Below are 284702 nucleotides of genomic sequence, written 5' to 3' on the forward strand. Positions count from 1 at the left end.
AGGGACATTGACACACGAGGAGAAAAGGGGAGGTAGGGAAGAGGCTTTGAAAGGACTTGAGATACCCAGCAGTACCCTAAGGTTTCCATGGCCCTGTGCTCTGAACCCCTGGGTCCTAGCTATCCCTGATATCTGTACCTTCAAGACTGAACGCTCCAGTATCCCTCAGACAAAGCAGCCAGATTCTTGGGGCATTTTGGTGGGGAAGAGGCCAGCTATTGCAGTTCTCCAGCCAGGACAGTTCCCCAGATTCTACTTATCCCCAGACTCTCCTTATCCTTCCGGCAGCTCAGGTAAAGGAGGTCCAATATGTTGAAGACACAGAATAAGGGAATGGAAAAGAAGCTTGAAGACCTGGATGTTTCCCTTTACAATTCCTCCTTCTCAGCTAGATACCCCCAGCCATCTCTCCAACCCCCATCTGCTTTTTTCTATAGGACTTGGATCCCTAGAGCCCCTCTTGCAGCTCAGCTTCATCTGTCGCCAACCCTTTGATGGATCTAGTCAGGAGGACCAGAAACAGCACTGTAAGCAACCCAGAATCAGGATAACAACTGCACAACGCCTCTGTGCCCCATGCCTCAGTTTCCCTAAACAGAGATTCATAGGCTCTGTGGCCTTCTTCCAGGGCAGAGGATTGTCCAACTGCCTGAGAGTGGAGACAAGAGCATGGGATTAGAGAGAAAGGTCAGCAGCAGATATGTAAAGCCAGCCTAGGGCACATGAGGGTCCACACCAAATGATCTACAAGAAAGGGAGACCCCTGCCCCACCTTGGGGACTAGCCCAACTCTGAGAAGAGTGGAGACACTAATTTCCCAGTGAGAAAATTGAGGCTCAGAAGCCACTGGAACTGGCTTCCACTTAAGGGAAGGAGGGTAAAGCACCAGGTCCCTAAAGATTCTGGGGGACTCAAAGCCTGGGCTTTGAGGGAGGCACAGAACAGGTTAGACTAGTGCAGACTCTGAGGTTTTGGTGAGGGACAGAGGATCCTGTTTCCTAGGAAGGAACCTGGTGGAGCAGGCTCTGTCTGGGGTCTGCAGATAAAAGCAGTTGGTGGGGGGTGGGGGAGGACGGGATAGGGGGGTTTGGGGCTCAAGAGTCTCCAGGGTCTCTGCCAGACAGTTCAAGTTGGGGAAAAGCAGAAGCTCAACTCAAACCGTTCCCAGTTACCCACAGTCAGGGGCCCTGCTCCCCACCATGGTGCCACCCTGACCCCCTTCCCCAGCGCTGCTGGCTCGCCCCCGCTGGCACAGCAACACACATGCGGGAGGCACACGTGTGAGCACCAAGCCCCGCACCTCCCAGCTGGAACATGTGCGCCCGGCACCCCCACCGCGCACGTGGGTCCTTGCTTTTGGACCACCCCCCACACACACATTGTTGGCCCTCCGGAGAAGACTTGGAAGCTGGAACTTTGCTGGGGGGCTGCTGGTCCCCAGGAGCTTGCAGCCTCCTCCCCCAACCTCGCAGCAGCCCCGCCCAGCCCCCTCCGGCTGTCGCCCATAAAGAACTCTCCGTTGTCATGGAAATTAGTGACTGCTAAGCCCGAGGGTGGGGGCCTGGGGGCAGTTGGGAGGGGCTGGAGGCGTCTCTGGGAGCTGGGAGGGATGGCTCAGCCCTTGGCCCCTAGCCTCAAGGGGCACCACGATCTTCGAGGGTTAAGGTTTTCACAATTCGTAACCGCAAAGGCTTCCCCCGGGACCCCCACCCCCCACCCCAGCCGTCCGAGGTAATCGGGAACTTCAACGACCCCGCGCGCCAACCCCCCCACCATCTGCAGAGCCCGCGAGCTGTGCTCCCGCTGGGACCCCGAGCCCTCGCGCCACCCCCCTCCCCCGCACTCTGCGCTAGGAACCTCTAACCAGGAAAACAATCCCCCAAGGCCCCCCAACATGCGTCCAGGAGACGCCCCCCAACCTGGGGCCCAACCCTCCCTGCTCCCGCACCTGCAGCTCTGGTTGGTCACAGAGAGGAAACGAGCGCGGACTCAGCAGGGCGCCGAGGGCTCCGAGAGTGGCGGGTAGAATCCGCTTGGGGCACGCGGGGCAGACGCGGCGCCAGCTGCAGCCGCTTCAGCTCGCGAACCTCCAGCATCGCCAGCCGCTAGCCGGCAGTGGATTCGCACCCTGGGCCGGGGGCGGGTTTGGAGGCGGGGCCTCCTAGCTGGGCCTGCCCCCACCTTGGGATCTCACTCGCGGGAGGGCACTAGCGGATTGGTGTCGAAGCTGGTGAGCCCCAACCATGCTCTCAACGATTCCCTTAAGACCTCGGACTTCCAGATCGACCCAGCAACAGAGGCCAGAGGGGCCATCCTGGGCCCAATGTAGGTGGTAGGGAGTGGGGAATTGGGGAAAAGCCTAAACCCTGGAGCTGCACGGAAGTCCCTTAGCTTTTAGTACTTGGACCATAGTCTCTGGGGGACGAGGGCTCCACCCAGTTCCCCAAACCCAATCCAAAGGGCGGGACCCACGTGGAAGAACCAACTGGGCAATTGCTACAGCATCCTCCTACCTAGGAGCAGTAAACACTCAGGGGTGTGTGTATGTGCAAGTGATCAGAAGATAACGCAATAAGGGCCCCAGACCATCCTAACCCCAACTCCTGCAACGCAGAAGTCTTTCCCAGATGTAACAGCCAGGGTTGCTGGCCCAGTCTGCTCCCTCTTGTATGGTGTTGAATTTTCCAACCGATAAAAGTCACCTATGACATGGTGTGTGCTCTGTTTTCTTCCCACTGTAATCACCTCCGAACGCTTCATGAGCAACCCCACCCCATGAGCTGGGGCATGGGGTCACAGGAGAACTGTAGCACCAATGTATTCCACCAAGCCTGGACTTGGAAGGAGAAAGCTCAGAACTGCTAGGAAGAAGATTTGAAAGAAGTCCTTGACCTCATCTTCATCCTTTATACATGGAACCAATATGTGCCCCCATTCCCCTCACAAGTACTGAGGACCATTCCAGTATCTAAAAGGCAGACTTAAGCCTTTCAATATCCAGTAAGCCATCTGACCCTGACTTCAGGGGTGGGGGAAGAATGGGATTATCCCCAAATTCTTAGGCATGTTGAGTGAGGTTCTTCTGCATGGCTACCCATAGCTGATGACAGGAAAGACTAAATGAAGAAATTGAGAATAGAACTAGAAAACTAGCCTGGGAAATGACTACCTCAACCAAGGCCACTCTATGTCTTCCTCCAGATGGGGTATTGAGGAGCCTTAACATCTTTCCTTAGCTTTGATTCACCTTCTGCAGGCCCCTCTGTGCTCCCTAAGTTCTGGGTGGTCACTGTGATGACACACATAACACTGCTGGGTAGGAATCTCCTGGCAAGTCAGGCATGTGCAAGGCAAAGACTATCATCTCAGTATGCTTAGCTAATGTTTGCAGAATGAATGAATGAATGGCTTGGCACTGAGTCCTTCTTGCCATCTGCCCACTATCCTTAAAATGATGGGACTCTGAGTTGTATGTGGTAGCCAAGTCATGAATTGCTGACCCCATGTGTCATACACATTTTCTGTCTTTCCCAAGGATCATAACTATCCAGGCATGGGACCAACAAGAAGCTGAAATGGGGGTTTATAGGCAGGGGAAGGGGTGGCTCTCTAGAGCTTTGCCTGATGCTGGCAGTACTCCACTTCTTCTTGGTCCTGTGCACACTCTGTATGCGTGTGGGTGAGAGCACGTGGCAGGGTGTGTGCGCACACGTGTATATGTTGTGTTCTTTTATGCTCAGAGAGATGGCAACAGCACAGTGTGTGCAGTGGTGCCCAGGGTCACGTGTGTCTGTATTCTGTGTGCACTCAGGCGTGCTTGCTGGCACGTGTATATTAACGCTGTTGTTAGTCCCTAGAGATGTGGATCCTTCTTTCTGCCTGACACAAGTCTCAGGATTGTGGAGGCTGAATCAAGCTATGGAAGCAGGATATAGGAAGGGGCTGGACCATTCCTGGGGGGTGGGCCAGGTCTGTGACATCCATAGATCATTGTTTCCAAGCTCCGCACTAGGGCAGCCCCTTGCTTTCAAGTATATGTGAGGGTAGATAAGTCTTTGTCATTTGTGGAAGGCAACCTGAAGACATGGCTTGTCCCTCAGCATCCAGCCAGGAAAAGTATGACCAACTTGAATGTTTGGTTTCAACATGTAGCTGCCCTCTGGACAGGGGATACTAACACCACTGAATGTCATTCATTCAGCTCTGGGTCATGCACTGCATCAAACCCAATCTTTTTTCCTATTTTCCTCTTCAGAGCTAGGCAATATCAACAGACATGGCTTCTAACTACCCACTAACAGGGATGATGAGAAGCCTTTCAGCATAGGACAGAGTTTGAGGCAAGAGCAGAGGTAGTTGGCACTGCATTGCCTCTGTGAGAACCCTCTTGAGAACTGTACTCTGGGCACCCTACAGGAAGGAGTTTCCTGAAGTGGGAGGCTAGGAAAAAGAAGGGAGTCCAAAATTTATAGTTCTAGCTTTTACCAAAGCTAGCAAATCAGAGGGGCAGGAGAAGACATGATCCTCAGAATCTACAGAGCCTACAGTGCAGATCCGTGCTACTCTCCCCATCTCAGGTTGTGCCTCCCATCTAGGATCCAGGACTTATTGGCCCTTTCTACTTCCTACCCTGTGTTTGAAAGGCCAGTACTCCCAGGCCCTCGTTCTCTGACTGGACAACACAGCATAGAACTCCAGCCAAGGTTCAGACTCTAGGAGGTACCTGTGTTACCAGGCCAGCTCCTCTGAGAAACCCAGACTGACCCTGACAAGGTCCCTCCCTTTAGGGTCAATGCCATATCCTCAGCCATCTTTAGAACTGCCCAGTTATTGTCCATGTTGCTGTCTTTAGCACCCAGAAGAGGGTCCAAGATGTGGGAGGGCAAGCAGTCTTTCCTTCTAGAGCTAGGGGAGGGGGCTGACCCCCATCCCCCACCTCATGACTCACACCAGGCTGTGTGGGTTATTACATTATGTTTGAAATTGCCATGGCAACTAGCTGGCAATCAAGGATAATTACACTTGTCGTCAGAGCAACAGGGCAAAACCCACAGCAGCCACTCTCTGTGGTTGCCCTTGGGGTACAGTAAAGGTCAGGCCAGATCACAGCCAATGCCAGCCAAGGGGCCTCAGATCCAGAAAGGGCAGGTTGCCAGAGCCCATGGAGTATCAGAATGCAGGCCTCCATTCCTGATTCTGTGCCTGAACTCCTTTTCCCCCCACACCACACTATGCCTGAAACATGCAACATTGCTTAAAGCAAGCAGAACCAGAACTTTATGTTCACAGCTGATACTTGTAGATAGCCCATGGGCCTTCCTCCTCATACTCACGGCGGCTGAGCCACAAGCTCTGGAAGGAGTCCCGGCATGCCATGATGGAACCCCCAAGCCAGGCAGCAACTGCACGGTGGGGAGAGCCCAGCACAGTAGCACCAGGGCCTAGCTCCTGTCTTAAGCGCTCAGGGAAGCCACTCACCAGGGTGCTGCCACCATCCAGCACCACATTGGCCAGCAGTTGCTTCTGCTGCTTGGCCTCTAGTCGGCTGATGCTTAGCAGGGCCAGCTGTGGAAGTCCTGGCTGGTTGACACCTAGCAGGTTGGGCTGGAAGAGAGCCTCAGGGCAACAGAAGCGCTCAGAGCCCAGTGTGACAATCTGCTTATCTGGGAGTACAAAGTCCACTTGGGATTGGGTCTGGGTGCGGGCCATTTCAGCCGCCATGTCCATAGCCACATAGCAGCAGGACTCTTTAATTTGGTTGACAAACCCTGCCTTAAGTGGTGAACGGCCACCTGCCAGCAGCAGCTGAGCCAAGTAGTCAGTAAGGTCAGCACCAGCCACATCCAGCCGGTAGGTGTCAAGTGGCGCCAGATCCCCAGTGAGGATGGGTGCCACGTAGGAGGTGCCATGGCCACTGCCCAGCACCAACCCAGTGGTACGCCCATAAGCATAGAGTGCCAGCAGGGCCTGATGCACTGTCTGCATGGCTGGCACATGGAAACGTTCAAAGAGTATTTCTGCCACCTTTTCTCGGTTAGTACGTGGTGAGATGGGGGAGTCAGCCACAAGCACAGCCAACTCCTCAGGCTGTACCCCCAGCCTGCAATAGAACAGGTGTTGCCACAGCACCTCTAGTGCATCCCAATCAGAGACCACACCCCGATTCAGTACAGGATAGGAGCCTTCCTGGTTTTCGGGCACTGCATACCGGGGCTGGCCCTGGGCTGGATGTTGCAGCAACTGAACTTGTGAGGGTACCACATTGAGGACATGGTCCTCACCAGCCAAACCACATTTGGTGAATCCTGTGCCTGTATCAATCACTACAGCTGCCATGTTCTGGTAGGGGCTTGAAGAGTGACGGCAGAGAACTGGTGACCGCCCTGACAGAGCATCCATGGTAGACACCAGCTCATAGCAGGCCCCACGGAGCAGGCCAAGATGCGTGACCACTGATGAATGTGTAATGTCCTCAGCTGTCAGCTTGAAATGGTTCCCACTCTGAGATTCAGTGTCCACCATGGCCATGGGCAAGACTTTGCAGCCAGTGCCAGGTGTAGTAAATGCAATCAGAGAAAGATGTTCTTCCTGGGCCCTGGGGGAGCTACCAGGTTGCCAGGATGAGAGCTGATGCATACTAGGGCTTTGAGCACTACCAATACCGACCATCTCTCTATTCCTATAGCTACAGGTCTCTTCTGGGGCCAAGGGCACTCGAAGTACCTCTACACGGGCAGGCAGATCCAAGGGTTCATTTTCCTGGGTGGAAACCTGGCAAGGCTCTCCAGAGGTGAGGGGCCCTCTTGGCAGGGTGGGATCTTTGGTGGTGGTAGGGGGGGGCATCCTGGTGAAGGGTACTTGCCCAGGGAGAGAAAGCTGATTGGTAAGAGGGGTCTGCCCAGTGAAAGGAAGCTGACCAGTTTCAGGGAGTTGCTTAGTACAGGGAGGCTGACCAGGTGGAGAACCCTGTTCAGCTATGGGTAGCTGCCTAGCAAGGAGGTTCTGCCCACTGAGGAAACTCTGACCAGTGAGGGGGACCTGCCCAGCATCTTTGGTCTGAGGATTATCAGGGTGAGCAGTAATGACTTCTTTCTCATTACGTCTGCCTACCTCCTCTTGGAATAGAGATTTGGGCATCACCTGCATATTGACAGATGAAGCAGGCTCTGAGTTCATCCACTGCAGTTTCTTGGGCTGGATCACAGAGGTGTCTGGCATCCTGGAGGACTCTAGCATCCAGATGGTATGACTAGGTTCATTTTTTTCAGCATCAGGTTTAGACCAGCCAGGATCAGGTACATGGGGCCGAATCCTCTCACCAAATTGGAGGGGTGTCTCCAGTGGAACAGGCCCAGTGAATATCCCAACCCTCATGGGTGTTTCAGGGGAGTCCCGTGACTCCAGGTTGTGCCTGGCCTCCTTGGGAACCAGGGCCACCTCTCGGTAGCTGGCAGATGAGAGGCTGGAGGGTACAGGGCTGGACAGCATGGGTGTGGTGGACCAGAAGCTAGAGTGATTGCTGGCAGGGGACATGTTCGGCCTGACCAATGACCGGGTAGATAGTATATTTTCAGGAGAATAGAGAGATGGGTGGCTGGGCACAACGCCCACCAACACTGCTCGTGAGCCCATAGGGTCATGGCACAGCAGCCCTACCCTGGTGTTGCCCGTGGCCATATCAAACACCAGCACTTGGTCTTCCACAGCTTCCTGGAGCTTACAGGCTGGGGTACTGGAAGCAGGAATTTGCATGGCTTCCCTGGGAAGCTGGGGTGTGGACTGCTTGTGGCAGGTTACTTGGTATGAAGACTGTGGCACACTGGAGTAGTTGTTGCAGACATTGGGGGGCTGCTTGTCAAGTTGAGAGCTGCTTACATCCTGGTTTCTCTTCTGGAACTTGGGAGTAGATGGAGGCTCTGGACATGGATTTGGGCTGCCTGGCTTGGAGGGATAGACTATGGGCTTCTCCACTGGGTTTTCAGGTTGCTCAGGTGGCACCTGCCTTCCAGTAATCTTGTGCTCCTGAGCATGGTCTGGGAACACTTCTGAAGCAGGTGCTGCAGTAGGAAGCTCCTCTTTAGGTTGGACTTTGTCCTGGCAGGACGGGGCAGTTTTAGAAGATTCCAAGAGGATTGACCACTGGTTGCCACATCTCCTGAGGAGGAGGTCTTGAGATAGGTCTTTAGTGACTGGAATGGTGTCAGTCAAGTGATCAAGGGTATAGGTATAAGGTTCAGCTGCTGCAGGCTTTGGGGTCGCATCTAGAGCTGGATTTGTAGCCTGAGCTGGAGTTGTAGGAGTCAGTGACGGCAAAGAAGAAGTTTTAACTGGGGCAGGAACCTGAACCAAACATGAGCCCTTTCCTGGGCCCTGATCTTGGCCTGGAGCCTGTGCTGGAGCCTGTGCTGGAGCTTGTGCTGGAGCCTGTGCTGGAGCCTGTGCTGGAGCCTGTGCTGGAGCCTGTGCTGGAGCTTGTGCTGGAGCCTGTGCTGGAGCCAGTGCTGGAGCCAGTGCTGGAGACTGTGCTGGAGCCAGAAGAGAAGCTTGGCCTTCAGCTGTACCATCCTTTGCTGAGAGAAAGTAGGGTAGCCATCGACTCTTCCTGGTGCCCAAGGGGGCCATCTGATCTGTGTTGCAAGGGCCTTTGCCCCAGCCTATCAGGACTTTAGCTGGAGCCTTGCCCTCTTTCCCAACCTGCACCTGAAGCCGGGAACGGTAGGATGCGCACCGGGTAATGTCATTGTTGTTGTTAATGCGTGTGCACGCTGGTAGGTTCAGGGTCCCGTCGTCCATGACAAGATGCTGTTGGGCTGCTACAATGGGACTTGAATATGAGCCAGTAGAGGAGAGTCTCAGAGCATCCTGAGAGGTCTGCATATAGCGGCACCTGGAGCTAACCTGAGCAGGGTCCTGGAGTTGCTGCTGAGTGGGCTCAGGGATGTGGGCCTGGGAGGCTGGGCCACAAGCTGCATCAGTGGTGGCCTCAGAGGAAAATGACAACCCCTGCTTGAAGTATAGGGATCCTGAGTTTATCCATGGTCCCTGGGACCCTCTGAGGCCACCCCTCAGCTGCTGGTTGCAGGCCGAGGGGTGGCCTTGGGGGCCCGATGGATCAGGGCCCCCCACCTTCTTGGTGGCTTCCATAGTCCTGCTCCATGCCCTAGGAGCCCTGCCCCCACTTCATTGTCACGGCAACCCTACACATCACAGCCCCCAGTGACCTGGGAGGTGACAGTGTGGGAAGTCAGGGGCCCCACCCCTTGAGGAATGGGAGGTCTGCCCTAGGGACCTTGGAAGGCAGAGAAACCCAGAGACCTCAGTGAAGTTGGCCAACTATAGGCCAGCCTCCTCTCCCCTTACCAGTGAGTGACCACTCTGCCCAAGCCAACTCCAGAATGAAGGCAGTACCTCAGAGGGGGCAAGTATAAAACCAGAAGAGAAAGGTAGGCAGGGAGACTCTAAGGAAGCCTCTGGCTCTGGGTCTTTTGGGGAGGTTGGCAAAGCCCCTTCACCACTTAGTGCTAGGAGACAGAAGAGGGTAAGGGGTCCAGGCTTAAGCCCAAACTCCCCTCCTATATATTCCCCAGCTCCTGCTCCAGGGACAATAGCTCCTTGGCAGTCTCTGATGCTCCAGATGGTTCTCCTCTGCCAGTGCTTCACAAAGCCCCCTCCCCAGAGCCACATGTCCCTGAAGCCCAGGACTAGTATCCCACTGGGGTGAAGATGGGGGTGGCAAGGGTAATGGTAGAGACTCTGCTCAGAATCCTCAAGCCAGAATGTTCTAGCTCTTGTCACATTGTGTCAGCTTCACCTTGCCCATAAAGGGGGCAGAGCACAGGGCACAGGGCTAGGCCATAGGGCCAGCCAAGTGGCAATTATATGATAGGGTGTGGTAGGGACACAGTCAGCACAGGGCTGGCCACACTGTGGGGAGGTCTCAAATGCTGGACTAAGCACATAATGGACACAGAGCTATGTGTATAGTAAGGACAAACTGAATATGGGCCTGGACATGGAGTATAAGAAATACAAACTATAGACCAGTTCCACCTTCTACTTCTTAGGTGGGGAAAAAATAAGGGAGGAGTGAGATGCTGGTCCTGGGCTTCAGGGACATATGACTTGGGAGAGGGATCTATGAGGTCCCCAGGCCCAGAGCTGCCCTGCAGCCACAGGAGACAGCCCTAGGGTAGTAGTTTAGAGAGCCAGCCACCAATTTTCATAAGCCTGGATCTGGAAGTTCTGACCTGGGCCAGGGGCAGGCCCTTCTCCCTCCACCAACCAGTCCTGAGTTCTCTGTTTTCCAGGGCTGTGTCCCTTTAGGCCTCAGTCTTTCCACCCAAGAAACAGGTTTGTGGAAAATGCAGCTGTAGGTTCATCCTCTGAAGCAGTTTGTTTTCACAAAGGTTAAAAATAGTATTTACAGTTGGCCATGGGGTGTGAGGCTATGTGACTAGGGATCCAGGCCAGCACTACAGCATCTGCAATACTACATCTGCACCTGACAATGGGCAAAGCCTGACTCAGCCACATCTCATGACCCCTGGGCCCCCTCCACCTTCCCCTTCCCTGGATGAAAACTTCAATTAAGACAGATGGTTCTGACACAGAGGAGCTAAAATGCTTATCTTCATGCTATGGCCCAGAAAGGTAGCAGAAACCTAAGGGTCTATGAACTGTGCATGTGTGTGCATGCACTTGTGCACATGTATACTTGCACAATATTATAGCTTCATTAATCTCTGAGAGAAAGAGTTGTCTTTTTGTGATACAGGTGCTAGTAGTTGCCTAGAATGCCTGTGCAGCATCAGGGCTGGGCTGTGCCTGGGAGGGCTGAGGAAGTACAGAGTGATGCCCCAAGAGACCCCTGTCATTCTGATTCCTGAACCATCCCCTGCCATCTCCTACCTCTACAACGTAAGGCATAATCCTCGTTTTCAGGGCTGGAGTCCTTTATGAGTAATGGCCTGAGGTCTTCTGGAGGAAAAGAGCAGAGCCAATTGAAGGTTCTGGTCCAAAAAGGAAGGCCCAAATGAGGCAGCCAAAAGAGACAAGATGCTACCTGGGAAGCAAATACAGCTTATAACAATAACAATGACTGACACTGTGACTGGAAACTGAGACAGGGAACCTGCCTCGATCCTGCCTGTCCAGATTCAGCTGCTTACCCACATAAGAAATAAGCAAACAATACAAAAAGGAAAAAGGAATTTTATGCAGTTTGATTGATCAGATCCTCCTTCTGTGCCAGTGCAAAGCAGAGAATACGTAACCCATCCTTGCAGTAATTCAATGAGCTGGGCACTATTGTACCTTTATTATAGATAAAGAAATCAATGACCAGAAAGGAGAGAGAGGCCTGTTCTTACTATGGTAAAGCCAGAATCTGCAGCTAGGCCATGAGGCTCAAGACCCATACTACAGAAACCTATGGTGCAATGACTGAGTGCCATGCCAAAGCCACAGAGACATGGGTCCTGCTTACATGCCTTCCTTCTGGGTGTTACAAGCCATGTCTTCCATGGACTTTCTCCTCCAGATAACTTAGCAGGTAGCTCAGGTGTTGAAGGGGTATATTCCTTGTTGGTGCCACTAAGCCAGCGCCCTCCCAGGAACCTTGTGGTACTGAGTACAGGCCAGGTGTACATCCCTTTGGGTCAGGCTGAGTCCTTATACTTAGAATTCTTGGCAGGAAAAAAAACCCATTCCCATCTTATCCAGCTGAGGGGAGGAGTAGCAGGCAGGTAGAGAGATTATTAGTCTAGGCCCTTTCTTCCCAGACCCTGGAGAAGGTACCCCTGTACCTTCCCCCAACACTTGTTTTTAAATAGTCTCTCACCAGGAAGAAGGGCTTCCAATTCTATTTCTGATTCTGGGAAGTGATGAGGGCCATGTGTTGCCATGGCAACCTAGAACCCCTCCCCCAGGATGAGCCCATTCCCCAGACTGAGGGCTGTAGGGTGAAGAGCGGGTAGCAAAAGGAGCTGGAAGGAGCTCAATCTGAGGGGAAGATAGGATGGAGTCTCTCCTGTGAAGGGAGTACTGGCATTGCCTTCCTCCTTCCACTTCATCTATCCCTCCTGACAGGCTTGGCGGAAGGCCCCAACCCCTAGACAGAGAGTTGAGTCCCTATAGAAAACCATTCTCTCCTATAGATCAAGCTGAAATCTTGTCACCTAGAAAGCCTTGGGGATGGTGAAGAGGCAGCAGGAAGGGCATCAAGGACGAAGCACAGCTAGGCACAGTGGCACATGCCTCTAATCCCAGCTTCTCAGGAAGGAAGATCGCAAGTTGGAGAGCAGTCTGGGCAACTTAGCAAGATTCTCCAAAATCAAACAAACAAACAAAAAAAGAGGCTCAGGGATATAGCTTAGTGGTAGAATACTTGCCTCATACAAGTGAGGACCTGGGTTCAATCTGGGTTGGGAACAGATTATTATTTCTACCAGAGAACACGTAACCCAGCCTTGCAGTAATTCAATGAGCCCAGCACTATTGTACCTTTATTACAGATAAGGAAATCAATGACCAAAAAGGAGAGAGAGGCCTGACTTAACTATAGTAAAGCCAGAATCTGTAGCTAGGCTATGAGGCTCTAGACCCATACTACAGAAACCTTTGGTGCAATGAGTGAGTGCCATGCCAAAGTCACAGAGACATGTGTCTTGCTGGAGGGGAGATTACATGCCTTCCTTTTGGGTGCTACAGCCCCAAGCCCCACATCCAAGCTATGTCTTCCATGGACCCTCCTCCTCCAACTTAACAGGTAGCTAAGTTATGGCCTACTGGATCAACATAGACCTGTTTCTGGCTCCCAGGAGGAAGCTAGCTCTATTAAATTTCCTGTTCTGCACTTTTACAGTCCACCTCCCTTCCATTCTCTGTGTCCTGAGAAGACTCTGGACATTAGGATCAAAAGGAATCTTCAAGGGTTCCAGTGTAGTTATCCTGTTGATAATGGATCAGAAAATAAGATCTGTTTCTCTAGAGGTTCATCAGGGCTTATACACCAGCCCTTCTGCTCCTGAAGAGGGAAGCATTCCAGTCAGGAGCACAACCTAGATCCAACCCTTTCTCAATACTCAGGAAACTGAGGCCCAGCATTGTGCCTTCCTCTCCTGATCCCCCTTCCAGAAGCTACCCAGGAGCCCTAGATCTCCTGCTTCCCTGAAGTTTCCCTTGGTTATGATATACCCATTCCATGGAGGTAAAACTATTTTGTAAAGGAGGTGGCTCCTCTTGCTCCCATGCCTCTCTGCCTGACCCAGAGGATGATAGCCAAGGACAAAGAATCCCATCATCCCTAGGGGAACCTATGGCAGGGTGAAGGGAAATAATCCACTCCTAATCTGTGATGTAGAAGGCAGAACCTACTAGTGCCAGGAGGATACAGCTTCTGAGCTCTAAGGCACAGGCAAATTTAAATAACAGATGTTTAAACAACCTTCCTTGCAAGCCTTCAGTGCAGTGACCCCTCTGCTGTGATGTGTTGCAGCTTAAAAATAGCCTACAATGAACCGCTCTGAGCCCCAATTGACTCAAGCTTACGTAACTCTGCATGAAAGATGGCCAGCTGCACCAGTCCAGAGGGAGGGCAACAGCTCAGCCTCCCTGATTGGCTAGGTAAGTTCCTTACCCCCTTGGGAGCGGCCCCCCAACAAAGAGGAGATGAAGAAGTACTGCTAGAAGCACATATTTCATGACTGCTGGGAAGAGACCTCCAACAACATCTGCAGAGGGAATGTGAGAGGAACTACTTTCCTTCAGGAACCATACAGAACCCAGGCCGGATAGAGGGTATAGGAACAGATGAACGTGTCAGAGAGATTGGGGTACAAGTTCATGTTGGCAGGTGATTACAGCTGAGCAAAAATATTTGTTTTCCCCTTTGAAGAGGAGGCTCCCTGACTTGGAGGTACTTGTCAGCAAGACACATGCTTGGCTGAATCTGTCACTGCTATGGAGCCCAGGGGTGGAATCAACCTCTTTGGACCCTCTAATTCTCCATGTCCAACATCCCAGGAGCGACCCATGAGGGAGGGGGCACTGTCTTCAAAGCTGAAAGGATCCTGTGATCCTGGCCACCAGCTGCTTCAGACCCCATTCCCTCTGCCACCTTTCCTGACACATCTCAGATCTCAAATGCCCAGACAATGACAGTCTACAAGAGTGTGCAGGTGGCTAAATCAACCTGAAAGGGAGCAGAGAAGAGAGGTAAGGGTGCCCCTGGCATAGGGAGCTCTGGTGCTCACTGATCCTCCTGCCTCTGCCCATGCTGAGCCCTACCAAGGAGTCATCAGCTTCCTTCAACTACTTCCAATTGAGTTTAAAACAGGACCAGTGCTGGGCATGGTGTCACAGGCCTGTAATCCCAGTGGCTTGGGAGGCTGAGACAGGAGAATCAAAAGTTCAAAGCCAGCCTCAGAAACTGTGAGGCATTAAGCAACTCAGTGAGACCTTGTCTCTAAATAAAATACAAAATAGGGTTGGGGATGTGGCACAGTGGTCAAGTGAGTACCCCTGAGTTCAATCCCCAGTTCAAAAAAAAAAAAAAAAAACAGGACCAGTCCACAGAACAATGGTGAGAATGGGCTTGGAGTGGGGCTGTACCTGGCCTCAATTGTGACTCCCAGAAAACCTTTGGGACCCTGGAGAAATTCCCTGACATACTAGGGCTGAGACATATGGGTATCTCAGGTCAGACTAATGGTTCTCCACCAAAGCAGGTCAGTCTATCCTGTGTATAACTCTCTAGGTGCCCAATGACAGTAACACAGATGTTACAGTAACACAGATGTTACTGCTTTTTCCCCAGTCCTGCAGCCCCACTAGACTACTAAGGAGGGAGATGAGGCAGAAGGCCAGTACTAGCTCTTGGTGGAAAGGCTGGATTCTAGAGCCTTGGGAAAAACAACTTCCTACCCTATCCTCACCTATTGGCAAGCCTAGGGGCCACCTGCTGTACTGGAACCACTATTCAAGCCTTCCCTAGGGGAGAGGCAGCCCAACCTATCCCAGACTTGGAGGACACTCAGAAGCCTCCTGGTCCCCCTAGCCCATCTGAGGGCCTAGAGTTGACCCTCTCTACCTGTCCTCCCTGTCACCAATAGCCAAGTCATCAATTTGAAACCCTAAAATAGTTCTTAGCTCACAACATTCTGGATGCACTTGCAACTATCAGGTGACCCTAAAAATGGAGTTCTGAGCTTAGGGGCTGCAGAAGTTTGGAGTGGGGCAGCTGTGCTATAATCTTGTACCATAAGCAGGGCTGGGGATATAGCTCAGTTTGTAGAGTGCTTGCTTTGCATGCACAAGGCCCTGGGTTCAATCCCCAGCACCAAAAAATTTAAAAAATAAATAAAAAAATAATAATCTTGTACCATAAGCACCTATTTAACTGGAGCCCCTCCCTGGAGCCAGAATTAGACCCAGAAACAGACCCAAAATCCCCACATTAAGGCTGTGTAAAAAATATCACACCCCTTAAGCTCTCTTTTTCCTTTCTTGTCTAGGTCCCTTTTCCATGCGAAGCTCCCCTCCTGGCCAGAGACCCCTTCTTCTCTGAGTCCCTGTCTTCTGAGTAGTGGGGAAGGAGCCCCTGGGCCTTCTCCTCACTGCCTCCCTGCCTCACAACTGAGGGCTTAGAGTTTTGAGTGACTCTTAGATCCTCAGGATGGATTAAGAAGTAAGATCTAGGGGCTGATATAGCCATTCCACGGAGGTAAAACTATTTTGTAAAGGAGATGGCTCCTCTTGCTCCCATGCCTCTCTGCCTGACCCAGAGGATGATAGCCAAGGACAAAGAATCCTAAGAGACTACTAAATGGACTAAGGGGGTGAGTTAAGTACACAAGCATGCAGCAGCTAGTGTACCACTGAGCTCAGTGGTAGAGTGCTCGCCCAGCACATTCGAGGTGCTGGGTTTGATCCTCAGCACCCCATAACAATAAATAAATAAAATAAAGGTATTGTGTCCAACTTCAACATATATATATATATATATATATATATATATATATATATATATATATATAAATATAAAGAAGTAAGAATTGCAAGCTGGAGGGATGGAGACAGTCCTTTCCAACTGGTACAGGGACACAGCTGTGGGGTTGCTCCAGGATACTCCACTTACTTCTCTCCTAGCCTTGATTATGACAACTATCACACACACACAGTGACCAAGCATGCAAGGCCACAACCTCCTTTATACCCGTGCTGAGAGGCATCAGAGGTATAGCCTACAAATAGGCAGACTGTTCCCACCCACCATTAGCTCAAAAAGCCCCTCATTTTTGGGCCCCTGCATTCCAGCAGAAGAGTCCCATTTTGCAACTTACCAACCTATCCTCAGGGTCCTTCAGGTCCCTAGGTCTGAGTCTCTGGCCTGAGGTTCTTATTCCAAGGACCAGAACTTAACAGGGAGCTCCTGACCCAAACCAGGGTTCCATGTGTGACAGGGCACAGAGCTGGGGGTACAAAGAGGGGAGCTTCCCCAGCCCTTAGGGTGATCTAGGGTCCTAAGTAACGTGATCTATAACCTGAGACCAGACACCCTGGTACTCCAGCTCCCTGAAACTGGGCCCAGCTGTCTGTTCAGCAGTCAGGGCATCGGGGAGGAGCAGGAGGAGGAGGAACAACTTCTAGAGGAACATGCCCCTCTAGTGGCTATTGTGTAGTGGCCTTGAGGAGTATAAATAGCTTGGGCAGTTTGTGCTTCAAAGTTGGCTCCTTGATAGTGTGGAGCCCAGGCCTCTCTGCTGGTTCTTCTTTCTCAAGGTTGCAAGCACAATGCTGGCAGGTTTGGGAAGTGGGCAAGTCTCCATGTCCTGACTATGTGTATGTATATGGTGGGTTGTACTGCAGATGTAGAATGGGACCCTGAAGAAGTGCTGGGGTGGGGTGGGGTGCAGGCAACCTGAGCCATGGAAGAAATCATACTAGCTGCTGCATGCTTGTGTACTCAACTCACCCCCTTAGTCCATTTAGTAGTCTCTAGTAATCTGATCTGTGCCTTGCTTTTAGCCCCCAGTGCTTGCTTAACCTCCATTGCTTCTAGAGCCTTCTGGCTGACCAGCCCCTTTCAAGTTGAAGGGTCTTTGTGTATACTACTCACATTACCCAAAATTCTTTTCCCCCCAACTCTGCTTCTGGCTGATATTCCCCACTTGATAAGGTCTCAGCAAAAATATCACCTCTTAGGAGACTTCTCTCACTTCTATCTAAAGCAGTCCTCTTCTCCCTCATATCAGCTTCCTATTTTTCATTCACAGCATTTACCATAATTTGTATTTGAATATGCATTTATTTTTTTTACTTCAAGGACTAGTGTCTCTGTGGACACTGCTGAGTCTATGTGCCCAGCAGTCAGGATATACAACAGGCACTCCATAAATACATGCTATAGAAGGATCTTCCTCACTGGCTCACTCTGTTGAGGGAGGGACCTAATGTGTCTTATTCCCCTCTCATGGTCTTAGAAGGTTAAAGGGTAGAGACAAGGTGGAGGTTCAATGCTCTCTGGCCTGGAATGGACCAGAGGCAGCTTGGGATTAGGCTCAAAGCTGCTAAGCAGGTCCAGCCCCTGTGGAACTTCTCAGGGATTAGGTCAAGTGGGCAAAGGTGGCTCTGAGAGGGGCCGGGGCCTCAACATGCTCCTGTGCACAGGTGGGGATTGTAGCTGTTCTGGAAGCACATTCACCTCATCCAATGCACAGGGACCCAGATTCACATAGGCTGCAGACAGCTGCACATAGTGGTCCCCAAGCAGTGAGGCCACTACCTGTTCTACTTCCACCACTAGTGCTCCAAAGGTAGGTCGTGCTGCCGGGTCCACCTCCCAGCATTGTTGCATTACTTGATACCTGTAAGAGAAGGGTAATGTCAAAGGCAGGGTCACCCCTACCCAGGGAAAATGCACAGCCCACCTGCAGTTAAACCCCGTCAGGCCAGAGAAAAGGACATGTGACAGGGCCTACTGTCCTTGCCCAGTCGGGGGCAGTTCTTTTCATCACTATGATTACTGCTGCAGTCCTACCTTCCCATCCTGGCAAAGGGCCACCCTGTTTCAGAGGTTAAGAGCTTTGGTGCCTGTAGACTGGGATATATGATCTTAGGCAATTTAGCAAGGCCTTTCTATAACTCTGAGTTCTCCTCTGTTCATAGAGAAGTAGGGGCACAGGGCAAGAGTGCCTGTGAAATGCTTAGCTAGGGCCACCTCACAAATTCTCATGATTATCTTCAGATGCATTGATTGACTGACTGACTGATTGCAAGTAATTAGGATTGAGGATTGAACCCAGGGTGCTCTACCCCTAAGCAACACCATTAGCCCTATTTATTTTACTTTTTATTTTGGGGGGTACCAGGGATTGAATCCAGAGGCATTTGACAACTGAGCCATATCCCCATCCCTATTTTCTATTTTATTTAGAGACAGGATCTCACTGAGTTGCTTAATGCCTTGCTTTTGCCGAGGCTGGCTTTGAACTCAAGATCTCCTGCCTCAGCCTCCTGAACTGCTGTGATAACAAGCATAGACCACCATACTTGGCCAGCCCTTTTTATTTTTGAGACAGGCTCTCACTAAATTGTAGAGGCTGGCCTCGAACTTGCAATCCTCATTCCTCAGCCTCCCAAGTCACTGGGATTACAGACATGTGCCACTGTGCCTGGTCCCAGCCTTTTTGTGGTTTTTGAGACAGGTTCTTGCTAAATTGCCTAGATTGGCCTTGAACTTGCAATCCTCTTGCCTCAGCCTCCCAAATTGCTGGGGTTACAGGTATGAGCCATAGTGCCTGGCTCCCCAGCTCATATCTGAGAAACATTCTTGCTAATTTGACCAGATTGGCCTCAAATTTGTCATCCTCTGGTCTCAGCCTATTGAAAAGCTGTAATTACAGGCATGTGCCATTGTGACTGGCTTTCACAAATCTTCTAGGAAGGAAGTAAAATGGAGATTAAAAATCCTGAAAGAGGACTGGGGATATAGCTCAGTTGGTAGAGTGCTTGCCTTGCATGCACAAGACCCTGGGTTCAATCTCCCAGGCACTGCAGGAAAAAAAAAAGTCTTGAAAGAGGAGTATTTGGGACAGCAACAGTATTTGGGCACCATTGTTCTGCAGTAAGGGTTTATCTGATGGGTCAGTCTCAGAGCATGCCTCATTATTTGGGGGAAGTCATCCTTGCTTTAAATGGTAGTCTAAGTGCCCTACACATAGCATCTCATATATGTCTCAGATTCTTTATAAGAGTGGTACTGTTGGGGCTGGGGTTGTGGCTCAGTGGTAGAGAACTTGCCTAGCATGAGTGAGGCACTGGGTTCAATTCTCAGCACCATATACAAATATATATATATATATATATACACACACACACACACATACACACAAATATATACACACAAATATATATACAAATATATACATATACAAATATATATATATATATATATTATATATATATATATTCTTAAAGGTATATATATATATACCTTTAAGAATGGTACTGTCATCATCCCCACGTCACAGATGAGTAAATTACAGATGAGTAAATTGAGGCCCAGTGAGGAAAAAGGGCTTGCCTTAGTGTAGAAGACACTGTGGTGTGCCACCCAGCTCCCCTTCATTCTTCTAGAGGCTGGAAGTGCTATCTGCAGATGACTCTTGGCTTACGCCCTCCCTAGGAACTGATCTAAACAGAAAAGAAATGCCTCTCCCAAGCTCACACCCCCTCATCAGGCAGCCTGTGTCCAGTATTAATTAGTGCCTTGTACAAAGATCTGGCCCTTGGTTTCAATTTCAGAAAATTCTGAATGGCCATTCCAGCTCAAGCAGTCCCATGGATGGGTTGCATGTAATCTCTCCTGTGTCTGTCCAGTTCTGCTTCCCTCACTGCAACCTATCAAAGAAAACTTGTAGAGAAATCTCTACCTGAGTGTGTTCAGGCAAGCCACCCCAGATGCAAGTAGGCAGTGAGATAACTTCCCTTACTTCAAACCAAATGCCTTAGTGCAGTGGATAATAAAGATCAAGCCCAGTGAGGCATGGTGACACGTGCCTGTAATCCCAGCAACTCAGGAGGCTGAGACAGGAAGATCACAAGTCCAAAGCCAGCCTCAATAACTTAGTGAGGCCCTAAGCAACTCAGATAGCTTAAAATAAAAAATAAAAAGTGCTGGGGATGTGGCCCAGTGGTTAAGCACCCCTGGGTTCAACCTCCCAGCCCCTAGCATCAAAAAAAAAAAAAAAAAAAAAGTCAAGCTCAAGAACTGTGAGGAAGGGCTACTCACACCCTTTCTGGAGCCCAGCCTGGAACAGGATTTGTCAATGCCTTTCACCTGGGGTCTGGTTCTTCCTGTTCTAACCACATAGATCTGAACATAGCTGAGACATGCCTGTTGCTTAGGGAGCCAAACCCACCCTGTAGGCACTGATGACAACACAGCTGCTGCCATCCCTCTGGGAATGAGGAATCTGAAACTAGATTGAGTGAAAAAAAAAAAAAAAAAAAAAAAAAACAACCAAAAAATCCCTAATCTGGAGACGCAGAGGGGCCAGTGTAGGAGCCTGAAGGTTAAGTGAGTGGAAAAGATGGAAAACAAGCCCCCTTGGCAGGAAAGCGGGGAGAAGAGCAGGGAAACCAAACCACTGGCCTCAACCCAGACTGAATTGGAATGCTGTTACCATGGCAACTGTGAGGTCCTTTCAGCATTCTGCTCTGCATGGGGGTGGGACCAGTCCATAGATAAGGAAACTGAGGCCCAGAGAGGATCCCTTTCCAGAAAGTCAGTCAGAAAGCCAAGTAGAAACTGTCTCCTCCTCTCCACCCCCATCTCTGGAGCACAGCTTCCACCTCATTGCCAGTTCCACATACTCACAGAGAATTGGGACAATACTCAGGCTGGGGCAGACGCCGACCCTGGGCCAGGAAATGAATGAGGTCAAAAGGGTCAATGTGGGGGTATGGTGGGGCACCCCGTGTCAGCAGTTCCCACAACAGCACACCAAATGACCACTGTGGGAGGGAAGAGGAGAGGGCACTCAACTCTCATCCCAAAATGGAGGCAGATGGGTTCCCTCCTCTACCTCCCAGAATCCTTCAGCTAGAAATATAGGACCCACCCTCTACTTGGAGCTTATTTCTCAAAACCACAAAAGGTGTGTCCCCTTCCGTCTCCCACCACCTCAGACTTCCTAGAGTTGGAGCTGGGCAAGCTCTGAATTGTCAAAGCCAATGAATTTACAGCCTCTTCTTGCCCTGCTGGTTGTCAGATTCTATCTCACATCTGTCCAAGAGGTGAACAAATGAGCTGTGAGGGTTGCCCAACCTGGGAATTCCCTAGGCTTGAATCAGGTAGAGCTGAATGGGAAAAGCCCAAGTGCTCAGGACATGGAGGCCCCAAGGACCTAGGGCACATGAGGCCTCACCACATCAGACTTGGTGGTAAATCGATAGGTCTGAAGGCTTTCCAATGCCATCCACTTGACAGGTAAGCGAGCGTGGCGTTGCTGCTGAACACTGTAGTACTCCTTGTCCAGGACATCACGGGCCAGACCAAAGTCAGCCACCTTTACTGTGAATGATTCATCCAGCCTGGGAGGGGGAAATCACACTTAGAACTGACTCCCACCAGGCTTTGAATCTATCTGTTCCAGGGCCTTACAGAATTTCAGAGCCCCACTATCCAGTTCAAATCTGCACTGGGCAGACAAAAAAAAAAAGTCCAGACCAGGAAGGACATGCCCAGGGCTTCACAGCAAAGCCTGGAGTGGGCTCTTCCCTGAGGTGGCCTTGTGCAGCTGCACACTCTCATGCCCTGAACCTTTGCTTCACCCCAGCTGCAGCTCACATGCAGTTCCGAGCAGCCAGGTCCCTGTGTACAAACTTCTGCTCTGATAGGTACTCCATGCCTCGGGCTACCTGCAGGCCAAAGCTGATGAGGTCCTTCACAGTGGGGTTCTGGGGGCAAAGAGTATTTGGTGAGCAAGAGCAGAATAGTTCCATTTGTAGATGCTGCCCAAAGCCCTGCCCCCTAGGGCAGCTGAGCACTGACCCGCTGAGGTGACCGGATGAACTGAAGCAGGTCTCCATGGCGCATATAGGGCAACAGCACACGGGGCAGCCCCTCAGGTGGCAGCATGATACCAATGAGAGCCAGAACATTTGGATGGTGCAGGCCACGCATGAGCAGTCCCTCTCGCAAGAAGGCTTCTACTTCCTGAACCTCTGTGATGCCTGTAGAATGGCTTGGGTCAGGCCCAGTAGTCTCCTGCTCGGGATCACTTAGATGCCAACACAGCAGGAAGAAAGACCCTCCTACTCTGGGGCTCCTCTCCCTGCCCATCCAACCTTTACCACACTTACGATTCAGCGACTTGATGGCACAGTGGATACGATTCTGAGCCTCATCTGTGTACTCTCCATGGTAGACAACTCCAAAGTGGCCTTATGAGAGGGTGATGGTGAGAGGGTTCCCAGTGCCCAAGCTAACAGCACTCCCTTTCATTGGCAACCAGACCTCAGACCAACAAACAGGCCAATCTGACATTAAAAATAAGCAGCAGCCACATGATGGCAGAGCCTGAAGCTCTCCCATGCCCACTCCAGAACCCACTGAAAATTAGGATTTTTTCCTAATCCTCATTTTACAGATGAGCAAATGGAGGCTCAGAGAAGTTAAATGGTATACTCAAGGTGACACAGGTTGGTGAGAAAGCAGAGCAGAGCCCATGTCATCTCAGGACTCCTCTGCCCTAGCCCTACCTGGCTTTCATACCTTTGCCAATGACTCGATCACTGTGGGTGATTACACGCTCATGGGGGATCAGTACATCCTTGACCTCAGCCAGGAGTGCAGAGTCCAGGTCCCTGAGCTTAATGGACTCTGTCCGCAGCAGCGGGACACAGGACCCATCCCTGTTGTCCAAAAAGGATTCTGCATGGACCCGAGTGGTAGAATCAGGACTATCAATAGCAGAGAGTTCTGTGGGGGAAAGGGAATGAGAGATAGGTTTGTGGGGAAGGGGTGGCCCTAGCTTCTATCTCCTCCTCCATCTCACCAGGGCCATGTCTATAGTCAGAGCCTAAGTGGAGCATAGGCAGGAGCGTGGGTCCATTGGTCCGGTCCAGGGATGCCAGGTCGTCGAGGTTGGGAGAAAGAACTGTGGAAAGACAACCTATAGTAGTCAGCTTTTTCCAAGCTCCTGGTAGCTGACCCCAACAGGGAAGTATGGGAGACCCCCAAGATCTGGGCAGCAGAGGTGGGGGCTTGGAGATGCCACTATTTGGGAGTAAGGGCTAAGTCAGGATTGAAATGGGGAACTCACCCAATTGTTTCCTCCGCCACCAGTAGTTGAAAACTAGCACAGTGGCCATTGAAGCCATGAGCAACAGCAAGGCGAGCAAGACAATAAGGAGTGTGTTCTGTGGGACCCCTTTTGGGCCTGGCTGCACCACTCTGCCAAGGATGTGACACTCACCATCCACGCAAACCTGGGAGCAGATGATATCTCAGGCCCAGCCTTAGACACTCAACCCATGTTTCCTGTGGAAGACTAGCAGAACTGCCTACCTGCAGTGGGGCTCCATCCTTGCCAAGTTGTAGGTAGGTGGGCAGGGGACAGACCACCACGTCCCCCCGGAACTCGTGCTGGCAGCTCTCACCACCCACGGTCACGTTCACACTCACGCAGTCAGCCACAGCACCCAACCCAATATACTGCAGAGACAGTCATGAGGACAAACCAGTGGCCCAGCCCCCCACCTCCTAATCTCCCACTATCCCTTCCCCATCCTCCACACCTACCTCAAACTTAATAGTATGCTCTTCAGGCTTCAGTGGGGCTAGTTCAGCACTGGGTAGACTGGGTGGGGGTAGGAAGCGAAAGCCTGGCAGTGTGAAGCCAGCAGCTCCATCCCCCCAGGCACTCAGATTTCCTGTTACCCACTCCTGGTGGCCTCGGACCACATATTCAGGCAGGCGGCATTGATGCTGCTCTGGAAATTGCCCCTCACACTGTTGGGATGCACATGAGAATGGTTAGGCAGGTGCCCCACTTATGGCTGCCCCAGTCTCGTCAGCCCAGCCCAGCGCTAGTTTTCAACTACTGGTGGCATAGGACTGGAGCTCAAGGGATTGGTTCAGCCTTTCTCCTTCCAGTCTAGCAGACACTCACCCTGTTCTCCACTGTTCCTTGCCCATCATGGAATGATAGCACTAAGTGCCATGCTGAAGTCAGATACTGGCCATGGATAGTGACATGGGAGCCTCTGTGAAAGACAGCAGGATGGTGAGTTTGGGGTACTTTCCAAACCTGGCTCCCTCATTCCTCAGAGGCCAATTTGAGCAAAGAAGTAGCACTTACGGGTATCCACAGTTAGGGCTGATGTTCAGCACAATGGGGTCTTCCTGGTAGTGGAAGGTCCAGGAGCCAGGCACCTCAGCACCTCCCACCTGCAGGCGAAGGGGTACTCTGGCCGTGGCAGCCCCAGGGGGTGTGGCACATAAAATCTGCCCCTGGCTGACCCTGTAGGAATGAGGGATTGGGCTCAGGGGTACCCCCCTTATGACAGACAGGCTTACCTCCTTCAGGGTCTACTAATCCCTCCTAGTTCCTCTGTTGATTGTCTCCCCCACGTGCCCACACCCTCCATGGATCTGTCTGAAGATGAGTTGGTCCCAATAAGACTTCCAAAAGGGCAGGGAGGAAACAAGGCTATTAACCGGAACTAATAGACTCTGATAGACTCATTAGCATGCGCGTGCTCTTGCTTTCTCACTCTCTCTCTCTCTCTTTGGTAGTGTTGGGGAATCAAACTCAGGGACTATATGCCTGTATGCCCAAGGGGTCCAGCTCACACTCAAATTCCTCTACAAAGGAACAAATGTTCTATAATTGAGCTACATCCCTAATCCCAATGATAGGCTCTTTTGCCTCTGGGATGGAGGGGGCAGCAGATCCTTATTCCTGAAACTGTCCTCCAAACTGACCATGTGACTGAGCTCTCTTCTCTCCACCCAGACAAGATTTAGGACCCCACCTGCTGGCTCCCCTGGATGAGTCCCTGTGACCTCCCATCACCTTGCCTGATAACCCTTACCGTTTCAGCTGGCATTGGGTTCCATTGACCAACACAGCCCGGCTGGTGCCTACAGACAGGCCCTGGCCTTCAAGAGTGAGACAGGTGCCCCCTGCCCGTGGGCCAAACAGGGGTTGTACTCTTTTCAGCACTGGCTCCTAAGTGGGCATAGAGGTGGCTTAGCTGGAACAGGATTCCCACTCCAAGCCCTTCCCTTCTGGTACCACCCACTGGACAAAGGCATAGATAGGGCAAAATGTCCTTACCACAAAAGAGAAGCCTTCCAGCATGGAGATGCCTTCTACCTGGAAGTGCTTTCCCCGTGGCATATTAGTCACGATAAGGCTGATGTTGGTAGTTCCTGCTGCCTGTGTGCCCAAGGGGTCCAGCTCACACTCAAGTTCCTCTACAAAGTCCTTCCGGGGCACTGGACTAGGATGCCAGGGGACCCTTGAGGTCAGCCAGGAATCACACAGACCTGCCTGTATACCCACTACCAGTAACAGGGTTCCTCTGAGCCTGAGGATGGTGATTCTCCACCCATGCCTTTCTCTAGGGCAGGTAAGATTGCATGGGGCAGGGACTAACTTTGCCTAGTCCATGACTAAACCAATGGGTAGGCACATGCAAGTTTAAAACAGGATAGAGATTTCTCCCTAGACACAAAGCAACCAGACCCATTGCAGCTTACCCCATACCCCCTTATTCCTAATAAGCAAAAGACAGGGTCTCACAGGAAAAGGGTTACTTGGTTGCTCCCATCGGGGATAGAGAAGGTAGGGCTGGCTTGTACCTGAGGTTTGAGGTGTCCTTAGGCAGCAGGTGGCAGGGACTTTGGCCCACAGTGACCTGATGTGTTCCCTCAGGTATAAGACCAGTAGGATGCAGGTAGAAGTTAGAGCCACACAGGGTCAGCTTTGTGCTGCCCCTTAGGGGTCCACTGTCAGGGTAAAACTGAAGTGGGAGGAACAAAGAGACTGAATTCTTGTGCAGATTTGATTTCTCTCAGCCTCATCTTCTTCTGCTAGAGTTCCCTGCCATATCCCTTGTTTGCCCCATACTTCAGTCATTCTGGGTCACTTGCTAATCCTCATTCAAAGTTTTTTTTTTTTTTCCCTTCAGTATCAGGGATTGAATCCAGGGTGCTTAACCACTGAACCACACCCTCAACCCTTTTTATTTTATTATTTTGACTCAGGATCTCGCTAAGTTGCTTAGGGCTGTGCTTTGTTGCTGAGTCTGGCTTTGAACTTACAATTCTCCTGCCTCAGCCTTCTGAGCCACTGGGATTATAGATGTGTGCCACTGCACCCAGCTCATTCAAGCATTTTTCTTGCCTACCAAGTCTTTGCATGTTCATCCCTTTGCCAAGAATGCCCTCCTTGGAGATCTGCAGACATTTGGGGCCTGAGCAAGATCATGGTCAAAATTTGCTGACCCCACTTCAGGCCCTGCTTATCTTTAGGGATGTTGTACCTTGGTAAGCACAGGTGGACAGTGATCTTGTTGCCAGGAGCCGGGACACTCCTTCTGCCTGCCGCACATGTTCCCACACCAGCCACAGCCCATGAAATGCTGTGCTTGTAGGCAACGCCTACAAGTGAGGAAATGGTGGCAGCCAGGCCCCCGGATAGGTACCTGGAAGACCTTGAGGTGACAAATAGGCAGTTTAGGGATGACTGGAGAAAGGAACTGGGCCCCATAGACCCTCCTATTCCCATTGTAGACTGGGGTGGTGAGACCTGAATGTCAATGCCTCCCGGGAATGAATAGAAAGGCTGTGATTCTAGACTCTGACCATGCCCACCTCACCTGGTCCCCAGAGGCAAAAAGTAGGTGGTCTCCAAGGCGTTTGATATCTCGATGGATGGACTGTCCATTGTTACTCAATGAGAAGTTGGATACATACAGCAAGTAGTTGAGTGATCTGACTAGCTCCACCTGGGACAAGTCAACTGTGAGAAAAATAAGCATGGAGACAGGAACAAAGGGCCAAGGGGTTGTGGAGTGAGAGACTTACCTGTAGGATACGCCCATCAGATGTGCCCATGTGGGCCACTGTGACATTGTCAAGGCGTGTCACATAAAGTGCAGTGACCTGCACTGATCCTAACAGCCCATTGAATAGATCCACACGTGGGAACCTGCGGCTGACCAGCAGAGGGAAGTGGTGGCAGCTGATGTTGGGGCTAGAAGCTTCCAGGACAGGCTGAGGAGTGTCAGGGAAGAGAGAGTTAGAATTTAGCCCTGTGCACTGACCTTTTGGGACCTCAGTCGGTGATCACAGCAGCCCCAAGCTCCCACCCCTCACCTTCCCTGATGAGAGACACCCTGGGCTTGCCGGTTATCTGCCCTTACTTCCCCCACAGGGCTCTTGGAGGTAGCAAGGGCAGGGAAAGAAGGAAGCCCAGGCAGGAAGGTCAGCTCTCCCCGACTTTGCCATGTCCATTCTGGCACTTATTGGTCTTAGAGAATCAATCCCACTACATCCTCACAACCACCTGTAAAGTAGAATCAAACTCAGAGAGGGTTGGCCACTTGTCCAAGGCTGCAAAACACCACAGGAGAGGAACCATGGTGGAAGCCTGTGCTCTTACCCAGAGTTCTCTCCCACCCCCTGCTGGCTCTGCTGTGCCTCTGCAAGTGCACTTCAGGAAACCCTGACTGAGCTTAAGTTTCTCCACTCACATGAGGGGTTGAACTCTGAGGTTAATTGGCCAGCACAAGGTTGGTAATATGGTCCTTCTCCTGGAGACTCTAAAGGTCCTCCTGTATCTCTCACTTCCTCTGTACAGAGGGAATAAACCAAGGCCCTATGGCTTGGGTGCCAAGCTGGGCCCCAGAAGCTGGGAGACATTAACTCTCTCATGCTCTTAGCAAGAAGGTGATTTGAAGGCTGCACTTTCTAGGGCAGGACCATGAAAGCTTCTGGGAAAGTAGGAAGCCAGTATATGAATTTAAAGTATTGGGGCTGGGTTTGAAGTATAGGCAAAGCCCAGTGGCTAGCCCCAGGTGCTTATGATTCTCCCTTGCCAGCCCTGAGGACATTCTTTAAAGCAGAAGCCTTGGAAGTCTCCATCAGACCACCTTTCTGATACCTCACTGTTAAGCAAGAGTCTTGGGAATAAGAGTAGGTGCAGAACTGGGCCTAGAAAGTCCATATACCCTAGTCTGTAGCCTGTGTATGTAGGGACTGAGACTTTGTCTTTCCTTGAGAAGGAAAGGGGCCTGGCCCTAGCCAGAAGCCTGCCAGGTGTTTCCAGAATGACTCAAAGACAGGTGGGGCTCTGGAGTTGAAAAGAAGCCCCAGCTCAGCCAGGGCCACACCCCTGTTTACTTGTCTGTAGATCCAAGAACTTACCTTTGGGTCATAGGCTTGACTAGGGGCCCCCAGCTCCTGAAAACACTTGCCCTAAGTGTCCAGTGCCCCATGGAGAACCCACACTCTACCTAAAACCATGGAGGGTAGGCACAAGCCCTGAGGTACAAAGTGGGTGCTGCCCCAGAGGCTGCAAGCCTAGTATCATTGAACAAATACTGGCTACACACCTCCTGGGAGCCTGGGAAGTCTGTGGGTAGGGCTCAATATTGGTCCTACTAGTGCCTGGCACTGCCTAGTTACTAGATGCTGGGTGTATTCTAACCCACTGACCCTAGCTAGCTACATTGTGGAGAGGTTTTCACTTCCCGGAAGAAAGAAGATGGGACCAGGGAGGGCTTTCCAGCCCAGACAAGAAGTATCACCCATAGGGACTCTCCATCCAGATGTACTCAGCTAAGGGAGAGAGACTAACGATTTCCTCTCCTCACACTGGATTAAAGTTCTCTCACCTTCAGGACATTAATAGGAGCTGGAAAGGGAGTCAATTGAAAGAGTCACAACAGGGCCAGGGGCCCAGGATGACCAGAGATTCAGAGCAGCTGCTTGGTGGAAGACCACTCATCCAATGTTCCATCCAACCCATATGGGTGTCCTCCCTCCCTCCTTCCTTCCTTCCTTCCTTCCTTCCGTACTGGAGATTGAACCAGGGTGCTTAAGCACTGAGCCACATCCCCAGCCCTTTCTATCTATTTAATTGTTTATTTTTATTTTTAATACCACAGATTGAGCCCAGAGGTGCTTAACCACTGAGCCATATCCAAAGCCCTTTTAAATATTTTATTTAGAGACAGGATCTTGCTGAATTGCTTAGGGCATCACCAAATTGCTGAGGCTGGCTTTGAACTCACAATCCTCCTTGCCTCAGCCTCCTGAGCCTCTGGGATAATAGGTGTGTGCCACCACACTTTTTATTTATTTATTTTTAATTTTGAAATAGGTTGTCACCAAGTTGCTGAAGCTGGCTTTGAATCTGTGATCCTCCTGCCTCAGCTTCTCAAGCTGCTGGAATTTCAGGTGTGGGCCACTTTGCCCAGCTGGGTAGTGCTATTTCAGTGGCTTTAATGAGTTAATTTTGGTTTTGTTCTCAGGTTTTTTTTTTTTCCCAGGGGACTCCCAATCTAGAGGGGTGGCTCTAGAGATTGAAGCCAGGGCCTCATGCATACTAGGCAAGCACTTCATCACTGAGCTACTCAAAGTAGCATTTTAAGGATTGTCTTGTTTGTTTTTATTCTCACTCCCTGACTCTGTGGCTGGACAGACCTGGGTAAGGTCTGTTGGAAGGATCCCCCATTTCAGCATGGGATGTGAAACCTCCTGTCTGGGGCAGTTATGGTAGCAGGAAATATGGGGTTAAACAATTCCAAGCCCCTCCTAGGCCTTTACTCATCCCCAGATGTTTATAGTTGATTGCACAATATTGGGTTGAGGCTCCCAGAACCTTATAGAGCAAAGTTGCCTTCTCACTGTGTCCAGGGTCCTCCTGTAATCACCCTACAGAGAATGGGTTAATGAAACACAGGCCATACAGGTTCCCAACAAACCCCCTGACTTCAAAAGCCTAGGAGGTTTCCCGAACATGGTGGGGTCAGGGGTTCTTTAGAAACTCTTGTCCCACGCCCCTAGGAAAGTAGAGCAAAACAAGTGCTCCCATAAGGAAAGTAAAACTGTTTGGTAAGCAACCCGAGTCTGTGAAAATCTGTAAGCATCTGCCTGTATGAGAATTTGTGCCTTTATGCAAACTTTTCTGTGTGTGTGTCTGAGGCAGATTGGGCAGATTGGGGGGATGTTCATCATTTTACCCAGAATTTGGGAACTGTGCTGGCAGAGAGACAACTATACAACCCCATTCTGATGTAACCAAAGAAACTACCTAAAAAACAAAACAAAAAAACCAGAAGCCATGATGGCTGAGATGGTGAAAACACAGTGAGGACGTATCAGAAGCTAGCATAGGCTGGGTTCAGTGGTGCAGGCCTGTAATCCCACCAGCTTGGAAGGCTGAGGCAGAAGGATTTCAAGTTCAAAGCCAGCCTCAGTAAAAGAGACGTGCCAAGCAGCTCAGTGAGACCTTGTCTTTAAATAAAATACAAAATAGGGCTGGGGATGTGGCTCAGTGGTTGAGAGCCCCTGAGTTCAATCTTCAGTACCACCACCACCCCCAAAAAATAAATCCAGCATAGTTGGAAGATGAGCCTCCAGGGGAGCATTTGTTTGGCTGATTTTTCACACCACCCCAAGCCTGCATGAACTGGGTAGAAGAGAATGCTTCTCTCTGCCTGCTCTCCCCCTCCAGGTCCTCTCAGTGATGGAAGGGAGCAGCCTGTGTTCAGCCACCAACAGACTGTTCACAGGTAAAGTCCCCTTCTTTCTGCTTACCGGGTTAGGGCAAAAACTGGGCGACTGGAAGAAGTCAAGGCCTCGTGGGAGGCCAGAATGAACTGAGGACTCACAACAGTGCTCCACACCCTCATCAATTAGGGTGTCCAGCAGGTTGATGGGAAAGGCACAGACAACAGAGTTGGGACCCATGCCAGGACTGCCATTCCTGCCAGTGGTGAAGACTCCAAATAGCACTTCATTGCCCTCGGTGATACTCAGCTCAGCAGCGAGTTGGGTGCCCACCGAAGCAGAGTGGGCTGCCTGAAGGATCGGGTAGGACTGCTCCCGGTCTGGGACCCCACGGCGCCGGCGTTTAGGTGCAAAATGACAGTCAAGGACCAGTTCTCGGTAGTCACTCAAATCTGCCTCCAAGGCATTGAGCCGTGCCAGGCGGGTTTGCAGGGCACCAGGAGAGTCTATCACACTGGAAGGCTGAACAGTCAGCAGGTAAACAAAGGCTCCTGCATGGAAGCTATGAACATATTCTATATGGTAGGAGTCCAAATATTTTGGCAGCACTGACAATGAGGAAAAGCCTGGTTCGAATCCTGAGGCATCTGCCTTGAGGCGCCGGATGGACACTGAGCCAGGGCTAAAGCTGGTAGCCACCTTTGCATCCAGTGAGGATGCCACATAGAAGTAGGAGGCCTGGCCCTGCTCAACCACTGTCACACGGGTGCCCAGTGGGCTGGCCACACAGTCCGGACAATCCTCAGGCCGGTTGTGATGGGCTGAGAAAAGGCAGATAGGCGCTGCCAGGTGCAGGGTTGTCCCGCGCATCTCCAGCTCATGCAGAAAGCAGCGGCCTTGTAGGCTTGAGCCACAGCTGACCAGTGCTGGCAACACCGGCTCCAGAACCAGCACCAGTGTGTCTGTGTCATCTGGTGGGCCATGGGGGCCAGGGCCACAGGCCGCACATGTCTGACAGCCAGGATCCCCGGTAGGGCCAGTGGCCAGACTCTCAATAGACTGCAGGTTAGGCCCAAGCACATGCAGGTGATTGCGTGTGGCCACAAACACCGCACTCCCATCCCCGCCGCCCTCATAGGTGGCCAAGGCCTGTACCTGGCTGCCAGCAAAGAAGCTGGGCACTACATACTTCACATCAAAGTCGCGGGAAGCAGCGTAGGGTGTGCGAGGACACTGCCAGTCCCTGTATGACATCGACACCGCAGTCAGCAGCAATAGCAGCAGCAGCAGGAAGAACAGTGGCAGTAGCTGAGGAAGCTCCATCGAGGTGAGCTGGAGCCCCTTAGGGATACCTGGTTTCAGGCCTTGGCTGGGAGCAGAGGTCTGAGCTGAGATCAGCGTTGAGGAACGGTCAGAAAGCTCTTGGACGGCCACCCTGGGTTTCTGTGAAGCCCAACCCCTTCCACTCGGAGCACCTGATACCAATGTACACACAGCAAAGAAAGGAACAGCCGTCTCACCTGCCGCGGGATCTGTGGCATGGAATTACCGCGTGGAGCAAAGTCGACCTGAGGGCGCAGAACGGGTGCGGCTGGGCTGGGGGCGGGGCTGGGGGCGGGGCTACGGGCGGAGCCTTGTTGAAGGCCAGGCTCTCAGCCCATCTGACTCTTCTCAACACTGGGCCCTACACTTTCTCTTGTGCGTCTATTTCTCAGGGGCCTGTGGGTGGGTGTGCGTGGAGTGGCCTGAAGAGAAAAGAGCAGGCCTGAGCCATTCCATTACATCCCTCCAACAACCGACCATGTCTAAGTAAAAAGTGGATAGGATAACCTGGTTCTTTTGTTCTGGTGGAGCTATGTTACAGCAACACCCTCAGACACTGGTTCCCATAGCCCATCTGGGGGACCTACCGTGTGGGGAAGAGACAGGGATCTTGTGGAGTGCCTCACTTCAAGGGCAGGGACAATCTTTTTAGTTGCCTGCCCTGAGCCTTGTCAGAGGAAAGTAGGTTGTGCCCTGATCACCCAGGGCCATATGAATTAAGGTATGAGACTCATTCCCTGGATAAGAGTCAGAGGAGACTATGTGAAGGTTTAACTCTACCTCTGGTCCCTCCACTGCAGCCTCAGTATGTGGAAGCCATAGGGGGTACAAACCATAAAACTGACCTCTGGAAAGACTCCCCCCAAAGGTTCTGCTCTAGTGCCCCATGATATGGGGGGAGGGATGGGCTTTGGTTCCCAGGGCTTCTCTAATCTGCTCTGTAAGCCTTTTAGTCTCTGAGATAAGAATAAAGTCCTGGTTAGATGGTTAGCTAGAGTTTTCTATCCAGTCTGTAAATTGGTGGTTAGATCCTAGTTCTGCTTTGCCATCTCCTTCATTTGGACCTCAGCACTGTCTTTTGGCTAGTGGCCTCCCTCAACACTGGAGGTGGGGATCTATAACCAGATAGCCCCTTCAGCCCAGTAGGCCTGGACTCTAGAGGGAAGGGGTCCAAGCCTAACATCACTGTCACAGAGTGGTTCTGGGATATTATCAGTGGTTCTGGAGTGGGTAAGGAAGCTGGGTAAGGAAGGAGCCTGGACTGGGGAGCTCTACCTCCTCCACTCCCTACCCAGTGCACACCTCACTGCCTGTACCTCCTTCCTAACCTGACCTTTGCAATGCTATTCCTCTTTTCAGCACCTTTTTTTTTTTTTTTGTTCTTCTCTAAAAGCTGAGATAACACCTCTCCCAAGGAGCCATCAAGACCCAGGTCCCTCTCCTGGATCCCACACACTGTGCTACACACATTCCAGCACAGTTTACTCTTGAGTATTCCTTGCTTTCTCCATTTCCTGGGCAGGATTTTCCCTCCTTCCATGTTGGATCTTCTTGAGCAGCTGGTGACTGAGAGAGGAAATGGAACATAGAGCAGTCACACCCAGTGCAAGATACCATGCCCAAGGCAACATAAAAGGCACTCCCTTCCTGATCCAAATTGGCCCGGAAATGAATAAACACCCAGTGAAAATCACGGCACCCTTCCAGCATTCCATGGTCAACACATCTAGATATAGTCACGCAGGACAGAACTGAAACGAAATACTCTCCACCTGAAGTCCATCCCACCTCCAGATGTTGGGAGAGATTTCTACCGATTGGGAGAAGACTTCACAAGCCCTCCTAAATCATCTGCCCACAGGTTTTTAGGGGGTAAAAACGAAGTGCCATCTATTGGTTCTCTGCTGCCACCATGTGGCCACATGGTGGATGACCTTCTAAGGCAGACAATCTCAATAGTGGGATTCACAGAAGCACCCTTTCCTTCCTTCTTCCTTGGTTAGCTCTGCAGAAGGGGGCAGGCAAGGCTAGTGGGGAAGGTCTGCTAATAGTACAAGTGCTCCCCCAAGACTCACCATGCCTGGCCCATAACTGGTTTAGTAACTGCCCAATTACCCTGGCATCTTGTCACCATGAACAAGGTGGCTAGCACTTTGCCCTCTTTGGGCTTTCGGTCTCCTGTGAACACTGTTCCAGAAAACTGGGTCCAGTTTCTTTTTCTAATCCAGAGATCACTTTAGTGGCAGCAGAGGTTTCTCTCCAACTACAGTATGACCCCATCATACTGCAGCTTCAACTCTCTACTGCCAGACTTTTTTCTGGAGGTTGAGAACCCCAGGTCTTATAAACTCTTCCAGCTTCATGAAAAATGTTTTGTCTTTTTAAACCAGGTACTTGCCTTTGCACATGATGGTTTCTTCTTTATTTGCCTGTCATTCTACCCTGATCCCCAAATAAGCAAACTGCATGATTCTAGGTGCCTATTTTCCAGGTACACAGTTAGATAACTGTGACCCCTCCATCTCTGACATAGAGGCTGACTGTTGATAAGAACACTAGTAACAATCAGGGACATCTGGACTGGCATCACTGTGTTCCCTGAAGCAGTGGGTTGGTATAATAATCAGGAGCAAAGAGAAGAACAGAAGCTCAAAAGAGGCAGAAAAGAGATCCGAGCATATGTGTAGGATAACAGCACTTATCAAACCTGGGGCTACTCCCCATGGACTTTGGAATCTGGGTAGGTAGCCTGCTGCCATGCTGATTTCAATGTGATCTAGTTTGGAGCCAATGACAGAAGATATGTTGCCATTTCCTGGGAGAGGAATACAACTCTCCCACTGTATCCTTGGCTGATGCTACCTACAAAGACAAATTCTCCAACATGGGTTGGTTTTAAAGATAGTAAAATCTGGGCCAAACTCTCAGGGGCTGCAAAAGGATGCTTTTGATCACATTCAGTGGATAATTTTTTCCCAGAAACACTTCCTAGGCCTTTTGCTTCCCTGGCCAATGAGAAGTTGTAGCAGAATGGGGAGAGCCCCAACAATAAAGATGAAGGCTTTCTGCACTGTGTCCTAGGCTCTGCCCCCAAAATTCTCAGAGTGAATGAGCCTTTACTACCAAGCCTCCTGGGATGTCCATGGAGTTTCATGCAGTTCTGGCCATGCCAGGCTAGGGAATAGGGTAACTGAGGAAGAACCAGTGCACCTAGTGACATCAGTTCTTATTAAGGCAGATGCATTCCCAGAGGCCCTGGAGGCCAAGGGGACCTCCTCTCAAATCCTCTAGCTCATTTTGGAGGCCATTCTGAGGAATGTGCTGGTTGAGGTAGGGAAGCTGAGGCAGATAGCCCTTCATGGAAAGGCCTATAGGGAGAGGCCTGTGGCTACAGGGAGACTAAACTCTATAAATTTGTGCCTCACCAAGGGCTCTCACCCACACCATAGCCCAGATTACCCCACTTAGGCAATCTTTATTTTACTCAGCTCAGCCCATGCTGATCTATAGCAGTTTATTAAGCAGTCACAGCCAGAGCTTTGTTGGGTGGTCCTTTAGGGCATGCAACTGGAGGGTCCACCCTGGAGAGGGAAGACAAGTGCAGAGGCAGCCTGGGTACAGAGGGAAGGTGCAGGGGCAAGGGTAGGACAGTAGGATGACTGAGAGCCTTTACATATGATGATTTCAGGTGAACCAAAACATCTGCAGCCAAGGGTCCAACTCTGAATGTGTGTAGGCTGATGCTAGTGCAAGGGCAGGAGGAGAGTGGCTTAAATATGCATGTGCGCCTGTATATGAAGAAATATGTGCAGAACTAGGGAGGAGAATCCAGTGTTTGTCCATGATAGTAGATGGGCAAAAACAAACAAACAAACAAACAAACAAAAAAAACAATGACATGGCTGCAACAAGTGTCTTCCCCAAAGTACTTTAATGCACACACCAACCCATGGCTTTCCACACCCAGTGGGACTGGAAGGGCTGAGTCTGCACACATTCCCATCAGTAGGTGAGGGGTGTGAGGATGAAGAGGCGGTCTTCCTCTTTACGGATCCAGCGCATCAACTTATGGATGGCACTGACAGCTGATGCCTTAGTCCCCAGAGGGCTGTAGCACATGTAGAGCTCAAAGGCGCCTGTCACCTGGAGAAGGGGGCAAAAGGAGGTCATCTAAGATGGATAGCCCTTATGAACCCTACCCAGGACCTCCATGAAGCCCAGCCTAATGAGGGCCACCTTACCCAGGCTAGGAGGTTCTCGTTGGGGCCTGTGTAGTAGATGGTCTTGAGTGGGCGGGAGGCATTGTGGGCACGACTATGCAGGTATTGGTAGAGGCCCAGCAACCGCTCCTGTTCCTCTTCACTGGTGTATGGGGCCTCAATCTCAGGACTGCAGATGAGGGAGTGGGTTCACAAAGGAATGACTTCTATTGCCTTATCTGGAAATCTAGAAAATCTATTCCTAGACAGGGAGACTCCACCACATGTTCTACTCTCCAGATGTTCTCTAGGACAGGTTATTGTCATCATCTCCCCACTCCCTGGAAGACTTCCCAGGAGACTGGTGCTCTGCCCCCTCACACACCCAAGGTCATGGTATTGTTTTCTCTGGAGAGGCCAATTTGAGTTTAGGTGACTAAGAAGAATGATAGGTCTGCAGTTGATAAAAGGTGTACTGGGAAATCCTCTGGGTAAAGGGAGGACAGAAGCTGCCTTATCTGCCCAGTTCTTTCCCTAGAGGAACAAGTGAAGGAAGACTCTGCATCCTGGATTGGACCAAAATGACCCCCTAGGGCAGAGTTGCTCTAGGGCAAGGGTCCTAGGAGACCTCTGTTCCAGCTTTCTTCCCTGTGTATATTGGTCAATTTCAGGTCTTACAGGTAATGAAATAGGTGTATGCTGGTGGCATGATAGAAGTCTGGGCCCCTTGTACCACAGTAAAACAACTCTAGAATGCTGGTCCACTCCCAAAGGGGTTGTCAGCTTCAGAGCTACATCCTAGGACTCAGGACCAACCAGCCTCCTCCCCCCCACATCCTTGTGTCCCTGAAGCAGTGTCCTCCCTCACCTGGTGAAGAGTCCTGAGCTCTTTGATTTATAGAGGAAGTGACGCAAATCAGGGATGCCCACTTGGGCAACGCTGTAGTAGGGTGTGCGCAGTGCCTCCCGCAGCGCGAGGTGAGCTCCGCGTTTGCGAAGGCGCTCCTGGAAGCGGCGGCGGCAGTCAGAGACAGCGAAAAAGTCCTCGCGATCGGTGGAGACAAGAAGCAGACAGAGGTCAGTGTCAGGCTCTAGGTAAGAGATGTGTGCGTGGAAGAAGCCAGCTGCATTGAATTTGGGCAGGCATACCGGCGTCCAGGCCTCACCCTCACGGAAGGACGAGGAGGAACTTATGAGATTGAAGAGCAGGTGCAGGTCGATGGGGTGCAGGAATTGGTCCTTGCGGCGCACGAGCGCCACCAGCTGGTTGCGGGCCACTAGGATGGAGAAGACAAGGCTGCGAGCACGTGCCTGTTGCAGGCTGGCACTCACCGCATCTCGAACGGTGGCGGCCAGGGGCAGGCACCGCGCCGCCCCCATTAGGAAGCTGGGGTCTCTAGCCATTAGCTGTAGCAGATTGTCGGTGATGCGCTCGGAGCCTGAAAGCAGGCGCCGCAGGTCGTAGTTCTGCTTCTGCTGGAAGATGTGGCTCAACTGTGCCCCAGTAAGAAGGCTCAGAATTTGGTAATAGATGTAGAGCAATTCTTGTGCCAGCTCCTGTGCCGACTGCCGCGTTCGTGCCACTGCCACCAGCACCAGTGGGCTCCGGCGCACAAATACCACCTTGTAGCCATCTGAAGATGGGGACACAGCGTCAGCATCAGGTCCTTTCCCAGAAGCCATCCTGATAGGCCTTACCCAGATCTGTGCTGCCTTTCAATTTCCACATCTTTTTCTCTCAGAGCTCTCTGTATTCAGCTTCAGGATGAAACCACCACACTTTTTTTTTTTTTTTCCCATACTAGGGATTGAACCCAGGGGTACTTTATTTATTCATCCATTCATTCATTCATTGAGACAGGGTTTCACTAAGTAACCAAGGATGGGCTCAGAATTTGCCGTTGTACTGTAATCCCAAATCCCGGCAATTTGGTGAGTTCCACCAAACCAAATCCCTTGCTCTCTTTCTCTGCCTCTTGCTTCACAGATTCATTCCCTCAGAAACACAAGGTCTTCAGAAACAGAAAACATACATTCTTAAGGGAAATGCTAACTCAGCTGGGTGGGACTAAGGACATCCTTTTTTTTTTGTACTAGGGATTGAACCCAGAGGCGCTTACACTGAGACACATCCCCAGCCCTTTTTAAGCTTAGGGCCTTGCTAATTTGCTGAGGTTGGCTTTGAACTTGTGATTCTCTGGCCTCTGCTTCCCAAGTCTCTGGGATTACAGGTGTGCACCACCATGCCCAGCTTTTTTTTTTTTTTTTTTTTCCTTAATCACCCCTGCCCTTCTAGCCAATTTTCACCTGTTTTCTATAATAAAGCTATGTCAAAGCCATCATTAACCCTCACCGCAGCCCCATAAGACTGGCCATGTTGTTAACATATGTTCAGATGAGGACCTTAAGGTTCAGAGAGGTGAATGGAGGGACTTGACACTCAACACACAGCACATCCCAACCCTCTAGTCTGTGGGGGTCCAAAACCTGCTATGAATTAAACCTGACCAGTGCAGCCTTCCCCACCACCCCGGGGCTTCAAGTGGCTCACCTGCATGGATGGAGCGGATGGCATTCTTGTCTGCCTCCAGAAAGGATACTAGTGCCACCATGACACCCATTGTGCTGGAAAGCGCCTCCTCAGAGCCATAGCGAGAGTACACGGGTTTCCCTGCCTCACTCAGGACAAAGACATGTTTCTGGTGCAGGCGCCATGCCTCCGTAGCGTCTTCTTCATCCCCCTCTGTTGTGCCCTCCCTCGAGGGCTCCGTGTCTGGTCTCCCAGTTGCCCCTGGGGGTTCCAGCCAGTCCTCAGAGCTTCCTGGCAGCATCTCCTCTTGTAGGTCTCGAGCCACACCTGTCAGCTGGGTGCTTAGCTCACTAAAGTCCTGGCTGATCTGGCGCATATCTGTAGGCAGTGATGGAGGACCCCCAGCACCCTCCTTGGGACTGTCCCCAGAAGCTGCCCCATCCTCTGACTCAGTCAGGTCCTCATAGGAACGGGCATGGACAAACATGGCACCCTCCTGCCCGGCACCTGTAGGCCAAAAGCACTGGTGCTTAGAAAGGGAACTGCTGGCAGACACTCTCTAACATGGTTACTCTAACATGACTTTCTGTCCTGATGGGGCCATGCCACTGTTCCTTCCTGCCATGCTCATGCTTCTCTGCAATTTAGAGCCCATTGTTTTCCTCTCATCGCACTGGCAATAAGACCTAAACCCTCATGGCAGCAGTGGTGACTGGTATTTACCTACCTCTTTCATTCCCATATTAGGCCCCCTCCCTAAGAGACACTGATGCTGACCTTTGTCCATTTGCTCTTTGACACCTCAACATGCCCCAACCTACCTCAGGAGCTCTGCAGTTATATCTTCATCTTACCTACAACCTTAGCACTCTATCATATGATTCTCTGATTTCCTTTGGGACACTTGCCAATTATTTCCCTATCCAACTACAGTGGTAAGGTAGGAACCTGTTTGTTCACTGTTATATGCCCAGTACCCTGCCCTATGCCTAGAGCACTTCCCATACTCAGTGAATCTATTTCCCTGGGGGAAGACTCCTGTCCCATTCAGGTCACAGTCCCTGACTGACTCCATAGCCTATGGTTTCCCCATGACAGAGACCACATCAGTCTTCCTTTATTAATTTGTTTTTCAGCACTGGGGATGGAACCCAGGGCCTTAGGCATGCTAGGCCAAATGTTCTACCACAAAGCTACACTTCTAGTCCCCTTATTTTTCTTAAAGAGACACTATCTTACTATGTTGCCCAGTCTGGGCTCAAATTTGTGGATCCTCCTGCCTTAGCCTCCCAAGTAGCTGGTATTATAGGTGTGGTGCCACTGTGCCTGGTTCCTTTACTGATTTTCTTTTCTTTTTTTTTTTTTTTTTTTTTTTTTTGGTGGTTCTGGGAATTGAACCCAGGGCCTTGTGCATGCACGGCAAACATTCTACCAACTGAGCTATATCTCCAGCCCCCTTTACTAATATTTTTGCCAAAGTAGTTATAAATTCAGCACCATACAAGGCATTGGTAATATAAATGCCCTGTGCTCAAAGAGCTCACAATCTTATTGGAGAGAGAGGGTAAACACATGCCGAAAATTACAAAATGACTAGTGTCCTGTACAGGGCAGGCCTAATTTGTGAGGAGGAGACATTTAACCTGAGAGCTAAGGAGGGGAGAAGGTTCCAGGATCCTGTAGACATAAACAGAGGGATAGCCAGACTAGCAGCCCAAGAGCACAGGATGAACAGCACAACATGAAATGGAGAGGAAGACCACATGTAAACTTAGTCTGGCTCCCTGCAATATCACTAGGATGAATACCCAATGATTGAATGAACAAATAATGAATGGTGGGAAAGAAAGAGTGGAAGAGCCAGAAGCTGACTGTTCCAGCTGTCAGGTGATAGGGGCTACTCACTCTGCCCATACCTGGTTCCATTCCCTGGGCCAGTCCAGGTGTGGGACTCTCTGCTCTCTCCACACTCTGTCCATCAGAAGGAGCCAATGTGCCATCAGGGCATTCACTACTTTTCTTCCTCTGCATATCAGCAGCCATCCTTTGGGCTTTCTGTGGGATAAACAAAATCAAGGAGGATAGGGAGAATGTGCAATTTGTAGAGTCACTGATGTAATTAACAGTGTGAAAAAGTGTCCCTTACCAGGACCCTAAATCCCTGAAAAATATTTTCTTCTAAAAATTAAGTATCACATTTCTTTTCTGATTATAAAAGGAAGACAAATTTATTGTAGAAAACTTGGAAAAGGCCAGGTGTGGTGGCACACTCCTGTAATTTCATCTACCCAGGAGGCTGAGACAGGAGGGTTACAAGTAGGAGGTCAGCCTAGGCAATTTAGCAAGATCCTCTCTAGAAACAGAAAATAAAGCTGCTGTGGTGATGCTGGCCTGTAATCCCAGTGGCTCAGAAGGCTGATGCAGCTGCATGAGGTGGTGCACACCAGTAATCCCAGCAACTCAGGAGGCTGAGGCAGGAGGATCACGAGTTCAAAGCCAGCCTCAGCAACAGCGAGGCAGAAGGATGAATACCCAATGAATGAGTGAACAAATAATGAATGGTGGGAAAGAAAGAGTGGAAGAGCCAGAGGCTGACTGTTCCAGCAACTAAGCAACTCAGTGAAACCCTGTCTCTAAATAAAATACAAAATAGAGCTGGGGATATGGCTCAATGGCTAAGTGCCCTTGAGTTCAATCCCCGGTACCCCCTCCCAAAAAAAAAATACACATTAAATGCAATTTCTTTTCTTTCTTTTTTTTCAGTGTTAAGGATCAAACCGAGGGCCCTACCACTGAGGTACATCCCCAGCCCTAAATGTAAACATTTTAACAGACTGAAAACAGGGGCTAAAACTTACTGGGTGTCAGGGCAGTGTGCTAAGAAGTTTATATGGATTGAGTTATGTAATCCTGAGCACTCCTCTGTGAGGGAAGTGCTTTTATCAAGCTAGCTCCATAGATGAAAGAACTGAAGCTGAGAGTTTAAGCAGCTTATTTAATGTTACTACAAGAAAGAAGCCCTGCATATGGGAACTAAAACAATTCTATACCTTCATATTTTTGCCTCCATGTTCTGCCATGAACATTTATTTCTCCATTAAAAACAAAGTTGATTGGGCTGTGGATGTGGCTCAAGCGGTAGCATGCTTGCCTGGCAAGCGTGCGGCCCTGGTTCGATCCTCAGCACCACATACAAAGACGTTGTGTCCGCCAAAAACTAAAAAAAATAAACATTAAAAAAAATTTTTTTTTCTCTCTCTCTCTCTTTAAAACAAAACAAAACAAAACAACAACAACAACAAAAGTTGAAGCTGGGAGCAGTGGCCCACACCTGTAATCCCAGCAGATTAGCAGGGCTGAGACAGGAGGATCGCAAGTTCAAAGCCAGCCTCAGCAAAAGCAATGCGCTAAGCAACTCAGTGAGAGCCTGTCTCTAAATAAAATACAAAACAGGGCTGGGGAGGCTGAGGCAGGAGAATTGCGAGTTCAAAGCCAGCCTCAGCAACTTAGTGAGGCCCTAAGCAACTAAGTAAGACCCTGTCTCTAAATAATATACAAAAAAGGGCTGAGAATGTAGCTCAGTGATTGGGTGCCTCTGGGTTCAATCCCCTGTACCAAAAAAAAAAAAAAAAATTAAGTTGACAGTCTGGGGTTGTGGCTCAGCAGTAGAGCGCTTGCCTAACAAGTGCAAAGCCCTGAGTTTGATCTTCAACACCACATAAAAATAAATAAAGTATTTGTCCAACTACAACTAAAAAAAAAAATTAAGTTAACAAAGAGTTCTTTTTGCATATTTTATTTATTTAAATATTTTTTAAATTGTATATGGATACAATAGCTTTATTTTATTTATCTATTTTTATGTAGTGCTGAGGATAGAACCCAGTGCCTACATGTATTGGCAGGCGCCTTATCACTGAGCCACAACCCTAGCCCCCTTTTTGCATATTTTAGTGCTTGCAGAAAAAGAAGTAAGACACAGCTAACGGGCTTTGCTTCAGATTGGAGCTCTTCTTTTCTCTGAATATTATTTTGTACTTCTTGAAATTGGCAAAAGGAATTCCCTTACCAGAAGCAGGGCATGGGGCTGTAGCTCAGAGGCAGAGCACTTGCCTAGCATGTACAAGGCCCTGGGTTCAATCCCCAGCACCACATAAAAAAATAACTAAATAAAAACAACTACAGGGACTGGGGTTGTGGCTCAGTGATAAAGCACTTACCTAGCATGTGTGAGGCACTAGTTCGATTCTCAGCACCTCATATAAATAAATAAAATAAAGGTCCATAGACAACTAAAAAATATTTAAAAAAAAAGAAAAGAAAAAAGAAAACTAGAGATGTGAGAATTCTCTATGCCAATTTGATGGCCAGGACAGATTTAACATGATCTTCTGGTCTTACCATGCTTCAATGCCAGGTAGAGGACACCTCTAGTAGATAGAGGGGGAATCAGCTTTATCAGCAGATGACCTTATCTTCCACTTCACTGAGAAGACTTGTCACCAGGATAAAACTTCTGTAAACTACCACCATCATCTTGTCTCATCTGCCAGACTCTGCCTTTCTTTCTTTCTTTTGTTCTTGAGGGACTTTTATTTTTATTTATTTATATTTGGTGCTAAGGATCAAACCCAGTGCCTCAAACATGCTAGGCAAGCGCTCTACCATTGAGCTACAACCCCAGCCCCAACTCTGCCTTTCTTTTTCTTTTAAAGATATGTTGTTCACACTCCCCTGTGGCTAATTCCAGTCCTTCTTGCTTAAAAGACAGACAGACATAGCTTTTTAACATTCACGCTCCTTCTTTCCCTCACCCCACCTCTCTCTGTCTTGGATTTTCCAGCTTCTTTTATCTTCAAAACGCCCTTCCTTAGATATATTTTCTTTGTGATAATTCACTGAGCTGTACAGATGGTCTTCAATTTTATGATGGTAGGAAAATAACATTAATTGAGTAGAAACCATACTTTTTATTTTCCCCCTTCAGTATTGTGGATTGAACATGGGGTGCTCTACCACTGAGCTACATTCCCAACCCCCCTTTTTAAAATATATTTTGTAAATTGTAGATGGACACACTACCTTTATTTTATTTATTTATCTTTATGTGGTGCTGAGGATGGAACCCAGGGCCTCACATGTGCTAGACAAGCACTGTACCACTAAGCTATAACCCCAGCTCTCCCAGCCCTTTTCATTTCTAATTTTGAGTTAGGATCTCATTAAGTTGCTCAGGCTGACCTCAAACTTACCATCCTCCTGCCTCAACTTCTGGAATTGCTGAGATTACAGGTGTGTGCTGCTATGCTCAAATAAAAGCTTAATTTTTTTCTTATACAAAATCTAGCTGGGTCTGATAGAAATTCAGAGTAGCTCCCTTCCAAGCAATGATACAGGCTACAGGCATCTTACAATTCTGTTCTTTGGAGCTATATCCCCAGTCCCTGGCCTTGAATTTAAAAATATATATATATTTTTATAGTTGTAGATGGACAGAATGCCTTCATTTTATTGTTTGTATTTTTATGTGGTGCTAAGGATCAAACCCAGTGCCTCAAGCATGACAGGCAAGCACTCCACCACTGAGCTACAGCCCCAGTCCTGGCTTTAAATTTTTGATCCTCCAATCTCCCAAGTCAGTAAGATTATAGGCATGTGCCACCATACCCAGCCACTTAATGATTTTTTTTAATCAATTCTATTTGTAATGTAATTTGAGACTGCTCACACTCACTCAGCAAGAAAGTCAATTTCCTCCCAGGCATGGTGTGCATACCTGTAAACCCAGTGGCTCTAGAGGCTGAGGCAGGAGGATCACAAATTTGAGGAAAGCCTCAGCAATTTAGTGAGGTCCTAAGAGACTTAATGAGACCATGTCTCAAAATAAAAAAATAAAAAGGCTGATGGGGCTGGAGCTGTGGCTCAGTGTTAGAGTGCGCTCCTAGCATGTGCGAGGCCCTGGGTTTGATCCTCAGCACCCCATAAAAATAAGTAAATAAAATAAAGGCATTGTGTCCAACTACACCTAAAAAATAAATATTAAAAAAAGGGGGGGCTGGGGATGTGGCTCAGTTCTTAAGCACCCCAGTTCAATCCCTGGAATCAAAAAAACAAAGCAAACCAATTTCCTCATAGGGGTGTAAAAGGCCTCATCCCATATGCCCTCACTTCTGTACTTTTAAATTTTTTTTGGTGGGTTGGGGTTGTGGCTCAGTGATAGAGTGCTCACCTAGCACATGTGAGGCCCTGGATTTGATCCTCAGCACCACATAAAAATAAATAAAGGTATTGTATCCAACTACAACTAAAAAATATTATTATTTGGTACTGGGAATTAAACCAGCCCTTCTCATTTATTTATTTTTGAGACAGGAACTCTTCAAATTACCAAGGCTGGCCTCAAACATGCAATACTTCCTGCTCAGCCTTCTGAATTGCTGTGATTACAGGTGTGTGGACTGCACCCAGCTTCTCCTTTACTTCTTTGACCTTATCTCCTACCCTTTCTCCCAACTATTTCTGCCTTAGTCTAACCATAGTGCCTTTTCCTAAATATCCTGAGCATACCTTTATTTCAGACTTTGCCCTTGCTGAACTTCCTCCCTGTGCATATTTCCCTGTCTGGGCTAGTACATTATTCACTGTTCCTCACTTCCTTCAGATTGCTGCTCAGTATTACATTATCAGAGAGGCCTTTCTGCAATATCCCTGCTCACCCTGGTTTATTTCTCAGGACTGAAGGTCCCCCTGTGGCTTGCTACAAATTTCAGGTGATTAGAGCCACATGCAGGTGGAGCTTAATCAACATTTGCTAGATAAACATCTTTGAAAGGGAGGCAGTGAAAGATCTGTGAACACCTAGATCCAGCACTTCTACAATGAGGCAAAAAACAATCAAACAAATAAACCAACTCAGTCTGTAGAAGACTTTTCTTTGGTGATAGTCAAATATTCAGGAACAATGGCTCTGCAATTAGAGGAACTTGGATTTACAGTTCTGTTTTCTCATCTATAAAATGGAGATTTAAAGAAAAAATGGAGATAATTCTGGCATACACCTGTAATCCCAGGTAATTGGGAGTCTGTGGCAGGAGGATTGCAAGTTTGAGATCAGTCTGAGTGATTTTTTGAAACTCTATCTCTAAATAAAAGTATAAATAAAAAGGACTGAGGATGTAACTCAGCAAGCAGTAGAGCACCTCTTCATTCAGTCCTCAGTAAAAAAAAAAAAATTTAAATTAAAAATGGTGATAATAATACTACTTATTCATTGGGTCATAGAAGATAATATAGGTAATCTAATTACCTTAGTATACAATTATTTTGACATATCATACATTTGAATCTAATAGGGTATGAATTCTCATTTTTCCACGTGTACAGATTGCAGGATTCTCAATATTTTTTAAGTTAATTTTTAAATTTATATGTGACAGAGGAATTCATATTACACATGTAGAGCACAAATTTTTCATATCTCTGGTTGTCTCAATATTAAGAAGTAAACTCTCTCAAAATTAATAAATTTAAATAAACCCTCATAAAACCTCAAAAAAATAATAATTACCTTAGTATAGAGTAGGCATTTATATGTGTAATGCTGTCATTGAGTACATCATGATTATTTTTACTTTGCATTCAGACCATGTATAACAGTACTCACACACAGATCCAGTGGTCTCTGTCATGTAAATCAGTCCTTTATGAGTTTGCTCAGCCAGACAGGGGCCCTGGATGAATGGCCTGGGGAAGCATGCATCTGATCTTATGAAGTCAGGTGGGCTCTAGCCTGAAATGACCCACCTGTCAGATCAGGCTATTTACAAGTGTTAGAGTTGAAAAACAGATGACTAGCTCTTTGCTGCTCCTAGAAGTCTTTGCCATGTTTAATTGGCCCTGCTCTGTGGCCTTGAACTTCTGGTTCAAAGATCCAAACAAGGTCTATAGCAGTTTAATCCTATCCTGAGAACTCATTCCCCACTGATCCCTTGTAGGCTTCAGCTGACTAAACCCAGTATGTCTGACTGTACCCAGCATCCTAGCATGGTACCTGCATGGGGAAGAGAGGAGAGTCAACTGTCTAGGGGTAGTAGGTGCTTCTTTTTTATTTTTATTTTTGGTACCAGGGATAGAACCCAGGGGCATTTAACCATTGAGTTGGGATCCCCAACACCCCCCTTTTTTCAAACAATGTTTTTTTTTTTTTTTTTTTTTAATATTTATTTATTTATTTGTTATTGGCAGACACAACATCTTTGTTTGTATGTGGTGCTGGAGGATCGAACCCGGGCCGCACGCATGCCAGGCGAGCGCGATACCGCTTGAGCCACATCCCCAGCCCTCAAACAATGTTTTTTTTTAAGAACTTTTTTAATAACAAAGACTTCCTTCTTTTTTTAAAATTTTTTTGTAGTTGTAGATGGCCAGAATGCCTTTATTTTATTTATTTTTATGTGGTGCTGAGGATCAAACCCAGTGCCTTATGCATGCCAGGCAAGTGTTCTGCCACTGAGCTAAAGGCCCAGCCCCCAAATCTTTTTTTTTTTAATATTTATTTTTTAGTTGTAGTTGGACACAATTACTTTATTTTGTTTACTTATTTTTATGTGGTGCTGAGGATCAAACCAAGGCCAAGTGCTCTACTGCTGAGCCACAACCCCAGCCCCAAGAATCCTTTTTTTTTTTTTTTACTTTATTTTGTTTATTTTTTTATGTGGTGCTAAGGCTTGAATCCAGTGCCTCACATGTGCTAAGCATGCACTCTACCACTGAAGCTAAACCCCAGCCCCCCCCCAGCCCCTTTTTATTTTTTGAGACAGGGTCTCACTAAGTTGCTTAGGGCCTTGCTAAATTGCTGTGGATGGCTTGAACTTGTGATCCTCCTGCCTCAGTAGCCAGAGTTGCTGCAATTATACAGGTGTGCGACCACACCCACTAGTGAGTACCTCTTTCACCACAGTCCCCCTGCCATGTGAGATCATGTAGCATCTCAGTTTCTCCAAGATCAATCTGGGGTTCCGCCAGAAAGCCTGATGGAGCAAATAGCTTTTTGAATACTTATCTTGGAAATTCAGGCAGAAAAGCTCAGTGAATCACACAAAACCCACCCCAATCCCCAAAAGACCCATAATCTGTGCAACTGAAGCTGCTGGGAGGTTCAGCCTGAATCAGTTAGGCAAGGTCTTTCAGAATCAGCCCAGATGTCTCTACCAGGCAGCCCCTCTAGATATCCCCAGGACTTGCTACTTTTCCTAGAAGTCCCTTGCAGGGCTTGTAAGCAAAGTAACCAAACAGGTTGGTGCAATCAGCCCTTCTACTGTGCCTGGGGTGGGCCTTGCAAGAGCTCCTCCCTACTGGTTCCTAATCACCTTGCTCCCTTTTCCTACTTGGATAGTGCTTGTTTCACCCCACCTTCACCCTTTGGAGAGTGGTTTTATCTGGGAGGGAGTTGCCAGGATGAAGGACACGTAGAGACAGGGTCCTACTAAGACTGTGCTGTGGCTGCTTCAGCAAGATACTTACTCTATGCTTAAAGACTAGCCTGGAACTTGTCACTTCTGGCGGCCACTCCCCTCCTTGACAAAGGGGGCTCACACTTCTCAAGCGAACTGCAGCCTAGAAAGGGTGCTTCAGAACAAGTGGCAGCCCAGTTACCTAGCCAGGGCGCCCTTGAGAATAAAGTCCTGAGCCCTAAGATCCTTCCAGGAGCTCCAGAACACTTGCGTTGCTTTTTTGAGAGGACTCTGAGTGTCAAATATACGTGCATTGGTAGATGTGAGTACTATTTCACCCTCTTGGCCAAAGGATGGGTTCCAGGCCTCTTTTTTTTGTATTCCCCAGCTATGGGCCAGCCGGCATAGGGACCCCAGGAAGATCCACTTTCCTATCACAAACGGTGCTCAGGGTTGCTGGGACCCTAGTCTTTTAAGTCCCTCCCTCCAAAGATGACAGCTCTCCTGCTTCTCAGCGACCCCAGGCCACGTGGGTTGGCAGTCGGACTCACCTGTTTTTTGGGGGGAAACCAGGACGCACAGAGGGTGCCAGTCACTGCCCTCTGCCGGACCCCCGGAGGGGTGTAGGTGTCCGGCCGGGCCAGGCCCGGGGGCGCAGTTTCGCGGGGCCACGTCCCCTTGCGGACACACACATGGCAACAGTTCGGCACCGATTTCCCCTTGCCGCCCCTCACCCGGCCTCTGGCGCAGGAAGGCAGCCTTCGCTGGCCTCTCGCCGAAGAGGCCCGGTTCCAATCGCTTGGCCCGACCCAGCCCGCCCCCCTGGTGCATTGTGGGAAATGTAGTCTGTAGGCGGCACGGCCCGAGCGGTTCGGCTCTCCAGAGCCCAAAAGACTCGGGGGCGGGACCTGACCCAGATCCGGGTTTGTCTCACCCGGCGCCTCCTTCTCTAGCGTCTCGGAGGCCCGGGAGCACCCTCTCCCCATCTGCCGTCCCCGAGGTCAAAAGCCCTGCGACTGCTGCAGATCTGTACCCTTGGCCCAAACTAATGACAGGTTTCATTCAAGAGAGAGGAAGTAAAGTTGACGGTGTTTCCCCGACATATTGTGGAAGGACACTGCAAGTTTGGAGTGCTGGATAAATATTAGTGAGTTTACAGTAGCTGTAAAGGATGTGAGCATGCGCAAAAGCCGCACTAATCGTTTTTAATATATGAGACTCTAGAACAGGTAGTTCTTAACTGTGCACACTGAATGACCTGGGGAGCTTTTAAAAAACACTAATATTTCAACACCGCTCCTAGAGATTTTGATTAAATTGGATGGGTATGGGGAACCAGGCTTCAGTATTATTTTAAGGGCTCCCTGGGTTATTTGCAAGGATAAAGAACCACTGTTTGTAATTTCCTAGAGGCAAAACAATGAGAACAGGAAAACGCAAGCTGTTCCAAATGGCTCTTATTTTTGGAGAACAGTTTAAAGAAGTCACATTAAGTTGACAACAAAATATCTCGTATTTTCTTTTGAAGCAATTAACTCACTTTGTAGCTTCGTGGATTGTTCTCCCAACAATTCTGGGATGAAGGGGAAAAAATTCTGAAACCACTCCTGTGACTCTACCAGCTACTCCAACAAACACCCAAAGCAATATCCTGTGTTCCTCTTTTTTTTTTTTCCTCCAAAGCAAGCAGTAGGTCTTCCTGTGTCCCCCTTGGTCCTATGGGAGGGAGCTCTACCTTAGTCTTTTTCTCATGGTCTCAGATGGCTACCACTTGGAGCCTACTGGCTTGTAACTGCCATTATAACAATGGCTATGGCCTTTTACAGGAGATACCTTCCTATGGGGCTTTCAGAACCTCAAACATAGTATTAAAGGAAGCTTCTCAGGTGAGAACATGTTCTTTTCCTTGGAATGGAGATAGAAGAGTCTTCACAGGTCTCACAATATTTTTTCTTTTTTCTTTTTTTTTTTTTTTAGAGAGTGATAGAGGGAGAGAGAGAGAATTTCTTAATATTTATTTTTTAGTTAATGGCAGACACAACATCGTTGTTTGTATGTGGTGCTGAGGATCGAACCCAGGCCGCACGCATGCCAGGCGAGCGCGCTACCGCCTGAGCCACATCCCCAGCCCTCACAATATTTTTTCTACTCACTAGCTCAGGACTCCAGGTTCCCTCTTATACAGTTTTTTTTTTTTTTAAGTTGTTGATGGATTTTTATTTATTTGTTTCTTTTTGGTACCGGGGATCAAACCCAGAGGCACTTAACCACTGATCCACATACCCATCCCCCCCCCTTTTTTTTAGTTGTAGATAAATAGAATACTTTTATTTTATTTTTATGTGGTGCTGAGGATCGAACACAGTACCTCACACATGCTAGGCAAGTGCTTGGTGCTGAGCTACAGCCCCAGCCCTTTTTAGTGTTTTATTTAGAGACAGGGTCTCACTGAGTTTCTTTCTTTCTTTTTTGGTGGTACTGGGGATTGAACCCAGGGCCTTGTGCATGTGAGGCAAGTACTCTACCAACTTAGCTATATCCCCAGCTCCCTCACTGAGTTTCTTAAGGCCTCACTAAATTGCTGAGGCTAACTTTGAACTTGTGATCCTCCTGCCTCAGCCTCCCCAGGAGCTGAGATTACAGGCATGCACCACCACTCCTGGCTATTTTATTTATTTATATTCAGTGCTGAGAAACGGAACCCAGTGCCTCATACATGCTAGGCAAGTACTCTGCCACTGAGCTACAACCCCAGCACAAGAATATAAGCCAAGGACTGGGGTTGTAGCTTGGTGGTAGAGCACTTGCGTAGCACATGTGAGTCACTGAATTTGATCTTTAGCACCACATATAAATAAGTAAAATAAACGTCCACTGACAACTAAAAAAAAAAAAGGATTAATAAAAAAAGAATTTAAGCCAAGAAGATCTTATAGTCTCTGGTACAGAGATATCCTGGCTAAAACATTAAGCACAAATTGTATCCTAGGAAATTGAACCCTATTGAAAACAAATTAGCTGGTCATGGTGGCAAATGTCTGTAATCTCAGCTGCTTGGGAGGCTGAGGTGGGAGGATTGCAAGTTCAAAGCCAGCCTCAGCAAAAGCAAGGTGCTAAGCAACTCAGTGAGACCCCATCTCTAAATAAAATACAAAATAGGGCTGGGGATGTGGCTCAATGGCCAAGTGCCCCTAAATTCAATCCTGGTACCACCCCCCAATAAAAAAAAAATAATAATTCAAAGTTTTCTACCTAACCAGATTCCCTAACTGTAGGATCTCAGAATTTCTTCTAAATAGTAGTACTGTATTCTGAAGTATTATATCTATTTAGTTAAGTATATATCCCATGTGCTTCTGACTGACTATTCAGAAGAATAGTAGTAGTGTTTGCCTAACATATGCTTGCCTAACATTTGAAAGGTATTATGTTCAATCCCTAGCATTGCAAAACAAGAATAATAACAATAAAAACAAAAACAAAAATTTAACTAAATAAAGAAAAAACAAAGAAAAAAAGAAGCCATGCATGTTAGTACATAACTTTAATCTCAGTTACTCAGAGACGGAGGCAGGAAGATCACAAGTTCAAGGCCAGCCTGCACAACTTAGCAAGACCCTGTCTCAAAATAAAAATAAAAAATAAGCTGGTACACACCTGTAATCCCAGCAACTCAGGAATCTGAGGCAAGAGCATCACAAGTTCAAGGCCTAAACAATTTAGTAAGACTCTGTCTCAAAATATAAACAAACAAACAAATAAGATAGGGCTGGGAATGTGGCTCAGTGGTAAAACACCTCTTGGTTCAATTCCCAGTACCACAAAGAACAAACAAACAAAACAACCCCAAAGGGTTGGGAATATAGCTCAGTAGTGCAGTGCTTGCCTAGTATCCACAAGGTCTTAGGTTCCATCCCCAGGAGTAGAAAAAATAAAACACAAAATAAGTAAATAAATGAAAAAATTTTTTAAAGGGCTGGGGGGTGTGGCTCAGTGGCAGAGTCCACAAAAATAAATACAAATAAATAAATAAAAGGACTGAGGGTATAGTTCAGAGTTAGAGTGCCCTGGGTACCATTACAAGCACTTAAAAAAAAAAAAAAATCCCATGATGACCTTGTTACTTGCATGATCCTGTTTTTAACCTTGCACTTTGCTACAAACAACATACTGCTCTGTACCTCTTGTCACCCTCTAGGTTAGGGGCTCCTTTAAAGTGTAAGCTTTCTGTTTTGTCTAGGCTCAGGAATTTCATGAACCAGGTAAGTCATATACACCACAGTAAGGACTAATCTAACAATTAGATTTCTTCTTCTTCCCCAGATTTCTTCAGTTTCACAACTTTTATGGAGATTTCAGAACCTGAGTTGATGCAAAGTTGTGGCTAAATTATATTCCAAGAGCCAGCCAGATATGGTGGCTCAAGCCTGTGATCCTAGCCACTTAGAAGGCTAAGGCAGGAAGAGCTCAAATTCAAGATCTCTGGCTGGGGATGTGGCTCAAGCAGTAGCGCAGTCGCCTGGCATGCGTGCGGCCTGGGTTCGTTCCTCAGCACCACATACAAACAAAGATGTTGTGTCCGCCGAAAAAACTAAAACTAAATAAATAAATATTTTAAAAAAAATTCAAGATCTCAAAAAATAAAAAAGGGCTAGGAATGTAACTCAGTGGGCTCAATCCCAGTGCTGCAACATAATAATACATAAATAAATAAAATAATAAACAAATACAAATTTTAAAAATTATATAAAATGTATCCTGTGGCTGGACCTGTTCCTAGACTATTGTGCTTGGGAAATCCTTTAAGCCATTAAGTCCCAAATTTTATTTTTTGCCCCACCCACCCACCCCCAAAGAGAAAGGGTCTTGCTATGTTACTTAAGGCCTAACTAAATTGCTAGGCTGATTTTGGAATTCTCCTGCCTCAGTTTCCAAAATTGCTGGGATTAAAGGCCTGTACCACCATGCCCAGCTTTTTTTTTTTTTTTTTTTTAATGGTACTGGGGATTGAATCCAGAGGTGCTTTATCACTGATCTACATCCCCAGACCTTTTTTTTTTTCTTTTTTTTCAAGACAGTGTCTAGCTTAGTTGCTGAGGCTGGCCCCAAAATTGTAAACCTCTTGCCTCAGCACCTTGAGTTGCTGGGATTATAGATGTATGCCACCATGCCTGGTTAGCATGGTGGTTAGTCCCAAATTTTCAATTCTGCATATATAATAATGATTTCAAAGTTATCATAAATTGAACATATATTTATTGTTCAATTTAAGTTTTTGTGGGTGTTCCACATCTGGGATGATGTGACAAAATGGGTTAATTAAGGACTCTCTTATCTTCCTCAGCAGTTTCCCTTTTATACCAATACATGATACCTACTGTGAAGTATCCTGAACTATAATAAGAATGGCAGTCCTGCCCTGTGGGATGGGGCATGGCTGTAATCACAGCAATTTGGGAAGCTGAGGCAGGAGAACTGAAAGTTCAAGGCCAGCTTGGGCAATTTAGCAAGACTCTCAGGAACTTAGCAAGACCCTGTTTCAAAACAAAAAAAATAAGCTGGGTGACGTGGCACACATCTACAATGCCAGTGGCTCAGGAGGCTGAGGCAGGAGAATTGCAAATTCAAAGCCAGCCTTAGCAACTCATCCAGGCCTTAAGCAACTGAGTGAGACCTTGTCTCAAAATAAAAAATAAAAGGGGCCCGAGATGTGGCTCAGTGCCCCTGGGTTCAATGTCCAGTACCAAACAGCAACAACAACAACAAAAAAAAACTAAAAAAACAAAACCAAAAAATAAATAGGACTAGGTATATAGCTCAGTGGTAAAGTGTCTCTGGCTTTAATCCTCAGTACTATACAAATAAGTAAGTAAATAAATAAATAAAACAGCAGTTCTCTGGAGATTTATTTTCTGCTGTGCTACAGATTGAACCCAGGGTCTTGTATACACTAGGCAATTTGCTCTACCACTCAGTTGTATCCCCTTTTTCATTTTTTGAGATAGGGTCTCACTGAGTTTCCCAGGCTACCTCAAACTTGTGATTCCCTGCCTGTCTCCTAAGCAAATGAAACTGTAGGCATGACCCACCATGACTGATTAATGGTTTACCTCTTTTGATGATAAAGTACTATCAGAAAGGGAAAAGCGTGCCAATAATGGTCCAGTTTGAGAAGCAAAGTTTAGGTACCTATTATTTATTCTGTATTGCTGTTCTTCCTTTCTTCAGGAGTCACTCAGCACTGGTGTGCCCCAGGGCTCAAACTTTGCTCTCCAGTCTATAGTCACTCCATTGATCCTCTATCGCTTCCAGGTCCATAGCTTTAAGTACCAGTGACATGCTGATACCTCCCAGATTTGCTTGTCTACCTCTAATCTTAATCCTCCAGATTGATGTACAACTGCCAACTCCACATTTTACTTGTTTCCTTGGCAATTAAAAACTCAAGCCCAGAGAGGTGGCACACACCTATAATCCTAGCAGCTTGGCAGGCTGAGGTAGGAGGATCAAGAGTTCAAAGCCATCCTCAGCAAAAGTGAGGTTTTGAGAAACTTAGTGAAACCCTGTCTCTAAATAAAATATAAAACAGGGCTGGGGATGTGGCTCAGTGGCCAAGCGACCCCGAGTTCAATCCCCATATTCCACTACCACAAACAAAACAAAACAAACAAAAAACCTTCAAGTTCATTCCAGCACACCTGGCTTTCTTCATTCCAAGATCTCAATGGTACCAAATCTGACAGTTCTATTTTAAAGTTACAACTTTCCTTTCCTTTAATTTTCTCCATAGATTTTACTACCACCAGAGAGATTGAATAATGTAGCTTGTTTAGTTTTTAGTTTGTCTCCAATAACTATTGTCATACACATCTCCACTAGGGCAACAGTTTATTAGTTTTGTTCATTCCTGTATTCCCAGCACCTGATATAGTAACTGTCATATAGCAGACACTTCATACGTTCTTGAAGGAATGACCTCTCAACAAGATACCTAAAAAGTGAAATGTAACTTTATTATTTCTTTTTTTTCCCCCTGTGGTAACTGGGGATTAAACCCAGGAGAGCTCTACCACTGACCTACATGGTGTTGCTAAATTGTTCTGGCTAGCATTGAATTGAACTTGTAATCCTCCTGCCTCAGCCTCTTGAGAAGATAGGATTATAGGCCTGTGCCACTCTGCTTGGTGGAAGAGAACTATAAAGACTACTCTACTCAAAACCTCCTTTCTCTACAATGAAGCCTGCTTTATTTTAGAATGCTTTGTGGGCATTTCTTGCAGTTGATTTCTTTGATCATATAATGTTGAATTTAGGCTCCAAAATCCAGGTTACCTTTCCTGAAGGCCTACTGACAAAGATATCAGGTGGCTGGGACCAAAGAGCCTTTCAATAATGTAGACAATCCATCTGGGAATTGGACGTGGCTCTTCAAAGAACATTAGCTGGAAAATTCTGGAGGTGAGCTGCAAAACCGAAAGCTGTATTTGTTGTCTTATTTTCTGCTAAATTGAAGATTTGCAGTTTCCTCCCAGCTCTTCTATGACCTTGCACAAGTCATTCCGGACTAGATTTATAGCCTGAGACCTAGCATGGCTCTGTGGAAGTTGAGTGGATTTTTCTTTATGATTTGCGCTAGTGAACCTTTAACATGGATGGTGTCTGGTATTCTTGAGCTGGGATGCCTAAAATTCATCAGAAAAAAGGGGATGAACCTCTAAGATGTACTGCTTCTCTATCAAAATGCTTCTTTCATACCTATCCTGGAGTCTCAGGTAGAAGGGCTTTGCTTCCTGGGCAGGGAGAGCCTGGGGCTAGGGCCTTGTGTGGGCACATGGCCAGGAGTCATTTCCTCCAACAACTTAGGCCCTAAGACGCTATTTCCCATTTCTTTCACACGAACTGACAATGAGGCGGCCTCGAGCTAGGCAGGTCAGGACCGTACCGTTCCACGCAGGGAGCACACCTACGGAAGGCAAAGTCACCAACAGCACGCCTTGCTCAATTCCCGGGACAGCTCCAGACAACGAGCTGAGGTAGGGTAAAGGACAAAACACAACCCCTAGTAGGCCCCAAGGACGAAACAAGAAAGCGCGCCTTCCTATTGGACAATGGTTAGCAGCGTGCACTTATGCTCCGCCCCAGAAGGCAATCCCCCCCCCCCCCCTCAGCGCGGTGCACCGCGGGAGTGGAGTCTGCGGGACTGATCGCTGTACTCCATATCCCAGCGGGCAGAGCGTTGAAGGCCGCGGCACGGCGCCTTTGTGGAAGCAGCTGCCGGCGGGGAGGAAGTTCCGGGGTCCGCGGCTCTGTGTCGGTGGCGGCGGCCGAGGAGGAGGAGGAGGAGGTGGAGGAGGAGGAGGAGCGGGCCGTGGAGGCTACGCTGCCTCGGTAAGGGCCCTGGGTGGGAGCAAAGACGTGCCGGAGCTTGCAGGGAAAGGGCCAGCGGACTGGGCCGCTCTGGACATTGTGATCCTGAGCGGCCTTGTAGCCGCGGTTTTGGAGTCGTATGGTGGCCGCTGCCTTGTTCGGGAAGAAGCGAGTCCAGCGGCGGTGTGGTGAGGGAGGCGCCGCCCGGGCAGGAACGCCCCGGAACGGTCGCGGGCCCGGGGCGGGGGCGGGGCCGGGCGCGGCGGTAGAATTACCGGTCCAACTGCGGAGCGGCCAGCTGTGGGGTTGTGGGCCGGCGCGTGGTTGTGGCTCCATACTCCTAGCCAGCGGAGCTGCTGGAGAGCTCTTTCTTCTCACTCTCTCGCTCTCTCTTTTTCTTGCTCCTGATCCAGTTTTGAGGCGTCGCTAGAGGATCTGTTTTTGTGTCCAGCTTGTATATTGGCCCTCAGACCCGGGCAGATTCTAGTGGGCTCGGTGGGACCGTAGGGCTCGAGAGCTCATAGCCCAGCCTGCCGGGCTGTGGAACCTGGAAGCGAGGAGTGGTCTGGTGGGTTCTGTGCCCGTTGGACGAACGTGGGAGGGGAGGGATGTTTTCTTGTATTCACGCTTTAGATTCTTTTTGGCATTGTAAATATGTATTTTTCTCCAAACTTTAGAATTGATGTTAATTAGTGAGTTCAACTTTGGGGATTGCACTTTTTTTTTGGGGGGGGGGATAAAAAGAAAAGGCCTGTTTTGTAGAGTACATAAACTGTGAGGGTAATTATATTGTTTGTATAGTCTAGGTTTACTTGTGAAGTTCAGAGTAGCTGGATCTAAGTGAAGGAATAGATTGATGGGTCTGGGTCACCTGGTTTATTTTCTGAACTCTGGATCTTGTCCTAACTTTGTTTAGTTTCCAGCTTCCTGTTGAGTATACCATCAGCTTGAATGACTTAAATATAGTTACCAAACTTGTGAGGACTGTAGGGAGAGGTGTGAAGAACTTGGTGAGAGGTTGTAGGACTGGCAGTGTGGAAAGTAAGTAGTGATATGTTGTGTTGGTGAAACATAAGTTGAACTTAAGCCTTGTCTTCTTAACTAGAATCCATTTAGGTATTGGACCAGGGATCAAATCGCTCTGGACATTTGTAGACCCTTTGAGAGACATAGTTTTGTTTTTTCAACGTCTCAGGATTGAATTTAGGGCCACTTGCATGCTAGCCAGGTGCTTTGCTACTGAGTTGCCCTCTAGCACTCATAGAATTTTGTTACCAGACATGGGTAAATTCTCCTAGCCCCTCAGACCAGGTAGAATTGTCAAGGCAAAGATTACTAAATATTCTCTTCAGACAGAAATTTGAGCAAGATTATACTGTTTTGCCAACATATTAAATTGTATAAACTGATGTAATTTGATTCAAAGTTGAATAGAGATTAAAAATTTTGGAAAGTTATGAAATTTTATATTTTGTTTTGGGGAATCAAGGCTTTAAAAAAAAATTTTCGGTAAGTTGCCAAGGCTGTCCTTTAACTTGTAGTCCTCTTGTTTCAGTCTTCTAAATTATTGCTAGGATTACTGTGTGCACCACCACAGCTGGCTTTTTTTTTTTTTTTTTTTTTTAATGGAGCTTGAACTCCAGGGGTGCTTTACCACTGGGCTATATCCCAGCCCTTTATTTTTATTTTTTATTATTATTTTTAAAATTTTGAGTCAGGGTCTTGCCAAGTTGATAAGACTGTCCTCAAATGTGATCTTCCTGCAACAATCTCCCATGGTGCATCGTCATGCCTGGCAAAGTTGTGAAAACTTAAAGGTCATGTCATTCTTTGAAGGAATCTTCTAGCTATAGACCAAGTATGTAGAACTCAACTTTATTTTTTTTGTAACAAGGATTGAACCCAAGGGCACTTAATCACTGAGCCACATTCCTAGCCCTTTTTATTTTTTATTTTGAGACAAGGTCTCCCTACGTGTCCTAGGGCCTTGCTGAGTCTGGTTTTGAACTTGTGGTCCTCTTACTTCAACCTCTTGAGCCGCTGGGATTACTGTTGTACACCACCATGCCTGGTTTAGAACTAAATTTTCTATTAAGCTCCCACAACACGTTCATTTTGTTCACCTTGTTTATTGAGGTAACTGACTAACTGACACCTATTGAGTGCCTTTTGTAATCCTACCGCACTATGTTGCTCTGCATAGCAAGAATGGGTAATTGTAGGGTCTCAGATAAGATAGGGATTAACCCCCGCCCCCTTCACTAAATCATTGACATTGGACAAATTACCTAGGTTCTGCAAGCCTCAGTTTCCTCATCTGGAATGAGGTTAATAAATACAGCCACCTGATAGGTTTTTTGGGAGGAGAGTTATGTAATACATGTAATGCCCATAAGACAGTGCCTGGTGTGCAGAAAATATTCCTTAAATATTATTACCTTTTAAAAATAATTTTTAATTTTAATTTTTAAAAATTATTCTAATTTATGTATGACAGCAGAATGCATTTTAATTCATATCACACATAGAGCACAATTTTGTGCTCTATGTGTGATATGAATTAAACAAAGTAGGTTCAGACCATTTATGACTTTATACATGTACTTAGGGTAATGATGTCCATCTCATGCCACCGTCTTTAATATTATTACTTTTTTGAAATAATTTTTTTGAAGTCCAACTCATAGGCCATACAGTTTACTCATTTAAGGTATTTAATTCAGTAGGTTTTGATACACTGCATTTTAAAAAAGTATTTGTTTGTGTGTGTGTGTGTGTATTTTTTTTTCCAGTTGTCAGTGGACCTTTATTTTATTTTTTTTATATGCTGTGATAAAAATTGAACCCAGTGCCTCACACATGCTAGGCAAGCATTCTACCACTGAGCCACCATCCCAGCCCATACTTTTTAAAACTGTGGAGTGTGTGGGTGTGTGTTTAATATATATAACTAATATATAAATATATAGTTACAAAATTTTACCTTTTTAATTATTTTAAAGTATATAATTTGTTGACATTAGTTACATTCACAGTTTAGTTCAACCAGCAATAGTGTTTCCAAAATTTCATCACTGTAAACAGAAACTCTTTAACCAAGTAACTCCCTATTTCTCCTAACACTGGTAACCTATAATTTACTTTGTTTCTCTGTGAATTTTCATATTCTAGGTACAAGTGTAGATGAACCGATACAATATTTGTCTTCTTTTGTGTTTGGTTTATTTTATGCAGCTTGATGGTTTCAAAGTTCCTCCATGTCAGTAGCATGGTATCAGAACTTCATTCCTTTTTATGACCGAATAATATTCCATTGAGTATATGGATCGCATTTTGTTTATTCAGTCATCTGTTACAGACTGTTGGGTCATTTCTACCTTTTGACATTAGTGAATAATGCTGCTGTGAACATTGATGTACAAATTTCTTTTTTTTAAATATTTACTTTTTAGTTTTAGGTGGACACAGTATCTTTATTTTGTTTTTATGTGATGCTGATAATCGAACCCATGCCCCATGCATGCTAGATGAGCTCGCTACCACTTGAGTCACATCCCCACCCCCAAATATCTCTTATTTATTTATTTTTAGTTGTAGTTGGACACAATATCTTTATTTATTTATTTCTATGTGGTGTTGGGGATCAAACCTAGGGCTTTGCCTGTGGTAGGTGAGCGTTCTACTGCTGAGCCACAACCCCAGTCCCCCAAATATCTTTTTGAATCCCAGCTTTCTTTCCCTTTATCTTCCCTATCCCTCCCTACTTTGTGGTGCTGGGGATCACATGCTAGGCAGTTGCTCTACTTCTGAGCTAAATTTCTTAGTTCCATTTTAACCACTTTTAAGTTGTGTTAAGAGCCATCACCATCCAGCTTCAAAACTTTTTTCATCTTCCCAAACTGAAACTTTGAATCCATTGAACATTAATTCCTCATTCTCTCTTCCCTAACAACCACTATTCAATTACTTTCTGTCTCTGAATTTGACTAGGTATCTCATAAGTGGAATCATATATTTGTCTTTTATGTGTGTCCTATTTTACTTCAGGGTTCATCTGTATTGTAGCATATATCAGAATTTCATGTCTTTTTAAGACTCAATACTTTTTTTTTTTTTTTTTTTTAATCCATGATCCACTGATGGACATTTGAATTGTTTCTACCTTTTGGCTATTGTGAATAATGCTGCTGTGAACATTTGTGTGGAAATGTCTGTTCAGGTTCCTGCTTTCATTTCTTTTGGGTAAAGACCCCGAAATAGAATTACTGTATCAAATGTTAATTTCTGTGTGTGTGTGTTTGAGTGTGTATGTGTGTGTTATTTTTTTAAATACTGGGTATTAAATCCCAATGTGAAAATATTATTATTATTATTTTTAAAGAGAGAGAGAGAGAGAATTTTTTTAATATTTATTTTTTAGTTTTTGGCGGACACAACATCTTTGTTTGTATGTGGTGCTGAGGATCGAACCCGGGCCACACGCATGCCAGGCGAGCGCTACCGCTTGAGCCACATCCCCAGCCCCGTGAAAATATTTTGAAGAAAATATATTTAAGGAAATAAAGTTAAATAAGAGGTCATAAGGATGAGGCCTTAATATAAGGACTGGTGTTCTTATAATAAGAGAACTGGACACCAGAAATGTACACACAGATCAAAAAGGCCATGTGAGGACACAGCAGGAAAGTCTATAAGCTAAGTGGAAGCCTCACCAGAAACCAGCCTTGTGGATATGTTAATTTTGGACTTCCAGCCTCCAGAACTGCAGAAAATAAAATTTTTGCTTAAAGCATTCAGTCAGTGGTATTTCATTATAACAATACATAGGTTCAATTTTTCTGTGTTCTTTGCCAATATTTATTTTCTGTGTATTTGTGTGTATGTCTTTTTTAATATACAGATGTGAGTTGGTCTCACTGTGATTTTAATAGCATTTTCCTAATAATGAGTGATTTTGAGCATCTTTTTTTCATATTTCTTTTTTCTTTTTCTTTTTTTTAGAGAGAGAGAGAAAGAATTTTTTTTTTTAATATTTATTTTTTAGTTCTCGGCGGACACAACATCTTTGTTGGTATGTGGTGCTGAGGATCGAACCCGGGCCGCACGCATGCCAGGCGCGCTGCCACTTGAGCCACATCCCCAGCCCAGAGCATCTTTTTTAATGTGCTTATTGGCCATTTCTTTTTTGGAGAAATGTCTGTTTATATCCTTTGACATCCCCCCCTCCCTTTTGGGGATCTAACCGAGGGGCTCCTGAAAGCTGGGTAAGCACTCTACCACTGACATTATTTTTTTAATTTTATTTTTTGTTTTTTTGAGGGGGAGAGGATTCTAAAGATTTAACCTGGATGCACTTTACTACTGAGCTACATCCCCAGCCCTTTTTTTTTTTAAACTTTGAGATAGGGTCTCACACTAAGTTGCTCCTGCTAGCCTTGAACTTGTCATCCTTCTACTTCAGCTCCCTGAGCCACTTGGATTATAAGTATTTGCCACCATGCCTGCGTTCGGAGCTTTTTTTTTTTTTTTTTTTGTGGTATTGGGACTTGAACCCAGGGGCTCTCTACCATTGAACTATGTTTCTAGCCCTTTTTATTTTTTAGACAGGGTCTTGCTAAATTGCCAAGACTGGCCATGAACTTGCAATACTTTTGCCTCAGCCTCCTGAGTAGCTGGGACTACAGGTGTACACTGCCTGGGTAAGTGACATTTTTAGTTAAAAAAACTTTTTTCGGTACTGGTGCTTTACCACTGAGTTAATTCCAAGTCCTTTTGTTTTGAGACAGGGTCTTGCTAAATTGTGATCCTCCTGCCTCAGTCTCCCAAATTGTTAGGATTATAGGTGCATACCCAGCTAGTGTTTCAGTTTTACAAGATGAAAAAGGTTATGGAAGGGCTGCAGTTGTGGCTCTGTGGTAGAGTGCTTGCCTAACATTTGTGAGACACTGGGTTCGATCCTCAGTACCACTTAAAAAATAAATAAATAAAATAAAGGTATTGTGACCATCTACAACTAAAAAATTAATTTAAAAAAAGATTTGAAAAAAGTTATGGAAGTAGATAGTGATAATGGTTATACAACATTACAAATTCTTTTGAAGGAAATTTTTTTTTTTTAAGAGAGAGTGAGAGAGGAGAGAGAGAGAGATAGAGAGAGAGAATTTTTAATATTTATTTTTTAGTTCTCGGCAGACACAACATCTTTGTTGGTATGTGGTGCTGAGGATCGAACCCGGGCCGCACGCATGCCAGGCGAGCGCACTACCGCTGAGCCACATCTCCAGCCCCTTGAAGGAAATTTTTTTAAAAATATTTTTTTAGTTGTTGATGGACCTTTATTTTATTCATTTATTTGTATGTGGTGCTAAGAATCGAACCCAGTGCTGCATACATGCAAGGCAAGCTCTCTACTCACTGAGCTACAACCCCAGCCCAAGAAAATCTTTTTTTTTTTCCTCAATTGTTGATGGCCCTTTATTTTTATTTATTTATATGTGGTGCTGAGAATCAAACCCAGTGCCTCGCACATGCCAGGCAAGTGCTTTACCACTGAGCTATAACCCCAGCCCATGAGTGTATTTAATACCATTGACTTGTATATTCAATAACATTAAAGGTTGTAACATTTAATAACAGAAGTTAAGGATTTGGAATATAGCTGGGTTTGAGTTCCAACACTGCAAAGAAAAAGAAGTTAATAGTAAATATGTATATTTTACCATAACAAAAAAAAAAAAAAAGGAAAACAAGAATGAATGAATCAGGCATGGTGGTGTGTACCTGTAATCCCAGCTACTCTGGAGGCTGAGGCAGGAGGATTGCAAATTTGAGCTAGCCTGGCAATTTATCAAGACCCTGTCTCAAAAATAAAAGATAACAAAGGGCTGGGAATGTATCTCAATGGAAAAGTCCCCTAGGTTCAATCCCTGGTACCAAAGGTAGATGGTGAAAAAAAGAAAAAACAAAGAATAAGAAATAGAGACTCAAAACCAATCAGCTACCATCATAATTCCAGTCATAAAGACTGCTGACATACAGTGTGAATGCTTTATTTTCATAATGTGCTTGTCAGCTACCTGGAAACCAAAGTCTTTAGGTTCTGGGGTAACATAGTTGCTGAACTGAAACTTAAAGTAATGGAAGTATATTACTAGGCGTACAGCCTGTATCTTATGATGTTTACCATCTCTCAGGACCATGTTCATTGTGGAACCATTTTTCATTTAAAAATCTTCAAAGCTCTTATTTGAATATTTTCTTCTATCACTAAGATTTGCACATGCTGCAGCTTCACCAGGTCTGTATCCTATCCTTCAGAACTTGCCCACATGGGCCTTTCTGTACCTTGCAGCATTAGCATTTGGTGCAGGTAAGAGCTGAGTAGTGAGGTAGCAGTCTTTTACTTGTGTATTAGCTGCCAACCATAGTCTGGCATAGTCTGAGATTGATCTATCTTCCTTCCTTCCTTCCTTCCTTCCTTCCTTCCTTCCTTCCTTCCTTCCTTCCTTCCCTCCCTCCCTCCCTAGGAGTGCTTAACCACAGAGCCACATCCCCAGTCACCCCCTTCCACTTTTTGAGGATTGAAACTTTTTAATTCTGTAATAAAGTAGGATTAAGACTAGGTTGCTAAAAGCACATTTTCTTCACATTTATCCTTCCCTATTGAAATCATGTTGCTCAAATATAGATCATCCTGCCCCTACTGATCACCAAAATATGTACAATTATATAGTTTGAAAACATAGAGAGATTAAGTACAAGTAAGGCCCACAAGGTACTGCTATGTAATGTTATCTACCATTAAGTTGATCAGGCCAGTTGTTATATTTGACAGTGAGAAAAAATCAGCTGGTTTCTCTTCAGAGCTGTGACTGAACAAAGACTGGTTTCTTTTTTTTTCAGCTTTTGGGACTAGAGATTCTGAATGCCTTTTATTTGAAGAAGATGCTTGGATAAGTTTCCAAGAACATGGTATTAGAACCCCTTTAACTGGAAATTTCCCAGCCCTTTTATATACATACATATATACATACAAATATATATATATATATATTATATATATAATTTTATTTATATATGTATAATTTTATTTATATGTATATATAAATTTTATTAATTACAGGGTCTGGCTGAATTACTTAAGGCCTTGCTAAGTTGCTGAGGCTGGCTTTGAACTTGGGGTCCTCTGCCTCAGCTTCCAGAGCTTGAGATTATAGGAGTGCACCATCCATCCCAGCTAGTCGTGTTTATTTTCAAACAAGTTTATATGGTAGGTGATTTGTTATCACTCCTTAGTAGATTTCTGACATTGATGAGCTCTTTCCTGCTGTGTGCAGAATCCAGTACTTTTTTCTGGGGTTTGATGAGCTTTAGCACTTTTGTTGTTGTTTTGTTTGTTTGTTTTTAGGACTTAGGTTTGAATCTAGTGACACTTTACTATTGAGCCACATCTCACATTCCCAGTTCTTTTTATATATTATTTTGAGACATGGTCTCACTAAGTTTTTTAGGAACTGCCTAAGTTGCCGAGGCTGGCCTTGAATTTGTGATCCTTCTGCCTTAGCCTCTTGAGTCCATGGGATTACAGGCATGTGCCACTGTTTCTTGCTGGGTTGTCTTTTGTTATTAATTTATAATAGTTCTTTCTGTAGTCTAGATACAAATCTCGTAACAGGTATGTAATTTATACAAGTTTACTCCAAGTCTGCAAATTGCTTTTATACTTAAAAAAATTTTTTTTTGAGATGGGGCTTGCCTAGGTTGGTCTTGCCTTTGAGTTACATTCCCAGAGCTGTGTGTGTTTATATATATATATATATATATATATATATATATATATATATATATATATATTTTTTTTTTTTAGAGAGAGAGAGAGAGAATTTTAATATTTATTTTTTAGTTTTTGGCAGACACAACATCTTTGTTTGTATGTGGTGCTGAGGATGGAACCTGGGCCGCATGCATGCCAGGCGAGTGCGCTACCGCTTGAGCCACTTCTCCAGCCCCCCTGTATATATATATATTTTTTAAACATCCCTTTTATTAACTGAATATATATTAATTGTAGATGGACACAATACTTTTCTTTTTTTTATATTTCTTTATTTCAGTTTTCAGCGGACACAGCATCTTTGTTTTTTTTGTATGTGGTGCTGAGGATCGAACCCGGGCTGCACGCATGCCAGGCGAGCACGCTACCGCTTGAGCCACATCCCCAGCCCCCCCTGTATATTTTTTAAAATTAATAAATCCTTATCCTGTATCAATTAACATAGCTGCTTCATTTTTTTCTGAGAGTTGCATAGTATTCCAATTTTACAGATATCTTCTATTGATGTACATTTAGGTTTCATGATTTTTTTTTTTTACACATTTTTTTAGTTATAGGTGGACACAATATCTTTATTTTTATGTGGTGCTGAGGATAAAACCCAGTGCCTCACACGTGCTAGGCGAGTGCTCTACCTCTGAGCCACAACCCCAGCCCATCTTTTTTTTAATATTTATTTTTTAGTTGTAGTTGGAAACAATACCTTTATTTTATTCATTTATTTTTATGTGGTGCTGAGGATCAAACCCAGGGTCTTGCACATGCGAGGCAAGCGCTCTACCGCTGAACCACAACCCCAGCCCTCATGATCTCTTGTTATTACAAATAATGCTATACTCTCTACCTTTATAAACTTGTCACGTTACACCATAAAGTCTAGAGAATGAATTCCTAGAAGAAGAACTGGAAAGTCAGGTCATATACATTTAATTTTGTTTGAGTTTTCTGGTTACCTTGTGTTTTTTTTTTAATTTCTAAATTTATGCCATATGGGATTGAGAAAATAACTTATATTGTATATGTGTCTTTTTTTTGTGTGTGTGTGGTGCTGGAGATTGAACCAAATGTATGTATCTTTTTATATTTGTTGAGATCTTTTTGGTGGCCCAACATGTGGTTCATCCTGGAAAACATACCGTATAAACTTGAGAAGGATGGGATTCTGCTATTTGGTGGAGTGTTTTGTATATGTCTGTTAGGTCTGGTTGATTAATTGTGTTGTTCCAGTCCACTGTTTTATTGTGTCCACTGAATTAAATCCCCATCCCTATTGTGGGGTTTTTGAAGTTTTCAGCTATTATAATAGAACTATTTCTTCTGTTGATTTTTTTTTTCAATATTTGCTTCATATAATTTGAGGTTCTGTTATTAGGTATATTATGTTTTAAAGTGTACCATCTTTTTGCTGTATTGAATCTTTTTCTTTTTTTCTTAATACTGGGGATGGAACCCAAGCCTTGCACATGCTAGTGAGGCACATCCCTCGTACTACTGCCTCAGCCTTTTGAGTTGCTAAGACTATAGGCAGGTAGCTGGTTGAGACCACACTCATTTGAGTTGACTGTATTGAACCTTTTATTTTTATTTTGTTGGTGCTGAGGATTGAACTCAGGGCCTCATGCATGGTAAACACAAACTGTACCACTGAAGTGTACCCTCAGTCTCCTGGAACCTTTTAATTAATATATAATGTACTTCTTTGTTTTAGAGGTACTGGGATTTGAGACTATGGACTCAGGGATACTAGGCAAGGGCTTTACCACTGAACTATATCCCCAGCCCCACTTTTTTGGATTTAAAGTCTATTTTGGGCCTGGGGATGTAGCTTAGTGGTAGAGCTCTTCCCTAGCATGTTCAAGGCCATGGGTCTGATCCCCTGTACTGCATAAGGGAAAAAAAGTTTGTTTTGGCTCATAGAATAGAGTCACCTTAACTTTCTTTTGGCTACTGTTTGCATGGGATATTTATCCTTTTCCATTCCTTTTTAACCTATTTGCATCTTTAGATCTAAAGTGAATCTTTTCTAGAAAGCATATAGTTGGATGTTTTCTCTTTTTTTCCCATCTGTATCTAGGACCCTATACATGTTAGGCAAGTGCTCCATCACTGAGCTACATTCCTAATCCTTTTATTTTTATTTTGAGACAGAATCTTGCTGAGTTAGTGAGGCTGATCTCAAATGTGTAGTCCTTTTATCTCAGCCTCCTAAGTAGCTAGGATTACAAGTGAACCCCACCATACCTGGCCTTGGATCATGTTTTTGTTAATCTATTCTGCCAATATCATCTTTTAATAAGTTTCAACTGTTTACATTTAAAATCACCAAGAAGCTGGGCATGATGGTGCACGACTATAATTCCTTTGGCTCCAGAGGCTGAGATGAGAGGATTACAAATTCAAGGCCAGCCTGAGCAACTTAGCCAGATCCTAAGCAATTTAGTGAGACCCTGCCTCAAAATAAAAAGCAAAAAGGGCTGGATGTAGCTCAGTGGTAAAGCACCCCTGGGTTCAATCCCAAGTACAAACTAACTAACTAATAATAATAACAACAATAATATTGTTGTTATTAAATCACCAAGGAACTTTTACTATTTTACTATTTGTTTACTATTTGTTTTCTGCCTCTGCCTCAAAGATTTTTCCCCTTTATTTCTTCTGTTGCTAGCTTCTTTTATATTTATTTATTTATTTAATTTAAGGCAAAACTTAGAATTTATTTGTTAAAGTGATGTAAGCCTAAATTCTAGAATAAATGACAGTTTCAAAACTAGTTCACAACACCCAGAATCATGGCTCAGAGAGTTTACTCTGCAGCATAGCACAGCCACATTTATCCAAATCAGAAATAATGCTTCACTGGGACCCCCAAGCCAGGGACTTTGACTATGCTAGACAATCTGTGAAATCCATAAACTAATTAAATAAACCCCCTCTTGGAGGACAAAATAGGATACTTTCAAATAGAAAGAGCAGATTTCAAATCATGAATACAAAATGGCTGACACAGAAGGGAAAGATGGCAGCAGCCTCTCATGGTCTAATTGGAGTTGTCATCACTCTCATCATTATATCTCTCTTTTATTCCATCACTTGCTTCATTTTCTTCACCATATTTTGATTTCCTTCTGGCTTTGTGGTACTGGGGATTGAAGTCAGGGGTGTCCTACATTTTTTTGTTTTTTTTTTTTGGTAACGGGATTGAACCCAGGGGCTCTTTACTATTGAGCCACATTCCTGACCCCTTTTATATTTTATTTAGAGATGGGGTCTCACAGAGTTGTTTAGGGCCTCACTAAATTGCTGAGGCTGGCTTTGAAATTGAAATCCTCCTACCTCAGCCTCCTGAGCTGTTGGGATTATAGGCGTGTGCCACCATACCCAGTAAGGTACCCTAATTTTAAAATTTTTATTTTGAGACAGGGAGTTGCTAAACTATCAAGGCTTGCCTCAAACTTGCAATCCTTCTGCCTCTGCCTACCAAGAAGATGGGATTACTGTGTGTGGCTCTAATGTGCATATTCTAAAGATAATTTTCTTTGTGGTTACCTTGGAAATCATCTATAACATTCTATAGTGGGGCTGGGGATGTGGCTCAAGCGGTAGCGCGCTGGCCTGGCATGCGTGCGGCCCGGGTTCGATCCTCAGCACCACATACCAACAAAGATGTTGTGTCCGCCGAGAACTAAAAAATAAATATTAAAAACTCTCTCGGGCTGGGGATGTGGCTCAAGCGGTAGCGCGCTCGCCTGGCATGTGTGCAGCCCGGGTTCGATCCTCAGCACCACATACAAATTTGCAAACATGATGTGCCCGCCGAAAATCTCTCCCTCTCTTTAAAAAAATACTCATACATGAATTTCAAACTAAAAATGTAATACTGAAATACTTCTTTAAAAAAAAACTCTCCTCTCTCACTCTCTTTAAAAAAAAAAAGAAAAAAAACATTCTGTAGTTATAATGTGATTTGAATTTATATTAACAAATTCAGTAGCATAAGAAAATTCTGCTTAACAACCCCCCACCCCCTGTCCTTTGGAAAGCCATTCTTTAACTATTGTTTGTCTGGGAAGATTAAAATTTTTTGTCACTCTTTAATGGACAATTTTGTTGGATATTCCTGGTCCTGTATTAGGTTATTCCATACCTTTTGGCTGCTCCAAGGTTTTTGATGAGAAATTGGCTGATAATCTTATTGAGTATCTCTTGTATGTGAGGGGTGGCTTTTTTTTTTTTTTTTTTGCTGCTTTTAAGATTGATTGTCTTCTTTCTTTCTTGTGGTATTGAGGATTGAACCCAGCACCTTTAAAGTCTAAGTAAGTACTCTACCACTGAGTTACATCCCCAGTTTTTTTTTTTTTTTAATTTTTAGATTGGTCTATGTTTCCCAGACTGGCCTCAAATTTGGAATTCTCCTGTCTTCTTTTATGAAGTAGGTAGGATCTTAGATGTATACTATCCTGCCTGGTTAGGATTGTTTTTTTTTCCTTTTTCCTTCCCTTCCTTTCCTTTCGTTCTTTCTTTCTATCCACTTAATCCTTCCTTCCTTTCCCAGGGCTTCATGCATGCTGTACCTAGGGTTGTTTTTTTTTTTTTTTTTTTTGGTACTGGAGGGCCCTTTACTACTGAGCTATGTCCCAGTCCCTTTTATTTTGAGACAGGGTCTCACTAAATTGCTTAGGACCTTGTTAAGTTGCTGAGGTTAACCTTGAACTTGGAAACCTCCTGCCTCAGCCTCTTGATTTGTTTGGATTAAGGTGTGTGCTGCACTCCAGATCCAACCCTAGGAGTCTTTCTTTGTCTTGTTGTAGTTTGATAGTTTGATTATGTGTCTTGCTATGAGTTTGTCTTGAACTTTGTGAATTTCTTGGATTTTAAAATTCATTTCTTTCATCAGCTTTTGAGAGCTTTTTTCCTTTTTGTTTTTCATTTTATCTAGTTTTAGTGAAAGTTCTGTATGAGCTTACTTTATTCTTTTTTTTTTTTTTTTTTTTAAAGAGAGAGTGAGAGAGGGGAGAGAGAGAGAGAGAATTTTTTTTTTTAATGTTTTTTATTTTTTAGTTCTCGGTGGACACAACATCTTTGTTGGTATGTGGTGCTGAGGATCGAACCCGGGCCGCACGCATGCCAGACGAGCGCGCTACCGCTTGAGCCACATCCCCAGCCCCAAGCTTACTTTATTCTTATGTCTTCTTAGTTGTTTCTTCCTTTTATCTGCTCTATTCCTACTTGGCAAAATTTGGCTTTCCAATCAAGGAAACTTTGTCTAGTGATAAGTTTAACTAATGATAGCCTAACCTAGTTATAACCATGTTGCTAGGGTGAATGCCCACACAGATAGTTCTGTTTTTAGCCTTTTTCCTTCTCACCAGTTTAATGTAGATGATATATTTCTTCCTATAAGCCTGGACTGCTTTGCCAGTTTTCTGACTTCTAAACTGTCCTTTCACAACCTGAAATTCTTCATCTTTTCATATAGGCATGGATCAAACATTGTACTTCTATTGCAGCTCTTTGCAAAGAGAAGACATAATCTTCATATGCATGGGGGAAGGTGCATTGAAATACCTTTTATTCTTCTTGGCTTTGGTCAGAAGTCACAAAAGGATTAAACTTTATTTGGCTGCTGCCACTTTAACAGTGGCTACAAAAGGGATGAACCGCCAGAATATCTTCAAATAATCTTTCTACCTCCTTCGTTCTCCTTGGAATTTCCATGATGTATATGTTGGTTCATTTGGTTATACTCCCCAACATGTCTTAGGCTTTATTCACTTTTTTTTTTTTAATTGATAATGGGGATTGAGCCCAGGGTTACTTAACCACTGAACCACATCTCCAGCCCTTGTTATTTTTTGAGACAGGGTCTCATTAAGTTGCTTAGGGTCTTACTGAGTTACTGAGGCTGGCTTTGAACTTGTGATCCTCCTGCCTCAGCCTCCCAAGCCACTGGGATTATAGGTGTGTGCCACCACGCCTAACCTTTATTCACTTTTGTTCATTCTTTTTCTTTCTGCTTCTCGGACTTAGTAGTTTAAATTTTCCTATTTTAGCAGGGCACAGTGTCATATGTCTCTAATCCCAATTATTTGGAGGCTGAGGCAAGAGGACTGGATCAAAAATGTGTGTGTGTGTGTGTGTGTGTGTGTGTGTATGTGTGTATGTGTGTATGTGTGTGTGTGTGTGTTCGTTCTTGGGAATTGAACTCAGGACCTCATGCATGCTAGGCAAGGGCTCTATCACTGAGCTGCTTCCCTAGCTCCTTGGAAGATGGGAAGTTTGAAGCTAGTCTGGGCAATTTAGTAAGACACTATCTCAAAATAACATAAAATGAAATAAAAATAGCTGGAGATGTAGCTCATTGGTAGAGTACTTGCTTTGCCTGTGTGAGGTTCTGTGTTTGATCCACAGTACTACAAAAAGAAAAAAACAAAACAACAACAACAAAAAACCAAAACCAAATCCAAAAATACTGTACAAAAATAAAACAACCACTTCTCCCTGTCTTCAGAATAGCTTCTTTCTGATATATTTTTTCAACACTTTAATTATACTTTCTCTGACCCTGGGCATCAGCCTGAAACGAAGTGTTAATGGTGTTTTCTGGTCTTGTGTGATTTCATTTTGCTTGGGTTTTTGTGCGACTTTCTAAATTTTCTCATTTACATGCAGCTTTTGAATGTCCTAATTTCCAAAGAATTTCATCCCAGCTTTTCCACTGTGCCTTTACCAATGTTCTCTTGCCCCACATATGAGTCTATGGCCTGATTTACAGCTTCATTAGCAGTGCCTGCAACTTTTTCTTGAGTTAGGTGAGATAGAGAAAAGCACTTTTCATCAGTCCTAGATACTTCCTGCCCCACAAGGTTGAATAAATATACCTAGTAATTTGTGAATAAAGTCTGCTCTGCTCTTCAAGGACAGAGCTAGGAACTGGTCTGCCACTGTTCAAGATTATAGTAACTGCCACATTGGTGAGGAAAGGACAAGTAAAAGTGCCACAAAAGTTTCGTACTGTTTTGAAGATGTCTTTTTGGTTGTTTGTAGTACTGGGAACCACACCCTAGTCCCTAGTCCTTTTTTTTTTGAAGGAGGTTCTAAGTTGCTAAGGCTGGTCTTGAACTTAACAATTTAGATGTTTTTTGTTATGGAGGAATGAGCATTGGAACTTCCTTGTTAGGTATATTTGATAATCTGTGTGTGTTTTTTCCCCCACTGTCTTGCTATCATTTTTTGTATCAAATGTCTTTTGGATTTTCAAGTTTTTTTTTTTAAATATATATATTTTTTAGTTGTAGTTGAACACAATGCCTTTATTTTATTTATTGTTATGTGGTGCTGAGCACTCTACTGCTGAGCCACAACCCTAGCCCCTCAAAAGTTTATATATATATATATATATATATATATATATATATATATATATATATATATATATATATATTATAAGTTGTAGTTGGACACAATACTTTTATTTATTTTTATGTGGTGCTGAGGATCGAACTAAGTGCCCCATATATGGTAGGCAAGTGCTCTACTGCTGAGCCTCAACCCCAGCCCAAGTTTTTTAATTTTGAAGTCCACTTTGTCTACTTTTTATTTTGTCAGTTTTGCTGCTAGTTTCATATTTAGGAAACCCTTGCCAAATATAAAGAGTTTTCAATAGCTGAAGAAAAAGTTCTGAAGATATCTGCTTGATCTGTGTTACATTCCTGTCTTTAAAGCAATCACTTCTGGTGAAGATAATAAACTAATCTAGATTAGTCAGATTGAATGGTATAGGATTAGCTACTTGGACTGAGAATGAGGTTAAATGCTAAGATGCTATTTCCCAAAATGCAGGACACATGGGTGCTAGAAAAATTAATAAGTGCTTATTTAATTTAATAAGTGTGAAACTCTTAGTAGTAATATATTTTGAATATATTTTAAAAGTTTGTATAATGAAGAATATATATTTTTCATTGAAACTGTATTTTTTTGTCATTATAAGTTAATATGTAAATATTCAGGAGTGACTTCCAAAAATATTCCTGTGGTAGTTCCATATACCACACAGAGATCAACTGGTTTAGTCTTTGCTTTATGTTCTCAAGTGCTTACTTTTTTGTGGTTTATTTTATACAGGTACTGCTCTAAGTAGAGTTTGTTAGAAAAAAGGATCTACTTACTGGAGCCCTCCTGACATAGAAAGAGATGTGGGGGGATTCTCGATCTGCTAACCGAACAGGACCTTTTCGGTAAGTTCTGAAATCTGAATATTGAAATTGTCGGTATTTTAATGATAAGTGTATAATATAACATTTCTTCTTCGTGGAGAAATAACTCTTGAGTTTTTAGAAACAGAAACTATTTAAAAAAGTTTCAATCATTTCTTTTTCATTTTATGGGGTGTTAGGGAATGAGAATGGAACTCAGAACTTCATACATGCTAGGCAAGTGCTCTACCACTGAGCTATATCCTCAAACATGCCAAGGGTTTTGTCTTTAACAGTTTTTTTTTCTTAACCACTGAGGCACATCCCCAGCCCAGCTTGTTTTTTTTTTTGGGGGGGGGGGTTTGTTTTTTTAGTTGTAGATGGACATAATAATACTTTTATTGTTTTGATGCTGGGGATTGAACTCAGGGGCACTCGACCATTGAGCCACATATAAGCCCTATTTTGTATTTTATTTAGATAGGGTTTCACTGAGTTGTTTAGGGCCTTGCTGAGTTGCTGAGGCTGGCTTTGAACTCATGATCATCCTGCCTCAGCCCCCGAGCCACAGGAATTACAGGTGTGTGCCATGGCACCTGGTTCCTTTATTTTATTTATTTATTTTATGTGGTGCTGAGAATTGAACCCAGTGCTTCACATATGCTAGGTAAGCACTCTACCACTGAGCTACAACCCCAGACTGTTTTATTTTTTCTTTTGAGACAGTGTCTTGCTAAATTGCTTAGAGCTCACTAAGTTGCTGAGGCTTGCCTCAAACTTGTGATCCTTCTGCTTCAGCCTCCCAAGTTACTGGGATTATAGGCATGTGCCATCATTGCTGGGTTCTTATAACGTTTTTTCCCTCCCACATTTTAAATTGGTGTGTTATTATAGTTGTACGTAATCTTAATACTTTATGTAAACATTAAAAATATTGCTATATATTTTATTTATATTTATTTCTTATAGCAAAGTAATGCATACTTGGTTAGTAGGAACAGTTAGCAAAATGTACATTTTAAAGTTCACTTATAGGTCTCTGATTTTAGAAGTTACTAGGTATGAACAAGTGGAGAACATCTTAGCATTTATTTGTAAATGGAGTGGTGTGTGTGTGTGTGTGTGTGTGTGTGTGTGTGTGTTTTACACCATACTAGGGATTGAAGAGCCAGAGCACTCTACCACTGAGCTACATCTCGAGCTCTTTTTATTTTTTTATTTTGAGATAAGGGTCTCACTAAATTCCTCTGGGTTGTATTTCACATTTTTATAATGAGTTAACTTTTTTTTGTTTTGTTTTGTTTTTTGATACTAGGGATTGAACTCAGGGGCACTCACCACTGAGCCACATTCCTATCCCTATTGATCCTAGAGTCAGGATATCGCTGAGTTGTTTAGCGCCTCGCTGAGTTGCTGAGGCTGGCTTTGAATTTGCGATCCTCCTGTCTCAACCTTGTGAGCTGCTGGGATTACAGGCAAGTGCTACCATGCCTGGTTCTTCCTTTTTCTTTTTCTTTTTGTGTGCTGGGGATTGAACCCAGGGCCTTGTGCATGGGAGATGAGCACTCTGCCAATTGAGCCATATCCCCAGCCTCACTTCCTTTATTTTATTTATTTATTTAAAAAAATATATATTTTGTTTTAGGTGGACACAATATCTATTTATTTTTATGTGGTGCTAAGGATCAAACCCAGCGCCCTGCGCATGCCAGGCCAGTGCGCTACCACTTGAGCTACATCCCCAGCCCACTTCCTTTATTTTTGAGACAGAATCTTGCTACATTGTCCAAGCTGGCTTGACCACCTGGGCTCAAGTAGCTGAGATTACAAGTATGTGCCCTTGGGCCTAGTTCTGGAATTAATTTTTCTTTTAAATATTTATTTATTTTTAGGTATAGATGGACACAACACAATGCCATTATTTTTATGTGGTGCTGAGAATTGAACCCAGGTCCCGCCCATGCTAGGCGAGTGCTCTACTGCTGAGCCACAATCTCAGCCCTGGAATTAATTTTTTAAAAATTTTTTCATACTACGGGATTTAATCTAGGGCTACTTTACCACTGAACTACATCTCTAGTCCTTTTAATTTTTTTTTCTTTTTTAAAGCCAGATTCTTCTTCTTCTTCTTCTTCTTTTTTTTTTTTTTTTTTAGTTTTAGATGGACACAATATATTTTTTTAATGCTTATTTTTTAGTTGTAGTTGGACACAATACATTTTTTAAGTATTTTTTAGTTTTGGTGGACACAATATCTTTATTTTTTATTTTTATGTGGTGCTGAGGATCAAAAGCAGTGCCTCATGCATGCTAGGCAAGCACTCTACCACTGAGCCACAACCCTAGTCCACAATCGATTTATTTTATTTTATGTGGTGCTGAGAATCGAACCCAGGGCCTTGCATGTGCTAGGTGAGTGCTCTACTGCTGAGCCACAACCCCAGCCCTGGACACAATATCTTTATTTGATTTATTTACTTTTTGTGTGGTGCTGAGGATCGAACCCAGTGCCTCACATATGTGAGGCAAGCATTCTGCTACTGAGCCATAATTCCATCCCCAAAGTCCTTTTAATTTTAAATTGAGTCTTTTTTTTTTTTTTTTAAAGAGAGAGGAGAGAGAGAGAATTTTAATATTTATTTTTTAGTTCTCAGCGGACACAACATCTTTTGTTTTTTGCATGTGGTGCTGAGTATCGAACCCGGGCCGCACACATGCTAGGCAAGGGTGCTACCGCTTGAGCCACATCCCCAGGCCCTTTAAATTGAATCTTGCTAAGTTGTCCAGCCTGGCCTTGAATTTGTGATTCTCTTGCCTTAGCCTCCCAAGTAGCTAGGATTACAGGCATGTGCTATGGCACCCCTGTAGAATTAATGTTTTTATACCTAGTATAATACACACTGATGCACTGATGATAGTATTTGTGTGTGTGTGTATGTGCGCCAGGGATTGAACCTAGGGGGAGCTTTGCCACTGAGCTACATCCTCATTATTTTTTAATTTTTAAGGTTTTTTTTTTTTTTTTTTGTACTGAGGATTGAACCCAGGGGCACTCAATCACTAAGTTATATCCCCAGCCCTTTTTTGTATTTAGAGACAGGATCTTACTGAGTTGTTTAGAGCCTCACTAAGTTGCTGAGGCTGGCATTAAACTCACAATCCTCCTGCCTCAACCTCCCGAGCTTCTGGGATTATAACTGTGTGCCACTGTGCTCAGTTAATTTTTAGTTTTGAGACAGGGTCTTGCCAAGTTGCTGAGGATCTCACCAAGTTAATGAGGCAGGTCTTGAATTTGAAATCTTCCTGCCTCAGCCTCCCAATTTCCTGAGATTATACAGTCATGCGGCTCTGGACCCAGCTCTTTTGTACCTTTTTTAGGACCAAGGACTGAACTCAGGGCCTTGGGCATGCTAGGCAAGTTGTCTGCCACTGAGCTAAATCCCCAAACCCTGGTATCATCTTTAAAACAAATTTTTTTTTATGGGGGGATGGTGGTGCTAGGGATGACACCTGGGGCTTCAGACATATAAGAAGTGTTCCACCACTGAGCCATATCCCCAAACCTTATTTTTAAGATTTCTTTTTTTTTTTTTTCTGTACTGGGCATTGAACCCAGGGATGCTTAACCACTGAACCACATTCCCAGCCCTTTTTGCTTACATTATATTTAGTGATAGGATCTTTCTTAGTTGCTTAGGGCCCTGTTAAGTTGCTGAGGCAGGCTTTGAAATTGTGATCCTCCTGAATCAGCCTTCTGGGCCGCTGGGATTACAGGCATGTGCCCCTGAGCCCCGCTTATTTTTAAGATTTTAGACTAGAGGGAGATATAGTTTATATAATATTCCTCCTTGGGGGGACTAATTTAAACCAAAAATAGGTATTTTGCAGGATTAGAATGTATGAAACATCGTTTTTTGTTTTGTTTTGTTTTTTATATTTGTGCCCAGGGTCTTGTGCATGCTAGGCAGATACTACACTACTGAAGTACTTCCCCAACCCTTTAAAATAGTTTAAGTATGGGCATTGTGGCACATACTTATAATCACAGACTTAAGAGTCTGAGGCAGGAGGATTACAAATTTGAGGCCAGCCTTGGAAATTTAGGGAGACCCTGTTTCAAAATTAAAAAGGCTGGGTGTAATGGCAGTTGCCTGTAATCCCAGAGACTCTGGAGGCTGAGATAAGAGGATTTAGTGTAGGCCCTAAGCAACTTAGGGAGACTGTGTCTCAAAAAATAAAAAAGGGTTGTAGCTCAGTGGTAAAGCCCCTGGGTTCAATCCTCAGTACCAAAAATAAAATTATATTAATAAAATAAAAAGTACTGGAGGTGTAGCTTGTTGGTAGAATGCTCCTGCATTCCATTTCCAATGGGGGGGATATCTTCATATAATCAGTTACTTTTGATCTACTTTCTCTTAGGAGGGTAAAGTAATCCTTAGGGCAGTACTCAGAGGCAGAAGTTGGATATGTTCTGCTCAGAAAATGCTCTGGCAAGTAAACATATAGATTTAGATGCTAACACTTATACCGTGAATCTGAGGAGTCTTCAGTCTTCCCACAAGCTAATTAATAGGACTTTTTTTTTTTTTTTTAAAAGAGAGAGAGAGAGAGAGAGAGAGAAATTTTTAATATTTATTTTTTAGTTCTCGGTGGACACAACATCTTTGTTGGTATGTGGTGCTGAGGATCGAACCCAGGCCGCACGCATGCCAGACGAGCGCGCTACCGCCTGAGCCACATTCCCAGCCCCAATTAATAGGACTTTAATGATACATATATATATTTTTTTTTTTGGTGGTACTTGTGGTGCTCTATCACTGAGCTACATTCTCATCCCTTTTTGTTTTTTATTGGAGATATTCTTGCTAATTTACCAAGAACTTAAAATCTTTCTGCTTCAGCCTCCCAAATAGCTGGGATTTCAAGTGTGTACCACTATACCCAGCTGTTGAATGATTTTTAAATATGAGAGACACTATAGTTAACGATAACATCTTACTTTGTGTTACTTATGCAGAACATTTAAACTTGATTCTCTTATGATGAACATAACTAATGTTAATGGGAGCCCATGGAAGACATTGTGTTCTGCAAATTCATTAAATGTACATAATTCTCATGTTTAGGTTAATGTTAAGTTTCTGTTACTTTAAAAAAAGAATTGGTAGTGTAACTTTCTTGAAATGAGTGACCCAGAATTAGTTGTCCTTTGGATTTTTTTTTTTATCGTGGTATAGTCTGTATTCAGAAGTGTCTTAGACTAGAAACTGCATGTTCTGAAGGGAGAACTGAGTTGGTCTTGATTTCTTAATACTTTTGTTTTACTGCTAAACAACAGATGACCTTTCAAATAATTTTATGTTTTCCTTTTTCATGTGTCTAGGTGCTTAATTGCCTACTTAAATTCCATAATGTTTGACCAAAACTAAAATGAAAGTTAGGGAAAGGGAAGAAGTTGGGTAGAATGAAAGATTGAGCCAGCTTTTGTTTATCTATTGCATTCTATAAACTGAGATTGTGAGTTTAATACTGTACCTATTTTTAAAATACATTTTGTTTCTGTGTAAAGTTAGGCATTGGTACAGGAATATAATTTTCTTCATTTGGGACATGGGAATAATGCTTAAAGACCTAAACTTGTCACTAGGTCTCTTCTAGTTTTAAGCTCCTGGATGCTCTTGCTTAGCTTACACATACTTTGTGGCATGATTCATGCTAATTTCTGTGATACCCTTGGGTAGTTATAATAAGACCCAGCTGAGAGTACTTTCAGGCAGAGTCACTGTAGAACTGGGATTTAGATGCAGCCAGAAGGTTGCTTCTCTGGTAAACACTGGTGTTGCTCCTAATGGTGATGATGTACAACCAGCATTTTTTGGTTGGGTGGTATCCAGGCTATAGTCATAATTAAATATTTTGGGATATTACCCCTAGATGCAGCAGTAGACACTTCCTAAAACTTAGTGTAAGAAATTTACATTGCATTGATTTTTCCAATGTATAGGAATCATCATGTTGACCTTGGAATTCTAAGTTCCCTGGCTTTAGGAAATGGACATTTTTGTAGTATGTCACCATTGTTAGCTTATCTGGTATTGCGGATTTTCCCTGTTGCAGGACTGGGTGAAAGCTTTTTCTGCAGCAGTCATGTTGAAAACCTTGTGTTGACTTTCCTCGTGTTCTGAAATGGGAGCATAAAAGTTTACTCGTCACTTCGTCTTAAAATAGCAAAACTTTGCTGTTTTCTGCAGATCTAGGACCTTGTTACAGAACTCTGCCAAAAAAAAAAAAAATGTTTAAAGAAGAATGTGCTGTGATTAGAGAAGAATATGCTGGTGTGTAGATTTCAAACTCTCTGGACAATATGAATAACACTGTCTTTGTTTCTACAGTGGGAGCCAAGAAGAAAGGTTTGCTCCCGGGTGGAACAGGGATTATCCTCCTCCTCCCCTTAAGAGTCATGCTCAAGAGAGACACTCTGGCAACTTTCCTGGCAGAGATTCACTTCCCTTTGATTTCCAGGGGCATTCGGGGCCTCCCTTTGCAAATGTAGAGGAGCATTCTTTCAGCTATGGAGCTAGAGACGGACCACATGGTGACTATCGAGGAGGGGAGGGACCTGGACATGATTTCAGGGGGGGAGATTTTTCATCTTCTGATTTCCAGAGCAGAGATTCATCACAGTTGGACTTTAGGGGTAGGGACATACATTCTGGGGATTTTCGGGATAGAGAAGGGCCACCTATGGACTACAGGGGTGGAGATGGTACTTCTATGGATTATAGAGGTAGGGAGACACCACATATGAACTACAGAGACAGGGATGCTCACACTGTTGAATTCAGAGGTAGGGATGCTCCTCCATCTGACTTTAGGGGCCGGGGTACCTATGATTTAGATTTTAGAGGCCGGGATGGATCCCATGCAGATTTTAGGGCAAGAGATTTATCAGATTTGGATTTCAGGACCAGAGATCAATCTCGTTCTGATTTTAGGAATAGAGATATAGCTGATTTGGACTTCAGGGACAAAGATGGAACACAGGTAGACTTTAGAGGGCGAGGTTCAGGTACTACTGATCTAGACTTTAGGGACAGGGATACACCACATTCAAATTTCAGAGGTAGACACCGGTCCAGGACTGATCAGGATTTTAGGGGCAGAGAGGTGGGACCTTGTATGGAATTTAAAGATAGGGAGATGCCTCCTGTGGATCAAAAAATTTTGGATTACATTCAGCCATCTGCACAAGATAGAGAACATTCTGGTGTCAGTGTGAACAAGAGAGAAGAATCCACACATGACCATACAGTAGAAAAGCCCACGTTTGGTGTTCAGAAGGCAGAATTTGAGCATTCAGAAACAAGAGAAGGAGAAACAAAAGGTGTAGCCTTTGAACATGAATCTCCATCAGACTTTCAGAACAGCCAAAGTCCAACTCAAGACCAAAACAAATCACAGCTTTCTGGAGGTGAACAGAGTTCAGACGCTTGTCTGTTTAAAGAAGAAGGCGATCTGGATTTTCTTGGTCAACAAGACACTGATTACAGAAGCATGGAGTACCGTGATGTGGATCATAGGTTGCCAGGGAGCCAGATATTTGGCTATGGCCAGAGCAAGTCTTTTCCAGAGGGCAAAACTCAACGAGACCTACAGGTATGTTGATGAGGTGGATTGCTTTTTTCTTTTTTCATAAGGCATTTCTGAAGGATTAAGTATAGAATCTAGGACCTTTATGGGGCTGGGGATATGGCTCAAGCGGTAGCGCGCTGGCCTGGCATGCGTGCGGCCCGGGTTCGATCCTCAGCACCACATACCAACAAAGATGTTGTGTCCGCCGAGAATTAAAAAATAAATATTAAATATTCTCTCTCTCTCCTCTCTCACTCTCTCTTTAAAAAAAAAAATAAAAAAATAAAATAAAATAAAAAAATAAAAAATAGAATCTAGGACCTTTAGTCCTTGATGTCTCATTGCTCTACTATTAAAAAGCAAAATTTGGTCAATCCCCAGGGCTGCAGAACAAAAAAGGCAAAATTTGGTTGGGCATGGTGGCACACACCTATAATCCTAGCAACCAAGGAGGTCGAGTCAGGAGGATTGCAAGTTTGAGACCAACCTTAGGAACCTAGTGATCCTGTCTCAAAATACAACTAGAGTTGTAGCTCAATGGTTCAGTTCCTAGTACCCAAAACAAAAACAAACAGCAACAACAAAAGACCTCATCTCAATAGAAAAAGCAGATTTTGTATTCACTATTGAAATGTAGGAATGTAAATCTCTAGAGAAAGGGGCCTCAGTTCAGATAATATTTTTTGGGCAGAGTGGGTACCAGGGATTGAATCCAGAGGCACTTAACCTCTGAGCCACATTCCCAGCCCTTTTTATTTTTTATTTTAAGATGGAGTATCCCTAAGTTGCTTAGGGCCTTGCTAAGATGCAGAGGCTGGCTTTGTATTTGTGATCTCTTGTCTCAACCTCCCAGTTGCTGAGATTATAGGTGTGTGCCACTGCGCCAAACGTATAATATTTTTGATAGGTGTTGATTCATTATTTTGCTTTATTGGGCTGATTTAAATACCTTGGAACGATTTAATCTGAAAAGTAACTATCTTTGGGAAGTGATTTTCACGACTTTTTGATAGTCAAGCATTGTGATTTAGGATTCATTTTCTTACTTAAACTCAGGCTACCTAAGAGTCTCTCTCTAGTCATGAGAAGGTTATTTAAAAGTTGTAATTTGGGCTGGATTTGTGGCTCAGTGGTAGAATGCTTGCCTAGCATGTATGAGGCATGTGGTTTGATTCTTAGCACAGAATATGAATAAATTTAAAATAATTAGCACGCCTGTAATTACAGTGGCTTGGGAGGCTGAGGCAGGAGCATCATGAGTTCAAAGTCAACCTTAGCAAAAGTGAGGTGTTAAGCAACTCCCTGAGAACCCTGTCTTTAAATAAAAAACAAAATAGGGCTGGGGACGTGGCTCAGGGGTTGAGGGCCCCTGAGTTCAATCCCCAGTAACCCTCTCCACCCTCCCCCCGCCAGATTAAACATCGACAACTTAAAAAAATTGTTATTATCTTCTTTTTTAAAAAAATTCTTTTTTGTAGTTGTGGATAGACACAACTACAAAAAAAATTTATTTTAATTGTTAATTTTTATGTAGTGCTAAGGATCGAACCCAGTGCCTCATACATGCTAGGCAAGCGCTTTGCCACTGAGCTACAGTCCCAGCCCTTAGTATTTTTTTGTAGCTAATTTAATTAACTTTAAATGTTACATTTCTATGCAAGGAAGTTTGTTTGCAATTTAATAAGAAGATGTTATCTTTAAAATAGATTTTATCAATTTCTATTTAGGTTTCTATTATTTTGGACAGTGCTCTTAATACATATTACCAAATAATGGGTTTTGAGAATATTAGAGCCTGGTGATCACATAATTTATTATCTAAATCAGTTTGCTTTTAAGAGTAAAAGAGGACACTGTTGATTATGCTAGGCAATAGGCATAACTAGGAGATAGAATCATTTAGTTATAGGAGTCTTTCTCAAAAGTTTTTTCAGCTTGTATCTTTTGAAGTGGAGAGAAATTGATTGGAGGGAGATATGGTCATTTAGTTACAGGAGACTTTTTCTTAAAAGTTAAATTCTAACTATAATTTCGAAATGGAGGAAAATTGGAGCTAAGGCTTTTATAAGTATGAAGAGTACAGATTTCTTTGAATTTTACTATTAAGTTGTGTGGTTTATACTTACATGACACCTTTTGACTTTGTTCTGAAATTTGTTTATAAGAAATCATCTTTATTAAATGACATCTGCTCAGATTTCCCTTTTTGCTATTTGCTCATTCAGGAAAAAAATACAGTTTTGGGAATAATAATATTTTTTGTTTGTTTTTCTATGAAAGTCCTATTGGGGCTAATTTGTTTTTCTCTCTTTTTTTAGATGTTGATGAATCTTTATTTTATTCATTTATTTATATGTGGTGCTGAGAATTGAACCCAGTGCCTCACGCATGCTAGGCAAGTGCTCACTGAGCCTCTCTCTTTTTCTTTTTGATGCTGGGGATTGAAATTCGAGGGTCTTGCGCATGCTAAGCAAGTGCTCTCACTTAGTTAAACTCTCAGCCCAGTATTATTTCTCTTTATGTCTTATTTTACAATTTTAAGATTCTTTGGGCTGAGGATATGGCTCAGTTGGTAGAGTGCTTGCCTTGCATACACAAGGCCCTGGGTTCAATCCCTAGCACCCTCCCCTCCACATACACATACACACAAAAAAGACTCCTTCAATGACCCTGGGTTAATTCATTTGTAATCCAAGGATTTGAAGTCAAAATTTAAAATAATAAAGTCATATTTTTTCACATCTTTACATGATTCAGTCATTTTCATTTTTGATCCTGAATACCTATATTTCGTGTTGTTTCACTTTTCACACAAAAGTATATTTATTGGTGAAATAATTTTATATTCTGAATTTAAGGATCAAGATTACAGGACTGGCACAAGTGAGGAGAAGCCTAGCAGGCTTATTCGATTAAGTGGGGTGCCTGAAAATGCCACAAAAGAAGAGGTGAGGCATGTGTTTTTTTTCTGTCTCTGTCAATTAAATTTTTAACCTTATTTTGAAAAATTATAGATTCACAGGAAAGTATAAAGAAATGTATAGGAAAGAAAAGCATGTGTATTCTTTACCCAACTTCCCTTGGTGTTAATATGTTGGATAACTGTAGTATATCTAAACCAGGGAATTGACTTTGGTATAATTCATAGAACTTATTCATATTTTGCTAGTATATATGTATTCACTGAGGTGAGGTTTGTAAAAACATGACAAATGGTGACCTCGTAATCATCTGGTAGGGCATATTATTTTAGAAGTCCATAAATAAAGATTCTGATTTATAGTAGTATGAGTTTGGAAGCTGCCTATCTGCTCAGTTAGGATAGACTGACTAAATTTATGGCAGAAGTTATGGAAGAATTGGTCAGGATATTGCAACAGGAGCTAATAGTACTTATTATTCTGTGACAGGCATTGTGTATGCTTATAAGCATTAATTCACTTAATTATAATGGCCATGAATAGGGTTCTTTTCTTTCTTTTTTTGGTTGGTGGGGATACTGGAGATTGAATCCAGGGGGGCCGAACCACTGAGCCCACATCCTTAGGCACCCCACCCCTACCCCACACTTTTTTGGGACAAGGTCTTGCTAAGTTGCTAAGGCTGGCCTTGAACTTCTGATCCTCCTGCCTTGGCCTTCTAAGTAACTGGGATTAGAGGTTGGTGTGTCACCCTGTCCAGAATGAATATTCTCTTTTTTTAAAATATATTTTTTTAGTTGTAGTTGGACACAATACTTTTATTTTATTTATTTTTATGTGGTACTGAGGCTCAAACCCAGCTCATTGCATGTGCTAGGCGAGTGCTCTACCACTGAGCCACAACCCCAACCCCTGAATAGGTATTCTTAATACATTCACTGCAAGTGATAAGTATTATAGGTTGAAGATTCCATATCTGAAATGCTTGGGATCAGATGTATTTCAGATTTGGGGGCTTCGGATTTGGGAATTTTGGAGTAGACTTTACTGAGCATCCCTAATAGGAAAACCTGAAATCCAAAATGCTGCAAAATCTGAAGCAGATTTTTGGATTAAGGATTCAAACTATATTGAGTACCAGGCACTGAATGATATAGCAGTGAATATTATAAAGACACTGCCTCCATCAATAATACAAAAGCAAACAAAAGATAGGTAACATTTTGAAACAGTGATACATTTTCTGAAGAACATTAAAGGTTTAGGGCTGGGGATGTAACTAGCACAGTACTTGCCTAGCATATACAAGGACCTGGGTTTGATCCCCAGAACAACAAGAAGAACAAAAGATGTAGATGTGACTTTGTATTTTGCAGTTAGGTATCACTGAAGAAGTGACATTTGTAGTTAGAGAACGATTCATTTGAATATAAAGAAAAAACTGACCAGACCGAATTACCATGGCTCTGGACTGAATGACTTTAGTGCATCATTTTATGTTTAACAGATAATTAACTAGACACTGAAAGATTACACAACAAGTGAGTAGGAGATGCTTGGAATTCAGACAGTTTGATATCAGAGTTTGAGCTCTTTTTTTTTTTTTTTTTTTTTTAAAACATCAGTGGACTTTTATTTTATTCATATATTTGTATGTGGTGCTGAGAATCGAACCCAGTGCCTCACACATGCTAGGCAAGTGCTCTTCCACTGAGCCACAACCCCAGCCCAGAGCTTGAGCTCTTGAAGGTTATGCTCATCTGATTTTCTTTTACACTTAGGAATTTTTGAATAAGCATGTTCTATTCATTTAGCATTTTTTTGAGCAGCTCGTGTGCATGTCTTAATTTTGCCTTTATAAAATAATCATAGCTTTAAATTATGTAGAATAAAAACCAGTAGGGAAATATAAAATTCACTGTTTGAATATGATTTGTATCATTATGTGTAAATACCATTTTCTTGCAGATTCTTAATGCCTTTCAGACTTCCGATGGCATGCCTGTGAAGGAGTTGCAGTTAAAGGAGTATAACACAGGTGAGTTTCTTTATATGCATGTGGCCTTGGGTTAGGAAGGGTCTTTGTCAGATCTCTGCATCATATGCTACTTAATTTTTTTTTTTTAAGAAACCACAGTTGGGGCTGGAATTGGTGGCTCAGTGGTAGAGCACTTGCCTAGCATGTGTGAGGCACTGGGTTGAATTCTCAGCACTGCATATAAATAAATAAAATGAAGGTCCATCAACAACTAATAAAAAAAAAATAGAAAACACAATAAGATTTCCAGAAGCCTCCTGTTGGTGCCTTCAAATAATACCCAACTTTAGTCTTAGCTGGTTCTTTGTGGATGTTTGTCCACAAATGGGTGATGAGGATGCATGTTCCAGTTCTTCTGAGTTCCTGTGAGATATGAAGTGAGTGTTGCAGCATCTGTTCCTGACTATATTTTACATAACTAAGTTATTAAACTTTCTGTTTGTTCTTTATGGTGGTGGAATGCTTACATTTGAGCCTAGGATTTACTAACTTGTTGAATATAAAATTTTACATTTCCTTGTTTCAAAGTGAAACTTTCCAGTTTCCACAGAAATTGTACCAAGTAGAGTTTTCTTGAATTCTCATTCTTGCTCTGAGAACAAATTCCTGAAACAGCTGTTTTGTTGAAACCCATGAATAGATCCAGAAGAGCTTTCTTTTTGACCTCTAGTCTGTGGTCTGATGAAAGTTGGCTGAATATACACATAATATTATTTCAGAGTACCAAATTTGGTCAGTTCCTTCAAATCTTATTATAGAAAAAGGAAGTCAAAAGCAAAATGCTAAGCAATCAAGTTGTGACCAATATTTTTAGGACTGCATAATATGAAATAGTTTAAAAATAAACGTAATCTCAAAGTGACCTGTTTTGTAGAATTTTAAATTTAAGGAAGAGCATTAATCTCACAAAACATAGAATTATAGTAATCGAGCTAAAGAAATCTTCAAGTTAAGAGCATATAATATTTTTGAGGATATAGTTTATTTTTATTTATTTATTTTTTATATTTTTGAGAGAGAGAGAGATAATTTTTTTAATATTTATTTTTTAGTTTTCGGCTGACACAACATCTTTGTTTGTATGTGGTGCTGACGATCGAACCCGGGCCGCACGCATCCCAGGCGAGCGCGCTACCGCTTGAGCCACATCTCCAGCTCCTATAGTTTATTTTTAAATACTTTACCATTAAATTGAATTTTTACATTAGGTAGTTTTTTTATATTTATTTTTTAGTTATAGGTGAACAAAATATCTTTTATTTTATTTTTTTATTTTTATATGGTGCCAAGGATTGAACCCAGTGCTTCACACATGCTAGGCGAGCACTCTACCTCTGAGCCACAAAAAAGCCTGGTAATTATTTCTTTAAATGGGTTTCTTAGAAGAAGATTATCCACAAAAGTAAATTTTATGCTTGAAAGAATATGGTACTTGTGTTAAGTTCATTAAGTGTTTTTTTTTTCTGCAATTTGATAATCAACTTAGAAATATTATTTCTCAGAAAGCAATTATTTCTTTTTTTTTTAAATATATTTTAGTTGTTAATAGACCTTTATTTTATTTATTTATATATGGTGCTGAGAATCAAACCCAGTGCCTCACACATGCCAGGCAAGTGCACTACCACTGAGCCCCAGCCCCCAGCCCCAGAAAGCAATTATTTCTTTGTTTTAAAACATCAACCCTGAATTTGGAACACATGACTAAAAGTAGTTACGTTTTTGTTATTGCACATCTCAATTTTGTTGGTTTTATTTGTTTTGTTTTGTTTTTTTTTTGCATGTGTCTTCTACATGTCTTTCTTTGAAAACTAAAGGTAGAATTTACAGGCTAATGATACTGTTTAATTCTCAGGATAATAGCCTCAATCTTGTCACAAACTCTGCTTTAATTAAGTTTTGATGTATTTAGGAAATGAGTGTATTAATGTTTAAATAGCAGTAGACCAAACTCTTCGTTTCTTTAGTACTCATTGACTTTCTTTTTTTTGAGAGAGAGAATTTTTTTTAATATTTATTTTTCAGTTTTCTTTTTCTTTTCTTTTTTTTTTTTAAAGGAGGGTTTTTTAAAAGTATTTTTAAATGTTTATTTTTCAGTTTTCGGTGGACACAACATCTTTATTTTATTTTATGTGGTGCTGAGGATGGAACCCAGCGCCCCATGCATGCCAGGCAAGCACGTTACCGCTTGAGCCACATCTCCAGCCCCTATTTTTCAGTTTTCAATGGACACATCTTTATTTTATTTTATGTGGTGCTGAGGATGGAACCCAGCGCCCCACCATGCCAGGCGAGTGCATTACCGTTTGAGCCACATCCCCAGCCCTACTCATTGACTTTCTATTTAAATTGTCAGATTTATTAGCAGAGTAAAAATTACTTTTTTTCTTTATTTTATTTTTTTAACTATGCATGACAATAGAGTATATTTTATTAAAATTTTTTTTAGGGCTGGGGCTGTAGCTCAGTGGTAAAGTGCTTGCCTCGCATGTATGAGATACTGGGTTTGATCCTCAGCACCACATAAAAATAAATAAAGATACTGTGTGTTCATCTACAACTAAATAAATACTAATATATGTATATATTATATATATATATATATATATATATTTTAGTTGTTGATAGACCTTTATTTTATTTATCTGTACATGGTGCTGAGAATTGAACCCAGTGCCTCACACATGCCAGGTAAGTGCACTACCACTGAGCCACAGCCCCAGACAATAGAGTATATTTTGACATATTATACATACATGGAGTATAACTTCTCATTCTTGTGGTTACACATGATGTGGAAAAATTACTTTAATATACAGGGTCTAAAGAGCAAATTCTTAAATTTGCTGGCTATTAGTATTGTGATTGACAGACAAAAGACAATAGATACATGTGAAATCATCCTGGACAGTGATTTTTATTAAAAAGGCATTTTATTGGGGCTGGGGCTGTAGCTCAGTGGTTGAGCGCTTGCATCATACCTGTGAGGCACTGGATTTGATCTCAGACCACATAAAAATATATGAATAAATAAAAATATTGTGTCCAGCTACAACTAAAAAATTTTTTAAAAAGTATTTTATTATATAAAGTGATATGTACTTTATAGTTTTTTTCTTTTAATGAAAGAATTGGATTACCCTTGTCCATGTTACCAGTGTTAACACCTTTTTTGTGACAAGTAGAATGAACTTTTGAAAATATTAGTCAGATCATGTTATTCCTATGCCTAAAACCCTCTAATGGCCTTCCATTTTCACTTGGAAGAAATTCCCAACTCCTTATTCTGACATAACAAATTTCTGCATGAGCTGGTCCTTGGCTGTTTGTCTGACTTCATCCTGTACTGCTCTCTACTTGCCCTATTACACTGTAGCCATACTGAGCTTTTCTCTGGACCTTTACTAGTACGAACTTCCTTCTGTTGTGTCAGAGCCTTTGTACTGCCCTTGCTTCTGATCCTCACTCATCTTCCGGGGTTTAGTTCTTAAGTTTCGCCTTTCTGAAGCCTAGTCTCACCATCTAATTTAAACTCACCCTGTAGTCATTTTTTATTGTATCCTTGTGCATAGATCAATCATTTTGATAATTTGCTTGATGGTTTTATGTATTTTTCTCTAGAAAGTTAGCTCCATGGCAGCAAGAACCTTGTCTGTATTGTTCCCTCCTGTTTCCCTAGTGCTTGGCACAGTCGGTTCTATGATGTGGAGAACAGTTGTGATCTTAAGTGAAGGCATTAAAGGGTAGTTTAGATTTCATGGCAATATAACTTAGGTTTTACATATTTGCCGAAGAATGTGTCTTGGGACAACCAGATGTTCTGAGAACTTTAGCATTTACTCTTTATAAGATCATGTGTAACCCATCTGGTGTGGTGGCTCACCTGTAATCCCAACAGCTTGGGAGGCTGAGACAGGAGGATCACAAGTTCAAAGCCAGCCTCAGCAACTTGGCAAGGTCCTAAGAAACTCAATGAGACCCTATCTCTAAATAAAATATTAAAAAAGGGTTGGGAATGTACCTCAGTGGTTCAGTGCCCCTGAGTTCAATCCTCAATACCAAAAAGAAAAAAGATCATGTGTAAACTCAGTGGGAAAAGATGACTTTTATAAAGAAAAATGACAGAGTTTTAGAATGAATAATGATCTGGAAGAGTCCATGGTAGATGGATGTGCTCATAAAAGGGGAATTGTTGGGTAGAGTTCATCCTTTCAGTTGATGTAATGAACTCTATAACAGAGAAAATAATCTTTTCTCTTAATGACTGTTCACTTGACTCTAGTAATTTGTTCATTTTTGTCCCATTTAGAGCTATATAAATATAGGGTCAAGGGTCCAGAATCGGAGGTGTTAAATTAATTTATAATTTTTTTCTGGTCATAGAAATGGAATGTGGTATATAGATGATATATGAATTATGTCCCCTACAGGGATGAATACTCAGGACAATACTTTAGCAGCAAAATCTGTGGATATTCTAACAGGACTAAATGAACACTGTAAAGAGATTCAATATAGGCCAAGATTTGCTTCAAAAGACTTTTGCTGAAAATTTAACAAAAATTTGATATTTAAAAATTTAAATATATTTAAAAAATTTTCAGACTATACATTGTGATATTTAAATTACCTTAAGTTATATTATTATATTTCTGGAAAAAGTATCAAGAGTAAAATGACTTTTGGTGATTGGAATAATAAGCTTTGGTATATCTTACATATGATGGAATACTGTGCAGTAATAAAACTCAAGAAGCTACTCATGCATATAACAGCATGGTTGGTTCTTGAAGGCATTTTGCTGATTGAAATAAACTAGACTCAAGAACCTATATGTACTGGCTGAGAAGGAGTGAAGTACTGATATATGCTACAACTTGCATGAGCCTTGAAAACCTTGTGAAAGAAGCAGATAGAAAAACCAATGGGTTCTTGAAATTTCTACAAAGATAGAAAGCAGATAAGTGATTATAAGAGATATTTCTCCTTTGAGTGAATGATTAGTGACTACTTAATGGATATGGGGTTTGCTTTGGGCTGATAAAAATATCCTGGAACTAGATAATGTTGATGGTTGCACACTTTGTGAGTATACTGAATGCTGCTGAATTGTAGACTTTAAAAATGGTGCATTTTATGTTATGTGTTATTTTAGGGGATAGGGTGTTTTGTTATGTTGCCCAGACTGCATTGAAACTACTGGGCTCAAGTGATCCTCTTGTTTCAGCCTCACAGATGTCTGGGACCACAGGCATGTGTCACCACGTGTAGCTTTTTTTTTTTGTCTATTTTTTTTTTTTTAAGACTATACTTTGTGATTTCACTTTTGATGTTCTGGAAAAGGTAGAATTTTAGGGATAGAAAATAATGGTTGCCAGGACGTTGGTGCAGGAGCTGACAGATATAGAAACGTGACAGAGGTTTTGAATGTAATAGATTTTTTTTTAATATCTTGATTGTAGTAGTGGTTTATCAATGTTAAATTCACTGACTTTGGTATTATTGTGGTTATGTTAGAGAAGTCAAGAACTATGATACATGCAGTTTTCTTATGGCTCAAAAGAAATATTTGATATATCTGATAGGCGGAAAGAAGAGAGTAATATTAGAGGGGCAAAATGTTGCCAATAGTTAAATCTAGATAAAGAGGATTATGTTTTACTTTAACTATTATTCTTGCAAGTTCTTTGTAATTTGGAAATTCCAGAACAGTGTAAAATGGAGCTGGGAGTGGTGTCATACACTTGTAATCCCAGCAGCTTGGGAGGCTGAGGAAAGAGGATCGCAAGTTCAAAGCCAGCCTCAGCAACTTAGTGAGGTCCTAAGCAACTTAGCAAGACCCTGTCTCTAAAATAAAAAAGGAATGGGGATGTGATTCAGTGGTTAAGCGCCTCTGGGTTCAATCTCTAGTACCAAAAACAAACAAACAAAAAAGAGTTGTAAAATGGACATCAAGCTGATATATTTTATTTTAAAATGTTATCTATTCATTCATTTTGCCAAGCTGAGGATTTAGACACGGTTTTACTAAATTGCTGAACTTGCTTTGAACTTGGCGGTTCTCCTATCTCAACTTCCCTTGTAGCTGGGATTATAGGTATGCGCCCCTGTGCCTAACTCTGATATATTTTATTTTTATTTTATATTTGGTACTGGGGTAGAATTCCAGGGCCTGGTGTGTGCTAGGCAAGTATTCTGCCACTGAATTATAATAACTAAATGATCAGCAGAAGCCTTGCAAACTGAAGACTATAATTAATAGCTTCTGTCAACATGAGATTGTAAGAGTGGGCCCTAGATAGCAGGATCATGACCGTTCATTTTGTTAGAAATCCAGATTCTCCGGGCTGGGGATGTGGCTCAAGTGGTAGTGTGCTCGCCTGGCATGTGTACGGCCCGGGTTCAATCCTCAACACCACATACAAAGATGTTATGTCCGCCGATAACTGAAAAATAAATATTAAAAAATTCTCTTTCTCTCAAAAAAAAAAAAAAAAATCCAGATTCTCAGACCCTACCCTAGAGCTACCAAATCACAAACTCTGGCGGTGGGGCTTAGCAATCTGTGCTTTAACAAGGCCTCCAGATGGTTCTGATGTCCCTTGAATTGTGAGAACCACTGCATTTGATTAACTGTTTGTTTAGATTCTTTATATTTTTGTACTGTGGCTTGAACTTATGGGTGCATTATCACTGAACTACACTCCAAGTACTTTTTAGTTTTTATTTTGAGACAGAGTCTTGCTAAGTTACTGAGGGTCTTGCTAAATTGCTAAAACTGGCCTTGCTTGTGATCTTGGAAATATAGGTGTATGTCACTATACCCAGCTAGATTCTTTAATTCTAGAACTTTTTGCACAGTTTAAAAATAACTCAAAGCTAGTGTGGTAGTGTAGTGTCTCTGGGTTCAATATCCAGTACCCCCCCAAAAAAAAATTTTTTTAAAAGTGCCAGCACAAGCTGGGCGCAGTGGCACATGACTGTTATCCCAGCAGCTCTGGAGGCTCAGGCAAGAGGATTGCAGGTTCAGAGCTAGCCTCAGCAAAAGCGAGGTGCTAACAACTCAGCGAGACCGAATTACTAAATAAAATACAAAATAGGGCTTGGGATGTGACTCAGTGGTCAAGTACCCCACTGAGTTCAATCCCCAGTATCTCTGTCCTAAAAAAAAAGTGCCAGTGCACATTTCGCAGCGTTTTTTGGCATTCACAGAATAGATAAGTAAAAACTTTTAGTTTCTTAGGTAGAAATTGACCATAGGCTGCTTGGAAAATATTACATGTACTTGTTGCATCTCTAAAACTTGAAAAGCTCCTGCCTTCCACCAAGAGTCTTAATCAGATTTTTTTTTTACCACATTTAGGGTGTATGTTCACAGATAGCTTTAAGGAAAGAAGGCAGAACTTAAAAAAATAAAAATGTATAAAATACCAGGAGGTGGTTTTAGGGCTAGGTGAATCTTATGGAGGCAATGGATGGCTGACCTAGAGAAGAATTCCATGATTTGGTGCTGGAGAGATCAGGTAAGCTTGGGGAGAGGGCCTGGAAGTTGGGTTAAATTTAGTCATTTTTGAAATGACCTAGGGTTTGTCTTATTTATTTTAAAATTCCCTACCCAAAGACTTTCCAGTAGAAAGTTCTGTTAATGAGCTATGGTTTTGTAAGCTTTACGTTTGTTTTAAGATATTATCTCTCTTATGAAAGATTACCTTTATAGATTCTGGGAATGGAAAACTTGTCTACTTATATACACACTTTTTTTTTTTTTTGATAACATACTCTACCATTCAACTATATCCACATCCCTTTTTATTTTTATTTTGAAATAGGATCTCTGTGTGTTGCTGAAGCTGGCTTTGAACTTGTGATTCTCCTGCCTCAGTTTCCCGAGTTACTGAGAGTATTGGTGTGCCCACCATGCCCAGCCTGGTCATAATATATTTTGAACCTCATTAGATGATATGTTGGTTGCTGCAGAATAGGGGCTTTTTGGACTCTTAGGGAAGTGACAGTTTGAAGTTACTGTAGACTGCAGGAATGATAAGGTACCAAGCTTTAGTGTCAAGGGAAGTGTGAGATTCAGTTCTATTAGCTAATGAAGGGAAGGGTGACCTAAGAGAGTTAAAATGTCTTTTCAGGGCTTGGTTAGGACTATTCATTTTTCAGGGTTTGCTGCTGATACTTCTTCCTCCTCTTCCTTTTTCTTTTCCCCTCTTCCTCTCCCTGTCCCTTTCCTTTTCTCTCTCTTTCATTCTTTTCCTTTTTGCCATCCTGAGTATCAAATCCAGGGCTTCATTCATGCTAGGTAACATATAGATGACATATAGATGAAATTCACATTCTTTCCTGGGTGCTAAGTCATTCTTCAGTTGGAGCTCCTTTGTTGAAACCCCTTAAAGTTAACAAGAATTGGCTAGTTGGTAGTTCATATTTCTGAAAGGGAAGTTTTAACACAATCATGGACTTTTATTGGTTCTCTGTCTGCTGCTTTTTGCGGGGGACTTTTTTGTATCCAGGTCTCATTCTAGATCTGAGAATGAGACATCTTTAACACCTTTTTTATTCATAAATGAGGACCACCAGATTGGTGAGTTTGGGTTGGTGAACTGTGTCACCTTAGAAGTCTCTATGTAAAAACCACACATAATATCTGGAGTTGGAAGAGGTGGCTTTTTTTAGGCTATAGCAAGACAATGATGAGCAGAACATTTTAACTGTTTTTTTTTTCTTATCTTTTTTACTGATCATCTTAATTACTGTTCTATTTTGGAGGGTAGAGCCCTTTTCTGAATAGATTTTGAAGTTATCTATTTTGATTTGTGTGTAAAATGCTTTAGAAAAGGGACTGTCCTAAACTCTGCTATTCTTTTTTTTTCTTTTCTATGTCCATCAGAATATTTCCAAATTTGCAGGAGATAATTTGCTTTAGATAAAGTGTCTCAAGATACTGCCATTTTTTTTTTTTTTTTTTTTTGGTGCCATGTAAGAAAATCCAGGGGCTGTGGGTGTAGCTCAGTGAATGAGTGCAGGCTTAGAATGCATGAGGCTGTGGTTTATACCCCACAAAACACCCAAAAGGAAAAAAATAAAAATAAGACAAAAATCTGAGTTCTTAGACTGGGTAGTTCGAGTGATGGTAGGAAAGAGGAGCAAGTTCAATTGTGGGGTGTGTTTTTTGTTTTTTGTCTTTTTCTCAGATTAAATGCTATCCTCATAGGCTTCCAATCTATATGGTCCTGAGCATGGAAATCTTGGCAGAAGCCCCCAATTAAAGAAGTTGCCAGATTGTGCATATTCTTTTTCTTTTTTAGTTGTAGATGGACACAATTACCTTTACTTTTTTTGTTTTTTTTAAGGGTAAAGTTACAGTTTTTATTATTATTTTTTGTGGTGCTGGAGATTGAACCCAGGGCCTTGTGCATGTGAGGCAAGCACTCTACCAACTGAGATATATCCCCAGCCCTGCTTTTACTTTTTATTCATTTATTTTATGTGGTACCAAGGGTCGAACCCAGTGCCTCATGTGTGCTACCACTGAGCTACAGCTCCAGCCCAGGTTTTGCATATTTTTGCATATTCTGAAATATCAGTTTTGAGACATAGGCAGGTTGTAGTCTCTTCCTCAGAACCATTAGTTGAGGTGGGGTTTCCTCTCTGGTTGAGGAAGGTGTCTGAACTCTTGTCCACAGACCTCTGTGAGTTCTTTACCCTTCTTGAGGTAGAAATGCTTCTGGCTTCACTGGTCTTAATTGACCTGTTTTGCCAAATGTTCAGGTGTCTTTGGCTTAGTGAACAAAGTTTTATAATTATAAATAGGGTTTCCTGTGCTTTTTTGGTGATTAGAATAATTTACTAAAGAGTTTTCCTTTGTTGGAGCCATAAGAAGAAAAGGGCTATTAATCAGTCCCTATAGTGCAGGGGCCTCCTTAACTCACAGCTTCATCCCAGAGAAGGGAAGTCTTTTATACAATCAGATTAAATGAGCAATGGCTACAGAACGTCCATTTACAGGATTTTAAAATACACTGGCTTTGGGCTGAGGTTGTAGCTCAGTGGTAGAGCACTTGCCCCACATTTGTTAGAGGCACTGGGTTCAATTCTCAGTATAAATAAGGTCTGCCAACACACACACACACACACACACACACACACACACACACACACACACACACTGGCTTCTTCCTTTAACCTTCCTTTTTTAAAAAAATATTTTTTAGTTGTGGATAGACACAAAATCTTTATTTTTATGTGGTGCTGAGGATCTAATGCAGGGCAAGTGCTCAACCACTGAGCTACAGCCCCAGCCCTTACCTTCCCTTTGTTCTGTCCTCATACTTCCTAGCTTACTGTTTCTACCTTCAGGAAATGAGACCATACTAGTTGTCAATCTAATGTAAATTGATTGTAAATGTAATGTATGTAATTTAATATAAATTGATTTTTACCTGCTTCCATGTTTCTTAGGTTATCACTTAGCTCTTCTATCTGATTTAAATAAAGCCCTTCTTCAAACTAGATAGTAATGGTAGTTGTACTACTTTGTGAATATATGGTTGAATGCTAAGGTTTTTTTTTTTTTTTTTTTGTACCTGGGATTGAACCCTTCTCGAGGTAGAAATGTTCCTGGCTTCACTGGTCTGAATTGACCTGTTTTGCCAAATTTTCAGGTGTCTTTGGCTTAGTGGTCAAGGTTTTATAATTATAAGTAGGATTATATTATTATATTAAAGAGTGCTTAATAACTGAGTTCTTTCTGTTTTTTTTTTATTTTTTTTTATTTTGAGACAGGGTTTTTCTAAGTTGCTGAAGTCCTCATTAAGTTGCTAAGGCTGGCTTTGAACTTGTTATCCTCTTGCCTTAGCCTCCCCAGCCTCTGTGATTACAGGCCTGAGCCACTGCACCTGGTGGTGAACTATAAACTTTAAAAGGGTGAATCAATAATGTTTGAATTCTGTTTCCATTTAAAAAAAAAAAAAAAACTTTCTTGAAAATTGACTGAAAAGTCACAACAAAATTGATTGATTTCTTAAAGATATTTTTATAAGAGAATATACGGAATTTAAGTTCAGATACTAAAGGCCTGGTTGGTACTTATATCTTTCTGATAGAGTTCATAATTGACTGTCCCTAGTTTCAGTTAAGTTCATTATTTTATGCCTAGAAAATGTTATATTTTCATTTTAAAATATAACAGTGCTCTTTAACCTTGAAAAAGATACAATTCATTCTTTTGTGTTATCCACCAATTATGTGCCATCTTGATTAGTATGTGGCTCACCATTGTAATGTTATTTGTTAATTGATTCATTCATCTAAGCAATATCTGGGTGATATTGAGATGCTGGGTATAAGCTGATGAACATGAGCAGCACAATATTTGACTGTAAGGAGCCTCAATTTTTGTGGAAAATGGGTATCTGGAATAAATGTTCTGTATTCCTTTTCTGAACAGTTCATAGCATCTTCTGTTTTTGTAAAGGAATCTGGGAATTCTTACACATCAGATTCTTTTTGCTTGAAAGTTTGAAGAATTTATTACTTTAGATAATTATTGATGAAAAGCACTTGGTCATTTCTAATCATAAAGTTACTATAGGATGACAATAGGATGTGGTTAATTATTTTTGTGTTGCTCTAACAGAACACCACAGACTGGGTAATTTATAAGAAATTTTTTTTTCTTATTGTTCTGGAGACTGGGAAATACAATGTCAAGGAACTTATGTGTGGCAAAGGCCTTCATGCTGTGTCATTCCATTGTGAAAGGTGGAAGGCCTAGACAGAGTGAGAGGAAGTAGGTTGAACTCATTCTGTTAGAAACCCACTCCCACAATAACGTTAATTCATTCATAAAGGCAGAACCCTCATAACCTAATCACCTCTTAATAGCCCCATCTCCAAACTTTGTTGTTTTGGGCATTAAGTTTCCAACACATGAACTTTGGGGGACACATTAAAAAATTTAGACATTTAGGAGCAACAAAATTTAAAAGACTAACACCTAAATGAATGCTTGAAGGTAATCATTAGTCAGATCAGTAAGTATTTGTGATGTCCCTTGAATTATTATTATTTTTTATTTTATTAGTTATCGATGGACCTTTATTTATTTTTATGTGGTGTTGAGACTTGAACCCAGTGTCTCACACTTGCTAAGCAAGTGCTCTACCACTGAGCCACAACCCCCAGCCCATGTGCCTTGAATTGTAGAGACAAAATTTTCTGGGGTCTCATAGGAAATGATCAGAAAAGTAGAGAAAAATACATATAGATGGATATAGCTTTTTGGTGTGTTTGCTGAAAGAAGACTGATTATACCTGTATTCCAATACGTGTTTTTGTTTGTTTTTTGAGATGGGGTTTTGTTATGTTGCCCAGGCTGACCTTGAATTACTGGGTTTAAGCTATCCTTCTGCCTTGTAATTGTAGGTGTATGCCATCTTGTCTGGCTCCAGTGCATTTCTATTCCCCCCCCCCTTTGTAATACTAGAGGAGAGTAGCTGTTTTATACATAGAAACTTTTAAAGGTTCCAGTATTGGAGAAGTGTCCTTTTCTTCTCCTCAACCCCCATTCTTTGTCGTGCTTGGAATTGAACCCAGGGCCTTGTGCGTGCTAGACTGTACCACTCAGCTATACTCCCTGCCTCCATCCCTATCATTTTTTTTTCTTTTTTTCATTTTTCTTAAAGAGGCATCTTTATGTCTATGGTTCATTCAATGGCTTTAAGGGTAGAAGGAGCAGGGAACTCAGATTAAAACAAAACAAAACATTCCTTTGTCCTGTGCTTACTTTGGACATTCACACATGCTTCTGCTTTTGTCAAAAGTGAAACTTTGAGGGCTGGGGATATAGCTCAGTTTGTAAAGTGCTTGCCTCATATGCACAAGGCCCTGGGTTCAATCCCCAGCACCACACACAGAAAAAATGTAAAACTTTGGGGGCTTGGCATGTGACCACGTGGTAGCAGTGTGCCTTCACCGATATATGTATGAGTCCATGGGTTCAACCCCCAACACTGCAAAAAAAAAAAAAAAAAAAAAAGAATACTGGTTGTCATAATTATCAAACACATGATAGAAAAATCTCTTGGTATAAAAACTGGGAAAGGGCTATGGAATAGCATTTCACAGCTATGCTAAAAAGAATATAGCTAGGAGCTGGGATTGTGGCTTAACAGTAGAATGCTTGTCTAGCATGTGTGAGGCCCTGGGTTCGATCCTCAGGACCACATAAAAATAAATAAATAAAATAAAGGTATTGTGTCCAACTACTTCTAAAAAATAAATGTTAAAGAGAAAATAATATAGCTAGATAAGGTCATTTTTTAAAAAAATCAAATGTCCCCAAGTGATAGTAAAATAGGAAAATCATCACATTCAATGAAACTTCATTAGTTTTCCCTAGAGACCTATATTAACTGGGTTTATGTCACAGACCAAACATTTTCCATTCTTTGTCTCTAAATCAAAGAAGAAATTAACAGCGATCTTGTCTTATGTTGTATCATGTGCAATATAAGAAATATAGAAATTCCCAGCTGCTATATGAACATTTTGTGTGATTTGTTGGTTAAATACTATTTGTGGTATAAGGATATGTTTATTCATCCCCAAAGGACAAGCTAACAGGTGTAAAAGGTAGAAATAGAGCTTTGAGTGTAGAACCTCTCAAGAAAATTTTCCTAACAGACTTAATTTTTAAAACAGCAGTGGCTAGGCACGGAGGTGCATGCCTGTAATACCAGCAATTTGGGAGGCTGAAGTAGGAGAATTGTGAATTTAAATAAAGCCAGCCTCAGCAATTTAGCAAGGCCCTAAGCAACTCAGCAAGATCCTATCTTTGAATAAAATATAAAAAAGGGCTAAGTGCCCCTGGGTTCAATCCCAGTATCAAACAACAACAACAAAAACAACTAAAACCCCCAAAAAACGTGCAATTCTAATGATATTGTATATTATGTTAAGGTAATAGAGTTTTCTCTTTCTTTTTGTGCTTGTCAGGGAAACCAGGATTTGGGGTATGCTAATGATGAGCTATACCCCTAGCCTGAGAGTAGAGTTTTTGTTGTGTCATTTTAGAAATTATTATTTATTAGAAAAACTTTTAAAAAAATTTTTAGTTTCTGGATTAATATGGAACCCTAGAATGTACTCACCTTGTTTATGAGGAAATGGATATGTTTGGCAAATGTATATACAGATCTGGTGAAATGGACCATTTTGGGGGGAAATCTTAATCAAGAATAAGCCTCTATTTATTTAAAAATGGCTGCCTGAAAGACTAGTGCTGCCCGTAAGTTACCTAGAAACAGTGGTGTTTGCGGTTGAACTTGGGTGTAAAGTAGGGAGAAAATAAATCTCAAGTGAAATTGAGAGTTGGATATATGAACTTGTTCAAGAATGATATTAGTGGAAAGCAATGCTTATTTCCTGTGTCATGGAAGCAGAGAGATGGTGAAAGGTTTTTTCCTCCTCTTGACACCAATCCATTCTGACACCAACAGGGTGTCCTCCAGTGCAATTAAATTCTGATACTATCTGAATCCACAGTTTTAAGTTAAGAACTTAAGAGTCTATAGGTTTAGGTTAAGAACTCAGTCCCTCAAGACCACTTTTATTGGGGGTTGAGTATAGAGTGCTTGCATGACTTGTGAGGCCCTGTGTTGCATCCTAGCAGCAAAAACAACAGCAATAACAAAAACCCCTTTCTTCAGACACCAGTTGCCAGAGTGTCAAGTTTCAAGGTTATCTGCACTTTGTCTTGACTTGGCTACAAAGCTTATCCTTCCCATAATTTCCCCCTTCAAGTTCAGTAATTTGCTAGGACCCATCACAGAATTTGGGGAATCATTTACCAGTTTATCTAAGATAAAGAACAGCCATATGTGGTGGTACATGCTATAACCCCCGGGATTCGGGAGGCTGAGGCAGGAGGATCACATGCTTGAGGCCAGCCTTAGCAACTTAGGCTCCAAGCAACTTATGAGTCCTTGTCTCAAAATAAAAAATAAAAAGGATGAGGGTGTAACTCAGTGTAGAATGCCCTGGGTTCAATCCTGGTAAAGACCCATTAGCCCACCTGTCTTCTTCTCAGCAAGTTATAGTTGAAGGAAAAGATAGTCTTTGTGGTAAAAATCTCTTTTATACTGTGAAGACTTTACTATTGATGATTTCAAATGGTTCCTAGCAATTTAGACTATAAAGTTGTTTCGTTGATTTTGGAGTGTTATTTCTTTAGGTGGATTATCTTCTGTGCCTACAAGAACCTTTTCTGTGAATTATAAAATTACATTTGGGAAATAAAATAAATCCTTGATTATCCTATTATAGCAATACAACCATTGTAATCATTTTCGTATACAGTTGTGTTGCATTATATGCATTTTCAGATTTTTGTATATTCATCTATGCTTTCTTGAATCCTGTCTTCCTCCCTCTATCCCACACCCTATTTTCCCTCTCATGGAATGATCATGGAAGATGCGGATGAGATTTAGCTATGGCTTCAGTTGGTTTCCATTTCCAAGTTTCTCTGAGTGTGAGCATTTACTGTGCTTGCTGTGATTCTGTTACTTAAAGCAATATATTTTTCATACATTATGGCCCTTAAATGCAAGCTAACCACTTCATCTGGTGTCAACCAAAGGAAAAATGATCTGTTGCAACGCTGGAGGAAAAACTGGCAATGTTGGACTTACCTTTATTGAAAGATGGTATGTTGTTCTTTACCTTGGGGTCTCCAAGTATGATTTGAGGTACATGGTTTTCATCTCACAGCTGATTTTTTTTTTGTTGTTTCTAACCTTTGAGTTAGATTTAATTTCATTGTATTTAATTCCAGTCCTTTTTTTAAAAATACACATTTTAAGTAATTATTCACAAGGGTATATTCATTTGTGAAGCTTTTAAAATATATGTCAAGTATCTTTCCATGGTACTATGTAATTTTTATAGCCATCATTTATAATAAAACATTTAAGTTGTCTTTTCAGAAGAATTTGGGGAGCCTGTAGACTCATTTCTTGAATGAATACTTTCTGTCTTGCTTATTCAGGCCAATTCACACTGGTTCTGCAATAGATTCTTTCTTTCTTTTTCTTTTTCTTTCTTTTTTTGTACTGGGGATTGAGCCTAGGGATATTTTACTACTGAGTTACATCCCCAGCCCTTTTCAATTATATATTTTGAAACAGTGTCTTGCTAAATTGCTGAAGGTCTCACTAAGTTGCTCAGGCTGGTTTGAATTTGCAGCCCTTCTGCCTCAGTCTGCCAAACCTCTGGGATTACGGGTGTTCACCACCATGCCTGGCCAGTCATTGATGTTTTAAAATGGGAATAGCTGCTGTATTGTTAAGCTATTCTCAAGCATATGGGACCCTAAATGTAACTGGACTGGGTAAAATTTGGAATTCAGTGTATTTAATCAATATAGAATCTTATTAAAAGAATGAAAGGGGGCTGGGGATGTGGCTCAAGCGGTAGCACGCTCACCTGGCATGCGTGCTGCCCGGGTTCGATCCTCAGCACCACATACCAACAAAGATGTTGTGTCCGCCGAGAACTAAAAAATAAATATTAAAAAAATTCTCTCTCTCTCTCTCTCTCTCTCTTTAAAAAAAAAAAAAAAAAGAATGAAAGGGGCTGGGGATATAGCTCAGGTGGTAGAGTGCTTGCCTTGCATGCACAAGACCCTGGGTTCAGTCTTTTTTGTGAAAAAGAGAAAAGAATGAGAGGCTATCCAGTGTATGGTTAAAAGCATTCATTTGAATCTGGACTACCTAGATAAAAGAGCACAGTATTGATACTTATCATTAAAGTGACTTTTAGTACCATATCCTTTCTTTGCCTGTTTCCCTATCAGTAAAATGAGATTTATAATATTTGCCTTATAAGGTAGTCTCATGAGTAGTACATCAGTCTGTGTAAAGGGTTCTGCAATTGAGCCTCGTTCCAACAAGTTCTACATAAATATTATTTGTATTGTCTTTTGGCAATCCTGAATCTTCCGGGTCAGGGTACAACATGAGTTTTGAACACATGGAATGCCTGAGATCATGTTTGAGTACTTCACTTTTTAAAAAAGTTTTATGCAGTATAATTAAACCTGAAATTTCAGTTCTTTTTTGATAGCTAAAGTTTCAAGCAGAAGAAATTGAGTGGTGGGCTTGTGAATTTAATATTACACTAGGGTTGATGTGTACAGATGCTATTAGATAATGTCTCCTATAGATGGTATGTTTTTCCTTCGCAGCAATTTTAGTTTTGTTGTTTAGCAAAAGATGGACATTATCATGGATCTTCTCTCTCTGTTTCTATTAACAGATTCTATTCTGTGTTCTTCTGGGTCATTCCAGTCACTTTTTGAAGCATAGGAAGGAAACTTAAGGCTTGGCAATGTTGTGTTAGTTTCCCATGCTTTGCATTTTGGTAGCTATGAAGCCGTCTACTTTTTGTTGGCCTGGGCACTCCTTTGAATAACTGTAGAGATAATTAACACATTTAAAAGCACATCTGCTTGTTCCATGGTTAGCTGTTTCTGGTTATGGACATGCTTTTGAGTGTTTGCAGTAGATATTTGGCGATAACAGTTATCTTAGTTCCTTCTTTTATTCTACAAAATTTCCAAAGAATATTCTGAACCCTTTATAAAATGGAGAATGCTTTATGTTTCAGGTATTCATTGAATTTGGTCAAGAAAATTCACTTGAATTAAGTAACAAAACAATTTGTATTTTTCATGATATATATATATATATATATATATATATATATATATATATATATATATATATATATATGTATATTGTTTCTTCAAAGAATTACTAATCAGAACTTGCTTTTGTGATAAATTTAAACAGATTGAATTCATTTTAATCTGTTGGTCCTAGTTTTAATCTGTTAGCCTAAAATGTGAAATTAGAGTAGAAAATCTGCCTTTCAGCCTAAAGTACTGCTGACATTTCTAGTAGAGTTTGTTTCTTTTTTGTGTGTGGGGGGGTGTTACTGGGAATTGAACTCAGAGCCACTCAGCCACTGAGCCACATCCCTAGCCCTGTTTTGTGTTTCATTTAGAGATAGGATCTCACTGAATTGCTTAGCACCTGGCTTTTGCTGAGGCTGACTTTGAATTCCTGTTTTGACCTCCTGAGCAGCTAGGATTACAGGCCTGTGCCTCCATGCCCAGCAGCTTTTGTTTTTTTCTTCCTAGTCATAAAGTCAAAGGAAGGCTCATCTGGTATCATTGTAACATTTCATAGTGAACTTGGAGTATTTAACAAGTCTAAAAGTGAAAAATTATTATCATATTAAAACATTTAGGCCATTAATTTCTCATAACAAGGAATCCTACTCATTTAATCAAATTTAATTTTTTTGTGAGGGGTTGGGGGGGTTGTCCCTCAGACTGAGCTCAGGAACATTCTACTGCTAAGCTATATCCCCAACCCTTTTTATGTTTTATTTTGAGATAGGTTCTCACTAAGTTGGCCAGGCTCCCTCAAATTTATGATTTTCCTGCCTAAATCACCTGTATTGCTGGGATTATAGGTGTGTGCCACCATGTCCAGCTAAATTTGATATTCTTCAAGTTATACTTTCTTTTTTCCCCCCTTTTCTTTTTTGGTGTGAGGGTTGAATCTAGCGCCTCAATGCAGGCTCACTGTGTGCTCTACCATTGAGCTATAGTGCCAGCCAAGTTATATTTTCTATTGCCCTAGGATTTTTTTGTTTGTTTGTGTGTGTATGTGTCTTTGATACCTTGATTCAGTTTCCTGTTGTTCCTATATATTTTGTGCTCAAAATGAAATGGACTTTGAGTTGTTTTACTTTCTTTGAGTTTTATTTCTCATCTGAACAAATCACATCTTTTCCTTGATGTTCCATTTAAAGAGTGCCACTCCTAGAGATAAATTTCTTTATCCTATGAGGCAGTGGAGGAACTGAGGAAGCCACTTGTGGAGCATTACAATGACAAGTGTATTTTTGTTGTCATATAGAGGCAGTATTAGGGAAATGATAGGATGAGTTAGTATTAGAGTTCAGCAGCCTATAAATTCCATGACTTCCCAATCTCAGGGGTCATGACAGCTGTAGGCCCATGCTACAAATAACACTTCTTCAGGGTTAAGGTGATGGGGTTTTATAACTCTAATGATGTATACAATTCTTGAACATTTATTGATTGCTAGCAACACCTGTCTTTCCCCCGATGGCTGCACCGCTCGTCTTTATTCATAAGCATAATTTTGGACCCAACTATTAGTATTTATACTTGAATACCTCCTTCCTTTCATAAAGATTTTAGCTGAAACAACTTGAGTTGTTTGATATAAGGAAACAAAGAGAAGACCTGACATGGTCTCTCCCCTGCTAACCAGAAACTTCCTGTGATAACTAAACAGAATGTTTACTTCAGACTGTCAGTACTTCTCTTTGAAGGTGGTTTCTGTTTGAAAAGTGGTGATTATTAGCTTAGCATTGAATAATTGCTTCTCCTTCTCTCTGGATACTTTTTCCCCCCCAGATAATTTCGTGTTCTTGTTGATTTTGTTTTTCCAGAAGAAATGTTTTGGGTTCCCACATGAACTTTCTGTGGGATTACCCTGTTGTGGGGCACCTTCGACAGATCGACAGTGCTAAAGAGGGCAAAGATCTTCTTGGTTAATAGAAAAAAGCCAGTTTGGGATGAATCTCAAAAGTTCAGAAACATCCAGACTTTCTCCTTCAGTACTTTTTTCTATTTGGGGTAGCAACTTTGCCTTGTATAGGGGAGGGAGAAGCTAGTTGGGAGGGCTTATGTTTAAGGGGTTCACAAACAGGGGATTTAAGTGTGTCTTTTGTGTTTGCAAGGCACTAACATCACTCCCGTCTGTATTTAAATGCTGTCCCCAGGTTACGACTATGGCTATGTCTGCGTGGAATTTTCACTCTTGGAAGATGCCATCGGATGCATGGAGGCCAACCAGGTTGCTTTATACTTCGGTCAAATGATGCTGGAAGGATTTTTTTTTTTTTTTTTTAATGTATGGGGAGGGAGGGTTTCAAATAATTTTACTTTGAAGAGGTGTAAGAAATCAAGTATCTTTAGCGTATACCATATCCTACGAAAAAACAGCTAGGAGGAGAAATTTTTAAAAGCCTGGCAATGTTTCTCTAGAAGAGTTAATGGGTACAGAGTGTGTTTTAAAAACTAGAGCCCAGTTGTGGTTGGACTAGATTCCAAAGACTTTAGATGGAAAAATATGACAGGCCTGGAGTGCTTCCTTCTAGAATGTGACTGAGATAGGAATCCTGAAGCAAAGAATGATCCTTGATTGTCCCCAAGGATCTGCCTGGCACAGCAGTTCTAGGTCAGTAGTCACATGCAGACCAAGGGTGAAGTCCACTGATGGTGACTTCTGTAGCACCAAGGTCCTTCCTGTATGTGCGTTTCTTTTAAAAGAAGGCTATTAGGGAGGAGAGAGGAGTGGATTGTGTCCATTGCATTCATCATTGTTCTTTGCCAGTTGGAATTTCATGTTCAAGTCCTTGACTGCATATAGTCAGATCTGGTGTATCTAAATCTGTACTTATCTTATGTTTGATCCATTTGGAGCTATTTGGCTTGTCACCTAGAATTCTAATCTATATTTTTAATTGAACCCTGCCTGGTAGTTTTGGGGAGGAATTGCTAAATAGATAGAATCTGCCTTGACACAATGTTTCCTTGGGGGGAAAGTAGTTTTCTTTGTGGTGTCTCAGTTCCTCCATCTGTAAAGTGGGAATAAGAAATTTAGGAATATTGATTTTTATGTACCCACTGCCTTTTCTTAACAATGTGATTTCAGTGAGCCCAGCATCTCAAAAGAAGGCTGTGCCAGTGAAAAGTAGTTTTTACATGAGATTTTTTTCCTCTTTGCTCCACTCAGCATGACTCATTACATTGTTTCCTTCTTTGGCTGTATTTTCCCTTTATGGATATGGAAATGACATACCCTAAATGCTTTGGGAGCAAGCATTGATATGAAAAAACTTTTTGATAACCTTACATCTTAGTAGCATAAGCACTGTCAAATCCTCAGAGAACGCAGGGTTAACAGGGTTCTTACTGACTATTCAGTGTTCATCACTGAATTAATCATCAAGCAAATATTAGTTTTTATCAGAAATTGTACTACAAAAATTTTTCTTATGGGGATTTTCTATCTCCTTATGTAGTTAACCACATTTCCTAGATTTTTATTCTTTCACTGCCACATGGTAGAATCCTCCCTTGCTAAACTGCATAGGCTTCATGATTAAATCAGCACTCTCCAGTTTTGAAGAGAATAAAGGGTTCAATCTATATTTTTATGGTTTTTTTTCAACAGTCTAAACAAATTTGAGAACATAGTTTTAAGTTATAAGCAAGTTGTTCCTATCAGTTTTTTGCCACAGTACTTAATTCTGGGAGTGGTGGAACTATAATTGAGGAGATGCCATATCTTTTGTATTATTATTCTTTTTGTTTTGTTTTGGAGTACAAGGGATTGAACTTGGGCACTTGACCACTGAGCCACATCTCTAGCCCCCGCTTTTTTTTTTTTTTTTTTTAATTTAGAGGCAGGGTCTACTTAGTTGCTTAATGCCTCGCTTTTGCTGAGGCTAACTTTGAATTATTCCTGCCTCAGACTCCTAAGCTGCTAGGATTATAGGCGTGCACCACTGTGCCCGCCTGTATTATTATTATTATTATATATTTTTCCTAGAGTGGCATTAATTTTTATCAGCATTGTTTAATCTTTGATTTAAAAATATCAATATTTGTTTTCTGGCTCTTCCCTCCATTCCAACAAAAAATCTCATCTGAAGTATCCAGTCCTCTAAAAGATAATTTCAAACAGAACTAATGCAGCCTTTTGTAAAACCAAGGATTTTCCTAGGCACATTTTCTATTGGACCACATCTGGGAAAATGCTCATTTACATCAATGGCATTGAGAGGAGGTTACTTACCAACATTTTGCCTTACCCTCTTCATTCTGGGAACATTCTTAAGTCTTCCAGATCCCTGATAAATGATCCCTGTTCAGTGAATAAAGCAGGAGCAGGGCCAGTAATCTTTCAATTAGGAACTAGAGTGTTTTAACAGATAGTAGTCCTTATGCATAGGATACAAAGTGGTGCTGTTTTTCAGGAATACAATTAATTAATTAATTAATCTATTTATTTATTTATTGTTTAGGATACAGAACCCAAGGGTGTTTTGCTACTGAGCTATATTCCCCAGCCTTTTTTATTTTTTTTTTTTATTTTTTAGGCAGGATCTCACTAAAGGTTAAAACTGTCCTTGAATTTGGCAATCCTCCCTTGGGCTCAGCCTCCCCAAATTGCTGGGATTATAAGCATGTACTGCCAGGAATACAATTAAGGGGTAGCCTCTACCTTCAAGGACCTAATAATATCTAGAAAGGATTTGGAGATTAAATAGTGCTCACTAATCCCATAGACTATTCTCTCAAGCTCCATATTTTTGTCTGAACTAATTTTTAGTATTCATTGGAATTGATCCCCATTAAGATACCTTCCATATCCTTATATAGTCAAACCCCATTTCCTATTTTTTATAAATATATATTTTTAGTTGTTGATGGACATTTATTTATTTATTTATTTATGTGCAGTGCTAAGAATTGAACCCAGTGCCTCACACATATGAGGCAAATGCTGTACCACTGAGCCATAACCCCAGCCTCATTTCCTAAATTTTTATTCCTCTACTACTCATAGGACAGATTGCTGGCACTGCTATGTGATAGAATCCTCTCACTGAACTGCATAGATTTCATGATTAAATCAGCATTCTTTTAGTAGCCTTTACCATAGGTTGTGTGCATATTGTTCTGAAAGGAAAATTTTTGAGAATGAAATCTCTAGAGAATTTTTCATACTCAGGTAATATAATATAATATAGTTTTTCATACTTAAAGGAAGGCAGGGATGGAGATGTATCTCTGTGGTAGAGTGCTTTCGTAATGTGCTTGAGGCCCTGGGTTCAATCCTTAGCGCTCTCAAAAAAAGAAAAGAAAGATAGAAAGGAATGCATCTGTAGTCAGATGTTATTCCCTAGTTGGGTTATCTTTGGCATGTTTCTTAACCTCCTGAGGCCTCAGTTCCCTCTGTTCCCAGTATCTCAAGGGGTTCTTGTTAGGATACTAGAAATGCTGCAGGGAAGGACAGAGTATATATAACTTTTTTTTAATTTTAATTTTTATTTTTTTAAAGATAGAGTGAGAGAGGAGAGAGAGAGAGAATTTTTAATATTTATTTTTTAGTTCTCGGCGGACACAACATCTCTGTTGGTATGTGGTGCTGAGGATCGAACCCGGGCTGCACGCATGCCAGGCGAGCGCGCTACCGCTTGAGCCACATCCCCAGCCCATAACTTTATTTTTAACTGGAGGAAAATGATATCAGAAAGTTGATAAAATAATACAATATTTGATAGTGTTGAGAGAGAAAATGAAGCAAGGTATTGAAAGAATAAATGAGATGGTTAGGGAGCTTCTTGAGGAGTGACATTACATAATGACTCTTGGTTAGGTGAATAATGTGGGTATATCACTTGTCATAGCACCTGGCACTTAGTGAGCATTTGATATTACATAATTATGTTCTTTTTCTCTTCCTTCCCCTTCTTCCATATGTCAGGTAATTTCTAATCATAATTCTAGGAAAATAAATATATTTTTATATTTTGGGCTTATTAAAATTGATGAAATGCATGTAGATTAAGCTCCTTATGACACAGTAGTTAAGGATCTTCTGAAAGACATAATAATATGGGGGGAAGAAATTCTGACTTCAGAATGAATAAAGTGTTTATGGTAGGTGAAATGTTTCTGTCCACTCATTTATTCTCCTTTCCTCCAATTTTTAGTTAACAACTTGATACAGATTCTGATGATCATAGATCATCAGAGATCATCACTTCTGAGTAGGGCCCAAGTGTGAGTGTTTATACTTCTGGAATTTCTATTAAATGTTTCAAGCTTACTTGCTTATTTATTTATTGGTTTGGTGAGAGAGACATGGTCTCATTAAATTGCTTAGGACCTAGTTACATTACTGAAGCTGGCTTCAAACTTGTGATCCTCTTGGCTCAGCCTCTTGAGTGCTAGGATTATAGGTGTGTACCACTGTACCTGGCTGAGTTGCATTTTTCATAATTTTTCACTGTCCTCTTTGTGTGAAATAGTCTTTTATTTACCACTCATTGACCCTTGTAGGTTTAGGGGTGGGAATAAAAGAGATTTCTACTATCTTTCTTTGCTGAATATTCTGGGTTTGTGTGCAGTAATGAAGTTGCTCGGTATGATAATCAGGGCCCTTATATCCCTTTTCCATTGTCTACATGAAGATGTCAAACAGTAGGCCTCTTTACAGCAGTCCTGAGCATTATGACTGGAGGTTTCACTAAGCCAACAGCTGTCTGTCTGTGGAAGTAGTTTCCAGTAGGTATGAAGGTATGATTCGGTTAGCCTTTGTCATCTGTCTATCTAGGAGAAAGGGGAAACCAGTGAACACTTTAGTCTTTCATTTCACCTTTGCTAGGAAATGTATTTCTAACATTGTTATATGCTTTTTTGTTTGTTTTGTTTTGTTTTTAGTTGTAGTTGGACACAATACCTTCATTTTATTTTTTATGTGGTGCTGAGTATCGAACCCAGTGCCCCACACATATTAGGCAAGTGCTCTACTGCTGAGCCACAACCCCAGCCTCTGTTATATGCTTTTGGCTTTCTTTTTTGTCCACATTTTTGGGGATTGAGGGTGAATATCTTTTTTTTTTTTTTTTTTTTGCTATGTATGCCTTTTTACTGAGATTTGGAGAAATGAGTAAGAAGCATTGATCTCTTTTTTGTTGTTGTTGAACCCAGGGATGCTTAACCACTGAGCCACCATATCCCCAGCCCTTTGTTTTATGTTTCATTTTGAGATAGGATCTCATTAATTTAGAGGCTTAGAGCCTGGATAAATTGTTGAAGCTGGCTTTGAATTCATGATCCTCCTGCCTCAGCCTCCTGAGTCACTGGGATTACAGGCATGTGCTACCATGTTTGACACATGCATTGATCTTTTTCAGTGGATGGCCATTTGTACTTAGTTCCCTGAAACTGTTGGCGGTTAGCCTATAGGAAGTAATGTTTCATTTTCTCAAATTTGCAGTTGTGATGCAAATTTTTGTCTAGATAAAATAAATACTAAAATACTCTAATTAAAAAAAACTCTGGGAAAATAATTATTTGAATTTTTTTATTTAACTTTCTGTGTGTGACCCAATCAACCTTATTTTCTAAAATGCAAGGAAAAGGATGCTTTTATTAACACAAACATTCCTTCAGACATGAATTATTTCTAGTGTGGAGAATGAAAACTGGAATGCATGAAGTTTTATGAAATAGTGTTTTTTTTTAAATTTTTAGTTGTAGTTGGACACAATACCTTTATTTTATTTATTTTTATGTGGTGCTGAGGATCTAACCCAGTGCCTTACTTGTGCTAGGCGAGCACTCTACTGCTGAGCCCCAATCCCAGCCCATGAAATAGTGTTTTTATGTTGAAAAAATTAAGAGAGTTTGGGTTATTGAAGATACCAAGATGGCCTGTGTGTTTGTGAAGGTAGGTAAAAGGAAGCCAAATTTTAAGTGTGGTCTGTTTTTTTCATTAAAATTAAAGTGCAACAGGGGAAAAAGCTTATATTTTTAGTGATGGGGAGACTGTTTGTGAGGTCATGATGGAAAAAATTAGTGAAGAAAGCTGGTTCATAACTAATTCCAGCAAACTGGGATGCTGAGGCAGGAAGATTGCAAGTTCAACGCCAGTTTGGGAAAGGGTAAGACCCTGTCCCAAAATAAAATGAAAAAGGCTAGGAATGTGGCTTAGTGGTAAAACATCTCTGGGATTAGATCCCCAGCACACACACACACACAAAGCCAGTGAAGACTCAGTTTTTTGGAAAAGTACTCAAGGTGTTAACAAGATAATGCTATCTGATATTTCAGTACTTAAATTGTGTGCATTCCAAGAAACAAAAGCTCTCCACTAATCTATGTAAATAACTGGAAGGTTGTAGTTTTACTTAAACAACTCTTATCCCAAAACTATTTGACTCAGGAGAATGTAGTGTCTAGCCAGAACTCCTCTACCACTTGTGGCTCGAGTCAGGTCATTTTGCCTGGAAGCATCAATCCCAGTGCCTTCTGATTGCCCCCAATAGAGGGATTGATGGAAACATAGGAAAATGCAGTTCAAAAGGAGTTCAAACCAAGTATTATGGAAGATTCTTGTTCTCAGGAGTGGGGTATTCTGGAGAATTAATAGTGAACTTAAGGATTGGCTATTTGATTATGCATTTTGGTTACTATCCAGTGATTAGTACTAGACTGGACATGAGATAGTATAGTGTAATAGTTAAAACAGACTCTGGAAGCAAACTACTCTCCTGGTTGAGTCATTCTGTCTCTGTTACTTTCTACTGTGTAACTTGGGCAAGTGGATTAATTTCTCAGTGCCTGGGTGTTCTAGTATCCTTCCTTTTGTGAATTAAATTAGTTAATGCAGGGGCTGGAGTTGTGGCTTAGTGGTAGAGTCTTGCCTAGCATGTGTGAGGCACTGGGTTCCATTCTCAGCACCACATAAAAATTAAAGTCCATTGACAACTAAAAAAAAATTAAAATTAAATTAGTTAATTAGTTATGCATGTAAGGTACATTAGAACTGGTCCTGGCATGCATTGAATATTGTATGTGTTTTTTGTCATCCCAGCTTCTCATCTGATTGAAACAAGAAAATCTTAGCTTACAACAGTTTTGAACTTGGCTTCATGAAGTACATTGTTAAATGAGGATTTCGTGGAAATGCCCAGGAGAATCTATCTTTCTGCTTCCCTCCTCCTCCCTTTCCCTGCCTCCCTCCCTTCTCCCTTTCCCTGCCTCCCTCCCTCCTCCCTTTCCCTGCCTCCCCCCTCCCCTCCCTCCCCCCTCCCCTCCCCCTCCCCCTCCCCCCTCCCTCCCCCTCCCCAGCCCTTAAAATACTCTTAAGAGTAGGAGCCAAGGGGCTGGGGATGTGGCTCAAGCCGTAGCGTGCTCGCCTGGCATGCGTGCGGCCCGGGTTCGATCCTCAGCACCACATACCAACAAAGATATTGTGTCCGCCGAGAACTAAAAAAAATAAATATTAAAAATTCTCTCTCCTCCCTCACTCTCTCTTTAAAAAAAAAAAAAAAAGAGTAGGATTACAGGTGCCTGTAATCCCAGAAACTCCAGAGGCTGAGGCAGGAGGTTTGCAAGTTCAAAGCCAGCTTCAGCAGATTAGTGAGGCACTTAGTGACTCAGTGAGACCTTGTCTCTAAATAAAATATAAAAAAAGGACTTCGGATATTGCTCAGTGGTGAAGCATCCCTGGATTCAATCTCTGGTACCAAAAAAAAGATTAAGAGTAGGAGACCCATAATGCTACATGGAGTATGGTAAAACCATGCTTAAATCTAGTTTCTTGCCTTAAAATCCTAAGCTCTTATACCACCAGCCTCTGGCTTTGCCATACCTAAGGTTATTGCCGCAGGCTTCCCGGCCCCAGGCCCCAGGCCGAGCGGGCTGGCTGAGCTCCGCTCCTGCCGCTGCGCTGCTGTCGCCGAGCACTGCCTGCCGCACCCCTGCTGAGCGCTTCCCTGCTGGGCTGTCAGTGCACGGCGGCTTGCAATCTTGCAACCCGGTTGGGCACAAAAACACAAGCCAGTCAAACTGAGACAAAGTTTTATTTTGTGATAGGCCGTGTGCGTCCCCTAACAAGTGGGTCCACCACGTGTGTTCTACCTGAGGGGGGGGGCTCCACTTCCCCCGGAACACCCTCCTACCATCCTTTCCCAACCAATGGGAACTCTCCCATTACAAGAGTGACATGAGTAACCTGAGTCCCAAAAAAACGGGCCCAGGTAAACAGCAGGAGACAATTAGCATATGAATGTAATTTAACAATCATAATTTGAATGGCTGGCTGGCAGTCACTAAACCCAAAGGTGCCTGTATCAATCAATATTTTTGCTGTGGCTCCTAGCAGTTATCATTATAACAGGTACTTCCAAACTTGAAAAATAAACAATGATCCATTGACCCTTTTAGGGGACCTTCCAGTATGTCTTCTATTCTATGATAAATTTGTTATTTCTGTGGATTAAAATAGTTTTGTTTTGTTTTATTTTTTGTGGCACTAGGGATTGAACACAGAGACACTCTATCACTGAGCTGCATCTCCTTTTTTTAACATTTTTAATTTTGAGACAGGGTCTCATTAAGTTGCCCAGGCTGGTCTTGAGCCTTGTATTCTTCCTACCTCATCCTCTCAAGTACTTGGGCATAAAAATGTATGTCAACTCACCCAGCTAATTTAGTTTTCAATTTGCTCTAAATTGTAATGTGCCATGTACTTCAATGTTGTCACATATCTTTGAGCTTGTATTTTTAACTAATGTTTGACTTTTTTACAAAAGTGGGATTGTGTGAGGTGCTAATTTTCATTGTCCATGGCTTTTTTAAAATATATATTTTTTAGTTGGACATAATACCTTATTTTATTTGTTTATTTTTATATGGTGCTGGGGATCAAACACAGTGCTTCATGCATACTAAGTAAGCACTGTACCACTGACTCACAACCCAGGCCCTGTCTCATGGCTTTTTAGAACTGGAATATAGATGGTTATAGAAAAAACAAGCAGGACATGTTTAATGAATTAACTTGGAGGTTATACAAAAGTACAGTTTAGTTTGTGGTCTTGAGTAGAACTTTGACTTATGATCTTGAATACAAGGTACTGTGGTATCTTTAAGAAGTAGGAATTGATGGGAGGGCCTTAAGTCTTTGGGGAATTCTCAAAAGATAGTTCTCCCTTGTTCTTCAAGAAAGTGTTTTTACGAAAGGAATAAGACTAAGACTGCCAGGCACAGTGGCCCACGCCTGTAATCCCAGTGGCTTAGGAGGCTGAGACAGGAGGATCCTGAGTTCAAAGTCAGCCTCAGCAATGGCAAGGTGCTAAAGCAACTCAGTGAGACCCTGTCTCTAAAGAAAATACAAAATAGGGTTGGGAATGTAGCTCAGTGGTCAAATTCCCCCGAGTTAAAAAAAAAAAAAGATTAAAACTGACCCCACTTAGTTCTCTGCTTCTTGGATCAAGAAGGGGCTACTTGTTCCTACCATTCTCCCTCCATGATGTAAAGCCATCTGTTACCTTCACCAGAGGTTGAACAAATGGGGGCTGCCTGATCTTAAATTTGGAATCTTTAAAACTGTGAGATAAATAAACCTCTTTATTTTATAAGTTAGTCTGTCTCCAGTATTTCACTGTGGGAACAAAAAGGTAATTAATATGGAAAATTCATACTGAGAATACCCCCAGATGATGCTGAGTTAATATTAATAGGACAGAAAGATTTAGAATTCTGGATTCATTACTTTCTGGTTCTTTTTTAACTTTTGAAACTCAAGTTTTCTCATCCAAAGGGATAATCATAGTTCTACTTTAGAGAAATTTTGAAGTTTGAATATATAATGTATGTAAAGTACCTGGAATTTGGTAATTGTTTTGTATCAAAGGATGATTCTGTAATTCTGGATTCTGGTTATACTAATTCTTGTTTTTCTTTGGCTTCTGTTTTTCTTTTGGCCTCTGGGAATTTAGAACTGCTTGAAAAGCATCATTATTACTTTGAATATCAACTGGATCTCTTACATAGCTAGTCCATGTGGTGCTTTTGTTCAGTGCCTTTTTCATGAAATTGAGATGTCTGAGTGACATAAGAGAAGGGGCTGAGTAGCACCTGTCCTGACAGTGTCTAAGGGATAAGTGCATAGGTATCCAGGCATGTGAGGGCATGGCCATGTTAAAACTTTTGCAGTAGTGAACATTGTTTTTGAAGCTAGCATTGGCAGATAGTTCTTCTATCATGAAATTCTCATAGGCTATAGGTGATAGTCATCCAATGTGTTGAACTCAGAGGTTATAGTGCATTTTTGTTTCCCTTTTCTCCTTAGTTCCAGGTGCTTAGGTGTTGTCATTCTAATCCATAGAATTCTCTAGCTCATAGATTATATTTATACATTTCTTATAAAGGATATTGATGGACTAAAACATTTAGTATAATAATTATTTTTAATCTCACATGGTGAAATTAATAATGCTAATGTTAGCTGGACATGGTGGCTCACACCTATAATTCCAGCTACTTGGGAGGCTGAGGCAGGAGGATCGAAAGTTCAAAGTCAGGCTTAGCAATTTAGCCAGGCCTTAAGCAACTTAGCAAGACCCTGTCTCAAAAAGAGCTGGAGAACTGGCTCAGGTAAAGCGCCCCTGCTTTCAATTCCCAATACCAAACAAACAAACAAAAAAACAAGTTCAGTTCAGCCTAGGCAATGTAGTGAGATCTTGTATGAAACCAAAGAGACTGGGATGTAGCTTAGGGGTAGAATGTTTGGAAGTCTTTACATCTAGCAAGACTCTACATACCAGGCCTGCAGGATTAAATCCAACTAAAATGAAATACATAGATTCATTTACTACCCATACCTACCAAAAAAAGATTGTTTTATCAATTTGTGAGGAAGGTAGAAATTTAAAGCTTGCATGGTAACACACACTTGTAACCCCAACAATTAGGGAGGCTGAAGCAGGAGGATTGCAAATTTGAGGCCAGCTCTGGCAACTTATTGAGACCATCCCAATAAGGAAACTTCCCATTCCTGGCGGTGGGGGTGGGGTACCAGGGATTGAGCTCAGGGACACTTGACTGCTAAGCCATATCTCCAGCCCTATTTTGTATTTAGAGACAGGGTTTCACAGAGTTGCTTAGCACCTCAATTTTCACTGAGGCTGGCTTTGTATTCAAGATCCTTCTCTCAGCCTCCCAAGTTGCTGGAATTACAGGCATGCACCACCGCACCTGGATGTAAAGTTTTTATAGAGAATGTATGTATTTCAGGGGTAGAGTGTCCTTATGTTCAAGGCACAGTATTGCAAAGGGGAAGGGAAAAAAAAGGAAATCCATCTGTTCATTTTTTAAAGACAGATATTCCTGTAATTAGATGATTTGTAGTTTCCTATAATTGCTATCTAAAGTTCAAATCCAGTGGGGAAAAGACCAAGTCACAACTGGAGTTTAGGTGCCTTTTTTTTTTTTTTTTTTTTTAAAGAGAGAGAGAGAGAGAAATTTTTTAATATTTATTTTTTTTAGTTTTCGGCGGACACAACATCTTTGTTTGTATGTGGTGCTGAGGATCAAACCCGGGCTGCACGCATGCCAGGCGAGCGCACTACCGCTTGAGCCACATCCCCAGCCCATCGGTGCCTTTCTTGTATTTCTTAGAGGAGCCCTTTTAAAAAAAAATTATTCTATCTTTTTTTTTAAATACCTTTATTTTTATTTACTTATTTTTATGTGGTACTGAGGATCAAACCCAGTGCCTCACATGTGCCCGGTAAGCACTCTACCACTGAGCTATATCTCCATCTCCATCCCCCTAGAGGAGCCTTTTTGTCAACACTGACATTGTGGCTATTATCTTTGACCTCTAGTATAAGGGGAATGCTGGAGTTCTTTTAATAAGAGTGGGGGAAACTTTTTAAAGTTCACTTACATATATCATTTACTCATTTGAACTATACCATTCGTTGATTTTTTAATAAATTTATCCTGTTCTTCAACTATCATCATAATCCAGTTTTTTGTTTGTTTGTTTTTTAGTGCGAGGCAAGCGCTCTACCACTGAGCCAGAACCCCATCCCCCATAATCCAGTTTTAAAACAATTTTCATTATCCTAATAAGATGTATTTACATTTTTAAACAAATAATTTCAAACTTATGGAAATGTTTTATAAAAATAGTTGAGGGTCAGACATGGTGGCACATGCTTATAATCCTAGTGACTTTGGAGGCTGAGGCAGAAGGATTGCAACTTTGAGGCCAGCCTGGGTAATTTAGGAGACCCTTTCTCAAAATAAAGAATAAAAATGGTCAGGAATGTAGCTCAGTGGTAGATGTCCTTGTGCTTTAGACTAAGAAACAATAGCAACCAGGGGAAAAGGGAAGTAAATTTACTGCCCCTTCCACTGGTTTGATAATATTTTTTGTAAGGGTTTTGTTTTCTTTTTAGTGCAAAAGAGTAAGATTTAATGACGGGAGAAGAAAAGAAAAAGAGCTCTTGCCAAGCAGTAGAGATTACTGAGGACAATGTGTTAGACTAGGGGATTATGTGTGATGGGCATTGCTCAATGTTCCTGCTAGTCACTAAGGCTATTGGCCCTAACTTTTAAGTTAATTAGGTGTCTGGAAGGTGACTTGATAGGGCCTGAGGCATTCTGATTTGTTGTGCCCTTGTAGTTGTAATTTTCTGCAGTCTTCACTCAGTTTAGTCCCTGTTCCTTTCTTCTTCTCTCTGGAACAAAGAACCCTTTCCCTTTTTCTGTGGGACAAAGGAGTTGACTAGAGTGTTTAGAATGTTTGCATAGGGCGATCCATTTCTATGGAGCAACCTACACTTTCCATATTTAGAGAAACCTTTTGGGGGCCCATTTCCTTAATTATCTGCCTATGTTTTACTATCTGACTATCCTATACATTCAAGTTCCCCCTCTGAAGAAGTGGCCCTTACTGCTGTTAGGGGAAAAGGGGATGATCATTCTGGGTACTGGAAGCTGAAACGGGGCATTATTAGGGGAAGGGCAATCAGGGTCTTCCTACAGAGATGTAAGAGCCCTTTGGTAGATGAAAGATTCTATTTTGGATTCCTTTTATAGGACCATTTGTAGCTTGGGTGTCTTGCACTTCAGGTAGTCCAGGGATCCACGGCAGTAGTGCATGGGGTAACTGGATAAGGTATACATAGGGCAGGGATCGTGCCTTCCAAAGAAGCCCCAAGTTGGGTACCAATAGGAAGCCAGATTTAATGCTGTTAAATTATGGCAGACAGGGTCTGTTTATATTAACAGCTCTTTCCACAGCAGGCTACACCTCCTAGTGTTACTGCTGAGCAGTACCTCTGCCAGCCATTCAAGGCAATAGTTTTTGTTTGTTTGTTTGTTTGTTTTTGGTACTAGGATTGAACCCAGGGTTGCTTAACCACTGAGCCACATTCCTAGCCCTTTATATGGGGTATAAAGGGATGTGAATTGTGGTTAGTCAAAGAGAAGATAACCTGACTTGCTTGCTGTGAGTCATCTTTTTCTTCCCCTTCCTCTTGGTTCCAACAGAATGAGGAATGGGAAGTAGGGTTGAGAGTAAGATGAAAGTATAGATACAGCTCTTGTTCCCGCTCCAGAGTAACACAGTCACAAGCTTAGACTTGTATCCTTGGGTTTGGAGCTACAGAACAAGACCTGTTTGGGGTGGGCCAGAATAAATTCTTGGAATAACCAAAGGTGATAGACATTTTTAGAATCAGCTTGAGATAGCACTAAGATAGTCTATCCTCCAACAGACTTGGGGGAGTGGTTAGGAGATTATACCAACTTGGGAGAAGTTACCAGAAAAACCAAACACGTTAATTCACATTTCAGATAGTTGTCCAGGGAAAATTTTTAAAGTGAGTACTGATTTTCACAGCTGTTGTTATGCTATATCAAATATTTGGATCTATTAGATTATCTTTTCATTGGACTCTATTTTAAGAGGAAGTTTACACAGCTAACAAGGGCCCACAGACTAAACTGAATTCAAGGTGAAAGATGATATTCTCTTAATACATAGCACTTTTCTGTAAAAGGGATCTACTCTGTGTAGAATGCTGCATATAAGGCTGAGTACCTTCTGTGAGGCCCTGGGTAGGTGGTATATATTTATTAATGAATTAAATAGACATGTTTCATTACATTCTAGTGGGATAAGTCTTTAAAAATCTGAAAAAGTTTTTAATGTTTTTGTTTTGGTGATGCTGGGAATCAAACCCAGAGACTAGAACATGTTAAGCATGCCCTGTACTACAGAGCTGCATCCTCCACCAAAGAGTTTTTAGTTATTTAACTATGTTTGTTTGTTTGTTTGTTTTGCAGTGGTGGGAGTCAAACCAAGAGCTACATGCAAGTGCTTTACCACTGAGCTATATTCTTAGCCCTAATTTTATTGACAATAATTAATGTATATTTATAGGGTACAATGTGATGTTATGATACATGTATACGTTGTAGGATATTGAATCCAGTTAATATATCCATCACCTCATATACTTACCAATTCTTTGTGGTAAGAATATTTGAAGTCTACTTTTTTAGGAATTTCATTATTTACTGTGGTCACCATACGATGCAGTAGATCACTAGAATTTATTCCATAACACAAAATTTACAATTTTACCTTTTTTTTTTTTTAATGGCAGTAATCAAACCCAGGGCCTTTTATTTTAGAATTGAGGTATATCCATTGTCAGTTTAAACCATTTTTAAATGTACATTCAGTGGAATTAATTATATTCACATTGTTCTGCAACCATCATTGCCATCCATCTCTAGAAATTTTCATCTTCTGAAACTGAAACTCTGTACCCATTAAACCCCCTTCCCTTAGTACCTGGGAGCTACAATTCTATACTTCAGTTCTATAAATCTGATTATTCCAGGTACCTCATATAAATGGAATTATACAATATTTATCCTTTTGTGATTAAGAGTACTTCATTCAGCATGATGCCTTCAAGACTTATCTAAATCATATAGCATGTGTCTGAATTCGATTGTTTTTTTAAGGTTTAATAATATTCTATTGTATGAATAGACCACATTTTGTTTATCCATTCATTCATTGAGTATTATGAGTAGTAGTTCTATAACATGGATGTACAAATATATCTTCTCGTTTCTGCTTTCATTTCACTTAGGTATATTCCGGGGAGTGGAATTGTTGCATCATATGGTAATTTTATGGTTTTTTTTTTTTAATTATATAATCTTTTTTATAACTGCATAGTACTTCACCATGTAGCTTACCTTTCTTTCTTAACCAGTGCTCTACTGATGGACATTGAGGTGGTCTTTAGTCTCTTGCATTTAGAAACATACTTCAGGGAATGAATCCCCAGAATTGAACTTCATGCATTGATGTACATGTATCTGTAATTCCCACTCTTCCTCTGTCCCAGGGAATCAAATCCAGGGCTTTGGGCTTATTAGGCAAGCACTTTACCTCCATTACCACCAAGGTATATATCCCTAGATGTTTTAACTATTTTTTAGTTGTGTAGATTATTTCTCCTTAAGTTTTAAATATTCTTTGTATATTTGGATATCAGTCCTATAATAAGTTTTCTACAAATATTTTCTCCTAGTCTGTAGCTTGTCTTGTTATTTTCTTGATAATCACCCCCTTATTTCCCCACCACCCAGAGCTAGGGATCAGACCCATGTATAGGGCCTTATACGTGCTAGGCAAGTACCCTACCACTTGCTATACTCCCAGCCCCTCAGTTCTTTCTTCTATATGTTCTTTTGGGGTTGTATGTAGAGTCATTGGTAAACCATAGATCATCTGATTTTTTAATGTTCCCTTCTGAGAGTTTATAGTTTTGCATTTAAATGTATGATCCATTTTGAGGTAATTTTTGTAAAGGATGGAAGATCACCTTTTTTCCTTTCTCTGAGCTGGAGATGGAACCCAAGATTTCTCACATACGAGGCAAGTGCTCTTTCACTGACCTATATCCCCACACCCATAAGGTACTTTTTATACTTGGCTGTTCAGTTGTTCCAAAATTCTTTGTTGAATAGCCTATCCTTATTCCATTGAATGACCTTTACTCCTTTGTCCAAGATCATTCAGCTGTTTTTGTATGAATTTTTCTGGGCTGTTTGTTTTGTTCCTTTTTTCTATTTATGCATTCTTTTACCAGTACCATGCTCTTATTTATTGTAGCTTTATAGTAAGTCTTGAAGTTGGGTAGTGTCAATCTTCTGACTTTGTCTTTCTTCAATATTGTGTTGGCTATTCGGGATGCTTTCCTTTGTTCCATAAACTTTAGAATCAGTTTGTTGATGTCCACAAAACAAATTGCTGGGATTTTGATTAATAATTGCATTGAATCTTTAGATGTAATTAGGAAGAACCGAAATTTTAGCAATATTGAATCAATCTTTCCATGAACTTGGATTCATTTATATATTTAGTAAGTCTTTGATTTCTTTCATTAGAATTTTATAGTTTCTCTCATATATCTCTTATACATGTTGTTAGATTTTTAAACAAATAATTTTTTGTTGTTGTTATTAATTTAGTACTATTTTGTTTTTAATTTCAAATTTCAGTTACTTTTCCTGTTATATAGGAAAGCATTTGACTTTTGCATATTAATCTTGTGTCTTAGCCCATTTTATATTGCTATAACAAAATACCCAATGCTAGGTACTTTAAAGAAAAGAACTTTATTTGGCTCACAATTCTGGTGTTTGGAAATTCCAGGAAAGCATCATGGCACTGGTGTCTGGTGATAACTTTCCTAGATGTGTCAAAACATGGCAGAGAAATGGAAAGAGAAAGAGCTGTTTATGGAAGGAACCAAGTGGAAGGGGTAGCCTCACTTTATAATAACCTCCTCTCTTGGGAATGAATTTACTCTTCTGAGACCCAGCCCACTCCATGAGATCACCTTTAATCCACTGATGAGGGTAAAACTTCCCATGACCTAATTCTATTCCGCCTCTTAAAGGTTACCATCTCACAACTGCCATACTGGGGATCAAGCTTCCAGCAGATACTCCCTTTGGGGGACAAACCATATCTAAACCAGAGCATCTTATACCTTACAACCTTGCCATAATCACTTAGCTCCAGGATTCTTCCCCCAACCCCGCACCCCATATTTGGATAGTTCAACTAGATAGGTCATCTGCAAACAAAAACGGTTTATTTGTGGTACTGGTCATAGAACTCAGGGGTGCTAAGCTGCTGGAGCTAGGCTTCCTGCCTCAGCCTCCTGAGTAGCTGGGATTACAGGCCTGGGCCACCACACCTGGAAAAGATCATTTTATGTCTTCCTTAAGAGTCTGTGTGGGGCTGGGGATGTGGCTCAAGCGGTAGCGCGCTCGCCTGCTATGCGTGCAGCCCGGGTTCGATCCTCAGCACCACATACCAACAAAGATGTTGTGTCCGCCGAGAACTAAAAAATAAATATTAAAAAAAAAAAATTCTCTCTCTTTCTCTCCTCTCTCACTCTCTCTTTAAAAAAAAAAAAAAAGAGTCTGTGTGTGTTTTATTTTATTTTATTGGGTTATGGTGTTAGCTAGGCCTTCTAATACAATGTTGAAATGGGACATCCCTTCCTGGTACCTGATCTGGTGGGAAAGCATTTAGTTTCTTACCATTAAGTATAATATTAGTTGCAAGATTTTTTGTTGTTGTTGTTTGTTTGTTTGTTTGTTTTCACAGGTGTTCTTTATCAAATTGTGAAGGTTTCCACTGTTCCCAGTTTGCTGAGAGTTTTTATCTTCAATGGGTATTAGATTTATCAAGTGCTCTTCATACATCTAATGATATTTTGTGTGCTTTACTTCTTTAATCTGTTTGTTGATGTGATTTTTTTTTGGGGGGGGGGGCTACTAGGAACTGAACCCGGGGATGCTTAACCACTGAATGACATCCCCAGCCCTTTTAAAAATATTTTATCTAGATACAGTGTCTCACTGAGTTCTTGGGGCCTCACTAAGTGGCTGAGGCTGGCTTTGTACTCAAATCCTCCTGCCTCAGCCTCTCAAGCTGTTAAGATTACAGTAGTGCACTGCTGTGCTCAGCCACTAATTGATTTTTTAACATTGAACCAACCTTGTATAGCTGGAATAAATTTCATTTAGTTGTGCTATAATTCTTTAACTTTGTTGGATTTGATTTGCTAATATTTTGTTAGAGAGTTTTGCATTTATGTTTATGAAACATACTGGTCAGTAATTTTCTTGTATTTTGTTTTAGAATTAGTCTAATGCTTGTCTCATAGATCAAGTTTTATACCAGGCATTATGATATGTTCCTCTATTCCCAGTGACTTCAGAGGCGAAGGCAGGAGGATCTCAAGTTTGAGGCTAGCCTCAGCAAGTTGGTGAGACCCTTTCTCAAAAATAATAAAGGGGGCTGGGGATGTGGCTCAAGCGGTAGCACACTCGCCTGGCATGTGTGCGGCCCAGGTTCGATCCTCAGCACCACATGCAAACAAAGATGTTGTGTCCGCTGAAAACTAAAAATAATAAATATTAAAATTCTCTCTTTTCTCTCTCTCTCTCTCTCTCTCTCTCTCTCTCTCTCTCTCTAAATAATAATAATAATAATAAAGACTGAGGGTGTAGCAAGGTTGTGAAGCACCCTTGGGTTAAATCCCCAATACAACCAAAAAAGTGAGAGACAGAGTATTTCCTCTATTTCTTTTTTCTTAAAAATTGATAGAGATTTGGTATAAATTCTTACTCAAATGTTTGGTTGGTTTTGTCATTGAACCTATCTGGGCATGATGCTTTTTATTTGGGAAGATTACTAATATTGATCCAGTTTTTTAAATAGATACAGTTCTATTCAGATCATCTATTTCTTTGAATATAAGTTTTGACAAATTGTGTCTTTCTAGGAATCAGTCCATTTCATTTTGGTTATTGAATTTGTGGTTGTGGAGATTTTCATAATAGTCTTTTTTGGGGCTGGGGATGTGGCTCAAGCGGTAGCGCGCTCGCCTGGCATGCGTGCGGCCCGGGTTCGATCCTCAGCACCACATACAAAGAAAGATGTTGTGTCCGCCGAAAACTAAAAAATATTTTTAAATTCTCATAATAGTCTTTTTTTCTTATTTAATATTTGTGAAATCAGTGGTGGTGGTTCCTTTTTCATTTTCTTTTTTGTGTACCAGGAATTGAACTGAGGGGTGTTTAATCACTGAGCCACATCCCTAAGTCCCAAGGTTTGGGGTTTTTTTTGGGGGGGATGGGCAGGGTTAAATTAAGTTGCTGAGGCTAGCTTGAAACTTGTGGCTGCTGTGCCTCAGCTTCCTAAAGCAGCTGGGATTACAGGTGGGCTACCACATTTGGCTAATATTTCTTTTTTCTTTTCATGCAGGGGCAGGGGGAGAGAGAGAGGGAATACAAGCAAGCTTGGCTAATATTTCTAAATCATTAGTTTTTCCTTTATTTTTGTATCTACAGAAAAGATATCAGATCATAAATCAGATCTACAGAAAAGATATTCCTGCTAAGGGAATTAATCACAATTTAAATATGTCCCAGATCAAGAAACATTTTTGTCATCCTAAAAAGAAACTTTGTCCATTAGGGTCACTGCCTGTTTTTTCCCATTCCCTCCTATATTACCCCAAGTCCCAGGTACCTACTTATCTTCTGTTCCTATAGTTTTACCTGCTCTGGATGTTTACTATAAATGGAATTACATACTATGTGTCTTTTTTTTTTTTTTTAAGTTGTAGATGGACACAATATTTTTATATGGTACTGAGGCTCAAACCCAGTGCCTCAAATGTGCAAAGCGGGTGCTCTACCACTGTCTTTTTCGACTGGCTTCTTTCACTTAGCGTAATATTTTCCATGGTTTATCCCTATTGTATGAATCAATATTTTAGTCCTTTTAATGGTTGAAAAATATTTCATTGTATGGATATATCACATTTTCTTTATCTGGTAGAGTTAATAGACATTTGAGTCATGACCACTTTTGACTATTTTGAAAAACACTTGGGTACCAGTTTTTGTGTTGATACATTTTTCTATAGCTATACCCAGGATTAAAAATGCTAAGGATTTTCAGTTTTTGACCAGGAACTCTCAACATATGAGTACCTATTAGTCTCTGTCTTAGAGTGATGTGATTTTGGAAACAGATAATACTTATAGATTGCATGGTAACATTTCATTTCTGGCTTGGAAATCTTCATTTGTTCATAATACCATTTTGTCAATTCACATAGCCATCTCTCCTTGGGGTTATGTTTTTTTTTTTTTTTTTTTTAAAGAGAGAGTGAGAGAGAGAGAGAGAGAAGTTTTTTTTAATATTTATTTTTTAGTTTTCGGCGGACACAACATCTTTGTTTGTATGTGGTGCTGAGGATCGAACCCGGGCTGCACGCATAGCAGGCGAGCGCGCTACCGCTTGAGCCACATCCCCAGCCCCAAGTTTCTTACTTCTTACTGTCTCTTTGGTCACTTTTCACTTCCAGTGGAATTAAATAACTTTAAATTTTTGTATTTCTAGTAAAAATTTCAGATAGTAGGTCTGGGTGTATAGCTCAGTGTAAAGCACATGCCTAGTATATATACACATACACACATAAAAGAAGAGGAAAAAAATTAATAATTATTTCAGATAGTGGTTTTGTTTATTTGTCTTCAAGTATTTTTATTTTATTATTCTTCCACTTTATAATTTTTGTGGTGCTGGGGATTGAACCCAGGGGCACTGTACCATTAGGGCTGAGACTGGCCTTGAGCATGTGATCTTCCTGTCTCAGCCTCCCAAGTAGCTGGGATTACAAGAGTATACCACTGTACCCAGTTTATCCTTCCACTTTAAAACTTAATCTTTAAGGTTTTTTACATTGTTGAAAATTCTATGCCTATCAGTTGCTCAAAAGATATTTGTTGTTTAATAAAAAAACACAAATCTTCTGGCTACTAAGACTTTGGGGGATGAGAAGGTGTTACAGAAAGAGGAATGTGGTTTTGTTTTTGGAGTTGAAGTATTGGTTAAATTTTTCCCCATCAACACTGAAAATAAACAGACAAGCCAGGCACAGTGGTAATCCTAGTGACTCAGGAACCAAAGGCAGGCCTCAGCAACTTAGATTCTAAGCAACTTAGTGAGATCCTGTCTGAAAATAAAAAAGACTGTGGATGTAGATCAGTGATAGAATGCTTGCCTGGCATGTGCAAAGCCCTGAGTTTGATTCTCAGTACTGCCAAAATTTGTCTTATTCCTTCCTAGTATCTATATCCCATTTTGCTATGCTCTGGGCTGGAATTTTACTTAGTCATTGCACTGACCATAGTTAATTGTAATTTTCTTATCAGGACTACAAGTTACCATCTGGGTGTGGTGATACATGCTGTAATCCCAGCAGCTCTGGAGGCTGAGGCAGGAGAATTGTGAGTTCAGAGCCAGCCTCAGCAAAAACGAGGCGCTAAGCAACTCAGACCCTGTCTCTAACTAAATACAAAATAGGGCTGGAGAAGTGGCTCCATAATTGAGTGGCCCTGAGTTCAATCCCCAGTAAACCCCGCCCCCGGAAAAAAAAAAGTGTAAGTTCCCAAGAACAGGAACTGGATTTTTTCACTTTATATTTCTGTGCCAAGTGCAAAAACTAAGATGTCATTCATCATTCTGGCCAAAGGAAACTGGTTATAGGTTAGATTGTTCCTTTAAATCCTTTGAAACCTGAAAGGAGGTGATAGGATCTAATGGAAAGCAAAGAATAATGAGACTAAGGAGACTTCCAGGTTTGTGCTGTTAGGTATTAGGCTCCTGAACTTCCTTCCTACTAATGCTTTACATTTCTAGCTTTGGGTTGGTGGCTGTTCTGAAGCTGTAAATTCCTTGCAGAGAAAGACATGTCCTTTTCATTATTTAGTACCTGGCATATAGATGGTACTCAATAAAAATAAAAGTAGGTTGCTGGGTATGCCTCTGTATGCCTGTAGTCTCAATTACTCAGGATGCTGAGGCAGGAGAATTGCTTCAAATAGGAGTTCAAAACCAGCCCGGGCAACGTAGTGAGAGCCTGTCAGATGGCCATTCAGTTTTCTTTTTCTCAAAGTAGCCCAATTGAGGGAGCAACCCATATAGTTCAGGAAGAGAAGGTAGGAGTTCCTCAAAGTCGAGTTGTTTTGTTTTGTTTTGTTTGTATCAGGGATTGAACCCAGGAGTGCCTAACCACTGAGCCACCTCCCCAACCCTTTTTTATATTTTGTTAGAGACAGGATCTTTTTTTTTTTTTTAACTTTTTTTTAATATTTATTTTTTAGGTGTAGATGGACACAACATAATGCCTTTTTTTTTTTAAGATAGAGAGGAGAGAGAGAGAGAATTTTAATATTTATTTTTTTAGTTTTCGGCGGACACATCATCTTTGTATGTGGTGCTGAGGATCGAACCCGGGCCGCACGCATACCAGGCGAGCTTGCTACCGCTTGAGCCACATCCCCAGCCCCAAGAGACAGGATCTTGCTGAGTTGCATAGGGCCTTGCTAAGTTGCCGAGGCTGGGTTTGAGCTCTCGGTCCTCCTGCCTTAGCCTCCTGAGTTGCTGGGATTACAGGTGTGTAACACTGTGCCTAGCTGAGCAATGATATTTTTGAAATTTTATAAAACTATAATAGTCCTCCCACAAGAAGAAATAATCTTAGAATACTGAATCAAACTCCTTTGGAGTGGACCCAACTGTGGAGTATAATGTAAAAATATTTTGACCATCCTCTTGAACCTCAAATTGGTTTACACTGCCTAACACATGATCTTTCAATAGGACCAAACACAAAGTTGGAACTGCCTTGGAAAATCCAGGCATACAGTTCTTTTTATAATAAAAACCTCAAGATGCTTCCTAATACAGCTTAAAACTCTCAATTTTACAATGTATTAGAAGCAGACCTGGCATTATTATAGCTCAGCAAATGTTGCTTTCTAAATATAGACTAATTTAACTTTAGCATATCTTCAATGTGAGGTTACTCCTTTTTCATCAGTAGTGGAATTTGATAATTCTGTGCTATTTGCTTTTTTTTTTTTTTTGGTATTTTCTTTCTTTTTTTTTTTATTGGTTGTTCAAAACATTACAAAGCTCATGACAAATCATCTTTCATACATTTGATTCAAGTGGGTTTTGAACTCCCATTTTTACCCCAAATACAAGTTGCAGAATCACATCGGTTACACATCCACATTTTTACATAATACCATATTAGTGACTGTTGTATTCTGCTACCTTTCCTATCCCCTACTATCCCCCCTCCCCTTCCCTCTCATCTTCCCTCTCTACCCCATCTGCTGTTATTCAATTCTCTCCCTTGTTTTTTTTTCCCCTTTCCCCTCACAAACTCTTATATGTAATTTTGTGTAACAATGAGGGTCTCCTTCCATTTCCATACAGTTTCCCTTCTCTCTCCCTTTCTCTCCCCCCACTCGTCTCTGTTTAATGTTAATCTTTTCCTCATGCTCTTCTTCCCTGTCTGTTCTTAGTTGCTCTCTTTATATTAAAGAAGACATTTGGCATTTGTTTTTTAAGGATTGGCTAGCTTCACTTAGCATAATCTGCTCTAATGCCATCCATTTCCCTGCAAAATCCATGATTTTGTCATTTTTTAGCCTGTGTAATACTCCATTGTGTATGCTATTTGCTTTTGAGAATGAGTTGATGAAGACAGATTAAGATTAGAGACCTAGCCTCCTGTTCCAATTCACTATTTTTGATTTGAAGCTTTTATTCTTTTAAAAAAAATTTTTAAGTTGTAGATGAACACAATAACATTATTTTATTTGATTTGTTTTTGTGGTGCTGGAGATCGAACCCAGTGCCTTACTGAATGCTAGACAAGTGCTCTACCACTGAGTCACAATCCCAGCCCCGTGCTTTTATTCTTAGAGTTGTATCTTGTAAGGGGCATTAGGCCTGCAGATTTTTTCCTAAGGAAAAAAAGAATGATGGTTGGTGACCTTGCTAAAATGTTGGTTGAACAGTTGAACAATGTGTGTTCAGATGTCCAGTGGGCATGCGTTATATTCATCTTTTCAGGATACTGTTTCTGCAGAAAAGAAGTCAGCGGGGCTCTAAATGTCTGAGCAAGGATATTGAAGCCAGAGGGGCTAAAAAGTGACATCTTTCAAGAAGCCAAATTTCTTGGGTGGAGGTAGTAAATAAAAAAATCAGTAGAAATAATCTTTTCGGTGGTGCAACCAAAAGAATTGCTACTGCATCTCTTGGGATTTCTGCAGAATATAGGAGCCTTTGTGGTGTGCTTAGCAGTGTGGCTTATCCAGTGTCTTAGGACAAGTGGGACTCAATCTGCTCTCTTGCCTGATCTCTACTACCTCCCACAATTAACTCTAAAATAAAAAGAGATGGTTTGATCATGTTATTCAATAAACAAAGTGATTGAGAAGCTTTACATTTTCCACATGGATTTCACATACTGCCTTTTTTCTTCCTCTATGGCAACTCAGTTTAGAGACCTAGACAGTAAAGCATGCTTAAATGTTGAATTTAGAGTCCACCTTTTCTAGAAGAAAAGAGCTAGAGCTAAACAATAGTCAGTTCAGAATATAAAAGGATGTCATAGAGATGATGCATATCAGCTGCCCTTCACTGTGTGTATGTGTGTGTGTGTGTGTGTGTGTGTGTGTTGTCAGGAGTAGCCCTAACTACAATAGGATACAGGCTGTATTTTGGGACTGAAAACCTTTGCCTTGCATACTCATAATTTTTTAGGGTTAACAGAGAAAAATGTTAAGGAAGAATGATCTGTATCTTGTTTCTATGTGTATTGTATGAGTACTGTGAATTCATTCCTGTGTGACTGGAACCAACTGAGAAAAGAGGGTAAAAACTAAGATGAAGATTATAAAAACCTAAATCTGGAGATGCGGAGACATTCTGAAAACTATCAATAAAATATGTTCAAATGTAATTTTTTTAATATTTATTTTTTAGTTTTAGCTGGACACAATGTCTTTATTTTATTTTTAATGTGGTGCTAAGAATCGAACCCAATGCCTCACGAATGCTAAGCGAGTGCACTACCACTTGAGCCACATTCCCAGCCCTCAAATGTAATTTTTGATTTCCACTAAGATCATATCTTTAGAAGTAAAATATTGGTTAACCACAGAAATAGACATTTGTGAAGAATGCCTTTGTAAATTCTGTGTTGCTTTTTTTAAAATTTAATTTAAATTTTTAGTTGTAGATGGACACAATATCTTTATTATTTTTATGTGGTGTTGAGGATTGAACCCAGTGCCTCATGCATGCTAAGCAAATGCTCTACCACTGAGCCACAACCCCAGCCCCTCTGTGTTGCCTTTTGAATAAAGATTACTATCTCTGATAAACAGTACTAGCCCTCAGCCACCAGTAGCCTCATTTTCCCATCAGTTGGACAAATCAACAAAAAAGGGATTGCTGATTTTTCAATATGAGTTGTATTTACCTCACGTACTTTTTTTTTTTCTGCGTTTGATCCTGCTGCCTCTACCCTTCTGTGCTTTAATGGAAAATCTGTAATGTCACAGAATAATCATATTCTCATATAAAGTATAACTGGGACTCAGCTTATGTTGGCAAGCTTCAACAAAGAATCAAAACTACTGACTGGAACAATTTTTTCCTTTCCATTTTCTCTTGTACCTCTTAGTACCTTAGAATCTTGGAGGGTTAGTTGTGAGCGAAGAAAAGCATATGATAGAGTCTTAGCTCTGATACCTTACTGACTGACAATTGTAAAAAGGAATTGTGAAGTGTCTAAGAACCACTGGTGAAAAAGGGAATGGGAGCTCAGTGTGGTGGCACATGCTTGTAATCCCAGCAACTCAGGAGGCTGAGGCAGGAGGATTGCCAATTCGAGGCTAGCCTTTGCAATTTAACAAGATCCTCAGCAACTTAGTGAGACCCTATCTCAAAATAAATAATCAACTGGGCATGGAGGTACAATCCTGCTGTAATCCCATGGCTCCAGAGGCTGAGGTAGGAGGATCAGAGTTCAAAGCCAATCCTAGCAACAGGGAAGTACTAAGCAATACAGTGAACCTTGTCTCTAAATAAACTACAGAAATAGGACTGGGGATGTGGCTCAGTGGTCAAGTGCCCCTGAGTTCAATCCCCAGTACCCCCAAAAATTTAAAAATAAATTATGAAATGAGCTGGGAAAGTAGATCTATAGCAGTCACTGGCAGCCTGATGTCTATGGAATGTAGATCAATTCTTAATACCAAAAAAAAAAAAAAGTATTTAGAAACTCCTATTTGCTATTTTGATAAGTGAGGGACTTGGGCTTGAGAGGATTTTAGCAGGTTTTAGTCTAAATTAAGATTAAAACTGCTGGTGCTAGTTGTGGTGCATGCTTATAATTCCAGGGACTTGGGAGGCTGAGGCAGGAAGATCATAAGTTCAAAGCCAGCCCCAGCAATTTAGTGAAGCCCTAAGCAACATAAGAAGTTCTTGTCTCAAAATTAAAAAGGTAGAAGATGTGACTCAGTAATAAAGCATCCCTGGGTTAAATCCCCTGGACTAGAACAATAATAAATAACAACAAAAGACAATCCAATATTTCAAATGATGGGAGGGAAATTCTGATGTGTGAAGACCATTAAGAGTGAACAGCCAGGGCTGGGGTTGTGACTCAGTGATAAGAGTGCTCACCTAGCATGCATGAGGCACTGGGTTCAATCCTCAGCACCACATAGAAACAAAATAAAGATAGTGTCCACCTAAAACTAAAAAATAAATACAAAAGAAAAAAAATGAACAGCCACCAGGCACAATGGCATACACCTATAATCCCAGCTACTAGGGAGGCTGAGGGAGGAAGCTCACAAATTCCATTCCAGCCTGTGTTTAAAAAAAAAAAAAAAAAAAAAAAAAAAAGATTGGGAATGTAGAGTGCTTGCCTAGCATGTGTGAGACCCTCCATTCAACCTCCAGTACTACCAAAAAAATAATAAAAAAGAATGTACAGCCACTAACTATGATCACATCTTTCTACCCATTTATTAGTTCAATTCCCTACAGATTACTTTCATAGGAGACACTGGCAGATCTCTGCTCTGTGAAATCTGGAGAAAGAATGTGATAGGGATTGGGAGGGGTACATTGTATATATATATATATATATATATATATATCTGTGCTTAGAACATGTGTGCTACCTGTGTTTGATAACAGCTGGGGAAATCAAATCATAGATAAACCTGATTGTTTTTATTCACATTTTTCCTTTGTTCATTCTTATTGGACAGTTAGCTGTTCTTCATTAGATTTCATATTCTATAGCAGTCACTGGCAGCCTGATGTCTCTCTACATGACAGTTAAAAAGAAAGGCTGAGTTACAGGAGATTTTGTAAGAATAAGAAATAATTGTGTTGGTACTATATGAGGTAAAAGGAATTTCAAAGTTGACATGTCTGGAGATTCTGCTGCCAGGAAAGTTCCCTACCCTCAGCTACTGAAATAGCATATTTGTTGTCTGAGAAGTACAAATTACTCCTTGCCTTAGAAATTCCTAAATCAACTGATGCCTCCAAGTGGTGAAATCAGAATTTGCAGTACTCAAATTCAGTGTGGCATTATTTTGATATCTACTACTGTTCACTGTTCAAATGGCCCCTACATGTTTTATGGATTGGGTGTGCAGATGACAGCAACACTTAAATCCATAGCCAGAGTACTGGTCCTACAGATGTAGTTGTTTCTATTCATTCTTCCAGTCATTCAATAAGAACTTATTAATCTCCTTTTATATACCAGATACTGTGTTTGGTGCTGATAATAAAAGGCCAACAAGATTTAGCCTGTACTCTTAATATCTGGACCAGCAATTTGAAAACTAACACAAAGATGCAGGTTCTGCTGTGCATAGTGACTATTAGTCATTAAGGAGTTTGAAATGTGATGTGACATGTTCCCATCTGCCAAGCAAGTAAGGTGAAATGAGTGGCTATTTGAATCCTGTGTAGTCTCACCTACTGCTGATGATAGTCCTTTTGAGTCCTTAGGGCTTGAAATAATCAACATTGCTAGGTGTGGTGGCTCATGCCTATAATTCCAAGGACTCAGGAGGCTGAGGATTACAGCAGGGCCTTGGCAATTTAAGCAAGGTTCTGACTCAAAACAAAATAATAATAATAATAATAATAACAACAACAACAACACTGATAGAGCCTTCACTATATATTCCATGCTAAGCTTTGTATGTGTAATATTTTACATAATCTTTACTACTACCCTATGAAGTAGATACTGTAATCTCCACTTGACAAATGAAGACACTAAAGCACAAAGAAGTTCATGATATCGCTAAAGGTCATAGAGTGGAAGCAGGATTCAAATTTAGAGAATCTGGACCAGAGTCCATGCTCTTAAATGATTAAATGGGTTTGGAAGGGGACCATCTTGACCAGTCTTTTGCATAGGTAAAGCTTGGAAAAATGGTGCTCCATTGATCCTCCCTGCTTGCAGAGCTTATCTTTCCTACTTATCTCCTGAGACTACATTACCTTTTTTAATACTTAGCACAAATTGGTGAATAAGACAGAAGCTCTATTCACTATAATCCCAGATCAGTCCAACTCTGACCTTTGCCAGCTGGATGATCTGGACTCTCTGAACACGTTTCCTTATCTGTAAAGTGGAAATGTTACTTCATGGGATCATTTAGGGGATTAAATAAGACAATGTACTTAGTGGTTTCTGGCCTCTGAGTAAGCGCTTAATAAATATTAACAATTTTTATTATTATTATTGTCCTTTAGCCTTGAGAGCAATCCAGCAAATAGTTTCTCAGAGATCAGTTTCTAAGACCTATGTAGGTAGGAAAATCTACCCAGATTTCCTTTGGTTTGACAAGACAATAATCTTATTCTGTGTATTTCTCTTGACTCTTTTGGTGTGAAAAGCAGAGAGGTAAAGCATTATTTGACAGATGTATGGATTCAAGCAAGAAACTGAGGTCCAATTGCAGAGAAATGACTTGTATAACTCAGAGCCCTGTCTGAGGAGACACAGAGGACCCTAGAGGGCGGAGAATGAACACAGCGCAGGGGCTAGTTCCAGAGTCGCATCCTCGGTTAGTTCGCTTACAAGTGTGGGTGAGGGTTCCTTGTTAGTAGGCAGAGATATTTTTCCTTTTGCTCCAATACATGTATGCTGGCTCATGTTTATTAAATCACATTTTCTCCTAATGTCAAATAGAATTTGTACATCCAAAATGGAGAGGCAGGGGAGCTCTGTAACTACAGGCTTGTTGAGCCCTTTCCCACCTATTCCTTTGCTACACTTTCCCAAAGGCTTATGTGCCAATGGTTACTCCTCAAATGTCAGGGTTGCCAAGCCAGAGTGATGCTGCCACCACCATCACCACCACCATTACTGCTGCCACCAGCCATTCACAGATTCCTGCTATAAGGAAATAATCTACTGTGAAGCTTTCACCTTCCTCCTTTCTGCCTATCTTCAGTGTTGTACCTCTTTCTCCTGGTGCGGTTGCCATGCAGCCAGTGTTCCAAAGATAATTTTTAGGCTCCAAAGTTATAGATCTTACTGCCTCTCTGAGGAGATGCAAGTTAGTGGTAGAAAAGAAGACAATTGACAGGAGATGGCTCCTATACCTCTGTGCTACAGAAGGAAGAGTTTGCTTCTTGATATTGTGCTAGCTCTTGAGCCAGGTAGGGGACTTGCTGGGACTTGTGAATGTGCGCTGTATGACCTCTGGATAAGTAGACTGGACCTAGCCTGCCCAAGGACAGTACCTCAGCCCATTGGAACAAGTCTGAAGACCAATTTCACCTTCTCCCACTCCCCTTCCCTAAGCTTAACTTCCTCTGCCACACTGCCCCAAGTCTGTGGCTTAAAACAGCTATCTCCTTTTGCTGATGAATAAACACACTCTTTATAAAATGTTTCATCTTGGGGACTGGAAAGTCTCTCTGTGCCTTCCTGTCTCTATCTTTTTCTCTGAGGATTGATGTTAATAGCTTCTGTCTTTTTCTTTACAGGGAACTCTAATGATCCATGACAAAGAGGTCACCCTTGAGTATTTACCAAACCCGGAATTTTGGTACTGCAAACGAGTAAGTACCAAGAATTACTTTCTTTAGAAAGAAGCAGCCCACATAGCAGCTCTTCCCATATATCCAGGAATGCCGCCTATTAGCATATATTGCCAAGGAGAAAACTCTGCTCCCTCATTTCACTTCAGTTGAACTGAATGGAGTTCAGGGGGAAAATTATCCATAATTCTTATTTTTCAGGAGATAAATGTGGCTGGACTGCCCTGTAGACACTTTCCCAAGGGCATATCTGATATTTATGAAAGCAGTAACAGTACCCTTATAGCCCGTCTCATTTATTCTTCCTGAGGGTGGACATAGGGAAGTGGTGTTTGGAAAAGTAGTTTTGAAGAGGGATGGTTCTGTGGTACCTCTACCTTTTTGAGGTGTTCTGAGGTTTCCAGATATATAGAACTTAACCATGGCATTTTTTTCTCTATTAAGCTTCATATTTCTTTAGAATGGCATATTAAAATTTTTAGGGTTATTCTCTTATTAGAGGTTCAGTTTGATTGCAGTGAGCATTAAAATATAATTTTAACTTCATTGTTACAGATTAGCTTAAAAATAAAATGATTTTAAAAAGTTTCTGAACCATGATTCATTAAAAGTGTATAGAACTTGACAAAATTCAGAAAAAACTTGACATTTTTCAATAGTCTGACCCAAATACAACTTGGATAGCTATGATTGTTATTAGCTGAAGCACTAAATTTTGTAAACATACTGCCTTAAGGTATCTTTTTTTAAAAATTCAACTTTTTTATTGTAAATCCACAGAACATAAAATTTACCATTTTATCCATGTAAATATAAATAAATATATACTTAGGTTGGGAGTTAAGGTTGGAGGATCACTTGAGCCCAGGAGTTTAAGGTCAGCCTGGATAACATAGCAAGACCCCACTTTTAAGAAAAAAGAAAAATCAATGCCTTTGAGCACCTTCACAGTGTTGTGCAACTATCAATATATATATCTAAGTCTCCAAGTTGTTTATTCTTTTTTTCCCCCTCCTGCAGGGATGGGAGGGGCAGTGGTGCTAAGGATCAAACCCAGGGCTTCATACATACTAGATGAACAGTATACCACTGATCCACACCCCCACCCCCTAGTGTTTGTTTTGTTTTGTTTTTAATGTTCATTAATAGTATTATTTATAATAGCCAAAAAGTAGAAACTGCTCAAATGTCCATCAGCTGATGAATGGACAAATAAAATTGGATATCCACAAAACAGAATGTTATTTGGCGGTAAAAGGGAATGAAGTATTAATACATGTTATAACCTAAATGAACCTTAAAAACACTATGCCATCCAGGTATAGTGGCTCATGCTTGTAATCTCAGCAGCTTGGGAGCTTGAGACAGGAGAATTGCAAGTTTGAGACCAACCTCACCAACCTTAGGATGTAGCGAGTCTGTCTCAAAACAAAAAACCTGAGTGCGGTAGCACAAGCCTGTAATCCAAGCGACTCAGGAGGCCGAGGCAGGAGGATTGCAAGATCAAAGCCAGCCCTCTCAATTTAGCAAGGCACTTAGTAACTCATGCGAGACCCTGCTTGTAAATAAAATACAAAATAGGGTTAGGGGTGTGACCCAGTGGTTAAGTGTCCCTGGGTTCAATCCCTAGTACCAAAAATAAAAATAAAACAAGAAAGGGTTGGGGATGTGGCTCAGTGGTTAAGTGACCCTGAGCTCAATCCCTAGTACTAAAAACAAAACAAAAAACACTGTGCCAGAAAAATGACCAGATATTGCATAGTTTCATAAGGCCTAGTGGTAAGAAAGGGAAATGACGTCTAGATTTCTTTTGGGGATGATGAAAATGTTCTAAAATTTTATTATGATAATTGCATTATGCATTTACCAAGAATCATTGAATTTTACATTTAAATAGATGGGTTTTATAGTATTTAAATTATATCAACTAAAGTTAGGATCCTGACTGTGCCATGTACTAGCTGAAGTGTTACAGGCTGCAGCTATTTTCATTTTATAACAAACATCCCACAAATTCCAGTGGTTAAAAACAACAAACAGGGGGCTGGGGTTATGTCTCAGTGGTTGAGTGCTTGCCTCGCATGCATGAGGCACCGGGTTCGATCCTCACCACCGCATGAAAATAAACAAATAAGATAAAGGTATTGTGTCCATATACAACTAAAATAAAATATATTTAAAACAATAAAAACAACAAACATTCTTTTCCATGTTACATATTGGTTCATTCACTTCACTTCTGTGCTACATAAATTCTCAACTTAGGACCCAGGCCATAGGAATATTCCCAATGTAAGACTGTGTTCTCATGACAGAGGGAAACAGTAAGAGGTTTATTCACACAAGCAGTGAGTCCCAAAGCTTCTGCCAGATCTGATGTAGGTCATGTTCACTCACACTCTAATGGCCAAAGCAAGACACAGTGGAGAAGGAAGTACACTTACCCTATAGGGAGACACCACAGTCTTCTTGACAATGGATCAGAGTGTGTTTATAATTCATTTATGTTAAGGGAACAATGAAGTAATCAGCTGTAATGACCTTACTGAAGTTATTTAACCTTTCTAGGCCTGTTACCTCATCTATAAAATGGAGAGAGAATAGTACCTGTTTTGTGGGGTTTATGAGGTTGTTGAAATCAATAAGTGATAATGTAAAGTAGGTATGAGCTATTTAAGCACTAATTAGTACATAGTATGTGTGCATAGCATGTATACATTATCCACTGTTGCTGCTGTTATTGTTCTCACCTGTCTTTCATCTGGCAAACTCCTGTGCTACAGGGTCTTATTTGAATTGTGTCCTCTTCATGTTTCCTTCTTGCTTACTTGCTCACTTGCTTATCTATTTATTATAGTACTAGGTATTGAACCATAGGGCACTTTACCACTGAGCTACACCCCCAGCCCTTTTTATTTTTTGAGACAAGTTCTCCCTAAGTTTCTGAAGGAGAGTCTTGCTAAGTTGTTGAGGCTAACCTCAAACTTGCAATCCATCTCTTACTGCCTCCTGAGTAGCTGGAATAACAGGCATGTACCACAAGAGTGTTCCTGCCAGCCAATGCTCTGTCCCTCATAGCACTTAAAGATCAATAGTGAAAGATCAGGGGTTTGGAGGTTTGGCATTGTGCTTGACTTTTTGTTCATAGGCTCAGACAAGAATAGTTATGTTCACAGAGCAAATGTCTCTCCTTGTTCTGGACTACTAAATGTACCCTTTCCATTAATGTCTTTTATATAACTGCTAGAGGCACTGCCTATATATCTTTCTTTTTCCTTTCTTGCTCCTCATTATCAGTGTCCTTTGCAATTCCTGCCACATATGAATTAAGGTACTCATTACCAGCCCAGAACCAAGTTTTGGGTGCAAGGGTAAATTGACATGGTTTTGGATAGTAGTATACTTTAAGCAATATAATATTCCTGTTTCCTTAGTTTATTTCCTATAAAAATCTCTGTCCAGGGCAAACATCATGGGCTGCTTCAAAGTTTAGATGCTCTATTAGAAAGCAGCTTTCAAACAGTAGCTCCTCAAATGTTGTCTAGCAACTTTGATAAGTGGGGCAATATCAGATTCTTTAGACTTTAGTGGTATGCTTTATTTCTTTCATTTTCAGCAGGTGTTACTGTGTTGGATATTTATAAAGTTTTAAAAAATGTTTTTGGTCAGTTGAATTCTTTTCTTTTTTCTTACAGTGTAAAGCTAGCACTGGTGGGCATCGATTTTCATGTACATTCTGCAAGTGCCCAAGGGAAGGTGAGCAGTAGACATGGTAGTTTTTGTCTTATGCACTGAAGAAAGCAAATTTCATATTTTCTTGGCTTTAAAGAATTGGCATCTCCAAATACAAGTTGATCTGTAAAGTGGTGTGTGTGTGTGTGTGTGTTTTGTTACTGAGGATGAGCCCAGGACCTCAAGTATGCTAGCTAAGTACTTACCACTGAGCTAGATCCCTCTAGCCCTTTTTGCTTTCTTTCAAGACAGGGTCTTGCTAAGTTGCCCAGGCTAAACTTGTGATCCTCTTGCCTCAACTTTCAGTAGCTGAGATTACAGGCATGAACCTCCATATCCAATTATAAAGTAGAATTCAATATCCAACTTCATGTGACCTGTGGTAAATGACCTTGAATTTCAGAGTTCTGCCAGAGGAGACAGATGGGCTGGTAGGCTTCTTGGTCTACAGTGGCTAAGTGTGCAGCTGACTAAAGTTAGTAGTATTGTAATTTAAAATACAGTTAAGGATATTAGTTTTGAAAAAAAGTGTATACGGAGTTGAATACAGTGGCACATGTTTGTAATCCTACTACTTGGGAAGCTGAGGCAAGTTTGAGGCTACTGTGGGCCACTTAGTGAGACCCTGTTGGGTATACATCATAGCATGTGCAAGGTCCTGGATTCAATCCTCAGCACTGCAAAACAACAACAACAGCAGCAACAACAACAAAAACTACGTGGCTGTTTGACAACACACACACATACACACGCACATAAACACTTCTTTGAAAGTTATTAAGAATGAATTGCGGACTGGGGATGTGGCTCAAGCGGTAGCGGGCTCGCCTGGCGTGCATGCGGCTCGGGTTCGATCATCAGCACCACATACAAAGAAAGATGTTGTGTCTGCCGAAAACTAAAAATAAATATTAAAATTCTCTCTCTCAAAAAAAAAGAATGAATTGCTATATTATTTTCTAATTCACATTATTTGTAAGCATTTCAGGATCATCAATAGTAAAACAGTAAACGACAATCAAAATATAAACATGAGAAAATACTTGGGACTGGGGGAATATGTTATTATCACAGAGGAATAAACCTACCAGCTTTACTGGGCGAGGTGATGCACACCTGTAATCCCAGCAGCTTGGGAGACTGAGGCAGGTAGATCAAAAGTTCAATCTGCCTAAGCAATTTAGCAAGACCTTTTCTTACAATAAAAGATGAAAATGGCTGGGAATATAGCTCAAAGGCAGAGTGATAGAGTGCCCTTGGTACTGTGAGTTAGATAGATAGACTGATTAAAAAGGGCTTCAATCTCCAAACAATCAAATCTACTAGTTTCTCAAGCAATTACCTTTAAAAAATTATAATATATATATTCTTTTTTATAAATTGTAATTGGACGCAACAACTTTATTTTATTTATTTATTTTTATGTGGTGCTGAGGATTGAACCCAAGGCCTTACACGTGCTAGGCAAGTGCTCTACTGCTGAGACACAACCCCAGCCCCTCAATTACCCTTTTTTAAAATTAATTTTTATTGCCATATAGTAATTATACATATGTAAGAGATAAAGTATGATAATTCAATACACATATATATGAGCACTTAAAACTTTTTTCAGAGAACCTTTAGGTAGACACCTTTCAAGAAAATTGTCAAAGATTTCCTATATTCATGACTATTATATGCCTGTTTCTGATATTATCCCTAAGGTAGACCCCAGAAAATCCAGTTCAGTGATGGGATCCAGTAGCCTTTTGAACGACCTGTTCTGAGGTTATAGTTTACTGTATCTCCAAGGAGTTTGTGGGGAATAGCTCTGCATCCTTTAGAGACCAAATCAACATGTGGAAAATGAAATAAACAACTGAGATTTTTAGCTTGTTAGGTCACTTCAGATTGGTCAGAGTTGTGGTTTTTCCTTAAGAGAGACTTCCTAAGTGGTTTTTATTTGTTTGTTTATGGTATAGGGATTGAACCCAAGACCTCACTATGCAGGACAAGTCCTTTATCACTGAGCTACATCCCAGCCTTTTTTAAAATTCTATTTTGCAAGCCAATGGCTCAGGAGACTAAGGCAGGAGGATTGTGAGTTCAGATCCTGAGTTCAGATAAACAACTCAGTGAGACCCTATAATAGGGCTGGGAATATGGCTCAGTGGTTGAATGCCCCTGAGTTCAATCCCCAGTACCAAAAAGAAAAAAGAAAAAAAAAAAGAAATTCTATTTGAGACAGGATCTTGCTAATACATTGCCCAAGTTTGGCTCAAACTTGTGATCTTGTTCTTCTGACAGAGACCAAGCAAGAATTAATAACCTACCCTCAGCCTCAGAAAACATCCATACCAGCATCATTAGAAAAACAACCCAACCAGTCCCCAAGGCCAGCTGATAAGGAACCTGAATCTAGGAAGCAAGAAGAAGGACAAGAATCACGTATGGGACATCAAAAGAGAGAAACTGAAAGATACCTGCCACATTCTCGAAGGGAAGGATTCACTTTCCGAAGAGACCGAGAGAAGGAGCCGTGGTGTGGAGAGACTCGACAAGATGGAGAAAGCAAAAGTAAGTACCTTGTCAGAGAGTGTACCAGATGGTGACAATCACAGCTGCATATAGGCGGCCCATCATTGTAGATAGAAGCCAGCTGCTTCCTCATACCCTAGTAGAACTGTGTACAACCTGATTACAGAGGCATTGTTTTCTGTTAGCCTTACTATACTAGGTAAAGAAATCTACATCCTCCAAATTAGCAAATTGCTGTACAAATGCAGTAAAGCATGATTTTAGATTTCCAAGTATTGATGAAGAAATGTAGTAAGTATTTGTTTATCATTTCTTTATAGAACCATCCTTGCTAAAATAAGGTACCATATGCAGTAAAAAATGACCATCATGCTCTTGGGACTTGGGACTTAAGATTTTCATTATTCTCTCTTTGCTTCCCTCCCATTCGTGTGTGATTTATTCAGCAATAATGCTAAAACGCATCTATCGTTCCACTCCACCTGAGGTGATAGTGGAAGTGCTGGAGCCCTATGTCCACCTCACTACTGCCAATGTCCGTATCATCAAGAACAGAACTGGCCCCATGGGCCACACCTATGGCTTTATAGACCTCGACTCCCACGCGGTGAGTTTCCCTTACCTTGAAATGGTCTAGAGATGGATGGCTAAAAAAAATCCTAAAGAAGGGACTTCTATATCATTTTAATTTTCTTATCATAATCTGTCTTAAGAATTTTCTCCTTTAAGTTTAGTGTTCATTGAAGTGAGGTGACTGACCTCAAAAGTTAGAACTCTGTGGTTTTCTTAGTCAGTTTCTTCCTTGTGGCATGTTTATAGTTTCCAGCCTATTCACTTGTGAATAATTTGAATTTTGATTCTTCTGGACCCTTTAAGATTTTAGTGATTAAAAAAAGAAAATTTTTTTTTTGTAGAATTGTTTTGTCCAGTTACAAATAGTTTTATACTTAATGATAATAGGACATTTTCTACTCAAAGTATTTATCAGATCTAGTGGCTTGCTGGGCACAGTGGCGCACATCTATAATCTGAGTGGCTTCAGAGGTTGAGGTGGGAGGCTGAGGCAGGAAAACTGCAAATTCAAAACCAGCCCCAGAAAAATTGAGGTGCTAAGCAATTCAGTGAAACCCTGTCTCTAAATAAAATACAAAATGGGGCTGGGGATGCGGCTCAATGGTCAAGTGCCCCTGAGTTCAATCTCCAGTACCAAAACAAAAAAGAGATGGGCTGGGATTGTGGCTCAGCGGTGGAGTGTCCATCTATGCCAAAAAAATAATTATTTAAAAAAAGAGAGAGAGAGAGAGCTCGTGGCTTGAATTTTTTTTTCCTATGGAGATGGTGTGAAGATAGTAATAAAAGTCTTTGCTGTTTCTCAGATTTAATGCTCAAAAATCACAAGGGACTTTGTAACCTGGATCTGATGTAACCTGGATCTGTTAGTAAATCAGAACTTATTAACTCAGGAACTTATTAAATCAGAAACTGATATCTACTCTGATTGCTATTCTAGTTCTTCATTGAGAGTTGCCTGGTTTTGTCAGTGTGCTTTATGTTAAAATTATGACTAGAATATAAAAGTTTAGTAAATTTCTCTTCAGAGAAGAAAAATCCATATTCAGGTCTCTTTCCAGGGACATAGTCTTTCCTTTCTTTGGGTTCACATGTGTCTTTGTTTCCCTAGGAAGCTCTTCGTGTAGTGAAGATCTTACAGAATCTTGATCCACCATTTAGCATTGATGGGAAGATGGTAGCTGTAAACTTGGCCACTGGAAAACGAAGGTATGGCAGAGGGGTTAAGATACTGCCCCCTCCTGACAGTTTATGCCTGCCACTGGCCTCATTGCAGGGGGTGGGGGTGGTATGCCTGCCACTGGCCTCATTGGGGGGGGGGGGCTGCCCCCCCTGCCCTCCCCCTTCTTCCAGTTCAGTCAGGACAATGAGGGTTTTTTGTTTTAATTAGTTGATTAGTTATACATGACAGTAGAATGCATAAATGGGGTATAATTTCAGATACTTGAGGCCTTTTGCTTTTGACTACATGATATCTTTGGGTCCCAAATGATGGTATAGTCTTGGATGTGCAGAAAAAAATGTTCATATATCTTTGTCATTTGGAATCCTAAGTAAACGCTATCCTGATATCCCACTCCTCTGACCTTGATCATATATCCACATAGACCTGGGAAATCTAATTCCTCTTTAGTCCTTCACTCATTTTGACATAGGAGTGATAGCCGGGAAATGGCCATATCAAGAGACAGACTTACCAGAGATGGGGCAGATCTTGCTCTGTCACCCTCTACTCAGTCACTATTTTACTTTAGCTGATAGCTCTCTGGGTTGTTTCCTTTCCCTTCAAAAAAGGGAAAAAGAGAGTTTCTTAGTGAATCTGCAGTATTAGGCATTCCTCAGGTGCCTTTTGATAGCAGCCTTTGACATGTTGTGTTATTTGTTGCAGAAATGACTCTGGGGACCATTCTGACCACATGCATTACTATCAGGTAGGCTTTAATATGGGAGTACTCTGTTAAAATCTTCAGGTGATGAGCCAGGCACATTGATGCACACCTAGGATCCCCCGCCCAGAAGCCTAAGAAAGGAGGATCTCAACTGAGACACCAGTCCTGGGTGACTTAGCAAGATCCTGTCTCTAAATAAAAAAATAAAAAGAACTGCAGTTATAGCTCAGTGTTAGAGCACCCCTGAGTTCAAGCTTCAATGCCATTTAAAAAAAAAAAAACTCAGGTGATTGAAAGGATGATTTTATGCAGTGGGTTACTGTTAAGGTGTATGGTTCTTAGATAGTTCCATAATTTTAATTTCACTTTCTGTGATAGGGTAAAAAATATTTCCGAGATAGGAAGGGAGGTGGCAGAAATTCAGACTGGTCTTCAGATACAAATCGACAAGGACAGCAGTGTAAGTAGTTTTTGTTTTACTTATTTCATTCTTTTTGCTCAACTTGCTACTCATTGCTTAAAATCTATATGATCACAAAGTTAGCAAGAAAGGCTAGTGATTGGGGGAACTTATCTAGAGAGAGTGCCATCTAAAGATTCTGTACCTGATTGGGTTGGCCACCTTAATTTTTAGGTTATTCTTGGTGGATTGCTCAGTAGGGGTTTCATTGGCTAATGACTAACTTTGGCTCTGATTTTTTTCTTGTAGCGTCATCTGACTGCTACATATATGATTCTGCTACTGGCTACTATTATGATCCCTTGGCGGGAACTTACTATGACCCCAACACCCAGGTGAGTTTTGGGCTTTGTTTATTCTGTCAATGATCCTTTTGAATGAAGCACCCATAATTTGTCATTTTGAGGAATTTATTTTGTGGATTCTCTGGATGCTCATTGCATGAAAAGTGGAAAAGTTTAAATCAATGGAAACTGAACTCTTACCTATATGGAAAAATCAGTGCCTTGTGGCATTACAGGTAAGATCAGTGCTGCTCTTGGAAAAAGTGGATGAGTGGTGGTGTGTGTGTGCCCTGGCCTCTGGAATGGATTGATATAGATTCTTAGGCTTGTGACTAAGAGCAATTCTTTTTCATAGAGGGGAACTATGCTCCTTAGACCTGGAATTGAAGGAAAGTAAAATATTCCTTAGATTTATCTCTTTCCCACTATATTTACAGCAAGAAGTCTATGTGCCCCAGGACCCTGGGTCACCTGAGGAAGAAGAGATAAAGGAAAAGAAACCCACCAGTCAAGGGAAGTCAAATAGCAAAAAGGAAATGCCTAAAAAAGATAGCAAGGAGAAAAAAGACAGAGGAGTGACAAGGGTAAGAGGACTTGTGTGTCTGCTTTTACCACATGATTACAGATCTAAATGTAGGATTTATGAACAGTGATCTAGGTTTGAGGTATAAAGTTACTGAAAAAATAAACTGGACACAGTGGCATACATAATCCTAGCAACTCTGAAGACTGAGACAGGAGGATCTAAAGTTAGAGGATAGCCTGGGCAACTTAATGAGACTACCCTGTCTCAGGGAGAAAAAAAATTTAAAAGGGCTGGGGATGTAGCTTTGTGATAGAGTGCTTGCCTAGCATGTGCAAAGCCCTGAGTTCAATCCCCAGTACTGAAAGAAGGGGAAAAAAAAAAAAAAAAAACTCAAGGCAGTCCCTTCTTCTCATGTGTCTTATAGCTCCATAGTAACACTCTCCTTTTTACAAATGAGAAACTTGGATGGTAGAACAAAATGATTCAATTCAAATCCCAATACCTCATCTACACAAATTTTCACCTTTCTGCTTGCCTTTTTTAGTGCTTAACTCCGGATACACATTTTCCTCCAGGAATAGTTGTAGCAGGAGATACCATTCTGTGTTCTTTATTAACTTTCTGTTTTATCATAAGTATTTTTCATGTTTATATCATAATCGTTTATTTTCAGTGCTTCTATGCTTAAAATTCACAATAAACTATTCCGTCATTTTCTTCAGAAGTCTTCGTTGTCACTTTCAAATCTATTATAATATGCAGCATTTAGCATTTTTTCCCTTTTTTTAAAAAAATATATATTTTTAGTTGTAGATGGACATAATATCTTTATTTTGTTTGTTATTTAGTTTTACGTGGTGCTGGGGATCAAACCCAGTGCCTCCAATGTGCTAGGCAAGTACTCTACCCCTGAGATACAGCCCTAACCCCTATTTTTCCCTTTTTTTTTTTTTTAAATGGTGTTGGGAATTGAACCCAGGGCCTTGTGCATGCAAGGCAAGCACTCTACCAACTGAGCTATAACCCCAGCCCCTGTTTTTTCCTTTTAAATTACTTCCTTAGAATAAATTTTCAGAATCAAAGATGATTCATATTTTCACAAGCAATATAAAATCAAATTATTTTCTGAAACATATTGATTTACCCTTGTACCAGTTACATATTAGTGAAAATAGATGAATTTTATTGTGGTGCAATTCATAACTTTTACCTTTTTCTTTTCCTTCTAATACTGCTAGTCATTTAGTGAAACAGAAAAAGAGAAGAAAGTATGTATGTATACTTGTTTATCTAAGAATTTAAACTTCAGAGTCTTATTAGCTTAATGTTTGGATTCTTTTTCTGCCCCTTAATCTTTATAATTGTATTCCCAGTCATTTGTAAAATAAGACTATGCCTACCTAGAAAGGTTGTAGTAAAAGGTAAAGAAGATAATGGTATACATGTAGTGCCTGACATGTAGTAATCATATAATGTATGTAAATGTTATATTTTTAATGTATTAATTTTTGTAGTTGTAGATGAATAGCATGCCTTTATTTCCTTTGTTTATTTATTTATTTATTTTTTTCATATGGTGCTAAGGATTAAACCCAGTGCCTCACACATGCTAGGCAAAGGCTCTGCCACTGAGCTACAGCCCTGTTATATTGTTTTTTTGTTTGTTTTTGGTGCAGGGAAATAAACTCAAAGCTTCACACATGCTAGGACACATTCTACCACTGAACCATACCCCTGCCTTTAAATGTTATATTTTAAAAGACTCTATATTTCAAAATCATGATAGCAACATTTCAACAGGGTTGACTCTTAACTCTTTTTTTTTTTTTTTTTCTTTGAGTTATCATGTAAGAGTTACTTCAGAGAATGGGAATGTAGCTCAATAGAAGAGCTAGCTTACCTTGCATGCTGCAGGCTCTGGGTTCAATCACCAGTACTGAGGGGTGCAAAAATTACCTCAAGGTTTGGTCAGTTTCAGGAAAATGCCAGTGAGGGGAAGGCCCCTCCAGAGGACGTCTTTAAGAAGCCCCTGCCTCCCACTGTGAAGAAGGAAGAAAGCCCCCCTCCAGTAAGGCTTCATGTGGATGCCCTGGGCTGGGTCTGCTTCTGGATAGGAAAGGAACTCAAAGGCTGGTGCCTCACTCTGGGCTTGCGTCTGTCTGTGTCTGTCTGTCTCTCTCTCTCTCTCTCTCTCTCTCTCTCTCTCTCTCAGAAATAAGGATTCCTCTTGATTATGAGTTTAAATTTCTTTTTTTTTTTTTTTTTTTTTGAGTTTAAATTTCTAGTCTGCTAACAAGGGTGTCTACCTAACCAAATGTCCGGCCGTTTTAAGTTACAATCTTATTATTGGTAGTTCTTTTCTAAATCACCAAGGAAACCCATTTTCCTGGTATCTATGTTTTATGCCTTTTAGTGCCACGTAAGAATCTTAGATGTAGAGTATGCATGTGGTCATTTTCATAGTTGGCCTGACTGGTCAAGATGCTAATATTATTACCCATTTTTAGGTACCTTGAAGTGAGTCTCAACCTAATCACTAATGATTCCAATTGAATATAAATATACAACAGTAGTGACCATGTTCTATTTTTTTAATTTCCATTGATGATAGGCCAGTGACCATACATCATTATTAAGCAGTTTCTACAAGGTATTTTTGCCTATTCCACATTATTAATTCAGCTCATTATGGCATCTCTCCTAACCATGTTCTTTACCTTACTCAGGAGCCAGATTGGTCTACTTGAATGCTTATTACTAAAGTTGTTTCCTAGTCTGCTTCCTAAATCTCCTTTACCTAGAGCCTTGGTGAAATTCATCTTTCCTTTTTCCATGGGTTACAGTGATTTGGGGGTGTTCATCACTTCCTCTTTATAATTCTTTTTTTTTTAAATTTTGCTTTAATTACTTATGTATGGCAGTAGAATGCATTTTGACACATTGTACACAAATGGTAATTTTATAGTTCTTTTGCTGTTTTCTATGCCAGTTCCCTTCTGTCTTCCTCAGTGATCAAGGAACAAGATCAAGCTTTAGGCATGTTGCTGCCACCTGGGAAATGAACAGCATGGCATTGGGCATGTTTTGAAACCAGTTCACTATTTGAACTAAAAGAGAAAAAAGACAGGAAATACCCATATCAAAATATATTTTTTTTTAAAAAAAAGGGCCCCCAAAATTGTAGCTTGAGTTGGTGTTGATCCCTGGCCACCTCCTTCTTTCAGCCGAAGGTGGTAAACCCACTGATTGGCCTCCTGGGTGAATATGGAGGAGACAGTGACTATGAGGAAGAAGAGGAGGAGGAACAGATCCCTCCTCTACAGCCCCGCCCAGCACAGCCCCAGCCACGGGAATTGCTGACCAAGAAGGAGAATGAAGAAGACAAACTTACTGACTGGAATAAACTGGCTTGTCTGCTCTGCAGGAGACAGTTTCCCAATAAAGAAGTTCTAATCAAACACCAACAGCTGTCGGACCTGCACAAGGTATTAAAGGAAGGGGCCATGACTTTTCAAGTTTTGATTCTTTGCATTGACGAGCATTACAGAGAATAAAGCTTATACTGTCCTTCCTTAGCCTAAATAATCCCCCAGTTCCTATCATTCAGTCAGTTCAGTTTAAGAATTAATTATCTTCTACATTTTGTTCATGTGAAGTAATGCATAGTTCACAGTTATGTATTAAGGCTGTGCCTTCTAACAGTTGACCTCAGATAAGCCCCTTCTCTTCTTTGACATTCACCTGGTTTTATCCAGCTGTGAGTCAGATTCTGCCATCTCCTCATGTAGTGAGTATAATTATAAGCGACAACAAAACAGATATTTTGGGGCTGTTAAACTTACATATGTTGGTCTTCTCCTGCAGTCTTCCCATTTATTTATACTTACTAAGGAGCCAGCCAAATTATAAACAAAGCCCCTAGATAAACATGTTCTCAGAGTAATTTCTTTCATACTTCTTTTCTAACAGATATTACAAGATAAGATGTGAAGGGAATGGATTTAGGTTTCTCTCAACATAAAACCCAGAATCATGCATAGCTAAAAGCTGAGATGTTTTTCTTTTGGTATAAGTATACCAACCATTTTGCCCAGCCTGTCCCTATGAAGGCTGTGCAAAGCTCCTCGAACTCTTGAGATGCTCCTCCTGGACAATACCTGGAACATAATTACTGTCCAAGTCCCCTTGACCTTCTGGAATTCTGAGTCCTTATACTGACACATTTGAATTTCAGCTTTCTGCTGAAAATGCCAGTAAATGGGAAAAGAGATGAAAAGTAGTGATCAGGACAGAGGAGTCATAGGTGTGATGAGCCCTAGGACAGTGGACTGAATTACTTTTCCTTTTCTTGGAGTCATCCAGTACAAACCACCTGTCCATGCAAGAACTGTTTGGACTCCTTACAATTCATATATATACCTGCATTCTTGTGTAGTGGAGCTATGCTTGAGGAGTATGGGGCTCTTAGAACAGTCCATTTGTTCCTTTAGGACTATGGTGCTACTTTTTATATTTCTCTGGGCCCTTCAAAGAGTGACTAGTTTCTAGTGATAACGAGTGGTAGAAGTGGTAGGCAGAATGTGTGGGCATGTAGTTTTCTTCACTGGTGCACTTGGATCCTCTCCCATTAATTTTCACTTTAGTTGAAGACAAAAATCAAATTTGTTTTCCACATCTTGAAGAAAGGTAAATCCTGCATTAGAATCTAGATTCCCCATTGATGAGACCAAAGTAAGCTTATTGCTTGCATGGTACTGTGATCATTTAGAAGAATCAGCCAATCAGAAGATGTACAATATTAGGAAAGGCCTAGAAGCTTTTGTAGGACCATTTTTTCCTTGACCTATATTCTTAGATTTCCCTTTTTTCTCAGCAAAACCTGGAAATCCACCGGAAGATAAAACAGTCTGAGCAGGAGCTAGCCTACCTGGAGAGGAGAGAACGCGAGGTAAACTTTGGTGACCTCAATTAACTTGACCTCAATTCTTTTTCTTCTCTGTTATGGACTTTGTAGGCTATATTGAACCCTCCTTATAAGAAGACAGATAACAAAGAAGCCCCAAAACATGATCATTAAAACACATTAAATTCTAAATTAAAGTGGATTCTAAATTTTGTTGTTTATAAATTATACCTCAATAAAGCTTTTTTTTTTTTTTTTTAAGATGGTGTTCGGTTTTCTCCATATAGGTCAATAAATAGTACTTTCTTCCCCAAATTTTAAATCAATTGGGAAAATGAAGGAGTGTTAGCACTGTTGAAATAGATGTTTTTACTATTAAAGGCTAAGTTGTAGGAAATAGTTTAGTATAGACTTGGCTTGCTATTTAGACCAACTATCTATACAACTAGATAGTTTCATAACCCCAGATATAGATTCCATTAGCTCAGGGCAGGTCTTATGTGGTGGTTAAGAGTCCTTTTATGGAAAGACCTCTGGGAGATTATCTGGTTCTTGGAAGGGGCAAAGATAGCTGAGATAAGCATGTCAATTAATTCTTTTCAAATTTATCAGCTAAAGAAGCCACTGTATTTGCTAGAACTGTATGCATGAGTGAGAGATTACAGGAGTTACCAGTTGAGCAATCTCCACATTAAAAGAAGTATTAGAGCTGGGTGTGGTGGCATATGCCTGTAGTCCTAGCACTTGGGAGACTAAGAGAGGATGATCACTTGAGCCCAGCCTGGGCAGCATAGCAAACCCCTTTTCCGAGAAGGAAAAAAAAAAAAAGGAAATAAAAAGAGACGTCAGATTCTCCACCTCCCAATCTCCTTAAGTGGAAATCTCAGGTCTGCTTTTCTGCTCACCTACAGGGTCGGTTTAAAGAGAAGGGAAATGATCGCAGGGAAAAGCTCCAGTCTTTTGACTCTCCAGAAAGAAAACGGATTAAATACTCCAGGGAAACTGACAGGTAAGACAAACCCTTCACTAAGCCATGGCCTCAACACCTAACAGTAAAACCATCTGCTTTTTTAAGTGTGCCACTGTCTCTCTTTCTAAGAAGTGAAGCTATTAAAAACAAGGTTTGTCTGAATTCCTTGAGCATGAGATCCACCCTGGCCTTTTGACTACATATATTTACACCAGAAATATGTGCATTTACATGAAAGGTTGGCTGGGTTCTTCAGCTGCTCAAAGCCAGGCGGGAGTGGCTACAGTCAGGCACCTTATCTCAGCAACTTAGTGAGACTCTGCCTCAAAATTTTAAAATACAAATAGTTCCCAAATTATAAGCCCAGAGTTATGTGGAATCTGTTGATGATCCATTGTATACAGGTACTGTGTAATACTTAGGTGAACACAGAATATTGAGAAAGTTTAGGTGATGCATATCAGGGAGGGCATTTCACTTGGAGGGAATGATATAGCATGAATGAAAAAGTTCATGGCTGCATTTGAGGAGTTATAAGTAGTTTGATGAGGCTAACCATCGGGAGTGTGTTGTTGAGTGACAAGAAATACGGCAGATACAACAAATAAAGGCCAGTTTGTGAAGTTTGTACTCCTTAAACACCATGCACCATTAAGTGCCACAGTCTGGGCACAAAATAACCGCCGCAAAGCCTTGTAGGTTCAAACAGCAACTCTTTATTCCCGAACTCTACACACACTTACCGGGAACACACTCCCTCCACCGGTCTCTGCACTCCGAACTCAATGGGCGCCAGGCAGCAGGAACCGTCCCTAATCCCGGAGCCACCCTATTCCTAGAGGATCCTCCTTAATCCCGGGCCGCCCTAATCCCAGAGCAGGGTCACCTTTCAACCATTCCCTCTAGCAAAATGCCAGGCGTCATTCCGACTAAACTGTGGCTCTTAACAATTAAGGTAGTTCTCGGGCTGGGCATGTGGCTCAAGCGGTAGCGCGCTTGCCTTGCATTCGTGCGGCCGGGGTTCAATCCTCAGCACCACATATAAACAAAGATGTTGTGTCCGCCAAAAACTGAAAAATAAATATTAAAATTCTCTCTTCTCTCTCTCTCTCTCTCTTTCTCTCTCTCTCTCTCTCTCAAAAATTAAAAAAAAAACAATTAAGGTAGTTTTCATTAAAGGCAGTGAGGAAGCAAGGTATAGTGGTACACGCCTGTAATTCCACTGACTGTGGATGCTAAGGCAGAAGGGTCACAAGTTCAAGGTCAGCCTGGGCAATTTAGCCAATCTCAAAAGAAAAGAGACTGGGAATGTAGCTCAGTGATACATTGTCTTGGGTTCAATCCCTAGTACTGTTCCCCACCACCCACCGAAAATAGTATTGGGAGGTCATGGAATGATTTTAAGTAAGGTGTTCATCTAGTTTTGCATTTTAGAGAGATTGTTAAGTGGAAGATGAATTCATAAAAGGACTAAAGCTGAGAACATGCAGGGAGTATGGCAAGGAAATGAGTTAAAGTATCAAATCCGTCAGTGTTTGTGATCAGTAGGTTATCTGGGAAACCAGAAAAGTCACTGATGATACTCAAGTTTCTATTGGGTGTCTATAGTGAGAGGGAGCAGTTAAAGCCTTGAAAGGGGGAAAAGGGTGACAAGAGGATGCATCAGCACAAAGAGAGTAGTCATTTTTAACAAGAGAGCTTGAGTAGGTCTCTTTTGTCAGTAAGCTAAAAAATCAGCAGCTGGAGGAGATTACACCTGTGATGAAAGGGAGATGATTAACAGAATAAACCCTGAAGTGGCTGGACAGGGTCTGGGGCCCTGATATTTCAGCTTAATTTGATCACAGCCCAAAATAAGAGGGGTGTGTGTGTGTGTGTGTGTTAGTTACTGGGGATTGAACAACTTGCCCTTTTTGTGAACATACACCTTACCTAGTAAGAGGGCTGGATTATATGCCTGAGGAAGGTTGCGCAGAGGCCTGATTTAGCTTAATTTCCAAGCCTTTTTACAATTTGCCTTCAGATTCCTACCACTCCTCTCCTGGAAAGATTGTGTTCTTTCACTTTTCCTTGTTTGTGTCTTTTACTCTCATACTTTCTTTAGCCCATTAATTATTTGTCAAGACCCAATTCAGGTCTGAGGCTGCGGCTCAGTGGTAGCGCACTCACATGGCATGTGTGAGGCACTGGGTTCGGTTCTCAGCACCGCAAATAAATGAATGAATGAATGAATGAATTTCTATCAACAACTAAAAAGTTGGGGAAAAAAAGACCCAATTCAGAATGTACCTTCCTATCGTATTTTTTAAATATTTATTTATTTATGTATCTTTAGTTTTAGATGGATACTTTAGTTTGTTTTTATGTGGTGCCGAGGATCAAATCCAGTGCCTCATGCATGCTAGGAGAGCACTCTACCACTGAGCCACCACCCCAGCCCCCCATCATATTTTTAATGATTTTTTAATGACAAACCCTCAAGAGATTGTGTCCAATTTTGTTTCTCTAACAGATACCCACTGTTGCCACATCCATGGTCAAACCCTTCAATATTCTGTAAGCATCTGTTGTCATAATTCTCACATCTTTTTCCATGATCAGGGCCAAATCATGGTCATCTCTTAATCCCCAGGATAAGCCTAATGTGTAGGTAGCAGGCACTCAAAGGTGTTGTTTCATATGCTTTATAGAAGACATATCTGAACCTAAGAACAGAAGGTTTTGTTAGACTCACCAGCAGGTCATCTTGAAGTGATTGTGTATGTCTGCTTCTCTTACAGTGATCGTAAATCTGTTGATAAAGAAGACCTTGACACTAACAGTAAAGGTGGCTGTGTCCAGCAGGCCACTGGCTGGAGGAAAGGGGCAGGCTTAGGATATGGCCATCCTGGATTGGGTTCATCAGAGGAGGTAAAATTATTTCCATGTTGTTGGAGGCTACTTGAGCCTAAAATATTTATAACTTTCTCTTCCTCTCTGGTCCAGCATAATATCATTTTAGCTAGGATTTTCTACTACTGACCTAAGATATGAGAGCTCAGAAACCCAGTTTTGATCACTGGGGTATAGCTTGGCATGCTGGGCCTTTGGTGGTTTGGTTGCAATGGGAAGGGGAGGGAAACATTGGAATGGAGTTTATACTCTATAGAGAGCAGTATGGGAATCTAATAGTTTGAAATTGAAGGATCACTTGGTAAAAAGAACCAGGGAATAAACAATAAAAAGTATAAACTGCCTTGCATGGTGACACATGCCTGTAATTCCAGCAACTTGGAAGGCCGAAGCAGGAGGATCACAAGTTCAAGGCCAGCCTCACCAACTTATTGGAGAACCTGTCTCAAAATTTAAAAAAAAAAAAAAAAAGGCTGGGATGTTGCTCAGTGATTAAGCACCTCTGGGTTTAATCCCCATACCCCCCCCAAAAAAAAAAAAAAAAACTAAAGTGGCTCCTAGAGGGATTATAAGCAGAGGACTCTGATGGCTAAAGATTGAGAAGGGGCAGGGTTGTGGCTTAGCGGTAGAGCGCTGGCCTAGTAAGTGTGAGGCCCTGGGTTCGATCCTCAGCACCACATCTAAATAAATAAATAAAAAGAAAGTATTATGTCCGACTACAATTAAAAAATAAAATTTAAAAAAAAAAAAAGATTGAGAAGCATAGTCCTGGTTTCCAGAAAGGACTTTGCTTCTCATATTTCAGTAAGAGCCTCAAGAAAAGAATCAGAAGAAATGTTGCCCATTGTTTATTGGGTTGGTTCCTCTCTCAAAATGCCAGCCATAGAAGATTGGCTTATCTCTTTCCTACAAAGCTTCTCATATCTCTAATAGTGAAGCCTGTACCAGCAGTCATGGTATCACCATCCTCCTATTTGTTTTATAATGAAAGTTTTTTTTTTTTTTTTTTTTAATTCCCCTATAACCTTCTCCTTTCAGGTTCAGAAATGCTTGTGGTCAGAGATCAGCCCTGAGACTGATTAATTCACAGAGCCCACCTCACTGTCTTTGTTTTGCAGACGGATGGCCGGATGCGGGGACCTGGTGTTGGCACTCCAGGAAGAACCAGCAAGAGACAGTCCAATGAGACTTACCGAGATGCTGTTCGAAGAGTAATGTTTGCTCGGTATAAAGAACTTGATTAAGAATGGAGACAAGTCCCACAGGACACACCTCCTTTTTTGTTTGTCTGTCTCTCCTTTTGTTTTGTTACTGTTCTTGCTGCTAGAACTTTTTTAAATAAACTTTTTTTCAATGTGATTATTTTTTGTTAAAGTTTTCTCCCAAAGACTGGTAGAGGGTGTACTTAATGGAAGGAGAGAGAGAATGCCTTGGTGTGGGCCCATCTGAAGTGATGTTGAAATGGCAACTAGTGCTACAGTAAGCCCTGGAATGCTGCCTCCTATCAGTGCAAGTGGGCAGGTGGTGACGACCTTCAAATAGCTTATGTGAATGCTGTCAGATTTCTAGACTTTTTTTCTCTAATCAGTGAAAATAGCATTTAGTTATTCATTTCTGGGTGTTTTTTTGTTTGTTTGATTGTTTTTTGGTAACTGGTAAGTCAGAACACACTTCCATTTGTTGGCTTACAACTGAGCCACATCCCCAGCCCTATTTTTGTATTTTATTTAGAGACAGGGTCTCACTGAGTTGCCTAGCACCTCGCTTTTGCTGAGGCTGGCTTTGAACTCCTGCCTCAGCTTCCTGAGCCACTGGGATTATAGGCATGTACCACCACGCCCAGCTGATTAGAGCTTTGAAACAAGGTCCTCAGTTCAATCCCCAGCATTTAAAAAGAAAGTCCTCTTCTGTTGAGCACAGTGGTACATGCCTAAATTCCAGGGACTTGAGAGCCTGAAGCAGGAGGATTACAAACTCAAGGCCAGCCTCAACAATTTAGTGATATCCTCAGCAACTTAACAAGAACCTGTCTCAAAATTAAGGAAGGAACAAAAGGACTGGGTTGCAGCTCTGTGGTAAAGCACCCCTAGATTCAATTCCAGGTACCAAAAAAAAAAAAAAAAGTCTTTTTCTGACTTCTTCATGGTTATGGGGAAATGGACAGGCAATATGATAGCTTTTTTTCTGAGTACCTGCTGGGTACTCGATGCTTGACACTGATCACAAACTTTGGCATAATAAATACTGGCATTCCTTTGTGGCCACTGCCACAACTCTCCTTCTCTACAGAGCTAAAACCCTCCAAGGAGTTATCTACTGTCTTCCAGATCCTTTTCAAATTTCCCATCATACCATTTCATAAAAGTTTGCTTCAAAAGTGAGCTAAAAAAATCTTTGTAGTTTAAAGACCAAGTCTATGAAGCTGTTAGAACTTTTAAAAATAATTATTCAAGGTAATATAGTGCTAAGAATTGTACTTTGCACATGTCTCAGGGGAAAAATGTTAGAAGAATTGAAAGTTTTAAAGAGCATTTTTTATAGTATAAGGCAGGAGTCTACATAATTTTTGTCAAAAGAGCAGAGATTTACTGCTTTAGGCTGAATGGATAAGATGATCTCTGCTGCCAACTATTTAGCATTGATATTGTAGGGGAAAAGCAGACATAGCAATGTAAACAAGTGTGGCTATGATTCAATAATAACTATTTCTTTATTCATAAAAATAGGACAGGGGGCTGGGATTGTGACTCAGCAGTAGAGCGCTCGCCTAGCATGGGCGGGACCCAGGTTCAATCCTCAGCACCACATAAAAATAAATGCATTGTGTTGTGTCCATCTACACCTAAAAAATAAATAAGTAAAAAAAAAAATGTTTAAAAAAATAGGACACAGGCTATAGTTGGACTGAAATTGTAGTTTGTCAGTGCTTGGTCTGAGGGCATAATCTGTATGCATAAAGTAAGACCAAGGAGAGCTGAATTGTATTATAAAAAGTAGGGATTGGGCAGTAAGGACTGGGAGATGTAAAAGGGGTTGTATGCTAAGGAGAAAACATTACCAGCAACAGTAATTATAAATGTCCATTAAATTGTTTGCCATCCTGTGTCCAGATGTTCCCCTCTCTCATATTGAGGATCAAACCCAGGGCCTCACACATAAGATGCAAGCTCTCTACCACTGAGGTATTTCCATCCCTTTTTAAAATTTAATTTTATATTTGAGACGGTCTTAAATACCCAGGTTGCCTCAAATTTGACAATCCTTGCCTCAGTCTCCAAAGCAGGTGGGATTACAGGCATGTAACTTCTCTTAACATTTGATAACAAATCTGTGTAAGCCTCTAAAAAGGAAAAAAATAAATAAAAACATTAGCTTAGGAATTGAGAACTGCAGTTTCTGGGACTTGGTATCACCAGTGCTACATTACATCTGAATCTTTCAACCCTAAACAGTGGTACTCCCAGAGCCCTCTTGTTAAACTGGTGGTCTGCAGGTTCATCTGTGGTGCATCTCAATATTCTGTGTTGGTCAAAATCCTTTTTGGGAACTGGTCCAGTTTTATTCTGGATAGGCCAAACCAGATTTTCCTTCTAAACTTGTCTTACCCCACTGAACTGGGAACACAAGCTTTAGGACACATTAAATATTTCACCATTGAATGAAATTATTAACCCCAATTATTGACTGCTCAGTAGAGACACTATCTGGTTATTAAATTATCAATTTTGAGAACTTAGTCTACTTACCACTAGGGTTTATAACAAGACTAGTATTGGTCTCTGCCCATGGGATTCAGACCACTGGTAAAAATGAATACTGAGTAGTTACAGATGCGATGAACACCTCAAGGGAGAAGTACAATAAGCTATCAGAATGATATGACATGGACTTAATCCTTGTTTGGTGATAGCAACATCTTCCCTGAAGGAAATATTTAAGCTCAAATATCAGACTAGTTTGACCCATTACTAAGGTGTTTGTTTAATTTCTTTAATGGCTTGATTTTTGCAATTGGAGATTTTGGAAATCAGGCCTGAAATTTTTAATACATTTTAATAATAGTACCTTGGATACTAATGAAAATAGGAATGAGGGTGTAAAAAGTGTCATCCTGTGATGTCCTTCAGAGATTCCCTAAGGCTTTTAGTCAGTGCTGGAGTAGGGATCTTGGGTAACTTTACTACTATATCCCTAAGGCCTGGATAACACAGTATGCACTCAATAAATTTACAGTGTTTTCCATAGAAATGCTGGGTTAAATTTTGATTGTATATCTAGTTTATCAAAGCACACCTCTGACAAAAGAAATTATCTTAGTTTTAATTCCCAGAAACCTCCCTTCCAACAAAAAATGCTTGATGGAACTACTCTGGGGACAAGGCAGTCAGCCACTAGTGCCAATTAAGTCTAGAGAGTTCCCAGTTCTTGACATCTGCATCATTCATTGTAGAGTTTGCAATGACCTCATCTATTGTGTTTGTTTTGGAACTAGGGATTGAACCCAAGTGCTTTACCACTAAGCAACATCCTCATCCCTAGCCCTTTTTATTTTTTATTTTGAGAGAGGGTCTCAAAGTTGGTGAGGCTGATCTTGAACTTGAATCCTCCTGCCTCAACCTCTCCAGTTGCTGGGATTACTGTGCGTGCCCCCATGCCCAGGCTATGTTTAAGTAAATATTTCATTAAATACAGTATTCAAGTGCCTTCTATGGATCATATGTACTTTTTTCTGTTGATTAAAATTTTAAATATGTGCTTCCCCCCATAAAATTGGACACTACATATTGGAGATTATATATATATATAAAGTGTGTGTTTACACAATACATATATACAAGTGAGGTGGAACTATCTCAAAGGCCATCAGAGTTCAAAATATCCTCTTTTGAATTTCCCAAAGTTCCTTGCTCCTTTTTTTTCTTTAATTTTTATTGTTGGTTGTTCAAAACATTACATAGTTCTTGACATATCATATTTCACACTTTGATTCAAGTGGGTTATGAACTCCCATTTTTACCCCGTATACAGATTGCAGCATCACATCAGTTACACATCCACTGTTTTACATATTGCTATACTAGTGTCTGTTGTATTCTGCTGCCTTTCCTATCCTCTACTATCCCCCATTCCCTCCCCTCCCATCTTCTCTCTCTACCCCATCTACTGTAATTCATTTCTCCCCCTTGTTTTTTTTTCCCCTTTCCCCTCACTTCCTCTTGTATGTAATTTTGTATAACCATGAGGGGTTCCTTGCTTCTTTCTGCCGTAAAGATTATGCTTTGGTAGCAGATTGACTTGTTCATTGCTTACTGCTTGTGCACCATGTGTGCACCAGTAGAGGCACTAGGGGTATTGTAGTAAACTAAACAGACATAAGTGCTCTTCCACATTCTAGTGGTTAAGGGCATGTTCTCTGAAACTAAATTAGTTCAATTCCCAGTTCCACCACTATTATTAGCTTGTATGACCTACTAGGTTTGTAAAACAAGGACAGTGATGGCTTTGACTAGAAGAACAGTAGAGACAGAAGTGGACGGACTCTGAATACACTCTAAAGGTAGCTTCTACAGAATTTGTAGATGGATTATGTGCCAGTAAATGAGAAAAGTCATGGGTGATTACTACTACTACAAGGTTTTGTCCTGAACAAGGGAAAGTGGAGAACTGTGGTGTAAGAGCTAGGAAGTTTGTAAAGGAGACAGTGGTTTTGTCCATATTAACTATGTTTAATAATTCTGGAAAGTGACTTTTCTGAGACTTTGCTTTAAAGAATATCAATGGAATGAAATTGAAAACCTGCCTACAAGAATTAGCTCAATTTCCATAATCCTCAATTACCTCACCTGAAAAAATGGGTTTAATGCCATCTCATAGTTTATGATAAAGACAAAAAAATAAGTATTTAGCACAATCTAGGACAGTGATCGACAACATTCCTTCTTTTGACAGATGAGACGCGTTTTCCATGGTGTCAGGCGCTTGTAGGAAAGGCAAACAATTACTATGCCTAATAGAAGCCGTAAAATCTCTCATTCCGGTCCTTAAAAGCACATTGGCAATTCTGTCCAGTGTTACAATAAAGAGAAATACGCAAGAAATTAACAGGACGTAGTGACAGGATGCCTGGGCGACCACATTTCCCGGCAGCCTTTGCGCATCTGGGAGCTTTTGAGGATTGGACGCCTCTGCAGAGGCGGGTGACGGGTGCGGGGGGGGGGGCGGATAGGCGCGAGGTATTGTGGGTAGGAGACGGCCGTCGGCGGAGGCGCCATTTTGTGGAGCGGCCGAATCCTTGCAAGAGGTTCTGGGACGCAGAACCGCTACTGCTACTGCTGCGGTCCCTCCTTGGGGTGAGTGCTGCGGCCGTCCGTAACGACTCGGGATTCTTGCGGTTGAGGCCGTCCCCTAAACCTTCCTGTCAGCTGCTAGAGGCCGCCGCTAAACCCCAGCCGGGTCTCTTCAGGAGGTTAAGTACCCAAGGCGTTGGAGGGCCGCGCCCCTCCTCGCCGCCAGCTCTCTCAGTTTCAGGGTGTCTCCCGCAGTTCAGCCTACGGCACGTTTCTTTTGGGCTGTCAGTTTCTCCCTTGCAGGGACATGTTCCTTAACCCCCTGCCCAACGGAGCGGTGAATCCATCGCCTGTCCTGAGGGCATTCCTTGGGAGATCCCTGGCAGTCGCTAGCCGCCATCGTCTGGCAGCCACAACTGATCGCCCACTCCAAAAAGCTTTTTTGTGATAGCGATCTGCCGGCCAGGAACTTAGTGGGAGATGGGAGGGGTGTGTGTGTTGGAGAAAGCCGGACATCCAGTCGATCACTTGGTCCGTGCCGCCGCCATCTCGGCCGCGACACTCCGTGGAGGTGGGTTCGGGCACCGCCCGGGAGATGAAGGGCCCATTAGCTAAGCCTTCCCAGGACTTGTTTCCCTCAGATGACTCTTTCATTTATTATTAAACAAATGTTCGTTGAGAGGTGCCTCCCTAGACCCAGGACTAGAGATGGCCCTAACTGGTTTCTCAAACCTCTCACACATCGAATGCTGCCCAGCTGTGTGCTGTATTACGGCCCAAGGGCCAGAGAGTGGGCAGGGTATTCATACTCAGTGGCCTGAGGTAATCTGGACTGGCCACTGAGAGATTAAGTCGATTCGGGTTTGGGTTACAAATGCATAAATCTGATTTCACTCAGATCAGCATTCCAGCTTCTGAGAGAATTTTTCCATCAGAATTTTTAATTTAATGTTTCATGAATTTAATATTGAGTTTCATATTAATGAAGACACTTGATTAATGTTTTGTTAGTCAGCTACCCTACTGGAGTTGCTTTGGTTCAGCATACAAGGAGCTGATTGCAGTTCTGCCCTTTTTGCTTTGTAATCCTAAAGTAGGAGCAGGCAAGGAGTTTTCTATTTGCTTCCCTTCATGAGTTTCTTATGAAATTTAATATTTTATAGTATTTTTCGTCTTCCTATTCTGTTCGTTTTTAACAATTTAGCATGATTTTAGTGTTGACAGTTGATCCTCCTCCTCCCTCACCTTAAATAATCACTGTTAATGATTTGATGAAATCCCAACTTCAGTAGTGACCTAGTTTGTAGAGCAATTGGCTTAAGTGATCTCTGAATTTTCCAGCAATTAATCTCTTTTATCTCCTAGGGGGGGGAATTTGAACCTTTTGGACCCTTGTGCTAGATCTTAAGTGGAACAATGGGTTCAGACAAACGGTAAGTCACTATATTACATATCTGTGATAATATTTCAGTAAGGATTGCACCGTTTATTTAAAACTGCTTATTTATCAAACAAATATTTGACCATCTGTTTTGTGCCAGGAATTGCTAATGAGCACCTTCATGATCCTGCTCTCACAAACTACTGCCTAGTGAGAGGCATGTTGTTTAAAAGAAATTTAAGGTCCTGTTAAGATACATAAAAATGATGTTTTTTTCTGTATACACAGCTAGAGAAGCTTTCTGGAGAAAGTATTCATATGATGAAGCTTTGAAAGCTTGCGTAATAATTAGGTAAAGGAAACTAAGATGGAATGGGTCACTGAGAGTTCCAAGAGTAGACAAGCACCCATTCAGAAGCCAGGAGATCATAGAATCTGACATTATGCTTAGTTCCTGGCTGTGGCAAGCATCAGAAAATGCTGTTTCTCATTTATTGCCCCCTAATATTAAGATGATCCAGACTTATAGAGCTGAGAATCTTTGGATCATGTGTCGCTGAAGAATTAAGATGAGAGTATTTGACTGCTGGGTCAATAACTGTACTCCCTCTCAGACCATTTAACTTAAATATATAAACTTCCTTATTCAGTCACAGGCCTTCTTCGTATCGAGGCCATTCCCTGCAATAGATCAAATTGACAGCCTAAAGGAATTTGGTTTTGATTTGTTTATTTTCTTGGTACCAGGGATTGAACCTGCTGTGGTTAACCACTGAGCTACATCTCTATTGCTTTTTTCATTTTTTGAGACGGGGTCTCAAAAAGTAGCTCAGGGCCTTGCTAAATTGCTGAGACTGGCTTTGCGATCCTTTCAACTTGTGATCCTTCTGCTTTAGCTTCCTGAGCTGCTTGGATTACAGGTGCATGCCACTATGCCCGGCTCTAAAGGGATTTGTTTGTGTTACTTACCTTTTTTTTTTTGGTACCAGGGATTGAACTCTGATGCTTAACCACTGAACCACATCTCCAGCCCTTTTTTTTTATTATTATTATTTTTATTTGTTCTACTTAGTTATACATGACAGTAGAATACATTTTGATACATTGAACATATATGGAGCACAACTTCTCCTTCCTCTGGCTGTACATAGTGCAGAATCATATACCGATAGTATAATCATGCATGTATATGGGGTAATAATGTCCATCTCATTCTACCATCCTTCCCACCTCCTCCCCCAGCCCTTTTTTATATCTTATTTAGAGATAGAGTCTCACTGAGTTGCTTAGGGCCTTGCTAAGTTGCTGAGACTGGCTTTAAATTTACAATCTTACTGTCTCAAGTCTCCCAAGTATCTGGGATTATAGGTGTCACTGTGCCATACTATACACTCACTTCAATATTATTCCTCTAAATATTTGACTTCGGGCTGGGGCTCAGTGATTGAGTAACCTGGGTTCAATCCCCAGTACCAAAAAAAAAAGATTTGACTTTCTCTTGTGATTAGTAGTAATTTTATATGACTGGTAAATAACTATGAAAACTATTTTGTCTGTGATCAGATGGGTTTAAGCTGCTTCTTATATTTTCCCATGAAGCTCAGGGCTCCAAGAAACCAAAAATAAACCAGATATTATAAGAAATAAATGTTCTCTGAGAGTACTAGTTTTGAGTAAAGCATCCTGTTATGTGTACAGGTGAACTACTTGGCTAAAAACTTGATTTTGGGGGAGGGGGAGCTAACTTAACTCATCTAAGTTATTGATTACCTATTTCCTAGTGGGTGTGGTATCTTAAGAGTAGATGGGGGCTGGAGATGTGGCTCAAGCGGTAGCACACTTGGGTTCGATCCTCAACACCACATACAAACAAAGATGTTGTGTCCGCCAAAAACTAAAAAATAAATATTAAAATTTCTCTTTCTCCTCTCTCTCTGTCTCTCTCTTTAAAAAAAAAAAAAGAGTAGATGAGCTAGTATGTATTCTTTGAAATTTGAGTAATGGCTTCCTATCTTAAGTTACTAGGATCTGAATTATAAGTGAAAGGGGTCATTTGTATTTACTAGGCTTGAAAAAGCATAAGAATATGTTTTGAGAATATGATCTTGTCTCCAAAAATTCAGCCTAAACAATTGATAGCTACATCTTATGATTTTGTATAAGTTCCTGAAAATTATCTTTATGTTTTAGGATGTAGATATTCTCAGTGGTTATCTTTATAAATTTGAATTTGGTAACAAATTCAAAGAAATATATTAAATTATTTGGATGTATCTTATAAACTGATCTCTCTGTGTGTATTGTTTCTGAAGGTATAAAATTAAGATTAAAAGTAAATTACTTTTTCTGGCAGAGTAAGTAGAACAGAGCGTAGTGGAAGATATGGTTCCATCATAGACAGAGATGACCGTGATGAGCGTGAATCCAGAAGCAGACGGAGGGACTCAGATTACAAAAGATCTAGTGATGACCGCAGGGGTGACAGATATGATGACTACCGAGACTATGACAGTCCAGAGGTGAGTGACCAGCGACTATTTATGGAATTTTTAGAATTATGAATAATTCTTGCAGCATTCTTGAAAAGTATTCCAAGTGTAAAAATTTCTCTTGAGTATTACAGTCAAACTTTCTATTCTGAAATATATTTGATGCAACTATAACCCTCAAAGACAACTTGAGCCTTATAGTAATAGAAATAATAACCAATGTTTGTTTACATAGGATTCACGTGTATTTTGAGCACTTGATTTCATGGACTCATTTAAACTGTAAACCCTACAAAGTAGGTGTTATTTCCCCCCTTTTTCTTTAAAATATTTTTTTAGTTGCTAATGGATCTTTTTTATTTATTTATATGTGATGCTGAGGATCGGACCTAGGGCTTCACACGTGTCAGGCAAGCGCTATACCACTGAGCTACAACTCCAGCCCATTATTCCCATTTTAAAAGTGAGACAAGTTGTGATAATATATAAGCCTTATGCCTTAGACTTTTGAAATGAAGAACAGAAGTTGCAGTTTTGGTCATCTTTTTTTTCACATTTCTTTCCATATGAATATATAGCTTTGTTTAGAAGTAATCATGATGGGTTAGGGTTAAAAAGAAAGGCATTGTGTCAACCTACAACTAAAAAAATTTTTTTAAAAAGGAAGTAATTATGCTGATATAGTTTTATACTTTTTCCTCCCTTCCACTTTTTGTATCCATTTAATTTTCATAGTATAACAATTTCATTGTGTTTACATCATTGTGTGTAATCATTTTTCCTGAACTAAATAAATGATTGTCACTGTTCTAGAAAACACTGCAGTGAATATCAACATGGAATACTCTTATCATTTTTAACTTCTTTTTAAGATCAAATTCTGTGAGTGGAGGACCAGATTAAAAGGTGAGTGCAGGGTGATTATAATTGTAATTTTATTTTTCTGTGAATCAGAGAGAGCGTGAAAGAAGGAACAGTGACCGATCAGAAGACGGCTACCATTCGGATGGTGACTATGGCGAGCATGACTATAGGCATGACATCAGCGATGAAAGGGAGAGCAAGACCATCATGCTGCGTGGCCTTCCCATCACCATAACAGAGAGCGATGTAAGAAGAACCCACAATTTTTTTTTTAATATTTTTTAGGAGTAAAAAATATTTTGGACAAAATGCCTTTATTTTATTTACTTATTTATGTGGTGCTGAGGATCAAACCCAGGGCCTCACACGTGCTAGGTGAGCACTCTACCGCTAAGTTACAACCCCAGCCCAGAACCCACAGTTTTAATGAGTAGTCTAGTAGGCACAACAGACTTTGAGCTTCTACCATTATTATCCCATTACTGTTTTATCTTAAACTAATATCTTAGCTAATGAAATATATTTCCATCTATAGGATGGACAAAAGTAAATTACTAATTATTTTTAGGCTTTGAAGCTCTGTGTAGAGTTTTTAGGAGTGCCTTAAATATAAGAATCAGCTCTTATTCCTTCATTAGCTCTTGGAAAATAGTCAATACATTTTTATTGAGTTGATTTATTATTTATTAGGTGAGGATATATCAGTAAAATCAACTTTCTCCATAATATGGCTACCTTTTGATTTGATAAAAATTATACTGTCCATTTGAAATCTCAGAGAAGCCTGTTGAAAAGGAAGATTCATTGCGTGGCTCATTCCTCAGGACAATGAAGGGCCTTCATGTGCTTGACATTGTTTGATTTCCAACGGTATCTCTGGCCTCACTCTTTCTTTCAGCCATATCTACTACCTGCTTCCATTATTCTACCAGTGTGACTTTTGCTGCTTGGAGACTCCTTTATGTGAATCCATTTCTGATCTACCAGACAGAATTTCTTCTTCTTACACTCTTCTCAAGGCTGTATGCTTGTGGCTTTTCATGTAGTACCTATACTGTGGCTATCAGCATGTATGTCTCATTTCTACCATAAGATAGTAGATCTGACTGTGTGTAAACCAGTCATCTCTCTGTTCCAGGTGCAGTTCGTGAAAGGTTTGGAAACATGTTTTTTTTTTTTTTATTTATTTTTTTTTAAGAGAGAGTGAGAGAGGGGAGAGAGAGAGAGGAGAATTTTTTAATATTTATTTTTTTTAGTTCTCAGCGGGCACAACATCTTTGTTTGTATGTGGTGCTGAGGATCGAACCCGGGCCGCACGCATGCCAGGCGAGCGCGCTACCGCTTGAGCCACATCCCCAGCCCAGAAACATGTTTGTTTTTTTTTTAAAGAGAGAGTGAGAGAGGAGAGAGAGAGAATTTTTTTTTTTTTTTTAATATTTATTTTTTAGTTTTCGGCGGACACAACATCTTTGTTTGTATGTGGTGCTGAGGATCGAACCGGGCTGCACGCATGCCAGGCGAGCGCGCTACCACTTGAGCCACATCCCCAGCCCCAGAAACATGTTTTTAAAAAGAAGTAAATGTGCTAGTACCTGTTGTCCTAGAGTAATCAAAGTAATATGCTAATTAATGTTTAATTGAATTTTAGACAAAGCTGAAGGTAAACATTGGATTTACACAACTTTAGTTTCTAAACACTGGTAGTAATGATTATAATGACTGTGAGACCAAATATTTTAGTTAACAATGAGTAGTTATTCCATTATTTATGATCTACTGTATACCTGCTAAACTCTGTTTGCTGTGTTAGATGTCACACTGATGCAGAGCATGAATCCTATCTTCATGGATGAATAGCTAAGCTTAACACATGATGGTGACAATGAAGACTAGAAAAGTTTTGTTATTGGATGTACTGGTATAGTCCTCTAGGAGGCTATCAGGGGTGGATGACTTGAGCCCAGGAACTCAAAAGCCAGCCTGCTTGGGCAACATAGTGAGACCCTTTTAAAAAGAAAAAGAGAGTGGGCCAGGCAGCACACCTGTAATCCCAGCAACTCAGGAGGCTGAGGCAGGAGGAAAATAAGTTTCAGGCCAGCCTCAGCAATTTATTGAGACCCTACCTTAAAATAAAATATAAAAAGAACTGGGGATGTATCTCAGTGGTAAAATACTTTTGGGTTTAATCCCTTGTACCAAGAAAAATATATAAGTAAACTTGAGAAGCTATAGCAATGAGGATGTAGTGAAGGGGATACAAGGAATCCTTCAGAAGTTTATTTAGGAAGGCTTGCTGATTGATCATGTTATGACCCCTAGGAGCCTACAAAAGAAAGTTGATACCATAGGGGTAACAATCAATGTCTTTGCTACTTAGGGCTGTCCCACTGATAACAAGACAGGAGTAGAATAACTATATATTTCAGACTTCTTTAGGCAAACAGAAATGGCTCCCACAAGAAGGTTGGTTGGTTGGTGTTTAGATGCTGGGGATTTATCCCAAAGGGACACTTCACCTCCACCTCTGAGCTATATCTCCCACCCTTATTTATTTTGAGATAGGATCTTTCTGAGTTGCTTATGGCCTCACTAGCTTACACAGATTGACCTTGAACTTGGGATTCTCCTGCCTCAGCCTCCCAAATTGGGATTATAGGTGTCCACTACCTCTGTGCCCAGCTGTTATCTTGTAGTTTTAACTTGCATTTTTTTTTTTCCTTTCTTTCTTTTCAATTGCTGAGTGACCCAAGGGATTGAAACTTGGATAACTCAGCAACTGAGCCACATCCCCTGTTTTGTATTTTATATAGAGACAGGGTTTCACTGAGTTGCACAGCACCTCACCATTCATTTGAATTTGCAATCTTCCTGTCCCAGCCTCCAGAGCCAGGGGATTACAGGCATACACCACCATGCCTGGCCTTAACTTTCATTTTCTCTTATACTTATTGGCTCCCTGAATTTTTTTTTCCTTTTTTGTGAATTGTTATTATTATTTACCCAATTTTCTATTGTTTTCCTTCTTTAATTGATGTGTAGGAACTCCTTGTCATATATATTGAAAATGTTTTCTCCTGTTTTTGTGTTTAATGTCCATCCTTAAGAACAGGTTGGAATTGAAGTTAAAATTGCTGAGTTCATCTCTGCATCATCTCTGACAACAACACTTTAGCTTTGCCTTATGGGAGGTCCCCAAAAGGAACTTTACGGAGATATAATCAATTGGAAGTATTTTTGGAAACTCCATTCTGATCCATAGATCCATAGATCTTAGCTCAAATGTTCATCTGATAGCTGTCTCTGATAGCCAAATCCAAAGTAGCTGCTCTGGCTCCAGCCCTTTCTCCCCCGAAGGTTGGTTTTCAAAGTAGAATTTCTCAGGTTCACAAATATTCCACAATATTCTTGAGCTAATTGGTATCTTGATATTTGTTGGGATGGTAGGGATTTTGTTTTTCCCCAGTATAGAGGATGGAACCCAGGGCTTCATGCAAGCCAGGCAAGTAGTCTACCACTGAACAACATCTCCATTTTAAAAAATTTCATTTTGAGACAGGATCTTACTATCTTTCCCAGGCTCACTTTGAACTTGTGAACTTGCCTTAGCCTCCTGAATCTCTCTGGAATACAGGCTTGCCCCACTGAGTCCAGCATAGTCTTTTATCCCCACATTTTTAGATGCTTTAGACGGAAGTTGTCATTGTTGGTTCTAGTTCTTTAAACTGTTTATATATCTGTTTATATATAGATATATTATATATTTATATAGATATATTATATATCTACTTTATGTCATTCACTCTGTGTTCCCAATGTAAAATCTTAGTGAAAAATCAACAAATGTCCTTTAGTTGTATTTCCTTTCCAAATAATGATACATAAATTTCATTAGAAAAATTATTTAGTCTCCTGAACTTTAGTATATCCTGTATGTCTTTCTGTTTCCCTTTTTAATGTAGCCCCCTTCACCTGGCAATATGCAAACTCTTAAGAATATCTGTCTTTGGGGCTGGGAATGTGGCTCAGGCGGTAGCGTGCTCGTCTGGCATGCGTGCGGCCCGGGTTCGATCCTCAGCACCACATACCAACAAAGATGTGGTGTCCACCGAGAACTAAGAAATAAATATTAAAAATTCTCTCTCTCTCTCTCTCCTCTCTCACTCTCTTTAAAAAAAAAAAAAAAAAAAGAATATCTGTCTTTGATTACTATGTTACTATACATGTTAGGAATGGACATTTTTATAGTAACTATTTTACTCTGGTGACTGACTCTTTTTACTTACTCTGTTACTAAATATGAAACTGAGTCTTATGGTAGCTTAGCATAGCACTTTAGTTTGAGAAAATAGATACAATTGATCCCCCTTATTCTTGGTTATTATGTTCCATAAAGTCACCACAAATATGAACCATTGCTCCTAGGGGAAATAAAAGGTTCTTATAAGCGGGGGTGGGGGGTCACTTTTTTTGTCACCCTGTCAGTTTGGAAACTTGTTTGAGGGGTGGGAATAATAAGGATCAAATCCAGGGGCACTTTACCCCTGAGCTGCATCTCTAGTCTGGAATGTTTTTGATCCTACTGCCCTCAGCTAGGATTATAGTCATGTACCACACACTCAGCTGGAAACTTGTTTTTCTGTTGCTGGTACTGTTTTTTTGTTGTTGGACTTTTTGTTTGTGTTTTGTTTTGTTTTTGGTACTTGGAATTATACCCAGAGGTGCTTTACCACTGAGCCATATCCCCAACCCATTATTATTATTATTATTTATTTTTAGTTGTAGATGGACATAATACCTTTATTTATTTATGTGGTACTGAGGATCGAACCCAGTGCTCCATGCATGTGAAGCAAGTGCTCTACCACTGAGCCACAACCCCAGCCATTATTATTATTATTATTATTACCGGGGATTGAACTCAGGGGCACGCAACCACTGAGCCACATCCCCAGCCTATTTTGTATTTTATTTACAGACAGGGTCTCACTGATTTGCTTAACACCTTGCCATTGCTGAGGCTGGCTTTGAACTCACGACCCTTTTGCTTCAGCCTCCTGGGTTTACAGTGTGCGCCACCATGCCTAGCTCTTGGAACCATTTTAAACAGCAAAATAACAAAAAAAATTAAAATATATATATATATATATATACATATATATATACACACACACACACATATATATGAATGAAAAATATTGCATTAGAAATGTTTTCAAACAGGGGCTGGGGATATAGCTCAGTTGCTAGAGTCCCTGCCTCAAATGCACAAGGCCCTAGGTTTAGTCCCCAGCACCACAAAAAAAAAAGAAATGTGTTTCAAACAGGAGAAAGTATTCCAGATGTCAGTTGGGGACATGAGCTTGGGCAACTCAGATTTTTCACTCGTCTGTGCACGCACACAAATATCCACTGGAGTTTTATGTTCCAAGTATTGATTTAGGGTTACAGATTTTAGTGTGTAGGTAAATTCATAAATTGGAACCTGTGGATAATGAAAATTGATTAACTGTAACCCTGACGGCTTTGTCTAACTGGAAAGAAGGGACCATTGAGAGAGAATCTCAGTTTCCCCAATTTGACCAAATTTTTCCTAGAAGTATTACTTAATTGATGAAGAAACGAATACATTTTTTATCATGCCTTTTGGGGGGGGTGGGCGTTCTGGAGATTGAACCTAGGAGCATTCTGCTGTTGAGCTACATCCCCAACCATTGGTTTTGTTATTTTTGAAACAGGGTCTCCCTAAATTGCTTTTGCTGGTCTTGAACTTAAGGCAATCTTCCTGCCTCAGCTTCCCAAGTAGCTGGAATTATAAGCATGAACCACCACACCTGATTTATCGTTGCCTTTTACAATAAAGAATTAGTCTCACATCCAGAATATTTCTTCTAGGTCTAATTTATGTTTATTAGGAGCTTAAGAATGTTGTATTTTATATATATGTGTGTGTGTGTGTGTGTGTGTGTGTGTGTGTGTGTGTGTGTGTGTGTGTGAATGTTGTAAACCTTGTTTTTAAGATTATTTAATTTTAAGATGTTACGAAGAACATGTTTACCTTGAGCGGCTCCACTTTTTCTAGGTATTCTTGAATAGTCATACTTCAGCAGATAATAGCATATTCTCTCCTTTTTTAATTTTTTATTATTTTTATTTTTTTTATACAGGGAATTGAACCCGGGAACACTTAATAATGGAGTCACATTCCCAGCCTTTTTTTATGTTTTAGGAATAGGGTCTTGCTAAGTTGCTGAGGCTGGCTTTGAACTCACAGTCATCCTGCTTTTTAGCCGTCCAAACTGCTGGGGTTAAAGGGGTGCACCATCACACTCAGCCTCTGCCTTTTTAAATCTCATTTTCGGTCGGCATCCTTTAAAACATGACATTGAGGGAGGCTTGAGGGCACCATACAGTGAGTAAGATTCTATATCATAGCATAAATAATTGTGCCTGAGGGAAATTTCCAGGCAGCATATATGCATTTTAGAATAATTGCATTTTGGTGTGATATAAGTTTAAAAACTTGACTGACTGACAGAGGATCTAATCCCTACTCCTTAAACTTTCTTTGATGTAAAATAGTGTGTTACCAAAACTTTTAACTCTAAATGTATAAAACTCTGCAGATCCGAGAAATGATGGAGTCCTTTGAAGGCCCTCAGCCTGCAGATGTGAGGCTGATGAAGAGGAAAACAGGTGAGAGCTTGCTTAGTTCCTACTGTTCTGGTTCTCTTCCCCCATTCCCACCTCAGTCCCTAAAGAACATCCTGATACCCCCAGTCTTCAAGCACATGAATTCAGAATGAAAGGTTTGCCATGGCTAAGGAATGTGACTCTTTGAAAACGATATTAGCATCTGAGGAACTTTTTAAAAACTTTGTTTTTAGGGGCTTTTTTTTCCTTCGGTAAGTAATGATTTATAAACTCCTTGTTTGACTGTTTATAGTCGGTTGCATGGTTACTTTAAGCGTGGAATCAAATGGAGTGGCATTTAGTTCAAGCGGCTTGTTCCTTGCCATGGCAAAGTATCAAGAAGATCCCCAAGTCAAGTCACATTTGTAAAGCTGCTTCCCAATTGGCTTTGTCACGCAGTGTTGAAGCAGTGGGAGAGAGATTCACCTGTTATAAAGGAACTGACTAACACGAGTATCCCGTCTATATCTGAATGCTGTCTCTAGGTGTAAGCCGTGGTTTCGCCTTCGTGGAGTTTTATCACTTGCAAGATGCTACCAGCTGGATGGAAGCCAATCAGGTTGCTTCACTCACCAAGTCTAGATATTCATGAAAATGGAACAAGTCTGTACAATTTAAAAAAAAAAAAAAAAAGGTTGAAGGAGTGGTTTGTTCCAAAGGAGTGACTTTAATTTAAAAAAGAAAAAAAAAAAAAAGCTTTGTATATATTAAAATTAACATTAGTGGAATAAATATAGTTCTAAGTACTATATTGCAGAATTTGTTCTGCTTTCAAACATGGCTACCTGGCAGAGCTTTAACTACTTAGTACCTGTCTGGTATTTACCAAAATATCTTTATGTTCCCCTTTTCCTATTCATAATATCCATTGAGAGTAAACTTAGAATATCAAACACTCCATTTGACAGTGAAGAAAAAGTAAAGTGGAAGGCTGTTGCAGGCATTTTTATAAGTAATTCCTTATTTCTGCCTGTAGACATAACTGCTTAGATGGGTCTTAGGGACCATTTTTATTTAAGAACCTAGTGGTATTTATGAATAATATGTCTGAAATGAGATTGGGAGTGGTGTCTTACTGCCATCTAATCTAGTTAGAGTGGCATTAACATTTCTAATATCTCTGAGGATGCCTTTTGCAGTCTGTTCAAATCATTTATGGTTTTTTAATGTAGTATTAACTGAAGTATTCTTCAGTTTATCAAGATAAAATGTTCAGTGCTTGGCACTTAAAAGTTTTGCATGAACTCCAAAGCAAAATATTGAATGCCTTTAACCCAGGGCATTCTGAGAAGTTTACTTCCAGAATGTTGCTTTTCTGTAGCATTTTGACTTGAAGCACCCATGAAAAGAATTAAATTTGGGCTGGGTTTGTGGCTCAGTGGTACAGCACTTGCCTAACATGTGTGAGGCACTGGGTTCAATCCTTAGCACCACATAAAAATAAAGATTTTTTTTAAAAAGTTTAATTCTTTGGTAATATGATTGTTTATAATAAGATTACTAATAAGAGTATCGCTTTGATGATTCATTAATAAGACTCAGTTTCTTAACCCAGAAGTCATAACTTATTCTTGTAAAAGTATAGCTTCATTCATTTCATACTGTGGATACCATCCTAGTAAATCCACAATATACAACAAGCCTCATGTGAGTCCACTTTCTTGACAATATCTTTTGTTGCAGTGGATGTATCACAATGACTAATTTAGGAGTTTAAAACTCCTAAAAATTTTAAGCCTATAGAACAGTTAATTTAAAAGTCTCCACAGTTTTAATGTATACAAAGCTATGTTAATGTCTGATACTTCGTTACAGTTCAAATTCACTCCAGAAATAAAAGACCAATAGGATTAGGGACTTAGTGGTAGTTTGGAGTCTCCCCTAACACACATCCCTCCTATTGGGATGATCTGTTGGCATATGTCCCAGCTTATGTATGCTTCTGTACTTTACACTGAGTGGATGGCCCTTTAGTTCTTTCCCTCTTGGCCGCCCTTCAGCTCTTTTTCTCTTGGCCAGACATGCAGTCTTGCCTTTAGATATTGCAGAAACAACATTTACAGAATATCTTAAATATTCCAGAATTTGTGAGAACCAAATTGTTCAACAGTATGTATATTTAAAGGGGTTAGACTCCTTTTAAAAATCTGGATATATAACCTACTTGAATCTGTTCTGATAGTGTAAGATTACCCCCACTTCCACCATTCCCCCCCCTCCAAAAACAACACAAAACAAAACAAAAGAAAACAAAAACAAAGTGCTCCTGTTAAATGAAGGCTCTTTGGGGGCAGGTGTTAGGTGTACTCTTAGCTAGACGGATTGAGCTCAGAGTTTGACCTTTTAAAGTTAAATGCCTTTTAGTCACAATGGTTGACTTGAAGGATGAGGTGGTGTACACTTTTGTGAAACTTTCCTACCCCCCTGAAGAAACTTCATTGGCCTCCTGGTTACTCATCCTGAAGCAAGTACCATCCATTCAGTGAAAAAACACATCTGTCACCTAGGACATAACATGGTTGCATTTGGCAGGAAGAAATCTCATTTAGATGTTTTAGAGTTGGTGGCATTCAGAATAGTCCTTTCTGAGAAAGACTTATAATCAGAATCCCTTTAAAAATCCCTTCCTTTTGTCTCCCCAAAGGACACATCCTGAAGCATGAGTTTGGGGGAAGGGGAAATATAAAAGTTATTACTTTGTTTAAGGATGGGGAACTGGGAAAAAGTGAAGCAAAACCCAAGGACACCATGTTAAGGGCTAATTCAGGAGACAGTCTCAACTGGGAGAGGTCTGTCTTCTGCTTTTGAATTAAACTGTCACTCTCAGGCAGCTTGTCAATGCTGAATGTTAGGACTTCTGTCTCTGCTGGAGACACGGCCTGGTGCATGTCAGCGTTTAGTGTTTGGCAGCTTTCTCAGCACTCCCTGACTCCGTTTACCTTTACTCCGAATCCCATTCTCTTACTGCCTATCTGAAGGATTGGATGGGCAGAGTATAGGTGGCGGTGGTTGGTCCTCCCCGTATGTTGTCCATTTAATTCCAGAGCACTGATTTTTCCGAAGTGTGCTCTGCCCTGGGAAAATGGACACATGTTCCTCACAATGGGAATAACTAATTACTTTTTTTCTTACAGAAAAAGTTGGTGATTCAAGGAAAGCACATCGCAATGCATTATAGCAATCCCAGACCTAAGTTTGAAGATTGGCTTTGTAACAAGGTAAGCATGTGTGCTTCCCAAATAAACAAAACTACTTTGCAGTTTGGCTGTTTTTCTGTTTGTTTGTTTGTTTGTTTGATATACAAACAAGGAAATTAGTTAAGTGTATAATCACTAGCTCTTATTTATTATAAGGTAATTTTTGTGCTTTATGACTTAACTTGGTTCCTTGTGTACTGGTATTAGAGGATAGAATCCACAGAACTTGTGAGATTTTGTTAGGTGGAGAGGTAGAGTTTTCTATATATATTTTGTGGGGGAACCTTTATTTTATTTGTTTAAATGCAGTGCAGGGGTTTTTTTGTTTTGGTTTGGTTTTTTTAAACAGGTACAACTTTTTTTTTTTTTTTATGTGGTGCTGAGGATCAAACCCAGTGACTCGCACATGCTAGGCCAGTACCTATCTACTAAGCTACAACCCCAGCCTGTGGTCAGGTTTTTAAGCCCAGAGTTTCAATTAAGACTTTAGGCCAGGCACAATGGTACACACCTAAAATCCCAGTAGCTCTGAAGGCTGAGGCAGGAGGATCACAAGTTCAATGAAGCCAGCCTCAGCAACTTACCAAGGCCCTAAGCAACTCTGAACAAAATACCAAAAAAAAAAAAAAAAAAAGATTTTAGGTGTGATTCACTTTACTGTTTATTGAATCTGGTTACTCTTGTTTTTTGTTTTCAAAATACTGGGGATTAAACCCAGCAGTACTTACTCTATCACTGAACTGTATCCCTAGTCCTTTTTGTTTCTTATTTTGAGATTAGAAAGGCCCTGAATTTGTGATCCTCCTGCCTCAGACTGCTGGGTAGGTAGTATTATAGTCATGTGCCACTCTGCTTGTCTTGCTTAGTCTTTTTATTTTATTTTTACTGGAGATTGAACCCAGGGGCACTCAACCATTGAGCCATAGGCGGGTGCTCTACCTCTGCACCACAACCCCAGTCCTCACTAGCCCTTTTTATATTTTACTTAGAAACAGGGTGTCACTGAATTGCTTAGGGCATTGATAAATTGCTGAGGCTAGCTTTGAACTTGGTTCTCCTGCCTCAACCTCTCCCTAGCACTGAGATTAAAGTCTCTTAATTTTATTTTATTTCTATTTATCTATCTATTTATTTATTTATTGGTGGTGCTGGGGATCGAACCCAGGGCCTTGTGCGTGTAAGGCAAGCACTCTACCTGCTGAGCTATATCCCCAGCCCCTCTTAATTTTATTAATGAAACCAGGCACAGTGATATACACCTTTAATCCCAGCTAATCAAAAGGCTGAGATAGGATCACAAGTTCAAGGCCCATCTGAACAACTTTAGCAAAATCTTTTTTTTCTTTTTTTTTAAAGAGAAAGAATTTTTTTTTAATATTTTATTTTTTAGTTTTCGGCCGACACACATCTTTGTTTGAACCCTGGCTGCACGCATGAGCCACATCCCCAGCCCCCGCAAAATCTTGTCTCAAAAAAAAATTTTTTTTTTTTAATTTTTGCTTTGTAGTTGTAGATGGACAGCATGCCTATATTTTTTTTTAAGAGAGAGTGAGAGAGGAGAGAAAGTGAGAGAGAGAGAGAGAGAGAATTTTTTTAATATTTATTTTTTAGTTCTCGGCAGACACAACATCTTTGTTGGTATGTGGTGTTGAGGATTGAACCCGGGCCGCACGCATGCCAGGCGAGCGCGCTACCGCTTGAGCCACATCCCCAGCCCAGCATGCCTATATTTTATTTATTTTTATGTGGTGCTGAGGCTTGAACCCAGGGCTTTGCACATGCTAGGTGAGCGCTCTACCACTGAGCCACCACCCCAGCCCTGTCTCAAAATTTTTTTAAAAAGAGGGCTAGGGAGGCAGCTCAATGGTAGAATATTCCCTCTGTTCAGTCACTTCCCAGGACCCCACCACCACCAAAATTGTATTAATGAAAATCCTTGGGAACCTTGATACAAGGTCTTTAATGGACCTGACACAAGTACAGCATTTTGAACTTGACATTACTTTTTATTATTTTTATTTGTTTTTGGTGGTACTAGGGATTAACCCAGGAGAGCTCTACCACTGAGATCTACCCCCATTCCCCCACCCCCTTTTTTTTTTTTTACTCAGTGCAGGAGATTGAATCCAGGGCCTCACAAGGCTGTGGCCAAACAAGAGCCACATCCTCAGTTCCCCAGGCTGACCTTACATTTGTGATCTCCTGCCTCAGCCACTTATGTTGCTGGGGTTACAGGTGTTTGCCCCTGCACCTAGCTAATATTCCTATTTCGAGAATAGTCAAAATCTTTTTTCTTCATGTTTCCAGTAGGGGACTATGTAGTGTTCAGTTTACACTATGTCTGCATGTATACAGTACTCTTTCAATATTTAAAAAAAAAAAAAAGTTGGGCTGGGAATACAGCTCAGTTGGTAGAGTGATTGCCTCTCATGCATAAGGCCCTGGGTTCGATCTCCAGCACCACCAAAAAAAAAAAAAAAAAAGCTGAGGGCAGTGACATGCATTGGTAATTCAGCAGCTAGGAAGACTGGAGGATTGCCAGCCTCAGCATTTTAGTGAGACCTTATCTCAAAATGGAAATAAAAATGGATGGGTTAGGTAGTTCAGTGGTATAGTGTCCCTGGGTTAAATTCCCAATACCATACATGTACAAATAGAATTCTTCTTCAAAAGATAATAAAACTTATTTATCTTGGAATTATTCACATGGTCTAACATTCTAAATTTTGGGATTATCCAGGTATGGTGGCACATACCTATAATCCTAGTGATTCAAGAAACTGAGGCAGAAGGATGGCAAATTTGAGGTCCTTCTCAAAATGGAAAATAAAAATCCCTGGGGATGTATCTCAGTGAAAAAGCACTCCTGGGTTTAATCCTCCGTACCAGAAAATAAATAAACAAAATTTTAGGTTATGCCACCTTGTCTAGGCTATGTGGTCAATTTCTGCATTTTTTATATTAGTTACTAGACTTACCTATGGCTTCATTGCTCTAACCCACATTGTTGATAGAAAGATTGGCCTAATGTGAGAAATAATTACAGATAAAACTTTTTTTTTTTTTTTTCCAGTGCTGCCTTAATAATTTCAGAAAAAGACTAAAATGCTTCCGATGTGGAGCAGACAAGTTTGGTAAGCGTGGATTCAGCTCTTTGGAAAATACAATAAAACTTGACCATGGAATTATTATCTGTGAGCCTGAGGAAAAGAGTAGATTTTAGGACATTCAAATAAGTAACTTGTATCGATCCTTAAGCCTTTTATCTTAGGTTGGGTAAATGCTGATGATGATTGTGAGAGGACAGAAAATTCCTTTTTTGTTTTCCAGAATTAAGTCTGCTCACTAGGTTTGCATTCTACATCTGCTTTTTGTTGGTATGATGCCAGTTCTACATTGGCCCAATGTTTACATTCTACATTAACCATGTCAAAATTATGATATTTTGCTATAGCCACAAGTCATTTAAAAAAAAACCTATTAGGTGTGTTTAAAATAAAAGCTTTGGGGGTTTTAATGTATTTTTGTTTGTTTTAAATGGGGTTTATTTTTCTTTTAGATTCTGAACAGGAAGTGCCCCCTGGAACCACAGAATCAGTTCAATCTGTGGATTATTACTGTGATAGTAAGTTCAAGTTTTGACTTTTGTATTAAAAGTTGCTTTCAGTTGAAAATTTCAGTTCTTTTACTGTTTTAATGAGCAACAGCTGCCTTAGGTTGTCTCATAAAAGATTTGTTTTAGGGGCTGGGATTGTGGCTCAGTGGTAGAGTGTTCACCTAGCATATTTGGGGCCCTGGGTTCGATCCTCAGCACCACATAAAAATAAATAAATAAAACAAGGGCATTCTGTCTGACTACAACTAAAAAAAATGAATATTTAAAAAAAAAAGATTTGTTTTAGAATTTTCTCCATGTAAACGTGAAAAATTCACTGGAACTCCCCAAAATGAATTTTATTTATATTTAAACCTGTCCTGAAAAGCATTGGTGGTGGGAATGCACGTTTATGATATTTGTCTCATTCACCCCTAGCAATCATTCTTCGGAACATAGCTCCGCACACTGTCGTGGATTCCATCATGACAGCACTGTCTCCTTATGCATCCTTAGCAGTCAATAACATTCGCCTCATAAAAGACAAACAGACCCAGCAGAACAGAGGCTTTGCATTTGTGCAGCTATCTTCTGCAATGGTGAGGTTCTATTGAATTAATTTTGCCCTGGGGGATGGAGCTCAGTGGTGTGCTTTCATATGGAAGCCTTGGGTTTGATCCCCAGCACCAAAATAATAAAAGAAACAGTTTAAGAGGCAAACATACTGGCATACATGTAATCCCAGTGGCTCAGGAGGTTGAGGTATGAAGATTGTAAGTTCAAAGCGAGCCTCAGTGACTTAGCAAGCCCCTAAGCAACTCAGCAAGACTCTGTCTCTAAATGAGATACCAAAAAGGCCTGGATCTGTGTCTCGGTGGTTAAAGCACCCCTGGGTTCAATTCCTGGTACCAGGAAAAAAAAAAAAAGGCAAACAGTTCATCCAATTTTGATCATATTATATTTGAGGCTCCTGGAGTCTAAGGTTCATGCTTATAAACAGTTTTTCAGTGCTAAATTAAGGGACTTATGTCTTTGATAAGTAGCAAAAATAATGTATGTGCTTCAAGAGAACTAAAGTTTGAGCCACAGTTTAGTCCTTCATGCTTTATTTTATATTGATTTTGTTCCTTTACTAATACTGGATACCTTCATGTCCTGGGGGTATTTCATTCCTCAAGATTTCATATCTGCAAACACAATAGGAAATCACTAGCCACATGCAGTGGTACACACCTACATTCCTGGTGGCTTGGGAGGACTAAAACAGGAGAATCACAAGGTTGAGGACAGGCTCAACAACTTAGTGAGAAGTTCAAAATTAAAAAGAACTGGGATGTAACTCATTGGTGAAAAGAAAAGAAATCACTGTTGTTGGTGGTTTGGTTTTATTTTGTTTTGGTTTCCCTTTTTCTTTTGACAGTATTGGGGATTGAACCCCCAGGGTCTTGCTTGCTAAGTTGCAGAAGCTGGCCTTATTTCTTGTATGGGGTAGAGGGTAGAAAGAAAATTATGTGACAAAATTGTTGTTCTTCACATTCTTCTCTAGGATGCTTCTCAGCTGCTTCAAATATTACAGAGTCTGCATCCTCCTTTGAAAATTGATGGGAAAACTATTGGAGTTGATTTTGCAAAAAGTGCCAGAAAGTGAGTGACTTTGCTCTCCTTATTTCAAACTACTGCATCTGTGCACTTGTCGATGCTTCACCAACTGTACTTGAAGTCCATGTTCATAACTCTTCTTGTTAGTTATAGGCTAAGAGTGAGTTGATTTTCTACTCTTAGAGCTTATTCCGGTTGATAATGGTTGCCAGAAATGGTTTCAAAACAGGACAAAGGCAAAGCATAGCAGATGGGTTGAGGACATGTTCTGTGCAAACTGTAGCAGTATAATGCAAGCCCATCTGGAAATAATCCTTTCATGCCATAGCATGCTAGTAACTTCATGTACATAGTGCTTCAGTCTAGTGCTGTAAATTTCCCTTTTCTAATATCATTACTCATCCAACAGATGTCTTTAGATAGCACTTTGAAGAAGAGCAGTGATATATAACAAAAGACACTTGCCTACTAAGAAACTGGTCCACCAAGACCCTTCCCCTGTGAAATGTGGCCTTGTCCACATTTAAGAGCTGACAAAAGACTGGTGTCAATCACTACTCCTTTGGTTGTATTTGGGCACTAATTGGGACAAACTGAGATGGAATCATATGATTGGATCTTTGTGATTTCAGAGACTTGGTCCTCCCAGACGGCAACCGGGTCAGCGCCTTCTCTGTGGCTAGTACAGCTATTGCTGCTGCTCAGTGGTCATCCACCCAGGTAAAAGAAAGGATCTTTTTGCTTGGGATGTGTTCATGGTCACAAATGAACTTTCCTGTGGTATGTGAAATAGAAGCTCTCTCTGTTGAAATTTTTAGAGGATGCCTCCAAGCTTTTTTACTTGATATCCATTAAGTTTGTCTTTGACTGCTTTTCATTTAACATTTTGCAGTCTCAAAGTGGCGAAGGAGGCAGTGTTGACTATAGTTACCTGCAGCCAGGACAAGATGGTTATGCCCAGTATGCTCAGGTAGGTGGATTTGAACATCATTCAATGTCTACTCTGTAGAGAATGTCTGAGAATAGCAGATTTAATGGTGGGCTTTTCTTCAGTACTCACAGGATTACCAACAGTTTTATCAACAACAGGCTGGAGGATTGGAATCTGATGCATCATCTGCAGCAGGTAGTAAACTTCATCTCCTTTTTGGCTTTTATTTAAACAACTATGGTTGAGGAAATATGACAAGGTATCTTAACTAGACCCAAAGCCCAGAAGTTCATATCCCTGCAAGAATGTGAAGGTATATTCATTGCTGTTACCATGTTCCCAAAGTTCTGGGGAAGGTTAGGGTTGTTGGTGTACATCAAGAGCAAATATGTGGGCTGGGGTTATAGCTGAGTTGGTAGAGTGCTTGCCTCGCATGCATAAGGCCCTGGGTTCAGTCCCTAGCACCCTCTCCGCTCCCCGCCCCAACCCCCCCCCCCCCAAAAAAAACAGTATGTAATGAAAAGTTTTATTATTGATATTCAGCTCTTTCACATCTCCATGTTAGAACTCATAAGTGCCTATAGAAGTTCAGGTGAGCAAAGAGAGCTGAGAGACTTTAAAGTGGTGCTCTAATATCAGTCAGAAGAGTCAAGAAGCCTCTGCTTAAGTTTTTGTTCCAGAATTATAAAAGCCTTGTACTCCAGTCTTTTCTCAACCCAGAGCAAATGCACTTTTTTTTCTTCCTTCTTAGCCATCATACAGAATCCTTAACTTTGAATATTATATTTAAATAGGATTTTAAGAAGATGAAAGTGTCATAGATTCTAGGGTCCTTAGCAGGAACTAAATTAAGGACATACAAGGACAGAAGGCTAAGCTGGCTATGGTTGTGCACACCTGTGATCCTAGCTACTAAGGAGGCTAAGTTAGAAGGATTTTAAGTTTGAGGCCAGCTTTAGCAACTTAGCAAGACCCTATCTCAAATAACTAAAAGGTCTGGGGATATAACTCACTGGTGAAGTGCCCGCGTTCAGTCTCATACCACTATTGAGGGGAGATAAAAGACTGAAGACTGGATTGGGCTTTACAGTTATAGAGAGTTGGCTTGAAGTTTTAATACCTAAGCTCTTCTAACCTCTTTATCATCAGGCACCGCAGTGAACACCACCTCAGCAGCTGTGGTATCCCAGAGTCCCCAGTTGTATAATCAGACTTCCAATCCACCTGGCTCTCCGGTAATCCTGTCTTCTTAAATAGAGAATGCAAGGCTGTTAGGGAAACTTTGTGTTGCTGTACAAATACTGTCTTTCCTACTATATAAACTAGGATTGAATAATATACATTCCAGTTTTATAATTTTATTGTATGTATGTGCATGTTTTAAATATAAAACTCCAAATGGAGTGTGTTTATACTTTGTGCATGCTTCAACTCGACCCTTAAAAAGAAAGTTATTAGTGTGTATTCTGCTGAAGGATTGTCTTCGATCCTTGATGCAGTATGTCTTGTCAGGGGAGCCCTTCCTCCTGGATGATTGCAGTGGTTTAGTTCTCTTAAAAGACTTTACAGTTGAAATTATATTGAAGCTGCTGTTCTTTCCAGACTGAGGAAGCACAGCCTAGCACTAGCACAAGTACACAGGCCCCAGCTGCTTCCCCCACTGGTGTAGTTCCTGGTACCAAATATGGTAAGCCAAACCTCATGGGACTGTTGACAGTTGGAAGGTCCTAGTTGTGTCTTTGTTCAATAAAAGTTCCTCTCCCATTGTGGGTATCAGAGGGACACTTGGGGATGTGAGAAAAAGAACATTAAGACCTGATTCATCTTACTGGCTTAGAAATATAGCCAGTTTCTTACCTGGAATGACTATGTGCTGAATTTTGTCTTTGCAGCGGTGCCTGACACATCCACTTACCAGTATGATGAATCTTCAGGATATTATTATGATCCAACAACAGGGCTCTACTATGACCCCAACTCACAAGTAAGTGTGCTGTTTTACCTCAGCTTCAATAGAAGTATCTTAGTTTCACTTATATTTCTTTCTGAGGCATGAGATAAAATATGTAACTCAGATAAGTTGTTTTTATTGTTTGGGGATTTTTTTGTGTGTGTGGTGTGGGGATCAGATAATCTAGGGCCTTGAGCATGCTGTATCACTGGGTCCCAAGATAAGTTTTAACTTCTTCAAAGCCACCAAGATATGGACTGGAAATAAAGGTCAATTAGTAGAGTGCTTGCCTCGCATGCTCAAGGTCCTAGGTTCAATCCCCAGCACCACAAAAAAAAAAAAAAAAGAAAAAGAAAGTCCTTCAAAGCCACCAAGGTGTAATTTTTATTTTAGGATTTACTTTTTTTTTTTTTTTTTTAATTTTAAGGTTAAAAAAATGTTTTGAGGACTGGAGATGTAGCTTAGTGGTAGATTACTTGCCTAGCATGTACAAGGCACTAGGTTTAATCTCCAGTACCATTAAAAAAAAAAAAGTCTTGAGGTATAATGTTCATGTAAAGAAATACACAAGACTCAGGTGTGGCCAGGATAGTGACACATGCTTGTAATAATTCTAACTACTTGGGAAGCTGAGGCAAGAGGATTTCAAATCCAAGGCCACCCTGGACAAGTTAGACTCAGTCTCAAAGTAAAAGTGGCTAAAACCTGGCACAGTGAAGTCTGAGGCAGGAGGATTGCAAATTCAAAGCCAACCTCAACAGCTTACTGAGACCCTATCTCAAAATTAAAAAGGGATGGGGATGAAGTTCAGTGATAAGTGCCAGTGAGTTTAATTCCTGGTTCCTAAATAAATAAAAGTTTTCAGAAATAAAAATAGCTAGGGATGTAGCTCAGTAGTAAAGCACCTTTGGGTTTAATCCCTAGGGCCACACACACACAAAAAGACTAAAGTGTGTAATTCTTCCAAAATTTGCATGGATAACATATTTATACCATCACTGAGAACATTCTCGGCCTACCTGAAAGGTCCCTCAAACCTCTTGCCAGTCAGCACTCTTTCCCTTTAGTAACCACTATTCTGATTTTTTTTATCAGAGATAATTTTGTCAAGGTTTATGTAAAGAGCCAGGTACAGTATGCATACCTATAATCCCAGCAGCTCGGGAGCTGAGGCAGGAGGATCATAAGGTCAAAGCCAGCCTTGGTAACTTATCGAGGCCCTAAGTAAGCAACTCAGTGAGACCCTGAGTCTAAATAAAATACGAAAAGGGCTGGGGAAGTGGCTCAATGATCAAGTGACCAGTACTAAAAAAAAAGATTTTTGTAAAGACCTAGCTAGAAGATTTTAATTGTGGTTTTCTCCCTTGTTTTTTTTTTTTTTTTTGTTTGTTTGTTTTTTCAACTGAGATAAAATACACATAAAAAACAGAAACCACCATTTTAACCATTTAGAGTTTGTAACTCAGTAGTTTTTACTCTATTCCTACTGTCATGCCACTGTCTTAATTCCAGAATATTTTCATCACCCCAAGGAGAAATCCTATACCCATTAAATAGTTACTCCATATTCCCTCCCCACCTCTGCCCAGTAATCACTAATCTACTTTTTGTCTCTGTGGATTTACCTGTTTTAGACATTGCATATATATGGAATCCAACAGTATGTGTCCTTTTGTATACAACTTCTTTCAGTTTTTTTCCAGAGAGGAGGGGATACTAGGGATTGAACCCAGGGGTACTTTACCACTCAGCCATATCCCCAACGCTCATTTTCTGTTTTAAGACAGGTTCTCACTAAGTTGCTTAGGATCTCACTAAGATGCTGAGATTGGCCTCATACTTGAGATTCTCCTGCCTCAGCCTGCTGAGATGCTAGGATTACAGCACCATCATACCAGCTTCTTTTACTTAGCATGCTTCTGTATTGAGGATAGAAATTTAACAGATCTGTGTAGTGATGCTTTATTTTTAGTGATGTACATAACTTCTAAAATAGGAAAGCAGGGCTGGGGATGTAGCTCAGTAGAGTGCTTGCCTTGCATGCACAAGGTCCTTGATTCAATCCCCAGCACTGCAAAATAAAAAGCAACTTTAACACTCCATAAATAAATATTTTATGACCAGCAACTATATATATAGAATAGTAAAATAAGTACTTTTAACAAGACCTTGGCATTGAGAGCTTGTGGATTCTAAGAAGGGAAGTGTGAAGCTGTGTGCCATCAGTCTGCAGTTCTTTCACTCTGATTTGTGCAGTCTGGCCATTTCCCTAACATCTCTCCTTGGTGTACTTCTGTTACCTTCCCCAGAGGAAACATAACTGACACTCTCTCTTTTGTCCCTGTTGAGCAGGTAGTGAGTGACAAAAATAAAGGAGAGAAAGATGCCATCTGTACTCTGTTGTAACTTCTGTTGAGTTCAGGTTTCTTTACCATACCTCCTTCTAGGTTCCCTAGCTAATGTTCACACACTCTGTTTCCTGGAGATCCAAAGGATTCTACATGACTGAGCCTAGTGAAGAGCTATTAACTAGTTTTCACAGAAGATGTGCGTCTCATGACATGTCCATCTGTTCTGGCTACCTGGCTTGTATAAATGGTGTTGTCTCTGTAAAGGAGTGAGACAGTGCTATTTGGGTAGACTTTGGTTTTTGTTTGTTTGTTTTGGTGGTGCTGGGGTTTGAACCCAGGGCCTTGTGCATGCAAGGCAAGCAAGCATTCTACCAATTGAGCTATATCCCCAGCCCTGGGTAGACTCTTTAGTAGAAGAAATCATATTTTGCTTTAACCCTAGAAGTTTCACATTGCTTTGCTAGATGACTCATCATCCTCAAGTATTCCAAGGTGTATCACAGGTCATTTATAAGTAGGAAATATCACTAGTTTGCAACATATTTTATATTTTTATGGTTTTCTTGGTGGGGGGTGGGTACCAGGGTATTGGGGATTAAACCCAAGGGCACTTTACCACTGAACCACCTCCCTTTTTTTTTTTTTTTTTTTTTTTTTTTTTTTTTTTTTAATTTTTGTGACAGGTCTCACCAAGTTGGTTAGGGCCTCACAAAGCTGCTGGTACCAGCTTTTAATTTGCAATCTTCCTACCTCAGCCTCTCAAGTCACTGGGATTACAGGTGTGCACTGCCACATCCAGCTTGAGTCTAATTTTTTTTTTTTTTTTTTGACAAAAACAATATTAACCCTCTCTTTGTCATTGACCTGACAAAATATTTCTTTTAAGTTTACATAGCAGGGTTGAGAAATAACTCAGTGGTAGAACACTTGCCTAGTGGATATAGTGCCCTGGGTTCAATCTTCCATACCATTTAAAAAAAAAAGAAAGAAAAGAAAGTTGACATAACATCAGAAACCTTCATTAATTGTACTTTTTTTTTTCTTCTAGTACTACTATAATTCCTTAACACAGCAGTATCTTTACTGGGATGGAGAAAAGGAGACCTATGTGCCAGCTGCGGAGACTACCTCCCACCAGCAGACGGGTCTGCCTCCCACAAAAGAGGGGAAGGAGAAGAAGGAGAAACCCAAGAGCAAAACAGCTCAACAGGTAAGAATATGACCACCCTGGGACCCTTAATTCTCTCCTTGGGTTGTCTGAACAGCTTACTTCTTTATTTTTGTGTTGTAGCACTTTTGTCAGCTTTATTTAGATTCTTAAAAACTGGACTGAGCCAGGCGTGATGCTGCACTCCTGTAATCCCAGCAACTCAGGAGGCTGAGGCAGGAGGATCACAAGTTCAAGGATAGTGTAAACAACCTAGTGAGAACCTGTTTGAAAAACTAAAAGGGGCTGGGGATGTGGCTTAGTGGCTAAGGACTCTTGGGTTCAATCCCTGGTACCAAAAAAAAAAAGAAGGGATTTAGCTCAGTGGTAGAACACTTGCCTAACGTGTAAGAACCTGGGTTTGAAGCCTGACATAACAAAACAAAACCATCCTGGAAGTGTCGTGGGTTTTCAAGAAGTTTTCATGTGTTTATATGTTACGGTATCTATGGAAATATTTGTAGGAAGAGGTAAAAGAGGGTTTGTTATACCTCATGTGATTGAGATAAGATCCTTAATGGTTCATTGCAGTGGTACAAGGTACTGAATGTTTTTTGATGGTGCTTGTTGTTTGACATTAGATTGCCAAAGACATGGAACGCTGGGCTAAGAGTTTAAACAAGCAAAAAGAAAATTTTAAAAACAGCTTTCAACCAGTCAATTCCTTGAGGGAAGAAGAAAGGAGAGAATCTGCTGCAGCAGATGCTGGCTTTGCTCTCTTTGAAAAGAAGGTAATGATAGGAATGATCACACTTCCTAGTGGGAGCCTATGTAAAACTTGAGGCTTATCGCTTATTCTGTTTCCCAGGGAGCCTTAGCTGAAAGGCAGCAGCTCATCCCAGAATTGGTACGAAATGGAGATGAGGAGAATCCCCTCAAAGTAAGAAAATATCAGTTGCATTTTAAAGCTCATATATGTAATTTGTGTGTGGATTTGAGTTTCAACTACATCTTGGCTAATGTGATTTCTACTTAAAAATGGATGTGGTCTTTGTGGGTATTTGGAACAGTTTCTACACATAGAGTCCATTACAAGGGATTTGTTTTCTATGTTTGAAAACAGGTGAGGTGAAGCAATAATGAAGCCCAAATTCTAAGCTCCATTAATTTTGTTTCATCTGTAAATAGAAGTTTTAATGGTGTGAAAAGAGAAAAATTAGATAAGAAAAACCTGTTTGGGGTAGATATTGGTCCAGCCTGGCTGTTACTCTTGATCTGTTGTTGTATTGGAGGGTTTTGTACTTGATTGGTGGTTTGAAAACACTCATCCAAGACCATGTTTCTTGGGTTCCAGGAGGGTTAGTACCAGGAGGTTATCGGGCCCCATACTTATGGACTGCTCTATACAGTTGATGAATAAAATGTAATTCACTATACTGAAGGATGACACAGTAATGAGGATTTTCTCAAGTTTTGGATTAGGCATCACTTTATCCATATACATAGCAATTACTGTGTTCCTGTTGTGCATTTCCAATGACCCATTCTTTTGTCCCCAGAGGGGTCTGGTTGCTGCTTACAGTGGTGACAGTGACAATGAGGAGGAACTGGTAGAGAGACTTGAGAGTGAGGAAGAGAAACTGGCTGACTGGAAGAAGATGGCCTGCTTGCTTTGCCGTCGCCAGTTCCCAAACAAAGATGCCCTGGTCAGGCACCAGCAGCTCTCAGACTTACACAAGGTGACCTCGCTTGCTTCCCAGAAGCTGATTGGAAATGGGGAAGGGAGGTAGTGCCCTGACCTTGGTGAAGGTTTGGTAAATTCCTCTGTTGAATGGTCATATGGAAGTATAGAATGGAGGGGAGCCTTACATCTCCGCACTCTGCAGGTGCTGGTTTTGATGCCATAGTGTATTGAATTATGTTTTGGCGTTTAGAACACAATAGATAGTACTAATGTTATGACATCTCACATTAGGATGGCCTGAATTCTAACTGTGTCTATAAAATCTCTTGTATAGCAAAACATGGACATCTACCGACGATCCAGGCTGAGTGAACAGGAGCTGGAAGCCTTGGAGCTGAGGGAGAGAGAGGTGAATCAGAAACAATGTGCCACTAGGAAGACGATCTCGGGATATCTGCCTTTAGCAGTTTTTGTTTTGATTTTGCTTTGGTTGGTTGGTTGGTTGAAACTGGGTCTTGCTATGTTACCCAGGCTGTCCCTGAACTCTTAGTCTTAAGCCATCCTTCTCCCTCAGCCTCCTGAGTAGCTAGGACTGTGGGTATATACCACCGTGCCCAGGTTGCCTTTAACTTTTATTTGTAGCATTTAATTTCAGGTCCCTGGGGCAGGATAAAAAGATTTCTAACACACTTGTCACCTAACCATTGTAGCTCATGTAGACTGGACACAGGCTTTATGTATTTGTGAGCCCCACACTGTACCTTCATGGTGGTACACAAGACCAGCACAACTTCAAGACTGCTTATAGGTACAAAATGTCATACTCACTGGTGACAAACACTTTTTTTTTTTTTCAAGGGAAAAATGTTCTTACTTGGCCTGGCCAGGGAAGCCTTCATGGGTGATGAGGGAGGCTTTAAACAGCCTTAGGATCTAGCAGGGACATGAGATGATTGCAGATGATACAGAAGGAAGGGATAGGCAGGGCATGGCATGCAAGGCCGAAGACAATGATAGAAAGCTGCAATAATAGGCAAGCATTTGGTGCTGGTGGCAGATTGGGGACTAGGCAGCCTGGGGTGGGTTGTTTATTTTGTTTTGCTTTCCTCCAGTACTGAATATAGAACCCAGGCATACTTTACCTCTGAGCTATATCCCCAGCCCCTTTTTAAAATTATTTTGAGACAGATTCTTGCTACATTGCTAAGGCTGGCTTCAAACTTGCAGTTCTCCTGGCATGGTCTCCAGAGTTGCTGAAATTACAAGCATGCATCACCATGCCTGCTTTAGACAGGGATTTTTGTTGTTGTTGTTTTAATTTTTTAAACTTTATTTTATTAGTTTACTTTTTTATATGGTGCTAAGGATTAAAACCAGTGCCTCACACATGCTGAACAAAGTGCTTTACCACTGAGCCATAACCGCAGCCCTGGACAGGGTTTTAAATGCAAATAAAGACTGTGGGTTACAAATTTTTAGTTGTAGTTGGACACAATACCTTTATTTCACTTATTTATTTTTATGTGGTGCTGAGGATCGAACCCAGGGTCTCGCAGGTGCAAGGCAAGTGCTCTACTGCTGAGCCACAACCCCAGCCCCTGAAGTGTCTATATTTTAAGTCTTTTGCTTCTCCCTTTTTCCACTGGTTATGGTGCCGTCTCCCCAGGGACTGTTGGGTAGGTCTGGAAGCCTCATTGAATTTGGAACTTACACCAGGCCCAAGGGCTGGGAGTAGCTCATTGGTAGAGTGCTTGCCTAACACATGTAAGGCACTGAGTTTAGCACCACATTAAAAAATAATAATAAAGTAAAATTAAGGTACTATGTCTGTCTACAACTAGAGAGATAGATAGTTTTTTAGTTGGTTGACCTTTATTTATTTACCTATATGTGGTGCTAGTGCCTCACACATGCTAGGCAAGCACTGAGCTATAATCCCAGCTCTAAAAAAAAATTTTTTTTTAAAGGCTCAAAAGCCAAAACTCTATAGCTGGACACAGTAGCACATACCTGTAATCCTAGCAGCTCAGGAGGCTAATGCAGGAGGATCACAAGTTCAAAGCCAGCCTCAGCAACTTAGTAAGGCCCTAGGTAACTTAGCAAGATCCTGTCTCAAAATAAATAAGGCCTGGGGATGTAGCTTAGTGATTAAGCACCCCTGGGTTTAATTCCCAGTACTAAAAAAAAAAAAAAAAAAAAAGGCCAGGCTTCATACCGCTGGATGTTGTGATACATGTCTGTGATCCCAGCAACTCAAGAGGCTGAGGCAGGAGGATCTCAGTGTCAAGGCCAGCCTCAGCAATTTAGCAAGGCCCTAGGCAACTTGGAGAGACCTTATCTCAAAAATAAAAAGAACTGGGGTTGTGGCTCAGTATTTGAGCACCTCTGAGTCAATCCCCAGTACCTAAAAAAAATAAATAATAATGTAAAATAAAAACTTTATAAAAAGCCATGCTCCAGATTAAAAATAGTCTAGATGCATTTAACTATTAACAGGCTGGAGTCTGAATATTTCTAATACTGTTTTTTCTTCCATGTAGATGAAATATCGAGATCGGGCTGCAGAAAGACGAGAGAAGTATGGCATTCCAGAACCTCCAGAGCCCAAACGCAAGAAGCAGTTTGATGCTGGCACTGTGTATGTCATGTGCACCATTTTCCAGTTCATTAGCTGGGGCTCTAGCTGTTTTAAGTAACTGTGTGTTTGCCACTGGCAGGAATTACGAGCAGCCCACCAAAGATGGCATTGACCACAGTAACATTGGCAACAAGATGCTGCAGGCCATGGGCTGGCGGGAAGGCTCAGGCTTGGGAAGAAAGTGTCAAGGCATCACAGCTCCCATTGAGGTAAGCAGTAGGAGTGGGCATCATGTAGATGCTGGGTTTATAGGCCTTGTTGAAAAAATGAGAAGAGATAAAAGTGCTCAGAAAGCCTGGGATATACTAGCAGCTTTACCTTAGCATAAGACTTGCCAGTCATGTTGTCACTCTCCTTATCTTTCAAAATTAAAATTTGAGTCGCGTGTGCTGGCATACACCAGTGATTTGGGAGGCTGAAGGAGGAGGATCACAAATTCGAGGACAGCCTGGAGTGTATCTCAGTGATTGAGACCCTCTAGGTTAAATCCTCAGTGCTACCCCCACCCCCAGTCCCTAAATTGGTCATAGTCCAGATTGAGACATAATTTCAGGATCATAGGCCCTCATGCACTGGCCTAAGCAAGAGCTCCACCTACCAGTGATTGCACACTGTCCTGACACAGTACAGCTTAGACATTTACAGACCATGTTTATCCTTTGCATGTGAGTTTTGCTGACATTGGCTATCCTGTGGTAATTTATGCCTATAATTATCAGGTCTGCCCCAGGCTTCACTGGAGTGCTTTGGGTTTCTTACAAAGCATAGATATTTGCTTGAACAGTCATGAGGATGGGATATGGCTTCACTTAGCTGTTTTCTGTAATCCATTTTATTATTCCAGTCTTTAAACCTACCTTAGAATCCTTGCCTTCATATAAACTTAGCATCTCCTGGTGGGTGGTCCTGCTTGGTAAGAAATGGGTTGGATGAGAGATGGAAATAATCCACACTCTACCTGCCAACTGCTAACAGTTGTTTGGTTGGTTTTGTTTCCCCAGGCTCAAGTCCGGCTAAAGGGAGCTGGCCTGGGAGCCAAAGGCAGTGCATATGGGTTGTCAGGTGCTGATTCCTACAAAGATGCTGTCCGGAAAGCCATGTTTGCCCGATTCACTGAAATGGAGTGAGATTGTAAGAGAGAAATGACAAGGAGCTCCAAGGAGTACAAGGAGTGGACCCTGTCCTGAATTCACTCTTATGCCTAAGGGCATGCCTTGTGCTGTTAATAGTGTTTTAGAGTGAACCACTTCATTCTTCAGGGTTCTCCTTCCCACTTAAAAAGAGCTCCCTTATGTGGTTATCTGGTAAATGGCCTTCCTTCCCGTCCTAGGGCCTTGTGAATAGACCAGAGGGGACAGTGGGCTTTTTATACTTTGTACATAGTGTAATGTAGTGTATTTTACATGTGTAATCTATGTTGTGATCCCTCCTTCCTGGGGGTTTGAGATGCCCTAGGTGGTAAGTGACACTGAAGCCACCTCTGTCATTTGTCCTGTGATGTCTTTTCTTGGCAGAAGCCTTGTGTATATTTGTATATTACACATTTGTACAGAATTTTGGAAGATTTTCAGTCTAGTTGCCAAATCTGGCTCCTTTACAAAAGAAATACCTTGAAAAAATGGGTGTCCCGTGTCTCTTTATTCCTAGATGAGTGGGTGGGTAAAGCAAGTCTGAGCTAATCAGGTCTGGTGTTTTTTTAATAAGCAGTATTTTATGTTATTTCCTTGTCCCCATCATTCATGGTTAGTTTTTTGTTTATTTGTTTTTGCAATTCTAGGGACTAATCCAGGGCCTCAGAATGCTAGATGAGCACTTTACCACTGAACCATACTCCCAACATCAAGTTCAGATTTATATATATATGATTTATATATATATATATGGAGGATTGAATCCAGGGGCACTTAACCATTGGCATATGCCACTGGTCCCGGCTTCATGTTCAGATTTTTAAGTTTGAGAGTTTAACATGTTTTAAGACTAAATGGAAAATCAATCATAACTCCATTTACCTTCTGTCTTCTCAACTGCTGAGAGGGTTCTCCGGGATATTGCAGGGCTTTCTATTCTTGTCTCCAGCACCAGGGAAGAGACCATGTTTGAGGAAGACAGAAAGTATGCCTGGGTGGCAGAGACTTTTCTGAGGACCAGGTGACTCGATAGGTTCTCATATTGCCTTATCTGGCCTAATAATTCTTGAGCTCCATAGATTTTGTATATAATCAGGGAAGGCAGCCTTTTCTTGAAACTTGTTCTAGACTTCGTGGCTTTTGTGGATGGTCACATTTTCTTAGGGCAAGCCTGGCCCTTAAACAGTTGAAAATAGGATGAACTTCCAAGACACAGGTCCACCCCCAGCCTCCTCAGTGATGCCTTGGAGTGGTTGAGCGTAACTATAGCTTTGTGAGGGAGAGAGAAGTAAATGCAAAAGCCCCGAGTATAGGTTTTCAGAAAGCCATGAGAACCTCACAAGGCCCCAAGTTTCCAAAGGCCAGATAGGGTATGTATGTGCTAGACTAGTGTAGGGTAGGCAATCTTGAAAACAGATTGGCCCCACCACTGATGCCTCAGGGAAGATGCTGGTGTTCCAGCACTGAGCAGCAATCACAAGCAGCCTAATTAGCTGAATCTGACACTCAGCATGGACAGCTCTTCAGGTGAACACAAGCATAATGGGCTGTGGGAAGCTCTTAATTATGTGCACCCAATACATCAAAGCCCGGGTGACAGCTTTTTTTTTTTTTTTTTTTTTTTTTGGAACAGGGATTGAATTTAGGGGCACTCAACCACTGAGCCACATCCCCAGCCCTATTTTGTATCTCATTTGGAGACTAGGTCTCAGTTGCTTAGTACCTCATTGTTGCTGAGGCTGGCTTTGAACTCATGAGCCTCCTGTCTCGGTCTCCTGAGCTGCTGGGATTATAGGTGTGTGCCACTGCACCTGGCCTGGGCAAAAGCTTTTTTTATCTAGGGGAGCCAGCCCTCTCATCTGTCATGTTCAGCATTGGGTTGGTTTCCCCACACCAGGAAAGGCACTTGTAACCCTCCCTCTCTGCTTGGTGGTATTCTCTATGCCTCTCTACGGACTGCTCTGGACCATAGTATCTGCTGTCAGCAATACAGGCCTTTCTCATGACATGAAATTGAGGGTTCCTGTTGGGTGTTGTGGCACATACCTGTAATCCCAGAAGCTAAGGCAGGAATATTTCAAGTTTGAGGACAGCCTTAGCAATTTAGCAAGATCCTGTCTCAAAATTAAAAAAAAAAAAAAACAGGCATGGTAGTACATGAATATAATCCCAGTGACTGGAGGCTGAGACAAGAGGATCAAAAGTTCACTACTAGCCTCAGCAATCTAGTGAGGTCCTAAGCAATTGAGAAGAACCTGTCTCAAAATACAAAGTAAAAAGGCCTGAGAATGTGGCTCAGTGGTGATGTGCATTTTGGTTAATCCCTAGTACCAAAAAAAAAAAAAAAATTGATGGTGTAGTTCAGTGATTTAAAAAAAAATGGGGGTTCCTGTGACTATGAGTATCCGAGCCAGCTTTTCAGAGAAGCTGGAGACGCCCTCTGGTTTTTTTCAACCTGTTCTATAGCCACACCTGTCACCAACCTATCTAGCCATGTGACTGCAGCTATCATCCCTACTTTTTTTTTTTTTTCTGGTATTGGGGATTAAACCCAGAAGTGCTTTACCACTGAGCCACATCTCCAACCCTTTTTAATTTTTCATAGTTTGAAGCCAATTTAGCAAGAACCTATCTCAGTCTCCTGAGTAGCTGGGATTACAGGATTACATCATGCCCAACTCCAAAGTTCTTTCGTTTTTATTTTGTAAATCTGGAACACTGAGGCATTCTACCACTGAGCTACATCCCCAGCACTTTTTTTTTTTTTTTTTTTTTTGAGTCTCAGTTGCCAAATCTGGCCTTGTGATCCTCCTGCCTCAGCCTTCTGAATCCCAGGAATACAGGGTTGTGCCACTGTGCCTGGCCGGTCCCAGTTCTTTAGATTTTTGACATGCTAAATCTTGGGGCTCAGATCCCTGAGGACCTGAGGCTGAAGTCCAGGGCAGGCATCCTCCATCAAGACTGGCTTCAACCCCAGGCCCTGAGATGAGTATGCTCAGTTCTGCCTACCCACAGAGCTGCCATTCTTCCTAACTAGGCCTGATGTGGAACTGCTGAGAGCATTATAAACTTCCCAATGAGGGAAACCTAAATCCCAAATTTGGAAGGGGATTTTTGATGACCTAGAGAGAACCTCCAGGGTTCCTGAAGTCTAGACTGCCCTTGGCTGGAACAGCTGCTATGATGTGCAGAGCTTTGAGGGCTCTCCAGGAGCAGCTGTCATGGCTATGCATCAAACAAGTTTCAAAGCCCAGATGAGCAGCCAGGCCTGAGCTAAGCTCCCTAAGCATGCATAGTCTGGCTAGGGGTCTCAAGGGCACCCGGAGCCCAGCCACCCTTATTGGGGAGCAGTGGGGTGCAGGGGAGGTTGGGAAACAAATGCCTTCAGAGAGAGGTGGGGTATGGAAAAAAATTGCTGGAGACAGGTCCCTAGAGGGGAGTACTGTGCTGCTGCTGGCCACCAGGTGGCAGCACTCCATTATCTTACTGGCCAGGCTGGTTTTCATAGTGGTAGTGGGAGGGTGTCCCACCAAGTCCTGAGGTACTGGAGGTTCTCAAAACCTCTTCTCAGGTCTCTGAGATTCAGAAAGACATGACAAGAATTTGTGCCTTAAAGCTCCTTTTGTGGAATCAGGTAAGCTCCCAGGCTGCTGGCACTATTTCCTGAGGATCCCCTTCCTCTCCCCATCAAAGATCCCCACTGGTTAGAAGGGGAAGTTGTCTCCATAGCACCCAGATGAGGGCAAGAGCTAGGCTGGCCATGTGCATACTAAGTGCTTCAGTCTCTTAGCAATTCTTGCCAACCTAGATAAATAATTTCTCTGGTCGATAAAATGCATTTCTGTCTCTCACACTCCCTTTACCCATCTGCGTAATTATTGACTCTCACAGAAATACTCTTGACAGAACTCATAGCAGACCTGCAGTTTCTTTTTCTACAGCCCATGGAGCTGCAGACAAACTTGCCCAGGGCTCCCTGGTGGAAGCAGGGAGTGTCCACATGTCCTCACCACAGCCTCCCAAAAGGTGACAGGAGGGAGTAAGACCCTGGGTTAAGATCAGAGCTCTATCTGGAGTTGGTCATACCTAGCCAGAAAACTTTCCAGCAGGACAGACAGACCAGGGACAGGTCCTGCTTAGTCCAAGCACCACTTTCATGCAGTTTAAAGTGGAAGAGCAGCTGCTGGAGGTTACTAGGTTGGCTGTTTACAGGTAAACACTGAACCTGGATTTCAATCTGGATGGTCCACCCAGTTGACACACGGTCTAAGAGTTCCATGGAAATGGGTCCTCCTGTATCAATAAGGTCAGGCTCCAGCACTGACACACTCCAGTCCTGAAGTGAGCTGGGCCTTAGAACCCCCAACACCCTGGAAAAAGAAGACAAAGAACAATCCCTAGATGATGCTGGGAACAGGAGCTGAGACAGCAGCATGGGCTTCAAGGGGTGGGAGGCTGAAGGGATAAGATAAGAGGGGAGGAGTGGGTATCACAGAGGGGCTCAGGGGACTCTGGTTGCACTGCTGAGATAAGACAGCTGAACTGTGAGTGAATTCTCCTTACTGATGGGGGAGGCCACAGCAAGTGGGCACTTTCCTGCATGACAGGCCAGGCTCAAGCTTTGGGATCCAAGGGGCATCACCACCCTCTGTGTCGTGGACAGAAGCTATTTGAGAATGATTCATTGAAGCAATTAAGCCCATCCCCTGGCTTGGGCTGGAGACAGGGTGGGTGGAGGTATGGGAGCCCAAACCAGCCCGCCCTGCAGTGTTGGATTTAGCCCCAGGCTCCCCAGCCCAGCATAACCAGTCACCAGAGGATGCCCAATCCACAGGGCCAGAATAAGAACTGAACCCAAATCCTAAGGAATAGCAGGACTGGGACTTCTTCCCCTCCACCCCACCTTCCTCCCATTCTTCCCCCATCCCTTGGCTAGGCTGAGAGGACAGTCTATCCACACGCACAGGCTTAGATAGTTATCCAGCTGCAGCTGGCTGTGTACATATTTCCCCAGCACTCTGGAAGTGTGCAAAGCCACTACATGCAGATACCTGCAGGTCACAGCACATGCCAATCCAAAGCATGAAGTATGTTCATTCATACCTCTTGCCCTGGCCACTGGCACACAAGCCAATCTAAATTCACCACTGCATGGAAGTGTGACCTGGCTCCAGCCACAGGGTACAGGAATCAAATGTTCTTGCTATCCCTGAAGGAAGGAACCTGCTGGCTGGAAGCAGGGAAGGGGGAGAGAACCCTCAGGGCCACAGCCTGACTACAGCACAAGCCATCACCCAGCTTACATACCCTTGTGCACGTACTTAATCTGTGGCTCCCCCTTGGGGGTTTTCATTTGAAACAGGTTCCTGAGCTCACAGAACAGATCCAAAAGGGCCAGTTGCTGCTCAGCTCTAGGGCTGAAAGAGAGCTATGGGGGTAGGATGCTGAAGAACAGGCATCATGTCCTTAAATAGATTAGCTTAATACTCCCCCTTCCAATACAGCAGCCGTACCTCATGGATAGGAGAGGGAGTGGAAACAGATTGGTAAACTGAGGTTCAGAGATGGACCTATGCATGCCCAGTTGAGAGGGCTCTTCAACAGCTCATGCAAACCCATCAATAGCTCTTGCTACCCATGGCCCAAATATCTCCATCGGTTAGTGCCCTATCTCCCCCAAGACTGGGCTCTGTTTCCCCTCTTGGGCAAGGAGTCTCCAGAAACAGCTGAATTCTGCCTCTTCCCTCAGATAAGGCTCTTCCAGGACTGGATAGGCCCTATTTCTCCCTAGCACCTCAGCCCTAGCTAGACCAGGCCTCTTTTAAGACCAGGAGCCCCAACTTGAGCCCCTTCACAGCCTTCTACCAGATTCAAAAGCAAACTGGGAGAAGCACATGCCTACATCACCATCACACGCCCCTGCCCCACAGATTTTTCTGGTTCTTATTAATGTAAATGAAATCTGCTCCAAGTGGCCTTAATGGAAAGCGTTCCTGGAATTTGTGCACACGTGGAGTGGGGGAAAACCCTGAGATTAACTCTTGTGCAGCCAGGCCCAGACTAGTCAGGTTGCAGTGACCCACCCTGAGACTTGGATGGGCTTGGCGGAGATCAGGTCAGTCATTCAGCCTCTTCCAGAATTTTGTCCTCACACCAAGAGTGGCAGAGAAACATCTATATTCTATCCCTTGTCCTGGAGTCAGTTGAGCATGTTCAGAGGTTTCTCAGAGCCTTAGAAAGGTAGCCTGGACAGAAATGGGGAGCTCTGGAAAGTCCTTAATCAAGGAAGGGCCCCACCAAAGAACAGAGGGGCAAAAGGGAAGTACAAGGTAGAGTAGCTGACAGTACACATCTTCATCCAGCTCTATCCTAATTTAGGAGATTTTGGACCCAGGCACCCTGCACAGAGAAGACCTTGCCTCTGAGATTTCTCTTCTTCCCCCAACCCCACCTCACTCCTGCCAGGACCATTATCTTTGAGACTATTAAGGGCAAATAGAGGGAGTTTGAGAATCCAGAGTGGATGCCCAAGACCAGTTGGCATCAGGGTGGGAGCAGAAAATCCCTGGCTTGGAGCCTGTAACATGCCCTGCCTGGCTCCTTCACTGAATCTGGATGCTTGTTCTGGCACAGCCCTCGGGCCTGGCCCCAGCGGAGCCCTGTTTTACTGCCTTTCCTGGCTAGGACAGGGATGTCTGCTTCATTGGCGGGGGTAGGAAGAGTCTAAGATTTCAATTTCTCCCAGGTGTGGCTCAGTCTGGAGGATGCCTTGGGGAGGCTGGCTAAGGGGCCCGCACCTGGAGGTGGGGGCTGCAGAGACAGGGAGGAGCTCAGGAGAGGGAGTGCAGGAAGGGGAGGAGGCGTTAGAGGGGGTCTCAGAGAAAAAAGGGGACTCAAGATGGGGAGGTCCCTGGAAGGAAGTAGGGGCTCTGTAAAGGGGGAAGGCTCAGGGAGGGGGATTGGAGGGGCAGAGGACTTAGAGGGATCTGAGGGCAGAGGCTCAGGGAGGGGTATTGGAGGAACAAGGGGGTGGGGAGTTGGAGGCCGGGGCTCTGAATGGGACCAACTTCCTTGGGGAACTATAAAGTGAGGATCCTCCTCACCCACACCTGGCAGGCAGCTGGGGGAGGAGACTGACCCACTTAGCTGCCTCTTCCCTTAGGCTTCCACTAATGAGCGCTCTGGGCTTTGGGAGGCAGCCTTGCCCCCAGGCTTGCTGAAGGCCATCCATCCCCCTATTGCCTTTCATTATCTACTGGGGTGTTCACTGGCTCAGTCGGTCTCCCTTATCTGTAGCTGTGCTTGCCTGTGATGGTGAGAGGCAGCTCTGAGCCCCAAAAATGTACCCCTACTTCCCCAGATTAGGGAAACAAAGGCTCCCAGACCCCTGCTGTGCAGCCAGCTCTGAGCAAAGAGTTTTGATTCCACCTGTGGGCCCCGCCAGCATGCCAATGAGGAGGCAGCAGGGTGCCCACGCATAGCACATAGGAGAGCTGGCTGAGGCCCTAGCAGGACCCTGGGGGTGGACAGTGTGCTCAGATCATATCGAGGTTTGTAGTGCCTGTGGTCAGAAAGGAAAGGGGTTCATCGTGGATGAAGGAAGACCCCTTAATGTGGGGGAGAACAGGTCTGGAGGATGAAGAACAGGGAGATGTTTCAGGGGGCATACTTCTGGGAAGATGGGAATATGGCTCGAGGAGAATGAGGCCCCTAGAGTAGTTCTAGGAAGGAGAAGTGGCATAAGAGAGATGGTGGGAAGAGAAGTTTGCAAGGGCAAAGCTCCTTGTGGATAGCATGGGGGAAACAGTTCTGGGAGCAAGCCTGGGACAATGTGGGTGCTGGGAAGCACAGCTCTGGCGACACTTGGGCAGCACAGCTCTGGTGACACTTGGGCAGCACAGTTTGGGGATTGTGTGGGAAACACTATCAGAGTGAGGGCACAATTTGAGAACAATAAGGTTGGGAGCCAGCTCTCAAGGATGTCTCATGGGAGGACAGTTCAGGGAAGAGTCTACAGTGTCTCCAATAGCCTTGATCTCCTTGGACTCCTTCTCACATTCCTAGGGTACATGGGAAGGTCTGGTTGCTGGATTATGCCTAAGTCCCTGAGGCCTCCCCTAACTCTGTCCCGCAGTCCATCTGTCCTCTTCATCCCAGAGGATCCCAAGGCCCAGGTGGCACTCTTTCCTCCCAACACCCTCATTAAGGAAGGGCTTTGAGATCCTTCTATAGCATCTGCCCCCCAACCCCCTCCCAGCCAGCTGCAGGCTCTGGCCCCTGGAGCCTTATAAATATTTATAAGGAGATAAGCAGGATCTGCCAGGTCCCAATCCAAACCTTTGTCCTGGGAGTAAGAGAGAGAGAAGTAGTCTCAAACTCAGGACTTGAAGCTTCCTGAGGCACAGCCAAGTCTTTGGCCAAGGTAGACCTCTCTGGGTAAGTCTCCTGGATTCCATAATAGGGATGGGGCTGGGCAGCCTCAGGGAAAGCCCCTGGCTTGGAACAGGGCTCAGATGGTGAAGAATTTGCCTCCAAAGTGTCATACTGGCAAGGCCTGACCCCCGTATCCCTCATCACACTGGCTGTCCCCATTGCCAGGCTGTGTCTGTCCAGACTAAGCTGGCTGGCCTTTTATGCAGGAATTCCATCACCTGCCTGCTGATGTTGCCACCCTACCTTCTGACTTCAAGTCTTCATGGCTTCATAACCCCCAAGTTAAGACCACACTGACCTGGGGGCCTGGCAGAAGGCACACTCAGTATCCCTCTGAGGGGCATGTGTCAGGGAAGGAACTCCAGCCTCCTGTCATAGATCATAGACCACCAGGCTTCTCAGGCCCCCCAGCCTAAGATATGCTCTTCTGGGCTGGCCCACCTTCCCCTCCCTTCCCATCTCCCCATATGTCTTCCCATGTGGGTGCTAGGACCAACAGCAGGAGGGGCTGAACATCTAATGAGCAAGAGAACAGAACACTGTTAGAGGGAATGTGAAATATTGCATCCAGTGTGCATGCAGATTATTAAACACTGTACCCCATTTACAGGCTAAATACTAGATCTGAATGGCATCAGATACCAGGCTGAAGAGGAAATTAATACTGTACCCAAAGGAGGGCAGACACTTAGTCTACTAAGTATAACTAAGTACTGGCGAGTACCATCCTTGCAGTGTGGGCACCTCCTCTTCGGACATGGCTAAGCATTTTTCCAAGGAATACTATATCTAAGCTGTGAGGGAACAAAGTTCACAGTGTATACCATCCCAGGTCCTTGAGCAAATCCTGCACCTGAAAGGAAGCATACCTTTCTCAGGCTCTAGGTGGGTAGAATGTGGGTAAAACATAAATATTGTCCTTTGGTTGGGGTGTATATGTGGCATTCTGTTTTTTATTTTTTTTGTACTGGAGATTGAACCCAGAGATGTTCTACCCCACTGAACTGTGTTCCCAGCCCTTTTTATTTTTTATTTTGAGATAGGGTTTTGCTAACTTGAGAAAGCTGGCCTCAAACTTGCAATCCTCCTCCCTCCCTCAGCCTCCTAAGTAACTGGGATTGCATATATGCGCCACTGGGCCCAGTTTTTAACTTTTTTTTTTTTTTCTGTGTTGGAGATTGAACCCAGAGCTTTGTGCTTGCTAGGGAAGCACTCTTCTATTGAGCCACACCCAGGTGTAGTCAGGTCCTGTATTGGGGGCAGGTGTATTCTGTACTTGGGACATACTTAACCTCTTTTCCTGTTTGGAGAACTGCTGTACTCACACTTAGGGATGGTTCTTAACCAGGACAGTCAAAGAAACCCTGAAATTGATATATTAATATTGAATCCAATGATACTCCAGGTGTTCCTGGCCCATGGTGTGGGGCTCAGATGATCAATGAGGTTTCCCATGGATTCCAAACCTGCTCACAGGATACAGGCCCTCACAAGGCATCTAGCTCAGCTCTGCCAAACTGGGCTTATGAATCATGAAGTTGTGGGGGCAGACCAAGGAAACTGAGGGAGAGCCCCTATCTCCTTCTGTCCGGTTGCTGCCTAATGGGCCCAGACTCTTTTCCTTCTCCTCATGAAAGCCTGAGGGTTGTCCAGCAAAATTTCTGAGAGAACCACCAAATCCATTTGGTACAGGGTGGAGGCTGGGTGGAAGCCAAAGTGGAGTTAGGCCCAGGGCTGGGTTCCTCAGCTCTGGGATCAGTCTCTTGCTTTACGATCCCAGGTATTATCATTTGTAGGATCGAGGACACTTGGTCTGGAGTAGCTATACTTCACATGGCACTGCACAGTTCTAGAAGCAGATGGGGATGGAGATAGATGCAGGCTGAGGGCCACAGGCCCTGGGGACAACTCCAGTGGTACCTATGTGTGTACATGCCCACATTTATAAGAGGTGCAGACTGGATATACATTATTCCTCTATCCCCATTAGGGATCAGGATTAGTGACCCCCTGCCAGTCTAACTCCAGCCTCAGTGATTCCAAGTCAAGGGTCCCAGGAGTTCTAGATTAGATGCTTCATCCTCAGAATTGGTGTGGGCAGTAGGGTCCATTCAGCTGTCCAGGATGATTCTGTGCTTAGCAGAATTTTAGTTGCAGGTAGCTCAGAATTCATTAACCTATTGTGACAGGTTAGTGGGCCAGTGAATCCTGAAGGAGTAGCCCTTGGGTTTTTTTTTTTGTTTATTTATTTTTTTATTTTAATTACTTCTCCAGAGTCAAGCCTCCCTACCTGAGAGCTGGTTGGTCTTCCTTTTTTTTTTTTTTTTTTTGGTACCAGGGATTGAACTCAGAGGCATTCTACCACTGAGTCATATCCCAGCCCTTTTTATTTTTTGAGAGGATCTCACTAAGTTGCTGAGGCTGGCCTTGAACTTTCCATCTTCTTGTCTCAGACTCCCGAATTACTGGGATTGCAGGCATGCATCACTGCATCCTGGCTTTGAGGGCTGATCTTCCAAACCTTCACCGTACTTGTTGCTCTGTCCATTGCAGGCAGGCCCAGAGTGTTTATACGGTGCATCCTGATAGCCCAGGCAGGATAGCCTGCCTGGTGCTTCTGTGTCTCTATGGAATTCTTGTGCCTAGACCATGCCCTCAACTGAAGGGAACCTCAGGCATGGGTCTGGAAATCTAGATTGGAACAAGCCAACTTGAAGTTGGCAGGCCTGGGAAGTTTATACCCCCCACCTCCATTGCTAACTATTCTGTGCAGACACACTCATGTGCAGAAACACACACACACACACACACACACACACACACACACACACACACACACAGGCAGCCCATATAATCTCTGAAGCTTGGCTACACTAATGCTAATGCATTAATGGAAAATCCCGATACTCTAGGAGCCACGATGCTCCCAGGTGCGTTTAACCAGCATCTCATGGGGTTGGTTAGCCAGAATGTCCAGCCCCTAGTATGCACAGTGATGGCTGCATAGTGCTGAGCCTGCATTGGGACCTGTTAAAGTCACCTGTGATTCTGGTTACCTGGTTGTCCTGGATTCCCTGAGAGTGTCCTCCGTGATGATAGAACAGGAACTTTTCTGCCTCTCCTGGACCCTCACACTAAATCAGTGACTTGGTGATAGGTCCTTTCCTGCAGGCCCCTGGAGAAGATGAGTGCCACCTTGAGTAGCCATCTTCCAGGTATGTGCAGTCATCTTCCAGATGTGTGCAGCAACCCTCCAGATGTGTGTCATTGTCTTAAGGGTATTACATAGTTGTTCTCTAGGATCCTGGAGTTGATCTCTGGCCATGTACTTCTTTTTCAGGACCAGTGATGAGTGATGGTGATTCTCAGACTGTCAACTCTGGAGGTTAGGAGCCCACCTGGATGGTCTCCAAGACCCAGGCTCTCCCCAGCTAAGAACCCAGATAAGAAGTCTCAGGACCCAGCTCCAGACTCTCAGGCTGGGAATGGTGTGAGATAGGTGTGGGTAGTGGAAGCTTGGGGATTACTCCCCACAATTCTTTCTCCTGTGAACCATTGCTAGGGAGGAGGGGCCCATCTTGGCCTTCTGGCCCCCTGGAAAGATTGGGGGTGACTAATTCCAGGTCTTTCTAACCTCTTGTCCCCAAGTGCTATAGCCCAGGCCCATCTCCTCTGCCCATCCCCTCCGGCCACATCCCAAATCCCCAATCCAGCAGCAGACCTCCTCGGTGTTTGCCTGTTGCCATGGTGATGGGATGCACCTTTCTGTTACTATGGCAACCAGTCAGGGGTTTTTAAAATTCAGTTGAGGTAATTTCTACCCCTCAATCCTCATCCTCAGACACCCCGTTTCTTCTCTTTTCTTCTCTGAATGATAGAATGTTGTGGTGGGGGGTTGGATCCCACAGCCACCAGCCAGAGCTGGATGTAAGATGGGCCTGTGGGAAGACTTCACCAATTCCTCCCAGACTTTTCCACCCAGACTAGACCCTGGAGAGTAGGACAGTTTCCTTCCCACTCTCATCCCCAGGCCCAGACCTAAAATGAGAATATGAAGGCTTTGCCTGGCTTGATAAGCAGCCAGTACACCTGGGAGGTCTAGATGAGGGTGCAGCCCATGTGACTGTGTGCCTACACAGGATCAAGGAGAGTCCCCAGGGATCCTCCCAGGCCTCCCCACTGTGTCCCCAGGCTCATTTAGAGATCTCAAGACACCAGGGCTCAGACCCTAGGACAATAGGGGACAGATGTTGTTTATGCTGTGTCCTGGTGCTAAGAAGCTTAGCATAGCAGAACCCTGGGTTGGCTGGATTTGGGCAGAGGGCATATAAGAGAGATGGAGGGAGGGAAGGGGATGCAGACACTGTCCAGTAGCTGGTTCTCCCCTCCCCCTCCCCATCAGAGTCATCTATCCCTAGGCACCTGCTTCATTAAGTCTAGTCATTGTAAATTCATGAGGGCAGAATCCCCTCCCTGCCCCCACCTTCCTCCAGACTAGAAGAAGAGATGCTGACAGCCTAGGATAGACAGGTAGATGCCTGAACCTGCCTAGTCTGCATGTAACACACTTTGGCTTGTCCCTGTAGCATACTGTTGCTCCCACAGGTGGGGCCTCCCCCAGAGAAGAGGTTTCAAAGAGAAAAAAAAAAATCTTGGACAGTCCTATAGCAGGGGAACAATCCCCACCAGTCCTGACATATGCCTGTTTCCCATCTCCTCAGTGGGTTAGGTGGGGGTCCTATTTCCTGAAGTTGGCTGTGGAACAGCACTGTTACCCTAGCAGCCCCATGGGTAGTTCTTCAAAGCAAAGGACTGCAGGGCCATCTGATGGGTACCAGAGATAAAGGAGGGAGCTAGGAGATTATTCCCCACAATTCTTGCTCCTGTGACCCACTGCTGGGAAGTAGGGGCCCATCTTCGCCTTCTGACCCCCTGGAAAGGTGGAGTACTACTCTCAGCCTCCCTGTCTCTTGGGCACAAGGGCCAAAACCTTAATAGCAACGGTCCTTCTGGGGGTACAGATGGACCAGCTGAACTTAAGAGGCTACAGAAAATCCCTAGGTTGAAGCCTCTGCCTGAGGTTCCACATTTCCTCTCCCAAAGCAGGGAAGTCCTAGAGATCAGAAGGGTTGTTTGGATAAGAATTGCAACCCCCGCGGGGCTGGAGATGTGGCTCAAGCGCTCGCCTGGCATGTGTGCGGCCCGGGTTCGATCCTCAGCACCACATACCAACAAAGATGTTGTGTCCGCCGAGAACTAAAAAATAAATATTAAAAATCTCTCTCTCTCTCTCTCTCTCTCTCTCTCTCTCTCTCTCTCTCTCTCCTCTCTCACTCTCTTTAAAAAAAAAAAAAAAAAGAATTGCAACCCCCATCTCCTCTAGTAAATAGTGGCCCCAGCCCCAGTCCACTTTACTTAGAGAAGGGTTCCCTGCTGCCCTGCCCACCAAGCCCCAGAAGGCCTTTACAGGGTCCATGCCACCCACCTCCCATGTATAGGATAATAAAATCTGTATTTGACACTTTTCATGGGTTATTATTCCCACTAACCAGCCTTGTTGGCTCCATTGGCCCAGACAAAGCCACAGGGTTCTCAATGGCAGGCATAATTAATTCTGTTTTCCTGCCAATTGGTGGGAGGAGTGGTGAAAGAGGGCTCAAACCCTCTCTGGGCAAGGAGGAGGGAGCTGGATGTGGTGGTGCACACCTGTAATCCCAGATACTTGGAAGGCTGAGGCAGGAGATTCACAAATTCAAGGCCAGCCTGGGAAATTTAGTAAGATCCAAAATAAAAAGGGCTGGAGGTGTGTCTCAGTGATAAAGTACCCTTAGGTTCAATCTCTAGTATCATACCAAAAAGTGAAATGATGGGGCCCAGTGAGGGTATGAAGATTAAAGGGGTATGTTGGAAACCCACCCCTAATATCTGCCTACTTTTCCTGCCAGGCTCCAATACCAGAGAGACCCCAGACTAGGCTGGGGAGGAAGGAGCCCAAATCAAGCCCTAGATGAGGGGGTATGTCCTAGGTGGGGAAACCCTGGTCCCTGATCTTCTCCCACACTCAACTGGTTGGCTCCTAGAGGAGAAAATTGGGTATTTAATATCTCCCAGGTGCTTCCCCTCTACAACCAATGATGGCCTCTGCCTTTTTTTTTTTTTTTTTTTTTAATTTTCAGTGCTAGGGATTGAACCTGGGAACTCACTCATACATACAAGTAAGTGCTTTACCACTGAGCTACATTTCCAGTCCACTAGGGAACTGCTTTTGAACCACACTACAGCTCCAACTAGGATCTTCACACTTGAGACCCTACTGCTAAAATCATGAGGGCAGGGCAGGGTTGCTAGAGGTTTCTCATGTTAGCAGAGGCGACTGGTGAGACCTGTTCAGTTCAGTGTGACCTGCTTAAACTTGACATGAGCCAGAGCTAAGTCTAGCTGAGCAGAAACTCCAAGAAAGTCTGCTAGCCCTGGTAGGCTTGTGAAGCACTGAAACTCCTATCCAGAATCAGATGCAGGTGCAGGTGAGAAAGAGACCAAGAAGGGCACAATCCAAGGCCAAGGTCTTTGGCTTGGGCAGGACAATAGTCAGGATGGGAATGTAAGAGCTCCATCCCAGACATCTGATGGTTTAGATCCTGGGCCCTGCCTAGACTTCTGGAACCTTCTCTCCTTTAGAGTCAGAGGCAGGACCCTCCCCACAACCCCACCCTAAATATATATACATTATCATAAAAAGAGCAAACCTCAAACTGCACTGTAATCTCCCTGGAACAGTCTGATCCTTCAACATCAAGAAAACCTGGCTGGGGCTGGGGATGTGGCTCAAGTGGTAGCGCGCTCGCCTGGTATGCGTGTGGCCCGGGTTCGATCCTCAGCACCACATATCAACAAAAGATGTTGTGTCCGCCGAGAACTAAAAAATAAATATTAAAAATTCTCTCTCTCTCTCTCCTCTCTCACTCTCTCTTTAAAAAAAAAAAAAAAAAAAAAAAAGAAAGAAAGAAAGAAAACCTGGCTGGGAGTGCTGGCACACGCCTTTAATCCCAGTACCTTGGGAGGCTGAGGCAGGAGGATTGCAAAATTCAAAGCCAGCCTCAGCAATTTATCAATGCCCTAAGCAATTCAGTGAGACACTGTGTCAAAATTAAAAAAGAAACCCTGGCCACGCGTGGTGGCACACACCTGTAATCCCAGCGACTCAGGAGGTTGAGGCAGGATGATCACAAATTTGAGGCCAGCATCAGCAATTTAGCGAGGCCCTCAGCAACTTAGTGAGACACTGTCTCAAAATAAAAAGTAAAAAGGGCTGGGAATGTGGCTCAGTGGTAAAGTACCCCTGGGTTCACTAGCCAGTACGCAAACCAAAAACAAACAAACAAAAAACCCTGAATTGTTCTGCCTCAGTGGAGAGGCTCCACTGAGGCTCCAGGACTGGGTATCAGGGCCTAGAGTCTTGCCTCCCAAGAGAGCATTTAAAAGAAGAGCTGAGGAAATAAATGCCAGCAAATATTTATAGCCCAAGGGAGGTGCCAGCCCAAACCTTCTCCGGGTAGCCACCTGCCAGCTAAGAGATGAGCATCTCTGCTTGAAGCTAGGAGGCCACAGAGGTCTAGAAAGTACAGGAGACTCATCCAAAATCCTATAAGTCATGATCTGCTTGGCTTTAGGTGCTGGACAGTAGGGCTGGAAAAGCCAGCTCGGGGATCACTGTGGTATGGGAGGGGCTTCCAGGTTCAGGGCTCTTGAAAAGGAATGAAGGGCCCAGTTCCCCATGTGGAGCAAGAGCTTCAGATGATCATGGGTCTGGGGCAAAGGAGAGGGAGCAGAACACAGCTATGAGTATGGGGGCACCGGGGAGTCATTGAGGTTGGTCCCCACACTGGCTACCATAATGAAAATTAAAGACTTAAGAAGCCCTCTTAGCCCACCCAACAGTACTTCCCCTTCCCAGCAGGGACAGCACAGCTGTTGCTGTAGTAGACACTCCCTTCAAGGGACTGGTCTGTCTTCCCCCAGGGTCTGCCAGGGTGACCCTAAGGGTGCACTAATCAACCTTATACCTTCTCCACAGCTTGCCTGCTCCTCCCAGGACTTTAAGGGTCAGTTCTGGACACCACGTGAAGCCTATTTTTCACTAGCCAGAATGGAGCCAGCCTCCTTCCTGGGGAACCATCTGCCCAGCTCAGGTTGCCTGAAATGGGCACCAGCATAAGAACAAACAGAGCTTGGGAGCTGGGGGGGGGGTTGGGGGGGGGGCAGCCGCCCTGAGTGGGATGTGGATGCAGCAGTAGGGGAGGTAGCCCTCTACCCCTGCTCTGGAATTGAGTTCCTGCAGCTGTCCATGAGCCCAGTCTTGCCTGATGACTACATGAACTTCTAATTCCTAATCCTTCAGCCTTGTGGTGGACTACTCCCTACCCATGTTTAGCCAAGCCCTCCCCAGAAAATCTATCTCCTCTTGATACACAAAAGGCCTCTGCTTCCCTCCAGGAAGCATTCCCTCCATTCCCTGCCACTAAACTAATAGAGCTGGGTGGTGCTTCCTATCATCCTAGTGCCTGCTACTGCCCCAGTGCCAAGGACAGGCTGGCTCAGTGAGCATTGCCACCTTGGTCACAGAATTTAGGGTACTTGTTCCTGGGGTGACACCTGGCCAATTTGGACCAGCTATATTCCTCCTTTCTCCTCCAAATCTGGCTCCAGGCCCAGGGCTTTACCAGGCTCTGAAGACTTTACCTAGATGCAGAGCTAAACTCCAGGACCCCATAGGAGGCCCACTCTCTACCCAGCTGTCACTACCCTGCCCACATGAGAAGGAAAGGACTGGTATAACCTCTTCCTTACTCCACATGTGGGATTGGCTTTGGGGGATCCCTAGGTCTAGGGAGGGGAAGCAGCCTGCCTGTCCTCAGACCTCTTATCCAGGAAGTATGAACTGCTATGGACCTTAAGATCCAGGCTTCCTGAAGGAGTTGGTACCCTTGCACTCATCTTTCCCCCATCACAAACTTCAGTGCTGTCTGTGTCCTGATGAGGCACTTTCAGTCAGTGCGGGATGGGCCAGTGGGGTCCTGCATATCAAGAGGACTATGCAAGATTCCCCAGGACCTAAGGTCACACAGGAGTCCCTGAGTATACCCTTGCTGTGAGACTTGCCAGTGGGGAGAGTAGAGTATGGCAATCCCTCCTTCTGGGTACTCCAAAAAGCATTTAGTATACCAGTCAAGGCTCATTTTCCATTTCCTGTTGGTTGGGTCTCAACCTGACAGGCATCCTCTCTCACCTCCCAATCACCATTTCCTCTCCCCCTCCCCCCTTCCCCCACCTAATCAGAATTCCCCCCACCCCACAGAGCAGCTTCCTCTCACTGCTTAGTCCAACTGCTTCGAGGAGGGGCCATCATCCCAGCCCCTGCCTCCCTGTAGGCTCTGTCCTCTCCCCTCTGTCCTTCAGGAAGACCTCATCCTATCCTAAAGTACCCCACCCTTGCGGGGTGCCCCTCCCTTAGCTGGGGTTCAGGGTCCTGGCCCCCACCCCCAGCAAACTTGGCTCCTTTCAACTCCCCTCCCTCCCGGGCAGAGGCAGGGCGTTCAAGTCCATTTAATCTTGGCAGAATGCAATTTCCTGCTTCAGGGAGCTGGCGGGTTTAGGAGGCTTAATGAGGGGGAGGGGGGAGACAGGGAAGAAGAGAGGCTGAGACAGGGCTGGGAGATGGAGACAGTCCCTGAGAAGGGTGGTCTAGGAAGCCTCAGGGATGTGTGTGTCTGGGGTTGGGGCGGATATTTAGGGGTCAGCTCTTCAGTTTCAGGCTCCCACTGGGTCCGGGGCCTCCTCTGCAAACCTCCCCACCCCCAGCTATGTGAAATAGAAGGGGCAGGCCCCCCCCCCCCCCCGTCAACAAATGGGGGAGGGGTAATGAGATACTATATATGTGTGTATGGAGGCCTATGCCTTATGGCTAAGGGGGTGGTGGAGGTATAGGCCCAAATGTGCAGATGGGGGAGGGGTCCAGGGAAAACGTACAGCTGGGGGGGGGGGAATCCTAAATGGAATGTCCCCTTTGGGTGGGTCAGGGAAGAGTGCAGCTGGCAAATCCCAGACCCCTGAGTGGTAGAGTAGCAGCCAGGCTGGAATTTCAGCCCAGAATGGGAAGCTTATCTGTATGCTGCCACCAAGGAAGCAAAGATAAGGGACAAAGGGGCCTCTGAGCTGCCAGAAGCCCCACACCTGGTGGGGGCAGGGCAGCCTAGAGTCCTGCCTGACACCTGGAACACAACCCCTCAGGGAGATAGAAGCTGATTGTCCTGTGCTCCCCCACTTGCAATACCATTTGGTCCTGCATCCACCCCTACCCCAGGTGGTCTCCTCCTACCTGGTTTAGCAGATCCACCTCCCAGAGAAGCCCTCCAAAGAGCCAAAGCCCATGGAAGTAGGAAGTTCTTAGGAAGGACTGCTGGAAGAAATGGGATGATCAGGGACTAGCCCAGGTACAAGGTACAAGAAAGTATTCGAGGGACACATGTCCTATGCCCTGAGTTTGCCACCCTCCATAAAAGCAGCATGTCATGCAGAGGGGCTCTCCTGTCTCTCTGGGGAGGATAGCTTTCAGTCAATCAACAGAATGCTTTTAGAGGCAGCAAAAATTCCCCAGGCAGGGGGGCTCCAGGAACCCCACCACCTTGTGTAAATTTGTCCTGGTCCTTTGCATCTCTACTTCCCCTTCTGGCTAGCCCTGCCAGCTGCCTGAGACCAGTGGTTACCTCCTCACCTGGCCTTGGCCTCCAGCTGTGGCCTTTCCAAGGACTGTTCCAGGGCCCATAGCCGCCTTCACCCTACCACTTTGCTGTTCAGTCCTGGTCCCTCCTGGCCCTTGAAACGGTAGGTACAAATGGAGCTCAGATGCCATTGTTGCCCTCTTAGCCCCTTTTTTTTTTTAATTGAACCCAGGGACACTTACCAATGAGTTACATCTCCAGCCCTTTTTATTTTTTATTTTGAGATAGGATCTCACTAAATTGCTGAGGGTCTTGCTAAGTTGCTAAGGCTGGCCTAGAACTTGGGATCCCTCTATCTCTGGCCCCCAAGTCATTGGGATTATAGGCATGTGCCACTGGGCCTGGCACCTACCCCGCTTTCAAGATTGTTCCTTTAAGGGGCTGGGGTTGGCTGGGCACAGTGGCACAGGCCTGGAATCCCAGTGGCTCAGGGGGGCTGAGGCAGGAGGATCTAGAGTTCAAAGCCAGCCTCAGCAACAGCAAGGCACTAAGCAACTCAGTGAGACCCTGTTTCTAAATAAAATACAAAATAGGGCTGGGGATGTGACTCAGTGGTTGAGTGTCCCTGATTTCAATCCCCTGTAACCCCCCCCCCAACCCACCAAGAAAAAAGGGGGAGTGGGGTTGTAGCTCAATGGTAGAGTGCTTGCCTAGCATGTGTGAGGCACTGGGTTTGATTCTCAGCACCACATATAAATAAATAAAACAAAGGTCTATCAAGTTGAAAAAAAAAAAATTGTTCCTTTAAGGCTCAGCAGTGTCACCTGCTCTAGACATGCTTCCTTTAGTTACTCTCCAGCCCCTCTGGGCACTTTGCATACCTGTCACCAGGACACCTCCCTGCAGACTTGGGAGCTGATCAAGAACATTATCATTTTGCCAACTTCCACAGTTCCTGGTGCATAATTGTTCAGAAGGATTGTGGGCTGGATGCTGGGGTCAGGGCCAGAGCTGGGCTGGCCTATTTAAGGAAAGAGGTAGCTGGGTGTGGTGGCACATGCCTGTAATCTCAGCAGCTCCAAAGACTGAGGGAGGAGGAGTGCAAGTTCAAGGCCAGTCTCAACAATTTAGCAAGGACCTAATAACTTAGCCAGACCCTGTCTCAAAATTAAAATTTTAAAAAGGGCTAGGCTGGGGCTGGGGATGTGGCTCAAGCGGTAGCACGCTCGCCTGGCATGCGTGGGGCCTGGGTTCAATCCTCAGCACCACATACAAACAAAGATGTTGTGTCTGCCAAAAAACAAAATAAAGAAATAAATAAATAGATACATTAAAAAAAAAAAAAAGGGCTGGGCTTGTGGCACCATGGTTCAGTGCCTCTGGGTTGAATCCCTGGTACGGGGTGGGGGGAGGAGAAGAAGAAAGGAAGGAAGGAAGGAAGGAAGGAAGGAAGGAAGGCAGGTTTGGGCCCATGAGTCCCAGGTGGCCTGATTTGCTGACACTGTATTCCCATGACAACCTGTAAACAGGCTCTCTGTGTGTGGGGAGTGGGGTGGGGGGACAGTGAGGTTGTGCTTACCTGAGGCGTGTGCTGCCATGGGACCTGGATTGCTGTCAAGCCATGATAGGAGACAGAGTCAAAGCTAAGCAATTGTGGCCACCTCAGCCCAAGTGGACCCATGTGTTGGATAAAAAGACAAACACCTATCTTCTGTGGGGCCCCAGCAGAGAAATTCCAACCAGGCCCACAAGCACTGGCATTGGGCCTCTTTGTCATGCACAGGGGAAGGTTGATGAGTCATAGAAAAGGTGACATAGAGAGACTTATACCCTATATGCAGGAGGCTGCTTCCAGTGATCTGTTATTGGTGGTTTGTTTGATCCTCTCAGATCCCGTGAGGAAGGCACTTGTTCTCATTTAACAGAGGAGAAAACTGGGGGAAAATGAATGCACATGGGCGCGTGGGTAAGAACCTCATATAGCCAGGTTTAGAGAGGGCAGATTTATGGGAGACCAGCAGCCTTCCCACACGCAAGTGTGTACACGCACCCGTGTCCCAGCTTGTAGTTTGGATAGATAGAATGAGGCACAGTGAGGTCAAGGAGCTCAGTGAGGTCAAAGGGCCACACTGCCAGCCTAGTGGCCCTTCCTGTGTCTGCCCATAGGAGTTCTAGTGGGTCAGACCCATAGGGCTTCCACTTGTCAGGCTCTCTCTAGATGCCTGACCCCTTCCTGCCTGGGACCCTCTCCACTCCTCGGGGGACATCAAGGTGTCGGGTCAGGGTGGGCTATGGGCCCTGTAGGGACTCAGATCCCCCAACCCAGGGCCATTATGTTCCCTCTTTCTTCTCCCTCTCCTCCTCCGCCTCCTCCTCCTTCTCTTCCTTCTTCTGAAGTACAGAAGATTGAACCCAGGGGTGGTCTACTACTGAGCTACATTCTCATCCCCAGTCCTTTTTTTTAATTTTGAGATAGGGTCTCACTAATTTGCTGAGGAAGGTCTCCAACCTTCAATTCTCCTGCCTCAATTCCCTGCATCTCTGGAATTACAGATGTGTACCACCACATTCAGCAAGGTCTCCTCTCCTTGAGGTGGCTCCCAGTCCTCAGCTCAAAGCCTGAGAGCCTGGTCTATCACTTCTTGGAGACAGTTATGTTGAAATTTCCAGCCAAATTGGGATGAAGCCAGATTCTCTGCCCAGGTTTTTATCACAAGGCTGGGCACACGTGATTTCTACAGAATGAATGACATTTGACCAAGATATAGGGCAGAGTAAGGGGTTCCCCCAAGGACCTCACAGGAGAAAAACTAGCTGGACATTCAGGACAGGCTTTCAGAGGAGACCATTTTGAATCAGGCCAGAAGGACTAGGAGTCCCCCTCTAGGGAGTCAGGGAAGGGCACTCTTGGGGGAAGAGGAGCTGAGGCAAAATCTTGGGCACAACAGGATAGTACAGATGATGAAGCTGGCTCTGCAGTAACCAGAGGCACTGCCAAGGTAAGCCACTGAGTTTTGTCTGGGAGGCCCTCCAAAGATCCTCTGACTTGTTCTGCTAGGATCACATAGCAGGCAAATTGGGCATTGCTGTTTGTCTGACTTAGACTTTCCATGGGACTCTATCAGGGCCTTCATTTCCCCATCTGCCATCTTTGCCTGAGTTCTGGCATAGTAGAGGGTGAAGGGTCCCTGGCATGGGAGGAACAGGGACTAGGGATGGGGCTCTGTGGGGAGAACAAGGACTAGGGATGGATTCTCTAGAGTTCTGAACTCTGTGGCCCTGATCAATAGGTAATAGAGGGAACAGAAACTAGCACCTACTTCGACAGATGGGAGCCCTAAGGTATCTCCCTACCACAAGCTCCATTGTGAGAAAATATTGGGAGCAACAAGGGGGATGCATGGAGGAAGTGAACACAGAATTTCTTCCAAAATCTGGCGTGTGGTAGGAGCTCTCAGGCCTTGTGCCTCAAATCCACCTCTTATCTCTTCTCTGAGGCCCCTTCTCTACTTGAAAGACCCAGGATGATGAGGTCTGGGCTACCTTGTGACCCTTAAGGTCACAGAACCTGAGCCAGCCTATGGCCCAGGACCGGTCTCCTTTCAAGCAAATAAAACTTCAGAAAGAAGCACCAGTGTTTGGGATTGCAGTGACACATGCCTGCAACCCCAGCTACTTTGGAGCCCGAGGCAGGAGGATTGCAAGTTTGAGGACAGCATTAGCAATTTGGCAAGGACCTGTCTCAAAATTGAACAAAAAAAAGAAAGAAAGAAAGAAGGGGGTGGGGGTGGAGGGGTGGAGAGAGAGAGAGAGAGAAGAAAGGAAGAAAAGGAAAAGGTGGGGGGTACACCAGTGTTATTCAGAGAATAGGCCCTAGCCATAGCCTAGCTTAGGCTCATTTAGACCTCTGGCTGGGAAATGTGGGCTTTCTGAACTTCAGTCATCCTAGAGCCTCAGGCTGCTGCCTAAGATTCCATCTTTGGGCCCCACATGAAGTTAAGACCTCTCTTAGGTTCGGATCTGGATATTCTTGGCTATACCCTTGGTGTACTCAGTTGGAGGGGCAGCCACAGTGAGGGCAGGTGATGCTTGGGATAGTCCATTTCCAGGGAGGAAAACTGAGACAAAGGGTGATCTGTGGGACTATCCACAGGTGATAAGATGCAGGCTGGGTGTGGAGTGACAGACCAACCTTTCTCCATACCTGGCTGCCCTGAGACTGGAGAGAGATAACAGAAAGGGGCTGAGGTTTCCTTGTTCCAACCACCAGCTGTCCATGTGTCTCCTCTCCCTGGGAGCAGGAGCTGGGTGCACAGAGAACAGAGCAGGGAAATGCAGCCCCATGGCTGAGGATTGAAGTGACCATTAGGCTGGAAGAAACGGGGACAACTTGGCTAGAGGACAGCAATGGAGGGTACTTTAAGAAAAAGAATAGGTGGGCTGGGATTGTGGCTCAGTGGTAGAGCACTTGTCTAGTAATGTGTGAGGCACTTGATTTGATTCTCAGCACCATAAATAAATAAATAAATAAATAAAGGTTTATTAATATTTAAAAATATATTTTTAAAAAAGGATAGGGGGCTGGGGATGTGGCTCAAGCGGTAGCGCGCTCGCCTGGCATGCGTGCGGCCCGGGTTCGATCCTCAGCACCACATACCAACTAAGATGTTGTGTCTGCCGAGAACTAAAAAATAAATATTAAAAATTCTCTCTCTCTCTCTCTCTCTCTCTCTCTCTCTCCTCTCTCACTCTCTCTTTAAAAATAAATAAATAAATAAATAAATAAATAAATAAATAAATAAAAAAGGATAGGGATGTGGGGATGCTGCAGGCCTCAGTTTCACCTCAACTGTTTTTGTCCCCCCAGATTAAATCTGTGGATTAATCCCAGGGGTGTTCTGTTACTGAGTTATATTCTCAGACCTTTCGAGACAGGGTCTTTCACTAAGTTGCAAGGGTCGGCCTTGACCTTGAGATCCTCCAGTCAACCTCCCAGAGTTGCTGGGATTATAGGCATAAGCCCCTACATCTGGTTCCCTTTATGGATTTGGAGGACAACTGCCTCCTCTGGAGATAGCAGTGCCCTTCTGGGTCTGGCTACTAGTATCTTGGGAAAGCTGGACCCACCAAGACCTGAACCAGCCAGGAGGACTACTTGAGCCCCAGAGACCCTCTTTCCTGGGAACAGTGACTGTGGCTGAGGTAGGCTGGAATGGCACACAGTAGGTGTTTAGGCAGGTTTTTTTTTTTTTTTAATATTTATTTTTTAGTTTTTTGGCGGACACAACATCTTTGTTTGTATGTGGTGCTGAGGATCGAACCCGGGCCGCACGCATGCCAGGTGAGCCTGCTACCGCTTGAGCCACATCCCCAGCCCGTTTTTTAGGCAGGTTTTGACACATGAATTTATTCCTTTGGGTGGCAGGAACTGGGTTCTCCCTAGTTAGACTGAGGATACCAGGGCCAGGCAGGGCAGAGTGTGAGGTCTGATTTTTTTTATCTCTTCCCAAGTAGGCCCTGCCTCTCCCTGCCTACATCCCTCCTGCTGTGTCTTATCCCTCCATCTAGGTCGGTGCCTGTTGCTTCCGGCAGCAAACATGAGCTTTGCAGAAACTTGTCCTCAGATTAAAGCTTAAACCACTATTTCAGAAGAAGGGGGCAGGGTGGCTGGCCAGGCAGGCCATGTGTCCAAGGGTATAGGAACTAGGGAAGATCCTGTCTCCCCCTCCAAAATCCAGGTCAGGTCCAATAGATGGGTTCCAAGGGAAGGCTGAAGGAATCCTGACCATGTTCAAAGATACCCAGGAACACTCCCAGTGCTGGTCAGATCCTTGTCCTCTCTTCTGGATGTCTGCAACTTCCTCTCTGGCACCCCACTATTCAGAGAGATCCTTTAAAATCTAAATCAGGCTGGGCATAGTGATTTATACCTATAGTCCCAGCAGTTTGGGAGGCTGAGGCAGGAGGATCGCAAGTGCAAAGCCAGCCTCAGCAACTTAGCAAGGCCCTAAGCAATTTACCAAGACCCTGTCTCTAAATAAAATATGTTAAAAAAAAGAGTTGAGACTGGTGGGGGATCCAACATGGCGGCCGGCGAGCAAGCAGCATTTCCTATACCTCCGCAGTAACAGGATCAGAGAGACACATAAATACACTTGCATGGGACCTGCTGAAGATCTTCTAACAATATTCCACGGGAAGGAGACCTGCCGATAACTAGTAAGTCTGTGTGAGGGGTCAGTTTGTCCCAGGCGACTGAATCTCCGCAACTCGGATCAGGGACAGATTCCTGCCGGTCACGGCGGCGGCTGATCTGGGCCCTGCAGGACTGAGTCTGGGATCGGCCTCAGGCGGTTCAGCGCTAGGACCCACACTCCTACCACCCCACCCCCCTCCAGCCGGTTCGGAGCAACTCGGATCAGGAACACAATCCTGCCGGTCACGGCGTTTGCTGATCTGGGCCCTGCAGGGCTGAGTTTGGGATCGGCCTCAGGCGGTTCAGCGCTAGGATCCACACTCCTACCACCCCACCCCCCTCCAGCTGGTTCGGAGCAACCCGGATCAGGAACACAATCCTGCCGGTCACGGCGTTTGCTGATCTGGGCCCTGCAGGGCTGAGCCTGGGATCGGCCTCAGGTGGTTCAGCGCTAGGATCCACACTCCTACCACCCCACCCCCCTCCAGCCGGTTCGGAGCAACCCGGATCAGGAACACAATCCTGCCGGTCACGGCGTTTGCTGATCTGGGCCCTGCAAGGCTGAGTTTGGGATCGGCCTCAGGCGGTTCAGCGCTAGGATCCACACTCCTACCACCCCACCCCCCTCCAGCTGGTTCGGAGCAACCCGGATCAGGAACACAATCCTGCCGGTCACGGCGTTTGCTGATCTGGGCCCTGCAGGGCTGAGCCTGGGATCGGCCTCAGGTGGTTCAGCGCTAGGATCCACACTCCTACCACCCCACCCCTCTCCAGCTGGTTCGGAGCAACCCGGATCAGGAACACAATCCTGCTGGTCACGGCGTTTGCTGATCTGGGCCCTGCAGGACTGAGTCTGGGATCGGCCTCAGACGGTTCAGCGCTAGGACCCACACTCCTACCACCCCACCCCCCTCCAGCCGGTTCGGACTAACCCGGATCAGGAACACAATCCTGCCGGTCACGGCGGCGGCTGATCTGGGCCCTGCAGGGCTGAGTCTGGGATCGGCCTCAGGCGGTTCAGCGCTAGGATCCACACTCCTACCACCCCACCCCCCTCCAGCCGGTTCGGAGCGACGCGGATCAGGGTCACAATCCCGCCGGTGACGGCAGCAGCTGATCTGGGCCCTGCAGGACTGAGTCTGGGATCGGCCTCAGGCGGTTCAGCGCTAGGACCCACACTCCTACCACCCCACCCCCCTCCAGCCGGTTCGGAGCAACTCGGATCAGGAACACAATCCTGCCGGTCACGGAGTTGGCTGATCTGGGCCCTGCAGGGCTGAGTCTGGGATCGGCCTCAGGCGGTTCAGCGCTAGGACCCACACTCCTACCACCCCACCCCCCTCCAGCCGGTTCGGAGCAACCCGGATCAGGAACACAATCCTGCTGGTCACGGCGGCGGCTGATCTGGGCCCTGCAGGGCTGAGTCTGGGATCGGCCTCAGGTGGTTCAGCGCTAGGATCCACACTCCTACCACCCCACCCCCCTCCAGCCGGTTCGGAGCGACGCAGATCAGGGTCACAATCCCGAAGGTCACGGCAGCGGCTGATCTGGGCCCTGCAGGACTGAGTCTGGGATCGGCCTCAGGCGGTTCAGCGCTAGGACCCACACTCCTACCACCCCACCCCCCTCCAGCCGGTTCGGAGCAACTCGGATCAGGAACACAATCCTGCCGGTCCCGGCGGCAGCTGATCTGGGCCCTGCAGGGCTGAGTCTGTGAACGGCCTCTAGCGGTTTGGCGCTAGGACTTTGGCAGCGCTTAGGGCGGAGTTTCAGCTTTGAGACAGAGGAGAGAAGTGGTCCAGTTTGGTTCCAGACACTGGTCGGACCACAGAGGAGGACAACAGCCGCCATTTCAAAGAGATGATGTAATCATCCCCATGTTCTACTGATCACAGCTCATTCAGTTACGGAAGAGGTGATTTCAGGCTAGTAAATTTCAAAAACACAACAGTTGCACCAAGCAGAAAGAAGCGCGTGCAGTATGAAAAGACAAGGAAAGAAAGGATCACAAGCAATGCAGGTCAACTCAACTTTAGAAGAGGTAATAGCTGCAACAGATGGAATATCAGATAAAGAGTTCAGGATATATATGCTTCAGATGATCTGGAGTCTCAAGGAAGACATGAGACAGCAAAATCAGACAATGAAAGATCACATTGACAAACAAATCCAGGAAGTAAAAGATCAATTTCACAGGGAGATAGAGGTAATAAAAAACAAACAAATAGAAATACTAGAAATGCAGGAAACAATAAACCAACTTAAAAACTCAATTGAGAATACTACCAGCAGAGTGGATCACTTAGAAGATAGAACATCAGACAATGAAGACAGAGTATTTCAACTTGAAAAGAACATAGATAGCTCAGCAAGTCTACTAAGAAACCATGAGCAGAACATTCAAGAGCTATGGGATAATATCAAAAGACCAAACTTAAGAGTCATTGGGATACAGGAAGGCACAGAGCTCCAAACCAAAGGATTAAGCAATCTATTCAGTGAAATAATACAAGAAAACTTCCCAGACATGAAGAATGTGACAGAATCCCAAATCCTAGAAGCCTACAGGACGCCGATGGTGCAAAATCATAAGAGATCCACACCTAGACACATTATAATGAAGATGTCCAACATACAGAATAAGGAGAGAATTTTAAAAGCTGCAAGAGAAAGAAAGCAGATTACATTTAGGGGTAAACCAATCAGGATAACAGCTGATCTCTCGACACAGACTCTGAAAGCTAGAAGATCCTGGAATAACATATTTCAAACACTGAAAGAAAATGGGTTCCAACCAAGAATCGTGTATCCGGCGAAATTAAGCTTCAGGATAGAAGATGAATTTAAAACCTTCCATGATAAACAAAAGTTAAAAGAATTCGCAGCTAGAAAACCATCTCTTCAAAAAATCCTTGGCAAAACATTACAGGAAGAAGAAATGGAAAATAACATTGAAAACCAACAATGGGAGGTAGGACAGTAAAGGGGGGAAAGTAGTCAAAGAGGATAACAAACCAGGTTTAGTAACATCAATAAACAAATATGGCTGGAAGAACAAATCATATCTCAATAATAACCTTAAATGTTAATGGCTTAAACTCACCAATTAAGAGACACAGGCTAGCAGAATGGATCACAAAACAAGACCCAACAATATGCTGCCTACAGGAGACGCATCTGATAGGAAAAGATATTCATAGACTGAAGGTGAAAGGGTGGGAAAAATCATACCACTCATATGGACTGCGGAAACAAGCAGGAGTGTCCATACTCATATCTAATAAAATAGATTTCAAGCCAAAGTTAATCAAAAGGGATAAAGAAGGACACTTCATACTGCTCAAGGGAACCATACACCAACAAGACATAACAATCATAAATATATATGCCCCAAACAACGGTGCTGCTATGTTCATCAAGCAAACGCTTCTCAAGTTCAAGAGTCTAATAGACCACCATACAATAATCATGGGAGACTTTAATACACCTCTCTCACCACTGGACAGATCTTCCAAACAAAAGTTAAATAAGGAAACTATAGAACTCAATAACATAATTAATAACCTAGACTTAATTGACATATATAGACTATACCACCCAACATCAAGTAATTACACTTTTTTCTCAGCAGCACATGGAACCTTCTCAAAAATAGACCATATATTATGTCACAGGGCAACTCTTAGACAATATAAAGGGGTGGAGATAATACCATGCATCTTATCTGATCATAATGGAATGAAACTGAAAATCAATGATAAAAGAAGGAAGGAAAAATCAAGCATCACCTGGAGAATGAACAATAGGTTGCTTAATGATCAATGGGTTCTAGAAGACATTAAGGAGGAAATTAAAAAATTCCTAGAGTCAAATGAAAACACAGACACAACTTATCGGAATCTATGGGACACATTGAAAGCAGTTCTAAGAGGAAAATTCATTGCTTGGAGTTCATTCCTCAAAAAAAGAAAAAACCAACAAATAAATGATCTCATACTTCATCTCAAAATCCTAGAAAAAGAAGAGCAAAACAACAGCAAAAGAAGTAGAAGGCAAGAAATAATTAAAATCAGAGCTGAAATTAATGAAATTGAAACAAAAGAAACAATTGAAAAAATCGACAAAACTAAAAGTTGGTTTTTTGAAAAAATAAATAAAATTGACAGACCCTTAGCCATGCTAACGAAGAGAAGAAGAGAGAGAACCCAAATTACTAGCATACGGGATGAAAAAGGCAATATCACAACAGACACTTCAGAAATACAGATGATAATCAGAAATTATTTTGAATCCTTATACTCCAATAAAATAGAAGATAGTGAAGGCATAGATAAATTCCTTAAGTCTTATGATCTGCCAAGACTGAGTCAGGAAGACATAGACAACCTAAACAGACCAATAACAATAGAGGAAATAGAAGAAACCATCAAAAGACTACCAACTAAGAAAAGCCCAGGACCGGATGGGTATACAGCAGAGTTTTACAAAACCTTTAAAGAGGAACTAACACCAATACTTTTCAAGCTATTTCAGGAAATAGAAAAGGAGGGAGAACTTCCAAATTCGTTCTACGAGGCCAACATCACCCTGATTCCGAAACCAGACAAAGACACTTCAAAGAAAGAAAACTACAGACCAATATCTCTAATGAACCTTGATGCAAAAATCCTCAATAAAATTCTGGCGAATCGGATTCAAATACATATCAAAAAAATTATACACCATGATCAAGTAGGATTCATCCCTGGTATGCAAGGTTGGTTCAATATACGGAAATCAATAAATGTTATCCACCACATCAATAGACTTAAAAATAAGAACCATATGATCATCTCGATAGATGCAGAAAAAGCTTTCGACAAAGTACAGCATCCCTTTATGTTCAAAACTCTAGAAAAATTAGGGATAACTGGATCATACCTCAACATTGTAAAAGCAATCTATGATAAGCCACAGGCCAGCATCATTCTGAATGGAGAAAAATTGAAGGCATTCCCTCTAAGATCTGGTACAAGACAGGGATGCCCTCTCTCACCACTTCTGTTCAACATAGTCCTCGAAACACTGGCCAGAGCAATTAGGCAGACGAAAGAAATTAAAGGCATAAAAATAGGAAAAGAAGAACTTAAATTATCACTATTTGCAGATGATATGATTCTATACCTAGCAGACCCAAAAGGGTCTACAAAGAAGCTATTAGAGCTAATAAATGAATTCAGCAAAGTGGCAGGATATAAGATCAACACGCATAAATCAAAGGCTTTCCTGTATATCAGCGACAAATCCTCTGAAACGGAAATGAGGACAACTACTCCATTCACAATATCCCCCCAAAAAATAAAATACTTGGGAATCAACCTAACAAAAGAGGTGAAAGATTTATACAATGAAAATTACAGAACCCTAAAGAAAGACATAGAAGAAGACCTTAGAAGATGGAAAAATATACCCTGCTCATGGATAGGCAGAACCAACATCATCAAAATGGCAATATTACCAAAAGTCCTATATAAGTTCAATGCAATGCCAATCAAAATCCCAACAGCATATCTTGTAGAAATCGATAAAAGAATCATGAAATTCATATGGAATAATAAAAGACCCAGAATAACAAAAACAATACTAAGCAGGAAGTGTGAATCAGGCGGTATAGAGATACCAGACTTCAAACTATACTACAGAGCAATAGTAACAAAAACAGCATGGTACTGGTACCAAAACAGGCGGGTGGACCAATGGTACAGAATAGAGGACACAATAACCAATCCACAAAACTACAACTATCTTATTTTTGATAAAGGGGCTAAAAGCATGCAATGGAGGAAGGATAGCATCTTCAACAAATGGTGCTGGGAAAACTGGAAATCCATTTGCACCAAAATGAATCTGAATCCCTATCTCTCGCCGTGCACAAAAGTTAACTCAAAATGGATCAAGGAGCTTGATATTAAATCAGAGACATGGCATCTGATAGAAGAAAAAGTTGGTTATGATCTACACGCTGTGGGATCGGGCTCCAAATTCCTCAATAGGACACCCATAGCGCTAGAGTTAACAAATAGAATCAACAAATGGGACTTACTCAAACTAAAAAGTTTTTTCTCAGCAAAAGAAACAATAAGAGAGATAAACAGGGAGCCTACATCCTGGGAACAAATCTTTACTCCACACACTTCAGATAGAGCCCTAATAACCAGAATATACAAAGAACTCAAAAAATTAGACAATAAGATAACAAATAACCCAATCAATAAATGGGCAAAGGACCTGAACAGACACTTCTCAGAGGAGGACATACAATCAATCAATAAGTACATGAAAAAATGCTCACCATCACTAGCAGTCAGAGAAATGCAAATCAAAACTACCCTAAGATACCATCTCACTCCAGTAAGACTGGCAGCCATTAGGAAGTCAAACAACAATAAGTGCTGGAGAGGATGCGGGGAAAAGGGCACTCTTGTTCATTGCTGGTGGGACTGCAAATTGGTGCAGCCAATTTGGAAAGCAGTATGGAGATTTCTTGGAAAGCTGGGAATGGAACCACCATTTGACCCAGCTATTCCCCTTCTCGGTCTATTCCCTAAAGCCCTAACAAGAGCATCCTACAGGGACACTGCTACATCGATGTTCATAGCAGCTCAATTCACGATAGCAAGACTGTGGAACCAGCCTAGATGCCCTTCAATAGATGAATGGATAAAAAAAATGTGGCATTTATATACTATGGAGTATTACTCTGCATTAAGAAATGACAAAATCATAGAATTTGGAGGGAAATGGATGGCATTAGAGCAGATTATGCTAAGTGAAGCTAGTCAATCTTTAAAAAACAAATACCAAATGACTCCTTTGATATAAGGGGAGTAAACAAGGACAGGGCAGGGACGAAGAGCTTGAGAATAAGATTTACATTAAATAGGGATGAGAGGTGGGAGGGAAAGGGAGTGAGAAGGGAAATTGCATGGAAATGGAAGGCGATCCTCAGGGTTATACAAAATGTCATATAAGAGGAAAGGAGGGGCAAGACAAGATAATACAAATGGAAGAAATGATTTACAGTAGAAGGGGTAGAGAGAGAAAAGGGGAGGGGAGGGGAGGGGAGGGGAAGGGAGGGGGGATAGTAGAGAATTGGACAGACAGCAGAATACATCAGACACTAGAAAGGCAATATGTCAATCAATGGAAGGGAAACTGATGTGATACAGCAATTTGTATACGGGGTAAAAGCGGGAGTTCATAATCCACGTGAATCAACCGTGTAATATGATGTATTAAGAACTATGTAATGTTATGAACGTCCAATAAAAAAAAAAAAAAAAAAAAAAAAAAAAAAAAGAGTTGAGGATGTGGCTCAGTGGTTAAGCACCCCTAGGTTCAATCCCCAGTACCAAAAATCTAAAATCAGACTCTGCCATTCCCCCTCATCCTCAAATCAGACATAGGCTTTCCTCTTTTAGAGGTTGCACCTCAACATTCAATGGAGTCCTAGTCTAGAATTCCCAGATGAGGTCACCCAGTTCCTTACTCTTCAAGGTCTCAGCATTCCCCTCTATTAAATGGGTGCACAATGGTGTTCTAATCTAGGTGAATCTGAGCTCAGATTCTTCCCCAGACTACACAGATAACACAGGAAGAGTCCAAAAGTTCCAGGGTGAGAGATCAGAGACACCCAACATAGCCAAGGCCCCCTGCTCTGCCCAATTATGTTTGAAAATCAATCCTTAATAGGACAGGAAATCACCTGAACCCCAGGGCAAGGAGCACAGGCTTGACTTCATTGCCCTGCCAACCACAGTACATGGAACAAGGAGGTTCATCATTCTGGATGAATGCTTAGCCGGTTCCAGGGGCAGGTTCAGCTTCCCCACAGGACTAGTGTCAGCCCTGTTACCCTAACCTTCCTCTAAGGAGACCATAAGCTATAAAGGGGAGATTTTCTGGAGGGAGCATTCCTTATTAGTCAACCCCAACACTGCTGGGCCACAGAGACCTTGCTGATGTAGCCTCTCTGTCTCCTGGCCTGGGAAGGCTACAGACCTAATTGGGATGCTCTAGTTTCAGATCTCTGGTGTGAAGGCAGGGACAATAACCTCAGATTGCAAGCCCTCCACAGGGATGACCTGGAGCCAGGCCTAGGGAGGAGGGCCAGGATGACAGGGTGCCCAAAGTCTGCACATCAACCCCTCCCCTTCCAGCAGGGCTCTCTTCATCTGGTCCCCACTTCCCTGCTGGGAGTGTAGAACTTAGGGGAGGCCACGCCACCCGCCATCACCACTGTCACGAAAGGGACATTCCCCAGTCATTTGGAACTAAGTAAGTCCAGATCTCAGCTAGCAGGCCTGGTTGCAGAACCCTTCTCAGGGGCCCCCCTCCCCCAGGACTGGGGCCACACAGACACATGGAGGGAGTGTGCTCAGCAGATGTGGACCTGGGACACAGCCAGAAACTTCACAAGACCAGAGCCTGTTGGTGTTAGCTTTGTCAGGGAGCTGCCTGGTCTCTCCTAGCACTGAAGTCCACTTCTACCTAAGGGACTATGCCTGCCCTGGGGAGCTCAAGTGGAACTTCACTGCCTTTTGTGTGTGTGTGTGTGTGTGTGTGTGTGTGTGTGTGTATGTGTGTGTGTGGGTGTGTGTTCACGTGGATTGAACCTGGGGCCTTGAAGCTCTATACTATTAAGTCTACAACCTTAGCCCCTTTGCTACCTTTTAAGTAAAGCAGAGTCAATCTTAAGTCCTGGATACTACACCTTGAGAGATCCTCTTTCTTCAGCCTAGCTCTTAAAAAGAGGGGGAAAGAGCAAACAGGTACCCTTCTGGGTCCATCCAAAGCTCCAGGTAAGCGTGAACTGAGGCCCCAAGGCAGGAGTGAAAAGCAGCTCACAGCCTGTGATCAGCGTATGGACGGGCAGGGGACTGAAGCTCCTGTCCCCCAAAGCCCCATTCATTCATTCATTCAACACCTGGAGAAGCAACATAAGACAAAACACACAAAAGTCCTTTCCTCTTAGAATTGACAGTTGAGCATAAAAAAATATGTAAATTCTATAATATGTTGGGAGGAGAAAAAGAGAAGGGAGATAAAAGGAAGTTAAGAATGCTGGATGCACTGGTGACTAGGATGGGCCTGAGAAAGGCTTGTTTCGGGGTTAAGTCCTGAAGGTAGGGAGGGTAAAGCCCATGCACACATCTGTGGGAAGTGTGTCCAGATAAGGGGAATAGCCACTGCAGAGGCCCTAAGGGCTAGAATGTGCCAGGTGTGGGAGAAAAGTAGGAGGCTATAGCCAAAACAGGAGGAAGCAAGTCAGAAAGTTGGGGAGGGGATGGAGGGAATGATGTCACGCTAAGGACTGACTTTTAACAAACTAGGAGCCATAGAGAATTTGGGGCAAGAAAGAGACATGATCTGCCTTTCATTTTACCAGGGTCCCTCTGAATTCTGGCTAAGTAGGTTATAGGCACTGAGAGAGCAGGAAGAAAGCTCCCATAATTGTCATGTGAGAGATGAGGTTGGCTATGGAGGTGGAGGCCTCTTAGGCAGTGGCTGCAGAGCATGTGGTCAGGAGGTAAAAAGTGGTCACCTGACACGTTGTATATGGTGAAGGTGAAGTTTGAAGGATTTGCCAGTGGTTTGGATGTGAATGTGAGAGTCCAGGCTAACTCTGGGGCTTTTGGCCTGGGCTGCTCAAAGGGCAGAGCTGCCCCACTGAGCCAGGCTGGCATGAGCTCCCAGTTTGGGTGCTTTTTCACCTGGGCAGGGTGTCCTCAGCCAGGTTCATTGGCCAGTGGCTGGGACTGGTCACTACTGATCCAGGGCCCTGATTCCCAGAAATAAGACCTCTACAATGGAGCCAGAGGAAACCTGAGTCTTTCTTTCTTTCTTTCTTTCTTTCTTTCTTTCTTTCTTTCTTTCTTTCTTTCTTTCTTTCTTTCTTTCTTTCTTTTTCTTTCTTTCCTTCCTTCCTTCCTTCCTTCCTTCCTTCCTTCCTTCCTTCCTTCCTTCCTTCCTTCCTTCCTTCCTTCCTTTCTTCCTAGGGATTGAACCCAAAGGCTTTTACCATTGGGCCACAACACCAGCCCTTTTTTAAATTATTTATTTATTTATTTTTTAGTTATAGATAGAGACACAATATCTTTATTTTTTTTTTAATTTTTTTAAAGAGAAAGAGAGAGAGAGAATTTTTTAATATTTATTTTTTAGTTTTTGGCGGACACAACATGTTTGTATGTGGTGCTGAGGATCGAACCTGGGCCGCACGCATGCCAGGCGAGCGTGCTACCGCTTGAGCCACATCCTCAGCCCCACAATATCTTTATTTTAACTTATTTATTATTATGTGGTGCTGAGCATCAAACTCAGGGCCTCATACGTATGAGGCAAGTGCTCCACTACTGAGTTACAACCCCAGCCCCCCAGCCCTTTTTAAAATATTTTATTTAGGGGGCTGGGGATGTGGCTCAAGCGTTAGCACGCTCGCCTGGAATGCGCGCGGCCTGGGTTTGATCCTCAGCACCACATACCAACAAAGATGTTGTGTGTCCACCGAGAACTAAAAAATAAAATATTAAAATTCTCTCTCTAAAAAGAAAGATCTCTCTCTCTCTCTCTCTCTCATAAAAAAAATTCTCTAAAAAAATATTTTATTTAGAGACAGGATCTCGTTCAGTTGCTTAGAGCCTTGATAAATCACTGAGTCTGGCTTTGAACTCACCATCCTCCTGCCTCAGTGTTCTGAGCCCGTGGGATTATAGGTGTGTGCCACCATACCCGGCGGAAACCCAAGTTTCTACTCCAACTCTTATTGGGGAGGCCTCTCCAGAACCAGTAGGGACTGAGCTTTTAGCCTGGACTTGGGCTCCCCAGTGGGGGCTGGGCAGGCCTGAGGGGATAAGGGAAGGCTGTCTGGCCTCTGTCTAAACAGGATGTGTTCAGGCTGGCCAATGGTAATGGGTCACTTCGAAGCCAGTAAAGCGTAGGCCCACTCGACCCTACCTTACATGGTCCAGTTCATACACACACACCACATGAAATGAGGGGGTATGTGAGAACAAGCAAAGACCCCAGTGCCCTTATTCCTCTGTATTATTCATGCTAAATTCACATGAACAGCAGTTGCTAGTAGATTCCTAAAGGGCCCCAGGGGAGTACAGAAGGGTTTGGGTGCCCTGGGCAGGATCTTTTAGCGCCTGGATTGAGGTGAAGGATCCGCAGGGGCCCAATCCTGACACAGCCACTAAGGCTGACTTCCTGGGAGATGATGTCTCTGTCTAGAGGCCTGAAGGATCTAGCAGGAAACAAGAAGGACATTCCAGGCCCAGGGGAACAGCATGTACAAAGACTCAAAGATGAGAGACAGCATAGAGCTCCTGGAAGAGGTTTGGGATCCCGAGGGGCCCAATAGGGGAAGAGGAAGATGTGATGCGGCAACCTTAAAAAAGGAGGCTTGTGCAGAAAGAGGCAATGTTTATGGGTGAAGGAGGTGGCCAAGGGCCCAATCCTAGAGGAAATGCAGGGTTTAGTGGTGCTGGAGTCTGGGAAGAACATTCCTGGTAGAGGGAACAACAGCAGAAAAGACTTGGTGGCAGCTATGGGGAATAGCCAGGGAGGTGGGTCTTTCCAGCTTTTGATCGGCTTAGAGCCAGCCCCTGGGGCAGGTTGGGCAGGAGAAAGCTGAACCAAACCTCATCCTGGCCCTGAGCCATGGTGACTCCTCACTGCTCCCCCTTCCTGGTGCTGCCCAACCAGCTGGCCCACACCCCCTCCAGGCCCCTTCCCAACACTCCCCCTCTCCAGGATCCGGTTCCTGGGCCAAAGAGCAGGCGGCGCCTGGGGCAGGGGAGATGAGAAAACCAGAAAGTGGGGAAACCTGAGCCAGCAATGCTAGGCGGGCCAGGGCCTGCTCAGCCTGCTAGGCCCGGGAAACAGGTTCCCCCGAGACTGGGGCAGAGGAGGGAGTGCCGGTGTGGCTGCCACCTTCATCCTCGGGGTATGGGGGGAATCTCTGAGGTCCAGGCTTTCTGAGGCCAGCCTTCATATGCCAGGCCAGAAAGGCAGGATCTCTCTCAGGAAGTGCATCAAGGGGCTCCCCTTTTCTGCTTCAGGCAGGCCAGGAGCAGACAGGGGATGCACGTAGCAGGAGGCCAAGAGGTGGCAGTTCAGTCCCCACAGCACAGCCTGGAAGAGTCAGAAGGAAAAGAAGCAGACATGAACACTATTGGGTACTGCCAGGAAAAGTCGGGCCAGGTGGAAAGGCTGGGGTGTTAGGGGAGGAGCCTGTCAAGACTCTCCTGCCTGCTGACAGCATCATCACCCAGGGTGGGGGCTGGGCCAATTTCTCCCAACTGTAAATCCCACTGTTGGCCCAGAAACCCCTCAGAAGCCTGTTTCTCTGTCTCTACCCCTCCCCAGCCCATGTGACCAGACTGGTACCATGGTGGGCCATGGAGTTGGGGGCAGTGTAGGGTTGAAGAAGATGCTTGGCACACTGGGGAGGAGGCCTGACTATTTCCCTTCGGGTTGCCCTATTCCCCTTTCAGGTCAACTAAGTGGAACTTCATACTATTGGGCATCCTGGGTGATTCTCAGGCAGAGCTAAAATAGCTGAGTAGTCTTTTGAGGGGAGGACAGAAGGAATATGGGTGTCAGGGAGACCATAGGGTAAGGGCAGTCAGTCCATAGCAGCTTGGTAGCAGAGTGAGGAATTGACTCTCTGGCTTCTTGGCTCATATTCCCTCTCAGATCAAGATGGAGTGTTGCAGGGCCTTGCTCTCTTATTTGTTCAATAAAGATTTACTGAACTCCCTTAACTCCACATGGGGCTCTAGGACTCAGAACCAATTCTAAGCACCTGTGTCTGGGATGGCAGGCCTCGGCTCCACATGGGTTCCCTAGTTGGTCCTTCTGTCCTGGAAGTTTTTTCTTTTTCTTTTTGGTTCTGGAGATTGAATCTAGGAATGTTTTTGCCACCAAGTCACATTTCTGGTCCTTTTTTATTTTTTGAGACAGGGTCTCATTAAATTGCTTAGGGTCTCTCTAAGTTTCTCAGAAACTTATCTCAGCCTCCCCAGTTATTGGGATTACAGGTGCCCTGCCAGATTCTGTCCTGGGTTCTCAAAGCTCCTGAAATGCTGCCCTCTTCAGTCACCATAAGACTGATGGTCATATGCCCCACTTCTACCAGTCTCTACTTCTTCCTCTCTGCAATGGGGATAATTGCTTCTTGGTGTGATTGGGAATTATGATTTCCAGGACTGGTTTCAATGGGATCTTTTTTTTTTATTTTTTAAAAAGAGAGAGAGAGAGAGAGAATTTTAATATTTATTTTTTAGTTTTCGGCAGACACAACATCTTTGTTTGTATGTGGTGCTGAGGATCGAACCCGGGCTGTACGCATGCCAGGTGAGTGTGCTACCGCTTGAGCCACATCCCCAGCCCTCAATAGGATCTTTAGATCCCTGAAGTTGAAGGCAAAATTGTAGAAAGCTATACAATATTACTCCAAATAATATCATATAACAACATATTACAATGATACAAAATGCTTAGCCTACCCCTGACACAGAGCAAGGACTCAGTGAGGATTCACTGCTGCAATAATACTATTTTTTTGATTGATTATTCAGTCCCCAAATTATCTATGAGAGAAATTGGCCTTCCATCCTGTAATGAGGCTCAAATCTAACTCTCTTTCCTTCCCCTTGCCTCTGTCCCTCCCCTTCCAGGTCACCTAAGTGGAACTTCATGAACAAATCAGTTGAGTCTCTTTCCTTCTGGACCCTGCAACCTGTAGGTGTTGTCAGGTCCTCACAGTTCTGCCTTAGTGTTCATGATGATGCTGATAATGCCAGGGTGGTGACAGCAGTGGATGGGCTATGAGGACACCATGGAGGCTGAGAAAGGATGGAAGAGAGGGTGCTTGAAGCCATAGTGAAGGTGACCTCGCTGCTGTGGTGGTGGTAAAGTGGTAATAACCTCAGTGGTGGTTATGGTACAGAGGAGTGAGGATAAAGAAGGATGACTGTCACAGGGTTTTATTGTCATTCCCCACCCCTCCACTGGTGCTGGGGATTGAACCCAGGCCCTTGAGCATGCTAAACATGCCCTCTACCACTTGAGCGTCACAGCAATTTGAATGAAGCATGACAGAGAGAGGAGGTGCAGACACAATCACCATAGGTACCATAACCCCAGTTGGTGTTTCCTCACCTCAAATGCCCAGCCTCTGCTCAAAGCATGTGGGTAGCACTCTGCTCCTGAGTCCTCAGCAGGATCCTATGATCTGTCCCACACTACAATATAAATCATCAGTCAGTGGGTCAGAGGGACAGAGGTTTGCTCCTAGGAGTCTTAGCCAGGAACAGAAGTAAGGAAGGATAAGAGAAAGAAAGGGAGAAAGAGTAGGAAGAAAGAACAAGAGAAAAAGGAGGAGGGAGAAGAAAAGGCCAGATTGAGACAGGGGAAGGAGGAGAAAGAGAAGGAGAGATTATGGGAGGAAGAGGAGGGAAATGAAGGAGACAAAGCTGAAGGGAGAGGAGGAGAAAGAGGAAGAGGGAGAGGAAGGAGAAGAGGAGAGGGAAAAAGAGTTGGAGAAGGAAAGAGTAGAAGACAGAGAAGAAGCAGAGGACAAAGAGGGCCAGAATCTCTGGGGATCTTGGCAAAGTGCATAGGGCAGGGAGAAGTAGTCTTGGCTGATGAGGACATGACCTTGGAGGTTCAGTTGAGCAGAGGGTCCCTTCCTGAGGTCAAAGTGAGCCCCTGTTCAGTTGTTGAGCCCTTGGGTTATCACAAGGCCATTTGAAAGCAAGTGTCCCTTTTAGGAGAGGCCTCAGTTCATTTGATTTCTCTGGGATATGGAATTATAAAGGATAGTCTTTGGGAGCCGCTAGCTTGAAATAGAGCTGGTTATTGAGGTGATCACGGAATGGGGGAAGCATCTGGAGGGCCGGACAGAACTGTTGGCTGGACTGCTCCGACCTGGCCCTAAGCTAGAGGCGGTGGCCCGCGGGAAGGTCCAGCAGTGTCAGGAGTCCCAGGGGCTGCACCGCCACCTGCTGAGCAGCCAGGGCAGTCCCAGGTCCTGCGCTGCTGGGTTCAAGCTAGGTGCCTCGGGCGCGGTTGGCGGCGAGTGGGAAGGAGGGACGCTGAAGGGGGTGCGCAGGTGAGCGCAGGCTGGTTGCTTCCCGGCGGCGCCAGCCCTTCTCGCCAGGGAGTTGAGTGCCCGGGTAAACACCAGTCGCGATGTGCACGGTGTATCCACGGAGAGACAAAGCCAGGGCGGGGCGGGGGCGCCGCCCGCGAAGCGGGGGCGGGGATGCGGGGTTCAGATTAGCCTCCCCTGGCATGGGTTGCCCACCGCCTGGGAACGCTGAGCCCAGCCCGAGGACAGGTGGAGCGGGGGCGGGGCGGCGGCCGGGCGGGTCCCGCCCCGGGGGTGGGGCCGGCCGGGCGGGGCGGGGCGGGGCCGTGCTATGCAAATGTCGCCCACGGGCGGCCAATTGCTGGCGCTCCCCGCGCGGCTCCGAGCGCCCTGTCCCGCCAGCGGCCGCGAGACCAGAGCAGAAAGCGAACGAACCGCGGCGGTCCTAGGAGCCCCAAGCGCAGCGTAGGGCCAGGGCGCGCCTCGAGGAACCGTGCAGCCCAGCGCGGCCGCCCGACCTCAGTCCAGCAACCAGGCGAGCGCAGCGACACCGGGCCGAGCCAAGCGCAGCGCCCCGAAGCCGAGCGCGCGCCACCGTCCGCGCCCCGCGCTGGGGAATGCGCCCTCGGCGCGCCGGCCAGGGGGCGCCCGCAGCCCGCCCCGGGGGAGGCGGCCCCGAGCGCCCCTGATCCTTCCCATGGCCCGGGCTGGGGCCCGGGGCCTCGGCTGCTGACGTGCCCCAAGCCCGCGGAACCAGTTAAAGCCGCGGCCCCGGTGTGGATCTGTGCTCAAGCGCAGCGGCAAGAGGGTGCGGGCAGGGCCATGGCCCCGGGGGGCCGCTAGAGCGGGCCGGCCCAACAAGAGCCGCTCCGCCACCACTGCAGTCGACACCGCCCGGGCGCCCAGGCCCCACCGCCTCAGAAAAGGTGAGTGCAGCGGTAACCGGAGGGAGTGGGCAGGCGGCCGGGCCACCTCGCGACCCCTCTGGGATCCGCGGCACTGCAACTCTGCAGAAGTGTCCAGTGAGCTAGACTCGGCAAGCCGAGGCATTGCCCGAAGACGCAGGAGGCTACAGGACTAGGGTGGGCTTCGTACCTGTCCCAGCGGCCCGGACCACTTAGCTCTGGGGCTGTATAATGATGCATGGATGTTTGGGTGATGTGGCCTGTGGGGTCACCAGTGTGCAAAGCAACTTTTTCCCCCACCCGCAGGGATCCGAATAGGTGGATACCTTCACCCTCACGCTCCTGGAGCTGGAGTTCCGATTCCCCTTCTCCTGTTTTCAGTTTTCTTTCCCATTAACGCCTGAGGCAGCACTCTTCTGCATTAGGTACGCCTGCCCTGCCTCAGTGTCCCTATCTGAAGACCGGGTCAGTCAGAAGGAAAGCGCTATACTGGCAGCACCCACGGGGGTAGGGGTTTGCCCTGATCAGTAGGGCAGGAACACAGCCAACTCAGAGGTTTTTCTCCTAGCATTTTGCCATCCCCTTGACCCTCAGCTGCATCTTGGGTTTGCTTTTACAGCAGGGAGTCCTGCTTGGGTTTATGGGTCCCCTGCATGTGGAAGTGGAAATGATCCTGTAGTCAAGCCCCTGTTTGAACCCAGGGCCCCACTACTTAAGTGTAACAGGGTCAATAGGGGCTTGATGGGCTTGCCTGGAGCAAGTAGGACAGGAGGATGTCAGGGTGGCCCAGGAATTAGGTAGTGCTGGCAAGAGGAGTCCTTTGGAACTAGAACTGGGGACCTTGATGGATAAATAACTCCTAATTTTTGAGATAGCTGCATTTTGCCACCAGCCGATTAGTGACTGGAGAGAGGACAAATGGAAGGCACCAATGTTTTCACCCTGGAGCTGAGCCAGGTTGGAGACCCCTTGTCCTTCTAAATTCACCCAGTTTGTCTCCCAGAAGCCACTATCCTAGTTGCAGAGATGGGAAAACTGCCCAGGGATCAGGAGACTCATCCCAGCCCAGCGTGTTAGATGGAGCTGGGGCCTCTTCCCAGGCTACTCAGGGGGGTGTGCCTGGACCCCATGGGGTATAGTGTCTGGGTAAGACAAGGGCACAGGCATACCTACCCCAACTGCTCCCCCTCAGTTCTGAAGAAGCCAAGCCCGGAAGTGCAGAGGTGGGGGCCAGAGAGAAGGCCAGCAGCCCTAGCTTCAGTCCTTGCTGCTCTGCATACCTTGGGGTGGGGGGAGGATGGAGCCAGGCCCAGGTGACCTTGACTGGAAAACCCTGGCCACAAAAGCGGGGTTTCAGTCCCAGCTATGCTGGGGCTGCTTTGCTTCCTGGTCCATGAGGTGTTGGGGGAGGGGGAGCCAGCCGCCAGGAAGGAGCTGGGGGGTGGGTGGGTGGTTTATATCTGAGGGGTTGAGTAGCTGGTGGGGTGCTCTTAATAATTTCCTCCCCATGTTCCCCCACAGCCCCTGTTTCTGTCTTATTTCCATCTAGGCAGTTCTCAGTTCAGAAGAGCCAACCTCCCTTTCCTGAGGCAGGCTGTCCACCCCCCACCCCTCACTGAGCTTGGGAGGTCTGGATCAGGCTGGACAATTCAACCACCTGGCCCCCTGTCCAGCCCCCAGGTGCCTCCGGACCTCTTCCTCTAGCCGCCCCTTCCCTGCACCCCTTGCCAGCCCCAGCTCCTCGTTTCTTTGTTCAGGCGTCTCTCCTCCGTCCCTCCCTCTCTCCTCCCTCTCTCCTCCTCCCTCTCTCCTCCTCCCTCCCTTACTCCCTCCCGCCAGTTTTCCTCCTCTCCCTCTCAGCCCTCCTCCTCCTGGTGGGCTCCCAGGTGGCGGTGGCTGTTCCTTCTCTGTCCACCCATTTGAATCTGTTCCGATTTGGGGGCTTTTAGGGGGCTGGGGCCAAGTAGAAGGCATCTAGGGGCTGACAGAGGGGAAGGGACTGTGGATACCTCCTCCCCCTTTCCCTTTCAGTCCTTTCCCTCTTCTTCCTTCCTTCTCCTTCTTTCTGCCATCATTAGGCTAAAGAGGGAGCCTGGACTTAGGCCTGAGACCCCAGCGGACTTCACATCCCCCATTCACCTCTCTCAAGGGCCAGAGCATTGTAGGAGGTCCCTGTAGGGGCACTGTGGGAAGTCCCCCACCTTTCTGGACACCTTGGGTGAATCTAACTTCTGTCCTTGGTGACCCTGACCTTTGTCACCATGAAAATGGATGCAAGAAAAATGAGGTCACGGGGAAGGGGTAGATGGGAGGCAGATTGACAGGAGCCCCCTGCTACATAGAATCAAAGCTCTCAAAGGGACTGAGAATGCATCCTCCCAAGCCAGGACAGTATCTCCCAGCTTTCCTGAGCCCCACCCCACTAGCAGGTCAAGTTCTTGAGCAAAGTCATGCCTGTGAGGACCTGCATAGGCATGCAGGTATTGAAGTGTGTACATCCAAGACTGTTAGTGGGGGGCCTCCCAGGTGGGTGAGGGGGGTTGCACAGCCCTTTCTCCCACCTATCCCCCTTATCAGAGCCTGCTTTTCCGTCAGCACTAGCTTTGTGCCCCAGCAGACTGGGGGGGGGGAGGGGCTGGTTCTGATTCTCCCCACCCCCAACTGGCCTCCTCAAGAGGGAGCATCTGGGATGGAGGATATCTTAAGGAACATGAGAGGTGTGCCAGGCATTCTGGAGCCATGTTCCCACAGAGAGCACCACATGAGGAATAAGCCAGGAGGCCTGAAGCTGTACTTCCTGTTTGAGGAACCATGAGTGGTCTGCCTTGGCAGGAGAGAAAAGAGCTCAGGGGATTTGGGTCTTGGGAAGGCATGAGGGTCTGTCCAGTGAGGCCTAAGAGTCCGATGTGATGCCTGGTTCTTGCCTCAGCATTAGTTAGCAATGTCAAGGGAGTAATAGGCCATAGTGCCCCCCACCCCCAAAAGAGTCTTAGAAATGGGCCTGGGTCTTACCTCCCTGGGAACAGACAGGGCAGACTAAGGAATGGGGCTTACATTATCATTCTTGATGACCCCCCCAACCCATGCTTCCGTGTGTGTGTGTGTGTGTGTGTGTGTGTGTGTGTGTTGGGGGTGGTAGGAGTTGGCGCTGGTTTATGCCGGGAGGGAGCAATATGTTCTGACAACTGGTGCTGGGCTGCGTTTACCCAACAGCCAGCCTGCCTGGGGAGACAATATTTGAAAAACATAGTATTGAAACTTGGATCTGCTAAGGATGTGGGGGGTCTGAAGGAGGTAATTCAGCCATCTCATACCCTGCCCCAGGCCCACTGGCCATCCTAGCTTCCCTTCTTCACCCTCTAGGGTCAAAACTGGAACTTTTCCTGGCAGGAAGTCCTTCTGCCTGTCTGACCTGGGTCCTTCCTGCTTTGATTTTAGTAAAGTTGAGCCCTGCTATTCTGTACATCTCTTTTTCCTTGCTGATGCTGTCCCTTCTGCTTTAGGCTGTCTGTGTGTGTCTTGCTCATCCTCCCAGTTCTCTCCCGTGCTTCTCCACACACCAATAATCAGGTCCAGATTTCCCTGCATCCACTGGGAGGGAAACTTTGGCTAGAGCAGTCAGGGATGAAACCCATCTCTTCCTCCATTGCTCAAGGTGGGAGAGAGAAAAGGAGTCCACTTTCCTGGCAGTGGGTGCAGGGGAGAGAGCCTACTGGGGATTGGAGAGGGCTCCAAGATCACCTGCTCATGCTAGACCCTTTGAATGTAATTCAGGATTCTATGAGGGGTAGAATTTAAGTCTCCAGCTGCTCCTCATTAGCTCTGGTGATCCCAAGCCACCCACCATGGCCTGGTCTTGTTTGTCCGTGACACTTTCCCAGACAAAGGCAGAAGAGCATATATCAGGTCTGCACACTGGAGCATTCATGGCCCCAAGTGGGGTGTGTGAACATGAAGACCCCCCCATTACTCTTTTTGTTCAGGTAGGGAAACTGAGGTACCTTGGGCAGAAATTGAATAAGGGAAATGTTGGTAAGGAGGGAATCCCTCATGTGCTTCATACATTCCAATCTTGTTCCTCTCCTAGGTGTCCAGAGACCAAGCCTGCTTCCTGGGCCCTAGGCCCCTCCCACAATGCTTGTCACTGGTCTCCTCCTCTGGGCTTCCCTACTGACTGGGGTCTGGTCAGCCACCCCTACCCAAGACCACTTCCAGGCCACTCCCCGCGTCCGGCTCTCATACAAAGGTAAGAGGCTGCCTTGATCTTCCCCAAAAATCTTTCTTTCTTCAGAGCACTTGACTCCACTGCACATGAAAGAGAAGAAGGGTCGGGGCAAAAAAGGGACAGATTGTACAGCCACGTGGGTTTTCCTGGGCATGGTGGGAAGGGCAACACAGGAGATGGAGTCTTGCTGGAAAAGGCTGGAGACTGGACCACTTAAATATTTTGACAAAGGGTCCAGAGTCTGGGCATCTATGTTCCTGGGCTATGTGGCTCACGGTGTTCAGGGAATCTGTCTCTGATTCCCTGAAGGTGACAGCTGAGGAAATGGGTATGTTATTCCTTCTAAACCTGCAACTGCTTTGTAGTGTATGCTGGTGTCCCGGGCAGCCCCTGGGTGGAGATATTGAGGCAGACACTGGAGCCTCACCAAGCTGGAGGAGCAGCACCTCCCCTGTTGGAGCATGGGTTCCAAGGAGCCTTCCTATGATTTCCAAGTGGGAGGGGTTCCCAGGAATCTGGGAGTCAGTCACTGTGGCCTGTTATAGGTTCAGGGAAAACTCATGCTATTATGAGACCTTGCTCCCTGGATCCCTAGTGAGACTTTGATTGGAAAATCACTGGAAGGGTTTTTATTTGTTTGTTTGTCTTTTATTTTATTTGCTTGTTTATTTTGTAATGAGGCCACACTGTGTTTCCCAGGCTGATTGCAAACCCCTGGGCTCCAGCCATCCTCCGTCCTCTTGAGTAGCTGTGACCACAGGTGCATGCCACCATCCCCAGTGCCATTGGAAGGTTTTAATGATGTGTTGGAGTCTGCAGCTAGTTCCCAGCTCCATCACCTTCGCGCCTAATCCACTTGGGCAGGTGAATACATGGTGCACGCACCCAAGAGGACATATAGCTCACCTGGCTAGCAACTTCCTCAATGGAGGATGTGGCCTCCAGAGTCCAACCTGAGCTTGGGGAGAGGGGCAGTGGCCATGCCGGGGTCTGGGGAATCTGGGGTCATTGCTGAGTTCTCAGCCTCAGCTGTTCTTTGGCCAGAGGTAACTTTGTCCAGCCTCCTCTGCCCTGGGTGGGGCCAACTCAGCCTTGGCTGGCCAGATTTCCGGGCAGCCATATTGAAAGGCTGGGCTGACCTTTCCTTCCTCAGGCTTGGCTGAGACCCAGCCCCCATCTTACCAAATGCCCCCCCCCTCTCTCATAGGGCCCCTCCCTGGCCTCATGCCACCCAGGCAACTAGATGGAAAGAGTGGGGAGTGAGCTGCCTATCATCAGCTTTCCTAGCCCCTCACTTCTGGAATTTCTGAAGATGGGCCTGGAGGGAGTCCTCAGTACGGCCTGGGAAATGAGCAGAGAAGAGTTAATCCATTCGGGTTAGAAAAGCACCCCCCTTTCCCAGGCTTGGGTAGGTGAGATATTTATTCTGCTGATACCTCCACCCTTCCCTGGTGGAATTCTTCAGAACAGATTAATAAATCTTGAAGGGGTCAGGTCCACTCCTCAGTCCTTCCCTGCCCAGGGTGTCTGCAGGGCCAGTGGAATATCTCCTTCCCTCACAGAGGCAGGGAGGGGTGGCTTGGGTTCCATACCCTAGGGATCCTGTGTCCACTCTGGGTATCATTCTTGTTATTATCCACACAAGGAAACAGGGAGGACAAGACATTCCTTTTAACCTTCTTGGACCTCCAAGGGTAAAGGGGCAAAGGCTTTTGTCCCTGTTTTCCAGAGAGAGAAACTGAGTCTCAAGCAAGGACAGAGCCAAGGTCAGTCAAGCAAGAGGCAGAAGCGAGGCCAGAAATAGAACCCTGGTGTCCTGGCCTTGCCAGCGCCCACATCTTGTTGGGTCGATTCCCTCTCAATTAGTTCTGAAGCCGACACCCACAGTGACTAAAAGCCATGCTTGCTGGCAACCAGCCTAGGGTGCCCCATGCTGTGGAGGACTGGGGTGGGGCTGGAGGTTGTCTGGGGCCACCCCCTCCCCAGGCAGGTTTACCAGCAGAGAATGACTGTCCCTGTCCCCACCTGCCCTGCATTCTAGTGTTATGCTTAATTGCTTCAATTTAGCAGATTCTTGGGCACCTATTGTGCACCTGGCCCTGGCTGAATGCTGGTGACTGCTGTGGATGAGACAAGGTGCTCTCAGGTAGACAGCTGAAAAGACAATGGATATTCAGTTGATCAGTGCCCTGGGGAGCCAGTGTGCACTGTGCACTGGACGCTTTGAGTCCTTCATGCTAAATGATCTCAGCTGATTATATATATACAAGTGTCCCCCAGTGAGGAGAAGGCCCTCACCAAATGCTTGTGGAGAAAGAATGAAGACCAAGGCTTAGAGAAACTGGGCTCCCACAGCTAGGCTACATACTAGGAAATGAGGAAGGGAGTTTTTCCTTCCAGGGTACACAGGAGGGGCATAGAAAGGGTTGTTCTCAGAAGCACCGCTGGCCACTTGTGCTCCCTGACTCAGTTTCTCCTTCTGTGCTTGGATATATATATAGCAACTGGCAGCCCAGGCCTCAGGGATCCAGGGTGGACCTCCCCTTTCCTGCTGCAAGCAGGAGTACCAGTTCTAGCCTGGGTAGGGCTAGACCCTCCAAAGCAGAGGTACTGGCATAAGGGGTCACACTGTTCAGGCCAGATAAAGGAACAAAGGCAGGAACTGGTGCCAGACTTGGGCTTGCTGCCCTGCCCGCCCAGGCACCCCAGCCAGATTTAGAACTAGAAGGTTGTGAGGTCAAAGAGGCCCAGAGTTCATTCAGCTTGGTAACTCCTATGGCCGATCTCCTTAGCTTCCATCAGCAGCACAGACAAGGTCAGGTCCAAGTGAGGGGTAAAATGGGACAGTTTTCCAGGAGTTGGCAAAATGCTCTTTGATTCTGGGTTCTGGAGAATTTATGGATGCCTGGGACTGGGGCCCTCTTCCCCTCCCCACTTTCCCAAGGTCTGGAGTCCCTTTCACCCACAGTCACAGACTGTCTCCATGAAAAAGCTCTTCCTTTCCCTACCCTGAGATGACTCTAGGCCCTGGGGTACCACCTCCATCCCCTGCAACAGTAGGGAGGTGCAAGGCCCTGCCCGGTCCTTTGTTTAGCTTGGGGAGTGTTTACTTTTTCCCAGGAAGCCGCCCTTCAATGCACTGCTGCTGCCTGGACTAGCTTTGGCCAGGACTTGGGGTCAAAAGATGTTTGGTCGGAGAGAGGGATCTTGTGATGGCAGGCAGTTGGACTACGAGGAAAACTGAGGCAGGAAAAGGGAGAGGGAACAAAGGGTCACCTTGTGAGGGGAGGTCAGGAAAGATGAAAATAATGGAAATAAGGGTGGGTAGGTGCCTATTGTGATAACCAGGCTGTAGTCTCTCCCAGGCCTGAGCAGAGGCTGCCCAGTTAGTTTCCTGTGAGAAGGAGGCTCAGGGGGGGCTTCCCAGGTCACCCAGGTGGAAGATTGAAATTGTGCCTGGCTCTGCTTGATGCCTAAACCTGTTCCAGGACTGAGAGTGGAGGGTGGGGTCCTGGTGATGCTGTGGCACAACCTGTAGCCATGAGTTATAGCTTGGGTTCTAAGATCCTGCAGAGCCAGCTTCAGTGGTCATAGTATTGTTTCCCGAGGAAAGGGCTGGTGTGGCACTGGCAGGTTCCTCTTGTCTTCTGTCTACTAAAGGAGCAGAATCGGAGTTTGCTTATTTTCAGGCTGTAATTCTACTGAACAGTGTCTGCCAAGAAGCCCTCTTAAGTCAGACATGAGACAACCAGGACCCCAAAGAAAAGGGGCTTCGGTGTCCAGAGCCTCTGTGCATCTGAGCCCTCTCTGACCCGAGGTAGGGCTGGCTCCTTAGTGAGTAAGGATAAATGGGTGGGGCTGGTCGATGCTCTCCCACCTGCTTTGGCTTAGATTCTGGGTGGAGAATGGCTCAGAAGAGTAGTACCAGTCCCATCATTTGCATGTGCATCCAAGGACCAAGGTTGCCAGATCTTGTTCGGAAATGACAAGGTTGGAAGTCAGGAGAGGTCACAATAGGGGTTAAGGTGGAAGGCCTGCAGCCTTGGAACCAGGCTTAGCTACTGGGGTGGGGATGGGGATGGGAATAAGGCTGGAGAGCTAGATGATCTGTTCTTGCCCCTCAGGGGCTCCATGGCCAGCCAAACCGGGACACAGAGCTTTCAATTGCAGAGTAGAAGGAAGAGACCCAGGAGCTCTGAGGCCAAGAGTGGCCTCAGGAAGCTGACCTGGGATCAGGTGGAACTAATCGGATAGGGATCGGTGTGTATTCCAGGATGAACCAGGATGACAATTGGCCCATGGAGAAAGTAGAGACAGAGTCATTGAATTTATCCAAGAATTTGTGTGAGGCCCAGTCTGACTCAGCCGGACCATGGGCTGGGGCCTTCAGTTGTTGCCCATCAGGGTCCAGCCACGCTTTGGATGGGACTGCCACTGGTTGGGCCTCCCCAGCACAGGCCTCGTCTCCAGCTCCCTGGCATGTTGCCCGCCCCTCCCTGCCTGGCTCCAGCTTCCCTTGGCACCGAGCATGGAGCTGGTGCATGCTCAAGGAGTAAATCATGTTCCTTGGCAGCCCCCACTGCTTCGTAATCGTAAAGAATTTAAAGAGAAACCACCAGGATAAAAATCTCACCCTGGCCCATAAAGGCATCTTTCACCCTGTGGCTCAAGAGGCAAGCCAGCCTCAGAGGGGCCTTGTGGCTATCTGCACCTGTGTGTAAGCACTTCTGACCCCTTGATCCTTCCAGAGGTAGTGATAGCTCAGAAGGTGGCTTCAGGGCTATAACTTTCTGACCCCTGACTCTGGGAGCCTGCCAGCTCCACACCCAGGGCTGAGTAGAACACTTAAATTTGTTATGGTGCAGAGGTGGTGGCTGTTAAGCTGGCTGGCCCTGAAGGCAGACAAACCTCTGAGGTTGACTGTGTGACCTCAGACAAGTGCCTTAGCCTCTCTGAGCCCTGGTTTCCCCCCCATGAAAAGTAGGATTGGTAGTTACTCCCTAGAAACAGCATCCGGAAGGCTCAGGCTGCTTTGCTTGTGACCTGGTATGGGGTAGACCCTGAGCAGTGTACTTCTCTGCTCCCACTACCTCCTGCAAAATGGGGATGAATACTATTATTGCCCTAGCAGTGACGGAAGTCTCAGTGACCAGGATGGTGGCTGACAGATGAGGAGGGGGAGTGCCCCAAGGTGAACACACCTCTCCCTCTGGAATTCTAGGTTTTGTTTAGGGGGATGGTACTTGGAAAGAACTGCAAGAAGGACCCTGAGCTCTGCAGGCTGGATGGATGGGGTCAGGAGGGGAATTCCTATCACTAGCATCCAGGTATCTGGTAAGCTTCATCTGGAGGAGACAGCATCTCAGAGGAAGGGAGATTATAGAGAGGGAAAAGCAGGGGTGAGGGGCATGCAGTGCTGAACCTTGTGACTTTTAGCTCTTTTCTTATGGCAGAGGTACTAATTATGGATGGTGGGAAAATTCTAATGATAGAGATGCATTTGGGGGAGAGTGGGTGCCTTGGAAGTAGCCTCCTGCTGAGATCAACTTAGAGCCTGGTTGGGGCACCTGATCACCTCCAGTGACTCCCTCTGTGGATATTGTTGTGGCTCCTGCAGCTTGTGTTAGGGTGGCCAGACTTGGGCTGCTCACTCGGGCATCTACACAGCAGGGCAGAGAATGTGTTTGCCTCTCCTGGCCTGGTGCTGTCCTGGGAATCTGAGCCCTGTCTCAAGGGAGCCCTTGGAGAAGCAGAGAGGATTCCTGCTGCATTTTTCTTAGAAATAGCAAGAGGGCCTTTGCCAGAGGTCTGGATGCCAGAAGGCTGCAGCCTCAATCCAAAGCTCAGCTCACATGGGCGCCTGCGCTTGGCAGGCCTGCAGCCCCGCACCCAGGCTGCCGAGGGAGAGGGTAGAGTCCTCCTGGGCTCCAGACCATGGCCACTGGTCCTGACCTAGCAGAGAATGGGGTTTGGGCAGTGGCTGCTGGTGTAGGATCCAGGGAACCGGTCTGTGGTGGGGGACGAGGCTCTGCTAGGGCCACTGTGGCATTCTTACAGGAGGGACAAGAGCTAGCCAGCTGGTACATTACTGTGTAGGGCAGAGACCAACCCAAAGCAAGGATCCACAAGCCCTTGGGGCCTGGACACCTCAGCTCCAGACTCCCTTCCCCCACTCTTCCTTCTTTCCTCCCTCCCTCTTCCCCACTTACTTTCACCCACTCCTAACACTAACCTTCCCTGACTTCCTACCCCAATTTAGTCTTTCCTCTGAAGTTATAGCAACGAGCCAAGAACCTTATTTCTTCCGACTTGGGGCCCAGTGTGGATGCCCTTATTTCCCTCCATGGGCAGAGCCCTCAACTTTGTGTATCAGCCGGTCAGCATGGCCCTGAAGGCAGACAAACCCTCAGTTCTATCCTTGTTGACTGTGTGACCTCAGACAAGTGCCTTAGCCTCTCTGAGCCCTGGTTTCCCCCCCATTACATTACACATTACAACTAGCAGAGCAGTGCCTAGAATTTTGGGGACTTGTGGACTCCTGCAAGCACTGAAGCTGGGTGGTTGGCCCTTGAGGTGGCCGCAGTCCAGGGATGCTTGCAATATCATTTTGATCAACCCCTTCCTGTACCAGCACTAGGCCTGTGTGCCATACCCGTTGCCTTCTCTTAATTGGCTGCCCGCTCAGACCTGCTTGGGCTTCTGATCTAGCCTTGCCACAGCCTCAAAGCTGACCTTGAGCCCGGATCTCTATACTTTCGTTTTCCCATCAGAATATATTGGCAAGGGGGCTAAACTGTCTTTGGCATCCTATGAGGGTGTTGTGAAGAGGTTTCAGGTTCTACAGGAGTCCAAGGAGGGCAGCAGGGATAGGGGCTGGGCCCAGGGCAGGGGGAGGGTCTTGACACCCACCAGCCTGTCGTCCCATCCTGGCCTGTCCAGCTGGGTGATTTATCGGAGTAAATGAGCCATGGAGAGTTTGTTGTCTTTTGTAGTCACTGGGAGGAGGAGGTGGTGGTGGAGGAAGGAATGAGGGGTTTCCGGGCCAGGTCTGGAATGTGGGAGGAGGAGTGGGCCCCTGGGGCCTCTGGAACTGGAGGCATCTCTGAAGGCCCTTTTACTCTCTCCACCTGAGAAATGGATCAGCGCAAGCCTTTCACCTTAGGACCAACCTCTCTCCCTATCCCTTTACCTTTCCTGGGACACATTCCTGAGAGATCCACCTGTCAGGCCCTGGTCACCTCCTCCCACCCCTGCACCAGGACTTCTCTTGATCATACTGTGTCCTCCCCAAGGATAGCCCAGGCATTGGTCTCTGCCCACCCTGCAAATGCCCGCGTGTATTCTCATAGGTTCACACCATTAAGTATCTGTGTAGAACCTCATGGCTCCTGAACCACCAGCCCAGACCTGGAATGATCAGGCATCAGGGGGCCATGGGATGAGCAGGAGTTAGTGGAGGCACTTAGGCTGGAGAGCCCTCATCTGCTGGGACAGAGGGTCCAAAGTCACTGGATGGTCTTGTGGGCGCAAGGTGTGGAACTTTTGGTCCTGGGCTGATGTGTGCCCAGGGATGACCTTGTTGCTCCTTTCTTCCTGGCTGGCTCTTCCTGGCTCAGAGATGAGCCAGCCCCCAGCCTGTCCTCCTGGGCGGAGCAGGTGGGCACTGGGGCAGAACGGTCGTGGGAACAGCATGCCTAGGCCTGTAGGCCCCAGCCCCCAGCCCCCACCCGCCAGCAACTGAAATGGGAGGGAAGAACAGAGCAGAGTTTTAGCCCAGCTGGGCTGCTCCTACCCCTGCTTAGTGTTTACTGAACAGCTGGGATGTTTACAGTAGCCCTTAAAAGAAGAGGCCCCTGTTCCAGAGGATTTTCCATCTTGAGGGTCCCACTGAGAGCTCTTCCCTCCTCATCATCTCCCTGAACCCCTGGGATAGATGTGCCAAGGATGTAGGGACAGCCATCATCCGGCCCTGCACCAGTGGCACTGTCCCCCACCCCTTTCTCTGGCTTGGGTTCTTCTCCCCTGGAGGAGCCACATTCCCAGAAGTGGCAGCTCTAGGTGGTGAAATTGAGTAACTGGATCCCCAGTTCAGACATTTAAATTAAATTCAATCAGAGTGGTGATTGAATATAAACACGAGGAGTCATTTACATGTTAATTATGTTGAATGGACTATGAGGCCATAATTAGTTGCTAATTGGGTGAGAGTGGCTTAATTGGTTTTGTTGGCACCGACCTGGCTCACCTGCCTGAGGGGAAGGGGAGTGGGTGTGGATGCTCCCTGGGAGGCCTCTGGATCTTTAATCTGGAAAGCCTGGCCAGAGAGAAGATGGGGGGGGGGGGCAAGTATTGAGGGATTTAGGAGGGCCAGAGGAACCTGGAGCTTACCACCAGGCAAGGGCATCTTAAGCCCAGGGCCGAACCCTGGTTCTGGCTTCCAGGGATTCTATCCAGAACACCCAAGGTGGGGAAAGGGATCAGCATTGACAGCCTCCCCTGCTCAGCTCCATGTAAGACCTGGCCTCCAATAAATGGTGAGTGCCCAAGAAGGTCCATGAGAGCACAAGGCAGGTATCATTACAGATGATGGACCCTGGGTTGGCCTGGTCAGTGGTTGAAGGCTTGGCATTGGGGTAGGAGTGGACTGGGTGTGCTGAGCAGTGACACCACGAATGCAAAGGCTTCTGGGCTGCCCTGCCCCCATCTCACACTGGCTGGGGCTCCCAGGGTTGCAGGGCTGTGGCCAGGGGCTGAGGCCTTCCGGCTGGCCGCTCATTAAAAGAGGATTAGGCTGGAAGCCAGGGGGCCAGTCCAGCCCTGGACTTTCCTCTGGGGCCCCTTACAGCTTTGGGGAAGTGAAAGTGGCTGGGGGCCCCCTCCCTAGAGCCCACAGGGGGTGTCCAGTACAGACTGCCTGGTCCCTGACTCTCCTGTCACTGCCACGTCTTCCAACCTCAGAAGGTCATGAGGTCTGTCTTCTTGATGGAATATACTAACAAAGACCCAGGCCGGCACACCCCACCTCTTTACCCCCAATCCCCTTTCTCTAAAGCTCAAGGATTAGGGCTGTACTAACCCACATGAAGTCACAGGTCAGAGGTAGACTGCAGAGACCTTTCTGTCACTCTCTGGACCCCAGCTCTTCCGGGGAGGTGAATCTGTCAGTCAGGCCCTCCTGCTTTGTGGAGCTGTAACCAAGGGGGTGGAGTGCTCACCTCTGCTCCAAGACCCTCTTTTTGCTGCAGACCCTGCCTCTCTGGCAGCAGACCTGGTATCCTAGAGATGGGCAACAGGGGTCAGACCCCTCATACACTTGGGGTCTCTGGTGAGAGCTGTGTACACATTTCCTCAGAGCCTGTCCTTGTCTACTGCCCCCTCTAAAGATGAGGAGACCCCTGGGATGAAGCCCCCCCAGGCACAAAGAATGTTCCTTGCCTCGGAACCTTGGCCAGGCCATTCTGGGCCAGAATACTGGCTGTATGATGGCTGAGGAAGAGGCCTGGAGGCAGCAAATGGCTGCGGAAATGAGGTGTCTGATGCCAGAAAAGGCTCTTCCTTCCTCTATGAGGGGAAAATCCTTCCCGGATGTTGCCCCACCCAATTCATGCCTAGCCTTGGTGAGAGGATGGGGTGGGGGCCTTCCCAGGAGGCGTCACACAGGCATACCACCCTCCCTCCTGCCAAGGTCAAAGCTTTCGTGGCCTTGAATCTTGACCTCCCTCAATTTTGCTATGATCATGGGGGAGGGGTGACACTCCTGCTATCAGGGATGAGCTGGGGACAAGTGTTGCTGAGGTGGGCCTGACCTGAAGATATGAGCAGGCTAGGTTTACATCAGCCCCTACCCACACTGATGCCACCTGGGGCCCCTGGAACCTTTTTGTTCTGGCCTCTACTGATAAACTGTGGGTATCAGAGAAAGGTATCTAAGGCTACTTGACCACCTCTGTTCCGATCCAGGGTCCTTGGATGAATATGGCCCCTCAGTTCCTTTGTCCTGTGGTGCATGGGTTAGGGGGTGGTACTAGACACCAATTCTACCTTTCAGAATACGACCTGGGATAATCGCCATTTTCCCTGGAGCCTCGGTTTTCCTCTCTGCAGCTAGGAATACAGGCCTTTCCTGGGGGCTCCTTGTTTTATTTTCTCCTGCCGTCTGCCATGAATGTTCCTGATGTGGGTTAATAAGGCCAGAGCCCTAGCCCTAATTCTACCTGGGACACTGAGAAACCCCTACATCTCTCTGCCTTAGTTTTCCCTTCTGTAGTCCAGTTTGGATGAATGATTTGGGATTTAGCTCTGCTTCTGTGGATGAAGTGGGTGGGGACCTGCTGGATTTGGTAGAGGCTGGGACTGAGTCAACAGGAAGCTCCTTCCTTCTCCATAGCCCTCTCTGCTCTCCACCCCAGCACTAGGAAATGGGGCAGCAGGGATGGGAATGGGGGAGGATATCCTCTAAGAGACAGTGACATCTAGAAGGAAGCCTGCTTCCTCAGGCAGAGAATTTGGGACCCTGTCCCAGTTCTCCTATCCCCACAAGACAGATGCCCATGGAGTGGGGAAAGAGCAGATGAGAATGCCTGGCTATCATTTTCTCTAAGATCAAAAAGGGACTCCCACTCAGGATCAATTTGAATGTCAGTACTAGGAGGGTCCAGGATATGTCCTAGGCAGGGAAATGAGACCCACAGAGCCAGAGTGCCCCAACTGGGATCACAAAGCCCTCTCTAGAAACTGAGCCATAGCCAAGGACTCCTGATCTTGGGTTCCATCGCTTCCTTACCCTGCCACCATTTCCACAGTGACTAAAGTATCACGTCCTGTGACACCAGAGGGTCCTGTAATTCCAGAGCCATTGACGCCATATCCCGCAGCCACTGGGAGGGGTCCAAGGGTCCTGAGTCATGTGTCCTATTGATGGAGGGCGAGTCACCTTCCGGTCCTGGCTCTGCTGGCAGGCGGTCTCCACCACCAGGACTGGATTCCCAGGGCCTCCCCCTCCTTCAGCCATAGACCTACGTAGGAATCTCATCCCCGCTGTACTCTGGCCTGTCACTTCCCTTCTCTGTTCCCTGATGTCCTCACTTATAAACTGGATAAGTGAGCACAAGGCTTTGCATGTGGTAGTGCTTGATGATTGAGTGAGTAAAAGGCGCCCACCACTCTACCTCCCCCCAGGGACAGATAGGGGAGAGGGTACAGGGACAGGATGTTGGGTGAAGGCTAGTCTCCTGTCCCCCTTCTGTGCACTCAGGTTCCTCACTTGCCAAGTAATCTTTCCCCTGCAGAGGAAGCTGGGGAGTACTGGGACTTAGGGAGTAGGTTGGGGTCTTTTTGGACTTGGGGCATGGGCCATGGTAGTCATGGCAAGCAGAGGGGAGGGTCTGGATTATGGAGGTCAAGGATGAGCAGGGATGGAGGGTAGGGATTATGACTGCTCGGGTCTCTGGGAGCTAGATGTCTGAAGCTTCCCCTATCCCAGGTGCTATGTTTGAACGTGGCCACTTGAGCTCTGCCCCTCACCCCTCCATTGTCCCCAAAGCACCCCCTAGTCCAGCAGGATGAGTGAGGGCATAACCAAGGCCATGCCCCCAGCCAGGGTATAAATAGCCCCTGGCGGGCTGTCCCTGCCAGTAGGGGCTCTGCTGGCAGTCCCACTTCCTCTCTGGCCACTTCCCAGTCCTGGGGGGTAAGGGAGTGTTTACTTTCCTGTTGTCACTATGATTGGGTGGCCAGGCGGGAGACTCCGAGTGGCCCAACAACAGGTGCAGGACAGGTGCCCAGGCTGCCCTGCCTAGGACTTCTGAGGCGCCGCTGGACTGGCGGGTGAGGCCATAGCCAGGCAGGAATCGGCCCTTTGATCCCTTGGCATCCTGGCGTCCCTGCGTCCCAGCAGCCGGCCAAGGTCATCACCTGTATTCTCTGTTGCTGTGTAGTCAAGTCTGGGAAGGGCAAGGCCTTACTTTGACCCTCCAGCCTCTCAGAGTGAGGTCTTAGTACCAGACATGAACTCCAGATCAGCTGTTGGAGCTCCTGGCCCCCAGCCCGCCTCATCTACCCTACATGCCCAGCCCAGCACATCTTTGAGCTCCTGTCTGAAGCTACTCTCAGGCAAAGTCCCCAGCCCATCCTAGGGTCCCTGGCACACAAATGGAGTCAGGATCAGCCAGGCCAGTCAAGGACAGCCACTTACTAGTGCCAACTTCAGTCTGTGCCCAGGGCTTCAGATCCCAGCTGTTCTCCCTCCAGGTGCCTTAAAGCCTGGCCCAGGCCTCCCTCTTGATTGCCCCACCTGTGAAGTGCTGAGTGCCTCAGCTGTTGCAGGATGTGTGTGTGTGTGTGTGTGTGTACACACACACGCATGCACACACATACCTGTACTGTGTGTATACATGTGCTCTTCTATGTGCTCCCACGTTAGCCTCTTGTGCATACAAGTATTCATCACCCTCATCACATGTTTTCTCGCTTGCTGAACTAAAGATAGGTGAGGGTGGGCAGAGAAGGAGCTTACCAAGGGGACACGTTAGCTTTCCCAGAGGCAGCTTCTCATAGTCCTGTGTCTGTCATTGGCTGAGCTCCCTCCTGTCCTTCCTCCCCAGGAAGGAGGACTTTTTCCCAGTGTCTTGGGGGTAAGGGGGATAAGGTTGCTAGACTTATGCCAAATAGAAAACAGAGACCCAACCAGCCCCTTGTCCCAGCCCCGGGGGCTCTCAGGCACTAAGGAGAGAGCCTCTTTCCCCCCTCTTTCTGACTTCAAAGTGGCCTGAGTATTCCATCATTAGCATTGGAGTCATCATTCCATTGGAGTCTGGAAAAAGCCAGAGGTCTGTTGGACAGCATGGCAGGACTTTTCAGAATCCTGCTAGCCTGCTTCAAACCAGGTGGGGACCTGGCTGTGCACCAACTGTGTCCTCTGCTTGGTGAACAGCCAGGGTGAGGATATGGCATCTAGGCTCCATGCCAGCGTCTGCATGCTGGATGTGTCTTATGTGTTCCTGACCCCCATTCCTACCTGCTCATTAACCCTTTTAGGCTCATGTAGGAAGCTGGCCTCACCCCGAGCGTGGGAGCATTAACCCCCACTGAGTAGAGACACTTTGATGCCATCACTCACCCTGGCCTGAAACCCACTGCCCTTTCATTGGTGCTGGCTAGGGCTGACTATGAGTCAGCTTTGGGTGTGACTCCTTCCTTGGCCTGCTCACCTGTCCCACTTTCTCTTCCCAGCCTGTCAGGGACTGGAGAAGAAGTTACAGAGGCTCTGGGAGATCAAATTTAAGAGACTTAAGACAAAGATGTGGAGGGGTCCCTGAGGGACACCTTGGCCTCAGTGCTTTTTCTCAGAGGGAATGTGGTTGGATGGTCACCTGAAAATCCTAACTGGTGCCCTGTCCTTTACTCACAGAGCTAAAGGCCACAGGCACTGCCCACTTCTTCAACTTCCTGCTCAACACCACTGACTACCGAATTCTGCTCAAGGATGAGGACCATGACCGCATGTATGTGGGCAGCAAGGACTATGTGCTGTCCCTGGACCTACATGACATCAATCGCGAACCCCTCATTGTAAGGGCCATCTTAGAAGTAGGGCATGGGGGACATAAGGGTGTGGGATCTCAGGGCACAGGGCCCTGTCCAGCAGGCTGCACCCTCTGACCCCCATCTCTTGCAGATCCACTGGGCGGCCTCCCCTCAGCGCATTGAAGAGTGCGTGCTCTCAGGCAAGAATGGCAATGTGAGTGTTGTGGGGTTCACAGGTGGGAAGCAGGGTGAATGAACGAACCCAGAGAGGAGATGGGACCAGGCAGGTATCTGTGCATCTGTTCAGCTTTCTCTCTGGTCTCAGGGTGAGTGTGGGAACTTCGTCAGGCTCATCCAGCCCTGGAACAGAACACACCTGTATGTGTGCGGGACAGGAGCTTACAACCCTATGTGCACCTATGTGAACCGTGGCCGCCGTGCTCAGGTAAGCCCTGGCCCACCCTGGCCCTGTATTATCCCCACTGATACCTGCATTTCAGGGTCCTGATGGGCATGAGCCCCAGCCCTACTACTTCTGAACCCTGTGACCGTGGGTGAGTGACCTTGTTCAACTCTCTGAGCCTCAGTTTCTCCACCTGAAATGGGGCTAACAACTGCCTTTCTCACAGGTCGGTGTGAGGCGGAGGCAGAGAGCTAATGATCCCAAGCTCTTAGCACTATGCCTGGCACATAGTAAGCACTTGCCCCATACATTGACAACAGTTCTCTTGGCTACGTCTGTGGACTGTTCCCCTGCAGCCAAGCCAGAGGGGCTGGCAGGGACCTTGGCCTCCGGAGGCTAGATGCTTGGGTCAGCTTCTGCCATGTGGCCTAAGGGACAGCTGCCTTCCTCTCCTGGGTTCAGGGGTTGGGGGGAGCTGCCCCTTCTTCAGTTCTGCTCCACCCTGCCTGCTTCTGCCCTTTTCCATTTCCATGTGGGCATGTATGTGAGCTGGTGTGACCTCATAGGGCATATGTGAGAGAGAGCGACTGGACCTAAGGGGCACATGTGTGTGTAAGTGTGTGCCAAGCCTGTGTGTATTCGTGCACGTACACATGCATATCTGTACTCTGGGGGCCCTGTGCTCACGTGTGTACTTGGCCTGTGTGGTATGAGAGGCTGGCAGCCCAAGCCCGCTCCCCCAGCCCCTGCCACCCCCAGCTCTAACCCCTGTTCCTCATCTTCTCAGGCCTCACCATGGACCCGAACGCAGGTGGTCAAAGGCCGCGGCAGCAGAGCCACAGACAGTGCCCTCCGCCCAACACCTGCAGCCCCACGCCAGGTGGGCCTCATCCCTCCAGGCCTTTGCTAGGCAGCACAGCCTCTGAGGTCAACTCATCCTGAGCCTGCCCTTCAGTCCAGCAGGGGCTCCTCTCTACCTCTGTTTCCCCACCCCGCTCCCACCCCTTCCCCTGCAGTGCTCTTAGACACTGAAGGCAGTCCAACCTGGATTCTTGTCAGCTTCAGTGTGGCCCCTGCAGGCAAGAAATCATGAAGCCACCAGGTGGGGAAGACAGGAGCCCTGGAGACAGCTGTGCCTCACCCTGAGAACATGTGTGGAGACTTGCATGAGCACATACCAACATATTCTAGAGCACCCTTTTTCAGTGCCCAGAGTGGGAACATGGCATGTGCGTGCCCTCTGATGCATGACTGATAGGTGTCCGTGCTCATGCCTCCTATGGGTCATCTGGTACCCTGCACACGCACATATAGGGGCTGTCTTCTGGGGTGATGTCTGTTCACTAGTCAGGAGTCAGATCTGGGCTGGGCAAGGTGGGGCTGGGCAGGGGCGGGCAGGGGGACAGGGGCTGCCGGTGAATGATAGAGTGTGTGCACGTGTAGTGGGGAATGCTGAAAAGTCGGGTCATTCCATTCCATGAGTGTGTGTCTAGGGTGTAAGCCATGGGTTCTGTGTGCTGGTGGTGACATGTGTGGAGCTGTGTGTGCAGCCCCTGTGTGTGCAGGAAATTGTGTGCAGAGTGTAACTGGAAGTGGGCCTGTGTGCACCTTCCCATCACCATCCTGCCACCTGCTGCCACCTCCTCCTGCCTCTGTCTCTGTCCTCTCCCCTTTCCCTCCCTTCTCCCTACCTTTCCTGCCAGGTCCAGGAGCTCATCCTGGTTCCAGTACCTTTACCAACCCTCCTATCATCTTCCAGGCTAGGCTGGGAGGCACTAGGGCTTTGTGAATTCCGTGTGGTCTAGGCTGGATCCCCCAATTCCTGGCTCCCAGGGGGAGATGTGGAGCCTGGGGGGCTCTGCTGAGAGGCAGGAAAGCCTTGGCCTGTTGTTTACCCTGAGGACTACAGGTAGGGCGTAAAGCCTGGGGACACAGCAATCTTAAAGCTCTCTGGCCTGGTCTAATCTGATGGCAAAGTACAGGACCCAGGCCCTTAACCTGTGCCCCCTGCCCTGGCCAGGTCTGCGGTCTTTCCTTGGCCCAGGAAAAGAAGCCACAACTCAAAAAGTTGGTCCTCTGTGGCCCAAAAGGGCCTTGGCCAGCATCTCCTGAGCCAGTTGGCATGGAGGATCTTTATCCCCTATAAGCCACTTCATGCCCATCTCATAGCCCCCAAGGTCAAACCTTCTGAGACTTGATTCCCAGGTCTTGCCTGAAACCTGAGACTAGGAAGCAGATCCCTTGGAACCACAGCAAGGCCCTGCCCCAAGAGACCTGCCTGGATGGAGTACAAGCCTGAGAGTCCTGGGGATTCTAGGGGGTGGGCTCAGGGTATCCCTGGGGGCTCATTCTTGCCTTGAGAATCTGATGATGCCCTTCCTAGCTATGCACTGACTTGGACACTGCTAAGCCCTCCTTTGCCCTGCAGGATTACATCTTCTACTTGGAGCCTGAGAGACTCGAGTCAGGAAAGGGCAAATGTCCATATGACCCCAAGCTGGACACAGCCTCAGCTCTCATCAGTGAGTGCCTCCACCCTCCCCAGATCTACAATCTGAATATGTGGCCTCAGCCACTGGACTAGGGAGGGAGATCAATACCCCAGGGCAGAGACCATGACCAAGCTATCCCTAAAACCCCCAATGGGGCCCCACTTGGTAGGGAGAAGGGATACAAGTCAAATTCCCATGGAAGCTGAGGGGCAGCAACTAGGTGGTATGAAGGGCTGAATGGAGGCACTGAGGGGCCAGGTCCTCCCCTGAAAACACACTGCGTCATCCATGTAAAGCTCAGAACCTTCCAGGTCTTAGGCTGCCTAGAAGAGAAGACTAGCTGAATGTGTACTGAAGGTGATATGAAGCAACCCATAGCTCCTCGACATGTCTGGGAGGCTGGGAGAGGCCCACAAGGAAGCACCAGTGGAGAGTTCTGACCCAGCTGTGGAGAGCTTGTTTTTTGACTGGGCAGGAATCTTCAAGGGACAATTGAAGATTCTCTTAGGAGAGGTCCTGTCTGGCTCAGGAGCAGCTATTGCCCCTAGGGATCCCCCACTTTGGGGATGCTGCCCCTGTCCCCTGGCCCAGGCACTCTGCCTGCTTTCTGGCTCCCCAACTCAAACTGCTTTGCAAAGCAGCTGCTGGGCGCTGTGCCACCTGCAAGCCTGGGAAAGGTCCCTGGGGCAGGAGGTGGACTTCATACTCTTCTTGGCGAATGAGAAGGTCCTAGCCCTATGACAGGCTCCAGACCAGGAAGTCTAATGGGAAAGACAGGGCCTTCCCTGGAGAGTCTCAGAGGGAAAGCATGAATAGGTGTGGTGAAGCCAGCTCAGTGGTTAAATTTTCAGGAATTTTTGAGCCAGTTGTTAAACATAGATATTATTTAAAATTAAGTTATAAAAACTTAGAATCAAGACAGACCTGGGCTGGGGCTGCAGCTCAGTGGCAGAGTGCTTACCCAGCACATGGGAGACACTGGATTCAATCCTTAGCATCACACAAAAATAAACAAATAAAGGTATTGTCCATCTTTAAAAAAAAAAAAAAAAAAAGACCTGGTGACACACGCCTGTAATCCCAGTGACTCAGGAGGCTGAGGCAGGAGGATTACAAGTTTGAGACCAGCTTGGGCAACTTACTGAGACTCTGTCTCAAAATTAAACAAACAAACAAGCAGACAACAACAACAACAAAATTAATGGGGTGGGGATGTAGCTCAGTGGTAGAGTGCCTGGGATTTAATCCCAAGCACTGAAAAAAAAATTAATAAAAATAAAAAAATTTAGGATCAAAATAAATTACACTAAAACAAAGGTAACAACAACAACAAAAAGATAATACTCAAAGCTTATTACTCCCTAATTATTTTACTACATTTTACTATTATCTATGCTCTTGGAGTTATTTTCATCTATTGTATTTATGGGATAGAAATACTATACAATGGTATTGGCAGTGCTTCCCAATCTTGCATATGGGGTGATAACAGCTCAGGATCAGCTGTGGTGGGAGTATTTACATCAGAGATTGGCTGTTGCTACGAATCAGAGTTCATTGCTACTACTCCCAGCCCTCCCAGAGCCAGTTGTTTAATACTTCAGAGTACCCTATAGGAGATGCAGTCATACCCTGGGAAGTCTGAGGGTGGAGATGGGACCCTGCCTGGGGATCACTGGGTTGATGCCCTGGCATAACAAAGTGCCCTGACTGACTCACTGGCTACCCACAGACGAGGAACTCTATGCTGGTGTGTACATCGATTTTATGGGCACTGATGCAGCTATCTTCCGCACACTTGGAAAGCAGACAGCCATGCGCACTGATCAGTATAATTCCCGGTGGCTCAATGGTGAGTGCAATCTGCAAGACCTTAAGTGGGCAGGACATCTGGGATGTGGCAAGGAGATCCTTAAGAAACCTACATGGGGGAATTTTTGTCCTGCACCTAGGTGGGGCAGGGTGATTTCTTATCTGGAGAAAAGTCAAGGGTGTTCTTGTACATGGCCAGTGATTCTGTTGGGGAAAAGGGGTGTCTTCAGAGGAGAGGCTCATGCAGCTGAACCTGCTCATCCATAGATCCTGCATTCATCCACGCTGAGCTCATCCCTGACAGTGCAGAACGAAATGATGACAAGCTCTACTTCTTCTTCCGAGAGCGGTCAGCAGAGGCACCTCAGAGCCCTGCTGTATATGCCCGCATCGGGCGCATCTGCCTGGTATGTGTCCATAGGGCCCTCCACAGGCCCAGCTCTGGTTCTTTCAACCCTGCTCATTCTGGCAGGGTCTTGGGTATGAATGAGCTAGTCTGACCTGACATCCTGCCCCACCCCCAGAATGATGATGGTGGTCACTGCTGTCTGGTCAACAAGTGGAGCACATTCCTGAAGGCACGGCTTGTCTGCTCTGTACCAGGAGAGGATGGCATTGAGACTCACTTTGATGAGCTCCGTGAGTGCCCAGCAGGCAGGCAGGGTCTTATGGCTGCAGAGGGATGGAGGGTGGATGGGAGCCCAGGGTACCTCTGGTGGGCCCCCTTCCCTGGGTAGAAATGGGCAGGGCTCTGAGGCTCCTGCCTAAGACCTCCTCCAGTACCTTCTCTCTCTGTCCCCAGAGGACGTGTTTGTTCAGCAGACCCAGGATGTGAGGAACCCCGTCATTTATGCTGTCTTTACCTCTTCAGGGTGAGGCTAGGGTTGAGGCCAGCAGTGACAGGGTGACGGGATTGGGGGATTATGACCTGTGGAGGACACCAGCCTGGAGGACACAAGCTTTGGGGTTGGGGCAGGCTGGGGAGGGTAAGGACCCTGGGCCGAGGCTCTGCCCCACCCATAGCAACCTGCCCTGCACACAGCTCTGTATTTCGAGGCTCTGCCGTTTGTGTCTACTCCATGGCTGACATTCGCATGGTCTTCAATGGACCCTTTGCCCACAAGGAGGGCCCCAACTACCAATGGATGCCCTTCTCAGGGAAGATGCCCTACCCCCGGCCTGGCACGGTAAGCACCTGCCTCTCATTTTCATCTTCTTATAAGAGGCCTACTCTGGGTCTGCCAAACATGGGCTTTACCATCTTGGAGCTCACAACCAGTTGGGGAGGTGGACCATGATACTCAGAAACCCCTAGTTTATAAAAGCATCAGACTGTGAAGGAGCAGAAACAGACAGCATCCTGTGATGTGGATAGGGGATTGGGTATGGTGGAATCCTCCTTGGAGGAGCTGAAGGTTAGAGAGAAGAATCTCCAAGGCAAAAGTTGGAGGCAGGCTGGAAGTCACCTTGGCTAGCTAACATTGAGCAAGGAGGTAGGGAGAGAGCAAGGCCAGTCCTGCAATGGGTGGCATCTTGCTTTATCTTGGCATGATCTGGCAATGGGTGGCATCTTGCTTTATCTTGGTATGACCTGGATCACCTCAGGAGACTCAGCAAGAGATTTAGGCATGATCTGATCTAATGTAGCAGCAGATGCCATTCCATAGGGTTAAGACTGGCATGGGGAAGCTTTTCCCCTAGAGGTGAACTTGGAGTTGGAAGGATGGCAGGATGGCTGGGGTAGTGGGCAGGTTGAGCCCCAGGCAGAGAGGATAGCCTCAGGGAAGGGGGGAGAGCATGTCTAGTGTGTTAAGATGACTTCAGGGTCTGCTGCCCAGCTCAGCAAAAGGGAGAGGGGCAAGATCCCAAGGATAGCCAGAAAGGAAGGGAAGGAGACAGCAGGGGAGTGATGAGGATATGGGAAGGGAGTAGTCAGCTTGGCCAGGTGCTACCACAAGGTCATAGTGTATGATGCTATGGATTTGACAACATGAGACCTTGGAACCTTGGTACAAAAGGAGCTACAGAGAGGTCTGGTGCAAGGCAGAAAGCAGGAAAGTGGAGGTGGTGGGGAAAGACAGTACAGAGGCCTCTCTTGAGCTAATGGGTCCATGTGCCCCACCCGGGCAGCCTGGGATTGACACTCATCACCTACCTGCAGTGTCCTGGCGGAACCTTCACACCATCCATGAAGTCCACCAAAGACTATCCTGATGAAGTGATCAACTTCATGCGTAGTCACCCACTTATGTACCAGGCCATATACCCCTTGCAACGGCGGCCATTGGTGGTCCGCACAGGTGCTCCCTACCGTCTCACTACTGTTGCTGTGGACCAGGTGGATGCAGCTGATGGGCGCTATGAGGTGCTTTTCCTGGGCACAGGTACCCACTACTGCTTCCAGCCCCTCTGACACTGGGCCCACTGGGTAGGGGGTGCTGGTCCCTGGGGTTGGAACCTGCCCTCCTATGGATTACTATGGGCTCATCAGGTCAGCTCTGTCATACTCATCTTTGGGAATCTCCCTTTTGCCAGGATAGCTGAGGCTAAGGATGGAAAAACTCCATTCCCACCCTCAGAGGAGCAGGGACACTGGATACCTGGTAGCCATAGTATGACAGAAAAGGGGTTGAGATAGATGGCAGGCACTTAGGATAACCCAGATCCAAATACTAACACACATGCTGGCATATGTACACATACGGAGAAATGCACCCACAGTTCTAGCAACTCCCTACACAAGGGAATGCCCCAGTGTCCTGTTCTCAGCAGGGCCCAATAAGGGAGGTAAGGGAGGCAGACCCTGGCCGTGACCTCCTTTATCCTGAACCCAGGGAAACCCTTTAACCTCAGCAAGGAATGCCTGCTCCACTGCCCTAAGGGATTTGGGGTCCTGGTGGGGAAGGGGCTGAAGCTTTGCCCCTTCCCCAGTGTCCCCAGCCCCACTGAGGTCCTGCCCGGCCCGTTCCAGACCGCGGGACAGTGCAGAAGGTCATTGTGTTGCCTAAGGATGACCAGGAGGTGGAGGAGCTCATGCTGGAGGAGGTGGAGGTCTTCAAGGTGGGTTTGGTCCTGTCTTCCCCACTTTGACCCTCCCCAGTCCCCTTCCCTGACTTTAGACCTCAGGGCAGGGAGGAGGTCCCAAGGTCCCAAGCTGATCCCTGTCTTCTTCCAGGACCCAGCACCCATTAAGACCATGACCATCTCTTCCAAGAGGGTGAGTCTTTGACAATGTGGGCTAGGGGTATCAGGATGGAACCCACATTCCCTTGGGGGGGGTCACACCTTTGGCATATGGATAGGGAAACTAAGGCTGGAACAAGGAAGAAAAGAAGCCCAGACCAATGATGTGGGTTATCTTTGGAAAAGGAACTGACAAGCCCTTGCCCCTGCTCCTAGCAACAACTGTATGTGGCCTCAGCAGTGGGTGTCACACACCTGAGCCTGCACCGCTGCCAGGCATATGGGGCTGCCTGTGCTGACTGCTGCCTTGCTCGGGACCCTTACTGTGCCTGGGATGGCCAATCCTGCTCCCGCTATACAGCATCCTCCAAGAGGTATGGATCCCCAGACACTAAGAATTTTAGTCCCTGTCCTGGTCATTTGGAGGTGAATGTGCATTACCCTGGGAGGGTGTATGGATAAGACATCACTACACTGGGAACATAGGGCCCTGCCTTGGGGTGTTGGGGATACAGGGACCTGAGGGGGCAAGCTTCCTGGGGACACTCCCTTAAGAGCTATCTTCATCCAGGCGGAGCCGCCGGCAGGATGTCCGGCATGGGAACCCCATCAGGCAGTGCCGTGGGTTCAACTCCAATGGTGAGTGAGTGTGTTGTGCCTCCCACTGGGTACTCCTCGTGGTGTGAAGCCCTATGCAGCCCATGAAACTGCTTACAGGGTCCCCACCGTAAGGACTCAAGTTGGTTAGTGGTGGGGGTGAGGGTACTGGAGGTTTTTGATTAGGATGTCCCTGGTCACCCCCTCAAGGAGTGGATGCCCAGTGGTGCCTTTCTGCCTTTGAGGGTAGGTGCCCTGGGTGCCAGCCCCTCCCCAGTCAACACTCTGCCTAGGGCAAGGTTGCTTCCACTCAGTGCCTACTTGATCCACAGCCAACAAGAATGCTGTGGAGTCTGTGCAGTATGGTGTGGCAGGCAGCACGGCCTTCCTTGAATGCCAGCCTCGCTCACCCCAAGCCACTGTTAAGTGGCTGTTCCAGCGAGATCCTGGTGACCGGCGCCGAGAGGTGAGTTCCTGTGCTCACAGTGCTGCACCATGGATGTGGGAGTCCCTTGTACAGTGGAAATTCCACATAGGTGAAATGTAGTGTAGGAGCCAATCTGGAGATGTCCTCATGCTATGAAACCCCTTCTGAGCTTCTTTCCCTATATGGAAATAATTTGAGTGCAACTAGTTATGTAGAAACTCTGCAGGATAGGTGTCATTATAGAGCAACCATTTATAGGCATGCCTCTTCATAAAAATTCCATATGCATACCCCATTGGAGTATGCCTCCATGTATGGAACATAATGTGGGTGAGCTCTAGTATATGGTTCTATGGTAGCCCTCATTTTGTGGAAAAGTCTTACAGGTGTCCCTCTTTACATGAACATTCTATGTGGGTGCCACATTCGGGTATTCTCATTAAATGAAAATTCTGTGTGTGTGCTCCAAAATTCTCTCGTTCATTGTACAGAACCCTCATAGGGTCATCCCTCCTGCAATGGAAATATGTGCCGATACCTTATTCAGATATTTCTCATTTATGTGGAGACTTCATGTAGGTTTTTCTTGGTATATGGAAATCCCATGTGGGTACCCCTACGTGAAATGGCTACAAAGGTGGTCTCATCTGGAAGCTGGCTAGGGCAGCAAAGTGGTCATCCAGCCGCTGAGCCCCGCCCCTGCCCCTGCAGATCCGTGCAGAGGACCGCTTCCTGCGTACAGAGCAGGGCTTGTTGCTTCGCGCCCTGCAGCTCGGTGATCGTGGCCTCTACTCCTGCACGGCCACTGAGAACAACTTCAAGCACATCGTCACGCGGGTGCAGCTGCATGTACTGGGCCGGGATGCCGTCCATGCTGCCCTCTTCCCCCCACTGCCTGTGAGCGCCCCACCGCCCCCTGGCACAGGCCCCCCCACGCCTCCTTACCAGGAGCTGGCCCAGCTGCTCGCCCAGCCAGAAGTGGGCCTCATCCACCAGTACTGCCAGGGTTACTGGCGTCATGTGCCCCCAAACCCCAGGGAGGCTCCAGAGGTGCCCAGGCCTCCTGAGCCTCAGGACCAGAAAAAGCCCCGGAATCGCCGGCACCACCCTCCGGACACATGAGGCCAGCTGCCTGAGCCCTGTGTGGGGCCAGCCTAGCCCTCATTCCTTTTAATATAAAAGATATATATATATATATATATATATATATAAAAATATCTATATTCTATACACACCCTGCCCCTGCAAAGACAGTATTTATTGGTGGGTTGTACATAGCCTGCCTCAGCAGCAGCTTCATCCAGAACTTAGACCCATGCTGGTCAGAAATGGCAGAAAACTGAGCCCACCTAATCAGGCCCAGTGAGTTGGCAGGGCCAGGCCAGGACCACACAGTCCCCAGACTCATCTGGAAGTCTGCTTGTTTGAAGGCCGCCAAGATCTACAGAACACAGGAAAGGAGCAAGCCCTACTTGAAGGGCCACGGACCATACATCTTTGCCAATGTGTGCTGTCAATTGTGCTGTGGTGTAGGCACGAATGCTAGGACTGCTTTGGAGTCTGAGTGTGGGGGCTCAGGGCACTCAGAAGGGAAGAAGGGGTCATCACAGGATGCTGGCCCCTGCCTGGTTGGGGGCACTTAGTCAAGGCCAGCCCTTCCCAGGTATTTATTCTCTATTTATTGGGGGCAGGAGGAGTCCTACCTGGGTGGGGCAGGATCTTCAGCCCCTTCTCCCCTCCCTGCCTGGACAGCAGTGCTGCCCCATTCTACCTCCTTAGCTTTTCCTATGCCACCTTGACTTGGAGGCTGGGAAAACAGCAATGGGGCCAGGTACAGGCAGGGCTGAAGGGAGTCCCAAGTCGTGAGGGGAGAGGGGCCATTGTGGAGGCCTGGGGCTTGTAGGGGCTCCCCAGGGCCCCCTTCTGCCCAACACTTCAGGCATTGGGTGTAAATAGCTCTGGGGGCAGTTGGGTAGGTGGGTGGGTGCTCCTGGCAGCCCTCTGCTGCCCAGATCACAGTCACCCTTGGGTTCCATCTTGTTAATAAACACTGGCTCTGGGACTAGACTTTGGCTTCTCTCCTTGGTGGTGGTTGTGGTGGGAGGGGTTAGGGCCACACCTGGTGGGTAAGGGGAGACAAGTGGGGAGCTGGGAGATAGCAGGTTGGCCCCACTTTTAAAAGCCCAGTTTTTTTGAAACCAGGTCTAGTTTAAGCAGCCTGAGTTCCAGTACTACCCTAGTCCCTAGGCAGTGTGAAGGGTCTCAGGGACTTTTGGGGCCACTTACAGTGTAGAAACAGGGGGTGGAGCTCGAAGGCAGAAACTGGCACAAATGAAATAGTCTTCTAAATAGATCCCATCCAACAGGGTGAATATCATAAGCTTCCAGCTTATGGCAAGAGCCAGTGTCCACTTCCTATGCATCCTGTTTAGAGAAGACCTCAGTGTTCAGTGTCTGGTACCCTGGCACCCCCTTGTGGTCTTTTGAGTCAGTGGCAGGGTTAAATACTAAATGGCAAACAGGTTTCAGAAAAGGAGTCCAGCCAGGAGGCTCTGGGCCCATGTAGATAGCCTTAAGAGCTGATTTGGGTTGTCTGATGGGGTTGGGGGTGGGAAATCTCCAGAGCCTGGGAACTCAGTCTGCAACTTAACCTGAACTACTTCACCAACAATGTGGTGCAGCTGAATAGAGCTTCAGGCCCCCCAACCAGGCAGGTAGGCGCTAGAAGCAACCCTAGGCAGATCCTAGGGCCAGAACAGGAGCAGGTATTATGGAGAGCCCCACTTCTCCATGATTTCAGAAGTACCAAACCTGCTCTGGGACGATTTCCCCCATCTGACAACTGACTGGAAAAGATGCATTTGAAAAACCTTGCCACCTCTGCAGATCAGAGACTTTGTTGCACCAAAATACATATGTATATATAGGTACAGGAAATTATATATGCACACATACAACCACACACAAATGCTCAGGTACACAACTGTGCTCACACATGCACACAGGCAGATAAACTCTAACATGCTTTGCACAGGAATATGTATTTGCACATTCAAGCGCACAAGTGAACTCACACATGTGCCTGTGAAGGGAAATACAAAGGGGGCTGGAAATGTTGCTCAATAGTAGAGTATGTGTGAGGCCCTGGTGATCCCCAGCAGTGAAAACACACAATAGCACACACGTGTATATTTGTGTGTACACGTAAAACTGCACACAAAGTTGCATGAATACTCACATGCACTAAAAAGCATAAGCACACATGTACACAGTGGTATACAAGCACAAACCTGTCAAGCCATTACCTTGCTCGGTGCCAGTAAAGGACAGAAACTTACATTCAGGCACATGTAGCTGATGTGCATGCCTACCATACCTACCAGGGTCCATCAGAAGCATGTAGAGGCCCTGCTCAGGGTCAGATCTAGCCTTCAGTATGGGTAATTGCAGAGTAGGCCTTTTGCCCCATGATTCCCAGCAAGGCATGGAACCCTGGTCTGGAGCTAACTTCTCATCCACTACCTCAGTGTACTCCTGTGAGCCTCTACTTAATCATCAGTAAAATAGAGCTCATGATAAGGACAGCCATCTCCTAGGACCAATATGAGCTTACAAAATAAGGAACAAGTAGTGCTGAGTCCAGTGCTGGGCAAATGGCAGGTGCTCCATGCCTATTTCTCCCACCGTTTCCTCTTCCTGTCATCCCCCAGGGCTCCAGGTCCTGTCCTCCCCTTTCTTTATTTAATTTTTTTTTAATGTGGTGCTGAGGTTCGAACCCAGGACTCACATGTGCTAAACGAGTGCTTTACCATTGAGCCACAACCTCAGCCCCCTTTCTTAGTCTTACCATACCAAATATGTCTTACTGTAGTGGGATAGGGGAAATACTATTCAAGCCCTATCCTAGAGGGATGGAGGGAGGGAGCAGAAGGGATGCAGAGTCAGCAGTTGAGGGATTGGGGACATGCCAGCCTGATTAGAAGGGTTGGGGGACTGAGCTGGCTTCACCTGTCCTTGTCTCTGATTGGGCCTTGGGCATCCTAACTCTCAAATCCCACTAAGCAGCCCCCACCAGGGCCGTCTCCAGAGACCTATTAAGGTCTCTGGAGAGTCAGTTGGTTGCCAGTCTTGGGGCCAGAAGAGAGTCTTTGGAGGCCAGAGGCTGGCCTGAACCAAGTTCTTGGGATACCCTCCATTCAGAAGAGCCACCTGCTCACCTTGTCCCTTCACCTGCTGTTGGGGTCATGGGGGCTGGGGCCAGCACAGAAGAGAAGCACTCCAAGGAGCTGGAAAAGAAGCTGAAAGAGGATGCTGAGAAGGATGCTCGAACTGTGAAACTGCTGCTTCTGGGTAGGGGTGTGGGCCCTGGTGGGGAAGGGCAGCTGCAGTGAGTCAGGGACCTGGAGTCAAGTGGGCAGCCCTTCTATGAGGCAGGGGTTCCTTGGGGGAAAAAAATAAGCCTATGATGAGGCAGAACACAGTGTAGGAGCCCTGGCCAAGCAAGGCAAGGCCTGACAGGTGATGTTGCGGTCCCCCCTAGGCTGGGCATCCCATGGCAATCTCCAAAGACCAATCATCTCACTGCAGAAGTTTGTGCCAAACATACCTTTGTACAAGTGTGTAGAAGGGATACTTTCAGCTTAACAGGCCATCTGGGCAGGACTTACAAACCAAAGGCCTCACTAGGAGCCCCACGTAGGGCCACTCCCTTGGGAAGAAATCATCCTGAGAACAGGAATACTCTAGGACCACCCAGATCCCAGATCCCCAAACAATGACTCTTGGATGCCAGAACTTTACTGTTGGCAGACCTGTAAAGCAGCTAAAGGAGTTGGAAAAGTACTGTGGGGAATAGATAAACCTGAGTTTATGGTCCCATGGGTAGTGAAGGGAGATGGGCTGATCTAAGCCTGTCTCAAAGCCACTGCTTTTTTTTTTTTTTTTTTTTTTGAGAGAGAGAGAGAGAATTTTTTAATATTTATTTATTTAATTTTTTTTTGGTGGACACAGCATCTTTGTTTGTATGTGGTACTGAGGATCGAACCCTGGCCGCACGCATGCCAGGCGAGCTCACTACCGCTTGAGCCACATCCCCAGCCCCTCAAAGCACTGCTTAACCCCCCAAGGGAAAGAGCTGTTTTAAGAGGGTGAGGCAGTCTTCCAAGCCTTCCAGGATCCATCCAATCAGCTGGAGGTGGGCAGAGGGACTGAGCCAGGGCCCCCAGAGGAACGGCAGAGAAGCTAAGCCAAAATCCCATTAACTGTGCCCAGTGCTCCCAAGAGAGCCAGCTCAAAAGGGATGTCATCTCTGTCCTCTCTGCCTCCAAAGACTCTAATTCCCTCTGAGCCTCTAAAAGACAACCTGCCTTATGGTGAAAGGCAAAGGTTGGAGCAGCTCAAATAATTCTGTGCATGCAGTACCAGAGATTCCCACAAAGTGGAGCTCCAGGATTTCTTTATTTTGGTCTCACAGCAAAATAAAGAATGCTTTATACCAGGGTCCTGGAGATTCCCTGGACAGTTAAGTTTTCTGATTTTGTTCATTGGCTCCCTTTTGTCATTGTGCTGACATTTACAAACGTTTTTCCGACAGTGCTTAAATGCTTACTGCGGGTGGGGTGAGGGCAGATATGACTAGGGATCTAGCTGGAGTGTTGGTCCCTTGGATGCGGATCCAAAGGGATGGCTACCTCCTCTTCTGGCCTCCCTCAGGGAAATGGAGGGGATCCACGCGGCTCTAAAGCGCAGCTTCCCTTTCAGGTGCGGGTGAGTCCGGAAAAAGCACCATTGTCAAGCAGATGAAGTGAGTGCCCCTGCCCTCCTGAAACCCCTGGGGGTGGGTACAAGCACACTGGGACCTATTTTTCACTACTGCCTCCCAAGACGCTGACTCTGCTCGCCTTGGCCACAGGATTATCCATCAAGACGGGTACTCGCTGGAAGAGTGCCTTGAGTTCATTGCCATCATCTATGGCAACACTCTGCAATCCATCATGGCCATCGTGCGGGCTATGACCACGCTCAACATTCAGTACGGAGACGCAGCGCGCCAGGTGCGCCACGAGAAGGGCTGATGGGGGCCCCCGGGAACTGGAGGGGCCCAAATGGGCTCCAATTCGGCTTCCTCAACTACCAATCCCACCCTGCCCCCCAGGACGATGCCCGGAAACTGATGCACATGGCAGACACGATTGAGGAGGGTACGATGCCGAAAGAGATGTCGGACATCATCCAGCGGCTGTGGAAGGACTCGGGTATCCAGGCTTGTTACGAACGCGCCTCGGAGTACCAGCTGAACGATTCTGCGGGCTAGTGAGCGTTTGCAGGCAGGGCGGGAGGGTGCGGGCGGGACTCTTCTGAGCCCCTCTAGGTCACCCACCTACCCACACCGGGTGTTTCCCACAGCTACCTCTCGGACCTGGAGCGCTTGGTGGCTCCGGGCTATGTGCCTACTGAGCAGGACGTGTTGCGTTCTCGTGTCAAGACCACAGGTATCATCGAGACGCAGTTCTCCTTCAAGGATCTCAACTTCCGGTAAGATCCAATGCCCTTGCTCAGGACTGCCCTGAGTTCCCCGGAGTTCACAGCCCCTAGACCCGCTCCCTGACCCTTCTCAGATGCCCTGCCAGAGGAAAGGTTCGGCGCCCCTAGATGCCAGTCCCATCTGAGAGCTCCCCAGCCAGCTCTAGGGAGGAAAGAGAACCCCAGGGAGGCGCTGGAGGCGCAGTTTCAGGTCCCTTATGCCCCACAGGATGTTTGATGTGGGTGGGCAGCGCTCGGAGCGCAAGAAGTGGATCCACTGCTTTGAGGGAGTGACCTGCATCATCTTCATCGCGGCGCTGAGCGCCTACGACATGGTGCTGGTGGAGGATGATGAAGTGGTGAGTGCCAAGCTAGTCCTGAATGTTTGAAGAAGAAAGCGGAACTGGGGGAGCATCTGAGAGCAGAGAGAGTTGTTCCAGGGCGGTCTGGAGGAGGCAAGCAGGCAGCTCGCTGCCCTGCTGGAGGGGGAAATTCGGAGGCTCTCGGGGAACTATGGGAGCCGGAAAATCCTGGGCGGATCTGTTGGGCGCCACCCATGTGAGGGCGACTGCTGGTGTCTTCTGGTGCCCGACAGCCGATGCTCTCCTCAGAACCGTATGCACGAGAGCCTGCACCTGTTCAACAGCATCTGCAACCATCGCTACTTCGCCACCACATCCATCGTGCTCTTCCTCAACAAGAAAGACGTTTTCACCGAGAAGATAAAAAAGGCACCCCTAAACATCTGCTTCCCGGATTACGACGGTGAGAGTCCCCAGCCCTGCCACCAGGCGGCGACCCATTCCCATGATCTGGGTCACGCTCCTCCCACCAGGAAGGGCTAAGGCCGGCTGTGGGCTGTGAGCGCTCCCCTCTGCTACAGGACCTAATACATACGACGATGCGGGCAACTACATCAAGGTGCAGTTCCTGGAGCTCAACATGCGACGAGACGTAAAGGAGATCTATTCCCACATGACGTGTGCCACTGACACACAGAACGTCAAATTTGTCTTTGATGCTGTTACCGATATTATCATCAAGGAGAATCTCAAAGACTGCGGCCTCTTCTGAGGTGGGGTCCTCTCTTCCCTGTTTGTCTTCTGGGTTAGACTCCTCCCTACTCCCTGGAGTCCCGCTCCAATGTCCCCACCGCACAGCTTTCAGGGCCCACTCCGTCTACTTACCCTATAGGCCCCACCTATTTAATATATCGACCCCGCCCCATCTTCACAGGCGTCATATCTTTCAGGGCAGCCCCCAACAAAATGCCTAAATCTATGTGAATCTCAGGGATGCTGACCCAGTTGACTCAGTTTCCTTCTCTCGTCACAGATGTCTGAACTGATGAATGTCCCTTGTCCTGTGGCCCTGCAGCCCTAGCTGCCTAGTAGCCACATCCCTGTCCCCCACCAGGTCTCTAGGACTCTTGGACCACAGTCTGCTGCCCCACTAGCCACACACCCAAAACCCTGAACCCTGAGCCTTGAGTCACAGACCTTCCCCCACTCCCCCAACCCCAGCCCTGCTATTCCGCCTGGCTGCTCTGGCCTCTTGGACCCACAGCAGCCAGCCACAGCTAGGACATGGCAGTACTTGGGGGCAGTTAGAGCTTACAATGACTCAGCACTGCCCAACTGACCAATCTCTTGCAGCTGTCCTGCCCTTGGGGACCTACAACTCACCTGGTGGGTCTGGGTTCACCAAACAGTCCTCCCTCCCACAGTTTCATGAAGGTACTCTTGAGATACCCCTCCCCCAAGTAGGCCTGCTGTTACCAGCAGCCCAGTCCAGCCCTGCCACCTCCATGTGGCAAGTCTGACACCTGTCTACTCAGTGACCAGTGACTGTCCCTCAGCAGTTTCAGGAATCCAAAGTCCAAGCTGGTCTGTCCAAGCTGAGAGGCTTCCACATAGATAAATTAGTGACTGGAGGTGGAGCTGGGAGTCCCTGGTGCTAGAAAGAGACATAAATTGGACCCTTCCCCAAATACCAGACTCAGAGTACCCCGAGCTCACATCCTTCAGATCTGCCTTTTCTGTCCCTGGATACCAGATCCGGACCATACCCCACTTCACCCACCCACATATACACAGTACTCCAGGCTGGTCAGCCAGGGGGATGGTGTGTTGAGGGAGCAAACTGTTGACCACAGCCTTGGCCAATAGTCAAGCTGTCTTAGGGGGTGGCTGGGGGCAGAGTCCAACTCCCATCGATCAGCCCCAGGCAGAAAATGCAGGATAGGATGGAGGTGTGGGCTGTGCCCAGAGGAGCCTACCTCATGTGGGATTACAGGAAACCCAGGTAACCCTTTTGTCCCTGCTTCTCTCGCCCTCTCCTTCCAGAGCCCATTCCTTGGCAGGGAAAACTGAGAGCCATGCCTGAACCCTCAGGGATAAAAATCACATCCCCAACATCCTGCTTCTTCCTTCCTCATCCAGCAGCAAATCTTTGCTTATGCCCATGGGGCAGGGCTGTGCTATAGCTGGGGATAAGGAGCTTTTATCTGTCAAAGCCAGAACATAAACTGCATTTCCCTTAGCTAGATGCACAGCGGACTCAGCAATAAACCTTTGCATCAGGCCCCAGTTGTTCTCTCTTGGGGGAGTGCGGGTGTGGAGAGCTTAATTATCATGAGTTGTTGATATTAAGTACCCAATGATGGGCTGGACATGAAATGGGAAGATGACTCCTTCCAGGAAGAAGAGCCTGGCCTGATGTTGGGGACTCTCTTGGTAGTATGGGACCAATTTGTGCCTCTTGAGGGGTGAAGCTATGGGAAATGTTCACTGGGAGAATCTGGAATCAAAAGTGAGTTTTGATCTGGGCTTGGTGGCACACATCTGCAATCCCAGTGGCTCAGGATGCTGAGGCAGGAGGATTGCGAGTTCAAAGCCAGCCTCAGCAATGGTGAGGCACTAAGCAACTCAGTGAATTGCTAAACAAAATACAAAATAGGGCTGGGGATGTGGCTCAGTGTTCTAGTGCTCCTGAGTTCAACCCCCAGTCTCCCCCATCAAAGAGTGAGTTTTGAGGTAGAGGCTCCTTTGATTGGATAAGGCTGGGGAACATGGGAGCTCAGTGGAGCAAGAGTAGGGAAGTGGGGAGATGGGGTGGAGAGACAGTGAATTGGTGACAAACACCAGGTGAAGGGCCTGTGCTTTCTCTAGAAGGTGATGGAAAATCATGAAAGTTCTTGAAGCTGGGACATAATTATGGCTGGGATTAGGGTAAGGCTAGTAAGGACCTTATGTCTGTTACAAAATGTAAGGGGATGGCCAAAAAAATCAATAACCAAGATAAATAATATATTAATGCAATAATTTAAAAACTCAGAATTAATGCAAAAAATTCACAATGAACCAAATATCAAAATGCAACAGGGGCATACCAAAACATAAGAACCCAAAGGATAAGGGGAAAATATCTACTACTGTATGTGTTTTTTTTTTTTTTAAGAGAGAGTGAGAAAGGAGAGAGAGAGAGAGAGAGAGAGAAAGAATTTTTAATATTTATTTTTTAGTTCTCGGTGGACACAACATCTTTGTTGGTATGTGGTGCTGAGGATCGAACCCGGGCCGCACGCATGCCAGGCGAGCGCGCTACCGCTTGAGCCACATCCCCAGCCAACTGTATGTGTTTTTATGAGGTTTTATCCTTTTTAAAATTTTTTTTCAATCAATAGATTTTATTGGGGGGCTGCCTAAAGGGGAAGAAAAGTAGAGGCAGAGAGAAATAGAAAAAGCAGAGAGAGGAGAGAGAGAGAGAGAGGAGAGAAAGAAGAGGAAGAGGGCAGAGAGAAGAGAGAAGAGGGCAGAGAAGGAAGAGGAAGAGGGCAGAAGGGTTTTACTCATTTTCTGTGGTGAAATTCCCATATTGTAGAATTTACCATCTTTGCCATTTTGAAGTGTACATTTCAATGATATCAAATACATTCATAATGTTGTGCAACCATCACTACCATCTATCTCCAGAACTCTTTCCTTATTGTAAAAGGAAAATTCTATACTTATTAAACAGTAACTCCCAAATCTTCCCTTCTCCCAGCCCCTGACAACTTTTGTCTATGATTTTGACTACTCTAAGTACTTGTAAGTAGAATCATACAGTATTTCTTTTCATGACTGGCTTATTTCACTTAGTATAATGTTCTTAGGGCTCATCCATTGTCATAATTTTCTTAATCATTTCTTCCTCCTCCCACCCTCCTCCTCCTCTTCTTTCTTCTTCTTCTCTGATACTTGGGATTGAACCCAGGGGTGCTTTACCACTGAGTTACATGCTACACTCCCAGTCTTTTCTATTTTATTTTTAAATTTTGAGACAGGGTCTCATTAAGTTGCTGAAGCTGTCCTCAAACTTGCAATCCTCCTGCCTTGGTCTCCTGAATCACTGGGATTGCAGTTATATGCTACTGCACAGAGCCAGAATTTCCTTGTAAAGGCGGAATAATATTCCATTGTAAACATTTGTTTATCTATTCTTCAGTCAATGGATCCTGGAGTTGCTTCCATGTTTTAGCTGTTGTGAATAAAGCTGCTATGAAAATGGGTGTACAACTATGTCATTGATATTCTGTTTCCAGTTCTCCTGGGTACATACCCAGACGTTGAATGGCTGAATCATATGATAATTCTTTTTAATTTTTTGCAGAATCATCTTCTACAGTGGCTATACCATTTTACATTTGTACTACTAATAGTGCATTCTTGCCAACACTTGTTATTTTCTGTTTTGTTTTATTTTTGTGCTGTTTTAAGAATAGAGCCCATAGCCTCATGAATGGTAGGCAAACACTCTACCATTGAGCTACATCCCCAGACCATTTTATTTTTTTTGTTTTGAGACAGGGTTTCAGTAAGTTGCCCAAGCTGGCCTCAAACTTGAGATCTTCCTGCCTCATCCTCCTTATTAGCTAGAATTATTGGTCTCTGCCATACCTGGCTTCTTTCTACTTTTTGATAGCAGCCATCCTAATGGATTTTCAATTATATCCCATAGTGGGCCTTTTGTTTGTGTTTGTGTGTGTGTGTGTGTGTCTGGGGGTAGAATCCAGGGCCACTGTGCTACACCCACAGTTCCTCATTGTAGCTTTGATTTACATTTCCCTACTGTTTACATGTTGAACATACTCATATGCTTACTGGCCATTTGCACATCTTCAGAAAAAATGTCTTTGAAATCCTTTGTTCAGGCTGGGGATGTGGCCCAAGCGGTATCGCTCTTGCCTGGCATGTGTGCAGCCCGGGTTCGATCCTCAGCACCACATACAAAGATGTTGTGTCCGCCGATAACTAAAAAATAAATATTAAAAAAAAATTCTCTCTCTCTCTCTTAAAAAAATAATTAAAAAAAAAAGAAATCCTTTGTTCATTTTTTAAACTTAATTGGTTGGGGCTTTTTTCTTTTCTTTTTCCTTTTCCTTTTTTTTTTTTTTTTTTTCGGTAATGGGGATTAACCCAGGGACACTATATCACTAAGCCACATCCCCAGCCCTTTTTTATTTTTTATTTTGAGACTCCGTCTTGCTTAATTGCTCAGGGCCTTGCTAAATTGCTGAGACTGACCTCAAACTTGTGATCCTCCTGAGTTGCTGGGATTATAGTGTGCACCACCATACCCACCTTTGAGGTTTTTGTTACTGAGTTTTAGGAATTCTCTATACATTCTGGAAAATAATCCCCATCAGAAACATTATTTGCAAATATTTTCTCCCGTCCTTTGGGTTTATGTCTTTTTTTACTCTTTAATTTTTTTTTTTTTATGTTTTGTTTAGGTGAGCACTCTACTACTGAGCCACAACCCCAGTCCCTCTTAAATCTTTTTTGTTGTTGGTGGTGGTGGTATTGGGGATTGAACCCAGAGGCACTTCTGAGCTGCATCCCCAGCCCTTGCCCAGCCCTTTTTTAAAAAGTTTATTTATTTTATTTTATTTGTTTTGTTTTATGTAATATTGAGGATCAAATCCAATGCCTCATACATGCCAGGAAAACACTCTACCACTGAGCCACAGCCACAGCCCCTGCCCAGCCCCTTTTATTTTTTATTTTGAGACAGGGTCTTACTAGGCTGTTATGGGCCTTGCTAAATTGCTGAGGCTTCCCTTGAACTTTTGATCCTCCTGCCTTGGCCTCCTGAGTTGCTGAGATTACAGGCATGCTCCACTATGCCCACCCATCCTCTTTTATGTATTTTTAATAGTTACACTTTCCCCCAGAACATTAAAATAGTTAAAAATTTGAAAGTAGAGGCTGGGGTTGTGGCTCAGCAGTAGAGTGCTCACCTAGCACGTGCGAGGCCCTGAGTTCAATCCTCAGCACCACATATAAATTAATTAATTAAAGGTATTAAAAAATTTGAAAGTAGGTATATTAAAACTCACTTCTTTTTCCAGTGCTGGGAATTGAACTCAGGGTCTCACATTGCTAATAAGCAAGCACTGTACCACCGAATTATATCCCCAGCCCAAATTTATGTTATTTTAAGCTTAAATAGTTTATTTCTACCTAAACAAGAATTATTATAATTTTATTTTCCTGGGTTTAATGGAGACAAAAATCATCAATAATATTTTTGAAATTTGTTATGTGAAAAAAATAATCACTAAAATTTTTCAAGCCAGGCATGGTGGTACTGTAATCATAGCTACTTAGGAGGCTAAGGTAGGAGAACTGCAAATTTTAGGCCACCTTGGGTAATTTAGTGAGAACTTGTCCTTAAATAAAACAATAAGGGGCTGGGGATGTGGCTCAAGCGGTAGCGCGATCGCCTGGCATGCATGCGGCCCGGGTTCGATCCTCAGCACCACATACAAACGAAGATGTTGTGTCTGCCGAGAACTAAGAAAAAAATAAATAAATAAATAAATAAATAAATATTAAAAAAAAAAAAACAATAAGGCTGGATGTTGTGGTATAAACCTGCAATCCCAGCAACTCACGAGGTTGAGGCAGGAAGATCACAGTTCAAAGCCAGCCTCAGCAATTTAGCAACACCCTAAGCAATTTAGTGACACCTTGTCTCAAAAAAATAAAAGGGGGGCTGGGGATGTGGCTCAAGCGGTAGCGTGCTCGCCTGGCATGCGTGCGGCCCGGGTTCGATCCTCAGCATCACATACCAACAAAGATGTTGTGTCCGCCGAGAACTAAAAAATAAATATTAAAAATTCTCTCTCTCTCTCTCTCTCTCTCTCTCTCTCTCTCTCTCTCTCTCTCACTCTCTCTTTAAATAAAATAAAATAAAAGGGGTTGGGGAGGGCTGGGGCAGTAGCTCAGTGGCAAAGTACCTGCCTTGCATGCATGAGGTACTGGGTTTTATCCTTAGCACCACAAAAAAAAAAAAAAAAAAAAAGAACAAATAAAGGCATTCTGTTCATCTACAACTAAAAAAAATAAAATTTTAAAAAGGGGTTGGGGATATTGCTCAGAGGTTAAGCCCACCTGGGTGCAATCTCAGATAAATAAATAAAACAAAAAGAGGGGCTGAGAATGTAGCTCCATTGTAGATCACTTGCTTAGCATGTGCATGTGTGAGGCCCTGGGTTCAATCCCCAATACCAAATATGTTTTTTTCATAAAGCATTTCATAAGGAGCACACATTTTCCTGCAGGGACCTCTATGGGCATGGAAAAGGAGAGGAGTAGTCTGGAAGACCCATGAATCAGAGGCTTATTGGGTGTGTCCTCAATACCCAACAGAGCCAGGGACCTGAAAAACAAGGGACTCAGCCACAGGATTCTGGGTCTACAGGTTGACCAAGCACATGTGATGCTGGACCAAGCACATGTGATGCTGCACCAAGCACATGTGATGCTGCACCAAGCACATGTGATGCTGCACCAAGCCCAGACCACAGGGAAGTATTGAATGGGCTGTTAGCAGGACCTTTGGTCACTTGGGGCAGATATCCAGGTGACAGATAGATAGATACTTGGGGCTGAGCAGAAGGCAGATTATAGATGGCGTCCTCAATGTCCAGATGGATGTTGGAACTGTGAACTTGCAGTGGGCTGGAGAGGTAAGAAGGGAGGGTAAGGGCACACAGACCTGAGCAGGGGAAGAAAACTAAATAGCTCAGGGAGCCAAGTACACATGTGGGAGCTATACTGGTGGTGTTCACAAGCCTGAGTGAAGGAGTTTGGGGCTTTCAGGCCAGTGGTACAGAATCCCTGCTGGGTGGTCTTTGGGTCTGCTGAGCTGGAGCTATTCATCTCTACTAAGGACCTTCTCCCCAAGAAGTTTATTAGAATGAGGTGGTGCAGGAGGGTAATGACAGGGATTTAGTGGGCAGAGGCAAAGGAGAGGATAGGAGGCCTTGAGTAGCTAGCTGGAAGTGTGAGGCTTCAGAAGGAGGAAGGTAGACTAAGAAGGAGAGGTGGATTAATGGGTGGATTAATGGGATCTTCCTCATGGCTACCTTGTCTTAGAATGGTAATGAAGTCCTCATCCTTCCTGGGCAAAGAACACAGAGAGCCAGAACACCATGTAGGGGCTGGACCCTGCCCTCCACAGATGGTTCTGACTTTAGAGTCTGGGATTAAAGATTGGTAGGCCTGGATCATGAGGGCTGGAGACACTGCCTGGCCTCAAGCTACCTCATCTATGACCAGCAAATGGGGTGGGGGGGAGCTTTGTCTCCAGCCACTCACCTCACTCCTCAGCCCCACTTACCAGTGTAATTACATCCGAAGGAACAGGATCGGTGGCCTGATGACCGATTCACAGTCCAGGGTATTGAATCAGAGAGAGCTGGCCTAGAATCAGGACCATGGCCTCACCTGTCATGTAGGTGGGGGACATTTACTATGGGCACCACCAGCCACCACCATCTCTCTTGACTTACAATCTCAAGGTGTCCCTGAGAGACTCTGTGGTCTTTAGCTCTGGCTCTGACAGGACTAACCTAGCCTAGTCACTGACCAGAGATTAGACAAGCCTGGTGGACGGTTAATGCTGCTGACGTCAGGGCCTGGCCAGATGACCACTGGGGGTTTGGGCCCTCCCCATGGGCAGCAGCACAGCCCATGTGACCTGGGATCATTAAGCCGCTTCAGTGGCCAGAGAAGCTGGGGGCCAGATCTCAGGGGAAAGAGGGCGGGCATGCCAGAGCTGCAGGGGCAGGCCTTGGACAAGAGGCACCAGCCCTGGCCCCCAGACTGGGGAAGGCTAAATAGCAGGGTTTCCTATGGGTCCCCTCCACAATTCCACACTTTGTGTGTAAGATTAAACTCTCCTTTGCCTCTGCCCACAAAATCCCTGTCATTACCCGCTGCACTACTTCATTCTAATAAACTTCTTGGAGAGAAGGTCCTTCATGCTCAAAGAGCAGCCTCCAAGGTACCAAACTAAGAATGTGGTCAGGTGCATGGGCCTGAGTCCTTGACCCTGGTGAATAGAGTGAGAACCATCCTTTTCTATGAGGCCTTTGAATCTCTAAGAATTCCAGAGCAAGTGTCCTGTTCCTGCACACAGCTCTCCACTTAACAAGTGCTGATTTCACATGCATTCTGGTTTCCTCCACCTGTGGGTCCTTTCTCTTCCCAACCCTGGCATGTGCCTTCCTTCTCCTTGGCAGAGCCAAGCCAGAGTCTGGCTTGGCTATTGATTTTCCTTGATTCATGCCCTCCATTCTGAAAGGTGCTTTCCCATTTAGACCATAGAGAGCACTTGGAGATGTGGAGGCTGGAACTGAGTGAGATGGTAGGGCCACCACAGTGAATCCTGAGATAGCTGGCTCTTCTGGTGACTCAGGCAGGGTTCTCAGAGATGATCTTCTATTTGTGTGCTAAGGGACAAGTAGAAATTTGCCAAGAAGGTGGGACCTCGTGCCTTAGGAAGCAAGAGGGCAGAAGCACAGCAACATGAAGACTAGAATATTCTGGGAAGAGCAGGATCATGTGTGGCCAGCTGGGCCAAGGCATAGGGTGGAGGTGGGGGCACTGGGAGCAGGTGGGGGGATATCAGGTAGGCCAATTGAAGGTGAGGGAAGGAGCCTGAAGGGTGCCTAAGTAGCCAGTGGATCCAGATGCTGGGTTCTGAGAAGGACTGGGTTAGAGGTGAAGACGGGACATCACTGTTGGGAGAGGGTCTTGGGACATCAAGTAGATGTGGGCCAGTGGATATGGTGGTGTCATGAGAAGAGGCTGCCTTGCTGGAGGCTGAGTGTTCATGACTGGAAAGGGTGGGGTGAGTGAGAGGTTTCTGAAATAGTGAAAGAAGGATCTGGCAATCCTGGGGACCCTAAATTCTGCTCCATATGTCTGGTACTTTCCTGGACCTGTGTTTGAGATGCAGAGATGGAAGAGTGGAAGCAGCAGCTGGGCTGATGCAGGAGATAAAACCTCCCTTACTCCCAAGCTGCTGCTCCCTACACAGCAGTTGCATGGATAGACATTTCCTCTGGTCTCTGGGAGAAGGTGCCTGGCAGCTCACATAGCCCCATCTCTGCTGCCCAGCTGTCCAGCCACTGCAGGCTGGGCTGGGAGATTCGGCAGGTGGTGGGAAAGGCCTCAGTGCTGTGTTTGCCCTGGCGGGGGCCCAGGCCTAACAACAACAAACAGTCAGCTCCTCCCCCAGCCTGGCCACAACTAGTCTGGCCCAGGGACCCCACATCATACCCTCCTCTGGGACTTCCACAGCAGCTCAGTCCAGCCAGACCTGCTCCCTCCAGTATAAATTGAGGACCTCTACACTCACATGCTGGATGACCTTGAACCAGGTCTGGCTCATCAGAACTGCCAGTGGAGCTGGATTTGCCTGTACATGCCTGTAATTCCAGCTACTAGGGAGACTGAGGCAGGAATATTGCAAGTTTGAGATAAGCCTCAGTAACTTAGGAAGGCCTCCAGCAACTTAGACACTACTGTCTAAAAATATAGGGCTGGGGGACTGGGGCTATAGGTCAGTGGTAGAGCACTTGACTAGCACGAATGAGGCACTGGGTTCTATCCTCAGCACCACATAAAAATAAATAAAGGTTTAAAGAATAAAAAAAAAAAGGGACAGGAATGTGGATCAGTGGTAGAACATCCCTGGGTTCAACCCCCAGTACCAAATGCAAATAGAAAAAAAGTAATGAAAAAACAAACTGCCAATGGGAGCCAGTAGCTCTTTGTAAATGGCTCCTTGAACATCCAGGGTTCTGTCTATGTCCTTTGGATAGTGGGAGTCTAATGGCCCCTCATGATCATGGTGAGCTCCATTCTGTCAATTATATTAGCCCCAGATCAGGAGGCAAAGCCAAGTCCCTTTTACTGACAAGGCAGGAATTAGGTGACTTGAGGTTTTTGGAGGTTTCCCCCATCCCAATACATTTCTCTTTAGCCCTCCTGGACCCCTGACCATAGCTTACAGCTTTCCTTTCGCCCATACTCCTCAGGGTCAGGGAAAGACAAAGCCTTTTCCTTGTGATACAGAGGGAAACTGAGGTATGCTAAGGCTTGGCTATGAGTCAGCAGGAAGAGAATCCAGAAGTCCTGGATTCTGGGAGTCCTGACTCCCAGCCCATGGCAGGGGAGGGGTGAGGCTTGTCCTCTGAAGGCATTCCCCCCACAACAGGAAGTGGGGCAGACATGACACAGAGAAGTCCAGCGTGGATAGGAACAGCAGAGGCCATGGGATTAATCGGATCAGAGCCAGTGGCTGAGAAGCAAGGGGCACAGCTGTTCTGGAAACCCCCCCTCCAGTTTATCCTGAAAGGTCAATGCCTCCCCCAGCTCCCTGTTGGCTGGACCTGGAGCTTTACACCTACTAGCCACCTCTAAGCACAAGACCCTAGTTGAGAAGCAGACAGGGGTGGGACAGAAGCCTTCAGTCAAGAAGGAGGCCACCCTAAAACCTCTGTCCTCAGAGCAGGGCCAGCCTGGAGGGCATGATCTAGAAGGCCCCAGGCAAGACACAGAGAGAGGTCACCTGACTCCCTTCCTGTCCTCACTTCCCCTACTCCTGTCTTTCCAGCCTCAATAATATTTTCTTCTAAATATCTGGGGTGAATTGATAATAGGAAGTCCTTCCCATTCCCACCCCATCATCCCATCACTGATTAAGAAGGGTGAGGTGGCCATGCCTGCAGTCCCAGCTACTGGGGAGGCTTAAGCAAAAGGATGGTGAATTTGAGGCCAGCCTGGGTAACTTTGTGAGATCTTGTCTCAAAACAAAAAATAAAAAAGTTCTCAGTGATAGAGGGACTGGGCCCAATCCTCAGTACCAACACACACACACACACACACACACACACACACATACACCCAAAAAAAAAAAAAAAAAGGAAAGAAATGCCTAAGTAATGTCTAAAAGTACTCCACGCAGAGCACCCTTCACTGAAGTTAAGCTTTGCCCTGTTCCCATTCCTCTTGACTAAAGATTCCCTCTGGCTTCAAAGACAGGAGGGCAGAGCATTTCAGGGGTTTAGATCACCAAGAGACCTCTGAGAGAATCTGTTTTGGCCTGAAGCATTTCGCCAATCCTTAAAAACCAAGTAAGCACTCCAAAACCTAGGGACTCCCTTCGCCCCAGCTGCCCCTCTGCTCCAGGCCCGTCCCGCCCCCGTCCCTCTTCGGACAGCCCCTCCTCCTTTGGGCCGCCGGGGATTGGCGGGCCGGGGGCGGACCGGGGGCGGGGCCGAGCGCCCTTCATCCCCAGCCTCTGCTGGCTCTGTGGCAGCCCCGCGCTCAGTTGGAGAGCAGAGCAGACCGAGCCAGCCTGAGCCAAGCGCCGCGCGTGCCCACCCACTAGGCCAGGTACCACTGGGGACGTCGGGCTACAGGCTGAGGGCCCCCGGGCTAGCCCTGTCTTACTCGCCTAGCTGGCGTCTGTTGCAAGCTCTGGATAGCACCTTTCGACCTCTGCGACCTAGGCAAGCGCCCTAGCCTCCGGCAAGTTAGAACCCCGCGCGCTCCAGGCACTGGTCTGCGGACCTGCCAGTCGGGACGCAGTTCCAGGCTTGAGCCAGGGTTCCGGAAGGGGCGCCTGGTCCACTGGGGTTTTTCGGGAGGGCCAGGCTGGACAGCAGGAGGTCAGCGGCCCCCAGAACTGGGATCATAGGACGCCTTGTTGGGCACTCAGGCAGCACCCGACCAGGTTCCCAGAGGCATGGCCCGCGGGGCGGGCTAGAGAGGTCCCGGAGGACCACTCAAGAGGGCCCCGGAGCAGTCCCTGGAGCGCTGCCCCGACGGGAGCCTAACAGGCAGAGCCACTGGCTGGCACGCCCGGAATCCGAGTATATTTATCCTGGCCTCTTTGGGCAGGGGTTTGAGGGCAGATCGGGCCGGACAGCCTGAGGGGCCGCGGGGTACATGCTGGCCCCAGAGCCAGTGCCATTTGCAGCGGGGCCAGCGGGCACCGCGGGCGCAGGGCTCTCGTGGCTCTTTGGCCTAAGTGCGGGACGCCTTGTGCGCTCCTCCCCACCTGGCAACTATGCCGGGCGGGCGGGATATAAGAGCCTAGCCCAGCGCACACGCGGAGAAAAGGGTCCAAGACGCGGTTTGCATGAGCCCGCCCTGCCTGAATTGTCCCCTTCCATTGGCCACAACGAATGCGTGCTTTTGTTTACACCCGAGGAAGGAGGTCAAGGATGGGACCTGTGGGGTTCTTCCCTCCCTCCACCCCGACCTGAACCCTGAGCCCAGGTGTAGACTCTCCAATGGAGCTGAGGAGGGCTAATTCAATGGCTCTGGAGTCCTGAGCAGCATGGGGAGAACACCCCTTCCCATGCCCATCCTTCCTTCAGCCTGTTAGCTCTGTCCTTCCTTCTGTAATTGCCTCCTGATACTTTGCTGCCCATGGAAGAGGCACTTGGTCTGGAATAGGGGCTTAGTTCCTTGTAGAAGGGAGGCCAGACCCTCCCAGTTCTCATTCTGGGTGACATAAAGCTAGAGATCCAAGGACAGTTCCTTTTTGAAAGGGGGAGGTTCATACAGCCATGGAAGCCATCCCTCTGGGAGCCCCTACTGAGGGAGGGATCTGGAGTGGATAGGACCAGGCCTGTCCCATCTCTGAGAGAACTGGAATATCTGAAATCAAGAATGGCAATCTGACTTCTTAGGAGTGGGTATAGGGGATTGTCTCTGGGGGAGGATGGAAGTGTGTTTCAGAACTTCATTGTGCCTGGGCCCATAGAGCCTATGTCCTCATGGGCCTCTCAAGCCATTCTGTTGAGTGCTGGTTCTTTTGGCCCATGTTACAAGCCCACCCCACCCCCAGGTCCAGGGCTCCAAGTGGCTGGATCACAAGAGTTGGTTGCTTTCTGTCCTTATGCCACTGCTCTAGTAAGGCAAATGGGGAAACTGAGGCACAATGAGATTAGGCTGGTGATTCATAGTCTCTGGGCCAGGATGGGGAAAGATTTCAAGTTGAATTGAGCACACCTTGGAAGTCTTGGCTGAGTGTGAGGTCAGACATTCAGTTTCAGAGGAAAATGAAACATTTGCAAGGGAAGGGGTTGACTGGCTACCAGGGAGATGCAGTTTTGATGTTTATGTGCACGAAAAGCTGGGATGGGATTTGTAGTCCATGCTGTGTTGGGATGGCGGCCCTGTGGAAGTATGTTCTTGTACAGATATGATCAGGGTCAAGCCCCACTTAGAGCAGGTTAGATGGGCTGAGGGCTTGCCTAGGGGCTTGAACTCATTCCATTCATCCAACACTTATTAAGCACTTACTGTGTGACTCATGAGCACTCAGTCTTGTGGGTGGAAGAGTACTGAAGAGGTGGACCTTTGACTTTGGATGGGAGGGCAGGGTGGGGATCTTAAGGACCAGGCGGGGCTTCTAGAGGCCAAAGGAAAGGACCAGCTGCTGGGCAGGAGGGCCTTTCCTGCCAGTAGCCTAGGGTGGCTTGGTTTTGAATTTCCGCTCTGCAGGCCACGTCCTGTACACAGCCTCTCAGCCAGCACGTCTGCACACGTGTGTGGTCATTGGGAATAGGAGTCACTATAACTGACCATCATTTTTGCATGTCTTTTCCATTGTTACAATAGTAAAACTTCAGGTGCAGGACCAGAGGTGCTTCAGGTGGCTGATCCTGGCCTTGTGACCCTAGTGGGTTTAGCTGCACCTTCTAGATGACAATTGTCCCTAGCCGGCGGGGTCATAACCTGCCCTGGCAAAGATGTAAAGATGCAGTGGTTGCCTTTGTATGGGGTTCTATCTGGTCATTCCTGCAGTGCCCACTGAGCATCCTGCCCCCTCATGTGGGCATTCTGGTGTCTCTCTCTGTCTCTCTCTGTCTCTCTCTCTCTCTCTTTTTTTTTTTTTTTTGGTATTTTTTATTTTGAGACCAATTCTCATTAAGTTGCTGAAGGTCTCTCTAAGTTACTGAGGCTGGCCTCAAATTTGCAATTCTCCTGTCTCAGCATCCCGAGTCACTGGGATTACAGATGTATTACCACATCCAGCCCCTCTCCCCTTCTTCTTCCTTCTGGGGTTTTCTGTCTTTCCTTGGCTGTCTCGTTCCACCATCTCTTTCAGTCTGTCTGTGTCTTTTTCCATCTGGCTATCTTTGACTGGTTGGACTTTTCTGTTTCCTACCTCTCTGGTTGTCTCTGTTTCTGTCTCCCTGTCTGAATGTCTGTCTACCTATTACATGTGATTTTTGTCTCTCTGTGTTTTTCTCTGACTGTGTCCATTTTTCTTCTAGTTCCCTGGGCTAGGCCTCTGTCTGTCTGTCTGTCTGTCTGCCTAGATCAGTATGCATGGGTGCATATATTGAATGTGTGTGTGCTTTCTCTCCCTGATCTCTCCCAGTCTCTCTCTTCCCTCCCTCTGCCTCTCTCTGCTTCTTCCTGATGTTGGATGTCACCCCTCCTCCAGGCTGACCTTGCCTTTAGCCCCCCATCATGGTCTCCAATGAGTCCTGAACTGCCCGTGGCCTGTGTTCCAGCTTTCTTTGGGGCCAGAAGTCCGGCTGTCCAAATATTTGGCCGCCTCCAGGGGATTCCGGGTCAGCAGGGAGGAAGATGAGTTGGCTGGCGCAGGGTCTCCCCTGCCCCTGGGGGGCCACAGTCACGTGATGTCCTGTCCTTTGCCTCTGCTGGGCCTCTGGCTACACGTCCCTCTCAGCAGGCTGGCAATGGAGGGGGAGAGGGAGGTGCTGCTGGCTCTAGCCCAGTCTTTTTTTTTTTTTTTTTTTTTTGAGACAGGGTCTTGCTCTGTTGCCCAGGCTGTGTTTAAACTCCTGTGCTCAAGCAGTCCTCCTGCCTCAGCCTCTCAAGAAGCTGGGACTATAGGTTTGTGCCACAACACCTGGCTTCTAGCCCAGTCTTGAGTCAAGAGGTTCTGGTTACAACCTCCAATGGAGGAAGCCTGAGCAAGGAGGGTCCAGGGCTGGGTAGGAGGCAAAGCCTATGCGGCTGGTAAGCATCTGTTGGATGTCTAGGAAATGTTCCCCACCAAAGGAAAGTCTACCTTCCGGTCCTGGTTGGGACTCTCAGATCCTCCTAGACACTTCCGGATGCCCAGATCACAGACACAGAGAGCCCTAATCCCAGAACCAGGGAGCTGGGAAATGAGGTTTTGGTGTGGTGACTCTATTAATGTTCTGGGCCATTAACCTTTCTCTGAATGTGCCCCCTCCTGTACATTATCCCCTCAGAACCAGCCCAGGGTTGGCTACTTTTTGTTATGTGTTGTTGACAATGAGGAGTGGCAGATGGGGGACTGGGATAAAATATGGGGTTGTGGCCTGGGGGAGGAACAAGGGGGTGTTTTTGTACTCTCCCCTATTCTAACAGCCTCCTACTTGCCCTAGCCCTAGACCTCTGACCTCAGCTCCCAGTAGCCCCTGGCTGTGCCTGGAGGATACACAATTCAAATATGTTGATTGCATCTAGTTTACCCACTGACTTATACTCTGCCTTAGAAAGGATTTTCTTTCCCCTGAAGCCTGGAGAAGATGGTGGGCAGAGGGGTAGCTGGGTAGTGTGAGTGCCCTGTCTCAGCCAAGGAGGGGAATGGTAAGGATGGGCTGAGTTGGGACTGTGGACAGCCCTCACCCCGAACCTCACCCAGGGATAACCACAGCAGACCTCAAGCCACACTAGCTGCTTCTCCCCAGGTCCTCCTTGGACTGAGGTCAGGACTCTCTAGGTATTGGAAGCCTGGCCTATAGCAATATTATCAATGGGGTTATGCCTCCATCAGTGCATGTGGCCACAGGACCAAAGGAAGGGCAAGCAGATGTCTCCCTGTAGCCAGCCCACCACTGCAGATGGACTTATGTCCCTGAGCATTGGAAAGGAAAGCAGGATTCAGAGCCTGGGGACTCCAAGGACCTTGATCCCAGGGCAAAGAGGTGTGCTTCCTGTAGTGGCTGACGAAAGCAATCACCCCACAGTGGCCTGGATTCCTGGGCCTGAAAGTCTTTAATTAGCCAAACTCAACACCTGCAGAGGTGTGCCTGATGAATTCTCACTCTGTGATGCC

The 284702-nt window shown here is 44.5% G+C and overlaps 8 protein-coding genes across 17 annotated transcripts in view; 5 read left to right on the forward strand and 3 right to left on the reverse strand.

Annotated features, from left to right (window-relative positions):
* Positions 1 to 5283: 5283 nt before the first annotated feature.
* On the reverse strand, positions 5284 to 9144 carry LOC113179254 (uncharacterized). The gene is made up of 2 exons (XM_026383734.2): positions 8527 to 9144; positions 5284 to 8388 (listed from the first exon to the last, which is right to left on the reverse strand). Exons 1-2 carry the CDS (start codon positions 9142 to 9144, stop codon positions 5284 to 5286), a joined length of 3723 nt encoding a protein of 1240 aa, XP_026239519.2.
* Positions 9145 to 17325: 8181 nt separating this feature from the next.
* Positions 17326 to 32074, reverse strand: Mst1r (macrophage stimulating 1 receptor). The gene is made up of 20 exons (XM_026383904.2): positions 30839 to 32074; positions 27101 to 27289; positions 26893 to 27021; positions 26557 to 26727; positions 25874 to 26034; positions 25347 to 25512; positions 25102 to 25238; positions 24366 to 24527; positions 24177 to 24270; positions 23807 to 24016; positions 23573 to 23719; positions 23328 to 23493; positions 23061 to 23162; positions 22778 to 22984; positions 22366 to 22446; positions 22055 to 22236; positions 21851 to 21960; positions 21429 to 21594; positions 20879 to 21015; positions 17326 to 17864 (listed from the first exon to the last, which is right to left on the reverse strand). Exons 1-20 carry the CDS (start codon positions 32072 to 32074, stop codon positions 17609 to 17611), a joined length of 4209 nt encoding a protein of 1402 aa, XP_026239689.2. The 3' UTR covers positions 17326 to 17608.
* Positions 32075 to 35986: 3912 nt separating this feature from the next.
* Positions 35987 to 49067, reverse strand: Mon1a (MON1 vesicular trafficking associated A). 2 transcript variants are annotated; one of them, XM_077793357.1, is made up of 7 exons: positions 48807 to 49067; positions 41854 to 42020; positions 40720 to 40858; positions 38825 to 39310; positions 37142 to 37907; positions 36316 to 36463; positions 35987 to 36217 (listed from the first exon to the last, which is right to left on the reverse strand). In XM_077793357.1, the coding sequence occupies exons 2-7, from the start codon at positions 41887 to 41889 to the stop codon at positions 36077 to 36079; spliced, it is 1716 nt and encodes a 571-aa protein (XP_077649483.1). In that variant the 5' UTR covers positions 41890 to 42020; positions 48807 to 49067; the 3' UTR covers positions 35987 to 36076. The 2 variants fall into 2 exon arrangements, with proteins under 2 accessions (XP_077649483.1, XP_026239794.2); XM_026384009.2 differs by lacking the exon at positions 41854 to 42020.
* Positions 49068 to 56584: 7517 nt separating this feature from the next.
* On the forward strand, positions 56585 to 156133 carry Rbm6 (RNA binding motif protein 6). 6 transcript variants are annotated; one of them, XM_026383962.2, is made up of 21 exons: positions 56585 to 56643; positions 73580 to 73692; positions 80043 to 81306; positions 84141 to 84230; positions 86172 to 86241; positions 106132 to 106205; positions 135975 to 136049; positions 139724 to 139784; positions 142050 to 142319; positions 142727 to 142887; positions 143962 to 144059; positions 144739 to 144781; positions 145118 to 145199; positions 145449 to 145534; positions 145921 to 146067; positions 147982 to 148077; positions 149234 to 149494; positions 150883 to 150957; positions 151824 to 151921; positions 154663 to 154792; positions 155893 to 156133. In XM_026383962.2, the coding sequence occupies exons 2-21, from the start codon at positions 73649 to 73651 to the stop codon at positions 156016 to 156018; spliced, it is 3351 nt and encodes a 1116-aa protein (XP_026239747.2). In that variant the 5' UTR covers positions 56585 to 56643; positions 73580 to 73648; the 3' UTR covers positions 156019 to 156133. The 6 variants fall into 6 exon arrangements, with proteins under 6 accessions (XP_026239747.2, XP_026239748.2, XP_026239750.2 ...); XM_026383963.2 differs by lacking the exons at positions 56585 to 56643; positions 80043 to 81306 and having other exon boundaries at positions 73606 to 73692; XM_026383965.2 differs by lacking the exons at positions 56585 to 56643; positions 80043 to 81306; positions 84141 to 84230; positions 86172 to 86241; positions 106132 to 106205 and having other exon boundaries at positions 73623 to 73692.
* Positions 156134 to 161030: 4897 nt separating this feature from the next.
* Rbm5 (RNA binding motif protein 5) lies at positions 161031 to 193184 on the forward strand. Its single transcript, XM_026383835.2, has 25 exons — positions 161031 to 161124; positions 162427 to 162494; positions 164796 to 164961; positions 165886 to 166041; positions 172419 to 172488; positions 172971 to 173044; positions 175620 to 175703; positions 178756 to 178816; positions 179242 to 179307; positions 179716 to 179876; positions 180824 to 180921; positions 181509 to 181596; positions 181769 to 181846; positions 181930 to 182002; positions 182957 to 183042; positions 183410 to 183494; positions 183700 to 183791; positions 187158 to 187319; positions 187898 to 188047; positions 188125 to 188196; positions 188816 to 188995; positions 189275 to 189349; positions 191481 to 191578; positions 191658 to 191787; positions 192580 to 193184. Exons 2-25 carry the CDS (start codon positions 162478 to 162480, stop codon positions 192703 to 192705), a joined length of 2448 nt encoding a protein of 815 aa, XP_026239620.1. The 5' UTR covers positions 161031 to 161124; positions 162427 to 162477; the 3' UTR covers positions 192706 to 193184.
* A 40397-nt stretch (positions 193185 to 233581) lies between these two features.
* Sema3f (semaphorin 3F) lies at positions 233582 to 262817 on the forward strand. Of its 3 annotated transcripts, none has more exons than XM_026383749.2 (19): positions 233582 to 234120; positions 238187 to 238345; positions 251733 to 251893; positions 252000 to 252062; positions 252174 to 252293; positions 253039 to 253131; positions 254680 to 254773; positions 256476 to 256595; positions 256823 to 256962; positions 257080 to 257194; positions 257358 to 257427; positions 257598 to 257742; positions 258717 to 258939; positions 259527 to 259615; positions 259731 to 259772; positions 259955 to 260112; positions 260310 to 260377; positions 260668 to 260801; positions 261474 to 262817. In XM_026383749.2, the coding sequence occupies exons 2-19, from the start codon at positions 238234 to 238236 to the stop codon at positions 261882 to 261884; spliced, it is 2358 nt and encodes a 785-aa protein (XP_026239534.1). In that variant the 5' UTR covers positions 233582 to 234120; positions 238187 to 238233; the 3' UTR covers positions 261885 to 262817. The 3 variants fall into 3 exon arrangements, with proteins under 3 accessions (XP_026239534.1, XP_026239536.1, XP_077651387.1); XM_077795261.1 differs by lacking the exon at positions 233582 to 234120 and adding an exon at positions 234433 to 234524; XM_026383751.2 differs by lacking the exon at positions 253039 to 253131.
* On the forward strand, positions 261650 to 271780 carry Gnat1 (G protein subunit alpha transducin 1). Of its 2 annotated transcripts, XM_026383752.2 has the most exons (9): positions 261650 to 261659; positions 266523 to 266565; positions 266674 to 266815; positions 266917 to 267074; positions 267168 to 267296; positions 267514 to 267643; positions 267896 to 268049; positions 268168 to 268359; positions 269630 to 271780. In XM_026383752.2, exons 2-8 carry the CDS (start codon positions 266561 to 266563, stop codon positions 268356 to 268358), a joined length of 909 nt encoding a protein of 302 aa, XP_026239537.1. In that variant the 5' UTR covers positions 261650 to 261659; positions 266523 to 266560; the 3' UTR covers position 268359; positions 269630 to 271780. The 2 variants fall into 2 exon arrangements, with proteins under 2 accessions (XP_026239537.1, XP_026239538.2); XM_026383753.2 differs by lacking the exon at positions 261650 to 261659 and adding an exon at positions 264903 to 265112 and having other exon boundaries at positions 268168 to 271780.
* Positions 271781 to 279934: 8154 nt separating this feature from the next.
* Slc38a3 (solute carrier family 38 member 3) overlaps positions 279935 to 284702 on the forward strand; it is a 17231-nt gene continuing 12463 nt past the window's right edge. The window contains exon 1 of the mRNA XM_026383959.2: positions 279935 to 280021. The gene's annotated coding sequence lies outside the window, so the exon portion shown is untranslated. The remainder of the gene's footprint in view (positions 280022 to 284702) is intronic.

The sequence above is a fragment of the Urocitellus parryii genome, chromosome 2 (assembly GCF_045843805.1).
Source record: "Urocitellus parryii isolate mUroPar1 chromosome 2, mUroPar1.hap1, whole genome shotgun sequence".
Classification (NCBI taxonomy): domain Eukaryota; kingdom Metazoa; phylum Chordata; class Mammalia; order Rodentia; family Sciuridae; genus Urocitellus; species Urocitellus parryii.

What these genes read in the sequence shown, in the direction of transcription:
- Rbm5 (XM_026383835.2), top strand. An exon ending in GCTGGATGGAAGCCAATCAG is followed by an intron (nt 173,045 to 175,619) that starts GTTGCTTCACTC and finishes TTTTTCTTACAG; the next exon opens with AAAAAGTTGGTGATTCAAGG. An exon ending in TGATGCATCATCTGCAGCAG is followed by an intron (nt 182,003 to 182,956) that starts GTAGTAAACTTC and finishes CTTTATCATCAG; the next exon opens with GCACCGCAGTGAACACCACC.
- Mon1a (XM_077793357.1), bottom strand. Translation starts at nt 41,889, where the DNA reads ATGTTCATGGCAGAACATGGAGGCAAAAATATGAAG. An exon ending in CATCCGCTCCATCCATGCAG is followed by an intron (nt 37,908 to 38,824) that starts GTGAGCCACTTG and finishes CCCCATCTTCAG; the next exon opens with ATGGCTACAAGGTGGTATTT. An exon ending in ACGAGAACCTCCTAGCCTGG is followed by an intron (nt 36,218 to 36,315) that starts GTAAGGTGGCCC and finishes CCCCTTCTCCAG; the next exon opens with GTGACAGGCGCCTTTGAGCT.
- Rbm6 (XM_026383962.2), top strand. Translation starts at nt 73,649, where the DNA reads ATGTGGGGGGATTCTCGATCTGCTAACCGAACAGGACCTTTTCG. An exon ending in GTTAAAGGAGTATAACACAG is followed by an intron (nt 86,242 to 106,131) that starts GTGAGTTTCTTT and finishes TGCTGTCCCCAG; the next exon opens with GTTACGACTATGGCTATGTC. An exon ending in CTGCAAGTGCCCAAGGGAAG is followed by an intron (nt 139,785 to 142,049) that starts GTGAGCAGTAGA and finishes TTCTTCTGACAG; the next exon opens with AGACCAAGCAAGAATTAATA.
- Gnat1 (XM_026383753.2), top strand. Translation starts at nt 265,007, where the DNA reads ATGGGGGCTGGGGCCAGCACAGAAGAGAAGCACTCCAAGGAGCTGGAA. An exon ending in TGTGAAACTGCTGCTTCTGG is followed by an intron (nt 265,113 to 266,522) that starts GTAGGGGTGTGG and finishes CTTCCCTTTCAG; the next exon opens with GTGCGGGTGAGTCCGGAAAA. An exon ending in ACCATTGTCAAGCAGATGAA is followed by an intron (nt 266,566 to 266,673) that starts GTGAGTGCCCCT and finishes CCTTGGCCACAG; the next exon opens with GATTATCCATCAAGACGGGT.
- Mst1r (XM_026383904.2), bottom strand. Translation starts at nt 32,074, where the DNA reads ATGGAGCTTCCTCAGCTACTGCCACTGTTCTTCCTGCTGCTGCTGCTA. An exon ending in TGATCGAGTCATTGGCAAAG is followed by an intron (nt 22,447 to 22,777) that starts GTATGAAAGCCA and finishes CCCTCTCATAAG; the next exon opens with GCCACTTTGGAGTTGTCTAC. An exon ending in CTGGCTGCTCGGAACTGCAT is followed by an intron (nt 21,595 to 21,850) that starts GTGAGCTGCAGC and finishes TCCCCCTCCCAG; the next exon opens with GCTGGATGAATCATTCACAG.
- Sema3f (XM_026383749.2), top strand. Translation starts at nt 238,234, where the DNA reads ATGCTTGTCACTGGTCTCCTCCTCTGGGCTTCCCTACTGACTGGGGTC. An exon ending in GGTGCTTTTCCTGGGCACAG is followed by an intron (nt 258,940 to 259,526) that starts GTACCCACTACT and finishes GGCCCGTTCCAG; the next exon opens with ACCGCGGGACAGTGCAGAAG. An exon ending in TATACAGCATCCTCCAAGAG is followed by an intron (nt 260,113 to 260,309) that starts GTATGGATCCCC and finishes ATCTTCATCCAG; the next exon opens with GCGGAGCCGCCGGCAGGATG.
- LOC113179254 (XM_026383734.2), bottom strand. Translation starts at nt 9,144, where the DNA reads ATGGAAGCCACCAAGAAGGTGGGGGGCCCTGATCCATCGGGCCCCCAA. An exon ending in AAGCTTCTCTTCTGGCTCCA is followed by an intron (nt 8,389 to 8,526) that starts GCACAGTCTCCA and finishes GCTCCAGCACAG; the next exon opens with GCTCCAGGCCAAGATCAGGG.